Below are 288,358 nucleotides of genomic sequence, written 5' to 3'. Positions count from 1 at the left end.
TCTTCAAGAACATTGACTATTCTTCTACAGTTCTCCACAGTGTCTTTTTGTGAAAAGGGGTTTTGAACTCTGACAAATATGAAAGAGCAGAAAAAAGAAAGACTACTTTATGTTGATGAGGATATGAGAGTTTGTTTGTCCCAAATTAGACCTAATATAAATGGGATTACGCGACATAGGCAAGCTCACACCTCTCATTGAATTTTTATACATATTGAAGGTATGTATGTCAAAGGTTCATTTATAAATACATTCAGGGGATGATTCCTGTTCTTATGTAGCTGCAGAGGAGGAATGACCACTGGGAGGAGCGCAGAGAGAAGAAAGGACATGGTGCACCTGCAGCAGCGCAACTGGATGCCTTCATTTGCCCCAGTTGCAACAAAACATGTCTCTCCTGTATTGGTCTCTCCAGCCACAGCAGGCGCTGAAACCTTCCAACATTTTGACTCTACCCCAAAAGGTGCACTCCTCCATTGTTTCCCAAGACAGACAGATGGATGCCAACTGTCACAAAAGGCCAAAATGTGAATGGATCATACTTTGCACTCAGCAGATCAATTGCTGGTAGGATTTTATTAGGATTTTATTTACTTACACAATTTGTAACGGAGGATGTCTTCCAAACTTACCTAGCCTCATTTATCAGGTGGCATATTATTATGGCCCAGAATGCAATTTATAGACAGGTAGAGCTACAGGTAGGTTTAATGAGGAAGAAGACCTTCAGTTTTCTATTTTAACTCCTTTATTTTAAGGCACTGTTCTGTTCTTTTGGTTTTAAAATTAACTCGCAGACAGAAGTTTTGGAAGTTTCTTTAATTTAGTGGCCATATGTGATAGAATGATTCCCTGCTGTGAAATCTGTCATGGACAGAGAATCAAAAACAGAAGGGAAGAATTATGCCAATATGCCTAGCACCATATGAAGAAAAAAAATCAGATTCTTAACCCATGGACACTGGTATTCCACAGCAACATATTAAGTGCAATGCCCTCCAAAGCAGAAAAACCTAAAGACTCATCCAAGGAGCTATTTATGTGCAACCATGTTATGGTTGTACATACCCTGGGGCTTTTGTGGGAGTTTACAAAAGTGCCTGCGATGTGAGGTAGAGGGGGGAACAATGCCAAGAGACAGACCTTCCTGTGCATTGAATTTGCAGGTACATAGGAAGCTGCTTTTTCCCCAGGTCAGAAAGAGCAAGAGACAAAGTTCCACACCAACAGCCACCAAAAATGAGATACTACGGATCTGTGAGTTTTAGCTGCCCTGATAAAGTTGGCCCTAATGTGAATTGTGCAAAATCTATTTTACTTCATCCACTTTGCAGGGGCTCCTTTGCAGACAAATTTTATCCGCTTCTGTCAAAAGGAGGGGAAAGGTTCTGGCCATTTTTTGATTCCTCAAAAGAGTGCAAGGGAGATGCAGAACTTCATTTCACAAAATGAGTCAAAACCAAAACCCAGGAGCACAGAGCAACTCAGAAACAAATTGGTTTTTTTAAAAAAGAAAAACAGATATTCAAGGTGAAAATTGGGACCAATGCAAACCACTGCCATGTACATTCCTTGAGCAATTTTGAGGGAAGGTGGAATATAAATCAATAAACTGTGATGAAAATTGAGTCACCATCATTGCAACATAAACCCAATCTGCAGCACAGCAAGACACATTATTGTTGCTGATCAAAGGAGACAGATTAGGAATCGCTTCTCCTGAATGTCCCCACATCCCCAAAGAGGTTTGAAGAATGAAATAATCCTCCCCCGAAGCAGGAGTTCACAGTATGGACCCTTTTAGCTCTCAAGTCTCCAAAATCTGGTTGATGTTTCCATCAAACAATTTAGCATACAAACTGAGACAAGATGTGGAAATTCTTGCCCGAGCGAATGTAATTGCACGGACAGCGTCAATGCCATTTGACTTGGTGTCAAACGTTTCCCGAAGTTCACTTTGTCATACAGAGCAGCCAACAGGCAAGGAAGAGATACCAGAGCAGAATGGTGAGGAACGAAGTAGACAGTGCAGAACCATGGTTTCTCTGATGTGAAGATCTCTGCATGCCTTCAACATTCTGGAGGATGTAATAAAGGTGAAGGGGCCCCGGACCATTTGGTCCAGTCATGGACGACTCTGGGGTTACTGCGCTCATCTTGCTTTATTGGCTGAGGGAGCCCACGTACAGCTTCCGGGTCACGTGGCCATGACAAACCAGAGCAGCACACGGAAACGCCATTTACCTTCCCGCCAGAGCGGTACCTATTTATCTGCTTGCACTTTGATGTGCTTTCGAACTGCCAAGTTAGCAGGAGCAGGGACCGAGCAATAGGAGCTCATCCCATCGCGGGGATTTGAACCGCCAACCTTCTTATCGGCAAGTCCTAGGCTCTGTGGTTCAACCCACAGCGCCACCTGCATCCCTTTGGAGGATGTAATAGTTATGCACAAATAGTTAATGCACAACTGTGATAGCCAAGACCTTTAATCAATAGTCAGATTAGACAGGTGGGAGAATCTACCACAGAAAGTTTGTGCTATTATTAGTATAAAAGGAAAGTGAAGGAAAGGACATTGAGGTCAACTCAGACAAAAAACAACAGAGAGATGCTCTAATTGTAACGTGAGAACTGAGGGAAAGCCTTGCTAGATCAGGGCAAAAGCCTATCTAGTCCATCGTTGCTGAACAACTCCAGGCACGCCAGGAGGATGCGGACCATTTGGATCCCTTCCAATCTAGATTCAGGCCTCACCATGGGACTGAAACTGCCTTGGGTTGTGCTAGTTGATGATCTCCCATGGGCTAGGGACAAAGGTGAGTGTTCTTTCCTAGTTCTGTTGGATTTCTCAGCAGCCTTTGATACTATCGACCTTGACATCCTTCTGGACCAGCTAAAGGGGCTGGGAGCTGGGGGCACTGTTATACAATGGTTCCGCTCCTTTCTCCTGGGCTGTGTTCAGAAAGTGGTGTTGGAGGATGAGTGTCCTTTCTCAACAGTGCAGCTTCTGTGTCTGCCTCTCTCTCTGCTGCTGGAAGCAGGTAGGGTATTCTTCCTCCTCTTCCATTAGGAGCTGTTCTTCCTGCAATTGCGTTCCCCACTCTTCTGATCCAGATCAGCCCCTGACAGTCCAGAATCCTATCCTTGCAGTGAACATAGGAATGTTGGAAGCTGTACACTGAATCAGAAAATTGACCTACCTAGTATTGTCTATACTAGGCAAGCTGCTCTCCAGAATTTCAGACCAGGGTCTTTCCCAGACATACTTGGAGATGTTAGGAAATGAACCTGCGGCCCTTTGCATGCAACATGATCCAGGATTAGATGGGCTTTGGGGATGAAATAACAGGACTCTTCTTGTCTTCTTAAGTGTGTGATACATTTTGGAGCCTGAAAAACTAAGATCAGATCCAAAAGTGCAAAGTGAAGTCAGCGAAGTTGGTTGGTTGGTTGACCATAATTCCTCCTAAATTGGCTCACTAGCTTCTGGGGAACCTTAAAGCTTGGGAAGAGAGAGAGATGTATTTAGGAGCAATAATTACTTCTAAAAAAAATATTTGCAGCTTTCCCCCGCTACCCAAGTACTGAACAGTTGGTGCACTTTATCTTGCATTATTACTATGTTTCTGAAAACCCCCATACAAAAATAAGGATCTGCAGAAGAGTCCATAAATGGCTCTGAAGGAGCACCTAGCGGTCCATTGAGCGTTCATTCCACATTTCAAATCTAAATATGTCTTCACAAACAGCTCCAAAGGACTCATTAGATTCCGCTGGGTCGACCCTCTGCATTTTCAAAAGACCCTAACTATATATTTACATAATCTGCATTTTTAAAAAGCCCTTAATTATGTATTTACATGACAGATGATAACGGCTCCAAAGGAACCATTGCAGTCAGCTGTGTCCGTCCTAATATACTTCCTATAGGGATATTCCCCCCCACACACACACACCTCCCCTTTCTTAAGCAACTGTTTGTATTTGTGGGGAACTGGCACCAAATTAAAAAAAGAAAGAAAGAAAGAAAGAAAGAAAGAAAGAAAGAAAGAAAGACCCAACCTTTTCATTTAAAAGTGAGTAAAATGCTCTAAGCGGCTGAAGACAATCCAGAGATTATTTATTATGGGCTGTAGCTTGAGTCATAGTTCGCTCAAACCAAAGGGCATGGAATTTAACCGATTCAGAGCCTGATCCAAACACGTTCAGTGCCAGACTTCACCAACCTCATGCCCTCCATGGGGCTTCCTGCTGATGGGAGTTGTAGTCCAAAACATCTGGAAGGCACCAGTTTGGCAAAGGTTGCCCTAAGCAAAGGTTGCCCTTCCTGATGCCTTAGGGAAGGTGCTCTGGCAATCTTCAAAGGAATGTACGTATCCCTAGTGGAGATCGTTAGCTCACCTTCCGGGTAGGAACTCTGGGGATCATTCACAGAAATATAGACACAGGACGTAGACACAACTGTTAGAGCATATATAACAGAATAATGATATCATTCAAAAAGTAGTAATAAATCTATTAGAGTTCATATATACAGACGAGTGGCACAGAAACATCAAGCCATGTGTTCAAGATTGGCGCCAAAGGTCAGTCTCACAATGGTTATTCAAAGGTTTCAACAGAAGACATCTCAAAAGTCTAAAAAGTAAAGTTTCCTCAATACTTTTTCAAAAGTTTCAACAGAAGACGTCCCAAAAGTCTCAAGGACAGTGTTTCTGGAAGGATACTACGGTTTCGTAATAGTCTTCTCCAGCTGAAAATACAATACAAAGCATACAACCAATGAATGATAACAGAATTGAGCTACCCACGCACACATTGTATAATAAAACAGTTCTCGTTGCAACATAGGGGTTTGTTTTTGGCACTCTGGGGATCGTGGCAGGGCTAAGCATCTTCATCCTGGCATGTCCTTTTGAGGATCGCAGCAGAATTGGGGGGTGGGGCAGACCCCTTCTAGAAAATATGGAGGGCCCTCTGACCCCTCAGCCCCTTTTAGATGGCGTCCCTGAATGGAAGTAAGCAAATTCAGTGGCTTCTAACCAAGATGGCTATGTTGTTGTTGTTTAGTCGTTTAGTCGTGTCCGACTCTTCATGACCCCGTGGACCAGAGCACACCAGGCACTCCTGTCTTCCACTGCCTCCCACAGTTTGGTCAAACCCATGCTGGTAGCTTTGCGAACACTAGCCAACCATCTCGTCCTCTGTCGTCCCCTTCTCCTTGTGCCCTCAATCTTCCCCAACATCAGGGTCTTTTCCAGGGAGTCTTCTCTTCTCATGAGGTGCCAAAGTATTGGAGCCTCAGCTTCAGGATCTGTCCTTCCAGTGAGCACTCAGGGCTGATTTCCTTCAGATGGCTATACTGTATGTCATTTCTAGTGTCAGAAGCAGTATGCACAGCTGGCTGGGCCTGATGAGAGTTGTAACCAAGTAGCAGATGATTTGGACTACAATTTCTTTCAGCCTCAGGCAGCATGTCCAACTTCTCCTTGCTTGGGCTTTGTCCAATTTGGACGTAGGCTTCACCCACCACCGGTATGAGGACTCCAAATGCAGCTTTGGTGGGCAGAGAGCTTCCTCTCCCCTAGTGGGGAGGCTGTGGTTCTTAATTTGGATGTGAGGAAGGAATTTTGGAATTAACTATGCAGAAAGGAGCAATGTTCTAGGATCTCTTAGCCGGTCAGATAATGGGTTTCTTGCATTGATTCTAATTCTGAGCCAACCCTGTCTGGCCTGGTGGCTGTTTTCTACTCTTCCCAAACTATTATGAAGAAAGGGATCCCATCCCCCCAAAAATAACAAATTAAAAAAACCCCAGAGCTGATAAAATGTTGCTGCTTCAAGATTTCCATGGTCTTCTGCATGGCTGTAAGATTATGGTGGCTTGTTTCTTTTTTAATTTAAAAAAGCAAAAAACCAAGGGCAAAGAGGTGCAAATGTTATAAAGCAGACGACATCGCAGGGCATGTCTCTGGTTCTCCTGCTTGTAGTTTCCAAAGGATTCTAATAAGTCGAGTAAACTGCCGGGACAAACAACACCGCTCCCAATGTGTCTGGAGATTCTGCATCTGCCTTCGTTAATCAGCCTCCTTTCCTGAATATGAATTGGAATAATGAGTCAATTAATGTTCTCAAATGCCAATGAGATGCAAAAGAGATTGGCAGTGGAGGTGGGAGCGGTGAGATTCGGGAGCTGTTCCAGTGCCTGGATTTTTAACAAGCATTGAAAACTGAGTGCACAACTGATTATTTATCACACACAAATGGGGTTGACTGGCACCTCTTCGCATCCACCCCCCTCCCCCAGTTCAACCCAGGCGGTGGAGGAGGGGGAGAGATCTCCATTTTAAGCCAGGCGGTTGGAACTGTAATTATACAGGACAAAATAGCAGGAGGCCATACATTTTCTGCATTTTAAGACATGTATGTGGTGACTATTTCGTGGGCTCTGGAAGAAATCAGCCCACTGCCCTTTGGGGTCAAATCAGGAGGTTCTTTTGTGCAGACTTGGCCCTAGATGGTTCTTCAGGTCTGTGACATGCTTGGTTTAGGAAATTGTGAATTCTTAATATGAGTGTTTATTATATTTCTCACCTGTCCTTCCCCATTAGGGTTCCCATGTCAGGAGCATCCCTGACCCTGAGGCTTCAGGGCCCAAATCTGAGACCTAAGGGCAGCCCCTAGTGATGTCATGGGGTGGCCCCTAGAGATGGAAGTTAATTGGGAGAGGTGAGCAGAGGAGGCCAGATCAGCCCCCAAGCATCTATGCTATAATTTGGAGTTATGCCATGCCATGTTGGAGCTTGCAAGCTATATGCACAGTTATAATCAACCGTATCATCATCATCACTCTTGCCTGCCTGGAGATTCAAACTGTCCATCTGCCACCTGCAGAGGGCCACTGCCAAACTTGGAGACTTTAGGTCAGACTTGGAGGGCTGGCAAGCCATTTCCTCATAAAGTCCCAGGGCAGCCCACAACAATTTAATAATACGATACTAAAAGCTGTTAAGACAGATCACAATCAATAGAACAAGGTGGATCCTATAATATATATCTCAGGTACAGTGCCAGATTTACATATAAGCTAAACAAGCTATAGCTTAGGGCCCCACTCTCTTGGGCCCCCCAAATTTTTTTCACTATTAATATACTTCTTCTTAATTGTATTTCAGTTCAACGATTACTTTGATAAAATACATATTTTGTTATGTGCAAATGGCTTTAGATACCTATTAGGTCCATAAATTACCATATAGCATATATTCAACATGAAAAACAGCGACAATTCATTGTTGACAAAGGACAGCTGGACATATAAAGGGACCCATTACCTTCAGTAGCTTAGGGCCTCATCAAACCTAAATCCAGCCCTGCTCAGGTATCAAAGTCCAGTGTAAATAATAATAGAATCACACAGTTGCAGAGATGGAAGGGACTCCATGAGTTGTCATCTATTCCAATCCCTGCAATGCAGGCATCTTCAGTACACAGTGAAAGTGCTAGACGGGCTGTTGTGGGGTAGGAATTTCACAGTTTAGGGACTGTCACAGAGGATGCCCTCTCACTGGCCACCACCTCTGAACGACTGAAGGGGGTGGAACTCCCACGAGAGCCTCTTCTGTTGATTACACCCAAAAGGATCTGTAGGGAAAGAGGTATTCTTTTAGAAATTTGGGCCCAGAGTTGAGTCCTTGCTGCCCACCTGAGGAGAAAGGACAGAGTGAGGCCAAAAAGCTTTCTTCTTCTTCTTCTTCTTCTTCTTCTTCTTCTTCTTCTTCTTCTTCTTCTTCTTCTTCTTCTCCTCCTCCTCCTCCTCCTCCTCCTCCTCCTCCTCCTCTTCCTCTTCCTCTTCCTCTTCCTCCTCCTCCTCCTCCTTTGGCGATCACTTGTAGCCAAGTAAGATTGTCTTCCAAGAACACAGTCTTAACAATGAGTCTGTAAGTGACTGTGGAGGCCAATTCTGGATCCACACGTCCTTCCACAGTGGGGTCATAGGTTTCCGGGCGGGAGTTGATCACGGTGAAGGTTTGCCAAGCGTGCCCTCCTCTTAGCATGTTTCTCCCTTTCATCCTGAGTTCGAGCGTCTTCAAAGCCCATGACACCTTTGGTAAAGGCGGTTTTCCAATTGGAGCACTTGCAGGCCAGTTTCCCATTTGTCGGTGTTTATACTACATTTTTAAAGATTTGCCTTGAGAAAGTCTTTAAACCTCTTTTGTTGACCACCAGCATTACACTTTCCATTTTTAAGTTCGGAATAGAATAATTGCTGACCTCACCAACTGGGGAGGGCAACAAGGACCGATTCCAGGCATATCCCCATTGTACACGTCCAATATACCTTTGAAGCATGTGACTTCTCCAAAAGAATCCTTGGAATTGTACCAGGAATTTCAGGTATGTGAGGGGGAAACTACAGTTCCCACGGTTCTTAGAGGGAAGTCATGTCCTTTAAATGTGCATTTACACTCCGTCTTGGCAAGGAGAAGTCAGAAAACTGCACTGTAAACCAGGGCAAAGCTGGTGGGGGGGAGAGAGAATGGACTTCTGCTCCTTCCTCCCTGGGTGATGGACAGAAGTCAACATAAATGACAGGTTGGAACCAAAACTGAAAGGGGAGAAGGCATAACAAGTTCTGATTCTACCCGATACTGCATCCAGGCTGCTCAAAGGATGAGCATTTTCTTCTCAACTTATAGTTGCTCCCTATAATTAAAAACACCCAAGGTTTCCTCACCCTTTAGATATTGGTAACTATTTTTAGAAAATATCTAGGATTAAACCGGCAAAACGTTCATGAGAAGGGAATGCAAAAAGGGAAAAGCAGACACACAAAACAGCCTCTTATTTATTGCTAAATTGCATTTCTCTGGCTCCCCCCCCCCCCCAGTGATGAAATGGTCGGGTGGTTTGACCTTTTGTTCATTAAATTTCCTCTTAACAGAACACAGATTGGCATTGTGCAGGACAGGGAAAGACTCTAATCAACTGTTCTCCTGTGAACCAAGCGGAGGGGGAAATATTGTTGGTCGATCAGGTGAGCACTAAGCCCAAGTCACTTCGATATTTATTGTGATCTGTATTGTTTAAAATATTTGTTCCCTACCTTTGAACACTGTTTGATATGTGCATGTAGAATGATTAGAAGGTTGTTCAGATTTTGTGGCACGGATATTGTGCTACACACTTGCCATATTTGGTTTTGCTATTTTAAGTAATTTCAGTGATGATTTCTTGGGGAAATGGTTCCCATTTCATGTGTACCGGTATGTTGCTCTGAAATTGAGATGGGAAGAAGTCATCCTAAACACACACACACACACACTTCAATGAATTTGATCTCTGGTGGTTCTGAAAATAGAATAAAGCTGTGATCCTCTGGTCCAGTAGCCATTGGATACAGTTGATCTTCCTATGCAAGAGAGAGTGAGAGCTTTGCCCAATCCTCCCTCTCTGTTGCCACGGCACCTTCTTTGGCCCTGCTGCTCCTGACATTGGCGCTCCAACTTTGGAAGTGCTATGATCAGGAGGACATAGGGCGCCTTGTGTCCAAATGATGCTCTCTGGAAGCTAAAGTACTTGTAGCACAATGCTAGGCATGTTTTCTCAGAGGTAAGTGTCACTGTGTTTTCAATGGGATTTACTCCCACGTGTCTCAATCTGAAGCCTTAGTCTTACATGCCAGAAAATGGGTATGTTTATCCTAGAAAAGAGGAGACTGAGAGAAGATATCATCATCATCATCAAACCTTTATTGGCACCACATACAAACATTCAGAATAAATAGGCCAGTGCGATCTCATCGCCGTTTCAACAGTACAGTCATTTGCCAAAGGGAAGAAGAGGTGAGCAATCTATTTCATCTCTGTGGGTCTCCAGCAAGGGCAAGATCCTGTAGCATACTTCAGTGACAAAAAAATCAAATAGAGGAACTTAGCTACTGTCTTGGTGAGCTCCTGGTCACCAAGTAATAAGAAGTGTATAACCTCTGTCTCTGGTTTCCATGTTGGAATACATAGATGGTCTAGAAATTGTTGGCAGAAATCATCATACATTTTACATGTAAGGGCCATGTGAGCTAGAGTTTCCACCAGGTCGGCATCACACGGGCAGATCCTATCTCCTTCTGCCATACCCACAAACCTACCCCAAAGATGTGTGAGAGAAGATATGATAGCCATCTTCAAAAGTCTTGAAAGCTGGTGTGGCGTTTGCCGCCTAGGTGGGTCATAAGGAAAGGGTTAAATGAGTGTGAAGTGATTGGCCAGTGGGAACCCAAGGGGAGGAGCTAGAGTTAGAGAGTTGTGTGGAAGTCAGTTGGGAGTTGGAGAAGGAAGAGGGAGGATAAGTCTGTGGATTGGTCGAGTTGTGTTGTGAGAGAGTGAGAGGAACTGTTAGGTGGAGTCAGATAGATAGTTGGGATAATCAGTTTGAAGTTGTTAGGAATGTATAGGACAGTAAAGGAACTAAGATTAAGAAACCGACAAGAAAAATTAACTGAAACCATAAACCTGTTCATGCTTATAAAAATAAACTTGATTATTTGTTAATATTAACAACTGTCTGGACTCTGTGTGTACCCGAGAGAAACGGGTTGGTGGCAGCGAAGAAAGCAATCACAGTGGTGGCACAGGGATCAATAGACCGTCAAACATCTGGGGACCCTGTGTGATCGCCACAGCTGGCACATGGAAGATGGAGCAAGCTTGTTTTCTTCTGCTCTGGCGGGTAAGACCCATACCAATGGCTTCACATTACAAGAAAGGAAGGAAGAACTTTCTATAGTAAGATATGTTCAACCGTGGAACAGACTCCCATGAGAGGTGATGGACTCTCCTTCCTGGTAGGTTTTTAAGCAAAGGTTGGGCGGTCATCAGTCATGGATGCTTTAGTTGAGATTCCTGCATTGCAGCTGGCTGGACTGGATGAGCCTTGGGATCCCTTCTAACACTACCATTCCATGATTCTCTGATTGATTCTAAATCTGAAGTTAGCAACCTTAGGCAAGAGGCTCAGTGGAGATGCAAAATAGCGGCCAGGCTGCTGATACAGTTGCTGCTGGTGGTGCAACTAATATGGGCAGCAAAAAAAAAAAAAAAAGATGTAGGTGAAAAAAGGCTGAGCTACTGTAGTTGCTTATGATGAGTTCCGCTTTCTGCATGTAAGCACTCTATCCACAAGATGAATCTGATCCCTGCCAAGCTATTTGTCTATTAGGCACTTGGATAAAAGGGGTCCTTCTTTTTCTCTCTCTCTCCTTCTGGCAGTCAAGGAACCCAGAACAACACCCAAAAGAAGCTTGGTTTGCAGAGTTAATTTGGAAAAATTATTCCCAAGCTTTGTCCCCCGCCCCCAATTGCTCTGAATAGGAAATGCTATTTTGTCCCCTGCAGGAAGTATCTCTCCGCTTCTTCTTAAAACACACACACACACACACACACACACACACACACAGTGATAATGAATCACACACAGTCCAATTATAAGAACCAACAATTGCAACTTAAAAGTCGAAACCTCTTCCATTGTCCCCTCCGGAGTTGTTAGAGACATTCCTCAGCTACAGTTTTAAATGAATTCTAGCTAAATACCTTTGAATGCTCCAATAGGAACATTTTAAGACATAAAAGGTGTCAAAAAGTTCCCCTTTGCATTACTCCGTCCCCAATTGTTTTCTCTTAATTAGAGAGCCTCACATTTCATTGCTGTTGTAATGGGGTTCCAGAGAGAGGAATGATAGCATATCAAATGAAAATGGGGAGAGAAGGCAGAGAAGGTTGAGGGAAAGAACTAGGAGGGGGAAGTGGGGTCTGCTGAATAACTGAGGCCTAGTCCTTTCATTCATGTAAGGAACCTGTTTGTATCACTTCAGTAAACTGGTGGGAGTTAATGTGTAAATGCCCCTCCATTTGAAAAAAATCACCCCCTGCCTTTAATATAGAAAACTAGCCAGTCAGGGAGAAAGCTAGACAAGAACCAGTCTTCCTGATATGTTTCTTTTGTATATACAGTGGTACCTCAGGTTAAGAACTTAATTCATTCCGGAGGTCTGTTCTTAACCTGAAACTGTTCTTAACCTGAAGCACCACTTTAGCTAATGGGGCCTCCCACTGCTGCCATGCAATTTCTGTTCTCATCCTGAAGCAAAGTTCTTAACCCGAGGTACTATTTCTGGGTTAGCGGAGTCTGTAAGCTGAAGTGTCTGTAACCTGAAGCGTCTGTTACCCAAGGTACCACTGTACTGGGGAGGATTTTGTGTGTGTACATTCTACGCAAGCAGATAGCTTGTGTAATGTTGAAACATTTGGAATTTGTTTCAACTTGAGGTGAGACAAGAACCCCTCCGCACACACACAAGCACACACACATTGTTGTGTGTGCATGCATGTAGAATTTTTAGGGGTGTGGTGTATGTTATTTAAACTTGATGGAGGTGATTGGCTTGATGGCTGTTATTTTTCAAATGTATTCCACTTTCCTTATACAGTGGTACCTCAGGTTAAGAACTTAATTCGTTCTGGAGGTCCATTCTTAACCTGAAACTGTTCTTAACCTGAAGCACCACTTTAGCTAATGGGGCCTCCCACTGATGCCGCACGATTCCTGTAGTGGCATTGTTTGACCCCTCCCACTTAGCCTTTGATCCCACCCACCTGGTCCTCGGAAGCTGGCCAGATAAGAATCTGGCCCTTGGACCAAAAAGGGTTCCCTAGCCTTGGTGGAAGAGCAGTACAGCACAGCAGAGGATTAGGGAAAGAAGATATGGGTACTTAAAGTTTATTGCCCTATAGCCAGTCTAGCAGCAGTGGTTTGTTTTCCCTATTCACCAGCTGAAGTAGCAAAGCCGCACTTGAGGCAATGCATAAATACTGGAAGCCCAAATGCCTTCCCCCAAATTGCCCTTCTGATTGAAATATACCCTACACCATAATTGCATTCTCATGGTTTCACAGTTTGGGTAGAATCTCTCAGAGAGGTTTGTACTTCTCTTAAATCAGTGATGGCCAAACTTGGCCCTCCAGCTGTTTTGGGACTACAACTCCCATCACCCCTAGTTAACAGGACCAGTGGTCAGGGATTATGGGAACTGTAGTCCCAAAACAGCTGGAGGGCCATGTTTGGCCACCACTGTCTTAAATGGTAAATGGGCATATGGCAGGGGGGGTGTGTGTGGAATCCTGTCCACAGACCATTGCACCGTGATAAACAAGAAGCAGTATTGTGTGAACGGATTCTGATTGCTTTTCAAGCCTTTGTTGAGAGTTGCCGCTGTTCTCAGCACCTAATACACTCTCCGTCAGGTTGGCATTACCCCAAATTTTGCCATCTGATGCTGTTGCCCTTTTGTCTCCTGTCAGGGCAGGTCGCAGATGAGTTGATGGACAAACTTGGCCAGAGCGGAAGTGACAAGCGGCCGTCTCAAGGGCAGAGATACACCTGTTTTCACAAAAGAAAGACATCTGCAACCAGACAGGTAACAATTCAGCTGTGAGTTACTTGCTTCTGCTCTTGGCTTTCTAGTTTGCACCTGAAAGTTTGCATCACATTTGACAGGACGTTCTTCCAGGTTTTTTATATGATTTTTGTAAACTCCATGCCCGTTTTACCTAACTGTCCAAGTCTAGCTTTCCTAGGAAATCTGATCTTGTGGCTCTTGGAAGAGTCAGCAATGGCAGGGATGAATTAAACCATCCCAGAGGAATTTACAGTCATACCCCAGGTTACAGATGCTTCAGGTTGTGCGTTTTTGGGTTGTGCACCATGCCGAACCCGGAGGTACTGGAACGGGTTACCTCCGGGTTTTGGCACTCACACATGTGCAGAAGCGCTAAATTGCACTTTGTGCATGTGCAGAAGTGCTGAATTGCGACCTGCGTGTGTGGGTTGTGAATGCTGCAGGTTGTGAACGTGCCTCCCACACGGATCACGTTCGCAACCTGAGCGTCTACTGTATTCAGCCTTATTGAATCCCTCTTTCCCCTTCTTTCAAACTCCCTTGTACATTTCCACACCAAAATGTACCTTGAAAACTTGTACCAGGTGATAGGATAGCCAGCTTCAAACATCTGAAGGGCTGTCACAGGGAAGATGGAGCAAGTTTGTTTTCTGCTGCCCCAAGAGGGTAGGATTCAAATTACAAGAAAGGAGATTCCGGCTAAACATTAGGAAAAACCTTCTGATGGCAAGAGCTGTTTAATAGCAGAATGGACCACCTCGGAAGATAGTGGGTGCTTCTTCGTTGAACGTCTTAAAAGAGAGGTTGAATGGCCTTCTGTCCAGGATTATTTAGCTGTGATTCCTTCATTGCAGGGGATTAGACTAGGTGAGCTTTTGGGGTCCTTTCCAAACTTATGGTTCTATGATTCTATGAATTCTAATCTCTGGCCTTTCCCAGTTTTCCCACTGCAGGGAGAGTTCCTTCACCAGCCTTGGAAATCCTACCAGGACATTCAGTGTTGATGAGAGATCTAATGAACTTAAGTTGCAGGAGGGTGGATTTTGGTTAAGCATTAAGAGAAATGTCTTAACGTTGACAGCAGCTTGACAATGGAACCCGTTGCCCTTGCTCTTTTCTGCTGGAGGACTTGAAGCAGAGACTGGGCAACCACATCTTGAAGACGCTCTAGCTCTGGATTTCCTTCCTCAGGCTAGATGGCATTCGAATGTGCCCCCCTCCAGCTCTATCATTCAGTTATTCTCCCTCCTTCCTAAATTGTTGTTGTTATTTAGTCGTTTAGTTGTGTCCGACTCTTCGTGACCCCATGGACCAGAGCACGCCAGGCACTCCTGTCTTCCACTGCCTCCCACAGCTTGGTCAAACTCATGCTGGTAGCTTCAAGAACACTGTCCAACCATCTCGTCCTCTGTCGTCCCCTTCTCCCTGTGCCCTCCATCTTCCCCAGCATCAGGGTCTTTTCCAGGGAGTCTTCTCTTCTCATGAGGTAGCCAAAGTATTGGAGCCTCAGCTTCAGGATCTGTCCTTCCAGTGAGCACTCAGGGCTGATTTCCTTCAGAATGGATAGGTTTGATCTTCTTGCAGTCCAATGGGACTCTCAAGAGTCTCCTCCGATCCCACCAAATCAGTGAACATCTAGTGACTATGGTGGCGCCCTTGTGTGACGTCCATCTTGCCAGACATCGGTCAGTAAAATCATTTGTCTGTGAGATTGCTGAGGGCGAATGAAGGTGGTGGAAAATGAGGACAAGTAAGGATGAGTAAGTCAGCTTAAATGAAAAAGTGAACATTTTTTTTCAAGTGACAAAAATGCTGAAAGGGGAAGGCATTTGGGGGCAGTTCTGAAAATGTTCAATAACAGTGAATAGCTTCATCTCACTCAGCCCTGGTCTGTTTTCAATAGACTCTTTGTATATTTTCAGGTCCTACTAATATCAGCATTGATTCAAGAGGCACTTGCCAACATCAAGTCAACTCCATGCTGTACCTTTGAACGTTGCAACCTCAACCTATTTTTGGCTGTTGAAACCAAATCACTCTTGTGACAACCATCTAACCCTTCAGGGTCAATTCATCATACTCTGTGCCATCTGTCACTGTCGAAACCTTGTAATTAAAAGCAGACTGAGTGTTGGATCAGTTAAGAAGGATTCATTTATATGTAATTAATTGTTATAGCAAAATATTGTGGGGGTGGGATCAGGTTGTAGACTTTGGAAAATGTGACCCAATGTTGTTAGGGAGCTGGATTTTGCTGGCATGGGCCACTGCTGGGCCAGGGCTGAGCTACACATTACTCACCTCAGTTTCCAAGAACTAAACCTGTGACGGAGATGATTGGCATGGTTGTATTAGCTCTTTTTCAGGCTGATGCAATTTTGCAAATCGCAATGTCCATTAAGCCACAGGCCCATCGTGGTGCCCTTCCATCAATTCTTATAAATTTCAGCATTGCAAGGCAGTGTGATGCAGTGGTTAGAGTGCTGAACTAGGACTTAGGAGACCAGGGTTCAAATCCCCACTCAGCCAAATGAAGCTCACTAGGTGACCTTGGGTCAGTCTCTCTCTCTCCCTCCCTCCCTCTTAGCCTACCCTATCTCACAGGGTTGTTAAGGGGATTAAATGAGGAGGGGCTGAACACCTCATTATCCTACATGTAGGCCTTCAGATATCTCCTTCTAGTGCTAGTTTCCATTTCAGTAACAAAAATACACATTGGCCAACTTATTTCCATTTACCAGGACGGTCGTCTTAATTAAGATGGGAAGTACAATCCTATCCTTTAACTTACCATTTAGGAAGCAATTTGCCACCTTAATGGTGGCTGATACATTATTTTCTCGGGCAGTAAACTGTGCTAACGGCTCAAAAATGCACACAATTTAGGAGCTGACAGATCCAATTCGGAAGCGGAGGAGGAAGTCCGCCGAGACGCTTTGGTCGGAACTGCTATTAGCTCTTTGCTCATTTGACTGCCCCGTCTGTGGGAAATATGCTAATTGCTTCTTGATGTAGCCTTTGAACTTCCGGATCAGGTGAGAGTCAAGATGCTACCAAAGCGGCGGTGTGGTTCTTATTAGTGTTGATAGATGCAAATAGCTTTGGTTTCGATGTGTTTGTTTGGTACCCATGGATTATTATTATTTTTATATTTTTAAAAAAACAAAGAAGAAAGGTATACAGCACAAGAAACTAATTTCCAAAGCTTATACACACTGAAGTCTGGTGGTAGAGCATACCTGCCATTCTCCCATCACAAAGCTTGGGTTGTATTGCTACATAGAATGTTGTTTCAATGTCAGGACAATAGCGACTGCTGGCATATGCTGGGGAAACCATTATGAGAAGGCAGAGGGGCATTGCATTTCAGACCATAACTAGGGAGATTGCTGTTGCACTCAAGTCCTACTTGGGGCCTTCCTTTAAAGCCCTATGCGGCCTAGGACCCACATACCTATGGGACCGCCTCTCCTGGTATGCCCCGCGGAGGACCTTAAGGTCCACAAAAACAACACTTTGGAGGTCCCGAGCCTCAAGGAGGTTAGATTGGTTTCAACTAGGGCCAGGGCCTTTTCAGCTCTGGCCCCAACATGGTGGAATGCTCTCTCACAAGAGACTAGGGCCCTGCGGGACTTGACATCTTTCCGCAGGGCCTGCAAGACAGAGCTGTTCCGCCTGGCCTTTGGTTTGGACTCAGTCTGACCCTTATGTTTACCTCCCCTTATGGTCTTGAACTATGGGCTACTATTAAAATGAGGCTGCATTTTAAATTGCATTTTAACCTGTATTTTAAATTGGTTCCTCACCCCCCTCTTTTTCCTCTATTATGTTTTTACAGTGGTGCCTCGCAAGGCGAAATTAATTCGTTCCGTGAGGCTCTTCGTATAGCAGTTTTTTCGTCTTGCGAAGCAAGCCCATTGACAGCTTAGCGGATTAGCGCTATTAGCGGTTTAGCGGCTTTTAGCAATCAGCTGTTAAGCAGCTTATCAGCGGATCAGCTGATAAGCAGCTTAGCGGCTTAGGAAAAGGGGGGGAAAGGGGGAAAAACCCGAAGGAACTCGCAAGACTTTTTCGTCTTGCGAAGCAAGCCCATAGGGAAATTCATTTTGCGAAGCGCCTCCAAAACTGAAAACCCTTTCATCTAGCGGGTTTTCTGTCTTGCGAGGCGTTCGTCTTGCGGGACACCACTGTACTGTGATTTTATTGGTGTTAGCCGCCCTGAGCCAGGCTCTGGCCCGGGAGGGTGGGGTATAAATAAAGTTTATTATATTATTATTATTATTATTATTATTATTATTATTATTATTAAGGCAATATGAGGACAGGATGCTGGGCTAGGTAAGCACTTGGTCGAATTCAGGAGGGCTCTTTTTGTTGTTTCTACCACCTGTTAACCCACAAAGGGCCAGGTCAGAAGTCGGGAAAGGGTGGCATGCCTGATTTTCCAGGGACAATTATGAAAGCCATGCCGGCTTCTGATTTGATCCCAGAACGTCCCTGTTTCCTCCCCCGCCAGTGCTGCTGCTGTCAAGTTCTGGAAGGAGGGTGAGCTGGCACTTGTCCCAAGTGGAAGCAAGGGAGCATCCTGTTGAATCTCCATTGCTACTGCTGCTGCAGCAGCCTCCTCCCTTGGGCAGCTCATGGCAGGTGCTGGAGAGAGGGCAAATTGGAGGAGAAGAGACTGCCATCTTCAAGACTCATCTCATCTGTCCTCCCAGTTGAACGACGTGGCCCAGGGAGAGAGGGAAAAATAGTGGAAGTGAACAGCTGACTTCGCAAATGGTGTAAACAGGAACGGTTTGGATTCTTAGATCATGGACTGCAGTTTCTTGAAGATGGACTTCTGGCAAGCGATGGGCTACACCTCACAACGGTTGGGAGGAATGTTTTTGCCAAAAATCTCAGAAACCTCATCAGGAGGGCTTTAAACTGACTAATGTGAAGGAGGGAGACAGTGCTCCTGAAGGTGGGAGTCTATCAATTGATGAAGATGATCATCCAAATGTCATAGACCAAATGGAGCAGAGGAAACACAGCCCAGAATAACTAAGGAGATAGTACAAGAATACTTGGCTAGTCTAGATGTATTCAAGTCTCCAGGGCCAGATGAACTGCATCCAAGAGTATTAAAAGAACTGGCAGATGTGATCTCAGAACCACTGGCAGTCATCTTTGAGAATTCCTGGAGAACAGGCGAAGTCCCGGCAGACTGGAGGAGGGCAAATGTTGTCCCTATTTTCAAAAAGGGGGAAAGAGAGGACCCAAATAATTACCGCCCAGTCAGTCTGACATCCATACCAGGGAAGATTCTGGAGCAGATCATTAAGCAAACAGTCTGTGAGCACCTAGAAAGGAATGCTGTGATCACCAATAGTCAGCATGGATTTCTGAAAAATAAGTCATGTCAGACTAACCTGATCTCGTTTTTTGACAGAATTACAAGCCTGGTAGATGAAGGGAACGCAGTGGATGTAGCCTACCTTGATTTCAGCAAGGCATTTGACAAGGTGCCCCATGATATTCTTGTAAAGAAGCTGGTAAAATGCGGACTTGACTATGCTACCACTCAGTGGATTTGTAACTGGCTGACTGACCGAACCCAAAGGGTGCTCATCAATGGTTCCTCTTCATCCTGGAGAAGAGTGACTAGTGGGGTGCCACAGGGTTCTGTCTTGGGCCCGGTCTTATTCAACATCTTTATCAACGACTTGGATGATGGACTCAAGGGCATCCTGATCAAATTTGCAGATGACACCAAACTGGGAGGACAGGATCACACTTCAAAACGACCTTGGCAGATTAGAGAACTGGGAAAAAACAAACAAGATGAATTTTAACAGGGAGAAATGTAAAGTATTGCACTTGGGCAAAAAAATGAGAGGCACAAATACAAGATGGGTGACACCTGGCTTGAGAGCAGTACATGTGAAAAGGATCTAGGAGTCTTGGTTGACCACAAACTTGACATGAGCCAACAGTGTGACGCGGCAGCTAAAAAAGCCAATGCAATTCTGGGCTGCATCAATAGGAGTATTGCATCTAGATCAAGGGAAGTAATAGTGCCACTGTATTCTGCTCTGGTCAGACCTCACCTGGAGTACTGTGTCCAGTTCTGGGCACGACAGTTCAAGAAGGACACTGACAAACTGGAACGTGTCCAGAGGAGGGCAACCAAAATGGTCAAAGGCCTGGAAACGATGCCTTATGAGGAACGGCTAAGGCAGCTGGGCATGTTTAGCCTGGAGAAGAGGAGGTTAAGGGGTGATGTGATAGCCATGTTCAAATATATAAAAGGAGGTCACATAGAGGAGGGAGAAAGGTTGTTTTCTGCTGCTCCAGAGAAGCGGACACGGAGCAATGGATCCAAACTACAAGAAAGAAGAAGATTCCACCTAAACATTAGGAAGAACTTCCTGACAGTAAGAGCTGTTCGACAGTGGAGTTTGCTGCCAAGGAGTGTGGTGGAGTCTCCTTCTTTGGAGGTCTTTAAGCAGAGGCTTGACAACCATATGTCAGGAGTGCTCTGATGGTGTTTCCTGCTTGGCAGGGGGTTGGACTCGATGGCCCTTGTGGTCTCTTCCAACTCTATGATTCTATGATTCTAAGACCCAGCCCTGTGCGACGTGCCAACTCTGAAGGGGCAGCCAGAGGGCAATAAAACCCTGGGTGGGAAGAAAGGGGGAATGAAGTTGAGCACAAGGAGTCTTGGCTTTTTTTAAAAAAAAACAAAAACTTTGTGCTACCTTGTCTAATCTTGTCCCTTTCTAAAATTTATTTATCAGTCTGTATTTTTCTTTATGAAAATCTACCAAGCAAAGGGAAAGGGAAAGGTAAAAGGACCCCTGACCATCATGGTTGACCCTGGGGTTGCGGTGCTCATCTCGCTTTATTGGCCGAGGGAGCCGGCGTACAGCTTCCGGGTCATGTGGCCAGCATGACTAAGCCACTTCTGGCACTGGGAGACCCTGCCCACATACCGACTTCCATTTGGCCACAAAGCATTCCCCAGCACAATTCTAACTTAATTCTAGCACTCTATTATTATTATTATTATTATTATTATTATTATTATTATTATATAATTTTTATTAAGTTTTCTGTTTTACAATTTGGAATATTCATTCAAACAACCTTGAAATATTATTGACTTCCCTTTTTCTCTTTCCATGGCTCATTTTGCATAGCATAAATCCCTACATATTTTCCATAAACTAAACCATTCAATATTCCATTATTACTTCCATCAAAACTTTTTTACACTGTTGAATTTATCTTAATGCTGCCAACATTTTCAAGTGCACACAATTTCCCCCCACATATTTAATAAACAATTTCCAATCTTCTTTAAACGAATGTTCTTCTTGTTCTCTTATTCTATAAGTTAGATCTGCAAGCTGCGCATATTCCATCAGTTTAAGTTGCCATTCTTCTTTGGTTGGGACCTTGCTCGTTTTCTATTTTTGGGCTAACGAAACACAGGCTGCCGTTGTGATATACATAAATAAGCTTATTTAATTCTATCACTCTATACCCTTTCTTTCCTTTATGCCTTTATTCCCCTGTTAGTCTCCTGAAATTGCCACCTTCCCCTGCACTCCAATATCTGTTCCAAAATGGCTTTGATGGAAGCCTCTTGGCCTCCCATTGATGGACCAAAAAGCACTTTGTGTGGGAGAACGGATGCTTTGTTTATTTTTGCCACCTCCTGCCTCCCGTGTGCTTCAGGTGGAGCAAGCTCAGAGGACTGATCGACCTTTCCTCCCCCCCCCACCTCTTTCAAATGCAGCCTCTGCTCAAATGGAAGGGCAGGAATCCTCAAGAGTGTTGAGCCCATGGGTACCACGGCTAGTTGGATTCCTCCACACTTTCAGGCTGCACTCTGATGAAATCGATGGCGGCCTTTGGTCTGTCCTCACACAATGCTGGTAATCATTTTAATACACGCCAGCAGCCTTTGGGTTATACGGCGGGCTGGGAACATTCGATCCCTTTGTCATCTCGTGGAATGCCCAGTGAGGGTGTGTTGGTGGAGAAGCTTCTGTTTTCTTGATGAATTATTTAGCCCTGTTGCTCTGTGCATCAGTTGCTGACACTTTGCACTGTCAATACAAGCCCACAACACTGTGTTGCGTATGACAAGGTAATTTCCCGCAGCTACAAGTCCTGTTAAGTGAGAGGATCAAAGCCTCTTGGGGAGTAAAAGGGGTGCACTTTAAATCTGTCAGATGTAATCAGACCAAGCGTGCTTGTCACACAGATTTTCTCCTTTATTTTAGAAAGGGCAAAACCCTGGCTTCTTTGGGAAAAGAGGTGAGGGCGAACGAGAGACTTCACGCGCAACATTTTCTTCTTGGACTGCGTTCGAATGACCTAAGGTGAGCAGTATATAGGTCATTCTCCGGAAAGGGGCGTGGCGTGCAGAATTCAGAAGTGTTTTATTCTATACTATTTCTGAACCATTTATGTGTAAGGGTGCTCTTCTGCAAAGGAGGATCTAGTTTAGTTAGGTTATGCAGGTGTATCTCAGAATTTATTCCATCTCTATCATTCCTGGCAAGTTCTCATTGTTCGCATGTCACCCACAGACCAGAAGTTCACTATGTTTCTTAGAAAGAGAGTCAGGACCTGTTTGACTGTTGGGCAGAGGGAAGCAACAGCCTCAGGCGGCAGCGGCAACAACATCTCCTTGAATGTTCTCCTCTGTTGAGGGGCAAACGTGGGAGTGTCCTGCACCCCCTAAACTAGCCAGTGGCCCTCATTGGGGTATCCTGCTGCCGGTATTGAAGTTTGAATTGGGTCTCAGTCCAGTCACCTTCTGAACATGGAAGCACATGGGGCACCATCTTGTCCTTTGCCTCAGGCAGCAAAATGTCTAGGACCAGCACTGAAGGAATCAGTTACCAGTTACCATTCTGATAGCAGGTAATGGTACGAGGCATCTGCCTTTCGGTCTGGGCCCAAGACAAAGTGCTGGTCATCACCTAACTGTGACCAGGTTACCTCAAGGATCACTTCTTCCCACAGATACCTACCCAGAACATGAAATTTTCCTCAGAGGCCCTTCTACAGGATATTAAAGAAAGGGCTTTTTAGGGGGTGCCACCCCAATTTGGGGATGCTCTCCCCAGAGAGGCTCACCTGGCAGCTCCACGCATTTTTATTTTCCCAGGCTTTTACATTTTGAAAGCACTGAATTTTAGATCTATAGTTCAGTGTTTTATTCTCCATTGCTGCTTTTTTATGCTGAAATTTGTTTACTGTTGTTATTGGTCTGTGATTATAACAACATTTTATTATAATTGATTATTATGATTATCTAATCATTACATATTTCCACCCTTCATTGTTCAGCCCAGACACTGAGGTGCAGCTCCTTCTGGCAGTTCCTTCACTGCGAGAAGTGAGGTTACAGGGAACCAGGCAGAGGGCCTTCTTGGTAGCGGCACCTGCTTTGTGGAACACCCTCCCATCAGATATCAAAAAAATAAGAAACTATCTGACTTTTAGAAGACATCTGAAGGCAGCCCTGTTTAGGGAAGTTTAAAACGTTTGATGTTTTATCGTGTTTTTAATATTCTGTTGGGAGCTGCCCAGAGTGGCTGGGGAAACCCAGCCAGATGCGTGGGGTATAAATAAATTGTTGTTGTTGTTGTTGTATGATTAGTATAATGTTTTCATGTGGGTTTTTTTGTAAGTCACCCAGAGACCAGTTATTGAATGGCGTGTAAATGCTGTTAATACATGCCTGCCACCGGGCTCACCAACCTGATTGAATTTAACGAGGAAAGGATTTCTTTCTTTTTTTAAAAAAAAGTAATATTTATTAAAATTACAAAAAATTACAAAAATAAGAAAAAAGTAGTAAAACAAAAAATTACAGAAAACTAAAAAATAAAAGTTAAAAACAAATCAATTTTTCCATAGCTAATCTTTCATTTTCTTGTTTCCTTGACCTCCTCACACCTCCCTTTTTTGTATTCTAGTTCGATTAGTTAATTCAGCAAATCCTTTCCATCTTTGTTTTTATCTTAATCATTTATCTTAATATGTTATGACTTTACATTCTTACCTGTTGACAACCGATTTTTACATACTCCTTTATAACATTACTACTAAAACCACATAACTTCATTCCAGCATCCTTCTAACATTCCTTAATTTTGCAATGTTTCTGTAGATAGTCTTTAAATTTCTTTCAACCTTCTTCTACCGATTCTTCTCCCTGGTCTTGGATTCTGCCAGTCATTTCCGCCAGTTCCATGTAATCCATCACCTTCATCTGCCACGAGAAAGGATTTCAGTTCAGCTCCGGGAAGCGGAAGGTGTGATGTAAATCACACTGGCTTTGTGCTGTTAAACCATATCATGCTGCCATTCCCTTGCACGACTCAGGTCTCCAGGGTGGGGCCGTACTTTGGTTGCTTTGTGTACGACAGACCCAGGTTCAATCCCAGGGAATGTCCCCTGCCGGAAACCCAGAAGAGCTTCTGTGGCATTTGTACGGAGCCCCCGGTCATCTCACGGACCGTTGACCCGTACACCACTAATCCGCTGCCACCAACCAGGTCCTTCCTGGTAAAATCACTTCAGCCTCAGTCAAGTTCTCAGTTAATAAAGAAGAGTGTATTTTATTTCAGACACAAACAAACTTTTACAGCATTCTAAACGTTATTTGCGTGGCTATTCCCTCCCCTCCCACAAGTGTGATAAATAAAGACACCGGACACAAGAGTTTAGAGTTAATGGGCGAAAATGGCCACAACTTTATTGATTACAGGTATGAGAGGTATTGGCTTAGGCATTGGCCCCTAACCGACTATCCGGTCTAACCGGGAAGGGTTAAACACCAACAGGGGGAGCTACCCGAGATGCGTATCCCTAGGCGCTCCCCGAGGGGTTACCGCTCGGGGGCGCGCTTTAGGCCCTAGCCTCCGTAGGTTTCGGACGAGGCGACGCCCCTCGGAGTCCTTTAACGAACTACCCTTCAAGCATTGGGGGAGGTGATGGCGCTCCTCCCCCCCGTCCTCATTTGCATAACAATACCCCGGCCAATGCCTACCGCCAAAACCAAGGGAGTTGTGACGATTTGCTACGAGGTAGGCGAAAAAACCAAGTGGCTTCCACATGCCAATTAGCCAAATGGAAAAACTCCTACCAGGCCCCTTGCGGCGACCAGCCGAAGCCCATAGCAAGTCGATGGCGAAGCCTAAAGGGCGGGTGGGCGGGAAACCAGGATCGCTGCAAGGGGAGAAAAGGGGCGAGCCGAGGGCTGCCCCGACCTTAAGTGGCCTATTGAAGGCCCGCCCCCGCCGCCAGCCGATTGGCTGGTGCCGCGGGGGGATGCAAATTGAGGGAATCCCCGCTTCCCACGAGGCTGGGGCTAGCCTCGCGGGAGTGTGGGGCGGGATCGGGAGCCCGCAACCCCCCCTCCTCATGAAATCGGTAGTGGCATTCTCTTTACTTTCTTAGTCTTATTTTCCCCTCTCTATCTCTTCTACTTCCCCACACTCAAGAACCCACTGCCCTAACTGTCTCTCTATTACCAAATGCCTTTCCCAACCAGCCAACCCACTGAAACCAACCAACAACTCCCAACCAACTCCTCCCTGAACTCCTTTTATAGTCCCACTGACTCCACCCCCCTGGGTCCTGACTGTGCAGCCAATTTAACTATTTCCCCTCCAGCACTCTCTCATATATGTTAACGTCACAGCCTCTGCCAGTCAGTGCAGACTGTACGGAGCTAAATGGACCATTGGTCTGACTCAGTATAAGGCTGCACCTTATGTCTCTGAACCCTCATAAAGAGATATATAAATGGAGAGCATTTTTTTTCTTCTTCAGTGTGGACCTGTAAAAACCTAAGTAAGCTGTGCTCTGTGTTTGTGTGACCATGTGAGTTGTTATAAATCTGAGAACGGGGCTGGGAACAAGCTGGCTTTAAACATACACAGCCTGGCACAAGAATACTGCTGTGTGTGAGAGCAATGTCATTGCCAGTCCTCCAAAAGAAGCTTGATGGAGTGTGTTTCCCCCATGCATCCACTCCCCTCTTCTGTTTCTTTCCAATTTTTTGCTTTGCGATCCAGGGACGCCCATTGGAAGAGGGATACAGCTCATCTTGGAGTTGCCACAGCTTGACCCATCTGCTGCATGGAGAACCAGGGAGGAAGGAGGCAGCCCTGATGGCCACAGGAACCCAGTGCATTAATAGAACATAAGTGCTCAAGCAATGGCACTGGATCTGTGGCAGCTGTTTGTTCAATGTTTCATGCTTTTAGCCACATCTGCTCTAAATGAGTGTTAATATTGCAATGGCATCCACTAAGGATGGGCTCTGTCAGCTTTGCTGAGCATCAGTCTGACCTCGGTGACAGCCGAAGAGGGCTCTGTTCCACAGAACCAACCTTGCTTTACAAAAACAATAATAAAGGTCTTCTTGGGATCCTCCGTCATTCCACCATAATGCCCTGCTTCCTCTTCTCTCCCCTCTCCTCTCCCCCCACTCCAAAAAGAGAGGGGGGGACATTGATTTTTTTCCCCCAAGGAGAAAAATTGCATTTATTTCTAGCACCCTGTCCAGCAATGTCAGATAACAGTTTATTCATCCCCCGGCCCCTGGATGACATTGAAGCATATCAACAGTGACAAAAGTATATTGAATAATTATCTTGAAATTAATACATTATCCCAAACTTAAATAAATGTCATCTGATCAATATATCTTGGAATGGAAAGGGAAGAGAATGTGAAGGGCATCGCTTCATTATTCATTAATTTTAGAGTAATGTAGGCAGATGAAATGGTTATTTCAGAGGACTGCTATTATACTCCCTGGCATTTTAAATAACTCCCAAGATTTAACAGTATATATTCCCCTGTCGGAGAAGCGTATAGAGATTAACACTGTGGCTTCCAGATTTCTCAACAGAGCTGCAAGGGGTTTGCTCATACCAGGCATGCAATCTGGGGGGAATGGAGGTCTAAATCAGTCTCTTCCAATGGGGCATTGAAGATGCTCCCTGAATGCTTTGCCTTTTGCATTTTATTTCATGTTCCATTCCCCTGTTCATCTCGTGTTTGGACCTCATCCAGTCCATTATCACCTCCAGACCCCTGTCCTGCCCCACCTGCCTCAGATATGGAAAGAGAGATAGAGCGCTATCAGCATAGTGATGTCATTTCACTCCAGTCCCGCCCACCCACCTCTGATGACTTCACCCGGTGGCTTCATGTAAATCCAGATTGGGCAATGCAATTTAATGCGGACCTCAAAATGCTGTACACACATTCTTGCTCTCTGGATCACTTCTTTGGGAAGAATATCTTCCTCTGCACTGTGTGTGCTTGAGAGAGTTGGGGGAGACATCAGGTTGCGCAGACAGTGCTGAAAGAGAGCCACACATTCCTATGTCCACCTGGCTCAGGTTCTGCCCAGTTTTGCTCCAGGTCCACCCAGTGTCAAGGGAATATGGTGAGAGAGGGAGAGAGAGAGAGAGAGAGAGAGAGAGCAGTTCCCCACCTCTGGTGGTTGGTTACAATGGGGGAAGAACAAAGCCTTCAAATACTCTGAAGCACAGAAGACCTGGAGCTGAGAAGTTGAGGATGAACTAGAAGAATATTGCGGTCCCATCCAACTATGGCTGTAAGCCAATAGTGTGTGCAGATTTGATGATGATGGTGGTGGTGATGGTGATGATATTCTCTTGGTACATATATCAATAGGGACGTGGGTGGCACTGTGGATCAAACCACAGAACCTAGGACTTGCCGATCAGAAGGTCGGTGGTTCGAATCCCTGCGACGGGGTGAGCTCCCGTTGCTCGGTCCCTGCTCCTGCCAACCTAGCAGTTCGAAAGCACGTCAAAGTGCAGGTAGATAAATAGCTACCGCTCCGGCGGGAAGGTAAACAGCATTTCTGTGTGCTGCTCTGGTTCGCCAAAAGCGGCTTAGTCATGCTGGCCACATGACCCAGAAGCTGTACGCAGGCTCCCTCAGCCAATAAAGCGAGATGAGCACGGCAACCCCAGAGTCGTCCTAATGGTCAGGGGTCCACCATCAAACATTCTTCTAGAAGTCCATATTCAGACCACTATACTCATCTGTGTTGATTGTGAAGTCCTAACAGTGGGTAATCACTTGAAACTGAAGACAGACAGCAGCCTAAAGTCTACAAGCATGAAGACATGACCACCATGTATGAAAGTATGTCCCTATCTTTTTGCCAGAGGGGTTTAAATAGACTTTTGCCTGTCTCTGAAAAGAGGAGGTTATAGTCAAAGTGTGTCTGTCACCAGGGATGAGATTCAGTTCTCAAGCTGTCTGTTGCCTATCACTTGTTGGTAATTTTCATATGGTATTGTTTTACCAATATCCTCATACAGAGACATTACAATTGCTAATCAGCTACAAGTAAGAAGAAGCTCTTAGCTCTGGTACATATCAGAGCAATTTATGACCAAGGGCACACTATCCAGCACAATCGCAATGTCCCAGAGGGCTTTCAAGCTCTGAAGTTTCCATAGCTAGCTGCGGCAAGGAGATGTAATACTGCTCTTCTCTGGTTGCCAACTGACAGCCTTTTGCCAAGTTCTGATGTATGATCTTGGAGATGGCTTTCTCCTTTGACGCCAGCATTGGACATCCAGCTGCTATGTGGCAAATGAGCTATTTTGATCTAGCCTAGAATCTACGATTATCCAGGACATATTTCATATCCTGGGGGTGGGGGGGACAGGTCTTGGTTTACCATGGACAATATTAAAAGCTGTGACTCAAGCAAAATAGGGGAAGAGACAATCCCTGCTTTCATTAGATTGTCCCACTCCCTACACCCCTTGCTTCCCTTGAAAAGTTATCCTTAGGGGGCTTGGTAGTGATGGTTAATACAATAGAGATAGCGTATTCCCAACTTTCCAGGATCAGAATTCTCAGACCTCACCTGGAGTACTGTGTCCAGTTCTGGGCACTACAGTTCAAGGAGGACACTGACAAACTGGAACGTGTCCAGAGGAGGGCAACCAAAATGGTCAAAGGCCTGGAAACGATGCCTTATGAGGAACGGCTAAGGGAGCTGGGCATGTTTAGCCTGGAGAAGAGGAGGTTAAGGGGTGATATGATAGCCATGTTCAAATATATAAAAGAATGTCACATAGAGGAGGGAGAAAGGTTGTTTTCTGCTGCTCCAGAGAAGCGGACACGGAGCAATGGATCCAAACTACAAGAAAGAAGATTCCACCTAAACATTAGGAAGAACATCCTGACAGTAAGAGCTGTTCGACAGTGGAATTTGCTGCCAAGGAGTGTGATGGAGTCTCCTTCTTTGGAGGTCTTTAAGCAGAGGCTTGACAACCATATGTCAGGAGTGCTCTGATGGTGTTTCCTGCTTGGCAGGGGGTTGGACTCGATGGCCCTTGTGGTCTCTTCCAACTCTATGATTCTATGATTCTATGTGAAGCCAATGTGGTGCTCTCCTAGAGTTAAAGACTACAACTCCCAACATTCCTGATTGTTGGTTGGCTAGTACTGATGGGAGCTGTAGTCTTTAAAATCTAGAGAGCATCACCTTGACTACTACTGCTGTTTGGCTTTTTTTAATTTCCTCGTTCTGGATGGTTGCAGAGGCAATAAATGATACAATCAGCCAGTCCACAACAAGGCTTCATTTAAAAGCTTGATTTTGTGCTCTCTGAATTGAACATGTGTGTCTTTCCTTTCTGGGTTTGAGAAAGAATAAGTTTTCAAGTGACAAATGAATCAATAGATGAAGTTGATAAATGTATCAATTAAGTGAGCATTAACACAGCATATGACTTCATTAGTTCTGTCTTTCCATCTCTCTTATGGAATAATTTATTCACTTAGCCACAAAAATGGAAGGGATGCCAGAGGTCATCTCATCCAATCTTCTGCAGCCTATTGAGACTGAAGGCAAGATTGACACATTGCCTTGGCCTCTAACATCCCTGAAAGACACTGAACTTGTCTCCCATTCAAATTTGTGGTACTTGCGAAAAACCCACATGTGGATTGGCTATCCACATGCTCAGTGTAGCACAACCATCCTATTTCCAAATGAACCACAATGAAGAACAGTTGCACAACAGCTGAAGGCCTGTCTACTACATTTGCTTTTTCCTATGCCTTCCCACCTTAATGCCGAATTTTGAGGTGTGCCAAAACAGGTAGGACTTGCTATTGAATGAAGAGGGGAAAGACTTCCTTACCCACTAGATCATTGCCCAGCGATTGTGCTCGTCCTCAGATGGGGCAATGCTGGAAGTGCAGAGACTGAGAGAGAGATGGGCTCCTGCAACTTCAATGACTATGTAGAAGAGGGTTGTTGTTTTTTAGCAAGTGTGCCTTGCATGACTGCAATGAGCTTCATATATTGCGACTTGTGTCCAACATCAGCCCAATGGGCACCAGCAGAAGCACTGACTTGTGCCCAAGATTGAGGGGGCCCGGTGGTGCGGCACACAGGGGAGATGTCATGCTGCGATGCGCGTCGCATTTGTGTGACATCACGTGCGCAACACACAACACATGCACAACGTCACATCTTCAGAGGGAAGGCGAGAATGGAGCCCGGTGCAACTCAGCTTCAGTGGCCAATGGCTCCTCCTCTCTTGCGCTCAGGAGGAGCTGAGCACTGAAGCCATGCCATGCCTGGCCTCCTCTGGCCCCTCAACACTGAGGAGGCTTGACCCCCTTCCCAACAGATATTGGGGGGAGGGACAAAGACACATAGAGTTGGCACGCCTGGGCACCAGCCACCACTGATGAGAGTGACAGGCCTTTTCAACTGCTATGATGTTTTACCTCCTTCTGGGATCCCTCTCTGCCAAATGGTACACAGTGGTACCTTGGGTTACAGACACTTCAGGTTACAGACTCTGCTAACCCAGAAATAGTACCTCGGGTTAAGAACTTTGCTTCAGGATGAGAACAGAAATCGTGCAGCAGCAGCGCGGCAGCAGCAGGAGGCCCCATTAGCTAAAGTGGTGTTTCAGGTTAAGCACAGTTTCAGGTTAAGAACGGACCTCCGGAACAAATTAAGTTCTTAACCAGAGGTGCCACTGTAGTTTGTTTCAACAATTGCTTCTGCCAATTCGTTGTTGTTGTTGTTTGGTTTTTATCTGATAAAGATCTGTATCACAACTGGCACCTCTATCAGATTTGAACTGATTACAGTATATGTATGTGCTGTTGTTGCTTTAGACTGTAGGGATGATTCTTCATTGTTGTGATATATACAACTGATTTAACTCTTTTTATATATGTACCTGTTCTATGTTTTCATTACATTGTTACTCATGTCAAGATACATGATGGGAAGTGGTTCATAAATGAAATATTATTTTATCACCACCATAATCATCCTTTTGTCATATTGTTGAAAACCAACCTAGGACTTAAAAGGAACCAGAGGCAGCACAGAAATATTTTAAATAAATGTGCAGACTAAGACTTTGGCAAGTCAGCACCGGGAACGTGTTTCACCCCTGAAGGGCAGGAACTAAGAATGCATTTTATTGTGTCCCTTTGGGCTGCCTCTCGGTGGATAGGACATTACTGCGGATAAGAGCCTCTCTGTGGATCTCAGAGATCGTAAAGGGACACAAAGGGAGAGTGGTCTTTAAGGTATTAATTGCCCAAGGGATCATTGCTCAATGGCAGAGCAAATACTTTCAAGCAAAAGATCCTAGGTTTTTATTTGATTACCTAAAACATCTATACATCACCACTGATTTTTCAGTTCCTGGGCAGTTTGCAATGAGTTTAAGACAACAATTAGCCTTCAACAGAGAGGGAGAGGATGGGGACAGCAGCCTGGGGTGGGCTGGATGAAGGACATAATTCAAATCCATTTGCATTTATAGGTGAGCCTACCTAATTCGCACGAGAACCAAAGCACAGACACCCTTTGAAATTTCCTGGATTAAAAGGCCCTTTGTACTTGATTCAAGCTCAGTTGCATCCTGCCCAGCGGAAGAGGGGACTGCGCCGTTGAATTCCTACATTTCCTTCATCACTTGCTTGGAGAAATCCTGGACATTAATAGAGAAGAATGTAGCTTTGTTTCCATGCTAAAAGCCCTTAGTATAATTATTATTTCTCCGGTTTAATCGTTATTGCACAGCTACCTCTTAGCCTGCAGTGAACAGAATCCTTCTTGGCTTTTAGGCTCATCGTTTAAAAGTGGAGAAATAAAAATTCTAGCGGTGGCAAATTGATTTAACTCACAGCCCTCCAATTTCATGCAGCTGCATGTGTGACATTTAATGCAAATTGTGAGGAGATGGGGAGGGAACCAGTTTGCCTATTTGCAAATTATTTGCACGAGAGCATAAATTCCCAGCTTTGCTTGGCATTTGTGCTCCAAGTCACATTTAAGGCCTTGAACTTAACATGCTTCAGTGCCATTAATTCTGAACCTCTGGAACATGGTGTGTTTTGCCTTTAAGAGACACGGATTTATACACAATGTATATTGTGCAGGATCAGGCTAATGCCTCACCTGGTCAAGTGTCCTGTTCCCACAGTGGCCAACCGGATGCATGTGGAAAGCCTGCAAGCAAAATCCAAACACAAAAGCACTCTCTTCTCCTGAGTTTCCAACAACTACCTAGCCTCCAACATTTCTCTGATGAAAATAGGGACATCCTATTCAATCATCAACATATTTATACCCACCCACCCCCCATCTGACTGGGTTCCCCCAGCCACTCTGGGCAGCTTCTAACATACATAAAAACACAATAAAACATTAAAATAATAATAGTAATTATTTTTATTGTTATTTATACCCCGCCCTCCCCGGCCAATGCTGGGTTCAGGGCGGCTAACACCAAATATATAATACATTAAAACAAACAATGGATTAAAGCACAGCTCAAAATCACAGTAAAATCAAAATAATATTAAGTGGCCAACCCACGAAACACAGCCATGATGATAGGAATATTAAATATTCGCCACTGCTGGTCCCATATGGGCCAATGGAAAGGACCAAGGGTTACGAGGGTTTCATGGAAAGAAGGGGGTCAGACTGGGCCTGGACCAAAGGCCTGGCAGAACAGCTCTGTCTTGCAGGCCCTGCGGAAAGATGTCAAATCCCACAGGCCCCTGGTTTCTTGTGACAGAGCGTGCCACCAGGACAGCACCAGAGCTGGACTGAAATGGATCCAAAGCCAATGTTTCATCCAGATACCTACCAAGCTGTTCAGCAACCGCTCTCTCAATTACCTTCATTGTTGTTGTTTAGTTGTTTAGTCATGTCCAACTCTTTGTGACCCCATGGACCAGAGCATGCCAGGGTACAAAAGGTTCAACCAGGCAATAACAGGATAGATCTAAAGGATCTGATGATGCTTTCTTTAAGAGCGGACGCACCACTGCCTCCTTCAACACCCTATACAGGGCTTCCTTCAGATGTCTTCTAAAGATTACATATCTCCTTGGCGTGGAGGTCACATAACGCCAAACCCTCCAACATTTCTCCAATGAAAATAGTGACGTCCTAAGGAAAGGACCTAAGGTATCTGAAGAAGTGTGCATGCACACGAAAGCTCATACCAAGAACTAACTTAGTTGGTCTTTAAGGTGCTACTGGAAGGAATTTTTTTTGTTTTGTCCCAAGGAAAAGCGGGGCATTCCGGGATCAAATACAGCTTCTGTAAATCTGGGACAGTCCCTGGAAAACCGAAATGCTTGGAGGGTCTGCAACTAGTATTGAAAGGCATGCTGCCTTCAACAGCTGTGGAATGAGGGGACAGTGCATGAAGGCACTGGCAGAAACACTCAGCATGTGGCTAAAGGAAAACAGAGAACAGAGAAGTCCAGGAGAGCCAGTGTGGTGTAGTGGTTAAGAGCAGTAGTCACGTAATCTGGGGAACCGGGTTTGTGTCTCCACTCCTCCACATGGAGCTGCTGGGTGACCTTGGGCCAGTCACACTTCTTTGAAGTCTCTCAGCCCCACTCACCTCACAGAGTGTTTGTTGTGGGGGAGGAAGGGAAAGGAGAATGTTAGCCGCTTTGAGACTCCTGAAGGGGAGTGAAAGGCGGGATATCAAATCCAAACTCAAATCCAGAACCATTACACATGACTCAGTATAAGGCAGCTTTCTGTGTTCCTATGAGATGCAAGCACAGAGTTGGGTCCAGACTTAGTTGCACTCAACGCATTCCCATTGGAATCAGTGAGACCTGCGTTAGCCCCTGCAGCTCTTTTACACTACTAGCATACCCCTCAACCATCCCAATTTGAGTGGAACATCCCAGAATTATAGAAGCCATCCCAGCTTCTGATTGGATCCTGGAATGTCCCTTTTTTTGGTCTGGTGCTGGAGCAAAACACTCTCATTTTATGGTCTCATGCTCTTGCACAAATTAACTGGCTACTACGACAGCTCTGGATCCAAAAACAAGCTTCCTGATTTTGATCAGCAGGATGTCAGAGGGTATGGGGTAGGTTGACATTTTCTATGAGCAGCAGTGAGGAACCTGTAAGCAGTGTTGTTGTTGTTTAGTCGTTTAGTCGTGTTCGACTCTTCGTGACCCCATGGACCAGAGCACGCCAGGCACTCCTCTCTTCCACTGCCTCCCACAGTTTGGTCAAACTCATGCTGGTAGCTTCGAGAACACGGTCCAACCATCTCGTCCTCTGTCGTCCCCTTCTCCTTGTGCCCTCCATCTTTCCCAACATCAGGGTCTTTTCCAGGGAGTCTTCTCTTCTCATGAGGTGGCCAAAGTATTGGAGCCTCAGCTTCAGGATCTGTCCTTCCAGTGAGCACTCAGGGCTGATTACCTTCAGAATGGAGAGGTTTGATCTTCTTGCAGTCCACGGGACTCTCAAGAGTCTCCTCCAGCACCAGAATTCAAAAGCATAGATTCTTCAGCCTTCTTTATGGTCTAGCTCTCACTTCCATGCATCACTACTGGAAAAACCATAGCTTTAACTATATGGACCTTTGTTGGCAAGGTGATGTCTCTGCTTTTAAGATGCTGTCTAGGTTTGTCATTGCTTTTCTCCCAAGACGCAGGAACCTCCAAATGCTGCCATCATCCCTTACCACTAGGATCCTGGCTGGGCCTGATGGGAGATAGTGTAGGCCCCGTGAATTCAAACTAGATGCGGCTAAGTCTGGAACCAGCTCTCAAAGTGAATTTATTCCTCTTCCTCCCCCAACCTCCCCCTCCCCAGAGAGTTAAGTGCGGAAGAGAATACAGAACAATTACATTCTGAAAGCAAAGCTAGGCCTAAGGTGCTCATAAATATACAGCCTTCCAAAACCCACAGAGCAGACTGCGCCAGCGACGTGCTAAAGGGGCTTCGTGCATGCCAAGCCCAATGACAATGGGAGCTATTTGAATGCATTTCAAGACCAAGGATTGACCAAAAAAACAACAACAACCAACCACCATCAACAATTGGCAGCAAACGAAATTAAAAACAACAGCATAAAATGCCCTGGAAACGATTCACGGCTGAAAGTGAGGCACGGCTCTTGGAGGGGAGAGGGAGAAAGAGAAAGAGAGAGAGAGCAGCCTTTTCGTGGGGGGTTGTGTGTCATCGTTGTTGTTCTCTTTCCCCCCCTCCACCCGCCACCCGAACACCGTCTTAGGCTTGCCCCACTGCCTGGATGTTCAAGTCATCTGTCGAAACATCTGTGTTTATTTTGCATGACAAAGTTGTTCTTCGGCTTTGACAATTTGGGACCTGCCGGTTTTGCGGCTCTTCCACAGGCTCCTGCGGAAAGCTTCTGCGGCTGGCTTTTCCTTTCTCGATATAATACATATTACATGATCCCCATCCATATTTAATGACAAGTGTGCAATAGTTTTTTAATCTTTATAGCTTTAATGTGAGCGAGCGGTTTTAATAATTGGCGCTGCCACGGTGGCCTCTTCCCAGAAATGCCCAGGAAAACTGCTGTGTTTTCAAACCCCCCTCGGTTGTGCAGGAGTGGGGGGGCGGCGGCTGGGGGCTGTAAATTACAAAAACTAGGTTTCTAATAGAGTTGGCAGCCTCGCCTCGCTCTTTGGAAGTGCCAACCTGTAGCAATAATCAAAGACAGATGCCTTGACAGTTTGCAACAAAAAAGTTTTTGTGATGAGACGGCTCCAAGCTTCCAAGTCAAGAAAATTACACGGCAGGAGGGAGAAGGCCTTCAGAGACTTCCTGTCTATATGCTCATATATATTGATGTTTATATTGTACAAATGGCATCCTGAAAGAACATAAGATGAGGAGGAAAATTCTACTGGCTCAAACTGGCCTCCTGTTTCTTCCGGTGGCCACAAGCAGGAGAAGAACCACAATCCTTCTCTCCAATGCCCTGAAATGGCACTGTGATGAGCTATGATGGAACCCAGTTAGTTTTTCCAAAGACTGGTGATTATCGGCTTGTGGTACCACAATAGGAGAACTTTTTCTCTGTTCTTCTTGGATAGTCTCCCTGACAAAATGTAAGAGGCTCCATATTCTGACAGATATTGAAGACGCACCCATTGAGGGAAGCATTCCCCTGAACTGAACTTCTGGTTTTATTGTTTTAACTGCTTTAACAACAACAAAAACAACTCTTTTATCTGTTACGCTTTTTAACTGTTTGCTTTGTTGCCTATTTTAATAAAGGATGTTCTAATGCCCCACCAGCGCTGATATTGTGCGTTTTAATTACGTATTGACTTAGTAGTTTTAAAGCCGCTTAAAAGCCATTTGGGCACGTGAGTGGCATATAAATTAATAAATAATAACAGCAGTAATAGTTTCAGTGGGTCTACTCTGAGTAGGGCTAACTTTGGAAACGACCCCGGGGGCAGCAGCCATTATGACTACTAGTCATTGAAAGCATCTCCATGAATTTGTTTAGCTCAATTATCTCAATTTCCACATCAGTTTGTGATTTGTAAAAAAAAAAAGCACTAAAAAGGAAGGGGGCTCTGCAGGAATTCTTACACATTTTGGGGGTGCATGCTTCCATACACATTTTTGCCTAATAGACATACTTTTTGCAAACAATTTCCCCCTAATGTGATTTTGTACATTATTTTCACTAGCAGAAGCATTTTTCTCTGCACTTACATACTTTTTAATACCCTTTTTGTGGGTGTGGGGTGGAGAACTGTGTCTCAAAATCTGGAGAAATGTAGATTTTGAAGGAGAGCTGAGTTTTGGTTTGTGTGTCGGTTTGAGAAATGCAAACGAGGTCGCTTCACATTGAAATGAACACTTAAGCGCTTTATTTTTCCACTGGAAATGTTTTGTTTCGTAAGTTTATTAGTAACAGTTCATGGACACCAATGGCAAAACTTTTAAAATAGACAGACACACAATTTATCAAAATGTAAGCAAAACCAGCAGTTTAAAAACAAATAGACATAATAGAATTACATGTCTGGGTAGGCTTGCCTTAACAAAAAGTTTTTAGCAGGAGCCAAAAACAAGATAGTTCAGGCTCCTGCCTAATATTAATAAATAGAAGACAAGCTTGACAGTTTCAAAGCTTTTAGTTTTGTATACTAACTACAAGTAAAATAAGCATGCTAAATTAAATCACTTTAGGGCAAGGATGGAGAACCTGTGAATTTCTAGATATTTGCTGGACTATGGCCTGCATAACCCTTCACCATAGGTTATGCTGTTCTGGTGTATTTTAATTAATATATTTAAATATCTTCTGGTATGTTTCAATTATGGTTTATATTACTGTGTATTTTATGTTGTTTATAAATGTTGTAAGCTGCCTTGAATCTTAACTAGAAAGACAAGACATAAATTCTAATAGTAATACTAATAATGAATCCCCGATCCCTAGTAACTAGGTATCTTTTTTGCTTTAAATCTGCACCAAGTAGACCTGTCCCCTTTGGTGGGACCATGCATGTCAACAAAAGTGAGGGAATATTTGTCAGGTTCCACAAGGACTCAAATTCTAAGATGTGGCCAGGAAACTGTGGCCTTCCAGATGCTGGTAGGCTACAACTCCCATTATCACTGACAATTGGCCATGCTGGCTGGAGCTCATGGGAGTTGGAGTCCAACAACATCTGGAGGGCTATGGGTTCTCCATTCCTAGCTGAGGCATTTTTTATGTACAGCGGTGTTAATGTAGGGTTGGTAACAGAAGGGCAGAGAGAGGCTGTGTAAAGCGTATTTACAAGCATTTTATTCAGTATCAGAACAAAGGAAAAACATGTCTGCTCCCCTTCGTGTCCAAGCAAACAGCATAGGCAAAAGCTATACACACAACGGAAGTTCCCAGCAAGCTGTGCTGTGCTGGAATGTAAACATACATGTGACATACAACAATCCACATGTCTGCTCCTCTTAAGGTGGAATGGAATATCGTAACAGGCCCATCCATGAGGCAAACTGAGGCAGCTGCCTCAGGGGGTAGAATCCAAGAGGCAATGCCAGAGACATGTCCCCACCACCACCACCACCACCAGAGAAATGAGGATATGTGACTGCGGCGACTTCCAGATTCTGGTGAGATCTCGCAAGAGCACCACAAAATCTCACAAGACTCTGCAAAATTGGGCAAGAGCCCCACTAAGTTCTGCAGAGGTCTACGGGGGCCTTGTGTGATCTCTCGCAAAATCTCTCAGAGCTTTGGTGTGATCTCACCAGAACCTGGAAACTGCAACCACACAACCCTGGTAAATGAGGCTTTGGAGTGAGTGCCAAGGTAGTCAGGCAGCATATGCATGACAGGTCAACATCTTCCTGTTTCACCTCAGGCAGAGAACTGGGATTGAGTGCATCCTTCTACTGTATGTGTGGGTCTGATAATGAGGTAACAGGGTCATTGGGGAATGGCCTTTCCTGAATTCATTGTCAATCAACCTCCCTGAATTGGATCAGAGTCCAGTCAAAATCTTACGTTGCTCTCTTATTCATCTCTGTACCTTTCCTATGTTTCTCTAGGTCCATGCCTTTGTGGCATCACTGAAGTAGGGCTCACCTTTGGCGTAGCTCCTTTGGGATAGGTGCCCCGGAACTGGTGCACTGGTGCCATGTCCTTCCAACCAACAATCATCCCCATCAGTTTTCTCACTGGGGAAGGAACAAAGGAAATGCCTTGTCACAGCCCTACTGCTGGCCAAAGGTATGCAATGGAAGTCATGTGACAGCCATTCTTGTTTCAGGTTTCAAGAAATCACAAGAGAGTCAGCAGTAGAGTTAGCAACGTTGGATATGAAGGGCAGATGGGCTGCTCTGCTCCAGATGCCGTTACAGTTTGGGCTCAATAATTACAAACCTGTTAATAATACAGCAGAAGAGGGGGAGGAACAAATGAAAGGAGCAAAAGGAACAGAGGGGTTTGCAAGAGCCAACAGCGCTGTGCAGGGACTGTCAGGAATTCAGCCTACACTCGAGTAGGACCCTGGCAGAGACACATGCCCAACTGGCATGTTCTCTCCCTCCTGGTCATTCGTTCGGGAGCTTCAGAAGCTTTCTTCAGCCCGAACGTTGCAGCGACCAATGCCAACCGACACTGGCACACTTAGGGATCTGCAGAGTTTGAGCAACTTGCGTGACAGACCTCAGCAACTGGGCATTTTGGCTAATCTACTTTATTTACATATAAACACACACGGAGCACTGCAACATGGCTCTCTCTCTCTCTCTCTCTCTCTCTCTCTCTCTCTCTCTAGCATCAGACAGCAAAGAGAAAAAGAACAAAGGACAATAGTTCCACTTCCCGGAACACAGTAACACAAACATCCTGTTTCCGTCACTTCCCACTCTGTGGAGTCAAAACATATACCATCATGTGAAAGACAACAATCCCATGACTGCAACCATGGAGCAGGAATTCTAACAGATGAGAATTCTCCATGAGACCCGATGATCAGCTGATTGTGGAGCACTGCGAATCCGGGCATTGCAAATTCTAGCAGGACCTACAAAGTGCCATTTTCTTGTCCCACACTTGACATCATGTAGTTTGTCAGATGTGAGTCAGGTGGTTGGGTGTGGCTTAGCAGATCCAGCCTTAAAGAGGAGACCCCATGGTGCCACTGAGTAAGGCTTTCACCAGCAAAATGGAGAGGCGACCCATTTTTTACAGTTCCCTACCACCGCCCACACACTGTAGCCTCCAAATACATGAATCCTCTTGAATTGGGGTTGGGGGCTGTGGAGGAGAAGGGAATTGCTGAAAATTGCATCCCTCCATGTTCTGCTAATGGCAGCCTTAACATCATCGGAGCAGCACTGTCGGTGACAACCTCAAATAATAGGAAGCTAAATGCCTCTCAATGCCATTGAAAGATGGGCTGCTTAAAAGCGTATGTCAGAATTGTCCATTCTGCAGAATTTTCCGTCGCTTTCCCCTTCATTAGGGAAAGCCTCAGAGGGATTCCTTTAAAGGCTCTGTCCTTTTCTGACTGTAATAGGCCCAAAGGACAAGGACGGGACACATTAATCAAGATTTCATTACACCTGGGGCAGAAGGACTGAAGCGACTGAAGAGGGGAAATTGGCAAAGGATGTTTTCATAGCAATGAGGCACATTATCCCTCGGTGTCCTGCAACAGGTTTTCCACTTATCCATCAAGCTCAGTAGCACCTACACTGACTTGGCAGAGGCTCCCTGAGGTTTCAGGCAGGGGTCACTTCCATCGTGACCCAGAAATGCCTGGGATTGAACCTGGATTTTTCTGCATGCAACACAGATGCTCTACCCTTTCCCTCAAAAAATGCACACTCCCCTCCCTCGTCCCTCTTTCTTTTGACATTGTAAGGATGTACCTATTCATAGCTGTCAACGTTTCCCTTTGTTTAAGGGAAATTCCCTTATTCCAAATAGGATTCCTCGCAAGAAAAGGGGAACATTGACAGCTATACCTATGGTTGTGAGGAAAGATAATGATTTTAACATCTCAGTCCAAAGGCAGAAGTTCCTGTTGAAATAAACCCAAAGTTGGTGCGGTTGAGGGTGGCTGCCTTGTGACCAGTGTAGTCAAACTGAAATTTGCATCCTGATTCCCCCCCTTTTGCATGTGCTTTCCTGCTCTCCCTTAGAGGAGACCGGCAGTGTATACTGAGGGGACAGGTAATAATAAAACAATAGAACTGTAGAGTTGGAAGGGACCCTGAACATCTAGTCCAGCCCCCTGAAATGCAGGAATATGCAACTCTCCCATAGGGGGATTGAACCCGCAACCTTGGGATCAGGCCCGTTCACTTGGCCCCGGAACCGTTAAATTGGTTTCTACACAGCATTTAAGCTAAGCAACATTGGACCAGCAGAGCTTGGTGAAGCATTTTAGGGTTCTCCTTTATGCAAATAGCTTAGTGATATGCAAGTCATTATCATATTTGTTGGGATAGTTTATAGACTTCAGTATTAATTAGTTGTGACATTTTAAAAGCAGCACATATAGGTAATTTCATTTTTTTTTACCAGTTCTGCTTTCTACCAACCCAAATCAATATGACAGCTACTGCATCTAATGAGGGGGCAGAAAAAGAAAGGTTAACTAAAACACCATCAGTCTTCTTTCTGGGAAAACCAGGACAGTGACAGAAATGGACCAGGAACATTGCTTCTCATTAAGAATAAATGCAGGAAAACTGTTCCTTCTACATTACCACCCATTTCCTTCTGGAAGGAAACCCAAAAGGACTTAAAGACTTTACATCACAATCCTATGTAATTTCCACTGTATTCAAAAGGGCGTACTCTCTGGCAAAATTCTAGACTTAGGCCACACTCACAGAGAATCCTGGGAACTATAGGTTGTGGTGCTAGAAGTAGTAGCTCTGTAAACTATGGGTAAACTATGGTTCCCAACAGTGGTGTGTGGTGTGTGGTCAGTGGACATGGAGACTAGTGGGTTGCTCATCTCGCTTTCAGGCCAAGGGAGCCGGCGTTTGTCCACAGACAGCTTTCCGGTTCATGTGGCCAGCAGGACTAAACCACTTCTGGCACAACGGGACATCGTGACGAAAACTAGAGCACACAGAAATGCCGTTTACCTTCCTGCCACAGCGATACCTATTTATCTACTTGCACTGGTGTGCTTTGGAACTGCTAGGTTGGCAGGAGCTGGGACAAAGCAACGGGAGCTAACCCATTGGCTTTGATTTGATTTGAACCGCCGACCTTTTGATCAGCAAGCCCAAGAGGCTCAGTGGTTTAGACCACAGCGCCACCCGCGTCCTTTAAACACATATGATATACAATAAAGTATTGCGATTTATTGGGTTAACAATAAATGATTTGAGGTTTTGAAGATTCTCCTGTGAAAATAAAGCAAGTTTATTTTCTGCACCAGTGCACAATCCTTATAAAGGACAAAAAGGTGACCTACATCTTAGAGAGCAACTTTCTCCATCGGCTCCCCTGAAAAGCCAACTCCATCAGGCCTGCTCTCCTTCAATTGTCACCTGTCATTCCAGCAGACTGCCTTTGTGGGAGAGATAAAAGCAGCAGGGCTCCTTCCATTGGCTCCTTTCATAAGCTTTACGGACAGTTCAGTTCCATCACATAGCACCCGCCCCCCAACTTTTCCCATTCCAGCTGGTCATCATCAGAACAACTATTTTACCTTAAGAAATGGTGCCTGGGTCTGCTTCACCCCTCTTCCCTCCCTATCCCTTTTTCCTTTTGTGTCGTGTCTTTCAGATTGCAAGCCTGCAGGCAGGGGCCGCCTTATTCCAACTGCTTGCATGTAAGCTTTTGTGAGAGCCCTTTTGCCTAAAGAATCAGGTATGAATGAAACAAACAAACAAGCAAACAAACATAAAACTATCATATAAAGAAAGCCAGCCATATAAAAGCAGGTGAAACAAAAGAAAGAAAGAAAGAAAATAAATCAGACTACAGTACAATGGTCTCGTTGAGATTCTTGCATTGCAGAGGGGTGGACTAGAGATGATCCCGGGGTCCTTTCCAGCTCTACAATTCTATGATAAGGTCTTGGGGATTGTGATGGAGAAAACCAGTGTAAAAAAATGTCTGCATGATAGTTCCTTGGGGCAGAAATAGTCAAAGCTGCTTCAGGTGACAACAGTATATACTGGTATCAGCCTCTGGCTCCTGGCTATTGGCCCACAATCTCAGAAACTATTATTTTAGCCCTTGGGTAACATTTTCACGACTATGGTCCTCGATCTCTCTGATGTCCTCTCCAGCTGATTCTAACAGTAGCCTGCAGGACATTTTGTTGGGATTCTAACGGTGCTCCCCTTTGCTGCTTTCATTCCCAATGGGTTGAACTCTTTGCGGAGATTACCGTAGCCTTGAAAGGAGTAGGCACACGGAGTGAAAGGGCAGGTCACAGTGACTAAGGATAGGGGAGAAATTTAGACTCGGCTTGCATTTAAAGCCCGATCTATCGAATGTGCCCTTTCTGAAACAAAAGGAGACTCTCATGTGAACTTTGCAATGCAGTTCTCCAATCAGTCAATGTTTGCAAATACACATCTATTAAGGGAAAGTCTGCATTATTCTAAAAAAAAAGGGGGAGTATGCATTATATTGGAGGCAAATGGTTGCAGAAAAAGAAGTGTACTTTAATTTAAACTGCATCCAAAAAAATTATTTAGCAGTAATTCACAGTAAAATGCTGGTGAATTTTCATGAGGATATATAGATAGAGGATAGATAGAGATAAATAGATGAGAGATAGATAAAGATAGATAGATAGATAGATAGATAGATAGATAGATAGATAGATAGATAGATATATAGATAGATAGATGATAGATAGATAGATGATTGATAGATAGATAGATATAGATAGAGATAGATGATAGATAGATAGATATAGATGATAGATAGATGATAGATAGATATAGATGAGAGAGCAAGAAAGAGATGATAGATGATAGATAAATAGCTAGATGATGATGATGATGATAGATAGATAGATGATAGATAGATGATAGATAGATAGATGATAGATAGATAGATAGATAGATAGATAGATAGATAGATAGAGATAGATAGATGACAGATAGATAGATAGATGATAGATAGATGATAGAGATAGATAGATAGATAGATAGATAGATGATAGATATAGATAGATAGATAGATAGATAGATAGATAGATAGATAGATGATAGATAGATAGATAGATAGATAGATAGATAGATAGATGATAGATAGATAGATGATAGATAGATAGATAGATAGATAGATAGATAGATAGATAGATAGATAGATAGATAGATGATAGATAGATAGATAGATAGATATAGATAGATGATAGATAGATAGATAGATAGATAGATAGATAGATAGATAGATAGATAGATGATAGATAGATAGATATAGATAGATGATAGATAGATAGATGATAGAGATAGATGATAGATAGATATAGATAGATAGATAGAGATAGATAGATGATAGATAGATAGATGATAGATATAGATAGATAGATAGATAGATAGATAGAGATAGATAGATAGATAGATAGATAGATAGATAGATAGATAGATATAGATAGATAGATGATAGATAGATAGATAGATAGATAGATAGATAGATAGATAGATATAGATAGATAGATAGATATAGATGATAGATAGATGATAGATAGATAGATAGATAGATAGATAGATAGATAGATAGATAGATAGATAGACACACATCTAAAATTGCTGCAATGTGAACTCAATTTAAGACTGGAAAAATGAAAAACTGAGAGAACCAAAGATCCTTGCATTCCTAATGATGACGAACAGCTACACTAATTGAAGTCAGTCTAAACCCTATTAAACTCTCATTGCTCCCAACTTAGGACATCTGATAACTGTAGCTTTAAGAAAATGAGAGCTTTTAAGAAGACATTTATGGCATTCTTTAGGGGAAGCCATGACAGTCCGGTTGGAAATGGATGTGAATTCACAATGTATGGCTTCATTCAACAGGGGTACCCAACATGGTGCCCTGCAGACATTGTTGGACTACAGCTCTCATCATGCCCAGCCATCTGTCATGATGACTGGGGCCAATGGACACAGGATTCTAGCAGCACATTGGCTACCCTGTACACATTGGTGTGCAGTTTCCATCCTGGTGTGCTGAGGAGCGTGCTTGCCATCCCATAGAACAGGGGTGGAGAACCAATAGTCCTCCAGAGGTCAACCCAAGTTAGCATGGCCAATGGGTAGGAATGATGGGAGTTGTTACTTGACAACATCTGGAAGGCCACTAGTTCCCCAGCCACACCACAGAATAATGTGTGAGCTCATGCATGTTGAAAAATCAAGGCCTAAATTAAGGGCAAATTTCTCTGTTTTCTGAGCATATGCAAGATCACAGCATATGTTTCACATCCCAACCTAGACACAGTCAATGTATGCATGTTGGTTTCTCTGCTTGATCAGAGGCCTGATCATGCACACAGAGTTCCTGATCATGTACACAGAGCTTGCATGCATGCATTCATGTATCGGATATAGATTGGAAAATGTTTTCTCTATCAGCATTTAGAGGGATCAAGCTGTGATCAGATGTATTCACATTTTTCTATTAAGCAAAAATCGCTTCCGGCGATCATTCTGTTATCTGGATAACTAAGAAAAACACAGGCTACTCTGTCCTTCCTTTAAAAGAATACTCCAAATTTTGGCTTCCTTTCAATCCCAGTTCAAAGAAAGCAGGTTTTGGATATCAAAGATTCACCAACAGCTTCTGCACAAGTGAAGCAACTTGATAACCCAGTGCTAGTTTCAGAAGCTCAGCTGGCTTCAGTCAGAAGTCAGGAATGTAGCATTGCTGGTCCCAGAATGTGGAACATTCTTCCAGTGGAAATTTGGCAGGTATCCTTACTCCTAACTTTCAGGTATCAAGCTGACAGGTATGTTCAGTTGTTTAACCATTTGCAAGATGAGTCAGTCATTATTATGATTATTTTGCATTCTTTTTATGACAATTTGTGTATTATTTCACTTGTGCATTTTGTTGGATACCACTGTGGGTTAAACCACAGAGCCTAGGACTTGCCAATCAGAAGGTCGGCGGTTCAAATCCCCGCAACAAGATGAGCTCCTGTTGCTCGGTCCCTGCTCCTGCCAACCTAGCAGTTTGAAAGCACGTCAAAGTGCAAGTAGATAAATAGGTACCGCTCCAGCGGGAAGGTAAACGGCATTTCCGTGCGCTGCTCTGGTTCACCAGAAGCGGCTTAGTCATGCTGGCCACATGACCCGGAAGCTGTACGCCAGCTCCCTCGGCCAATAAAGCGAGATGAGCGCCGCAACCCGAGAGTCGGTCACGACTGGACCTAATGGTCAGGGGTCCCTTTACCTTTACCTTGATATTTTATATGAAGAGAAAATCTAGAATGTTTTATATATATACAATTTTTTACTGCTCTCTCCCCCCCCCCAAAAGAACCTTTTAAAAAGTGTTTCATAACCAGTTCATGAACTGCTTGAAACTGTTTAAACTGGAATAAAGGACTTTAATAGTACCACTGACAACGAGGACTTCACATTATATGTCTAGCATACCATTTCTCAATATATTAAATTGATATTAAATACTAATTGTGTTAAGTCATCTTATGGGTGCCAATCTGCTTATTGCTGCTTTTGTTGCCTGTTCCCTTCTTAAAGTTAATTTAAGTCAAACTTTTCTTCTGAAAAATAATAATAAAAAGGTAAATGTATTCAAGTCCTCATTTTATGATAAAAGAGTTTAGTGTGACAAAATCTGAGTTCCTTCCAGGTCCTGCTCATATCACCAAGTGTTGGGATTTCTTTATCAAGAAATGTTAAGTTGTATTTCTTTATTGTTATTTTTTAAAAATAAATTCTTATAACACCATGCCTATAAAAGGCTCATCACAACCCAAACACCATTCTAACCATTTAAGCATCTACAGTAAAAACTGTCTTTTTTTATTTATCTAAGGTGGGGAAAGATACAAATGCAATCATAACCCCCAAGGCGAAATTTTATGGCAGTTTTCAGAACTCCTCACGATAAAAAGTGCTCAAACCTACAAACATAAAAGTTTCCTATAAAATTTGTTTTAGATACAAGTCGTAAAGCATAAATTTCTTTCCCTTTCCCTCACCCGTCGCACTAGAAGGCAGGCTTGCCCAACTGCTAGAGGTGAATGATATTACAAATCCAGTGTTCACATAATCACCATAGCATAGGCCAACCCACACAAATCTTTCTCGGTGTTGAAGTGGTTCCCTGACCCTCTCCACGTTCTTAAAGACTAGGGCAATGTCTTAACCAAACAGTTATTCATCTAGCAGTAGCAATTCCCTTAACTGCAATGGGTCCCCCAAAAATGTCAACGTGACCGCAAGATATTGCTGCCATTCGCAGGTAATCATCCTATTTGTCTGTGAGAAAATTTCATCATAAAAAGGGTAGTCTGGATCGGAACTGCTCAAGTGGGAAATAAAATCCTATGTGAACTGGCTCTCTTAAGAGGATCGTAGCAAACCTGACGGCCAGTGGGACCATTCATAATGCACAGAGGCCAAGACTGACTGACTTGACCTTATAAATGGTGTGAAGGAAATGAGCAGAAAGAATTTCTGAAGTGATGGATGTGAGGCAGGAGTTGATAATGCAGGTGAGCTGCGCACAGGTGAGTTGCATGCAAGCTCCTGGCCAGCCCTGTGGAGCCTCCTTTTATTGACACAAATATGCAAACCAGGCAGATACATTTTAGGCTGTGACCTTTACACATTTTCCGGTACCAAGATCGTGGGGTGGTACAAAGTTATTTTGGCACCTGTTTCCACTGCGTCATTTTCCCCTTGCACAGTGTATGACGAAGGAGACAAAAGGTCTCAGAGACAAAGGTTACAGACAGGACACTGCAGACTACTGAGACCGCAAAAGGTTAGACAGAGGCAACGATGTTCAGACAGCCGTGGCTTTGTCTGGGGGGGGTGTCCCGCCCCCCAAGGTCACGCAGTGCAGGCAGACTGTGGCTGCCTGCGGGTGGGAAGTGTGCTCCCTCCGGACCCCACTCCACGATCATCCCTACAAATTTCCACCCTTCTCTCGTAAGGATGAGGGACATATTCCATTCAGTTCACATTTAAAGGCAAAACTACCGGGCCTCCAGTTTCCGAAACCATGTAGGAACCAACACAGAGCTACACTGTGAATTCCCAATCTGAATCTGGCAATGCACTGGCATCGTTCTGTAGGATGTTGACAAGCTGGAACATGTACAGAGCTGGGTGACAAAGATGATCAAGGGTCTGGAAACCAAGCCACATGAGGAACGGTTGAAGGAGATGGGTGTGATGGCCTGGGACTCAGGCTCAGACTTGGAACCAGAGGAGACTCGGTCTGCACCAGATCCTTTGCCTCAGGCATCATCTGAACCAAGTCTGGGGCCTGTTCCCGAAGAGTCCCAGTCTGAACAGGTTCCCCTGCAACAAACACCAGCTGGGCCGAGTCAGGGGCCTGAGCCTGCCCTGGCTCCAGATGCGGGGATTACCTCGTTGCCTTCAGATGGGCCATCACTTACAGCTGCTCCACTACCAGTTGGGTCAGGGGAAGCTGAGGTGGCTCCTGGGTCTAGTAACCCACCGACGTCTCCCGAGCTGCAGAGACCAAGGTCTGAGAGGAGAGACCTGAGTACTTGCAGGAAGAGTGCTCGCCTTCGGGAGAAACAGGGAGGTGAGTCGCCTGGGGATCAGGACCAGCCGCTACCCCGACAAAGATAAAAGGCTGTCGGACCCTGCCCCAGGTTGTGGGAGCAACATTGCTGTATGCTAGATCCTGTACCTGTCTTTGCCTGGTCCTGCCTCGGCCCTGTTGGACTGACTCCTAGTGGAACCTTCAGATTCTGGACAGGTCCTGGGCCACATTTCACGGGTTATCCCCGGGCCCAGCAAACTGGGTATGTTTCGCCTGGAAAAGAGGAGGTTGAAAGGAGATATGATAGCCATCTTCAAATAGCTCAAGGGCTGTCACATGGAAAATGTTTTCTCCTGTTCTGGAGGGTAGTAGCGGAACCAATGGATTCAAGTTACAAGGAAGGAGATTCTGACTAAACATCAGGAAGAACTTTCTGACAGTAAGAGCTGTTTGACAGTGAAACAGACTCCCTCAGGAGGTGGTGGACTCTCCTTCCTTGGCAGTTTTGAAGCAGAGGTTGGATGGTTGGCCATCCATCATGGATTCCTGCATTGCAGGGGGTTGGACTAGATGACCCTCACAATCCCTTCTAACTCTACAATCCTACGATTCTATGAAAGCCCTGAAGCACAGAAACCAACCCCAAGATCAGACTCTTGAGCCCTCGGTGGGAATCAGTGTCATAGAGTTATTCCACTCAGTTCACTGTCTGAGCTGCCATGAACTGGGACTCCAAGTGACGCCAAGAGTTTTGCAGATAAATAGTCACCGAGTGTGATTATGATATTGATTCATGAGGTATTTTGCTCCTGTTTATCTTAAAGTAGACTGTAATTACCACTGGGCCTCCCCATTTGTGTCTTATGTAAGAAACTGGCTCTCGGAGTATTAACAAGCCAGCTGTTCACACTCCTTTAATATTTCCCTGTCTCCTGCTCCATTAGACGAGGGCTGGGTCTTTAAGTACCTGCTCGATTTGTTAATTATTAGTTGGCCCTGCGTACAGGGGACTGTCCAATTGGAAAATTTCTCACTTGTGCTTGTCAGTATTTATCATCTGGGATCTCGCCTTGCCACTTTAATGGATACCAATTAAAACAGAGATAAAAGAGCAAAGTTTCAAACTTGTTTAAAGGCATAGAACAAGGGAGGGGGTCTGCTAAACTTCAAGTGTACATCGTACAAACCCATGGGTGTCTGCAGAAGATAATGTTTTGGGAGCAAAGGAGTAGGAAGACTGGTGGGGGAGGGATAAAGGATTTTGGTTTTTTGCCCAACATGGCAGAGAATAATTGATTCAATGGGGAGTACCGTACGTTGGGAAGACATTCACTCAGCTTGTTGAAGCTGGATTTGCCTGAGCTAATATGTTGCAGCAGATCTGTCAGTACACGTTGGATTTCCAGAATTGGGTTTTTTTCCGACACCTCCCTTTCCATGGAGGCACAGATTGCAGCTATAACAAAGGCGGCATTTTTTCATCTCCGCCAAGCTAAGCAGTTGGCTCCTTACCTCTCTCACCCTGACCTAGCCACTGTGATCCACGCGATGGTCACCTCTAGACTGGATTATTGTAACTCGCTCTGCGTGGGGCTGCTCTTGAGACTGACCCAGAAACTCCAGTGGGTGCAGAATGCCGCGGCGAGACTCCTCATGGGGTCCTCACTGCGGGATCACATTCACCCAGTGCTATACCAGCTGCACTGGCTCCCAGTGAAGTACAGGATCAGGTTTATGGTGCTGGTTTTAACCTATAAAGCCCTATACGGCCTAGGACCCTCGTACCTATGGGACTGCCTCTCCTGGTATGTCCCATGGAGGACCTTACGGTCTTCAGACAAAAACATCTTGGAGGTCCCGGGCCACAGGGAGGCTAGGCTGGCCTCAACCAGAGCCAGGGCTTTTTCGGCTGTGGGTCCAACCTGGTGGAACGCTATGTCAGAAGAAACTAGGGTCCTGCGGGACTTGACATCTTTCCGCAGGGCCTGCAAGACAGAGCTGTTCCACCAGGCCTTTGGCCAAGGCACAGCCTTTGGTAATCCTTTGGTAAAACTCACAGAACTCTAGCCCAGTGGTTGCCATTAATTTGATTTGAACTGATTTTAGAATGCTGTATTATTTTACTGTTGTTAGCCGCTCTGAGCCCGGCTTCAGCTGGGGAGGGCGGGATATAAATAATTTATTATTATTATTATTATTATTATTATTATTATTATTATTATTCAATAGCCGAAACAACCAAGTGTTTTTACCTAGTCCTGGTCAGCCGTCCTGCGACTGTTGAAGGTATTAGCCTGTTCTTGTCCTTGTGGCACTCAGCGGCACCAAATTATTCAAGGCAGTAAGAACAGAGAGGGATGGCAAGGAGTCCTCAATGGACTCAGCCCTGCCTTATAGTAAGCTGGACCATTCAGCCCAGCACTGTCTCCACCGATGGGTGGGTGTTCCTCAGGAGCAAACCATTCCCAGCCTAGCTACCTAAGGTTGTGTTTTCTAACAGCAGGTGGCAGGAGTTGAACCTAGGATCTCTCACACACAGAGAGCTGTTGCTCAACCGCTGTGATTTTAATATCAGTTGGACAGCCTGATCCCATCCCTGGCAGTAGCTGTCGCTGGGCACAACACCCTGGCTGCCTTTGCAGCCTTCACAATGGGCCAAACTACATCTTCCATGGACAACACATGGTTTTCGGTGTCCTATGGTTCTTGATTGTGTAGCAAGCACACTGGAGGGGGTGAGGGATCAGCTGCTACATGTATTGGGAGTGAGGCTGCCATTGGCAGGAAAGAGGCCTCCTGCTGCCTGATGTCAATTATAGGCCTGGCCTGCCCTACCATTGGGAAGAGTGAGGCAGACACAATGGACGGCACATGTGGGGGGTGGCAGGGAGCAATGTGTTGCTGGAGCAAAGTTTTATGTGTTATGTTTTCATGCCCTAGCCCTCCTAAGCTAGCCGGTATGCTTCAAGTACAGTGGAGGATACTCCCCGATCACTAGTTTTGAATTAAGACCTGACTCTTAGTATATACTAATACTAATACTAATACTAATACTAATACTAATACTACTAAATAAATAAATAACTATTTATACCCCGACCATCTGGCTGGGTTTCCCCAGCCACTCTGGGTGGCTTCAAACAAAACACTAAAATACAATAACCTATTAAACATTAAAAGCTTCCCTAAACAGGGCTGCCTTCAGATGTCTTCTAAAAGTTTGGTAGTTATTTTTTCTTTTAGAAATATCAAGCCCTCAGCTGCCTAGGACCAGTTTACTTGAGGGATTGCCTTATTGCATATTGCCCAATCAACCACTCTGATTAGCGGAACTGGTACTTTCACAAGTGCCATGTAATATTTGTTCCACACTTGCAAGAAATCAACCATTCAGCATGGCAGCCCCAGCCTCTGGAACTCCCTGCCTCTTGATATTAGGGCAGATGATTCAATCCAACTGTTTCCAATGCCTGCTAAAAACTTTTTTTTTGTTAAAGAACGTAAGAAGAGACCTACTGGATCAGGTTAAAAGCCTCTCCATCCTGTTCTCACAATGGCCAAACAGTTGCCTATAAGGAAGTCTCCAAAAAAAGTCCACCCACACATGGAATGTAATGATGTGCACTTGTTTTCAAAATGTGTTGGTTTCATCTATATCTTTTATCATTTCTTTCTGTCTACTGTTTTAAGGTCAATTTTTATTTCTTCTTTAAAATGAATATTTTAAATCCATTTCATGTATACCGCTTAGATTTTATAAAAAGTGGTTGTAATGGTTATATGGGGTTGCTTGTGCGTAAGTTGCCACCACTCCTGGCTAGGTGGCCTGGTTAAACCTTTCCTGGCTGGACAGCCCCTCACTTCGTGGCTGTTCAGTCGCTGGCAGAATCCGACAGTGGGCGTTTCTTAAACCTTTTCCAACATAAAAGTTGTTTGACGCCCAGTCTCTTCCTACTCTCCCTGCGCGGAAGTCTTCTGCGCAGGGAGGGCGTGGGTAGCGGAGGACCTGTGCTCTCCCTGCTGGTGTCCAGTGAAGAGTCTCTGAGCCTGCTCTCTGCTTCCCCCATTGCTCCCCCTCCATCCCTGGTGTTGCGCTGATTTTCTTCCCCAACAGGAGACCTGCCTCTCTCCCTACTTGTCGCCTCTCCAGCATCGTCGTGGAGCCTCGCCTCCTCCTCTCGTTCCGATGGCAGTTCCCTGACAGTGGTCTATAAATCCTGTTAAATAAATAATTGACCTGCCAGGTCAGGGGTGCTTTCTGTACAAGTAGGGAGCTCTATCTTTTCCTTGGTCTCAGGTAGCAACATGTCTACCTGGTAGGTCCAGATAATTGGATAGAAACATATAGTATCATCCAGGTTTCAATCCTGGGAGGTGTAACGTTCCTAACAGCTTCAGATCATGCAAATTGCAAGGGGATATGCCATCCTCACACAAAATTCCCTCTTGCTTTCTGTTCAGAATTTCGAAATACAGTGGTACCTTGGTTCTCAAATGCCTTGGTACTCAAACAACTTGGAACCCGAACATTGCAAACCCAGAAGTAAGTGTTCCGGTTTGCGAACTTTTTTCGGAATCTGAACGTGCTCCATTTTGAGTGTTACACTTCCATTTTGAGTGCCACACTTCCGTTTTGAGTGTGACGCAGAGGTCTGTCTGTTTTTGCTATTTATTTTGCGTTTTTGTTTTTGCGACTTTCGTTTTTGTGACTATGACTGCGTAGAACCCAGTTCAGTGACTGATTGATTGATTGCGTACATTGATTATTGCTTTCATTTTATGAACCAATGGTCTCGTTAGATGGTAAAATTCATCTTAAACCGCTGTTTTAGGGGTTTGTTTTTAAAAGTCTGGAACGGATTAATCCCCTTTGCATTACTTTCTATGGGAAAGCGCGCCTTGGTTTTGGAACGCTTTGGTTTTGGAATGGACTTCTGGAATGGATTAAGTTTCAGAACCAAGGTACTACTGTATAGGGGCTGAAATTTAAACCAGACAGCAGAAAAATGCGGAAGGAGACTAGTCTGAAAGCTGGCAGTTATTGCCCAAACGATGCACTCCATTCTTTTCAAAATGGAGGTTGAGCAACAATACCTTCCCTTCCCCAATATGACGAAGAAACAAAAGCATCTCAGTGGTTTGTGTCGCTTGGGAATGGGGTGTGCAGTTTGTGCATTCTCAATGATCGAGAACACAATACAGGAACTCTGGAGGAAACAGCCAACCACCTGGGACTATGGATCCCAGCTGGAACCGTAAGAGAGCTGGCTTGGCAGGAAGGTTTATTAAGCAGCGAGGGTGTTAGTGCAGAAGGGAGATGCTCACCTGCTAACCACAGCTGGAGGCACAAACACTGGGATCACTCCTAGGGGAGGTAGTAAAGGGATTAGTAGGCGTCCTGGGGAAATGGATGATATATTCCACACAGCAAAAGAGAATCTGAAATGAAAGGCCAGAGAAAAGAGTCCACTGATAAACAGGAATGGGGAACCTTTTTCAAGCAGGAGGCCCCATTCCTTCATAGACAATCTTCCAGGGGCCAGTGGAAGGCAGGGCCAGGTGTGAAAGTGGGTGGAGCGCAGGTGGGACCTTGTACAGTAGGCTACATTCCTCCTCAAAGTCAAAGGTTACTGCACGGATCCACATGGATCATTCTCCATCCTGGCATTACCACAGTTCAAGGGCACATTCCAGCCAGGTAGAAGCACTTGATCAGGGTGCAGACCAGGGCCAAGATGTGGGAATGTTCAGGTTTGTAGGAAAAGATATATTGAATAAGTATTATCCTTCATTCACTCACGCTAGTGAGTGATATAGCACAGCAAATTCCCCTTAATATAGCTGGAAGCTAGTTTGCAGATTGTTTTGAATCTCTTAGGATTGTTTTCTGGTGCCCCCTTTTATCCCTCCTAAAAGAAAAATTGATGCTTTTGAATTATGGTGCTGGAGGAGACTCTTGAGAGTCCCATGGACTGCAAGAAGATCAAACCTCTCCATTCTGAAGGAAATCAGCCCTGAGTGCTCACTGGAAGGACAGATCCTGAAGCTGAGGCTCCAATACTTTGGCCACCTCATGAGAAGAGAAGACTCCCTGGAAAAGACCCTGATGTTGGGGAAGATGGAGGGCACAAGGAGAAGGGGACGACAGAGGACGAGATTGTTGGACAGTGTTCTCGAAGCTACCAGCATGAGTTTGGCCAAATTGCAGGAGGCAGTGGAAGACAGGAGTGCCTGGCATGCTCTGGTCCATGGGGTCATGAAGAGTCAGACACGACTAAATGACTAAACGACAGCAACAACAAAAGAATAAAGACACGAGAGCCTTTCTGAGTAAAGTAGCAACAAATTTTACTCACATTTCAGTTCACGATTAGTTCCCTGAAAGGCAGGCTTTTCTTAATAGTTAACACAATAAACTGTGAGTTCATCTCATACAGAGACTGAGCTCATGTGCTGCTGGCTGAGAGCCAGCAGACAGAAAAATTACATTTAGAGTATAAAACGGCTGCAGGAGAGCAGCATGGCATCAGAATAGCAGCAACAAGAGATCAGCAGCATCAAGACTGGAGACTGAGAAAATGGCTGCATGACTCAGCTCCCAGGTCACATGCAGGGGAAGGAGGCTCCAGACCAGTGGAACAGGAAGTTACTCTGACTGGATGTCCACCTGCCTGTGCCCACTCTAGGGAAATAAGGGATGTTGCATTTGACTGCACCAATGGATTACATCCCACACAAGAGAGGTGTGGCCTGTGAGAGTGATATGGCCTGGGAAGTGGGCGTGCCCAGGGCAGAATACCATTTAGATAGGTAAAGGTAAAGGGACCCCTGACCATTAGGTCCAGTCATGGCCGACTCTGGGGTTATGGCGCTCATCTCACTTTATTGGCCGAGTGAGCCGGCGTACAGCTTCTGGGTCATGTGGCCAGCATGACCAAGCTGCTTCTGGCGAACCAGAACAGCGCACGGAAACGCTATTTACCTTCCCGCCGGAGCGGTACCTATTTATCTACTTGCACTTGACGTGCTTTCAAACTGCTAGGTTGGCAGGAGCAGGGACTGAGTAAAAGGATCTCACCCCGTCATGGGGATTCGAACCACGACCTTCTGATTGGCAAGTCCTAGGCTCTGTGGTTTAACCCACAGCGCCACCCACGTCCCACCATTTAGATACCCTCCAGCATTAGTCTGACAAAAATCAGGGTGTGTGTCTTTGGTGCGGTGCTGGCGCACGAGTCAACTGACTGATACAAGAGCGCCACACCAAAAGATGAGCATCTTTTGGTGCTGCACAAGTCACCTGCAAGCATCAATACTGGCTCATCCTCGGGACCTTCTGGAACCAAATTAGAAGCCAGGATGGCTTCTGTAATTCCGTGAATGTCCCGGGCAAAGAGGGACAGTTGGAGGGTATGCATTCAGCCCCTGGTTATAAAGTTCTTCACCCTTGACTAATGCTTCTAAAAGTAACACAAAATAACCAGACAGGATGGTGGTGAGGAGCCCCAAGACTCAGTGGCTCTGTTTTTGCCAGATCACACTTTGTTTTGAAAAATCTATATATCAGTGGTTTCTCGCACTCAAGTCGTAATGTTTCAGGCCTGATTCATATGTGATTCTCTGCATGCATGCCTTGCAAATGTGAGCTGAATTCACTTCAACTTCTGGCAGCGATGTAGTAACCACAACCTGCTCCCAAACACCTGGAATTCGAAGAAAAGGTTTTGTGAATGGAGTTCCAGGTTGCCTGCAGTAAATCCACTTCCCATGGGAACGGCCTTCTACTGAGCCAGCCCATTGCCCCATCTTGCTCAATATTGTCTACACTGACCTCAAGGAGCTCTTTGGGATTTCAGACATTCCCAGCCTGACCTGGAGATGTCAGGGGTCAAACCCGGGACCTTCCGAGTGCAAAGCAATTCCACTGATAAATGATAAAGCCCATTGTTCTAGGAGGGCTTTCCAAGGCCACATAATGGGCAACAAACCCCAGTTCTTCTCCCTTCTAGAGCAACATGGACGGAATCTAAAGTGTGTGCTGGAGAGTCCCTTGGGTGCTATGCGGCCTTCAGCAGACAAGTCCTAATGAAGCCACGTTAAAAATCTGCGATAAATTAATGAGAACGTTCCTTTTAGCAGCAATCATCCATACCCTCCATTTGAGAGCCCCTTTTAATTATTGTTACTAATGGTAGAGTTTTGGGGTCACTGCTTTCCAGAAGAAGGAAGCTGGAAACTTCTTTCTGCTTGAAGCCAAGCAGCGAGCGGAATCGGCATCTTGCATATCTGGAACAACTAATATTTATTACCTAGAAGTCCCGCTTCATTTTGAGCAGCTGGGCAAGGGCATTGCCTCATTGGGATGCAAAGGAGAGCCTTCGTGATTAGCTTTCTTTTGTGCTCACTCTTGCTTTTACTACTTCCCCCATCTTCTGCTAAAATAATTGGTTTACAATGCTTCTGGAATCTCTGCTATCGCCTCCCAAGACTCTGCCCCTCCATTGTTTACTGTTATTAATTGCTACCCACATTTGCATGTTCTGTTTGATGGGCTAAACTCAACAGGTGTTTTTTTGTTCCAGGATTTGATGTGTCATTTTCTCTCAAGGGAGAAGAAGGAAGAAGACCTGCCTGAAAGTGCAGAATAGTATTATTATTATTTTAAACTGACCCCGGCACATTGACCCATCAGCATCCTTGAACAACCAAGGAACCTGCACAACTCCGCGACTTAAGCATTGCAGATGCCAGCTTGAAACTGGTTGCTGTTCAAGGATGGCCCTGAGGAAGAGCTCTGTCTTAAACATATTGAGCTTATTTAAATAAAAAACTCTGGTGCAGAGGTATTTATTGGTAGATCCAGGGCCGTCTTTAGCATATGCACCACCAGGGTGCAAAGATCCACCCAGCGCCCCCCAAATTTAGTTTAGCCACCCCTATTTTGGGGGCAAACTCAAAGTTGCTGAGCTTTTTGGGGGAAGGAAAATCGCTCACCTGTAACAATGATGCAGCAGAAATAACTGCTTTTGTTTCCTGACTCATTGGGAATATTTGACACTATGGAGTAACAGAGTGATGGGGGGGGCAGAGACTTTCGCTCCATTACTTTTCACTGCCGCTGATCCAGAGGGACTGGTATACAGTAGGTATACATTTGGCGCCCCCCCCCCAATGATTTGGTGCCCCCCAGGAAAAGACAGCACCTCTTGCACCCCCAGGTAAAGACGGCTCTGGGTAGATCTCTGGCAGTAGTGGATGGCATGGTGGGGTGGAGGTACTTACCTGACCTCCTGGCAGGAGAGTCATTGCTACTTGTTCGGAGTGGTGAGGTCAGCGCAGTGCAAACAAACCAGTGGAGCCAATCCAGTGTTCCTGCCAGGCTGTTTGCACCACACTTCCAGTTCCTCTCCACACAGTAGCAATGACTCACCTGCAAGGAGGCTTGGGGTTGTTTTGGGGATCACAGGGTCCAGAAGGCTCATCCCTAGCTTCAACTCCCCACCACCACAATCCTGCTCCCTCTAACTGGATATGAAGTTTGTGGCATGTGGTTCAGACCCTCCAAGTGTGCCTATTTTCCAGGAACAGTCCCAGATTTACAGAAGCCCTCCCAGTTTCTGATTTGATCCTAGAGTGTCCTACTTTTCCTTAGGATGCCCCTATTTTCACCAGAGAAATGTTGGAGGGTATGGAGTTATGTGACCCTTGAGCCAAGGAGATAAGTAGCTATACAACTTTTAGGAGCCATCTGAAGCTAGCCATGTATAGGGAAGGTTTTTTTTTTAATGTTTAATGTTTTATTGTGTTTTTATATTGTTGGAAGCCACCCAGAGTGGGTATGGAGGTTCTCAATGGTGCCAATGATAACTTTTTTATATATACTTAGCCTCATAGGTAGGGACATGGGTGGCACTGTGGGTTAAACCACAGAGCCTAGGATTTGCCAAACAGAAGGTCGGCGGTTCGAATCCCCGTGACGGGGTGAGCTCCCATTGTTCAGTCCCAGCTCCTGCCAACCTAGCAGTTCAAAAGCACGTCAAAGTGCAAGTAGATAAAAAGGTACCACTCTGGCGGGAAGGTAAGCGGCGTTTTTGTGCACTGCTGTGGTTCACCAGAAGTGGCTTAGTCATGCTGGCCACGTGACCCGGAAGCTGCACACCAACTCCCTCGGCCAATAAAGCGAGATGAGCGCTGCAAACCCAGAGTCGGCCACGACTGGACCGAATGGTCAGGGGTCCCTTTACCTTTTTAGCCTCATAGGTGCATGGGGGATATTTAGAGGTGGGTGAGCAATGCCTTGGGATGTGAGGGACAACCCCCTGTCAACTCACATACTGTGGTCCCAGTCACAACCACACACCATGACGGCAGGTAATTTAATAAAAACAAGAGAGGTAACAGCACACTGTGCCTTAAGCCTAATGTGTTTTATGATCTTATGTGCAGAATACAGAGGAGACAAGTGACTGAGGAAAAGCAAAGCCCTGCTTGCAAGCCCCCAGAGGTATTCGGCTGGCCAGTCTGAGAAACGGAAGACTGTGTTAGATAGGATTTCACTCCATCCAGCCAAGCAATTTTCACTCTCTTTGCATAAGCGAATATGGCCCGGAGAACAATATAAAAGGCATGTGATGCTGCGGAAGCTAAGCGGATATAGCTCTAGAAGTTGCCCAAACTGGACGCCACCTGGGAACCATAGGTAAGCAGCTCAGAGCTCCTGAAAAGAAGAGTGGTATATAAGAAGTAATGGCAATGATCAGCAATGGCAGGGGAGCAAATCTGAATAATAGAGGATATTTACTTATAGAAAGGAAAGTTGGCACTTCATGCTTTGCGTTATACCTGCTGTCAGCTAGACCCTGGAGTTCATTCTCTCCAGCTGTGTGTCTATCACCATCACACACACACACACACACACACACACACACAAGCCCCATGTTTGTTTCCTTTTAATTTTAATCAGAGGGTGGCTCTCAGCTTCCCATCGAAATGAAATAGTAATGATTTTAGCAGGCGTTGTTTGTATTATTCATTGCTCTTGGCAAAGCAAACACCGATCTTATTATAATGCCACTGTTAAGATTTTGATAGCATAATGAAACCACCTGGATATACAGCAAACTCCGAGTCCTTGATAAGGTAATCTCTTTGTTTACAACAGACAGAGTGTCAAAAATCCACCCGTTGCCAACAAATTTCATGCATCGTTCCCAGGATAGCAAACGGGAACCTGAGCACACTTGTTATCAACTCTTTTTTTGTTTTGAATTTTTTTCTTTTTGTTTTACTTATCAGATTTATAAGCCACCTTTCCTCCCGTAGGAACCAACTGATTTATGGTTTATGATCAATTGCAATTCATAGCAGGGGGGTGGGTGGCCTTTGAAACCCACCTAACACTCCACAGCAGAAATGGGGTGGAATTATTGAGTTATTCTTTGGTGAAATGTTATTAATTTAAATTTGTAGCTCAGCCTGAGTTGAAGGTTCAGGCTGGGTAATAATGAATCAATGTCCATCGCAGAGTAAAAAAAGCTTTCCGGGGAGATCAGTTGGGCCAATTTCTCAGTAAACATGAGAAGGATTCAAGTGTCAAAGAGATTACAACTACACAGATATATTTTACTGAAACAGAATAGTATCTAGTCATTCATCTATGGATGCCATCAGGAATGGACCAGAGTCTGACTGAGGAAATAGGTGAATCTATTTGTTCTCCATTTCTCATTTTTTTTTCATTCTCTTTCCCCATTTTTACACCTGTTTGCATTTAAAAAAAAGGATGTGCAAACATTTGTATGCTGTGTTTTATGCAGGCTAGTTGATGCTGGGTTTTATGCAGGCTAGTTGATGCTGGGTTTTATGCAGGCTACTGACAGAATTAACCTTAAGTTACAAACTGAAGGATCCCTGCTGTTTCACTTCCAACAGAAAATCCATTACAGTCCATGGTTCAAGGGGGTTCCTCCTTTGATTTCCCTGCAGAGCCAAACTGCTTTTCAACCGCCGCAAGCACAGACATGAAAGCAGTTTTGCAAGCCAGCATTGCTAGCAGGTATTTCTGCTGGAGACGGGACAGTGTGAAATGAAGGAGAAATCCTACGTGGAATGGATACCCGCAGGGCAGACGGGAAGAGGCAAAGTTTCGGCAAGCCCTCAATCTGTCTCCTGCACGTCACTGAAGCTTCTCCCTGACCAGGGAGCAGAAGAGAAGTTGGTAACAGGCATTCAGATTCCTTCTGGCCCCAACTCTTCCCAACCCCCTCCTGTTGTTGCTGCCTTCTTTCTGCTACTGCCATAAACAAATGCAATAAACTAGGCCACTGGTTTGCCCCAGTTTTCTGGCAGTCGTGCTGATTTTCCCTTGCCACTTCTTCCTTCCACTTGATAGACAAAAATGGAAAGAGAGCATTTTGCCAGATCTGTCCAAAAAAAAAAGCAGAAGGCTGGGGAGCTGAAACAGAACTTAGGAATTTTTAGAGCTCAGATCCAAGCGAGACCACCAAAAGTGACTCATTTGGAGCCCCCTAGTTTCCTGGGCACAGAGGTGCATGTCATTCTTCTCTGCTTGAGTAGAAATGCTATATCGATCTCCTCTTGGAATTTCTAGAAATCCATCCTCATATTTCCAGCAGACCACCCTAGAGAGCTACATGTCAGAAGGCAGGGAAGATCGCTGAAGGTTTGCCCTACATTCCTGGAAACTGAGTGCTTGCTTCAACCTGTTTTTCCTCAACAATAAGAAGATAAGAACACAAGAAGAGCCATGGTGCTTCAGGTCAAAGGCTCATCTGGTTCAGGGCTCTGTTCTCACAGTAGCCAACCAAATGTCCCCAGTGCGAAATCTGCCAGCAGAAACTGAGGACAATGGTGGTCTCCCCACCTGCGATTCCATGCAACTGGAATTCAAAGGCATACTAGCTCCAGCAGTGGAGGTATAATATAAGAAATGCATTTGGCTACATCAGTGTTGATTATCTATATATATAAATTGACTTTATTCCATTTACATTCCTAAGAATTTGGGTGGGGTTGATGACAACTCTGTAAGCTCATCAAGAGGCCAATGAATTCAGAGGTTTGGGAAACCCTGGTTCAAGTCCTAAATAGGCCCAGAGACCCATCAACTCTACCCAAACAATTCAAGTCAAGAGGAATGCTGGTCATTTTGTGAGTGGCCATTCTCCCACAGCAGCCATTTTGTGGCTGGCCATTTGTACACAGCAGCCATTTTGTGGCAACACCCTTGACACCTTCTCCAGATTTAATACATAAAAATGGGTACGGAAAGGTTAGGTGGTAAAAATCAAAGGAAGCACTGTCCCTTAAAGTAAGCATACAAGTGGAACCTGTGGCCATCTAGATATTGTTGGGTTCCTGTTCCCCTCAGTCCCAGCCAACATGGCCAATGGCCAGGGATGGTGGAAATTGTAGCTCACCAACATCTGGAGGGAAACAAATTCTCCATCTCTGGCACACGGTCCAGGGAATCCTAAGCTATGATTCTACACAGACTTACCTGGACAAAAAACCCCCCTGAAAATAGGGGAACTTAATTCTAAATAGACATACATAGGTTTGTGTTGTTATCTCTTCCAGCAAAAAAAGAAAAGCCTATAGGGTTGACGCGTAGGGAAAATGTGCCTTTTCTGGTGTGGTCGAAATCCCCATTGTAAGGTTCTTACTTCATCATAACATTCAACTCTTCTACTTTTCACAAGTCAACTTCTTCTTTTTCCCCATCTTCAAACCTTGATACCACAAGTTCATTTTCCTTATTGTGCAGAAAGTCCAGAAGGGGTTGACAATCATTAGGTTTTCTAAAGCTATTAGATAACGAATCAGAAGTTTTCTCCCTTTTTCTTCTCTATCTATTTTCTTTTAATTTTTATGTTAAAAAAATGCTCGATTTTTGATACTTATTTTGGAGGGTGTGTGTGTGTAGTTATTTTTTCAAGCTTTAATAAAAATTCAACTGCAAAAGAAAAACACAACAGTCCTGATTGTAAGGCAGTTTTTCATGCCAGCAGCTTCTCAAAAGGTATGGGGATAATAACATTTGCTCTTGCAGTATCAACCATCACACTGATACAACACTGTAAGTGTAGGTGTTTATCCCAACTGATGGCTTGTACTGGAATTTTAATTGTTTTCAATTTCTCTTATAAATAAACTGCCTAAAAAGAAAATATGTAGTTGTTTCTCAACAGCGGCGAGGTTTCTTCTAGCCCAGGTTTCGAAACAGCAGCAATTACCAACAGTAGAAGAACGGTGACAGAAGGTAATGGAATATGCAGAAATAGCCAAACTAACAGGGGAAATTCGACAACAAAGCAAGGAAAAATTTCAAAAAGAATGGGGAAAATTTGTATATAGGAAAGATAAGATGAAATAGTAAAACCAGTAGAATTGGAAACAAACCTCATAACGGGAAAGATTAAGAAAAGTGATGGATAATGAAAATAATAATAAGCAAAATGTATAAGGAAACAAATATAGCTAACAGTAGTTGTAAATGAATACAGACAGACAACAAGAATTGTATAAACATGAGGACTTTTTTTGTTTATGGATACACTATGGACAAATATGGAAAATGAATAACAATATATAAAATGGAAGAAAATAATGCGATAAAATTATATGTGATATTAAAAACCAGAAGAAGGAAGGAAGGGGGGAAGTCAGCTCTGAAGAGCAAGTATAAATATAAAATGTAATACAATATGTGTATGTGGAGTATCTAATTGAAAAACTAATACAGATTATTTAAAAATATATATATATAGTTGTTTCTAATGGCTTTTACGTGTGCAATAGTTGTTACTGTTTTATACATTTTTTGTGGCATTGCGAAATCACTTTGAGCTTTTTTCCCCCCTAGGAAGCATTTTGCAAACGAAACAACGGCAACGACCACAACAACAACGACAACAGAAGGAGCTTTGCATCAGCCTTGCACACATGCCACCCCCAGAAGCAAGAGGAGATGTGAATATATGCAAATTCCATCGAAAGGCACTAGGACATTAGCCCAGGAACCTGACATGTAAATTAATTTCTCTGCTCATTTTACTTTAAAATCACTGTTTCCCCCCACGCTGCTGCATATGTGGGCTATGACTGTATCTTGTATTACCTTTCGGGTAAGGTTTAAAGCGGGAAGCCATGCAGAATAAATGCAAAGGGCGGAGGAGTGGGGGAGAATGCACATATGTTGTCAAGATCAGAACATCGGGGATGCTAAATAAAAAAACCTCGTAGGGCTTGGTTATTCTGCTTTCTACTTTTGACTCCTACCTGGAGAACAAATACTCAGGCACTGCAATGAGGGGGTTGACTCTGAAAATCGTTCTGGGCTTGTCATGTTGCCAGCACTGTGGAGGGGACTCTCAGGGACGCCACTGGGCAGCTATATGTCTTGAGGACTTACGTTTCCTTTCTTTCCTATTAACAAAGGAGATTTTGTACCTGAATTTTTTAAAAAAAGAAGAAGGCAAGGAAGACAGTTAATTATAGCTTAAGCTTCATATGCAGAGTTAATGAATTTTAACATGCACCAATTAATAACTAATTGAGTTTTGTGTCTTTGCAGCAAATGGAAGTTGGGGGGAGCATTCGAGGAGGGGAAATAGGTCTTGAAAGGGTTGGCTGCTTTAACTGTAATGCTGTTGGATCCATCTGGAAAAAGAATCTGCTTCTTTTGCCTTGTTTGTAATGATGTTCTCTCAACTCAGATATATATATATATTATGGAGAAATAGGTGCTTGCGAGGGAATTAGAGGCTGTAGGGTGGGGGTTGCCAAATATCTCAATTTCAGTTTCTCTCCATTTCTTTCTTTCTCTTTCTTTCTTTCTTTCTTTCTTTCTTTCTTTCTTTCTTTCTTTCTTTCTTTCTTTTCTTTTCTTTTCTTTTCTTTTCTTTTCTTTTCTTTCATCCAGTTTTCTACATTCCCATATTGGTTTGAGTTTTTTTATTTAAAATTTTAAAGACATCCTCAGGAAAATTCAGCAGCAAGTTAGGGCAAATTTCTCCAAATATACCAATTGGTGCGCAATTTCAGCTGATGAACATAATTTCGCAAAGCAATTTTGCCTAATTGTAATGCATTTTTCAACACTATCATATACAGTGGACGCTCGGGTTGCAAACGTGATCCGTGCAGGAGGCATGTTCGCAACCTGCAGCATTCGCAACCCGTAGCGCCGTGTCTGCGCACACACGGGTCACAATTCGGCATTTCTGTGCATGCGCAAAGCGCGATTTAGCGCTTCTATGCATGCGTGAGCGTCGAAACCCGGAAGTAACCCGTTCTGGTACTTCGGGTTTGGCGCGGTGCACAACCCGAAAACCCACAGCCTGAAGCATCTGTAAAAGGCTCTAAGGTCCCAGAGTGGGTTATAGCATTAAAACTTTAAAAAACATTTTAAAACAACAGTTTCTACAGACATAGCATTGCTTGAAACATCAAATACCTCGGGTTAAGAACTTAATTCATTCTGGAGGTCTGTTCTTAACCTGAAACTGTTCTTAACCTGAGCCTCCTGCTGCTGCCGCACCGCCGCCACACGATTTCCGTTCTCATCCTGAAGCAAAGTTCTTAACCTGAAGTACTATTTCTGGGTTAGCGGAGTCTGTAACCTGAAGCGTATGTAACCTGAAGCATATGTAACCCGAGGTACCACTGTATTGGGAAATGGGGCGAAGAGACATGGAAACACCAAGTTAAAATCACATCTGAACAGAAGCCACCCAGGTATGCACTGTCCAGGGGCAATGTGATTATGTAAAATCTGAGTTTTGTAGGTAGGTTTGGGTGGGCCCTAAGAAGTAGGCCAGCAATGGATTCACCATCAAAGCCATCAAAGCACTCCTGCCCTCTTTCCTGAAATTCACACAAAGAGCTGAAATTCAGTAAGCATAGGAGAGCATCCTAATGGCCAGGTCTTTTGCACAATGTGCTTCTGATATGTGCACACACAAGAAGGGGGCAAGCCTGTACAACGACCCTGTGAAAACGCACCAATTTCATATATATACAGTGGTGCCTCGCAAGACGAAATTAATTTGTTCTGTGAGGCTCTTCGTATAGCGGTTTTTTCGTCTTGCGAAGCAAGCCCATTAGCGCTATTAGCGGTTTAGCGCTATTAGCGATCAGCTGTTAAGCGGCTTATCAGCGGATCAGCTGATAAGTGGCTTAGCGGCTTAGGAAAGGGGGGGGAGGGAAAAAACCCTGAAGGAACTCGCAAGACTTTTTCGTCTTGCGAAGCAAGCCCATAGGGAAATTCGTTTTGCGAAGCGCCTCCAAAATGGAAAACCCTTTCGTCTAGCGGGTTTTCCGTCTTGCGAGGCGTTCGTCTTGTGGAGCACCACTGTACCATATTTTTTGCTCTATAAGACTCACTTTTTCCCTCCTAAAAAGTAAGGGGAAATGTGTGTGCATCTTATGGAGCAAATGCAGGCTGTGCAGCAATCCCAGAAGCCAGAACAGCAAGAGGGATTGCTGCTTTCACTGCACAGCGATCCCTCTTGCTTCTGAGATTCTGGCTTCTGAGATTCAGAATATATTTTTTCTTGTTTTCCTCCTCCAAAAACTAGGTGCATCTTGTGGTCTGGTGCGTCTTATAGAGCGAAAAATACGGTATATTTCCCCCTTACCCAGAATGGCATAAACAGTATTAAGATCTCCCCGTGGCTGGCAGTTTCCAGCCTCCTCTTCTAGATCAGACAGTTAAATATAACATGAGCCAAGAGGGAAGGGCTGGAAGCATGATAGTGACAATTTCACATGATAATAAAGTCAGAAGAACAGTAAATATCAAAGCCCTGCTCAGTCAGACATAGGAAGGTTTAGATCATTTAAATCCCTCAGCTAAAAGATGGCAAATGCCAGGAATGAATGCAGAATTCTAAGCAACTGATATAAAGGAACCAGCATAGCCAAAGGTAAATAGGTACCAAGGTGTGCAAAGAGATCAGGGAGGAAATTTTGGAATTGCGTGGGAAATTCTCTACCAGCATTAGGGACAGAGGAGGAACTTGATTCAGTTAGCAAATTCACACGTCCCCGAATTTTGCAGTGCATCTCCCCATTTTTTACACACTTGGGTATATTTATACAGTAGGATAAAGTGTGCATATAAATGGACATATTAGCAAAAACAACATACAAAAAAACCGCATTAAATTTGGGGGAAGTGCTTGCAACAATGTGTCTATTAGTCATACAAAAAATGCTTTTTTTAGGAGAAATCCACACCCAAATGCTGATTGGTTTTCATGGGAACAATGGCAGCAGCAAATTGCTGCAGAAATCTGGAGAGATGAATTTAAGACTGGAAAAAAATGAGAAATGTAGAGACCTGAAAATTGACAGATTTGACCATCACTGCAACTCCTCTGCATGAATTGTAGTTCGTGGCACTGATGGGAATGAGGAAAGCTCCTGATGTGCTCACAAACTTTTGCTTAAGACAGAGGGAGCTGGTGGGCAGGAAGCTCAGAGCCCCTCCTGACCATATTTCTACACTCTAATTTAAACCTGTGATAAAATAAGGGCTCCAAAGGAGGTCTGGAGGGTGACAATGAGAGAAGGGGAGCTTTCTGTCATAGCTTCCCATCTATGAAATGTTTTCTCCCCATGGAAATGAATTCCACTCAGTCTTCTGTTGCTTTCCATGGGACTTAACTGTAGTTATCATTTGCTGGGCTGGCAATACCAGCAGCCTTAAATATAGTAGACAGAAGGCAACTGGATTAAATGTTCTGTAAGTCTAATCCATGAAAAGTCAGTGGGTAAAGTCTCTTGCTGGGACTATACGTCGGTGTGTGTGTTCATGTTGGGCTAGTTCAAGGATATAAGCAGCTGGCAAGTCTGGCAGAATTTGAGAGGGGGTCCTAATGGGTGGAGAGTGTCATTATATCATTTAGTCACAAGGTGGCATTGAATTAAGTTGTATCTGGGTGGAATCAGGAGCTTCCTGCTGCTGTTCGGTTCTTATTTGACAATAAAGTTCTCTTCTAATTCCTCACTGGTGTGTCCTCCAAGTCTTCAGTGCCACCTTCGAGCTAGGGGCTGGCGTTCTTCTAAATAAATTTACTACCCAAAATTATTTGGGGGAAACCAGAATAGTTAAACTCTTACAAAACCAATATAAGTCTTAAAGAAGTACCTACTGAGGCTTCTGTACAGTTGTTTCTGAACAACACTCGGTGTCTGCAACATGCAACAGAATCCTATGCATGTTTACACAGAAGTAAGACCTCATGGACTTACTCCAAGACAGAACAAGCCTTGCTGCCAGTACTGAGGCTCTGCAGAGTGACAGAGCCACTAGTGAAGCGACAACCTGGGCACCCATTGGGAGAGTGGGCAGGCAAACTGGGCCTAATGGGCCCAGCTATGGGACTGGCTCAGGATCCAGCAAACCCCAGCCCAGTTCGACACCCCCTGAAGATCAAAACAGCTTGATGAAATGTTCTCCCTTTCTGAAAATGCTGATCCATCAAGATCAAAACTTTGGATGTTTATTATTGCATACCCTCCAACATTTCTCTGATGAAAACAAGGTTGTCCTATTCCAGAACCATCATCATCATCATCATCATCATCGTTATCATCATTATTTCATTCAAACCCCACCCATCTGACTGGATTGCCCCAGCCTCTCTGAGTAGCTTCCAGCATTAAAAAAGACAACCCAACATAATAAAACTATACAGGGCTGCCTTCAGATGTCTTCTAAAGGATATATATCTCCTTGGCTTGGGGGAGGGGGTCACATAACTCCATACCCTCCAAAATTTCTCTGATGAAAATAGGGATGTCCAGGAGACTCTTGAGAGTCCCATGGATTGCAAAGATCAAACCTCTCCACTCCTCAGGAAATGAGCCCTGAGTGCTCACTGGAAGGACAGATCCTGAAGCTGAGGCTCCCATGCTTTGGCCACCTCACGAGAAGAGAAGACTCCCTGGAAAAGAAAGATTGAGGGCACAAGGAGAAGGGGACAACAGAGGACGAGATGGTTGGACAGTGTTCTCGAAGCTACCGACATGAGTTTGACCAAACTGTGGGAGGCAGTGGAAGACAGGAGTGCCTGGTGTGCTCTGGTCCATGGGATCACGAAGAGTCAGACACGACTAAACGACTAAACAACAAAAATAACAAGTTTTGCAGAACATTCCAGAATCAAATCAGAAACCAGGATGGCTTCTGTAAATCCAAGACTGTTCCTTGATCCCGGAATGCCCCACTTTTCCTTAGGATGTCCCCATTTTCATCAGAGAAATGTTGGAGGGTATGGAGTTATGTGACACACACACACACACACACACACGAGCCAAAGAGATAAGTAACTATACAACCTTTAGAAGACATCTAAAGGCAACCTTGTATAGGGAAGTTTTTAAATGTTTTACGTTCTATTGTGTTTCTATATATGTTGGTAGCTGCCCAGAGTGGCTGGGGCAACCCTGTCGGGCAGGGTGCAAATGTAGTAGTAGTAGTAGTAGTAGTAGTAGTAGTAGTAGTAGTAATAGAATAGGACACCCCTATTTTCATTGGAGGAATATTGGAGGGTATGAAAATAGGGACACTTGGAGGGTCTGGTATTATTCAGGATTTTTTTTAAGTGTACTGCTTGAGACTGTCTTGTTAACAGCCTCTAAGAAACCTTAACAACAGCAGCAGCAGCAGCAACAAGAACACAAGAATATCATAACAACAATTTTGGGGCAGGTCAAATTCTCTCTGTGAGGTTCTTAGTCTCAAGAAGTAGCCTCACAGTAAGAACATGTGTGTTGTTTTTTGATGTCCAGGCAAAAAGCGATAATACATTTGACGGCGGCCAGTCGAAGCTTAAAACAACTTGGGAACTTGGAGCAAGCATTTCTGCTCACACCAGTACCATCCTGATATAAATACACACACCGACTGTGGTTTTTCTTGTAACAAATGGCAAAAGATATGCTGGTGACAAGTCAGGTAGTTGTGGTATAAGATGACTTTATTGCTTCCCTATAAGCCTGCTTCCTAAGCCACAGCCCCACCAATCACAGGCCAAGCGAGATCATTAGTTTTTGCACATGGCAGCAATGAAGTTGTCTCTACAGGTAAATCATCCCAGGATTTTTATAATCTGAGATAAAATTTTCAAACATTTCCCCCCTAAGTTCTCTTGGTTTAAGGTTTTAATCTTTGATTATTTATTGTACAGTCGTTTTTGAAGAGCGCAACGACTAGGACAATATACACAGTGGTTATGGCTGGCAAAACTGTGCATGACAATACTGTATTTTTTAAAAATAAAAGCCTTTAGTGGGTTTTGTTGGATAACAATGATATTTCGCTTGCAAGTCCAACAGGACAAATAAAAAGCAGAGACACTGTCCAATGCACATTGTGGTTGCCCACCCATTAAACCGGCAGATAAATATTCTTTAGAAGCTGGATCCAAGAAAGCGTGTAAGATATCAATTTCCCTGTTTCCCCGACAAGGCTTCCAATGCATTTTATTCAAAAGAACATATTTTCTAGTGTTCTCTGTGATTGCAAGAGACAGAAAGCTATGTTAAGTTTCTGCCAGGATTAAATGTTGTTTCGAACTGTTACGTGAAAGATTTACCCTTTCTCTTTGTGCTGCCGTTGAAAGCGGGGATTGGGGCTGCAATTCTGCAATTTTCCGAGTTAAAGATATTGCTCTGCAAATTGTAGAGACCTCTCCGAGATATTATTCTTGTTTGATGTTCAGACAAAATGAAATAGGCATTTCAAAAATTGGGTATCCTCTGTTAAGCCCACCCTGCATTCTGAATGGATTGAGAAATGGCACTGTATAGCTCCTACCTTAACTGGGAAAAGAGGCAATATAAAGTGCTTTTTCATTCTTCCTCTCTGCCAGGTTCATGGTATGCACTGAGTTGCTCTTATCTTCAATGCCCCAGCATGCTGTCTCTTCATTTCCAAGAAAAAGTAGCCTTTGCATTCATGGTAGGAGACAGATCGTGAACCAGCAAAATGTTACTATTAGTAAATAAAGGCCTTAACAACTTAGGACCAATTTACCTGATAGGTCGTCGTCGTCTTCTTCTTCTTCTTCTTCTTCTTCTTCTTCTTCTTCTTCTTCTTCTTCTTCTTCTTCTTCTTCTTCTTCTTCTTCTGCGATCCCTCATAGCCAAGTAAAATTGTCTTCCATAAACACTGTTTTAACAGTAAGTGACTGTGGAGGCCAATTCTGGATCCACACGTCCTTCCACAGAGGGGACATAGGTTTCCGGGCAGGAGTTGATCACAGCAAAGGTTTGTCAAGCATGCCTTCCTCTTAGAGCATTTCTCCCTTTTGTCCTGAGTTTGAGAGTCTTCAAATCCATGACACTTTTGGCTGTTCTCCAACTGGAGTGCTCGCCGAAGGCCAGTGTTTCTTAGTTGTCGGTGTTTATACAACATTTTTTAAGATTTCCCCTGAGAGGGTCTTTAAACCTCTTTTGTTGACCACCAGCATTACACTTTCCATTTCTAAAGTTCAGAATACAGTGGTACCTCAGGTTAAGAACTTAATTCATTCTGGGGGTCCATTCTTAACCTGAAACTTTTCTTAACCTGAGATACCACTTTAGCTAATGAGGCCTCCCATTGCTGCCGCCGCACCACCGCCATGCGATTTCTGTTTTCATCCTGAAGCAAAGTTCTTAACCTGAGGTACTATTTCTGGGTTAGCGGAGTCTGTAACCTGAAGCGTCTGTAACCTGAGGTACCACTGTAGAATAGTTGCTTTGGAAGACGATCATCAGGCATCCGCACAACATGACCAGTCCAACGAAGTTGATGTTGAAGAATCATCACTTTGACACAGGTGATATTTGCTTCTTCCAGTACACTGGCATTAGTTCATCTGTCTTCCCAAGTGATGTGTGATTTTTTCCAGAGATGCCACTGATGGAATCTTTTGAGGAGTTGGAGATGGTGTTTATAAGTAGATCTTACCACATCTACATCCACTTGGCCACCTCAGTTGGCAAAACTAGCTCGGTTTCAGGTACCACATAATACCTGTTCTGTTTATGTAAAAAATAGATCTTTTTAGTGTGGCAGCCCTGCACTTAGGAACTAACTCCTATTGACCCAGGCAAGTGCATTCACTGTCTTTTCAGCAACTGTTTATGCAAGCCTGTCAGAAATATGTATAATGTTGACATGTATCTTAATCTGGTTTTTAGCTCATCATTGTTTTTAATTTAGGGTTGCCATATTTCAAAAAGTAAAAAATCCAGACACAAAAGTTGTTGAGCTCTTTTTGGTAAAGTTGTTAAGCTTTTTTGGGGGGGGCAAAGTTGACCAATTGATGGTTTTGAGCTATTTTTAAGGAAATTCTCCAAAATCTAGACTTTTGACATGGGATGCCATACATCCGGACTTTGACAGACGTCTCAGCGATTTCCGCCCAGACATTGTTACCGGATGTTTGGTAACCCTATTGTAATTAATTTTTACAGTAATTTTTACAATTAGTTCTTTTTGTGAACTGCTCAAATAAGTAAATGAAATAAACCAGCATTTTTTTTTATATACCGGCATTCTCAAAGGCGTGATCACATAATAGCACACTTAACAATAATGCACATTTGTCTGCAGTAAACGTCACTGAGTTGAATAGGATATGGAGAGCCATTCTAACTCCTAATGGGCAGTGGCAGGACTTAATGGCACAATGGAATGTCCGCTGCATCCAGATATTGACTTCTTCTGGCCAGAGCAGAAGGAATGAGAAAGTAAACTCTGATCTTTCTTTGTGCCAGCTCCAGGCTGGCACAGCAGAGAGACCCAGACCAAATCCTTTTACCTCTAGCTGAACTGGCTTAGGATCAGTGCTGGATTTACGTATAAGCTGAACAAGCTATAGCTTTGGACCCCACTCTCTTGGAGGTCCCCCCAAAAAATGTAAAGGGAAAAAACTGGATGTATATTTCCAAAATATAAGATAAAAAACAAATAAAATAAAACCTACATACAGCAACAGTGTTTTGTTTTGTGTAGACTCCTATGATGTAAGTCATGGGCCCCACCTGCTAGTCTGCTCCCTAAAATATCACTGGTTTGCTCATTTCTATATATAGGGTGCCTACATTCTGCATGGACTGGTTGCAGGGCAACAGGTAGCATGCAGCTACAGACAGCAGTGCAGGACAGTTGAATGTAGGTCAGGCTGTTGTACCTGTTATTTAATATTAAAGAGTGCTTGTAGACTGATGATCAGGCAGCATAGACTGAAGGTATGAGTCTTGTGCCTACTGATTGATTTCATGTAATACATAATTGATTTATTTTGATCCTGTTATGGCTTTAGATACCTATTAGGTCCATAAATTACCACATAGCATATATTCAACACAAAAAACAGGGACAGTTTGTTGTTAACAAAGGACAGCTGGACATATAAAGGGCCCCATTACCTTTCAGTAGCTTAGGGCCTCATCAAACCTAAATCCAGCCATGCTTAGGATGCAGCAGACAGTTGGCCAGCCCAGCTTCACCTCTGCTTCACTCTCAAAATGCCCATTTGCGGAGCATACACTGGAAATAGCTTCTGATCATGATTTAGGTGGGCAGAAGAGTCCCCATCACAGAGCCTGGGGCAGATGGGCAGAGCTGGTTGAAGGCGAGCAGCTCTGCTCCATCCATACCAGTGTGATAAACTGGGCTTTGGGTTCCCCTGTAAATATCAGGAAAGTATTTAATGGGATTGTGAGCCTAGGACTTGCCGATCGGAAGGTCGGCGGTTCGAATCCCCGCGACGGGATGAGCTTCCATTGTTCAGTCCCTGCTCCTGCCAACCTAGCAGTTCGAAAGCATGTCAAAATGCAAGTAGATAAATAGGTACCGCTCCGGTGGGAAGGTAAACGGTGTTTCCGTGCGCTGCTCTGGTCCGCCAGAAGCGGCTTAGTCATGCTGGCCACATGACCGGGAAGCTGTACGCCGGCTCCCTTGGCCAATAAAGCGAGATGAGCGCCACAACCCCAGAGTCGGCCACGACGGGACCTGATGGTGAGGGGTCCCTTTACCTTTAAGCTTTGCGCAAGCAAATCTGGAGGAATACTCAACAATCAGGTCATCTTGAGGAACTCAAAGAGGGCAGAGGAGAAATCGGCGCCTTCCTTTTGTCAAGTGAGACCATGGACTTTGGGGTAATAATGTCTTTTTGTTCTCTAATTTGTCACTTTTCCACTAAGAGCCATTTGGAGAATCGTAAACAACCTTCATCTCCAGGACTGTACATCTGTGCAGTTCTGAGGTACAAGTTTGGATCTCTTGAAAGTATCACCTGCACGACTCCAGCACTCCTGACTCCCTGGAACACAGGCATCTGAACACTTTTTTTTCTAATATCTGCAAACAGTTAAATACACAAGTGAGGCTCTTTGCCAGCAAGTCTTTTATGATCAAACACCTATTGTTCCCTCTTTGAAGTGTATCACTTTAAAACCTAAATTAATTAACAATTAAAACATGGCTGGCGTGGTGGGCTCTCTTTTTTTCCCAGGAAGCCCACACATTTACAGAGAACCTCCGTAAACATATTTTGAGAGAGCTGTTTGGAAGCTAACGTGGGCACATAAAAGAGAATTTATTCATAGCTTTCTCTCTTACAATATGTATGTTGGTATCGTGGAACAACAGAGTCCTGCCTCTATTTTCTAAGCACTTGTGGGCAGAGTTTCATTGGATTGCATTTCCACAAGCTGTTACAAATGCAGTCTTTTCCGTCTTAATTTGTATTTGATTTTTGCATGCCCTCTCGCTCATCTAAAATAATGGTGGAGTCCATTCACATAAGATACAGAAAGCATGGTTCCAAATAACATTTGATGAATGACACACACCCTCCTCTTCTCTCTCTCTCTCTCTCTCTCTCTCTCTCTCTCTCTCTCTTTCGTATATGAACCTCAAAATATTTGGACATGGCTCACAGTTCTCATCTGCCATTGAAATGGTACCCAAGCATTACTCTCTTGTAGTCCATTAAATCCAGTCCTGCTCTCTGGGATAACAGAGAACAAGTGCGCTTCAGGTATCTGAAAAGTGCTATCTCACACACCCTCAGTAGAGCTGGGGGAGAAATTGGTTTTGGTGAAGATTATAATGTGACCTTCGCTAATTCACACTTTCCGAAACAAGATGCAAACCAAAACACAGCTATATTTTCAAACTTTGCAGACCTCTGAATTTTGTGGTGCAGTTCTCCCTCTAAATAATGTGTACATTATGGGAAAGCATGCATAAAAATGCATGTATTTCATATACAGTGGTACCTCAGTTTACGAACTTAGTCCATCTGGAAGTCTGTTCTTAAACTGAAACCGTTCTTAAACTGAGGCACATTTTCCCTAACGAGGCCTCGGGCTGCCGGTGCCCTTCCACTGTTCGGCTTCAGTTCTTAGACCAAGGTAGAGTTTGCGAACCAGGACACTACTTCTTAAACTGAATAGGTCGTAAACAGGGCTGTTCTTAAACTGAGGTACCTCTCTCTCTCTCTCTCTCTCTCTCTCTCTCTCTCTCTCTCTGTGTGTGTGTGTGTGTGTGTGTGTGTGTGTGGAAATTGCTTGCAAAACATGGATATCAAGCTGAAAACTGATGCAGAAATGTGGGGGACCTGAAACAGATAAAATGAAAAACTGAGAGAAACTGATTTGTCCATTTCTCCGTGTTTTGTTCTCCAGACTAGACATGCACAGTTCCTTCAAACTATATTTAGAGTCCAGCACATGGGCAGCAACCAAAAAAACTCAAATTAACATTTTACGCCTCCACGTTGTTTCGCTCCAGTGTCTGACAACAGATTCTACCTTCACTGCACATGCAAATTTCAAAGATGAAAATTGAAACTCGGAAACATTTGGCTCAGCCCCCATCATCTCTGACCGAAGTTTCAGCCTTCAGTCCTGGTACAATTCAATTTCACAGTTGTTGAGCAAGTTCGGAGAGCCTCTCTCCACGCATCTGTATATGAGCAAGGAGCTCAGGCGCCCTCCCGTCTAATGGCTGTGTTATTGCCTTGCTAGCAGCCCGTCCAACACCCCTTACAATTCTATTATGAATCATCCCATTTACAAGATGGTCATAATTAGCCAAGAATAGTGGAGGTGCAGGTGTGCTCCATGCCGCAAATTTCACCGTGTATTTAATTGACTCCTTTATGTGAGCAATGAACACATGGCACTTGGGTTATTGCGCTTCTTTAGAGGGTAATTTTCTCAAATGCTTTGTCTAAACATCATTTTTATCCACTTACATATTTTTCAGGTGTGGCAGTGCCGGGCATGTGCTGGAAAAGGTAGAAAAGCACAGCATGACATGGCCTGTGCATCTTTAAGAAATTGATGGGTGCCATGTCTAAGCCAAAGCTTCCTCTCTTAGGTCATACCCCAATACAGTGGTACCTCAGGTTACAGACGCTTCAGGTTACAGACTCCGCTAACCCAGAAATAGTACCTCAGGTTAAGAACTTTGCTTCAGGATGAGAATAGAAATTGGGTGGCAGCAGGAGGCCCCATGAACTAAAGTGGTATCTCAGGTTAAAGTGGTATCTTCAGGTTAAGAACGAACCTCCAGAACGAATTAAGTTCTTAACCTGAGGTACCACTGCACATGGTACACTGGTCCCACAGTCAGAATATGTGAATTATATGGAGGCAGGCTTCTTCACTGGTGGTACCGGTGTTGTGGAATGCCTGCCCTACTGAAATACAAGAGTCTCCAATCAGTAGTGGCATTTCACCGGCCCTTAGAGACACACTCCCCTTCTGAGGGCCTGAGGGCCCCGTTCCTGCCTCTCTCCACCTGACCCAGGACAGGGCCTGACAGGCCTCATAAGGACTGTGGCTGTGGCTGCTGCCCAGCAAGGACTGGGGTATTTTGGAGGAAGTTTTGTTGGGAGTTTTTGCCGTTGTTACTGATATTAACTTAATTTGTATCTTTATTTTTACGTGAAAATTGTTCAGTTTGGTTATGCAGGTTTTAATGTTTTATTTATTTTTATGACTACAATGGACGCTTGGGTTGCGAACGTGATCAGTGCGGGATGCACGTTCGTGACGTGCATCATCCACAACCCGCAGCGGCGCATCTGTGCATGCGTGGGTTGTGATTCGGCGCTTCTGCACACGCACAAAGTGCAATTTAGCACTTCTGTGCATGCGCAACCGCCAAAACCCAGAAGTAACCCATTCCACAACCCAAAAAAATGCAACCTGAAGCGTCTTTAATCCGAGGTATGACTGTACTTTGCTGTGTTTGTAATTATGTAAATCTTTTCATGTTGTAAGCAGCCTTGAGCATCGTTTTAACTGTGGAAAGGCGGCAAACAAATAAAATGATTATGGTGATGATGACAAGCATTCCCCTAAACACAAACTTTCTGATCTAACTGCTTTCATTGTTCTCCTAACTGGTTTAATTGTTACACTTTTTAACAGGCTTGCATAGACCTCGGGGCTATTAACCTTAGTCATTTAGTCGTGTCCAACTCTTTGTGACCCCATGGCCAGAACACGCCAGGCACTCCTGTCTTCCACTGCCTCCCGCAGTTTGACCAAACTCATGCTGGTAGCTTCAAGAACACTGTCCAACCATCTCGTCCTCTGTCATCCCCTTCTCCTTGTGCCCTCCATCTTTCCCAACATCAGGGTCTTTTCCAGGGAGTCTTCTCTTCTCATGAGGTGGCCAAAGTACTGGAGCCTCAGCTTGAGGATCTGTCCTTCCAGTGAGCACTCAGGGCTGATTTCCTTCAGAATGGATAGGTTTGATCTTCTTGCAGTCCATGGGACTCTCAAGAGTCTCCTCCAGCACCATAATTCAAAAGCATCAATTCTTCGGCGATCAGCCTTCTTTATGGTCCAGCTCTCACTTCCATACATCACTACTGGGAAAACCATGGCTTTAACTATACAGACCTTTGTTGGCAAGGTGATGTCTCTGCTTTTTAAGATGCTGGCTATGAACCTTATCCTCCATGAATTTGTCAGATCCATCCTAGTAGCTGGCCATCACAGGCCTCCTGTGTCATTGAGCCCCATAGTTTAATTATGTGTTGTGTGAAGTAGACTAGTTTCCCCCAGTCTGGGTATCTCCAGATGTTTTAGGCTCCAACTCCCATCATCCCTGACCACCATGCATGCTGGCTGGGGCTGATGGGAGTTGGAGTTCAAGAGCATCTGAAGGCCATCAGGTTGAAGGAGGCTGGAGTCCTGTTCTTTGGCAGACTATGCTTCCTGAAAAGCAGGCTTCCCACTTGAACCTACAAAGCCTATGCAAGTAAGCCTGCTCCCACACCATTTCCTGCTGTGCATTGGTTGGAGAAGGACTGCCTTGGGAAGCCCGTCCCCTCCCCATACAAACACATTATTCAACCTGTCTGCATTTGCTACATGGAAAGGTCTTTAGATGTCATCCATTAAGCACTTAAGCAGGGCGCTCCTAAGCCTCCATTAAGCCATTGGCTCCTGTTATTATTCAGCTGTTTCCAAACCCTACTTCAGCCACATCCTTCCCAGCAGAGGTGAAATGCTCTTGGTGTTTAAAGATCCAATCATGCGAGCAGAAATGAAAATTGTAAGATCCTACCTTTTAAAATATATAAAAAATAAAAATAAATAGATTGACATAAAACCTGCACCTGATTCCCAGGCTAGGCAGGAAGGCTGCAGAGCATATAGTGGTGTTGATGTTTTCCTGATATTGAAGTTTGGTTACAGATGGAAATTGGTTGGAGGAAAACATTTTGGGTCGATAAGGGTGGGTTTCTGTTACTCCAGAATGCCTAGATAGATTTCATTCACCCATGTGAAAATATATGGGGTATAAATGCAACTGAAAAATATACAGGTATGTATCTATGTGTTGTTGTTGTTGTAGCTGCTACTGCTACTGCTGCTACTACTACTACTACTACTATAGGTAAAGGTAAAGAACCCCTGGACGGTTAAGTCCTGTCAAAGGTGACTATGGGGTTGTGGCGCTCATCTCTCTTTCAGGCCAAGGGAGCCGACGTTTGTCCACAGACAGCTTTCCAAGCCATGTGGCCAGCATGACTAAAGTGCTTCTGGCGCAACGGGACACCGTGAAGGAAACCAGAACACACAGAAACGCAGTTTACCTTCCCGCTGCAGTGGTACCTATTTATCTACTTGCACTGATGTGCTTTCAAACTGCTAGGTAGGCAGAAGCTGGGACAGAGCAACGGATGTGAAAAGTTGGGAGAATCTTCCACAGCTGAATAGCAACTGTTCATTCTGGAGCAATAAAATGTTGTCCTGCAAAAGCAACAACTATTTAATATCTCTCCAAACTTTCTGATTCCATAACATTTAAGCACTTTAAAAAACACACCAAACTTTACCCGAGCATCAGTCAATACCTTCAAAACACAACCATTTGTTTTTACCAGTTTTCTTTGTTTAAGTTGCGCTAATGAAGTTTCTTTGCTGCAAGAATCTGCAACTTTGTGTGTATGTGTGTGTTATAGCGTTGAAAATTAACACACCACGGTGTAGTTACAATTTCCAATAAAAATAAAAGACTCCGCCATTATAATGAGATGTTCATGCATGGTGGCGCTGGAATATAAACTCCTCTTTTTATTGTATATGTTAGCCATGGCAAATGAAGTGAGGCAGGGCTAAATTCATTACATACAACCTCTCGCCTGCATCTCACAAATAACAGGCCTTAAACATTTCCATCAGAGAAATCTATTCCCTTGCATTGCTAACAGCCGTTAACCAGAGATGAATGATCGCTCCGCTGAGACGCTGGAACCTGAGGGTAATTTAGTACCTCCGCAAACATTTGGAAAGGTGAGGCAATTAAATATTGTTTGTGTAATGTTAGGTGGCTGAGTGGTTCAAGTCGTTTGGCTACGCTCTCCCAGAAAGTGGAAGAAGGGAGCCTTATTCATTTCTATGGCATTATCATTGTTCCAGCTGCAGAGTCCTTTTCCATGTCACAGGGCTGGCCTCCCCTACGGATGATTGATATGCAATTTCTTGGTATCTTTAAATGGTACCCTAGCTATCTGGGAGTTGCTGTTTTCCAGCTTTGCAGAACTGGAATAAATTGGCTACCAGCGTGCATCCTCTCTTTGCTAAGCACAGTTCTGATTTCACTTTATTTATTTATAAAAATATTTATACGCCACTCAGTCATAAATATATATATATATCACAGTGCTTTACAGCAATGTAAAAACACAAAACCAAACAATGACATCATACAAAGTTAAAAGCAAAAAGGATTTTTAAAAAATCAGAGGAAATAGACAATGTGTGGGAATTGTAGACAGAGCTCAGACAAACCAAAGCATACATTGCTGTAGTGCAATATTTTATTTTGTAAATAATTTTTAGTAATTTTCAATTTCATATATCCAGTATAAGCCACATTCTAACAATACCAAATTACAATTACAATTCAAAAATAAACCAGTTGATAAGCCAATTATATATTTAGATGCCCCCCATGTCCTCGATTTCAAGGTAAGATAAATTCATTTAATTTTGCTTCTGCAATCTTATTTAGTCCAATTGCATTTCAGTCTTAATCACAATCCCTTATACAACAGCTACAATGTTTTAAAATACCATTCGTATCAACACAGTTAGTTATTTATATTTCTGAAAGAAAAACATGAGAGAGGAGGTGACAAGGTGTCTGGAAACCAGAATGACACGTTCTCATCTGCTTCTCTCAAATCATCGCAAATCCAGAGCAGAATTCTGAATCCAAGTCACTGGTGTAAACCATGAAGCTGGAAGAGATCAAAAGCCAATCACCTACACGAGAGTCACCACAACCCACTTGAAACAACAAAACGTCTTGTGGTGCCTTAGTCTCACTGAGTTTGGCAGACTTGCATCTGATAAAATCAGTGCACTTGAGATGCCCAGGTCTGTCATGGATGGTGATTGCCAAGCTTTTGGGGGGCATAGCTCTCCATAAAAACAGCCCCAGTGCTCCTATCAAAGCATTATTCAGAATACAGCAGTACCTTGGTTCTCAAACACCTTGTTACTCAAACAACTTGGAAACCAAACACACCCGTAAGTGTTCTAGTTTGCGAACTTTTTTCAGAAGTTGAACGTGCTCCGTTTTGAGTGTTGCACTTCCATTTTGAGTGCCATGCTTCCGTTTTGAGTGTTATGCCAAGGTCTGTCTGTTTTTGCTATTTACTTTGAGTTTTTGTTTTTGTGACTCTTTCATTTTTGTTTTTGTGACTGTGTAGAACCCAGTTCAGCTACTGACTGATTGATTGCGTGACTGCAGTACATTGTTTATTGCTTTCATTTTAGGGATCAATGTCTTGTTAGATAGTAAAATTCATGTTAAATTGCTGTTTAGGGGTTTTTGAAAGTCTGGAACGGATTAATCCATTTTGCATTGCTTTCTATGGGAAAGCATGCCTTGGTTTTGGAACGCTTTGGTTTTGGAACAGACTTCTGGAACGGATTAAGTTTGAGAACCAAGGTACCACTGTAGTGGTTTGAACAACCCACTAAGGATGATAAAAAGGTAAAGGGACCCTTGACCACTAGGTCCAGCCGTGGCTGACTCTGGGGTTGCGGCGCTCATCTCGCTTTATTAGCCAAGGGAGCCAGCGTACAGCTTCCAGGTCATGTGGCCAGCATGACTAAGCCGCTTCTGACGAGCCAGAGCAGCACACGGAAACACCGTTTACCTTCCCATCAGAGTAGTACCTATTTATCTACTTGCACTTTGACGTGCTTTCGAACTGTTAGGTTGGCAGGAGCAGGTATCGAGCAACGGGAGCTCACCCCGTTGCGGGGTTTCAAACCGCTGACCTTATGATCAGCAAGTCCTAGGCTTTGTGGTTTAAACCACAGTACCACCCGTGTCCCACTGAGGAAGATAATAACACACTAAAATTCAAAACAGTAACAATTAATTGCACATTTATTCAAAACCCAGTTGAAACCAATGGTGCCAGCTTTTCAAAGTCTGATGCTCATTTATATCTCCAGCACCCCCTTGCTGCTTAGCACCTCCCTAGGTAAACTCACCCCCCCCCCCAGGAGACAGGCCCACTCGCTTTGGAAACCCCTGGACTGAAAGCTGAGTCAATGAATTGGCTGATTAACTGAATTAAATCTTGCAGCCCTAGCTCACTCCTTTGATACACAGTTGAGCCTTTGGGATTTTCTCTTCATGATTCTATGATTCCGTCCCTCTTAGCTCCCTTATTTCTGGAACATGCATAGCTCTACTGTAGTTCCCTACAAATTTGAGGTGACTTAACAGAAGGCCAAGCACATCCTGGCTCCAATTCCATTAGGTAAAGCTAACCGTGTTTGCCCGCTAGTTAGCATGTTCATAAATTCTGAATTAATCATAGCATAATAAAAATCTGCTAAGCTTTGGTTGTTAACTCTGTATTGAGTCTGCATTCCGTTGTTTATTCTCATTCCTTCTGATAAGGTCCATTGTCTCTAATATTGCTTTGCAAAGTGGGCGAGATAAATCAATGGTATTTAGGTTTTTCCCCCAACCATCTGGTCTGGCATCCATCCCAAAATCAATTTTTAAAAGTTGGGCACAGTTCGTGTATTTTGCTTTGTAATCAAGAACATCTCGGCAGGGGACAGGGTGGGTGGGGGAGATAGAGAATGAGTGGGGGGAGTACCTAACCCATCTCACTTAAGGAATTAATCCTTTCTGTATATATATATATATATATATATATATATATATATATATATATCACACACAAAACCACACACACACACACACACATTTTCATTCCTGGCTAGCTAAGCTGTATCTGGTGAACGTTCAAAGCATAACATGAGTGGGTTTAGCTGTCTCTCTCTTTTTAAAACAAAATGAATTTTGACATGGAATTTGAGTGCCCTGTTTTGAAAATTTACCCTTCAATGAAACATGTGGGAGGGCTTTGTTGGAGACATACCACTCCCTTGCTTTGTTAGCCCCGAGAAGCTGTTCATTTCTGACTCATGTATCCATTAAAGACCCTTCTCCTCTCATTATAAAACTATCCTGCAGAGCCAAGCCAATTGTTTTTAAGAGGTGCTGTTATAATAATGAAATTGAATGCAATTGGGAGCCAGGACACTACAGACACAGATGGGGGAAAAATATATCTATTGTCTACTATCAATGTCTTTAAATAATTTAACACACACACTGCCAAGAAGGCAACATGGCCTTAAGCTCAAAAAAACAATTAAATCATTTCCCCTCTTTTTTTGAAAGGAAGGGGGGGATGAGAAAAACCCGTGAAATGCCCCTTTAAACTCCACCACCAATATTTTTCCTCCAACACTGCGATATTTGGGAGGCAGGCGCAAGTAGAATGATAAGGGTTGCATACAGCAATTATCATCCAGACCTCATAGCACATCTGCTAACCCCATCAGGAGTTCAAGTTGGAACAGATGGAAACGGAAAGATACAGTAAAGAATCGGAATCAGAAATGGTCCAGTTGGAAAGATGTAATCCATTTCAGGTTAGAGAGAATGGAACGCAAAGAGATTTTTTTGTGGCTGGCTGGCTGGAAGGAAAGCAGAGCAATATTCAGAGGAAGGGGCAAAGTTGAACTTGAAAAGAAAGCACAATGTATTAGATACATGCATTCAATGTATTCTTCGCAATAAGCAAACCAATAATATTTGCAGAAGACAAATGTTCACCTCTGTGAGGAGAGGTCCATAGGCCCACTTCCTTGTTTGTAACGGCCGTCCCCTAAATGGAATCAGAAACACAACCAGTGAAATATAGGCACTCCAGAGGAATTGTCCCATGTCATCCAAAACTCAGAGGTGACAGCTGTCCCCTCCATCTCCCAAAGCAGCTCTTCTGTTTTAACCTCTCATTCTTTATCCCCAGTTGCATTAAATGTAGACATCTGTCTGTTGATTTTAAAGACAGCGCTAATATTTGGAAATGAGGTTCAGGAACCGAATTCCCCCCATTTAGAATATGACACCCAATTCTGGTAGGGTTGCCATACATCCGGAAAACAGGTCAGAAGCAGTGTCTGGGCAAAAATCACTTAAATGTCCGGACATATGGAATCAATGTTGGATTTTGGTGAATTTCCTTAAAAATAGCTCACAAATGTCCTCTTTTGCAAAAAAAAAAAAAAAAAAAAAGCAGCTCAACAACTTTGGCCCAACTTTGCTCGGTCCCTGCTCCTGCCAACCTAGCATTTTGAAAGCATGTCAAAATGCAAGTAGATAAATAGGTACTGCTCTGGCGGGAAGGTAAACGGCGTTTCCGTGCGCTGCTCTGGTTTGCCAGAAGTGGCTTAGTCATGCTGGCCACATGACCGGGAAGCTGTACGCCGGCTCCCTCGGCCAATGAAGCGAGATGAGCGCCGCAACCCCAGAGTCATCCGCGACTGGACCTAACGGTCAGGGGTCCCTTTACCTTTACCTTTTAAGTTTTCCTGAATTCTCAGAAGGCTCCATCACTGCTGGGGAGCCTGGGAAATTGAGTTTGTAACGTCTCTCATTTCACTCAGTTGAGGCAGGAAAAATTGGAGGCATAGATTAGAATTCAGCATCATTCTAGCAGGCCTTGTGCTTGCTTCCACTAGCAGGACAACTTCATTGCATCTGGTCCATCGTGTCCCAGGGTCCCTGATGAACTTGAGTATGTTAGGAAGAAACTACCAATACAGGTGGCTTCTGGTGTGGGGATGCCATTTTATTCCTTGCAGCAAAATCATCCCTGCTTAAATCAATACATTCCTAACAACCTGAAACATAGAATCATAGAATCATAGAGTTGGAAGAGACCACAAGGGCCATCGAGTCCAACCCCCTGCCAAGCAGGAAACACCATCAGAGCACTCCTGACATATGGTTGTCAAGCCTCTGCTTAAAGACCTCCAAAGAAGGAGACTCCACCACACTCCTTGGCAGCAAATTCCACTGTCGAACAGCTCTTACTGTCAGGAAGTTCTTCCTAATGTTTAGGTGGAATCTTCTTTCTTGTAGTTTGGATCTATTGCTCCGTGTCCGCTTCTCTGGAGCAGCAGAAAACAACCTTTCTCCCTCCTCTATGTGACATCCTTTTATATATTTGAACATGGCTATCATATCACCCCTTAACCTCCTCTTCTCCAGGCTAAACATGCCCAGCTCCCTTATCCGTTCATGTGAGAAGCAAAAGGGTGCACAGAAGCAGAGAGGGCAAATGGAATAAGAGTTTGTTCCAGCAACTTCAAGATCTTCAGATCCAGCAGACAAACAGAAGTTCAGATGTTTCTGCATGTACGGTTTGTCCTTCGTCCATCCCAGCCTGGGCACTTTGCCATGCAAGTGACCCATGACGTGAAGGGTCAAGAGAAGCCGAGTGCCATATCGCAGTGTGTTGCAAGTATTTCAGTCTCTCTCATTCGCGGCGTTTGGGCTCTTCGTTGAACGATGACCTAAATTGAGAAGCAGGAAGGGGAGAGAGAAAACAGCTGCCCCGACCACCATTGTTCCATTTCCAGCATGGATCGAGCCTCTGTAATCCCCTTGGATTTTATAGCTACCAAAACAGCTTGGGCCCATCAACAAATTGCAGTGGCATATGGTCCAGGTTTATGAGTAATCTGGCACACTCTTAGGGCAGGGAGAGACGTCATCCTTTTACAAATACAGAATATTGTGTGTGTGCACACAGACACACAAGCATTTGCTTTATGTAGCTTGCACAAAAGAGCGTGCCCAAAATGTTTACATTTCAACATGTCATGTTTAAAAATCCATCTGTGGACAACTATATCATTCGAACAAAACCTGCTAATATTATTAATAGTATTTCAAGGTGTTTGCATTGCTATATAAAACTCTTAACAGATTACAACCACTTTACCTCCTTGCCTCATACATGCCCATTTGACTACTACAATCTGTGGAACTGGCTTTTTTACAAATGCTGCATTACTTTTGTTCCACCTTCATAAGAAATCAATCTTTCAGTGTCTGCACTTTGACCTGAAGGAGCGTCTCCACCCCCATCGTTCTGCCCAGACACTGAGGTCCAGCACCGAGGGCCTTCTGGCGGTTCCCTCACTGCGAGAAGTGAGGTTACAGGGAACCAGACAAAGGGCCTTCTTGGTAGTGGGGCCTGCCCTGTGGAACACCCTCCCATTATTTCCATGTCAAGGAAATAAACAACGATTTGACTTTGAGAAGACATCTGAAGGCAGCCCTATTTAGGGAAGTTTTTAATATCAATGTTATTGCTTGATGCTGATGCTGATGCTGCTGATGATGGGAGACACCCAGAGTAGCTGGGGAATCTCAGCCAGATGGGCGAAGTATAAATAATATAATTCTTCTTCTTCTTCTTCTTCTTCTTCTTCTTCTTCTTCTTCTTCTTCTTCTTCTTCTTCTTCTTCTTCTTTTCCGTGTCCATTGATATTAGACAGGCGCCGTTGCTGCACCGTTTTCATTGTTTAACCAGTTTCCCCAGGCATGTATGTTGAAAACATATTTCAATCTGTCGTTTTATTTTATAATGCATATTATTGAAACTGCTGGTTTTGTTTAGAAAAGGTTTAGGCTAACACGTTTTTGACGTCTGATTTTATTGGTAATGTTAACGTATAGCTTATGTAAACTGCTTAGAGGTTTTAATGATGAAGTGGTATAGAAGTCCTGTAAATAAATAAGAAATAAAGTCAAAACATTAAACAGAATTCTATTGCTTATATTGCCATTGAACTATCACAGAAGCATCATACCACTTTAAACAGTCACGGCTTCCACCAAGGAATCCTGGGAACTGTAGTTTGTTGAGGGTCCTGAGAGCTGTTAGAAGATACTCTTCCTCTTACAGTTCTCACTGTGGCTTAACAATCAATCCCTCTTCTCAGGGAATTCTGGGAACAGTTGTTCTGAGGGGAATAGGGATCTGCTAACTCTCAGCAGAGGGGGGGGGGGAGAGACAGCTACTTAAAGTGGTATGGTCCTACTTTAAATATATAGTGCAGGCTTCCTCAACCTCGGCCCTCCAGATGTTTTGAGACTACAATTCCCCACATCCCTGACCACTGGTCCGGCTAGCTAGGGACCATGGGAGTTGTAGGCCAAAAACATCTGGAGGGCCGAGATTGAGGAAGCGTGATAGAGTGCAAATGGGGCCAAAGTCGACATCTGGCAGCCCTTCTGCAGTTCCTTGCGGCCCAGCTGCTTTTCATTTCTTGATGCTTTAGTCATGAATAATGTTCCTTTGTGCATAAACTGGGATTTCCCCCTTTCAAAACTGGAAGAGGGTGAAGTCAATATTAAAAGCAGACTGAATTCCAACGAATTTCTCCGATTCCCCCTCTTCTTCAGCATTTGAGTTGAGCAGCATCCTGGCAACTACAGATGGCACAGAGCAATCCATTGTGTGCTCTTTGTCTGTTGTCCCGTAAATTGTTTTTGCTGTCACAGAATCTCAGAGTAGAGAGTCAAGAATGAAAAGGGCAACTTTTAAAAAGGGCTTGTGAAGGCTATCACTCAAGGTTGGGGAATTGTTTTCAGACCAAGGGCCACATTGGCTTCTAGGCAACTGCTCAGGGGCCACATACCAATGGTGGGTGGGGCCAAAGGTAAAAGTGAACAGAGCAATAAATGTAAATTTTTGTTAGGAGTGAGCCAGCAGTAAATCACACTGTACAAGTTGGAGTTAACCCTTTATCAGCAAAAACACGATCGACACGGGAATGTCAGGCCAAATAAGCACAACTACTCATCTCCGGCAGGTCTTCTCCACATGGATCAGTTGCTGAGAAAGAAGGTCCCTGCCTCCTCACAGCCATCTAAGTCCCTTCCTCTCCAGGGTTTCTGCCCGGACATTGAGGTCCAGCACCAAAGGCCTTCTAGCACTTCCCTTCCAGCGAGGTTACAGGGAACCAGGCAGAGGGCCTTCTCAGTAGTGGCACCCGCCCTGTGGAATGCCCTCCCATCAGATGTCAAGGGAATAAACAACTTTCTGACTTTTAGAAGACATTTGAAGGCAGCCCTGTTTAGAGAAGTTTTAATATTCTGTTAGGAGCTGCCCAGAGTGGCTGGGGAAACCCAGCCAGATGGGCAGGGTATAAATAAAATTTTCATTTTCATTTTCTCCCTGTGCTACACCCTGCCTTCTAGAATGTCCCTATTTTCTGATGAATGTTGGAGTGTATAATATTATAGAAGGAATAAGTGGGATGTGTTAAGAACAAGTGGGGTGTTGCTGTTCAGAATTCCAAAAAACTCTCCTTCTCTGGTTTCCCATTTTTCTTCCCCCAACAGCCACTGAGCATGCTCAGTCCTCATCAGGTGCTGTCAGGGTCCCCCTCCTTTAGGATCCCACACAAAGATTTTATTATATGTTTGCAATCTGTGGGATTCCTCCAGGCTGATACCTCCCTTTTGTACATGTAAAGGTAAAGGTAAAGGGACCCCTGACCATTAGGTCCAGTCGTGGCTGACTCTGGGATTGTGGCGCTCATCTCACTTTACTGGCCGAGGGAGCCGGCGTACAGCTTCCGGATCATGTGGCCAGCATGACTAAGCCGCTTCTGGCGAACCAGAGCAGCACACAGAAACGCCGTTTCCCTTCCCTCCGGAGCGGTACCTATTTATCTACTTGCACTTTGTGCTTTTGAACTGCTAGGTTGGCAGAAGCAGGGACCGAGGAACGGGAGCTCACCCCATCACGGGGATTTGAACAGCCAACCTTCTGATCGGCAAGTCCTGGGCTTTGTACATGTACTTTGCCTTATTTGGTTACCTAAGTAGTGGCACTGAAAATTGGAAATAAAGTATTGCCAAAAAAAGGGGGGGCTTGGAAACAGAATCAGGAAGCTCCCTTGATTCATCCTTCTTGTAACTCCATTGGCGGGAACAAGAAAGGTGACTCAGCCCTGCTGATCCAGAACCTGACTCTAAATATTTGCAGAGTGATGGGACAGTTGGGCGATTCCAGCTGGTAGCTGATCTCCTCTCTCCGTCCTGAGAACAGGAAGTGCGAAGTGGCGAGTGGTGACCTTTCCAGCTATGCAGACCATTGGGGGAAGAAAATGCCACCACCACCCTTTCTAAAGTGCTTGTCACCATCGCAAGCTTTCCTCTCAGCCAGCTACGAGTGGTTCGTGCATTTCGAGGAAATGAGGGGGGGGGGCTTCTCTGTAGCAGAAGAGGAAGTGAACAGGAACCTGATCGGGGGTCCCGTGTTGCATTTTCTCATTAGCACACCAGGTGCTGCCCTTCCAACAGGCAGGCGTCCAACGCTGGAGACCAGCAAAACAAGTTGGAATGGCAGGGCGAGCCGGGAGAGGACAGCCAAGAGATATTTGAGATGCCTACACCGCTGAGACATCCAATAAGCAGAGGAACGAGCCAGGGAGAGATTAGGAGGTGTGAATATTACCTTGTCATCGCTCACTTAAAATAAGAACAGTGGACGGACGTGGTGGGATTGGCAAGGAACTGCTGAACTTTTCAACTCCTCTACGAGCCTTCGAGCAAAACTGTTAGGAAAGGCACTGCCACACAAAAGCTACCCTCTAGCAGGGAAAGGGAAGGGGAACCTGTGTGACGACACTTCCCACCATCTCTGAACATTGCCAATGCTGGATGGGGCTGATGGGAGTTGGAGTCCATCAACCATATTGGCTGCCCATGGTCTAAGGCTTCGGCAGAACACACCACATTGCAATTCAATTGCAGCTGGGTGATATGAAAATATGCTTTTTTGATATTCATACAACTGCCCTTCTGCTCCAAAGAAATCCCCCAAGGCATTTTACAAAAAGGGGGGGGGGACAGAAATACGTTTCTTTTTTTCAAAACATCCAAAGCCCCCACCCCCAAAAAACAAACAATAAAACTGCAACTAGATAAAATTAAAATTGGGGATGGTGGCATTGATTTGCTTTGGTTTTGTTCTTGTTCTTATGATATACTTTGTGGTTTTATTTTGTATTTTTATGCCGTGAACTGCTCCGAGCTCTTCGGCTAAAAGGCAGCATACAAATTTAATTAATCAATAATAATAGTAATGAAATGCGTTAAAATTTTGGTGGAACCAAAATGTCTTGCTCACAAGCCTAAAGGACAACAGAGGAGAAGCCAGGCTAACCTGCACCATAAGCAGGTGCAGCCACCGAAAAGGTCCTGTCTCACATCCCCACCATCTGCACTAGCCTTGGTGTTGGAATATGGAAGAGGACCTATGAAGAGGATCCCAGCTGGATCACTCAAGACCAACTAGTCCACCATCCTGTTCTCATGGTGGCCAACCCATGGAAAGCCCTGTCTTGCCAATACACAAGTGAGTGAGAAGATTAAAGATTTTATTCTAAAACAGCACTTCAACCTGCCACTTGGAAGCCCTCAAGAAGGGGCAAAGCGACTCCCCCAGGCAGGGGCGAGGGAAGAGGGGTAGGGGGGAGTCGCTGAGGAGGGTGACAAAATGCTGGGCAGCACTCATCACGGGGCCTGCAGCACGCCCGAACCACACGTCTCTCCTGGGAATGACGCGGTGGCTTGGGCCCCCAGTAGGCTCTGTGCTGACCCAAACGGTCCTCCCACCGCCTCCCTCTCAGCTATAGGGCGACTGAGTGGAAGGAGGCAGGCAGACTCCTCAGAGGCCCCGCCAAGCATCCTGCCCCACCCCTGCGGGTGGCTGGTGCAGGACACGCTCGCTGCCCCAGGCGCCCAATCAACTTGCTCCACCACTGCTCCCTTGTAGTCTCAGTTTGCATGGCCCTGTGGCTCGTGCACGAGCTTAAAAAAACCCCAACCTTCTACCCAAACTGTCAAATTTCATAGATAACCTGTGCAGCTTGCCGGACTGGCTACGTGCAGATCATCCATTAGACACCCCCTCCCAATGCCTCTCTTTCTCAAAACAATGTCCAACATGAAAGTGTTAGAATTCCTGCTCCATGGTTGCAGTCATGGGATTATTGTCCTTTGTTCTTTTTCTCTTTGCTGTCTGATGCTAGAGAGATGCTAGAGAGAGAGGGAGCAATGTTGCAGTGCTCTGTGTGTGTCTATATGTAAATAAAGTAGATTAGCCAAAATGCTGTGTTGCTGAGGTCTGTTACGCATGATGCGCAAACTCTGCGGATCCCTAAGTGTGCCGGTGTCAGTTGGCATCGGTCACTGTGATGTTCGGGCTGAAGAAAGCTTTTGAAGCTCCCGAACGATTGACCAGGAGGTAGAGAACATGCCAATTGGGCATGTGTCTCTACCAGGGTCCTACTCGAATGTAGGCTGAGCTCCTGACAGAAAGAAGGTACCCGGCACTATCCTCCCAAACTGATGAAGGCAGCTGTGTGTGGAGCTTCACCTCTTCCCAACATTCTCAGAATGTTAAAGACTGCTCTCACACCATCAAAAATGCTTAACAAGAGTGAGGGAGGGGGAAGTAAGAGGCAGGAAGGGCTCTGTGTCAGAGACCACTAACTCCTCAAAATACATTTTCAGATGTATTTCCGATACTGCTCTGATACTGGAGAGAGGATGCAGTCATCGCAACTAATAGGCACCCTCCATGAATTTGCATCCTCTCTTGATAAAAACATCCAAGTTGGCAGCCGTTGTTGTTGTTTAGTCGTATAGTTGTTTAGTCGTTTAGTCATGTCCAACTCTTTGTGACCCCATGGACCAGAGCACGCCAGGCATTCCTGTCTTCCACTGCCTCCCGCAGTTTGGTCATGCTGGTAGCTTCGAGAACACTGTCCAACCATCTCGTCCTCTGTCCTCCTCTTCTCCTTGTGCCCTCCATCTTTCCCAACATCAGGGTCTTTTCCAGGGAGTCTTTTCTTCTCATGAGGTGGCCAAAGTCTTGGAGCCTCAGCTTCAGGATCTGTCCTTCCAGTGAGCACTCAGGGCTGATTTCCTTCAGAATGGATCGGTTTGATCTTCTTGCAGTCCATAGGACTCCCAAGAGTCTCCTCCAGCACCATAATTCAAAAGCATCAATTCTTTGGCGATCAGCCTTCTTTATGGTCCAGCTCTCACTTCCATACATCACTACTAGGAAAACCATAGCTTTAACTATACGGACCTTTGTTACTCCATCTCAAAGATGGATGCAACTGATTGGTTCATTCAGGCAGGCCTCCAGCTATCTGGATCCCCAGCCAGTTTGGGCTTCTATAGGGTAAATCTCATCCACCTGAGATTCACCCGCAGCCCCCTAACAAAGTAAGAAAACTCCACCCAAAAGTAAGAAGCAGGTGAAGTGTGAAAAATGGACCTCCTCGAACATTGGCTTTTTTATCTTGCGCAGAGGGAGGTGGCTCATATGCGGAGAGCACAGATTAGTTTTATAGCAAAGCAGCCTGGCTCATTTGTTATAGTCCCATTGAAAGATACACCACCTTCCCAGGGCGCTCCTTGCCGAGAAGGTGTGCGTGCCATTGTCGTTAGCTTCCTGTAATGAAGGTAGTTATATAAATCAATCAGGGAAGGGATGCTTTCCTTTCTTGTCACCCTGCTCTTTATTAAAATGCTTATATATTACTCTTGTCATTTTACTTTCACTCACTTACAACCCAGGTGAATTATTTTTATTGCTTTCATCTTCCGCGTTATATTTCACGGATATGGTGAAAGAAAATAGAGATTGATAGGAGCAAAATTAAAATATATTTTAAGCGAGGGAATCGCACACAGTCAGCGTTAACTTACATCAGTCTTTCAAGGAAGTATTTTGGGAGGAGCTGACCACAGCCTGCCTGCGTTCCTCTTATTGCTTCTTGCCTATGCTCTTTTCCCTCCTCTTTACTATGACGGAAAGACCTGCGAACCCACCTTTCTCATCTTCCGCTTGAAACCTGAAGGGACGACAGGATTTCTTAAAAAATACTTTTTAGAGGGTAGAAGGAAGGAGAGATCCTAGATATGTCTGTGCAGTTGGCTCAGCTATGCTCTGTTACACGTAGAGCAGATGTGAACCAGAAGATAAGATGCACACACACACATGCCTCCAGCTATCCCTCATGTTCATTTATTAATTAATTTAATTAATATATTGATATATACCGCCCTTTCACAAAAACATCAGGGTGGTGTACAGCAGGCATGTCCAACAGGTAGATTGTGATCTACTGGTAGATCACTGGACGTCTGTGGTAGATCACCGGTAGATAACTGGCTCCTCCCAAAGAAGACCTGAACCCAAAAAAAGGGGGTAGATCACTGCCAGTTTTTAACTCTGTGAGAAGATCACAGTCTCTTGGGAGTTGGCCACCCCTGGTGTACAAGAACATCATAAACCTTTTCAAGCAATATAGAACAATCATTAAAGTGACTGGCTACTCAAGAACATGTAAAACAGCTGCATTGAGATGTCTCCAAGAGATGCCTGGAAGTTCAAGGTGAGCATGTCAGCTGAATTGCAGCTGGAAAAACAGTTCCCGCAGCATAGTTCTGGCAATGCTAAAATGCTCGACTTCTGATTGAGGTCTGTCAAGCCTCTGTAAAACAGGGGACAGCTAATAGCACTCCTCCAGATGATCTCAGGTGGTCCTTAAGAAGTCCTGGACACAAGTTGTCCGTGGCTTTGTGCATCGACGCAAGAGCCTTGAACCTGGCCTGTCAGTTTCTGGGCAGCCAGTGCAGATGTTTCAGCAAGACCTTTAAGACAACAACTTGTAGTCCATGCACAGGGAACCTCACAACTTGGTTTACTGCAATACGCTCTTTGCAGGGCTGCGCTCTGTCCCCATCAGCTGCCTAGCTGCTGCATTCTGCACCAGCTGGAGTTTCCTGACCGGGTCCAGGGGCAGCTCTGCAAGGAGCGTATTGCAGCAATCCAAGTTGTGAGGCTCCCAGTGCATGGACTACAAGTTGTTGTCTCAAAGGCCCAGTTCTTAGGAAGGTGGTGGACTGCTAGTGAAGGCACATCAACACACACAAACCCTGTTTAGGGTTGTCACCTGTCCTGTACAATACAGAATTGTCCCGCATTTCAATGTGAATTGCTACGTCTTGTGTTGACCTTCCCACAGACGATCCAGGAATCAGCATGTTTTTACATGAGTCGAATGTGTTCTTCTATTTAAAATGCATCTCTGGGTGATTTGAGGGGCCTGCCTGGTGTTTTTACATGAGGAGAATGTGTGCTTTTATTTAAAATGCATCTCTGGGTTATTTGAGGGGCATAGGAATTAGTTCATTATTGTTTTTTCCAAAATATAGTCCGGCCCCCCCACAAGGTCTGAGGGACAGTGGACCAGCCCCCTGCTGAAAAAGTTTGCTCTGGGTAGCCAAGCAAAGACAAATTTACAAATTTGTGTATATTTGTGTGTGCATGCTGAAATAGATTGTAATGGATTGCTTTGAAGTTACTTCAGCACCAGATGAAAAAAATAATAACAATCGTCCCCCAACCACCCTACCCCACATAATAATAATAATAATAATAATAATAATAATAATAATAATAATAATAATTTTTTAAAAAATTATTTATACCCCACCCTTCCCCTGGCTCAGGGCGGCTAACAACAAATTTAAAACACTTAATTATAAAAACAGCATAAAATACAGTATAAAAACATTAATAAAAATAAAAATAAAAAATCAATTAGCTGGTTGAATTGGTCCTACTTGGCGCTGTATTTTGCGAGAACAAAGGTGGAAAGCCCAACCCTCTTCCAAGACAGGGTGTTTCTAACACAGAAGTTGCACATCAGGGAGAAGGGAGCTAACCTAGTCTCCTCCCACGTATGTTTCTTTATTAAATGTGCACTGTGTTTTGGAGCATGGGGGAGCCTTCTATCCTGTGAGCCCCTGACCTGCAGTCTGAAGTGGTCAGCCCAAATGCAAGTTTGCCACCCCACCAGACCAAAGTCTTAACAGCAGGATGAATGCAACGGTTCCCAAATCCGATTCAGATGTAAGTCAGAATATATAGATCATTTTCCTGGATATCGCGTGGGCATCCAGTTAATCTGAATAGCTGGTGCTTCCCAGGCTACCATTCTCTGTGTGTACACAAAAACAGCATTTGTCTCTGGTGAACTCTAATTGAAAAGGAAATGGGACCCTGTCGCTCTGGCCTTGGAACTTCTCAGTGCTTGGGGAACTGGGGCTATGTAACACTATGTATTTACTAGAGTCCCCCCCATATTTGTTTTCTGAAAAATTGCTCCAAAGCTCAGGGTAACGATAAAACGCATCAAGGCCATAGCTGTAATAAGACTCCAATTTCCGAGATCACATTAGTACAATAATGAATTTCACACAGTTGTTTCATAATTTGCCTAATCAAATAAAATCAGATCAACCATTACATTAGCAGAGCCCAGCCTCTCCATTCTAACAAGGAAAGCGAAAAGCCCCTAAGCATTGCAATTCAGTTCATTCTCTTTATGTAGTTGTGTTGACTAAATTTGATCAGTAAGACGATTACTTAATTTGATCAGTAAGACGATGCTCTCCTACTAATAAATCACTGGGTCCAGAAATTCTGTGCAAAATGCCTTTGATTTCCACAACTTCACTTTCACCACAGCCCACCTACTATGGTCAAAAGTGTGCTCTCAAATTATCTTAAAGACAGTTGATGGAATTGTACATGGTATTGGGGAAGTGGACAAAGAAAAGCTTTTCTTCGTCTCTCGTAGCACTAGAAGAGGGTTTCTCAAACTTGGGTCTCCAGCTGTCATTGGACTACAGTTCCCACCATCCCTGACCTGCTAGCTAGGGATGATGGGAGTTGTAGTCCATCAACAGCTGGAGACCCAAGTTTGGGAAACTCTGCACTAGAACGTCTAATGAAGCAGAATGTTGAGAGATTCAGGATAGCTTGGGAGGTATGAAATTAGTTCCCAAAAGAGGCAGTGATAGCCATCAAACTGGATGGCTTTAGAAGAGGACTGGACAAATTCATAGAGGATAAAGGCTATCAATGGCTACTCAACCTGTAAGTTCCTTATCTACTGTTGGAAGCAGTATGCATCTGAAAACCAGTTTCTGGAAGACACAGGAGTGCTGATGTAACCAGGTCTTGCTTGCTGGTTTCCCCAAAGACATCTGGTTGGCCTCTGTGTTAACAGGATGCTGGACTAGATGGGATCCCTGACAGGAAGCTGTTCTTATGTTCTTAAGGTCCATCACAGACCATTTCTCCTTGACAAGGCTGGTTCCTCTTGAAAAGTTTGAAATTCTAAAACCAACAAAGGCACAATTCTCAATAATTTATCATTCCTCTTTGAATTTCCATGCCACACAGTAGAAGACCTGGCCTTTTGGTTGCCTGCTCAAATTTTTAGATAGCTCACCTCTGGTTGATGTGCACCAGCATAATGGGGCCACTATAAACCAGAGAAATGTGTGCATGCTTCAATAACTTATTCAAACTGAATTTTGATTGGGCAACTCCATGCTCTGCTTGCATCCAAGTATTAATTCTCATTGAGGTGGTAAACCAGTGTCCTGATTGTACCATTTCAGAGTATGCATGGGAATCATTGCACATAGAAAACGGGCATATCAGAGATAAAGTTTTAATCCAGCATTCTCCCCAACCTGCTAGTTTTCTGTGTGAAAAGCTCACTCCCCTTTTTTGTACAAGAGAAACAATTCACCTGCAGCCTGAAGTGGTACAGTCTAGACAGAGATTTACCACATTATTGATAAACGAGGCCTGAGATGTGACTGGTTTTGAATGGATTGGGTGGGGGCAGGGATTCAGAAATATATATCCCTCCCTCCTCTGCTCTCTTTGTGTGCATAAAGGTAAAGGGACCCCTGACCATTAGGTCCCTTCGTGACCGACTCTGGGGTTGTGGTGCTCATCTTGCTTTATTGGCCGAGGGAGCCGGCGTACAGCTTCCGGGTCATGTGGCCAGCATGACTAAGCCGCTTCTGGCGAACCAGAGCAGCGCACGGAAACACCGTTTGCATTCCCGCCGGAGCGGTACCTATTTATCTACTTGCACTTTGACATGCTTTCGAACAGCTAGGTTGGCAGGAGCAGGGACCAAGCAACAGGAGCTCACCCCGTTGCAGGGATTCGAACCACCAACCTTCTGATCGGCAAGTCCTAGGCTCTGTGGTTTAACCCACAGTGCCACCCGTGTCCCTCTCTGTGTGCATAGTTATATACATATACCATAAGAAAGGCTGCTCCATTAAGTTGCATGACACCCTATCCAAGCATCCTCAGTCTGACCTCACCCACCCACCACCCTTTTTACTTCCAACTAGTCCAGTCTGTCAGCTTCCTCCACGTTACTCTCAGTGTTGACTTTGCAGAACTGAATGTGGGGGAAGATGTTTCCACCTGTCATTGGCTCCGTCTTAACCTGTTGTTTCATCCAGCTCCCAGTCTCAGTTGGCAGCAACCACCACGGAAGGGAGGAAGGGAGGAAGGGAGGAAGGGAGGAAGGGAGGAAGGGAGGAAGGGAGGAAGGGAGGAAGGGAGGAAGGATCAGTATTTTACATCTGTGACTCCTGGCCAAATGCTTGCATTTTGCAAGAATTGCCAAATTCTGAGTCAGCAGCAAATTTATTTATGGTTTAAGTGTCCACCCACAATCCGTCGGAAAGAAGCGTGCCTAAGGATCTTTCCCCTTAATTCCCGGCTTCTCCAGTCATCTGCCTTTAGCACCACAGAGTAGCTGCTGCAGCTGCTACCCTGAGCTTAAATAGCAAACGTTCATGACCTTCTCATCCCGTTGTTTCATTTCACTGGAAGGAAAATTAATTTTCTGCATGCCGGAATGTGAGCCAGCTCGTGGTGTGCTTCTTTGGTCCCTGCCTCCTAAATAAGGAAAGTGAGAGGAAGCTGTGATGCCGTTGCAAACAGAATAATTTTGTCCCCATACGAAAATAACTTGCGCTGAGACCGTTCTCGCTGCTGCTGTACCTGTCATTGGATTCTCACACTTATTCCTGGACTCATGCCCGAGTGGAGGCCATGTAGCTGTGTGCTGTATATGCTTAAACTGCCGGAATGCTTGGCAAGTCTAAATTGTCTGCAGAAAAAGCAGAATTTAACATTGTGTTAAATCCAGAAGTATGAGATGCTTAAACTAAGGGTGGATGAACCTGTCATTTTTGAATTCTAATTTTTTCTAGTTTCTAATTTTTCCAATCCTAAATTCAACGCTCCACATTTCCACATCAGTTTGCCTTTTTAACGGAAGTTCCTCATGAAAATTCGTCACCATTTCAGTGCAATTTTCTGATTGACCGCAATAAAATTACTCACTTACTTACAGTGCAAATTTCTCCAAACATATGCATTACAGTATGCAGTTTGATTAACACACACATTTTTGCAGCCCAGTGCCCTAATTTCCTCGTTCCCAACTTTCCTGTCTTTTTTTTAATATGCTTTCACTGTTACATGCATTTTTATGCACACTAATCGACTCATTTTTGTACACATTGGTTAGAGAACGGCATCACAAAATTCAGAGAAACAAGAATGATAATTGCATTTTTGTTCGTGAACTGGTCTGAAAAGTGCAGATTAAGTACGTTCTCATTAAGAGATGGATAGAAAGAAAAACTATCTGTCTATCTCTCTCATTCCTGCCTTAAACCTACAGATTTTAACAGACATGAAGTACAATACATGTTTACTTGGAAGTAAGTTCTACTGAGCACAATGAGACTTTCTTCCTTGTTAATAGGATGACAGTCTTGAACTCATCTAGTTTATCTTCCTTGAATTCAGAACTACACAATACAGACCTGTTTTCTTGAACAGCTTGGTGTGGACTTCAAACAATTACAGACGACCAAGTGTTCTGGTATACCAAAATGCTACTTACATAGATTATTGTTATTTGCTTTGACTTTGTAAGAGGATTTGTATGGATACATGACTTGACAGATTTAGATTTGACGGTATAAATAGAGGGAAAGATAATGAATTGATTTGAGCTGATATGCTGTACAGTCAAACCTCGGTTCCCAAATGCCTCCATTTTTTAATGCTTCAGCTCCCGAACGCCAAAAACCTGGAAATAAGTGTTCCAGTTTTTGAACGTTTTTCAGAAGCCAAACGTCCAATGCAGCCTCTGCTTGAGTGCAGGAAGCTCCTGCAGCCAATCAGAAGCTGTGCCTCAGTTGTTGAACATTTCAGAAGCTGAACGGACTTCCGGAACGGATTACGTTTGACAACCAAGGTTTGACTGTATGAAGCTTTTATTACTATACTTATTTATATAAACTGTGACTTTTTGTGATTGTGGAATAAATAAGGCTTGCAGTATTGATGTGGCCAAAGCCCTTTTCAGACATTCACTTCAGATGTAAACATGGGGAGACAGGCTACAGGTTTGCTCTGCTCTCCATTCATCCCTCTTGTTCCTCTCCACGAATTTGAGGAGGACAGCTGCCTGAAGTGGGGAGCCTCCTGTTGGCTTTTGCAAGTGAGAACTGGAAATTTATAGAGCAGGATCTGGAATGTCAACCAGGCCCCACAGGCCACATTGGGGCTATATCTCTGCCAGGTCTTCAGAACAGGAAAGCTACATAAAGTGCTGGACCAAAGGACACTAGTTTTTTGGTCTAGGCCAAGTCAGCTGGCTCCCACCAGAGACTAACAAACAAGTGTCCCAATTCTGATCAGTGGGATGTTGGAGGGTGTTACACATACTGCACTACCCCAGTCTATGTGGGTTGAAGCCTGGACAGGAACGTTACCTGGGTCCACCTTGTTTCGTTAAGAGCTTTCCTGAAGTTGGCTCGATGAGCTCATAGACAGAAGAACTCCCTGTTGTTGTTTAGTCGTTTAGTCATGTCCGACTTTTTGTGACCCCATGGACCAGAGCACGCCAGGCACTCCTGTCTTCCACTGCCTGCCGCAGTTTGGTCAGACTCATGTTTGTAGTTTGTAGCTTCGAGAACTCCCTGGAGCCTTAAAAATGGTCCTTCATGGTCCCAAAAAAGCTCTTACAAGTGGCTGTGGCTGTGTGTGTATGCAGGACTTTAAAAAAAACAAAAAACCAGTAGCATAATTTGCATTTCATGCAAAAACAAGGTCTCTTGAAACTTGAAAATGGTACTCAGTGCAAAGTGGAAACTAAAGTTCTTTAAGACATTGTATTGCATGAAAACACAAGAACCCTGATAGACTAAAGGCCTATCAAGTCCAGAATTCTGTTCCAACAGTGGCCAACAAGATACTTATAGAAGCCCACAAGCAGGGCAGGAGCACAATAAGTGCTTATGACCCCAGCAACTGGCTTTCAGAGGCATCTTGCCACCGGTGTTGGAGGTAATGTATAACTACTCTATTCCGAACTTAAAAATGGAAAGCGTAATGTTGGTGGTCAACAGAAGAGGTTTAACAACTCTCTCAAGGCAAATCTAAAAAAAAAATGTAGTCTAAACACTGACAACTGGGAAACACTGGCCTGCCAGCGCTCCAGTTGGAGAACAGCCTTTACCAAAGGTGTCATGGGCTTTGAAGACACTCGAACTCAGGACAAAAGGGAGAAACGCGCTAAGAGGAAGGCACGCTTGGCAAATCCACACCGTGATCAACTGCTGCCCAGAAACCTATATATCCACTGTGTGAATCCAGATTTGGCCTCCACAGTCACTGACAGACTCACTGTTAAAACCATGTTCATGGAAGACAATCTTACTTGGCTACAAGGAATTACCAAAGAAGAAGAAGATAACCATCATGCCTAAGTAGCCATGGATATTCTCATTCTGTATGACATTTCTCAGTCCCTTTTAAATAGGCATTCCACCTTCGTGGCCTTACTGCCTCTTGTGGAAGCATCGCCTGATGCCAACCGTGTCATCATTTCAGTGCCAGGCAAAAATGTTCGTGCTTTGCCAGCCATTTGGGTTGTGATATTGTCCTATTAATCTCTGTTTACAATGGTATTCTGAGTTTTTTTAATTGCATTTTCAAAGTTTGGTTGTGAATCATTTTCTGACTTTTTTTTAAATGGAAAGCAATGTACAGATTGTCTAAGCCTGACCTAACCTTTCTAACCCCATCCCATATTTTAACTACGTGGTGTGTGAAATAGTACGTTCTTCTGTCTGCTTGAATGTCCCACCATTCAGCTTGATTGGGTGACCTTGGGTACCTCTCCCGAAATCCACACAACTTAAGGACTTAAGGACGCAGTGAAGCATCTGGAATCTTTGATGTAGGACGTTTAATGAATATTTCAAATGAATAAATAGAATAAGTCCCATTGATTAGGTCCACCTAATTTTCTTTGGATCGCACCCAAAACCTTTCATTACAATTGAATAATTATTGCAGAACAAAATTGACAACAGTTTTTTCAGGACCCCCTAGTACCACGAAACAGATGGCACCTCCGGGGGATCAAAAATATATAACAATTTTAATTGAGCCAATTCAAAACAGATTTGCAAAATAAAATGGGACATGCCAGGTCTAATAAGTATCTTGTTGGAAATGATGACAAATTCTATAACTGCACAATAGATATTAAGGAGATGTTCATTAGCAAATGTAGCATTAACAGGCTTGATGTAAGCTCTTAATTTTTGATACATACCTTTCTACCTGATTTAATTCCCTTTGGTTGATACCGTTTTACTTTGTGCTCCATTTTGACATTCGATGTCACCTTGATCATATCATTCTCAAATTTCTGTTATTCCAAGCTTGAGCCTTCTCGTTCCTCTGAAACAAGTAGAGCAGGGAGAGTGGAGCTTGGTTCTGCCATGACAATCAAATCTCCATTTACAGGAAGAGGAAGGGAGGTTGCTGGCCCAACTCTTGAGGAAAACCTCTTAAAGAAACAAACACGCTATCTGAAGCTGCCCATGAGGAATAGCTTCGTCTGGCAGCTTTGGAAGCTACAGGAGCATTCTGTGATAGGGGATGATCTTCCAGTTTTTCTGCTTTATGTATAATGCCCAAAGCAGAAATACACACAATAGATCTCAGTGGGAACATACCACATCTGGTAAGCATGAACAGTACTTGTGTGACTTTGAGATGCACCTATATAAATAAGGTTCTTTTAGATGCAGATAGCACATCCAGTCTCCATAAAAGGTTAACCCTTGCTGATCCCTAGCTCATCTGCACTTATGGTGGGATTGATAAGATTTGCACTCAAGAATTTATTTATGTATGCTACAGCGGATGATGCTGTGGGTTAAATCACAGAGCCTAGGACTTGCCGATCAGAAGGTCAGCGGTTCAAATCCCCGTGATGGGGTGAGCTGCTGTTGCTCGGTCCCTGCTCCTGCCAACCTAGCAGTTCGAAAGCACAAAGTACAAGTAGATAAACAGGTACCGCTCCAGTGGGAAGGTAAACGGCATTTCCGTGCATTGCTCTGGTTCACCGAAAGCGGCTTAGTCATGCTGACCACATGACCTGAAAACTGTATGCCGGCTCCCTCGCCGCAACCCCAGAGTCGGTCACGACTGGACCTAATGGTCAGGGGTCCATTTACCTTACCTTTACAGTGGCTGCTAGGATCCTTTTAGCCCAAAGATGGAAGGATGACAAGATGCCAACAAAAGAAGACTGGCAACTCAAATTGATGGAATGTGCAGAGATGGCGAAACTTACAGCGAGATTAAAAGAGAAAGACAACAAAGACTTTTTAAAAAAGTTTGGAATGTATTTATTTTATATATACAGAAATATTGTAAAGAACTAGACTCACTAGCAGGTTTTGAGCAAACACTTACAATTAACAAAATAGAATGTGGTAGATGTTGGAAAATGTTGTGGAAATAAACAAGTAGAATTCAGCTTCAATTTATTGGCTCACACACAGCTTATCACCGCTTCCAAGTGCAGGTCTAACAACTGAACCACCTCTTCTGATTCTGATGGAACAGAGAGATGTAGCTGGGCATCATCCATGGAATCTGCAGGTGTTCCGTTAATATAAAATGGGAGTTGGGTGGGTGGTGCGTGTTTGCAGAGGGAAGAAGAAGAAGAAGTAGAAGAAGAAGAAGAAGAAGAGGAGGAGTTTGGATTTGATATCCCGCTTTATCACTACCTGAAGGAGTCTCAAAGTGGCTAACATTCTCTTTTCCCTTCCTCCCCCACAACAAACACTCTGTGAGGTGAGTGTGGCTGAAAGACTTCAGAGAAGTGTGACCAGCTCAAGGTCACCCAGCAGCTGCATGTGGAGGAGCGGGGACGCGAACCCGGTTCACCAGATTACGAGTCTACAGCTCTTAACCACTATACCACACTGGCTTGAATGACTTCTGTTGTAGTCAAAGTAGGAGCATACCCTGTAGGTCTGGGGTTAGCAAGGTTTACCTCGCCTGGGCCAGTTCACCAGTGGAGATTCCTTCGTGGGTCAGATGGCGCATGCGCACGAGCACCGTAATTTCCGGTGTCTGTGCAGATGCGATTTCCAGCATCTGCACATGCGCAGAAGAGATTTCCGGCGCCACAGAAGCGAGTCCCTGTGCCGTGCTGCGTCAGTTTAGCACAGCGAGTGGGGACTCACCAAGCGTGTGGCTCGGTTTGGGGGGCGGCTCATGGGCTGCTTGTGGCCCATTGGCCTTAGGTTGCCTACCCCTGCTGTAGGAAGATGTGTGGGCTGTAATGTCAATCAGCATGAACAGACCTTCATCAATGCAGAATCGCATAAACTCAGACTATTTTGTAGGGCCAAATCAGTGTGTATGTGCATGTGCTGAGTTGTCTAACTGAAGAGCAGGGCAAATTTCTCCAGAATTTCTCTTTTTATTTAATGAACCAGTATTATGTAAACAATTATATAAGCATTTAAGAATGGATGGCATGGAAAAAATATATATAAGGTGGAAATCAAGCAGCAGAAAATATATTATAGTTATATGCTAGCCATTTCCAGCCTTGGGCTTTTTCTTTCCCCCACCCAGCCTCTCCCCAGAACAAAGCTGTTTATGGCATTTTCTCATTCTTTCTCCTTTAATAACTAGCCTGAACTGTCTCCTTTGTTTAAATCTGGGAGATGAATGTTCAGTGAAAACCCGCACCACTTTCTGGTTAAATTAAATACCAGGTGAAACAGAATGCTTACAAAATAACGATTCATTTAACCTCAGATAGGCACCAACTAATTAAATCATCATATTACCAGAATGAGTAAATACAAACTTGATGCGGCAAAGATTCTTGAAACGGACCCTTTTCTGCCAACACTGTTGTCACCATTGCTTATTCTTTGCTGATAAATCATCCTAGGGTTGCCTTTCCCCCCACTGATGAGTTTGTTATTCTTTCTTTCTTTCTTTCTTTCTTTCTTTCTTTCTTTCTTTCTTTTAAAAAAACATAGTAGTGTTCTGGAGCCTCCACCTCTTCCTCACACTTGACTTTTTGTTGTTGTGTCATGTCATTTTTAATTTTTTTGCTTTGAAGAAAAAGTGGAATATTTACACCCCAAATCTGTGCTTTCAAATGCAGGGCATAAAATCAAGCCCAGGGTTGCCTGCACAAATACAGTGGTACCTCGGGTTACAGACGCTTCAGGTTACAGATGCTTCAGGTTACAGACTCCGCTAACCCAGAAATAGTACCTTGGGTTAAGAACTTTGCTTCAGGATGAGAAAGAAATCATGTGGCGGCTAAAGCGGTGCTTCAGGTTAAGAACAGTTTCAGGTTAAGAACGGACCTCCAGAATGAATTAAGTTCTCAACCAGAAGTACCACTGTATGAGAGACTCATAGAATCACAGAATTGTAGAGTTGGAAGGGAGTCCGACGGTCATCTAATCCAACCCCCTTCAATGCATGAATCTCAGCTAAGGTATCCATGACAGATGGCCACTCAACCTCTGATTAGAAACCTCCAAGGAAGGAGAGAGCCCACCACCTCCCAAGGCAGACCGTTCCATAGCCGAGCAGCTCTTTTGGAAAGTTCTTCCTGATGTTTAGTTGGAATCTCCTTCTTGTAACTTGAAGCCATTGGTTTGAATCCTACCCTCCAGAGGAGAAAACAAGCTTGTTCCCTCTTCCTTGTGACATCCCTTGAGATATTTGAAGGTGGCACTGTGGGTTAAACCACAGAGCCTAGGACTTGCCAATCAGAAGGTCGGCAGTTCGAATCCCCGCAACGGCATGAGCTCCTGTTGCTTGGTCCCTGCTCCTGCCAACCTAGCAGTTCGAAAGCATGTCAAAGTGCAAGTAGATAAATAGGTACTGCTCTGGCGGGAAGGTAAAGTGTTTCCGTGTGCTGCTCTGGTTCGCCAGAAGCGGCTTAGTCACGCTGGCCACTTGACCCAGAAGAGGTACGCCGGCTCCCTCGGCCAATAAAGTGAGATGAGCGCCGCAACCCCAGAGTCGGTCACGACTAGACCTAATGGTCAGGGTCCCTTTACCTTTATCATATCTCATCTCAGTCTCCTGTTTTCCAGGCTAAACATACACAGCTCCTTCAACCATTCCTCATAAGGCTTGGTTTCCAGCCCCTTGATCATCTTGGTTGCCCTCTTCTGCACACGTTCCAGCTTGTCAAGATCCTTCTTAAATTTGGCTGCCCAGATTCCCATGGACTCTTCTGGTGGTCAGTCTCAGAAAACCACCAGCAATAGGGTAGTACAAGAGAACTCTGAGGTATAAAGGAAAACCCTTATTTGCTGCAGGCAAAGTTTTCTTTGAAACAAGGAGGTGATGGTACCACAATTACACACTTTCACCTTAACCCTAATTCCAAAGCTTCCAGTGCCAGCACAGCTACGCATTGGCAAAGAACTACAGCAAGATTTCTCCTAAATTTCATGCTGGGAGCAGGGCCAGAGGTATTCATTTAGGGTGCCACAAGAATGCCGCACATTTTTCCAGCAAAAGAACTGTGGTTCAAATGGGCACGATCTATAGGACTGGGCAATGATTTATCAGTTATGGGTACAATTAGGCAGTTTTAAGCTCCACAGCTATCACTGGGCGAATGAAATTGTGTGCTTTAACCTGGTGTGTTTAAATCAAGAGAAATTTCAGTGTTTATTTATTTGAGGGATTGATATACCTCTTGATCGCAGTGGTTTGTTGAATGATCATGCCCACTGTATGCAGTCTAAGCCTCTTGCAGTAACTCACTAATGCACACTAGCTGAGTTCCATAAGGCTCCTTGAAATAAATGAATTTTAATCTTTGATCAACACCAGCTTTTTCTCTCATTTGTGAAACATTTCAACTATTGACAGAATACCAGTCCAACACGATAGTGTTCCTTTTGAGAAGAACTCAGCGATCTGCCTTCCTCACAAGGCAATTGTAAGCAATTCGTATCCATGCATTATTTGTATGTGACCAACAATAAAATAATTGCTTCCTAATACAATGAAGATTAAGGCAGAAATACAGTTATACGTACAAGACTGTGTCTGGCTGATGAAGTGGTATTAAAATTTGCTCTTCTCAAAATATTAACCAGAAATAACCTGGTGAATCTAAGCGCAAGAGATAATTGCAATACTTTGAAGAACTTCTGATGTGTTTGTATATGTATTGCTATGATCTGGGAGAAAAAGGAGAAGTAAAATATTTGCGAGGAAGCTAGGCAGCTTTTAATAGATTCCATTTTCCTGTCTAGGTATCTGAGCTATGCATCAAATTCCAACAGAAAACTTGGTATATTGTTCCTAGGGATGGGAGAAATTTGATTCAGTTAACATTTAAAGGTGCATCTACTAAATCTGCGCTTTTGAAACAAGATGCAAACTAAAACACAATCATCTTTTGAAATTTGCACTTTGATAATATAATTATAATGTATAAAAATGAAAAGTAACTCGGAGCAGGGCTTTTAGTGTGACTGCCCCTATTCTGTGGAATAGCATTCCCGTCAAGATCCAACAGCTGCCCACTTTACGCTTTCTGGAAACAGTAGAAAACAATTTTATTCTGACAGGTTTTCCCCAGACGGTTAATATATATATTTTTTTTAACCACAAGCGCCTTCTTGTTAGGGTTTTAGTCTTTTTTAAATATGCTTGCTGTTTTTGTGTTTTCAGCTGTTCTTATTTATGTGTCAATCACCTTGAGATGGTAGCTTAGGATGGGACTAATACATTACTGGAAATAATAATAATAATATACTAGTGTGCAAATGAATGCGTGTATTGCAATTATAAATTAAATTTGTATACTGCCCTTCATCTGAAGGTCACAGGGTGGTTCATGGCATAAAAATACAAAATGAGATCACAAAATACATCATAGAACAACAAAAACAAACTAACAATCCCCTTGCCTTCTACAAACACATTCAACAGGCCACAGAAAATAACACACAATAATGCATTATATATGGGGAAATTGCAAACATGTTTATAATGTGCAAAAATGTATGCAAAACGTGTATATTGTCAGCAATTCGAACTAAAATGCTGGTGAATTTTCATGAGGACTTTTTTTTAAAAAAACACACACACACAAAAACTGATGTGGGAATATGGGCTATGGAACCTGAGTGAAAAATGAGAAAAATGAGAAAGTAAAATACATTGGCTTGTGAATCAATTAGGGTTGGCCGAATAAATTGAGCCATCCCTAATTGATGCACAAGCCAATATATTTTCATTTTAATGGTATTTTGGTAAGAAAAATAAAACTTCAGCTCTATTATGACTTGTATATTTACATATGTAAAGTGGGATTTCTATGTTTGTTTTAAAACTTCACCATAGAATGTATTACTGTAATCCATTGCATTCACCTATTTTTCACAAGTCGTCGTACGTGCGCACACACCAATACACACAGGCCCTTCAGGATGTTCCTGGGAGTCCTGTAACCATCCAAGTCCTCTTCTGTACTTTAGAAATATACTGGAAGAAAAAATATGTCTTTATTTCCCCAAATTGTGCTGTTGATATTGACATCTGCTGCAATGAAGTCCATTCTGACTCCAGCATCTTACCAAAGTGTTATGACTCCATCATGAATGCCATGAAACCTCATTCAGAGATTAATAGAGATGACTCTTATAATTTTATAAACATATAGCTTTAATACATTTAATAAACTCTGTTAAATTAATAATGCTTTGGTACATTTGCATTGAAGCTCACTGCACATGAAGTTGGCAAACACACCCGTGATTATTATTAAACCAGGGGCTTTAAAAAAAGTAGGTATTAAATTATGTCCCTATTTCCATCAATATTTAAAAATATGCATTTCAGCTACCGCATATATTTAAATATTGTAAGTATTTTTACATGAGTAACAAAAAAGGTTTCCTAAAATAACGAACGCGATGTAATGTTAAACCCTGAGAAACCTTTGTTGTTCTGCATGAAGGACTATTATGATAAATAACCACATTTCAGTGTTTTATTTCTTGAAAATAGAAACTCATAAAGATGGAACTATATGATCAACATTAAATATGGCCCTTTGGAGCGCCACAAATATATTACCCATGTCTTCCTTTTAAATATTCGTTTTGGTTTTAGTTTTCTGCAACACAGAGCAATCCTTTTAGAAAGAAAATAAAGAAATTGCTTTAAATATGCTATTTTACAGGTAGCCATGGATGTGTCAGCGTTATTTGCTTTCCTAAACATTTCACTTCAAAGGCAAAATGTCATGTTCAATGTCTGAACTGATTGCAAATTTCACACTCGATGGTTCAATATCTTGACCCAAATCTATAGCACCATTTCCCCAGGTATGTGCAGAGCAGCAAATCAGAAAATGTACATGGTTTGGTTTTCACCGTAAGCAGAGGAAGTCAGAATTTACACAGACATAACCAAGGTTTTGCAGTAAACTATAAATATCTGCTTGTGAAGGAACTGCAAGTGTTACATATTTTGGATATAAAACGGACAGCGCCGTCGTACTCTGACCCCGTCGAAAGCGTCTGCTGATCTGATCTTAGCTCCAATTCCATCCCCACTAGAGTCTGCCGAAAGTGATGGCGGCGGCACATTTTTCTGTCTTATTTACATTGCTAACACTGCGCATCACCCATGCTGTAGCATCTGACAAATTTAAATAATTGTACAGCCAGCGTAAATCCCCTGAGTTAGCCTGTGACATGCCTTCTTGAAACTCATGCGATGACATCGGAAGGTGGGTCTCCTGGTCGAAGCCAGAAGCCAAGGAGGATGGTAACCCCCCCAGCAAAAAGAAGGCACTGGCTCTGGAGAGAAGGGCTTAAATAAAAAGAGTGAAATGACTTGTAGTAGCACCTCAGGTAAAGGATTTCATCCGTGCAAGCTCACATGGGGTGTTGGCAACGCTACCGGCGATGTCAACAATCTCCAGCCCAAAATAGCTGTTAAGCAAGAGGCTACATTGTGTGGTGGGAGTCTTGCTTTGGGAAGAGCCGCAAATTTGGCCATCAACCAAGGGGAATTATTCCACGCCCCTTGGGATTTCAATGAAAAGCAACAAAGGGGATAATTAGACCAGCACGCATCCCTTTCGCTCTTTCCCGTCTTCCGCGCAGGCATGCCCACCAAACGTGAAATGTTCGCCTTTTCCCCTCAGACGTGATGGTTGTTGAACTTATTTTTAGTGTCATTTGATAAGCCTCCCTGCGCGCAGAGAGACATCCCACTGACCCAGCCACTGGTCATTGTCTATACCGGTTCCCATCAAAGTACGCGCACTTTGTCAGGTTTCGACTCGAATATCCATTTTGCATCTGAAGTACAGTATCGAAAGTGACTGGATCATTTGAGCCTTTTTCTTCAGCTGCTGCCTCCTTCCTCCCCCACAGTGCTTCCACTCACGCTAACATAATTTGGCACTGCCGACGTGACACAACACTGGTTTTTCCATTAAAAAAAATAATAATACATAGTTTGTCAACGTTTTACCAATGGCCGGCACTCCAGCACATTTAATTTATAAACTGAGGAAAGGAGGCGCCTCGTCTCCCATCTCCCTCTCTCCTTTCTTGGCCCCAGTGTTGAATTTCCACCAAAGCTTGGTACCCCCTCAAAAAACTGAGTAATGCGCATACAGTAATAGGTCATTCAATGTCAAAAGGCATAAAAAAGATGAGCAAAACCTTCACAGGCTGCTGCTTGCTGTTGCCTTTAATTATATTAATTAAACTTTGAAATTCTCATGCACAGAGAGTTGCTGGCTTGTGACGCTGAAGAGCCCTTGGAGATTTGTGGGGTGGGGGTTGGGGGTTGGAGAGGAGAGAGAAAAGGACCCTGAGATGCCAGCATTGTGGCAATGGCTTTTTTCCAATCTTATAACAATAACAACAATACATAAGCCTAGAATGGCTAGGTATGTTTACAGAGGCTAATGCTTTCATGTGCTACTGAGTGCCGAGTGCAAAAAAGGGGAAAGTTAGAGAGGGGAAAATATTGGCCACAATGCCAAAGCCTGGGGTAGCGTCAGTCCCTCAATCTCTGCTCGAGATCCCTGGTTACAGGCTGTCTTCCTGTAGAATAACGCTCTATTAATTTTTCTTCCTGTCCTGGGTACATAATGAAAGAAAGGTGTCTTCAGAAACTAAAGGGCAAAGTCTCGCTTGCCACCAATACCTTGAGGCACCATGTCTACGATTTTGTCATGCATGTGCACTGCTCAGTGTTAAAGTGACAAGATTTTCAGTCAGAAGGTTCCCGTAAGGCACACTCCGATGGGTGGCAGTGGAGGGGGCTGGGATGGGACTTGGAAGGATTTTGTGACATGACATCGCTGAGAGGCAATGAACTCTTGCGTTTTCCCAAGCCTGGAGGGAATCTGAGTCTCCTGCCTGTGGCGAAGAGTTTCCTATTTGAGTAGCAAGTGCTGTCGTCGCGTCCAAGAAACAAGGCAGCTCCCACTAGGGGCACATGAAGGCTCGAGTGCATATTGTTCAGCTACAATAACAACAAAAGCCAATGTCATTGGTCATTCAGTTGTGATTCCTGGAACGGATCTTTCATTGAAAACCTAGATGTGCACACTTTATAACATCACCTTTAGGTCATAGCTTAATGGCAGAATTATCTGCTTTGCATGAAGAAGGTTCCAGGTTCGGTCCCCAACATCTCTCTAGGTAGGACTGGGAGGGATTCCTATCTGGAATTCTGCCAGTCAATGTAGACAATGCGCCGGACCAATGGTTTGGCTTGGCATACGGCAGCTTCCTATGTTCCTAAATAATATAATACGGTAATGAATACTGCATGAGGTAACAAGCTGAGAAGAAAGTGGCGGGCATCAGAGCTTAGTGCAGCAGTAGGTGGCTTGCGGTGGAATCAAATGCAGCAAAATTTCCAGGCTGAGAGGCTGAAGTTGTTCTGAGGATTTTGTTTAAGTGCTTTGTTGGCGTTCTTTGGTTGCATCGCAGAAGTGGTGGCGTTTCATCCTCTTTGCCTTCCTTTACTGAGACTGAACTCGGGTGAAGTTCATGCAACGGCCCTAAAAAGAGAGAGAAAACACAATGAAGGTGTTAGTGTGAATGGTGGTAATAACTACATTTTAAAAACAAAGACAGAATGGTTGGATAATGGATATAATCCTTTGGGATATAATCGCTGAGAAGGACCATGCTATGCTATTGTTGGCAATAGGAACCCCGGCTATTCAGTCTTTCAGATAACATGAAAGAGAGAAAGCAACAGAGAGGCTCATGGCACCTTAAGGATTAACAAATTCATTAGCTTTTGAGGCCTACAGTTCACTTCATCAAATTCTGAAACATAATTCAGGACAATACTTCATGCATCTGGTAACACAGGTCGTATTCCACAAGTGTTTACGCTATAAAAAAAAACATTGTTAGTCTTTAAGATGTTGCAATAATCTTTCTTTTCATTTCAGCATGTTGTTGTTGCTATGGTCAAAGTACCATAAGTAAGAAATCCCTGCTGATCTAATGCAGATCACCAAGAGATGTGCCACTAGATCCTGATCTACTTCCTGCCCACCTGGGCAACCGATTAACACAACCATCCATCTGGGGAAAAAATGGTCAAAAGAGACATGTTGAAAGATCTGTTCCCATATATTATTTTCTCTGAACATTTAAACAATGCATATATCGATATTCAGTGGAAGACTCCATGGTTTGGTCTATCCTCTGGCTTTGCTGAAGACGCAGGTGGCGCTGTGGGTTAAAGCCTCAGCGCCTAGGACTTGCCGATCGAAAGGTCGGCGGTTCGAATCCCTGCGGCGGGGTGTGCTCCCGCTGCTCGGTCCCAGCGCCTGCCAACCTAGCAGTTCGAAAGCACCTCCGGGTGCAAGTAGATAAATAGGGACCGCTTACCAGTGGGAAGGTAAACGGCATTTCCATGTGCGGCTCTGGCTCGCCAGATGCAGCTTTGTCACGCTGGCCACGTGACCCGGAAGTGTCTCCGGACAGCGCTGGCCCCTGGCCTCTTGAGTGAGATGGGCGCACAACCCCAGAGTCTGTCAAGACTGGCCCGTATGGGCAGGGGTACCTTTACCTTTACCTTTAATCTCCAAATAAGGTTTGCTAATGACAAGCAAATGACACTACTTGTCTTCAAGGTTGGATATCTTATTGTGTATGAACCAAAGGACTAACAATGGGACGCTGTCCAAGTTCTAACTTAGAGGGGCCTGATGTATTTGCTTTGGCTTATGTAAAGAACTCATGTCTGAGATGCTCCTCTGATTTTGGCTCCAAAGAATGAGAATGAAGTCGGTCAGGTGATAAGCTTTTTGTGGATCAATTAAATCACTGTTTAAATCAGCATGGTAAAATACACTGTGTAATTTCTCACAGCCTCTTTCTCATCGAGTACTGCAACTGATTCTACAGCCATGTGGCTTCATGCATCAGATGAATTAGGTGTTGGCCAACAAAAGCTTATGCTAAGATAAAGAGGTCAGTTCCACAGAAATCATTGGAGGTTTAGCTACAGCCGACTGAATGCAGATATTTTTCTGGACTGTTTAAGTGCCATATACCCAATATCTCTAATAAAAAAATTTACCATAGTAAACTAAGAGCATAACTCTCTTTAAACACATTGTCCACGGTGGATAGATTAATGTAATCATGATTTGCATCATCACCCAGCAGAAGGCCTTGATTAAAATCAAGAGCATGAGCAGCTTGCTCAGCAAGCAGGGCCACACCGGGTATGCATCATGCTCTGAAGGAATGTAGATTTACATATATTAGTTGCATGCAATTAACATAATTTGCACAACACATTCAGGACCATGACTAGTGTCAGCCTACAGTTGGTGAAATTGCTGCTCTTCATGATTTAAACCAGAAACTGTTTTGAAATGTTTAGGTTGCTTTTGAACTAATTAACATACTGTAAGGCAATATTAACTAATATACTTAATTGATTTTTTCCCTTTCCCTGCTTTTTTGGGGGGGGAAATGATCTAGCGAAGTCCTAGTGAATGTAAAAATACCCAGAATTTCAATTCACAGAAGAGGAAGGGAAACACCGAAACTCAGAGAGAGAGGATGGAGGATCTTTCTGCACTTAGAAGCCCAGAATAGCCCATGTGGATGGGGAAGGCAGATTCCACTTCTGCCAACAGAAGATCTGGAACTTGTGCAACTCGGAATAATTACCTACATCTGATCCCAGCACACATCTGTGCTCAGATGTAAAAAAAAAAAAAACACCACACATGCCCCGCTTCTGCAGAAAAATGCAAATGGCATATATGTCCCTGTGTCCTGCACCTCTGATGCACAGGTTTTGTGTGTGCTCATCAAGCAATTTTGAGGTGCATATCTGGATCAGGCCTGCTGCCTTTAAATCTAATCTGCTTCTTCTTTTTAAAGTAAAATCTACACACTTTTTTTTTTAACGAATCAATCACAAAAAGTATTCAATTAACTTTTACTCAGTAGACCCACTGAAATCAATGTGCATTCACTTCAATGGGCCTGCTCTGAGTAAAAGTATATTAGATACAAATTATGTGTTTCCCCCACCCCACCCAAACCATTCATAGAACAGTAGCACAAAATAAATACAGCAACCCTAAACATATGTGTCCACAGCACTGGAGTAATCTTTCTGCAAATGGGGTTGTGGTGGTGCACTTGTCCTGAGGTTGAAATGCCCCATTCTAGGTCAGGAGCTGACACAACCATTAGGTGCCGTCAAGGTCCCATTTTCTGTGGTGGCTACCCCTTTAGGCACCAGGCGAAAACATTCCTCTTCAACCAGGCCTTTGATCGATTAATATTCTACGTACAGCCTTTTAACTGTGGTTGTTTCTTGTTGTTTTTGTTTTAACTATTTATTTGTGCTTTGATCTTATACAGTGGTACCTTGGGTTAAGAACTTAATTCGTTCCGGAGGTCCATTCTTAACCTGAAACTGTTCTTAACCTGAGGTACTACTTTAGCTAATGGGGCCTCCCACTGCCGCTGCCACCACCGCGCAATTTCTGTTCTCATCCTGAAGCAAAGCTCTTAACCCGAGGTACTATTTCTGGGTTAGTGGAGCCTGTAACCTGAAGCGCCTGCAACCCGAGGTACCACTGTATTCTTATCTTGTGATCCACCCTGAGATCTTATGATGAGGGGTGGTATATAAGTCTAATAAATCACTAAAATAACTAAAAATCGCATTGGATTAAAATGCGGTGCCAAAAAAGCACAGTGAAGTGCAGTCAAGGGACTGGAAAAGAGAGTGTTGTATGTACAATCTCAGTGGAGTGGGTTCCTATTACGGATAGAGAACTTTGCCACCTCAGTGCAGTGGTACCTCAGGTTAGGGACGCTTCAGGTTACAGACTCTGCTAACCCAGAAATAGTACCTCGGGTTAAGAACTTTGCTTCAGGATGAGAACAGAAATTGTGCGGCAGCAGCGGGAGGCCCCATTAGCTAAAGTGGTGTTTCAGGTTAAGAACAGTTTCAGGTTAAGAACGGACCTCCAGAACGAATTAAGTTCTTAACCCGAGGTACCACTGTACTGAGTAAATCACAGCTGCATAAGTTATAGATATAGACCAGCCTTCCCCAGCCAATGTTTTGAACAACAACTCTAATCATTGTTCACCATTGGCCATGCTGGCTGGGACTGTTGGAATCGCAGTCCAAAACATCTGGAGGGCACCACAATTTGAGAAGGCAGCCACAACCACCAGAGACCACACCAGAACATTAAGACTAGCAAGATGCATCCAGTTCCCTGAGCTTTCTTATTTGTCTCACAGTGTATTCGCTGTGTGCCTAGATTTCCATAGCCGACAACTCTAGTGTTCTGATGGTAATGCCCTGGCCCATTTTCACACGTTGACTGGGGATCTGTAACCCTGAGCTGAAACAAGTCGGGCTTTCCAAATTAGCAAATGAAATATATTATGAATATTCAAATAAGAACACACATATGCTGGGTTCATATTTACTGGAAGTCAAGCAACCTAATCTAATCTGAAGTTTGAATTTTGAATAGCATGTGAATGAAGTGAAGTAGACAAAGATGGCAGGAAAACTCCCTCTGACTTCCGTGGACTCTGATGTACATATGTTATGGTGAATGTTTGAAAACGGTTGACGGTTGACATTTACATGGGAATGTTGACAATCTCAGAACTCTGTCAAGGTCTAAAGAAATCAAGAGACACCACAGTAGATGTTGACAGGCATCTAAATGTGATTGTCAGCATTCTCTTGTGTATGTCACAAAAGTAGGGACACACATACATGTATCTCTTTTCAGGAATCTACAAAATCCATCCGAGATTCTCAGCGCTCCAAATGCAATTGTAAATAGTCACCAACGCCAAACATTTATGCATAATCCACAGCAGTAATCATCATCATCATCATCATTTTGATTTTTATGGAATGTGTTCAAATATTAAAAGTAGCTTGCATATATTTCCTCCAAAATATATATAAACAAGAAACTAAAATGCAAAGTAAACTATGTTTTGAAGAAGCTGGTGCTTGTAACGACAAACCATGGTTTGCAGTTAATCTGAATGCAGTTGTTGAATCCATCATTATTACTGCTGGCTTGCAAATTGCAAATGACCAGTGTTTGACTATGAAACTAATCGGAAACCACCCCAAATAGCTTATTTCTGTGTGGGAAGATGTCATACCACTGATCTCACTACTGTCCAGTCTGGCTCACAACAGTAACTCAAGATACTTGTTGCTGGAGATACTGGGAAATGAACCTGAGACCTTGTACAGTACATACAAAGGCCTTTCTATCTCCCCATGGTTCTTACCACCCGCCACTATCCAGCTACCAAGTGAACAGAGGGTTATGAGATATTCATCCATGTCAACGGAGCATTTTCTCTTTATGCATTCTCAATTTTATCTCCCCCCTCCATATTGATGGGTTTGCAGATGAGAGGCATTAAATCAAAACCGTACATAGAAGGGGGAATCTTTTTGTGAGCTGCAAGCCTGCTTTATCCGAAGGCAGGATGTTGGAAAACACACAGAAAGTGCTAATTAACTTTGAAGGTCGGGGTGTTGTATCGCCATGGATGTAACAGCAAAGATTCCATGCCAGCGCAGAAAAGAACAAGTTGCACGTGTAGGTAATGGAATCTGACAAGGTTTGCGCTGCTTTGTAATGCATGCATGCAGAGGGCATATTAAAAGTTGCCACAGAAAGCCGGAGCAACTTCCTGGCGTTGAAATTAATTTGAGGTCCCAAATCCTACCCAAAACCCATTGCTCCCGATTCCAGTTCCACACACATTTGAAACCTAAGGAGTGGAGTCAGAAATTCAGTGCATGAGACTTTAAGAAATAAATAAATAAGAACAGCCCCAATGCATCTGATCAAGGTAAATGTTTATATACCTCTTTTGCATGTGAACGGTGCCATTTTTTGGGGGGGGAGGGAATGCTATTGTATTATAAAGCTGTACAGTGGTACCTCGGGTTAAGTACTTAATTCGTTCCGGAGGTCTGTACTTAACCTGAAACTGTTCTTAACCTGAAGCACCACTTTAGCTAATGGGGCCTCCTGCTGCTGCTGCTGCGCCGCCGGAGCACAAGTTCTGTTCTCATCCTGAAGCAAAGTTCTTAACCTGAAGCAATATTTCTGGGTTAGCGGTGTCTGTAACCTGAAGCGTATGTAACCCGAGGTACCACTGTATATAAAAACCTTGCTCCTGTTTTTAGGGTCTTTCTTCTTGTGACATCCCTCTCTTTTGAACTGTCTCCCCAGAGTTCAGTTTAATTGCTTTTGGGGGTTCTCTCTCTCGTCAGATCAGGCATCCCCAACCTGCGGCCCTCCAGATGTTTGGGCCTACAACTCCCATGATCCCTAGCTAACAGGACCAGTGGTCAGGGATGATGGGAATTGTAGTCCAAAACATCTGGAGGGCCGAAGGTTGGGGATGCTTGGGTTAGATTTTGTTGCCTGTTGTGATCACACCATGGGTTTTTCTGTACAGCTTTTATTTTTTACTCTATGTTTTAGCTGGGGAGGCCATGGCTGAAGAATGACTAATGAACTATTTAAAATAAACTAGTGTTAGAGATGGGATGGAATTCACTGATCGGGATTTCCCTCCTCCAGCACAGAAAAACCTGAGGAAGCTGAACCACCTTCTCAGCCCCACGGCCACAGTCTGTCATTGCGGTGGCTTAATGTTACATCCATGCCCTCTTACTCAATTAAACAATCAATACATCCAATTTGAATTCAGATGTATCATTCCTTGTAAATCACTGGGTCATAAACCTTAACAATACCAACATGCAGTCAGTATAAAATTGAAGTAAATTAGTGTCTTAGGGCTACACTAATTAAAACATGAGTTATGCAGGCATCCCATGATTATCTCATGAGTGATCAGCGTAGCTTGGGTGGGCCAATACGCTTAAGGATGCAGGTTTAAGGAACGGGACCTGCTTTGGAATCCTAAAAGAGATTTTAAAGCAGCACACATATTCGATGCCTTTATCAACCTTGAACTTTCCCCCATTTTACTATCTCAAAAAAGCCAAGTGTCTGGAATCCTCTACAAGAGACCAGCAGCATAACATTTAAAAAGAAGAAAAAAAACTCAGAGGAACTTCTGCAATGGACCTTGTAGGACACTTGTAGGATCACTCTGCCTATAAATAAAAAGGCAGTATTAAAGACATTGGGTGACATCCAAAGTAAGTCATGTCCATGGAAATCAATGGACTTAAGTCCATTACTTTTAATGGGTCTGCCCTGCGTATGACTTCACATCTCCTGCTGCGAACATGATTAGTGCAGCGTGTAAGGCAAGCGCCAGCCATTTCTAATTTGAGTGACAATTCCCGTGAACTTCACTTTAAATTATTTTGGGGGTGCCCGTTATCTTGTGAAAAGGTGCCAGCTTCAGGAGGCACCGAATCAGCTGCGATCGCCCCAAAGAAAGAAATGCAATGAGTTGCTTGTCTTGTCGAAAGTCAGTATTAACTTCTCTCAATGTTACTCTGATGTTTCCACCGAAAAAGGACAATCTTGGCTGTCTCTTGGTGCAGACCGGAGTTATGGAACCCGAGCTTCCACAGCCACCACTTGGCCATAAACCACCATTGGCAGGACTGGCAGCAATAGATCTATGCTTATTTCCTTGACATCTGATGGGACGGCGTTAAACAGGGCGGGTGCCACTACCAAGAAGGCCCTCTGCCTGGTTCCCTGTAACCTTACTTCTCGCTGGGAGGGAACCACCAGATCTATCTTAAGATCTATGCTTAGGATAATACTTTCACTCTTTTGCTAATCATGCTGTTTTTAGTGTGTGTTTTATATTTGACTTCCTTTAGTAATGTTTTCTTTTGAAATGCTCAAGATTATTAATTTCTTTTGTACCTTGGCTGTGTTAAATGTGCATTCTGTAGCTGAGCTCCTTTGCAATGTTTTGTTTTGAAATCTTTAGTTTCCTGTTTACTGCTATACTTTATATTCAACTTTATATCCAGCATGAAACTCTGGACAGCTGCTGCCAGTCAGTGTAAAAAGCACTGAACTAGATGAGCGAATGCCCTGCCTCAGTATAGGGCAGCTTCCTATTTTTTTCCAGCTAGACTGGTGACTGGGAGTGGCTGCCGAGACCATATAACACCAGCCCTGAAAGACCTTCAGTGGCTCCCAGTACGTTTCCGAGCACAATTCAAAGTGTTGGTGCTGACCTTTATAGCCCTAAACAGCCTCGGTCCTGTATACCTGAAGAAGCATCTCCACCCCCATCATTCAGCCTAGACACTGATGTCCAGCTCCGAGGGCCTTCTGGCAGTTCCTTCACTGCGAGAGGCTAAGTTACAGGGAACCAGGCAGAGGGCCTTCTGGGTAGTGGCGCCCAACCTGTGGAACGCCCTCCCATCAGATGTCAAGGAAATAAACAACTATCTGACTTTTAGAAGACATCTGAAAGCAGCCCTGTTTAGGGAAGTTTTTAATTTTTGATGTTTTATCGTGTTTTAAATATTCTGTTGGGAGCCGCCCAGGGTGGCTGGAGAGGCATGGCCAGATGGGTGGGGTATAAGTAATAAATTATTATTATTACAGCGGTACCTCGGGTTAAGAACTTAATTCGTTCTGGAGGTCTGTTCTTAACCTGAAACTGTTCTTAACCTGAAGCACCACTTTAGCTGATGGGGCCTCCCGCTGCTGCCGCCGCACAATTTCTGTTCTCATCCTGAAGCAAAGTTCTTAAGCCGAGGTACTATTTCTGGGTTAGCGGGGTCTGTAACCTGAAACGTCTGTAAACTGAAGCATCTGTAACCCGAGGTACCACTGTATTATTATTATTAGTAGTAGTAGTAGTAGTAGTAGTAGTAGTATTCCATTCTCTCTCTTTATGTGAATGAAGGTAGGGGCTCTCTAGCTCTATGCAACTCGCCGAACAACTGTGAGATATACAGTGGTACCTCAGGTTAAGTACTTAATTCGTTCCGGAGGTCTGTACTTAACCTGAAACTGTTCTTGAAGAAGCACTTTAGTTAATGGGGCCTCCTGCTGCCGCCACACCGCCACTGCATGATTTCTGTTCTCATCCTGAAGCAAAGTTCTTAACCTGAAGCACTATTTCTGGGTTAGCGGAGTCTGTAACCTGAAGCGTATGTAACCTGATATATCTCTCTCACACACAACTGACATAACTTTGCAGCACAGGCATACTTTTATCAGTACAACCCTCCCTTAACACACCCACCTGACTGCACTGCTGAGAGGTAAAATAGATCATGTGCGCGCTGCAAAAATCCTGAAGCAAGATTGCATGCAACCGTTTCCCCCGGGTCCTCTAAGATGGCAAGGCCTTATGCTTTTGGACAAATGAGCGATAAAGCACAAGGCGCTGATAGCACAACAGTGCAGAACTAGTAAAAAATAAATAAATCCCAAGGTATTTAGTTGCAAGCATTTCCCTCTAACCCTGTTACATTTAGCATTTAGGAGCTGACATCACCAGCCCACTGCTGAACTTAAGTGTCATGTTTTCCAGTCGGGGAGGTGTTAACATTCTAGCGGCGTTAACATTCCCCTGTGCCTCCTCTGGCTCCCTACACAGGATGTATTTCACTGCTATAACTGCTGGAATATTGGGCTCACCTCATAAATATCCATGGACACCTGCAGTTTAGTTTAAATACTGTATATATATTTAAAAACAGGGAGTGGATTGATATATTTACTTTGGAAAGGGATTAGTAAACGCCAACGCTCTAGGCGGCTTTGAAATGTGGCCAAAGTTTGAAACAGGCACTTCCTTGCGCAGAGTCTTTGGCTGACAAAATGTCCTTCAAGAACAAAGACTAAGGCAGTCAGATTGTGTACTTTAAGAGGCTAACTCAACCATTTCAGCACATACTTTCAAACAACCAGATACATGCAATATTCACGGAAAGTGAGTATTTTAAAAAATATATTAAAAAAACACCAGAACGTCCTTTTCAAAGGCATTCTGACTCTAGATTATTACTCCACCCAGATTATTACCAGATTATTTCCTAAGGGATTATGGTATATCTTCCTTTTGTGGCTGTAAATTGCTTGGAGACCTTTGGGTGACAAGCAACTAACAAGTTTAATAAATGAAATAAAATGAGTGCTAAAATCCTCCTTGTTACTTAACTGGGTGATGTTCCAAACTATGCCAGGGTGAGACACATGTCTCCCAGATTTCTGGATTGGTGGGATTCACAGGCACAAGACAGGCCTGGGCGTAGGAAATGGGGTGGGTCAAATTCACTAGGTCTCTCTGCCCATATCCGCACCATACGTTCCAAGCATTATTAACAGCCATGGATTCTCCCAAAGAATCCTGGGAAATGTAGTTTGTTAAGGGTGCTGAGTTGTATGGGGAATCCCAATTCCCTATTGAGCATTTATACCTGGTGAACGACATGGGTGAATTTTTAAACACCTTGATGGGGAGTCTGAACAGGCTTGCTCACATGTTACGCAGAACACAGGCACAAGCGTGTTTCTACATATGCACAAATGTCTGTGTGAAAGAAACACGGAAGTGATTTCATGCATATGAAATCGGAGCCAGTGAATGTTAAACACATCCCTCGTCACAATTAACTGGAAGTAAATAAAACGGAATGGGCTAAAAGTAAACAATTCCAATTGCATCTCCAGGTGGATAGCTTCCTAGCACAGTAAATTTTGAACATACAAACATTTGGTGTGGGGAGGGATGGAGGTAGAAGAGGAGGTTTACTTGGTGCCAAGATTTTGACTTTAAAAGCTGAGAGAAATTTTGGAGTGCAAGATCTACACCCTTGTGCAAATTAATTAAAACAAAGCATGTTTTCTATCTTACTCGTAATCCTGTACTCAAAACAAACACGAAAAGTCCATTGATCATTATGGTGTCGGAAGCCTGCAACCAATAGAAGGAATGATGCGCTCGCCACAATATATTGAGGTTTTACGAAAGAGAGTTATTCCAGAGCTGGAAAAGAGGTATCCTGAGGGTTCTGGGATATTGCAGCAGGACCTAGCCCCCTGTCACACATCAAAAGTGGTGAAGAAATTCATGACAGAGCATCAAATACAGGTACTTGATTGGCCAGGGAATTCCCAGGACGTAAATCCCATTGAAAATTTGTGGGCTGTACGCAAAAGTCGCCTCTGTGCTGTAGACTGTACGACTATGGAGAAGCTCATTCAGGCACTGATTCAAGTGTGGTACAGGGACCCGAAAATCAACAGTGACTGTTCAAAACTAGTAGACTCCATGCCGAACCGTGTTCAAATGCTGCTTTAAAATGGCGGAGGTCATATCCGTTAGTAATGTACATACAGTAGTACATCGCAAGACGAATGCCTCGCAAGACGAAAAACGCGCAAGACGAAAGGGTTTTTCGCTTTTTGCGATGCTTCACAATACGATTTTCCCCATGGGCTTGCTTCGCAAGACAAAAACGTCTTGAGAGTTTGCTTCCTTTTTCTTAAAGCCGTTAATACCCAGCGAATCCGCGCTCCGCAAGACGAAAAAATCGCAAGACGACGCAACTCATGGAACGAATTTATTTCGTCTTGTGAGGCACCACTGTACATGTGAGTTTTGTACATGTATATGTGAGTTCTGTGTGATAAACTACATTGTTTGTTTCAATTAATTTGCACAAGGGTATATGTCCCAGGAACCCAATTGCCCCGCAGAGGATCCTGCAACCTGGGTAATGAAACAAGTGCTGTGTTCTGCTGCAGAAAGGGTCCCAAAAGAGTCAACAGACTATTATTGCCCATGATGTTTTTTTTAGTTCACAGGCTGCTTTTAGAAAATGCTATTAAGGGCAGCTCTTTTATCCCTGCTAATAGTGCTTATTTTGTAACTGGGCATATGGACCTAACAACCGTGCAGCCACAGAGCATAAACCCCTCACGTACGCGGTTGTCAGTCATTTAACCCGGTGAGCGCTGGGCCTGCAGAGGCAACGCAGGCAGTTCATACTGATGCACCAACATTAACAGCTCTGTCACCACTAGAAGAGCAAAGAAACAAGGGTATTTTAATGGTGGGCTTTATCTGCCTGTGCTCAGAATGAGTCATTGGGCAGTCAGGTAAGAGAAGCAATGCGGTTTGTGAACTGACCTGGGATCTTCGGATGTAGGGCGGTACACAAATTTAATTACCGTATTTTTTGCTCTATAAGACTCACTTTTTCCCTCCTAAAAAGTAAGGGGGAATGTGTGTGCGTCTTATGGAGCGAATGCAGGCTGTGCAGCTATCCCAGAACCCAGAACAGGAAGAGGAATCGCTGCTTTTGCTGCACAGCAATCCCTCTTGCTGTTCTGGCTTCTGAGATTCAGAATATATTTTTTTCTTGTTTTTCTCCTCCAAAAACTAGGTGTGTCTTATGGTCTGGTGCATCTTATAAAGCGAAAAATACGGTAATAGTAATAATGCTGTAACAGAAAATGTTCATAAACAAGCTGATTTTACATGTCAATCTAGGACCAATTAACCATTAGTGGTTAAACTGTATACAGTGGACCCTCTGGATACGAACTGAATTCATTCTGGGGGTCCGTTTGCACCCTGAAAATTACGTAAACAGAGGAGTGCTGCTGCACATGCGTGCGACAAAACCCAGAAGTATAGACTTCCGGGTTTGCTGCGGCCGTAACCCGAAGATTCCGTATTCAGAGAGATATGTAAGTAGAGGTATGACTGTATTTTATTGAGTTTCAGAGACCAATGCATTGCCTATATTGTATATTTCTTTTGTTTCTATCCACTTAATGTAGCCCGCCAACTCTCTGCATGCAACCTATTTCATTTCCAGGCCCGTAATGTTCACTAAATGTTCACTGAGTGGTGGCAGAAGTAACAACCAGAATACAGCCCTAGTAACTGTAATAGTAACTGTAGCACAAGTAGCAGCCACAGTATGGATAACTGCAGTAATAAAATATAAATAAAGTATGAATACTGGTAACAGTCATTGCACTGGCACTGCTATTCAAGCCAGAAGTATAAATATACTACTAGTAGTAGCTGCCGTGATAACTGCAGTACCAATATCTGTAATGGAAACTTAAAGTAATGTCACAGAACTTGTGCTTCTGGGCTCAGAAGTATGAGTTTTAGGGATACTCATCTTGACTGCCGGGACAGGGGTGGCACTGTGGTCTAAACCACTGAGCCTCTTGGGCTTGCCAACTGGAAGGTCGGAGGTTCGAATCCCTGTAACGGGGTGAGCTCCCATTGGTCGGTCCCTGCTCCTGCCAACCTAGCAGATCGAGAGCACGTCAAAGTGCAAGTAGATAAATAGGTACCACTCCGGCAGGAAGGTAAATGGTGTTTCCGTGCACTGCTCTGGTTCGCCAGAAGCGGCTTAGTCATGCTGGCCACATGACCCGGAAGCTGTACGCCAGCTCCCTCGGCCAGTAAAGCGAGATGAGTGCCGTAACCCCAGAGTCGTTCGCAACTGGACTGGACTGTCAAGGGCCATTTACCTTTTTACATATTGACTGCAAGTGAGTATTATAACCAGCACCAGCAGCTGAAAGAAGCCAAGATACTTCCTAGATGTGGAAGGGATGGGCTTGCTCAGCTCTTGTAATATGTGAATCGTATCAGACACATCTCTCCACCAGCAAATGTCCATTTCCATCTGCTGTGATTCTATATTGTTGCAGGGTGGGGACTGGCAAATTAAATCAATGGATGGTAGTTATAGCTGGGGAGATCTTTCTTAACGCATCCACACCCTTCCAATTTTAAGGCCTACAGAAATAATGCAAATAAGCTTTGAACTCTCAGGAAAAGGCCTGTATAAATGCTAAGTACTAGCAAATAATATAAATGACAGCACCGTTTCCTTTTGTTAGACCCTATTGTTGTGAAGCAAAACGACTATCAAGTTGTCTAACTGATACCATTTCATTAGCAAATAATATCGTAACAGTAGTTGTTTGATATACCTCATTTAAGCCATTATTTGCCCGTCCTTTTGAACTATACATCTTTTTTCACTCTTTCCACTCAACAGACAACCCTGGAACTTGCTGTCTCAAATGCTTGCAAAGCAGCATGGCGATTATTTAAATCAATAATGATAATTTAAATAATTGCCATTATTTCTACATAATAAACTAGGAAGGGCGGGACTCTAAAACAAGGAATGCTGCACATGAGATTGCTAAATGCTGCAGTCATTAAGAACAAGGATTAAAATAGTATCGGGGTTTAACTCTTCAAGGAATGAAGGCAGATTCCTCATTAAGACAGTGATTGATAGATCCAGAGGCATAAGAGCTGAACCAGTACTTTAAACAGAGGAGGCAAAAGCAACAGAGACCCTCGAAGACATTCTGCATATAACAGCCCTCTAGATGCCACTGTCATCCAGCTGTCATTCCACCAACCAAAGCAGTTGTTATGCTACCGGACAGCTAGCCTCTGAAGCACTGTTCAGCACAATGAGTGCTAAGACCACCGCAAAAAGAGTCTAAATGCCCTCTCTCAGGGCTAGGTGGGTGTTTTTGCTCCTTTATGTTATTTTTTCTGGCTACAGAGAACACAACTAGAAGGTTCAACTTTTCCTCATGGAGGGATTCGTGGGGTTTGTGATAAGAATTTATTTGTTTGGTGTGTGTTTGTGTGTGAGAGAGATATCTATAGTACAAACAGCTGCAGGGCAGCCAAAGTCCAGATTCAAGCAATTCCTGAGTGGGTGGCGCAGCATCAGGGATGCAATATTTGCATCAAGCGCACTACAGTGGTACCTTGGGTTACATATGCTTCGGGTTACATACGCTGCAGGTTACAGACTCCGCTAACCCAGAAATATTACCTCGGGTTAAGAACTTTGCTTCAGGATGAGAACAGAAATCACGTGGCGGCAGCGCAGCAGCAGCTGGAGGCCCCATTAGCTAAAGTGGTGCTTCAGGTTAAGAACAGTTTCAGGTTAAGAACAGACCTCTGGAACGAATTAAGTACTTAACCCGAGGTACCACTGTTTACTGCTTTGTTTCCTTCAAATTATTTTTGATTACCTGCGTGTGTGCATGCACACATGTGCGAAGAAGGGATGCATTTCCTAAATCAATAAATCGAAGTAAGTCCCACAGCCATGGGGCTCCCATGGAAAATAATACAACGGCCCCCAGAGAGAGAGGAAAGCAGGCCAAGGGCTGATCAAACAAAGGCAAGCATAGTATCTCGCTCCCTCTCCCTGAGGCAGGATGTAAATAAAGGTGAGAGATAGGCAGCATCTCTCTTTGAATCAAGCCCCCGGCATGCCCTACTTCTCGTTTTTTTGAGGGGGGAAAGACCCATCTCAGCACCTTGTCAGTTGCAACTGTGGACACAGCACAATGCCACAGGAACGGCTGTGCTGACCCATCAACGCCAGCCCTGTGATCTCAGCAGGGTGGACAGTCGGGAGAGCAGATCTGGCATGACAGTTAAATGTGCTCTCCTCGCCTTCTGATGACATCCTTGACAAACAACCTTCATGTTTCAGCATTCAGATATTGTCAAGGGTTGGAGCTGCATGCCGCTGCAATTTTCAGCTGGCCTAGGCTCAATTTAGGCACTAGAAGTCATACTTCCAAGGGTGTCCCAGAAGCCAGCTTGGGAATGAGAGCCCTCCGGCTGCACGCCGAGTCTAACTGGGTCATACAATAAGCTGCCCCATACTGAATCAAACCACTGGTCCGTTTAACTCAGTACTGTCTACATCAGTGGTTCCCAAACGTTTTTGGGCCACCACCCTCTTGGCTCCATCAACTCGTCCTCAGTTCCCACTACCCTGCCTTGTACAATGCATGATTCAGAACAGCAGTTTGCATGACCCGCTAAGGAAGACAATAACACAATAAAACTCAAAACAGTAACAACAGCACATCTATTCAAAGTCCAGTTAAAACTATTTGGCTTAATTAATTGAACAAAATTGATTCGTCAGGGTGGGCGGCGGGAGCGGGTCAGCAGTAACTCGCAAGGTATATGTGAGTTTAACTCTTTATTCAAAGAAACAAAACAGCTCATGCCTAGTGAGCACAGCAACTCTTCCCATAAGCCTTGCCCCAATGAGGCAGTTGTGAGGACTGAAGGCCTTCACCTTCCCACAGCTCTCAAAGTCTCCTCCTTCCTAAGCAACCTGAGATTTCTCCGCCTTGTCTGTCTTTGCTCTGCCTTCTTCACACCACTTCTGGTTCTGGGAGACTGAGGGGAGCTGGTTGCAGCAGGAGGGGGAGACTCCCAGGCTTCTTCAGCAGCCTGCCTGACCTCTGCCTCTTGGCTCCCCTCCTCTCCAGCCTCCACTTCTGCCTCTGAGTCTGGACTGCTCTCTGTCACAACCTCTTCCTGCTCACTAAACCCTGTTGCCTCTTCTTCTTTTTTTTTTTTACTTTCCTTTTTTATATATATATAAAATTTTATTGATTTTCCAACACAATCATACAATTTTGTCCAAATTTTAACAAATTTAAACAAAGTACTCTTTTTGGTCTTCCTTCAGCTTCTTTGGTAATCATCCGTATTTACCCTTCAATACGCATTCCTTTGATTGCATTGCCATTTGTCTTCCCTCCCTTTTCTATTTTCTTTTAACAATACCTCTTAAACTTTTACAGTGCTTCTTGAAACCCCACTAGCGTTGTTTGCACCTCACATATATTTTTCAGATAATCTACAAATTTTCCCCAATCCGCGATGAACTTTTGGTTTCGAGCATATCTTATTTTCCCAGTCAATTTATCCAGTTCCTCATAGTCCGTCAATTTCATTCTCCATTCTTGAATCGTCGGTATTTCCTCTTGTAAACACTGTTGCCTCTTCAGCTTCCAACGCCTCCTCCTCCCAGTCTGCTCCCTCTTCTCCCTCTGACCACTCATTGTTGTCCTACCACCATTCCCCTGGCTCTGAGTCTTCTTCCCTCGAGGGGTTCCCCAGCTGGTGCCTCCCACCTACTCATCTGCATTCAACTAGTCTATGATACCAATGGTATCACCTGATCCAGTGATACCAGCTTTTCAAAGTCTGATAGTCATTTACATGCTGTCCCCTTGCCTCGTAGCACTACTCCAAATAATCCCACCACCTCCAGGGAGTGGTACTGCCCACTTTGGAGGGATTCAGGCAGAAGGCTTTCACCAGCCCTACCTGAAAAATGTTAGGAACTGAACCTTCTCCATGCAAATTATATTCTCTACCACTGGGCTATGGCCATTCCTGGATGAGTTGACCAGATTCTTTAGGACTGTTGGAGGGATTGCAGGCCTTAAGAGCACTAAACAGCTGCCCTTTGTCCTTGCTCTTTGCTCTTCCTACAGTGACCATGTGCCTTTCTGCACATCTGCCCATGGCTTCCATGCTTGATCTTACACTTCCTGCCCTCTGCCACCCCAAGACTTTGCATCGAAAATTCTCAGAACAGCTGAATCTCCTGGAAGCAGATTTTAATTTGCTCCATGTCTTCCTAGCAGGGAAGGGGGAATCTGTGTGCCCCTACAGATGTCATGCGACCACAACTACCATGGCCCCTGGTTGGAGTTGGAGTCCAACCTCATTTAAAGAGCTGCAGGTTTCTCTCCCCTCAAGTTGCCTTGAGTTTTCAGGGAGATAAGTAGCCTGAAATATGCAAGTGGTTATCACATCCTCTGACTCGTTTCAGTTGGGATAACACACAAAAGTGGAAATATGGTGATTGGCACAGTCCCAGATGTCCCACGTGAGGGGCTACCTACTTTTGAGACAAGCTCTAGATCAGGCACCCCAACCTTCAGCCCTCCAGATGTTTTGGACTACAATTCCCATCATCCCTGACCACTGGTCCTGCTAGCTAGGGATCATGGAAGTTGTAGGCCAAAACATCTGGAGGGCTGCAGGTTGGGGATGCCTGCTCTAGATCATTTATCAGTGGCTTAGTGGGCAAACATGTGAACATCTATGCCATGAAAAGCTAGCCCAAACTTGGGTCTGTTTGGGGGACTAAAGTTCCCATCATCCCTGACCACTGGTCCTGATAGCTAGGGATGATGGGAGTTGTAGTCCAAAAACAGCTGGAGACCCAAGATTGGGAAACCCTGAGCTAGCCTTTAAACCCCTGGTTTCTGCAAGTCAAGGTCCTGCTAAAAGCACGAGAGGCCAGGTCATTCTACCTGGTCAGCCGACACCTCTATCAACACACATAGAGCTTGTGTACAGTTGTGTACAGGTCATTCCAATGAGCTGGAATTTCTGCTACAGATTTCATTTCCTCTATAGCTATTAAAAGATGTTTTTCATTGGGGGAGGAAGAGGGAGGTGATTATATCCATAAATTCTTGTCACGTTTCTCTCCCTCCCCACCCCCTTCTAAATGAAGACATGGCAGCTTTCAATAATGAAGAAAACATATTTTGATAGCTATTTTTTTATGGTGTGCTGATAGTTTTAAATATACAGCGTAGCATATGTTTAACACAGAGCATATGGGGAAAAGGGAAAAGCAGGTTTTGATTCCCAGGCAAAATATGATTCATGCCTTAGCTGCCACTGTGCAAACACTGTCAGTGTAATAGATTAGGCAGCTATTAGCCATGGAAGTTAAGTGGAACCTCCATGGCCAGCAGAATATATCTGGGAATACCAGGCACCAGTGAGATGCTGCCTCCTGCTGTTGTTTTTAAGCTTCCTAAGGGTATGTGGTTGGTGACAGGTAAGAGAATGGATGCTGAACCAGATGGGTTTGGGGCTCATCCAGCAGCTCCATACGTTTCAAGGATGTGACTTCCCCTCAAGATTTTTGCGGTCTGTAGCTCTGTGAAGGCTCAGTTCTTTGAGGAATTTGTGGGCTTTAAATACAAGGGAGATCACAGAACTGAAATTGGGCCTCTTGGGCTTTCAAGTCCAACCTTCTGCTAGATGCAGGAAATCAGGGAGTTAGAGCAATCCGTCCTCTGCATAAATATATAGACACCTGCCTTATACAGTGCCAGACTAACTCAGGCTACATTTACATGTCTGTTTATCCCAGTATACCTGAAGGAGATTCTCCACCCCCATCGTTCAACCCAGACACTGAGGTCCAGCTCCGAGGGCCTTCTGGCGGTTCCCTCACTGCGAGAAGTGAGGTTACAGGGAACCAGGCAGAGGGCCTTCTAGGTGGTGGCGCCCGCCCTGTGGAATGCCCTCCCAGCAGATGTCAAGGAAATAAACAACTATCTGACTTTTAGAAGACATACGAAGGCAGCCCTGTTTAGGGAAGTTTTTAATATTCTGTGAGGAGCTGCCCAGAGTGGCTGGGGAAGCCCAGCCAGATGGGCGGGGTATAAATTTATTATTGTTGTTGTTGTTGTTATTGTTGTTGTTGTTGTTGTTGTTATTATTATTATTATTATTATTATTATTATTATTATTATTATTATCCCGATGTGTCCATAACATATAATTCCCGCATTATGATTGAGTTTCCACATGACGTAAAAGAAGCTTCCAGAAAACTACAGTGGTACCTTGGCTCTTGAACAGCCTAGTTCATGAACAACTTAGAACCCAAACATCACAAACCCAGAAGTGAGCGTTCCAGTTCTCAATTTTTGGGGGGAGGTCGAACGTGTCCTGAGTCCTGTGCTTCTGTTTTTAGTGTTGCTCTTCCATTTTTAGAGAGATTGTGCTGATTGGGCCAGTGAGGAGAAGCGTCCGAGCAGTGCTCTGCAGTCTAGCCACTTTGACACGTGTGTGTGTGTGTGTGAGTGAGAGAGAGAGAGATCTCGAAAGATTGCTCTGATTGGGGCGGTGGGGAGAAGCGTTTTAGGGGTAGTTTTTCAACAGCCTGGAACGGATTAATCCATTTTTTTTTCTTTTTTCATTTTTTGTTGTGATGTTGTTATATTGTTGTTGTTTTTTTATGTATCTGTTCCTTTTCTTATTTTTTCTTTTTTCTTGTATTTTTGTAATTTTGAATAAATATCATTTTTTTAAAAAAAATCCATTTTGCATTACTTTCTATGGGAAAGCGTGCCTTGGTTTTGGAACGTCTTGGTACGGACTTCTGGAATGGATTAAGTTTGAGAACCAAGGTACCACTGTAATGGAACATAGTGCGTGTTCAGCTCTCATTTGCAGCCCCATTAACCTGAAAAAAATCACAGGAATAGAACGCCATGCAATTTTTCAGTGCTGCTTCCATGGGGAACTCATGGGTGGGTATGGGGGGGACACAGAAGTACACATTTGCAGGAAGGGAGGGGGAGAAGTGAAGTCATCCGATAACGTTCGTCATTGTGTCACATCACACCCATTGGAGTGAATAAAACATGCCGGTATATCAGTCAAAAAGCCACCATTTCATAACACAATAGGTCCTGCAGCGCGAAAGGAGTGTTAGGAAAAGGGACAGAAGAACTAGCATTATAATCCAGGAAACTACAGCAATATTCCCAAAGGCTGAAGGCATCCTCAGTACCATCTACTGACTGGTGGTGACTCTCCAAGCTCTGAGAAAGGATGTACCGTATTTTTCGCCCTATAGGACGCACTTTTCCCCCTCCAAAAATGAAGGGGAAATGCAGGTTTTCGCTGAAGCCTGGAGAGCGCACCGACCCCTCTCGCTCTCCAGGCTTCGGGCAGCTCTTCGCAAGCCATGGGAGCCCGGCGGGAAGTCGCACCGGGCTCCCACGACTTGTGGAGAGCTGCCTGCATCCCGAAGCCTGGGGCGTGTCCCGGGCTTCAGGCAGATATCCGCAAGCCTGGGGAGACCGACACGACTTCCCGCCAGGCTCCCTAGGCTTGCAGATAGCAGCCTGTTCTGGGGGCTGGGGTCAGGGGAAGCTCGGGCTTCCCCCGCCCCAGCCCCGTGCCTGCGGGGGGAAATTATTTTTTCCCCTTTATTTCCCCCCCCAAAAAACCCCTATGGGACGAAAAATACGGTAGTTCCCAGTCCTACTGGGAGATGCTGGGGATTGAACCTGCGTTCTTGGGCATGCAGCACAGATGCTCTGCCACTGAGCCAGGATCCATCCCTGAAGACCTCCAGTGAAATTGGGCTGCTCAAAGTTGGGCTGTTTGTTTTAAATGATCTGAGAATCTATTGTCTTTGTGGTGAGGCAAACACCTCAGTCAGGGGCACATTCAGCCTTCCGGTATTCTGCGAACGATTCCAAGTGATGGCGGTGGCATGTGGCAATAAAACCTGCACCCTCGGAAGCGTCACCACAGGCTCGAGAAAACCAGGAGAGGGGAGAGAGGCTTCCAGTGGCTGTGTGAACCCCAGACAGCTTTGCAGATTAGCGACAGAACATCAAAAATAAGCTTCACGGGAATCGAAGCTACGGAGAGAAGATTCTCTGACAAGGAGCGAATGCCAGCAAGGTGTCCTGCAGAGCAAAGTGCTGGTTACTGCAGCAGGTGAAATGCTTGCAAACACAGATGCAGACACGTGAAGAGTGACGAGCAGATGTCACTCACAGGGACAGAGATGGAAAGGTCTAGGGATCAGGCACGCTGTACAAATCACGAGCTATTTTTCTCTCTGATGCAAGGTCGCCAGGTCAGAGCACTGGGAATGGTGTGCACAGTGATGGATTCATTATTGCAACTTTGACAGAATTCCCAGAGAACGCCTTGCCTTGCCAGAAGACATACTTGTGCAGTTGTCTTTATTTCAGAAGGAAAACAAAGAGGGAGGGCCTGCCTTGAAAACATAAGAAGAGGCCTGAATGCAGCCAATGGCCCATCTAGTCTATCATCCTTCACGACCTAGGACCCTCGAAGCTACGGGACCGTCTCTCCCAGTATGCCCCACGGAGAGCCTCAAGGTCTATAAATAGCAACACCCTAGTGGTCCCAGGCCCTAAGGAAGTCAAATTAGCCTCAACCAGAGCCAGGGCCTTCTCAACACTGGCTCCAGCCTGGTGGAACGCTCTGCCTCATGAGACCACGGCCCTGCAGGATCTGATTTCTTTCCACAGGGCCTGTAAGACAGAGTTGTTCCGCCTGGCCTTTGGCTTGGAGCCAATTTTATTCCTTCCCCCTCTTTCTTTTTTCTTTTCCTTTCTCCTCCTGCAATGAGGCTACATTTTATTATTTTAATGTTTCAATATTTTAATGTTGTATTTAAATTTTGTTTTTAAGTTGTATTCATTCAACTTGTTTTTATTATTGCTTGCTAGCCACCCTGAGCCCGGCCTGGGCTGGGGAGGGCAGGGTATAAATAAAATATTATTATTATTATTATTATTATTATTATTATTATTATTATTATTATCCTCTTCTCCCAGAGGCCTGCGGAAACCCTACAAGCTGAACATGAGCACAACCACACTCTGCCCATATGCAATTCCCAGCAACTGGTATTCAGAGACAAATGACTCCAAGAAAAGAAACAGAAATAGCCTTGTCAAATCCTGGAGCCATCAGACCTAGCTTAAGGTCTTAAGGTATTGTGGCATTGAGGAACCAATTCAGAGTTGAAAGCTTTATAGGACTATGTGGGTCCCTATTGGCTCCTTTGCACCACCTGATCCTAAGGGAGTGGGTAGCTGAAATACTACCCTCTGGCCAGTGATGGCACTGTAGCACAGCACAGCGTAAACCATCAGCTTCTTCCTCTGCCAAACTATTGTGGTGGTCCAGAGAGTCCCTAATTTGGGAATCAAACAGAACATGCACACAGCTGCTTATGAACTTGGAAGTTTGGGGTCAAAACATTTGAAGAAAATGCATTGAAAAAATGCGTACAGTGGTACCTCGGGTTACAGATGCTTCAGGTTACAGACTCTGCTAACCCAGAAATAGTACCTCGGGTTAAGAACTTCACTTCAGGGTAAGAACAGAAATCATGCGGTGGCAGCAGCGGGAGGCCCCATTAGCTAAAGTGGTACCTCAGGTTAAGAACAGTTTCGGGTTAAGAACGGACCTCTAGAACAAATTAAGTTCTTAAGTTGAGGTACCACTGTTTTCCAGAGAAAGCACTTTAGAAATGCATTTTTAAATATCTATTTACATGCAAATTTTGTTACGGATTTTTTAAAATTAAAAGTTGAAGATGAGACTGTGCACATGGGGCAGAATGGACTTAGTTATTTATAGTAAGATTTTTTTATTAAGGTTTTCCCTTAATGCAGTAAAATTACGGCTACGAAAGATAAAAACAGAAGAAGAAAGGGGCAGCAGAAAGAGAAAGAGCAAGAGAAAATAAAGAAAACAAAAGAAAATAGACATTAGCAAAAAGTACAAAAGAGGAACTTCCGATTTCCCATCTGCCATTTACATAAAAGAAGAAAGGGGAAGAATGGGTTTAGGACTGAAAGCATCGAAAGGTGGCAGAGACCAAAAAGAGACCAATTCATTTTTGGTTCCTATCGCAGCTGCTTACATTGCCAAAGAGGCAATTCTGAACCAAATCAAAGCTTGCCTCTTTGGCACATATTCAGAGCAACAGAGAAAAGTTGAGCTCTTCAGCCTGTTACTCTCTTACTTTCACTATAGTCTCGGAGACTGTAAGAAGCTACCAGAGGTGAACAGGGCTTTAACTCTTTGCCAGCGTTATCCCTTCAAGAAAATATGCAAGGAGTGAGAGCGCGAGGCTTGCAGGCGCCCTTTGCATCCCATTAAAAAATAAACAGCTTGGGATCTACTGAGCATTCAGGCGCATGATGGCAAAGCCCAACTGAAGGTGGGACACCAGATGCAGATGTTTTGCACTCAACAGCGGCATGCTCTCTCTCTCCCTGAGATCCATTAAGTGCTAAGAGCCAGCCAGCATTTTTTTATTTTTATTTAAGGGCTCCAAGTACTCTAGGTATTCCCCCCCCCCCTTTATTCGACATGCACTTCCAGATAAATGCCAGTCATTTGGCCCAGGCTGAGTCACAGAAGGTGCAAGAGGCACAGATGGTACTAATGCATAAATGTAATCTAGCAAAAAAGATGCCAGCGCCAACCCAGAAAAGGTTCCAAATTGCTGCGGTGCATTTGCAGGAACACGTAACGTGGCTGGCAAGGTGAGTGTCGTCGAGGTTGCCATGAGCTTACTGTTCCCCAGTCAACCATCCAGGTTCTTATACCATATTCTCCAGGCACATGTAGGTAGAAGAGGAGCAAAGAGTAACTGTAAGATACTGATCTCTCACAAGGATTATGAAGGAAGAAAGGCTTTTTTACTCTGGATCTGGGAGACATTCGAATCAGCTCACGTTTAAAGGCAAATATACCTAATCTGCACTTTCAAAAACCATCTGCAAACCAAAGTGAAAGACATCCTCTGAAATTTGCACGTCTCTGAATTTTGCAATGCCCTTCTCCAGTCAAGTAACACATACAAAAACGTGTGCCTTCCTATGTTTTAAGGTAAAGTGAGCAGAAGGATGCATACGTTAACGAAAATAACACTTTATTTTTAAAAAAGCATTATAATGGGGAATGTTGCTTAACAAAAATGTGCATATCGGGAGAAACTGCACAATGCCAGTGTATATGGGGGGGAGGGAAAGGTGCGAAACTGCTGGTTCGTTTTTACAAGACTGTTTTTAAAATAAAAATCGCAAAGTGATGTAGAAACACGAAGAACTGAAGTTAAGATTGGAAATATGAGAGAAACCAAAAACTGTTATCACACATTCCTGTGTGTTATACTCTCATTTCCTCCAAACCTGCCTGAAGAGAAACTTCTATGGGCAGACCCAGGTGTTAAAAAGAAATAGGCACCCCATGTCAAGTTCCCTCTGCAGCAGGTGGCTCAATTTAGCCAACCTGGTGCCCTCCACGTGTTCCAGTTCCAGCAAGCATACAGGAGAGCTAGATGTGAGGTAGGAAATGCTCAGAGCAGTAATAGCAGACAAGTGGAGAGGATCTGCAAATTGTGGGCGGACTTAACCATTAGCATGCTGAGAAGTCCAATCAAATCATTGATTTCCAATGGCCTTAGCTCTCAGCAAGGGTGCCTAGGACTGTAGCTTAAACAGATGGCTACTTGTATTGAGGCACTTGATAGGTAGGTTCCAAAGACTCGCAGCACAATCCTACACATTTGCTCAGAAGGAAGGTTCACCTTCGGTGGGGCTTCCACCCAAATACGGAAAGCACCACAGCTTTGCAGTCTAGCATAGCAGCCATAAAGGTAAAGGGACCCCTGACCATTAGGTCCAGTCGTGGCCGACTCTGGGGTTGCGGCGCTCATCTCCCTTTATTGGCCGAGGGAGACAGCGTACAGCTTCCGGGTCATGTGGCCAGCATGACTGAGCCGCTTCTGGCAAACCATAGCAGTGCACAGAAACGTTGTTTACCTTCCCGCCGGAGCGGTACCTATTTATCTACTTGCACTTTGACATGCTTTCGAACTGCTAGGTTGGCAGGAGCAGGGACCGAGCAATAGCAGCCATAGTTAATTACTAATTTCTGCACCCCAACCCACTCTGGAGTGGCAGGCTTCGGAGGTCGCTGTCTGATGGCTGCAAGTGGCTTGCAAAATGCCCCGATGAGCTGGGTTTATCCATGTGAGCAAAACATCCAGATGGCATCACTGTGGCATGGGAGCCGGTCACAGGGAAGATGTTTCCTGCGTTTCATTCACAAGGGGCAACACCTCGCCCCCAAACCTTTAGCTCATTTTGGAATTGGTTAACTGTTGCACTCCCTTAAAGTCAGAAATAGGTTCAGTTGATTTCCGAGCCCAATTCCAAATTCACAAGCCCCATTGCACACTTGATAATGTGAAAAACAAGTGAACTACAGGCGTGGCTTTCCCCCCTTCAACTCAGATTGCAACCTGGGCTAGAGGAAAACTCTGAGTTCCTAATCCTCACCTCCGATTGCAGGTGAGTATCACAAGCCAAAAAGTGGGACAGTGTAAAGCCATCTAAACCAAGCTTTGTTGTTTTCAAGCAATACAAAATGCTCTTCCCTGTAATATTTATAAAACACTCCTAGTGTTCTAGGTGTGATGGTGCAATTCACAGCATATAAGCAGATGGGGTAAATCCCAGGAAAAGGAAGGCAATTTTATTCTTAAAAAGTTTATTTCTGCTGCTGCTCCCCTTACTGGCTGTGATTTTTACGGCAGATTATTTTGTAACATTTCATTTTAGTGTATTCTTATGATTTTGCTTTAATGTGCATGTATTCTCTGCCCTGGGACCTTTGCCTGAAGGGCGGATTACAAAAAGCCCTAGAGTAGAAAAAACACCACAAGTTGCCAAGTTTTCAATTCTTAAAAAAATGAACCTATGCTGCCAATTCCCGTAGTAGACCAGTATAAAGTAAGAAGCACATAAGTGGCACACAAAACACTACCAAGCCATTCTACGTTCTAAATCTTATATTAATAATCCAAAAATTGAGAGAGCTATGTACAAGATCTATTACAGAAGCCACAAACAGAAAACCCAGAAATCCCTAGAGTAGAAAGAAAAAAACCAAGTTGCCAAGTTTTCAATTCTGGCAATGTTTTGGCAACATCCATAAAATGGAAGATCACGAAGAGTGAAAAACTAGAGCAGCGAGCCAAACGAAAGCGAAGCCTGCAGTCCTTACTTAGCTCCTCTCTGGAGTCCAGGTACAGGGAAATGGTCTCACATCAGTGCCTGACGCAGCCTACCATATGTGCTGCAATACCTAAGCACAGGGGGAATGAGTTAAAGGACAGGAGCATCAGCCTTAATTGGAGTAAGCTGTCAGGACAGGGATGGACTCACTTGCTTGAAAGCCTGCCATTTGGACATTAAAACAGCCACGTGCCAGGAAGCCCCTGCCCTCCCCAAAGGGCAGCACAGATTAAACTCAAATGATGAGGTTAATGTAGAAAGAAATGTTTTTGATGATGCTTGCAAGAGACAAGCTGTTTAGAAAGGCTCTCCCCCCCACCCAGCTGTTTTATTTGCTGTTTTGCAGCTTCCTGCGCGGACGGTGTGCAGAATTCTCAGCCCCTTGAGGGTCCTGCTGGGGCAGTAAAGTGGGGACTTGTACAAAACAGCAGATATTCTGGTTTTAGCCCACGGATCTTTCATTCTTCCACCAACACTGCCGTGGAGTAAACAAGTATTTTCACAATGCAAAGGCACAGCTTTTGCTGTTAAGGAAGGGGGGCTGCCTTTGAAGGATCAGAGATCGCAATAGTGGTGGGAGAGAAATATGGAACTCAAGAGATGCATTATCAAAATGGGGCAAGATTTACAACCCCGGAAATTCTTATTCAGCTCAAATTAATATCCAAGCAAGGCAAAGATTGAGGTTAGCTAACAAAGTAAACTAATCCAATGTGTTTCAATAGGGACAAACATATGGTTCTGCACTTAGGAAGAACTAGATGCACAAATATAAGACGGGGGACACCTGGCTTTCTAGCAGTACATGTGAAAAGGATCTAGGGGTCTAAGCAGATCACAAGTTTAACGTGAGTCAACAATGTGATGCAGCAGCGAAAAAACACTGTTGTTATTCTAGGCTGCATCAACAGAAGTATTGTGTCCTGGTTCAAAAGAAGTAACAGCATTGCTCTATTCTGTTTTGGTTAGACCACACCTAGAATACTGTGTCCGGTTCTGTGCATCACAATTTAAGGAGGTTGTTGACAAGCTGAAACATGTGCAGAGGAGGGCAACCAAGATGATCAAGAGTCTGGAGACCGAGCCTTATGAGGAACAGTTGAAGGAGCTGGATATGTTTAACCTGGGAAAGAGGAGACTGAATGGAGATACAATAGCCATCTTCAAGTATCTAAAGTGCTGTCACATGGAAGATGGAGCAAGCTTGTTTTCTGGAGGGTATGACTCAAACCAATGGATTCAAGTTACAGGAAACGAGATTGCAACTGAACACCAGGAAGAACTTTCTGACAGTAAGAGCTATTCAACAATTGAACAGACTCCCTCAGAAGGTTGTGGACTCTCCTTCCTTGGAGGTTTTTAAGCAGAGCTTGGATGTCATTGATGTTTTAGTTGAGATTCCTTCATTGCAGGCTTTGGTTTGGATGAGCCTTGCAGTGCCTTCCAACTCTATAATTTTACGATTCCATGGTTCCTGCTCTCTACACCCTTTGCTTGCTGAACGGATGAAGAGGCCCCTCCCCCCACTTCTTCCCAATTCCTGTCACACTGTTACTGTTGGTTTCCCAGCATTCCCTTCACCTCACATGCAGCCATGGCAGTGTACCAGGAGTCAAATACCTCCCATCCCTTTCTATATATACTGTCGCTATCAGAATGGCAAGAAAGTCAAGATGTTCGGGATGTGGTGTATGGTTGTTGTTGTTGTTGTTGTTGTTACCCTGCCCATCTGGCTGGGTTTCCCCAGTCACTCTGGGTGGCTTACAACATATCTAAAAGCATAATAAAAACATCAATCTAAGAGGGTTAGACAAAATCATATGGATGGTAAGGCTATGTCCTGCCTTCATAGATGGACAGTTGCTGGGAATCACAAGTGGCAAGAATGCTGTTGCACTCGGGTCTTGTTTGCGGGCTTCCCACAGGCATCCGGTTGACCACTGTGAGAACAGGGTGCTAGACAACATGAGCCACTGATCTGATATATCAGGCTCTCTGTCTGTTCTTAATCTTCTCTGGACTCAAGAAACAGAAATTTTGTTTCTCCAAGTGCTGTTGGGGGTTATTCGCCCCCAATTAGGAGGACATACACCTATACCATCCCCTTCATGAATCACTGCCTTGTCGTGGCAAAGAGGCTTGAATAACTCAGAGAAGCTATGAGCTATGCCGTGCAGGGCCACCCAAGACAGACAGGTCATACCCGAGAGTTTAGACTAAATGGGATCCACCTGGAGAAGGAAGTGGCAAACCACTCCAGTATTTTGCCAAGAAAACTCCATGGACATAAAAAAAAAGAGGAGAAGCTTTGAGAAGAAAATGAGAGTTTCCAAGGCATGCTGTGGTTCACAGGGACATAGAGAGTCGAACACAACTAAACAACAACAATCTATACCATAAATTTCAAGTGTTGGGTGAAATGGACTTGGAATCACAGAACTGTAGAGTTGGAAGGGACCAATTACAGGGGTAATCTCGTCCAGGAATCTTTTGCTCAATGTGGGGCTCAAACCTATGACCCTGAGATGAAGAATCTCTTGCCCTACTATCTGATCTATTTCTGTCATGGCTCCCACCTTGAAGAAGCTTTGGGGATTGGAGATCTCCAGACCTGATGTGGTGACTATAAGCATGAGAACTGAAGTCCCCCGACTTCCTCACTGCCATAAACTCCCTAGGTAAGTGTAAAGGTTACTGTTTCAGCCTTACGTTTGCATTATGGGGAATGGGCTATCAAGGGGGACCCCCAACAAAATTTTGTGCTTTTGAACACATACAAGAAGACCCCAAAAAGAGGGGGGCAAACACAAGCGCTCTGTTGGGGTCAAAACGGGCTGTGCAAAGCAAATGGGAAGCCACTAGGCATTTATTGCACAAGGAAAGCTTGAACGGAAAGGAGGATGTTTGGTAGATTTAGCACCATTCAGGAATAATTACTCCTACTGCAGTCATTAAAAAAAGAGATGATTAAATCACATGAACATTAAAATAATGTTGGAGTATAAGAAAAAGTTCAGATTTTAAACAATACTGCAACGTGAGGCTCTTCCAAAGAAATAATGAAGTCCCTTGATGAGACTAAGTATTCCACAAAGTTGCCATTCTTTTTGCTCACTCAGTCCGGTGACAAATTTAATACTATTTCCCTCCCCCCCCCTTGGTTGTTTAGGAGATTTAGAACCATTTCCACTCTTTTTGAACGTCATGAAGACAAGAGAATAAAAGGGGCTTGAAATGCCAGCTCTTGTGACTTTGCCGAGCGTAGATAAGACTTTTTAACCACGACGATGGGATCCATTTGCAATTTAATTTCAATAGGCTGCTAAGCTCTTAAATACATTAAGCATATCAAGAGCTCTGGAAAAAGCCCACCCCCCAAGCCCGGCCTTTCAATTTTGCTGCTTTCAAGAACAGAGTCGTCCCGTCTCCCCCGACTTCGAAGCCTCCAGGGCAAAGATTCACGCAGTGGAGCGTGACCACATGGTATTTCAGTTCCTACAGAGAACGGATCCCTTTCTTACTTACATCATTTCCCTTTCCTTTTAAAAATCCAATTTAAGGTCATACTAGATATGGTGGTTGCCGGGTAGTATGATATGATATACAGTGGTACCTCAGGTTACATACGCTTGAGGTTACATACGCTTCAGGTTACAGACTCCACTAACCCGGAAATAGTACCTCGGGTTAAGAACTTTGCTTCAGGATGAGAACAGAAATTGTGCAGCAGCAGGAGGCCCCACATATTGCTCTGCTTTCCTTTGGACCACATCTGTGAGGCTGAGCGGGGGGTGGTTCTGTCACCTGGGCAGCCCAAGACCTTCATACACACTAACCAGGCTTGCGCCTCGGGGAGGCGGCTTTGGTGCTGTGAATGCACTCACCCCTGGAGGTGCACTCCATTGTCTCTCAAAACAGATGAATGCCAACAACATACCGTATTTTTCCGTGTACAGTGGTAACTTAATTCGTTCTGGAGGTCTGTTCTTAACCTGAAGCACTCATTCTTAACCTGGAGGTCTGTTCTTAACCTTATGCGGCCTCCCACTGCCACCACGAGATTTCTGTTCTCATCCTGAAGCAAAGTTTTTAACCTGAGGTACTATTTCTGGGTTAGCGGAGTCTCTAACCTAAAGCATCTGTAACCCGAGGTACCACTGTATAAGACTAGTTTTCCCCCCCTAATAATTACAGTGGCACCTCGGGTTACAGACGCTTCAGGTTACAGACTCTGCTAACCCAGAAATAGTACCTCAGGTTAAGAACTTTGCTTCAGGATCAAAAATTAGGGGGGGGGGCGTCTTATACACAGTGTCCCCCGGTTTTCTTAAATCTGAGTCCCCAAAAATCTTATACATGGGGGCGTCTTGTAGACAGAAAATACGTTACATATATACCGCTGTATCATAAAAGTTTATCACAGCGGTTTACAACAATATGGAAACATAAAATACGAAGGCAAAATTGTAAAAGTTTTTGAGTCCACCAGAACACTTGATCAGGCTGGATGTGGAAGGGCCGTAATTCAATGGCAAAGCATCTGCCTTGCATGCAGAAGGCCCCGGGTTCAAATCCTGATATCTCCAGGTAGTGTTGGAGGACAGAGCTGTTGCCAGTCGGTATCGACAATACTGAGGTAGATGGACTCAGTGCAAAGCATATTTCTAGGTGGCAGGTAGCAGTTACAGGACTATTGCTGGTTTGGAGGTGAACACCAATATAGGCTTCCCAGCTCTTCTGTCCTGAAGCTGCACCAGGAGAACTGCAGACTGTTGAGAAGGCTGAATCAGTTAGCCACACCCTGGAAAGCAACTGCAGGGACTCTGCCACAGCTGTAGCTGCTTCAGGGGCTAAACCTATTGTCACGGCTAAAATGGCCGCTGTTTCTTTAATGCTTAAAAAAGCTGGGTCAGCATAAGTCAGCGGCCTGAACTGGGTTGTGTATATAGAGTGAGAAATGTTGGTTGGGTTGTTGGTTAATGAAAGCTGGTAGTGTTGATGTGTATAGTTGGCCAGTCGCTTTTGCACAAAGACTTTTAAGAATAAAAGCAGAAAGCACTCTGCAAGAATATTCTTGTGGACTCTTTTATGCCAACAAGGGTCTGAGGACCAGGCTGAGGAGACTAAGGGAGGTCAGAACCCTTTCCTTTTGCTTTTTACAAACACTGACACCTATTGGGTGGGCACTTGCTTGTGGGTGGCAGCTGTGTTTGTGGTTGGCACACAAATGCAACTCCTGAATGCCAAAAGTGTGATTCATGGTGCGCCAGGGTTGTTGCTATTTTCTACTTTTAGTGATTTGTTGTTCTTTCGTAATTGTATTCACTGTAGTTTTATCATATTTCCTTTTTGTATTAATCTGTTTGCCGCTTTGGGAGAAATATGGTTTAGTGCTTGGCCTTCAAGCCACCGACACACAACGCTTACTTATGACAAGTTCACATCCTGATGCTCAAAAGTAACCAAGAGGCATCGATGTCAGCTGGACATTGAGCTGGACACGGAGATTTATATTCCTAGTGATTTCTTGCCCAAGTTGCACTTTGTAAAATACAGAACTAAGATCTTCCCTGCTGGAAGAAATGATTTAAACAAATGGCGGGTGAAGAAAACTGAAGTACACCTGGGTTAACTGCTCATGGCTACAACACAAAGCAAAAAAGAAAAAAGAAAGCAATGCACCAGATAATTAAGCATCAGAGGAAGGAAACTTGTTCTTTAATACTCTAGCATGTTAATGCTTTTTCCACCTGCAGGAACAATCACAGGATGCGCAACCCACTATCAAGTAATTTTGATTTCCACTCTGATACTGTGATTGCTTCTCATGAACTCTACATGCATCAGTGAAAGGCCTTCTTCTCCTTCACACAGCACAGAAGAGATGTAGCCCATGGGTCGGCAAACTAAGGTCCACGGGCCGGATCAGGCCCAATTGCCTTCTAGATCCGGCCAGTGGATGGTCTGGGAATCTAGGCAGCCAGCATAACGGGCGAGAGATGGTTTTTGTGATTCAGCCAGGCTTGGGGGTCAAAAGTGAGGCGGTCAGCTGCTCAAGAAAGCCCCTTCTCCGTTCATCACTTGTGCACAGCAATATTTTCTTCCGGGTGGGGAGTGGGGAAGAGGGAAGGGGAGCCACAGTTCAGATTTCCTGACTCTGCGTGGCCAACAGATTTTCCATTCACCCACGCAAGTCCACACGCTCTCCAGGGCTGACAGGAATGGTGCATTTACCTCAGCCCCCACCCCGCCTTACGAGAGAAATAATAACTGTCAACACATAAAACACAAAGGAAGCAGCGTGGGTGTATGAGGGAACACCCCCCCCCCAAAAAAAAACATTTGGGCAACGTTGGGGTTGGTCCCAATAAGGGTTTTTGCCAAAAATGTGGGTCATAATCATGGCAACATATAGTCTGCCCCCCACATGTTTTGAGGTACAGTGGACCAGCCCCCTGCTGAAAACATTTGCTGACCCCTGATGTAGCCTAATGAGAACAGGCTTATTGCACTCAGCATATGCAGAAATAATCCAAAGTCCTTGACGTACTTATGATAACAGAGGATACAAGGGCGGCCTACAACGAAATGTTGTGGTGTTGAGTGCTTCTTTTTGTCAGCATCGCCCTTGAGCCAGTACCACCAACTGGACTCATGCACTTCAGCCCCGACTGGGCTAGGCGAGCTGGGCAGCACTTCCAGAGACCACCTTCTGCTCAGGAACAGGTCAAAGTGCTGTGGACTCACAGCTTGGAGTTGTGAGCACCGGATTCACTTCCACAAGAAGACAGTCATCGCACAGCAGAGTACAGCAGAGTATAGCAGAGTATAAACAACTCGGAGAGCAGCTCTGTAGAATATCTTCTTTATTCTATCTACAACTATTATACAACTATATACAGAGCTTAATGAGGTCTAAGCATAAATGAATGCTGCACCACACTGAGTGTCTGCAGCTGCTCTTAGCAGCAACCTTATCTATACACACAACCTCTAACACTCAGTCTCTCTCTTTCCCCGACACACTGACTGACTAACTGACTCTTTGATGTGGTGCTGGAGCAGAATAAGTAGAGAGCAGAACACTGCTCCTCCTCTCTGGAGAATCAGCAGACTCATCAGGAGATTCTTGGATATGGGAGGAGTGAAATCTCCTGACTTTTAGCCAACCTTTGTATCTTCCAGGACAACCTTTCCTGTCACTGTTGCCCAGTCACAAGCAGTGAGCTGGTGAGATTTCTGCACTTACTGAGAACACACTCCATTCTCATTGAGCTGTTTTGTTTGTGGTGGCATGGGGTGGGGGAAATTTCTCCCCTTGTGCTTTCTTCTAGAGTTTTTTATACACTTCTGTAGTTCTTGGGGCACCCACCCGAATCCACGCCTCCCTCCCTCTTGTGCACTGTTAAGGTATCATTCTGGTGACATAAGAATCTTACTTTCCCTACTAGTTCATTCGTCTGTAACGCAACATTTCTAACAAATAGCCCTTTACAGCAGAATGGGGTGGGTGGATGGGTGTTTGTGAAGGTGTACTGGGTGCTTTCATGATGTCATAAACAACGGCATGAGCTTTGGGCACAAATTAACTGCTTAATTGTATGCCTATATGTAAATGGAAGCGCACATGCTAAGTTATTTTAAAGGATGAATTTTAAGCTCTCTTGCTGTGTAAAGGTTTGTTTCAAATTATCCAGTTAACTAAGGAAAGACTTATATGCTTCTTTACTGAAATTAAGTTGTTTTGCTTTAATCTGCAGGCTTCAGCATTTTTAAAAAAAGAAATAGAAAACATGGCTGGAACAACTGTGATCAGGTGTGGAGAACCCTTTGATCTCCAGAAGTTGCTGAGCCACAACTCTCATCAGCCACAGAAAGCACAATCACTACTGAACATCATGAGGTTTCATTCTGCCTTAAACATGCTTGGGATCAAACTGATACGTAGTTTAAATCTCAGACCTTCCAGTTTAACCAGAATGTGGATTACTATCTGATTTGGTTTAACTTTGGAAATGCAACTGGAAAGGACTGTGGCATTGTTGGTGGCACAGTCACCTCTTAATTCAGACTCACTTAACATAGATATTGATGGGTCTCCCTAAGGTAACATGGTTTTCCCGGTAGTGATGTATGAAAGTGAGAGCTGTACCATAAAGAAGGCTGATCGCCCAAGAATTGATGCTTTTGAATTATGGTGCTGGAGGAGACTCTTGAGAGTCCCATGGACTGCAAGAAGATCAAACACATCCATTCTTAAGGAAATTAGCCCTGAGTGCTCACTGGAAGCACAGATCGTGAAGCTGAGGCTCCAATACTTTGGCCACCTCATGAGAAGAGAAGACTCCCTGGAAAAGACCCTGATGTTGGGAAAGATGGAAGGCAAAAGGAGAAGGGGACGACAGAGGACGAGATGGCTGGACAGTGTTCTCGAAGCTACAAACGTGAGTCTGACCAAACTGCAGGAGGCAGTGGAAGACAGGAGTGCCTGGCGTGCTCTGGTCCACGGGGTCATGAAGAGTTGGACATGACTAAACAACTAAACAACAATAACATCCCTAAGGTAACACGAGTTGGCACACTTTTGGCCATGGCCAGATTCCCACCCAACACAGCCATGTGAATGGAAAGGCAGTGTATATTTCAAATAAGCAAATCAAAAAATCTCCAGGTCCCCAAACAGCAAAAGATGATTCCAGGCTGAGAAAAACGGCAGTGTGAAAATGTCTGCTATTTTCCTTCAGCCAAACAGTTCATAACCTACAGCATCCAATCATCCTTTGCAGCGTATGATGTCAAAAACACTTACTGCACAAGCAGAGATCTGTGTTTCTTTTGCCACAGACAATAAATCTTTAGTGTCTTCTCCTGATACGCATCACTCCACTTGATCTCAAGAGGCACCAAACGTCTCTCTCTTCCTCTTTCCAACAAGGTCACTTTCTACGGGCTATGCAACTTTGCCAGACTATATGGGCATCTTTGATAATTAATATATGCTGGTAACTTCATCCCAAACCATCTTTTAAGTGCTTTGAATGGCTTCATTTATCTATAGCAGTCTTCATCAATCTGGTGCCCTCCAGATTTTTTGGTCTACAACTCCCATCAGCCCCAGTGAGCGTGTTCTGACTTGGGCTGATGGGGACTGTAGTCCAGAAAAACCCAGAGAGTACGAGGTTGAAGAAGGCTGATGTACAAGAGCCACCATGACACTCATGACCAGAGAACTGGGCCCGTCTTTCTAGGGACATTTATCTCCAAAAGAGGCATGGTCACCTCTTATTTGTTTTAACTCTAATTGGGATATGTTCTTTACACTGAAAGAACTGAAACTGAAACTGACACATACATGGAGTCCTTAATTGGGCCCCACCTTGGTTGGTATCAGAGATAAAATTGGACATCAAAGAGCAGGTTTCTTAGTCTTGCTGGACCTAGAACATTTCATGTTTCATAGCTTACAACCAACGCCTTGCAGTGTGCTGGAAACAGATATTTGCACCTGCCAAAACTAAGATCATGGCCACTGGTCCCATTACCTCCTGGCAAATAGAAGGGGAAGAAATGGAGGCAGTGAGAGATTTTACTTTCTTGGGCTCCATGATCACTGCAGATGGTGACAGCAGTCACAAAATTAAGAGACGCCTACTTCTTGGGAGAAAAGCAATGACAAACCTAGACAGCATCTTAAAAAGCAGAGACATCACCTTGCCGACAAAGGTCTGTATAGTTAAAGCTATGGTTTTCCCAGTAGTGATGTATGCAAGTGAGAGCTGGACCATAAAGAAGGCTGATCACCGAAGAATTGATGCTTTTGAATTATGGTGCTGGAGGAGACTCTTCAGAGTCCCATGGATTGCAAGAAGATCAAACCTTTCCATTCTTAAGGAAATCAGCCCTGACTGCTCACTGGAAGGACAGATCGTGAAGCTGAGGCTCCAATACTTTGGCCACCTCATGAGAAGAGAAGACTCCTTGGAAAAGACCCTGATGTTGGGAAAGATGGAGGGCACAAGGAGAAGGGGACGACAGAGGATGAGATGGTTGGACAGTGTTCTTGAAGCTACCAGCATGAGTTTGACCGAACTGCGGGAGGCAGTGGAAGACAGGAGTGCCTAGCGTGCTCTGTTCCATGGGGTCACGAAGAGTCGGACACGACTAAACCACTAAACAACAACAACCACCTAGATCAAACTTTCAAGCTAGACACAGGCAAGGCATAATCTCTAGGCTTTCATTCCTTATCTGGAAGAAAAAAATCGTACCCTACAACAGTGTATTGATTTTCTTAAAAAAAAAAAAAACCAATGCTTTGTACATGACAAACAGAAGGAGTAAAGACTTCCTACTATGAGAAACAGCCAAGTGGAAATTCCTATCGGCCCGCACCAGGTTTGCTTAGTGCTGGAAGGGAGGACGGAAAAGCGAAGTTAACCGATATTGCTTTAGCTACAATCTCATGTCACTTATGTGTCCGGGCCGACTAAGAGGAGAATGTCCGTTAAATGGAGGATGACAGGTAGTAATTATTTGAAAGCAATAGATCGTACGTGAAACAAGGACGGCTGGGATGAGGTGTCAAGAGCAGGCCATTATTGCTGACAAGGCTGGAGTCAGCCGTAACAGCTGTCTCTCTCCCCCAGATGAGCTGACCCTGCCTGCCGTAATCCCAGCTCCACTGAGGCCGAACCGGGCAGAGCTCAGAGCTCAGTCCCGGGAAGAAAGACATTGCATGGTTATTAATTGCCATTTGGACAATGCGAAACCCTTCGTTCGTTGCAAATCTTCTCTGGGATGCTGGACTTCCCTTTACAGCGCATATGCTTGCCTGTTACAGCATGTCTCCGGCTACCAGCTGCTTCACTATTTAAGGCATTATGGGATGCCCTCACTTTTCCACCAGCCCTTGCCCCAAACCCAGATCGTAACGGGCCAGTAGGACCGTTTCTTTACAAGAGAGAGGGGTATCGCGCAGCCGGCAATTGGGACTGTCCAATTCATGGGGGATAAGGCCATCAATGGCTACTAGCCGTAATAATAATGTTTGTCTGTTTGTTGCAGCTGCTGCCCAGCAAGGACTGGGGTATTTTGGGGGAAGTTTAGTTGGGAGTTTTTGCTGTTGTTACCGATATTAACTTTTTGTATCTTTATTTTTATGTGGAAATTGTTCAGCTTGGTTATGTAGTTTTTAATGTTTTGTTTATTTTATGACTATTTTGCTGTGTTTGTAATTATGTAAATTTTGATGATGATGATGATATGGCTATGTTGCACCTCCATGATTAGGTGGTTGTGGTCCAATATCTGCACTGCTCTTCTTCCGCTGGGCCATTCAAAGCTGAGTCTTCCCCAATGCCTCCCTACTCACAAGTAGACTCTGCTTCCTAAGGAGGCTCATGGTGAGAAAGCCTCTTACACCAATGTAAATCTGACATGCATTTATACAGGAAATTTTATTTTATAACAGTATACATTTTTCAGACTGCTAAAGTTTGGAAAAGCTTTGTTTTTAACATCCGATTTTATCAGTAATTTTATTGTACAGTGGTACCTCAGGTTACATATGCTTCAGGTTACATACGCTTCAGGTACAGACTCCGCTAACCCAGAAATAGTGCTTCAGGATGAGAACAGAAACCGCGCAGCAGCGGCACACCAGCAGCGGGAGGCCCCATTAGCTAAAGTGCTGCTTCAGGTTAAGAACAGTTTCCAGTTAAGAACGGAATTCCAGAACGAATTAAGTACTGTACTTAACCCGAGGTACCACTGTACAGTGTTATATTTTACATAGAGGTTGGGACAATTAAGCAGTGTATTTATTTGCTGTAACCTGACTTGGGACTTCATGACGAAGGGTAAGTAAGAAATAATAATAATAAAATGGATATGGTTACAATCTCTGCATTTTCATGGTAATTTTTTTACTGCAGGAACCGTGAACCACACATACACAAATGACAGCCAAAAATGGCTTTCGCAGTCTCAAAACTACAAAGCCCATAATGCAGTGTGGATCAAGTCTGTTCTGTTTTTTAAGTGCGTCTGCTCAGACATCTGGGATCTTTAAAACCCCATATGAACTGAGAATACTGAAGGACAGGCAACGCACAATAAATTGCCAGAATTGAAAATCAGGCAGATTTCCAACATAATTTGCTGGTGGGTGCCGAGAAAATGGAAGTACTTTGCTTGTGGGTTTTGCACGTGCCTTTTTGTAAGCTTCATTACCACTATCCTTCTTCTCATCAACATTTAGCCACAAAAAACATAATGGGGGGAAATGTACATTTATAACACATCTCATGTGTCCCAAGATGCCTCAATATCATCATGCTTTCTCTGTGTCTTTTTTTAAAAAAAAATCTAAATATACCTATCTGAACTAATAGGCTTCTGTTCCATCCTTCCATCCTCTCCTGGGTTCTCTAACCTTCATTAGTTGGTGTTTGCATCATCTTTTCAGAAATGTCAGATGCCATCACTGCCTTCATTCTTTATCACTTCCTCTTATTCAGACAATGCAACCCTAAGAAACCTGCTGCCTTTTCCTTTTGTGTCTTAATTGCTCCCGCTGTCACTTTAGGACAAGGCAGGCTCCTTCGACAGGCTTAGCATCGAGTCAACCTGCAAATGTACAGCTGTGGCTTTGGTCCAGATGCTGGGAAAAGGTTGAATGCAATGTCCCCTGCCAAAAGCAAAACTTCCCAAAGCCTTGTTTCAAGGCTGCAACCATTATTGCTTCCGTCTCTCACTTAAAGACATGGAGTAACAGTCCTTTCCTTTGATTTGCATTCCTGGGCAAAAGCTGATCTGTGAACTACCACCATTTATTTCCAGCTAAGTCTCAGTTCACACAGCCAACCATCATCAGAGCTGGGGCTCCAGATCAGGAGCCCACTGCAATTTGGTGAGTGGAGTGAATTTATGAGGCTGAATTATAGAATTGTGTAGGTTAAACCACAGAGCCTAGGACTTGTCAATCAGAAGGTTGGTGGTTCGAATCCCCGCGACGCGGTGAGCTTCCATTGCTCGGTCCCTACTCCTGCCAAACTAGCAGTTCGAAAGCACCTCAAAGTGCAAGTAGATAAATAGGTACCGTTCCGGCTAGAAGGTAAACGGCATTTCCGTGCGCTGCTCTGGTTCGCCAGAAGCGGCTTAGTCATGCTGGCCACATGACCCGGAAGCTGTACGCCGGCTCCCTTGGCCAATAAAGCGAGATGAGCGCCGCAACCCCAGAGTCAGTCACAACTGGACCTAATGGTCAGGAGTCCCTTTACCTTTACCTTTAAGGGCCCTCAAAAACCACTTAGTCCAGCCCCCTGGAATGTAGGAATCACAGTTTAAGAATCCCTGGCCACCCAAACCCTGTTTAAAGTCCTCCAATGAAGGAAGACGTTAAAAACAAAAGCCAACAAACTGTGACCCAAGCCTATAGCATGTTTGGAAGCTCAAACAGTAAGGTGGCTTGCTTACTATGGAAAGCACCAGCCATGCTCTGGCACCAGCTTTTGCCAACCTGGTTCCCTCCAGATGCTTTCTGCAGCCAATCGGAAGCTGCGGCTTCGTTTCTGAACTTTTTGGAAGTCGAATGGACTTCTGGAATGGATTCCATTTGACCTCCGAGATACCACTGTATAAGCTAGGTGCTAAATGGTTCCTTAAACCAGGGTTAAAGGTAAAGGTAAAGGGACCCCTGACCATTAGGGCCAGTCGCAGACGACTCTGGGGTTGTGCTGTCATCTCACTTTATTGGCCAAGGGAGCCGACGTACAGCTTCCGGGTCATGTGGCCAGCATGACTAGGCCGCTTCTGGCGAACCAGAGCAGCGCATGGAAATGCCGTTTACCTTCCCGTCAGAGGGGTACCTATTTATCTACTTGTACTTCATGCTTTCGCCGACAGTCATATTTTTCAAAATGACTTCTTGGTTCCTGAAATTCATTCTGATTGTACAGATAAAATATAATGGATATAATTATCCACTGTGTTGCTAGTGTGTGAAAACGGTCAAGATTCAAGGATCCTCAGGCATGTACCTCCAGATGGTGGAGATGTTGGATGCCATCTTGGCACCCGGGCATCTTTGCTTGGTTGCAAGCAGACCATGGTCTGACTTGGTATATCGCAGCCACCTATCTATGGTATGACCTGCCGCTGGATATCCAAGCAGCACCGTCTGTTTTTGAAGATTATTTAAAGCCTTGCCTGTGCCCCCAAGCTTCTGTTTGTTACTCCACACCTATCTCCCTTCTTTCCCCTTCCTTTATTTTCCCCCTGTCTTGAAGAATGTAAGCCTGCGGGCAGAATATGTCTTGGATTCCTTTTCCTTTTATTATACAGTGCTTCGATCTTCAAGCACTTTAGAAATATTAAAATATTAATCTTCAGCAGTTCTGGGAAAAGAAATGCAGAACCGCTGGCTGCACTATAACCTCTGCAATACTTCATCTGATTACAGATGGGCATGTTTTATTTTTTTAAAAAATGATCTGTGCAGTCCATGCATTGACAGCAGCAGAAACCATATTAGAGGCTGCTGTTTGGAACAGTGTATTGCTCACAAGTAATGTCTCCCTGTCTGCTCAGATGTATTTATGTCAAATTATGAATGGGACCCGGTGTCTATTAACACATTGACCCAATGCTGTTAACTCTGACCCCTGAACGGGAATGCGAAAATGGTGGCACTAATGAAAGATCGCCCGCCCATCACCCATTCTTCTGATGCAAAGTTGGCTGGACAGAAATGACAGCCCTGTCCTCATGATCTATGCAAATCAACCAAGGCAACATGCAACCATTTCCTGTTTAGTAAGGTTTAAAATGGCGAGTCAAGCTTGGGAATAAATTAATTCATGGAAGACTCAGGTTGACATCGCTCAACAGGTGAATTTGCACAATCGAATCATGGCCGGAATACGGAAAAGAGGAATTTACATCCAGCCTCTTCCTGGATGCTTTGCTCCAAGTGGCAAATGGAACCAACAAGACAAGACCTAGCTCTTCACCACAGCTTCCTGTTAATGTGTGAACCCAGAAACTATGGTTAATGGCTTTACATAAAAAGCCAGGAAATTCAGCCAAGGTTTAAAGTTGGCTTAATATGATGGTTGGTTTGTGAGCCCTCCACCAGAGTTCCAAGGAAATGGGAAGCGATGCTTAAAAAACAGGTAGGCAGCACTGTTGAGAAGACCAATAATCTGACTGGTTCCGCTATTTCACCTTCTGGGTCCTGGATGTAGAATTTTCCTCTATCACTGCTGGGCACTGTACCCTCCTATATATATGTCATAGGGAATGCAGAAAGGGATTTGGTGTATTAAGGTGGGAAAGTATTACTGTAGTCCCTGCATTGTTGACCTTGAGGATGGATGGCTGCAATGCACTCTTTGTGGGTCTGCCCTTGGGCCTGATTTGGAAGCTCCGCCTGGTTCAGAATGCAGGAGTCAGACTGCTGATGGGTACACATGGCCAGAAACATGGGAAACCATTGTTAAAACATCTACACTGGCTATTACCAAGCTAAGTTCAAGGTGCCTGTATTAATTTACAAAACCCTGAACAACTTAGGTCCTGGGTACCTTAGGGACTTCCTAAACCAGAGCTTTCCAAAATGTGTGTCACAACATGTTAGTGTGTCGGCTTGCAGTGTGTAGGTGTGTCACATGATATGTGTCCATATCTCTTATAAGGGTTTAGTTTAACCTCCGGTTTGCTAATAAAACTGAATTACGGTGTCGTGAAACAATGCGTGTCTAAAAAGTGTGTCGCCAACATGAAAAGTTTGGAAAACTCTGTCCTAAACCAGTCCAGTTTAGTCACAGATCATCTACAGGAATGTCGATTGTCCCATGAATTGGAAAGGCTCATTTGACATCAACATGAAATAGAGCCATTCGTGTCATCAGCCCAGTCCTCCAAAATATTCTGTCTATTCCACCAGGCTTATGCATGCAATCAAAAATCCATCTTTACCTGCAGCCTTCTGGGTGTTTTGGACTGAATCTCTCATCATTCCCAGCCAGCTATGCTTTCTGGCTTGTAGACTGCATTTGTAATTTTAATGGTATGGTGTTGAAACTCACTGAGTGGTCTTAGGCAATGCAACTTGGATAAACTTGTAAGATGTGTGTGTGTATAAAAGTATCTAAGAAACTGCAGCTAACACTGCAATCCTAATGTCACTTGCTTGGAAGTAAGCACAACTGAGTTCAATGGGACTTAACTTCTCAGCAGACATCGTTACAATTTCTGACTAACAGCACAATCCTAACCATAGCTATTCAGAAGTAAATTATGCTGAATTAAATGAGGCTTACTCCCAAATAAGTAGGGTTAAGACTGTAGGGTTAGGACTAACTAACTAACCATTGACACACCTTCCTGAATGCCTTGCAGAAGAAGCATGAGGCCCACAATGAAGAAATACTAAAAATAATTTACATAATCCCTTTGGCACCCCAAGTTACATTTTGTAATACTTTGCTCCTTCATGCTTCCAACAATCTCTTACGGAAAACTGTTGTTATTTCCAGTTGAAGAACTGAGGCTGACGGTGTACATACTGCAGGCGAAAAATCAGCGAGCAGAATTTGAAATCGATCACAAAAAGGCTCAAGACTGACAGCCTCCCAAATCACCCACAAACAGCTCTATTTTGTTATAAAATATAAAAGGCCAATACCCCCTTTCATGAAGTGTCAAAACCATATATTATGGATTCTCCGCTGTGACCCCCTCACTCTTAGAAGTTCAGCTATTAACACCCTCTTAACAGAAAAAAAGGTGTGTAGGTAAATGCAGGCAAAAAAATAAAATCTAACTTTTCTATTGAAAGTCATCCCTTAGTACTGTATTAGCTAGAAGAGAATGGATGGCATGTCAAAGAGGCAAATAAGAGTAATGAGGTCGCTGTCCTCAGAGGGTTATGTTAAACAGCATTCAGAGGTCAAAGGTTAAGCTGCTCCTTATCATTAGGTTAGCTGCCTGCCAGAGACTATTTAATAAAGGCAGCATGGCTAGCCCATTTAAATGGAAGCGATTGATTTTCATTTAGCATTTGTCCACCACTGCCAAAAAATCCATTTCAGGGTGACCCACCACGAGGCAAGTCATATGTATCTATATCTATAGTTAGTGACAGAAGGCAGCAGCACTAAGGCTGCGCTACCTGTAATTGAATTAATACACCCTCTCCGTGTTTTGCTTAAGTAAAAAAAGAAAGAAAGAAAAAGCACACCTTTATGTTTCAGCTGCATTCAGGTTGCGACGCAAACTGTCAAGTGGGAGCATTTGTTAGCATTAAAATGCTAAGAACAGTGACACAGTTAAATGGAAATAAAAAGATGGGCAGCAAGATCTGTCACACCCCATCCTTCATGCAGGCCCATTTTTGCTGCCTGTGCCGAGGTTGATTTCGGGGAGGGGGGGCGGATGTTGGGTGTACATGGCGGGGGGAGCGGGAAAGGCTTGTGTCTGATTCCATCTCTCCTGACGTACTCCCATGGGCATAAAACAAACCCACAAACCTTTAATTGGCAGATCAATCAAGTAAAGTTTCAGTTCATTAATCAGTGGGGGCTAATTTTAATTGCGGAGGGTAAATTTTAAATCAGCGAGGCTGTGAATTCAAGGCGCGTTCGTTGTTGATTTCACTTCCGGCATGTTATTGTAACAGGGGATGAGAAATAAGGTATTAAAGCATGGGTAGGCAAACGAAGACCCAGGGGCTGGATCCAGCCCAATCGCCTTCTCAATCCGGCCCGCAGACGGTCTGGGAATCAGCGTGTTTTTACATGAGTAGAATGTGTCCTTTACTTAAAATGCATCTCTGGGTTATTTGTGGGGCCTGCCTGGTGTTTTGACATGAGTAGAATGTGTGCTTTTATTTAAAATGCATCTCTGGGTCATTTGTGGGGCATAGGAATTCGTTCATTTTTAATTTTTTTCAAAATATAGTCAGGCCCCCCCACAAAGTCTGAGGGACAGTGGACCGGCCCCCTGCTGAAAAAGTATCTGGCCCCTGTATTAAAGGCTAGTCCTTTCTTTATGACACTGGACTGTAGCTCTTTGCTTATCAAACTCTAAGTTGTTCTGCACTTCCATGATCGATCGATATCTATAAAAGGCACTTGCAGAATGAGACTTTGGTAAGATGCAAATTAACTGCTTTGTTTTATGGAACTGTGAAAAGCCCTCCCAGCAGAAGTCAAATAGAAAACAGCTCTGTGATGTTTAAAAGACATCTATGGGAAGGCATAGAAAGTAATGCAAAATGGATTAATCCGTTCCAGACTTTTAAAAACAACCCCTAAAACAGCATTTTAACATGAATTTTACTATCTAACGAGACCACTGATCCATAAAACGAAAGCAATAAACAATGTACTGCAGTCACACAATCAATCAATCAGTAGCTGAACTGGGTTCCACACAGTCACAAAAACAAAACAAAAAGAGCTGCAAAAGCAAAAATGAAAATAAATAGCAAAAACAGACAGACCTCAGCGTAACACTCAAAACGGAAGTGTGGCACTCAAAACGGAGCACGTTCGGCTTCTGAAAAAAACCAGAGCACTTACTTCCGGGTTTGCGGTGTTTGGGTTCCATGTTGCTTGAGTACCAAGGCGTTTGAGAACCAAGGTACCACTGTATTATCTAGTTAGAGAATGGAGCTTTCCCTTAACTAGCAAGCCTCTACAGAAAACCCCAGAAAGACCAACTACAGCTGGCAATTACAGAAACCCCCTAGTGGCTGCTGGATCAACAACATCAATAATTTATTATTTATACCCCGCCCATCTGGCTGGGCTTCCCCAGCCACTCTGGGTGGCTCCCAACAGAATATTAAAAACACAATAAAACATTAAAAATTTCCCTAAAGAGGGCTGCCTTCATATGTCTTCTAAAAGTCAGATAGTTGTTTATTTTCTTGACATCTGGTGGGAGGGCGTTCTACGGGGCGGGTGCCACTACCGAGAAGGCCCTCTGCCTGGTTCCCTGTAACCTCACTTCTTGCAGTGAGGGAACAACCAGAAGGCTCTTAGAGCTGGACTTCAGTGTCCAGGCAGAACGGTGGGGGTGGAGATGCTCCTTTGGGTATACTGTTCTGCGTGGAGAAGTGCTTTCTTTTGTCCTGAATCTCACAACATTCAGCTTTTTTTGCATGTCCGCCTACACTAGATTGCTTCCTACGGGTTTAAAACACATACAAAATGTTGGTACTCATGACCGCGTTTCTTTTAAAGATGCACAAAAAGAAGCCACCTTTCTTGGAAGATGCACAACACCCCTAACAGCGACGCCTCGAGAAGTTAAGACGGCACAGATCTTACTTGGTGTGCGCACTTGGTAATTTTGAAACGTTAATAACTCAACTCTTTAATATTTCTCCCTCCCCCTCCTACTTTTTAATATCTTAATGAAACTGTACTTCATTAATACAGGCTATGAGCATGCAAAAATTAATTGTGAAAATAATAAAATCACCGAGAGTTATAGGAGTACAATAAAAGGAAGGGATGGGAAGAGGTAAAATGAGATCTTCTTCTTTTAAAAGTGCCCACCTGAAACTAGATACTTCCCATTTGGCTCACTTGCAAAGCCTTCCTCTTTCTGAACTATGTTTCTGTCTTTAAGCTTCCAAATAATCAAGTTTAAGGGTTCTGTATAAATAGCATTTTTTAAAAACAGTGATGCAAGTGGTCTTTGTCTTAGCAGGGCTGTTAAGCAAGGTGTGTACACACACACAAGAGTCAAATTTATTATAGCGCTGCTTCATAGCCTCCAACATTTCTTTCATGAAAACAGGGATGTCCTATTCCATAATAATTATAATTATACCCCGCCTGTAATGGTTCTAGGGGTTGCTCGTGCATAAGTTGCCGCCACTCCTGGCTAGGTTACCTGGTTGAACCCTTTCTGTCTGGACAGCCCTTCACTTCGTAGCTGTCTCAGTCACTGGCAGAATCCGTCAGTGGGCGTTTCTTGAACTTCTTCCAGCAAAGAAGTTCTTTGACGCCAAGTCTCCTCCTACTCTCCCTGCGTGGAAGTCTTCTGCGCAGGGAGGGTGTGGGCAGCGGAGGACCCGTGCTCTCCCCGCTGGTCTCCACTGAAGAGTCCAGGAGCCTCCTCTCCGATTCCCCCATCTGCGCCCCTTCTCCACTGGTGTTACGCTGATTTCCTTCCCCAGCAGATGGGCTGCCTCTCTCCCTACTGGGACCCTCTCTGGCATCCCTCTGGAGCCTTCCCTCCGCCTCTAGCTCCAATGGCAGTTCCCTGACACTGCCCATCTGACTAAGTTGCTCCAGCCACTCTGGGTGGCTTCCAACATATATAAAAACACAATAAAACAGTAAGCATTAAAAAAACTTCCCTATACAGGGCTATCTTGAGGTATCCTCTAAAGGTTATATAGTTACTTATCTCCTTGGCTCAGGGATCACACAACTTTATGCCCTCCAACACAGGCATAGGCAAACTCGGCCCTTCAAATGTTTTGGGACTACAACTCCCATCATCCCTGACCACTGGTCCTGTTAGCTAGGGATGATGGGAGTTGTGGTCCCAAAACATCTGAAGGGCCGAGTTTGCCTATGCTTGCTCCAACATTTCTCTAATGAAAATAGAGATGTCCTAAGGAAAAGTGGGACATTTGGAGATCAAATCAGACACCAGGATGGCTTCTGTAAATCTGGGACTGTCCCTGGAAAACAGGGCCACTTGGAGAGTTCTGCTGCTTACTCCCTTTTCCAGCAAATCCAGAGCTCCTGAAGTCAACAGCTGCTGAGATTTCAAAGGCTACCATTTGCATTAGGTCCAGCTTTCATTGTGTGGCTGGATTTTTGAGGCTGGGGAACATTTGGTCAAAACCAATGTTTTCCTGCAAATCTCCAATGTTCTGCAATAAATAAACATGCTTCAGTTCTGCTAGCGAAGCGTTACCTTAGTCACCATCTATGCCTGGCCTCAATCCAGTATATTTGAAGGAGCGTCTCCACCCCTATCCTTCTGCCTGGACACAGAGGTCCAGCGCCAAGGGCCTTCTGGCGGTTCCCTCACTGCGAGAAGCCAAGTTACAGGGAACCAGGCAGAGGGCCTACTCGGTAGTGGCAACCACCCTGTGGAATGCCCTCCCATCAGATGTCAAGGAAATAAACAACTATCTGACTTTTAGAAGACATCTGAAGGAAGCCCTGTTTAGGGAAGCTTTTAATGCATTACTGTATTTTAATACGTTGTTGGAAGCCGCCCAAAGTGGCTGGGGAAGCCCAGCCAGATGGGTGGGGTATGAATAATAAGTTGTTGTTGCTGCTGCTGCTGCTGCTGCTGCTGTTGTTGTTATTGTTACATGGGAAAGAGATGAAATAGCTGGTGAACCCACACAGTTCTCTCAAGGTAATGGTGGAAGAGGTGTTTTTGTTTCCGCAAAAGATAATATCCAGCTTGGACTGAGATGGGCGTGGTTCTAGATCAAAATCAGCAGGCCAAGTCTTTACAACAGTGTGGTCCAGATTATTAACAATGATGCGCCCAATCTAAAATTTAAGATGCTAAGCAACATGCGATGTCCTGAATGCTAGTAGCTGCGCCAAGTTATGTTACCAGGAGCTACTGACAGAGAGAATTAAATACAGAGATTTATGCAAATAGTTATATTGCACATGGGCCAGTGACAGCTCTGCAAACACATGTGCTCACCTCCATACAGACATAGAAAAAAACTTATCTAATAGAAAAATGTGTGCATGTATTTTGGAGGTGCGAAGAGAGAAGGGGGAAGAAATGAAAAAAGTGGAAGACACCTCCTTTAAAATGGCAAGTAATAAATACAGGACCCGTTAAGGAAGCCTTTTACTACAACTTCCATTCAGCTGTAGCTACATCATTTGTACATGGTGGGCATGAGAGCATAGGTGCATCTATTTCACTGTGAAAATCTGTAATCCAGTGAATCCCCAAATCCCAAACTATTTATCATTATCTACACAGCACTATCAGCGTGCAGTCAGTGTTAAGTTTTAACAATCACCCAGATATGATTGTCAGCATTTACTTGGAACATGTCCAAAAAGCGGGTAAACATATTTATTTTCAGTCATTCATAAAATTCATCGGAGATTGTCAGCATTCACGTGTGACTGTCAACAATCACCACATTGTAACTTTCACTATGTCTCTGTGTATGTGTATACAGACACACATGCATATATATCAACAAAAAACCCAGTGCAATATGGACTTTTAAAATATATTGTCAGTCAATAAATCCTGTGTCTATACAAACGCATCATATTTCACAAAAGAGCATCTGATGTTCCTATGTGGACAGTGTGTTAAGGACTTCCCTAATTAATAACCCAGATTAAAACCTCTTGGCAATCAATTAAGATTAATGACAGACGTCATTCTCCATTCTCTGTATGTGTCTCTCCCCCCCCCCTTCTCTTTCTTGCCCCTCCTCCCGGTGCCCCCTTCACAGGCTGTGAAAACCTTGGGTCGTGAAACTTTAATCCTGTTATCTGTTGCCTTCTCCATCTGAAAAGCCTACAGATTAACACAGCAGACATTATCGAATTTACAACCAGCCGCTCGGACAGCTGCCCTATTTTCTACAGTTAATGGAAAAGGAACTAATCTGGTTAAGAGCGTGGGACTAGTTCATAAATCTGGGTGCACAAGACAGTTAAAGCTGTCACGTTCCCTCTGGAGAGGAGCAACTGAATTAAACTGTCAGCTTTCTGCTTGCTGTTTCTGGGAGGGTAGCAAGCCCTTCTGTAAACTAGACTAATGAGATATGCAGCATTAACATAAACCACGTCAGTTCCCAACAGGTCATAATGGCTGTGCTGGAATCAGGGAGTTTGCGTTTTTATGATGGAGCATAGTTATATATAGATATGGAAGGGGTCTCATTCCCTGGCAGCCTCGTTCCGTTTAAAACGCAACTGCTTTTGTTCCCATCTACCTCGTAGCGGGGCATCCTGGTGGAATGCAAAAAAAGGGAGAAAAATGGCTATATCAAATATTGGCAATGCGCTGCAACAGAGAGGGCCAAGGTAAACCGCGAAACAATCCCAGCCCTCTAATGCTTTGCAACGTAGCCAAGCTGATATTTGACAGCTGCAATGGGGGAGAGGGAAATTAGCAATGCACACAGGAAGAGAAAGGAAGGGGGCTTCACCTTCCTGAGCAGACAGGATCCCACCTGCATGCTTCTATGCAGCAGGTTGTACGGCACAGCACATCCCAGGTACTCATCACAGTCAATTTGCTGCCTTGTGACTGGCCGCCAATATTTGTACCCTCCACCATTTGTAAGAAACAATTTTGTCTCCCACTCTCCTCTGCAGTCATCTTAAAAAGGTAAAGGGACCCCTGACCATTAGGTCCAGTCGTGGCCGACCCTGGGGTTGCGGCGCTCATCTCGCTTTATTGACCGAGGGAGCCGGCGTACAGCTTCCGGGTCATGTGGCCAGCATGACTAAGATGCTTCTGGCGAACCAGAGCAGCACACGGAAACGCCGTTTACCTTCCCGCTGGAGAGGTACCTATTGATCTACTTGCACTTTGATGTGTTTTCAAACTGCTAGGTTGGCAGGAGCAGGGACCAAACAATGGGAGCTCACCCCCTCGCGGGGATTCGAACCTCCGACCTTCTGACTGACAAGTCCTACGCTCTGTGGTTTAACCCACAGCACGACCCACATCCCGCAGTCATCTTAGAGTCAAGCAATAGCCATTTTTCAAGGATGCAGCATGTTCAAGCACCTCAAGGGGGCTGTCGTATGATCAGGGTCAAACATCCTTGAGCCCTCAAACACAATCCACACACAGCTGGTATTCCCAAGGGAAGAATCAAACGCCCAATGCGCCAAATTCTGAGCACACAGAGGTAGAGAGGGCAATCCAGAAAGAGGAACTGGGACTTCACTGACTGGATACTGGGAATAAGAGGCAATGTGGCATTAAGGGTTGTTCACACATTAAAACAAACACAGGCGCAAGCAGTCTCTACAAGTATTTGTGTGAAAGAGCACACACTTGCTCGGTTGTAAAGCTCAGCTGTTAGGTACACAGACTGTACACTCACCGAACATTACATGTGCAAAGCAGATGCTCTACCAATGAGCTCTGACTTGCCCATGAAGTCAGCCAGCAAAAGGAACCACAAGATGTAACCGGCTGTACTTTTGAATAAATAAGGTGTACTATTCATTGTATCAAATTGTAGATTTCAACAGAAGTCTCATAAAGTTCAAAGAAAAAAACAGAAGACCCAGGGGATCAGTTCATTCTATAGTCAGTTCGTGCATAAGGTCCATACATATAAGTGTCTATTTCACCTGCCTGTTCATAGAGTCCATTGATCCACATGAAGAGTTGTTACAGCTCCACAGAATCCTTTCACAGAGTCTAAGACAAGGATTTCTGGGATATTAGCCTTGTTTCACCATCCTAGGCTTCATCAGTAGTACAGGCTCAGATGTAATGTTACAGGACAGTGGATCTTATAGCATAGTATTGGTTGCAAAGCTAATATTCCGGAAATCCTTGCCTCAGATTCTGTGAAAGGATTCTGTGGAACTGTAACAACTGTTCATGTGGATTATGAACAGACATATATGCAATTATATATGTATGGACCTTATGCATGAACTGACTATAGAATGAACTGATCTACTGTGTCTTCTGCTTTTTTCGTTGAACTTTATGAGACTTCTGTTGAAATCTAAAATTTGATACAATGAATAGTACACCTTATTTATTCAAAAGTACAGCCGGTTACATCTTGTGTGTTTATTATTGTCAGGGTTTCAGGGACAGAGAGCGAGGGGGAGGGGTCCCAGGGCGACGAGGAAGAGGACGACGACGACCCGAGGTTGTCAGTGAGTCCATCAAGTGAATCCGAGGATTCCCAAAAGGGAGCCCCCCTGGTCAGGCCAAGGGGCAGTAGAGAGGGAGGCAGTCAGAAGCAGGGGAACGAAGGGGGAATCCCCAGTGGGGGCTGGAGATCGGGACCGGCCTCTCCGTCGGAACGGAGTGAAGGGGGTGGAGTTGCCAGTGTGTCAGAAAGAGCAGAACAGGAAGCAGAGAGGGGAAGGAGTTCGGAGCAAAACGTCCTGCCGGAAGGGGAGGAGTGTAGTACCGAGAGTAGCGTAACGGTCGAAAGGAAGGTCAGAGGCAACGTACGCGCGCCAAGTTCAAATGTGGAGGCACGCGGAAATGAGGAGAGCCCTGAGGAGGAGCCTGGTCCCAAAGCACGAAGGAGGGGGGAGCAGGTGGCAGAAGACTCAGCCTCGGGGGAGTCCCGGAGGGAGGGAGCACAGGGGGGCAGGAAGACCCTGCGGAAAAGGAAAGAGAGGAAAAGGTGGAGCAGTACAAGCCTCTTAAGCTGGTGCAGGGGCGGGACTGACTCAGAGGGGACTTCTAACATCTAAGGGTAACAGATGCGGAGCCACGGAGCTTGGATGTAACGACAACAATGTTCTTCAATAAAACCTTTTGTATATATCTTGGACTGGACTTTGGTCTCTTGTGAGCTGGGACCTCGGGTGGCTCTGACAGTAAGTCCCCTCCCAAAGAACGCAAAAATTTTTTTTGCAAAGCTCACAAACGGTGACAGCCATGAGTGCGGAGGATCAGCTGACAGCACTGCGAACTACAGTTTCCGAACTCACCGCTGCAGTCCTTGCGTCTCAGAAGAAGCATGACGAAATGGAGAAGCGCTGCCAAGACCTGCAAACAAGGTGGGAGCGTGCAAGCAGGGAAGGGTTCCCAGGGTCCAGGTCAGAGGGAATTGGACTTGGAAGGCGGGGGGGCAGCCTAGTCACCCACTTCGATGGGAACCTGAAGCACTACCCCAGTTTCAGAGCAGACGTTTTGTATGCATTGCACTTGCTTCGTCATGACTTTAAAGATGAGGAGGAGAAAGTGGGGTTTATTGTTTCTCACTTGTATGGGGCGGCCAGAGACTGGTTGCGCAATTTGTGGCGTGAAGATGGCCCTGCCCGCCGCGATTCTGCTGAATTCATTAAAGCGATGGATGCCTGCTTCCAGTCAACCGTAGATTTGGATCTTGCACGCAGGGAGATATTTGGACTGCGGCAAGACAAAGCCACTGTGCGTCAGTACCATTCCAGATTTTTTGCTTTACTGACTGCGTTACGCTGGGAGAAAGACTGCACACCTGTGAGGGATTTGTTCTTGGAGGGTCTCAGCGGTCCCATAAAGGATGAACTTGCCAGGGGAGACAGACCTCAGACCCTGGAGGAGGTGGTGCAGAGGGCTCTGGCGATTGGGATACGTCACGAGGGACGTCCTTGGCACAATGAGGAAGAACGTCAGGTGCGTCCACCAGCGAGGACGTCTTCTTTCATCCCCAGGGAGTTCAGTCAGTCACATCCCTCGCCGCTGGGGAGGCAGGGGGAGGAGCCGATGGAACTTGGTGGTGCTAAGGCTCAAGCAACAGCCAGAGCCCCAGCTTCCGGTGCAGTAAAGGCGAAGCCTCCTAGAGGGACCAGGAAGTGTTACATTTGCGACAGTGCACTGCACATGGCGAAAGAGTGCCCCCAGAGGCTCCAGAAACACACTGCAGCTTTAGCAACGGTAGCAGCAGAAGTGATCCAAGAAGAGGAGCCTCAGGGGAAACGAAAGTGCCTGGCTGTAAGCACGAATGCTGGGGCTCAGCCAGGCGGATCTATGGAACAGTCCCCAGCGTCTTTGCAACCCACAGACCCTTTACCACCCAAGCCAGCGGTGCAGCTCACCGCAACACTTCAGTTGCCAAATGGGACCACCCTAGAAGTGCCCATCACGATCGATTCTGGGAGCAACGCCGATTTCGTGGGGATGCAATTCGTCAAGCAGCATCGCATAGCGCTTCTGCCCGCCACAACGCCTCTGAACGTAGTCACGGTGGATGGCAGGAAATTGCTTGGAGGGCAAGTTGTGCACCTCCCATGGTGATGCGGATAGGAGATCACCGAGAAGTCATTAGCTTCAATGTCACCCACCTGTCTGACACGCCTATAGTATTAGGCATGAGTTGGCTGGAGAGACACAGTCCTGCTGTAGCGTGGTACCAACGCCAGATCACCTTTTGCTCATCGTACTGTGCTCAAAATTGCATCCAGTCCTGCCAGGAGGAGGGGGCTGAGCAGCAGCTGCGACTTGGCATGGTGCAGGCAGTACGTAGCAAGTACGAAGGGTTCCTGGAGGTTTTCTGCGAGAAGGAAGCTGACCAGTTGCCGCCCCACAGACCTTATGATTGTGCCATCGACCTGGTGCCGGGGGCGCAGTTGCCGACTGCAAAACTGTATTCCATGTCTGAGGACGAGATGCAAGAGCTCAGGGAGTTCATAGAGCACAATTTGAAGCGTGGATTCATCCGGGAATCGAAAGCAGTGGGGGGCAGTCCTGTGTTCTTTGTAAAGAAGAAGGACACGCCCCAAAAAAGACTCATTGTGGACTATAGGTTCATAAACAGTATGACCAAGCCCAAGGCCTTCCCCATGCCCAAGATAGATGATCTCCTAGCAACCGTGAGGAAGGGGAAGATCTTCACCAAATTGGATCTGCGTGGAGCGTATAACCTCATACGCATCCGGGAGGGCGATGAGTGGAAGACGGCCATGTTCACGCCTCTGGGCACGTATGAATACAGAGTTATGCCGTTTGGTCTCCAAAATGGATCTCACGTCTTCCAAGCCTTTATGCATCACGTGCTAGCGGGACTCCTCTACAAGAAATGTGTGTGTTTCCTCGACGACATCCTGATCTTTTCGGAAACGGAAGAGGCCCATGAGAAGGACGTAAAAGAAGTCCTGCAGAGACTACGGGAGAACAGGCTCTACGCCAAGTTAGAGAAGTGCCAGTTTGATGTGACGGAGGTGGATTTCCTAGGCTACAAGCTGTCCGACAAGGGGCTCGCCATGGACAGCGTCAAGGTCCGCGCGGTGTTGGACTGGAAGAGCCCACGCAATCGGAAGGAAGTCCAGAGATTCATCGGCTTCGCCAACTTCTACCGCAAATTCATCAGAGGTTTTGCAAAGGAGACGGCAGCGATCACGGACACTCTGAGTTCCAAGAAGAAGAGGTTCGTGTGGACGGAACAGGCGGAGCGCTCTTTTCGGAAGCTTAAAAGCCTTTTCGCCTCCGAGGAGCAGCTGCTGCACGTGAATCCAGGCAGGCCCATGCGAGTGGAGACCGACGCGTCAGACAGAGCGGTTGGAGCCGTACTCCTGCAAGAAGATCCACATGGAAACTGGAGACCCGGTGCCTTTTACTCCCGAAAGCTCAGCAAGGCGGAGCAAAACTACACCATATGGGACAGGGAGCTGTTAGCCATTCACGCAGCTTTCAAAGCGTGGCGACACTTCCTCATAGGAGCCAAGCACACAGTACAGGTCCGCACGGATCACAAGAACCTAGAGTATTGGCGCACGGCGAAGCTCCAAAGCCAGAGACACATGCGCTGGGCGGAATTCTTCACGGATTTCGACTTTCGGATAGAGTACATCCCAGGAGATTCCAACGTTATAGCCGATGCGCTATCCAGGAAACCGCAATATCTCGATGAAGCGGCGCCAGTAGCAGCCAAGCACATTTTCGCACCGCAGGCGTGGTCGTGCGCTGCCATCACAGTAGATCTGGACGCGGTGCAACGCGCGTTGCAAGTGGATCAGTTCGCACAGTCCAAAATGGAGGAGTTGCGCAGAGGTGTGCAGAGTGGTGAAGAGTTCCAACTACGCGACGGACTGCTAACTCGCAAAGGTGCCCTCTACGTGCCAAGCGACGAGCTTCGCGCAAAGGTTCTGCAGCAGTTGCACGACGCCCCCAGTGCTGGCCACTTCGGTAAGGAGAAGACAATAGAACTGGTGGCAAGGGACTTTTGGTGGCCCCGGATGCGCGGAGAGGTAGCGGATTACGTCGCCAGGTGTGACACTTGTCAGAGGTTCAAGCCAGTACACCAGAAGCCAGCGGGGCTGTTGGAACCGCTGGAAACGCCACAGCAACCGTGGGAGAGGGTAGCCCTGGACTTCGTTACTGACCTGCCCAGCTCCAGAGGGAAGACGGCGGTACTGGTGGTTGTGGACCTGTTCACCAAGATGGCGCACTTCATTCCGTGCGCAAAGGTGGCGACGGCGGAACAGACTGCCAAACTCTTCATTGATCACGTGTTCAAGGTGCATGGGCTGCCGCAGTCCATCCTGTCCGACAGGGGGCGCCAGTTTGTTTCCAATTTTTGGCAGAAGCTTTTAGGTATCCTGAACGTCAAGATCAACCTTACGTCGGCGAGACACCCACAGACCAACGGCCAAGCTGAGAGGGTCAACGCGATCATGCAGCAGTACCTGAGATGTTACGCCAATCAGCGACCCGCAGCTTGGGTGGACTACCTGCCGATGGCAGAGTTTGCCTATAACAACACGAAGCACGCGTCCACGGGGGTGACGCCATTCTTCGCGAACAACGGTCGTCATCCCAGAACCTTCCCAGGGTTCGGGGCACCGAGAGAGGGGGTGCCGCAAGAAGCCGACCAGTTTGCAGCGGAGCTGCAGGAGGTGCACGAAGAGTTGCGGAGACATTTGGAGCTGGCCAAGCAAGCATATAAGGTGCAGGCAGACAAAAACAGGAGAGCGGGGGAGGAGATCCAGGTGGGGGACTGGGTGTGGTTAGCGGCCCAAGCGATGCCAGCCAAGTCGTTGGCCAAGAAGAAGCTAGGGCACAGGCAGTTAGGGCCGTACCAGGTGGAGGCTAAGATCAACCCTGTAGCCTTTCGACTAGCCCTCCCCGAAGGTTCCAGAGTGCATCCGGTATTTCATAGGTCGGTGCTCACCCCCTACAAGGCACCGCACAGGTTTCAGGAGTCTGAAACAGTCCCGCAACTACACACTAAGTCACAGGAGAGGGAGAGGGCGCCTAGGGCCGAACCACTCAACGAGGTCACAGAAATCCTGGACTCGAGATGGGGGGAAGAGGGGGTAGAATACTTTCTAGCCACAGAGGGCACTCCAGCCAGTGCCAACGGTTGGGTGCCGGGCTACGCTTTAGACGAACCTCTTCTAAAAGACGAGTTCCATGCCCTTTTCCCGCATAGACCCATGCCAGCCGAGTACTTTGATGACTGGCTCTTTACGCCCACACTCTCAGACAGTACTTTCCGGGGTTTTTCTTCAGCCGAGGAGAGAACGCCAGAATCTAGCCCGCCCAGGGGATCGTGCTCAGGGGTGGACACAGAACCCTCTTATTGGTGGGACGAGCAACCAGAGGAGGACTGGCGCAGGAAATGGCTGACGGGACCTTGGCCGGCAGCACCAGACGAGGTACCAATGGAAGAGGGAGAAGAGAACACTTTGGGTCAAGAACCCGAATTCGAACACTCATACACCGAACTGCAAGCAGAGGATAGGGAGGTACACAACCTGTATCCTGCATCCACCTCCGAAGAGCTGCAGCTCCTACAACCTGCACCCGATGGGCGGGAGGGGGGAAGGGGGGCTTCGAGGGGGGGATGGATGTCAGGATTTCAGGGACAGAGAGCGAGGGGGAGGGGTCCCAGGGCGACGAGGAAGAGGACGACGACGACCCGAGGTTGTCAGTGAGTCCGTCAAGTGAATCCGAGGATTCCCAAAAGGGAGCCCCCCTGGTCAGGCCAAGGGGCAGTAGAGAGGGAGGCAGTCAGAAGCAGGGGAACGAAGGGGGAATCCCCAGTGGGGGCTGGAGATCGGGACCGGCCTCTCCGTCGGAACGGAGTGAAGGGGGTGGAGTTGCCAGTGTGTCAGAAAGAGCAGAACAGGAAGCAGAGAGGGGAAGGAGTTTGGAGCAAAACGTCCTGCCGGAAGGGGAGGAGTGTAGTACCGAGAGTAGCGTAACGGTCGAAAGGAAGGTCAGAGGCAACGTACGCGCGCCAAGTTCAAATGTGGAGGCGCGCGGAAATGAGGAGAGCCCTGAGGAGGAGCCTGGTCCCAAAGCACGAAGGAGGGGGGAGCAGGTGGCAGAAGACTCAGCCTCGGGGGAGTCCCGGAGGGAGGGAGCACAGGGGGGCAGGAAGACCCTGCGGAAAAGGAAAGAGAGGAAAAGGTGGAGCAGTACAAGCCTCTTAAGCTGGTGCAGGGGCGGGACTGACTCAGAGGGGACTTCTAACATCTAAGGGTAACAGATGCGGAGCCACGGAGCTTGGATGTAACGACAACAATGTTCTTCAATAAAACCTTTTGTATATATCTTGGACTGGACTTTGGTCTCTTGTGAGCTGGGACCTCGGGTGGCTCTGACAATTATGTTTCACGTAACCTGAGGTTTGTTGTTGTTTAGCAAAAGAAACCAGCCTGGGGTTTCCTGGTGAAGCGTAGGCAGGGGGCAAGCTCAATACAGCAATCTCTGCAGCTTGATTGTGTAAAGAAACAGATCAAGAAACGCAAGCTGATTCTTTAACACATCCGCTTTATCTTTTTGCTGTGCTGTGTTGCAACTGGCTCTGGCATTCCAGAATGCTTTGCAAGAGGCAGGAGGGAGTTTGCTCTTGAAGCCTGTTTGGTAACAAGAGGTTCTCAAAACTCCACCGCTGCGTTCAGAACACGACCTGCAACCACCAGGATCCATTTCCTATTTTAATTCTAGAGCCAACTCAAACAAAGCCCTGATCCTGAACCAAACTCTGCTAGACCCCAGCAAATTGGCACTGTGCGAGGGGGTAGTGAAAAATCCGTTTTGACTTCATAAGAACCATGAAGTACAGCATGCTTGCATCTTTTCAGGATCAACAGTAATTTTCAGTGTCAGTAAGTTTCAACAGCCAGCAAAACCTAAGAGGAAGCGGGGAGAAATAATAATAATGCCCTCCACACACAAAATTAAAAAAAACTTGAGTGGTGTATGAGTCTGTGTGCCAGTGTTGCGGCTCATAAATCAAAATGCATGAGCCGGCTTAGATAAGGAGCAAAGGAGCATAATGCACATGTTGAAAGCTGTGCCAGTTTTCTGTCTATTGCTGCCCGAAACCCCTTGAACAACAAGCACTGGAGGGGGGGGAGCCAACACTATCTGCTGCAACAGCGCGACAAGGTGTCGCTGCGACAGCGTTTCAACACTCAGGCGGCTGCCTCGGTTGTAGCAATGTGGTCTGAAGGTGAACGTAACCTCAATTAAATCCAAGAAGCACTTCTGAGAATTAATTGGCTGTTTTACAGAACAACCCCAAAAGTATTGCTGATCTCCCTTTCTTCTTCTCCCCTCTTTCTCTCTCTCGACTTTAAACAAACGGTGAGGGTGTGTGGCAATGCATCATTTATAAATTACCTTGTTGGCACGCGCGCGCACACACACACACACACACACACACACAAAATCTACACCCGCCCCAAGACACCGCTTTGAAAAAACAGGGAAAAAACAAACACAAGCCCAGCTCCTGCTGAGGACTCCGGCACGTTTGATGGAAAGCCTTCAAAAGAGTTCACGGCTTAATGCAGGCTGTCTATGTGGGGACTTCGATCCATACCTGCTGTCCCCTGTCAGTCCCTAGAAACTTGGTGGCAGATGTTGCCACGTTAAGTTGTCTCTGAAGTGGCTCTCTCTCCCCATCTCCCCACCACAACAGAGTCAAACTACATTAGATCTCTTCTATTTGTGCCTCGGGCATGTTTGGGAGCGCAGCTGTGCCAGCCGCCCCCCACTCTACCTTTCGTGTTTCAGGGCTCCCCCTCTCCCCCCCCCCCCGGGCAGGAAATCTGAGACCAAAAAACACTGTTTTCCCATCCTTAACTACATCTGCTGACAACCCAGAAGCCTCGCTGCAGGCTGGCGCTGGAGTTGGGCCTCTGCTCCGAACAGATGTCGACAACAACCTGCTAGCTCACACCTGTACAAGCTTCCTCACCTCGCCGGTTGCGGGCTGAAAAATTCATGACTCGAAGGAGTTCCGTCCACAATCAAAGCTTTTCCGATCAGCGGAGGGTGGCCCTCAAACCGGGCCAGCATCGCTCTTAAGTGTCTGGAAGAACTGCGGAAAGGAGAGGCGGGAGAGAGGGCCCTCTCTTTTCTGGTTCTTGATGCTTCAGCTTCAATTATTTCATCAAAAATTCGCATTCAAATGGAGCTTCTTTGGCAAAGGGGAACGAGATGACAGGAGCCCCTTTCGTTTCGCTCGCTGTTCAGCGTGACAGTTGTATTTGCTTACTGTGGTTTTGTTTACTGATTCACACTCGCGTGAGGTACTGATCTGAACTGAGGAATAAAGGAGCAAATTTTCCTTCAGGGGATTAAAACGTGCTTCCCCCCACAACTTAGGCAGAAGCTGTGTTCGTGCAACACCACAAGTCACACCCAAAATATGATAACTGTCTTTAGCACTGTGTTCAGCAGCCAAATTATAGATTTTCAACTCTCTCTCTCTCTCTCTCTCTCTCTCTCTCTCTCTCTCTCTCTCTTATTTTTTCCACAGAAATCAAACGCTGGCTGCTGTTTGTTTTAGAGGTAACGAAAGTCTTCGAAATGAGAGTCCATTTTTTCCTCCCTGTCGTGTAAATAACTTACAGAAACCACCTCATTCTTGCAAGTATGTAAGTCAAATAAAAGGCGGTCAATATTTAAGCTGTTCTACTGGCAAGTACCCAAACCCCTTGCTTGATCCAGAAGTGAACAGCCACAAAAAGGGTTTAGGCACAAGTAAAAATAAATTCCAGAGTCAGCTGCCTTGTTGTAACTGATCAAAATGTATTGAACGGGTAAGATAACTGATGAATGAACTAAACACTGCAGCTTGATGCATGCTCTATTAAAGATAAAGAATTTTGGATAGGAGGTGGCTGAGGAATTTAACAAAGACACAAACATACTGGCTTCCTCTTCATCAGTCTCTCTCACATCTGCATGCTCATGTCATCTTCTCTGCGAGTCAAATGCTATAATCAAATTTAGCACTGACAGCCAAATAAATTCTGTAAATATCTCTGTCTCCCCCCCTCCCAACACACACATTTCCTGTTTGTCAGTTTCCCAGTAACTCAAAACCTTGCCAGAATTTTGCATTACTATTTGGGATCAACAAGTCTTGGATATAAAGCGAATAGAAAAGGCAAAACAAATCCACCAGGTGTTCCTTGCTCTTGTGGTTTATAAAGTCCCAGGAAGTAAAGATGGTGCTAATTAGTCACAGCAGCCCTCTGATTTATATCAACTGCATGCAAATATAAAATGTTATTTGCTACAGCCCTCCATTTAATGGGACTTCAATGCCCTCCCCCTTAGAGGCTTTGGGCTGGGGAAAAGGCAGAGCCTCAGTCCTAAGCTTAATGTCCACTTTTAGGTCTAGCACAGGTCTCCCTTTGCAGACCGCCATAAGTCACACAGGGAGCGATTGGAATTTCAGCCATTCTCTGCCATTTTGGAAGGTTGTAAGGGAATGAGATCAGAGACTAGTGGTGTACAGCATCTGTTCTTCGATATCAGCAGCTTGCGTGTTGCTAGATTGCACTCTTTATAAAGATTTGAGGAGTGGTGTTATTACACCTCTACTAATATCCATGCCAGGTCACTCAACCATTGCTGCTGTGTCTAGCAGATCAAGATAACCAGGTGACAGCAGAAACTTAAAAAAAATAATAGCAGGGGCAATTAGAATAAGATCTATTACTTGATTGTTGATGTAAAGCTTTGGAATGTGCCGTACTTTTCTGTGTATAGGACTAGGTTTTTTTCTCTAAAAATTATGCTAAAAAGTGGGGGTCGTCTTATACATGGATAGTGCATAGGGTGGGTGTGTTATTGGTTGCTGTGGCAATGGTTGGTGTTGATTGGCTGACGCTGCAGCAATTGGGTGGGTGATTTGCAGCTTCTGCTGTTGAGGGGACAGATGAGAGGCAGATTTTGGGATGCATGTGGATGAGCGATTTTTGGCAGTCTCCCCCCAAAAAGCTCAACAACTCTGTGCCATCTTCTCCCATTTTCTAAAATTTGAGTCCCCAAAAATATGGGGGTGTCTTATATATGGGGGCATCTTGTAGACAGAAAAATACGCTGTTTTGTATAGTTAAGCCTTTACCTCTATGTTCAGTACAACTGTGCTTTATTTTACTGCTATGGCTAGTGGCTGATGCAAACAAAGATTCTTCCTATCTGGTCTGGTCTTCAAGCATCTCCACGAAGGGATGGGGGGAAAACCTTGACTGAAACCCTGGACCTGAATTTATGTAGGCCATCGTTCCATACACAAAAGAGAAGAGCCCTGTGGAGAGTGGTGAACAGCACAGCAAACAGGCCACAAACACGTAACACGCACCTCATCTCCCTGCTGCGGTCGCATCAAAGATACTCTGTCATACTGCCGCCTCAGCAAAGCCCACAGCGCATCGAGACGACCCTGCAAAGAGGAGACCAAGAGGACGTTTGATTAGCTGGCGTACACGGCGGCCGTTCTCAGAATCATTAGCTGTCCTTGGATATGTCTCGGGGATCATCTTCCGCCAAATGACACTGTAGGACAATGAGCGCTCCTTAAATGGGATGCTATTAAGGCATAAATTTCGCTTAATGGGAACACATTGAGCCAGCGATGTGTGATTAAGTAAGTGGTTCTTAACAATGTGTTAAATGAGTGGGAAATTCTAAGTTCAGGTCTTTTACTATTTTGACTTTAAGGGACTTTAAAAATAACACAAAAAACCCTGCATGCACATATGAAAACCAAGTGGAGATTAAGCATCTTGTTGGTCGAAAGACTTTTCCAAACTCTCCTTTGTTTAAATGAAGTTTGTCTAGTCAAAGCAGGTGCTTACTTCTAGTACTTTTAAAAAAACCTAAGTCTATAAAAAGATCCTGCTGGATGTAAAGAGGCGGAAGGGACATTCTTTCACCTTTGGTGGACTTGCCCGAAAGTGAAGGCCTTTTGGGAGATGATTCATAATGAACTAAAAAAGGTACTTAGATTTACCTTACCTAAAAAACCGGAGGCCTTTCTTCTGGGCATAGTGGACCAGAGAGTGTTTAAGAAAGATAGAACTTTTTTTATGTATGCCACTACAGCAGCAAGGATCCTGATTGCAAAGCATTGGAAGACACAAGATCTACCCACGCTGGAGGAATGGCACATGCAGTTGATGGACTACATGGAACTGGCCGAAATGACTGGCAGAATCCGAGACTTGGGAGAAGAAACAATTGAGGAGGACTGGAAAAAATTTAAGGACTATTTGAAAAAACATTATAAGCTGTACGAATGTTAAAAAATGCACCTTTTAGGAAACTCTAGCTTCAGCAATGGTAAATTAATGAAATGGAAATTAAGGTACAAGAAGTCAGAGGTAGAATAATGAAATAACTTTATTGTGTTTAAACGAAAATGTATAAGATTTGGGTTATAACATCTTTGAAATTAGGAAACATGATAAAATGAAGGATACAATAAGTATTGAAACAAGTTAACAAATTGCTGATGTTCTGTACCACAGAGAATGCAGGGTTTGGAGGATGCGGGGAAGTCCACTAGATGTGTTGGAAAAAAAGAATATGGAAATTTGTAACTTTTTTATTTTCTTTTCTTATATCTGTCTTCTATTCTTTTTTTCTGTATTTCATAAACTTAATAAAAATATTATAAAAATATATATATATATATATAAAAAGATCCTGCTGGATCAGGTCCATAGCCCATCTAGTCTACCACCCTATCCTCACAGTGGCCACCCAGGTACAGTGGTGCCCCTCAAGACGAATACCTCGCAAGACGGAAAACTCGCTAGACGAAAGGGTTTTCCGTTTTTTGAGCTGCTTCGCAAGACGAATTTCCCTATGGGCTTGCTTCGCAAGACGAAAACGTCTTGCAAGTTTGTTTCCTTTTTCTTAACACCATTAATACAGTTGCGACTTGACTTTGAGGAGCAACTCATAGAACGCAGTGTACATAGTAGCCTTTTTTGAGGTTTTTAAAGACTTTGGTGATTTTTGAAGCTTTTCCAAAACTTCTTTTGCAGCCATTTGGTAAGTTAAGCTTTTAAAACTTTTTTTTGGGGGTTGGATTTTGGGTTGGGGTGTTTGGAATTCAAGGACTTGGTGTTGGGGAGGGGTTTGCAAGAATCTGGAAGCTTGTGTGTTTTTTTCTCCATTTTTATGATTTTCTGTGACCATTGGGCCACTTTGCTGTTTTTTTAAAAAAAATTCTGGATTTGAATTTCTGTGTGCTGGGTGGCTGGGGGAACAGTTGGGGAGGGGTTTGCAAGAATCTGGAAGCTTGTGTGTTTTTTTCTGCATTTTTATGATTTTCTGTGACCATTGGGCCACTCTGCTGTTTTTTTAAAAAAATTCTGGGTTTGAATTTTGAAATGCTCTTTACAGTATGTGTGACTTTAAAGAGCACTTAATAAACTCTTGATGTACCAAATTTGGCTTTGTTTGGACTTTTTTTGACCACAGGAACGCATTAATTGATTTTCAATGCATTCCTATGGGATTTCGTGCTTCGCAAGACGAAAAATTCGCTAGACAAAAAAATTCGTGGAACGAATTAATTTTGTCTTGCGAGGCACCACTGTACCTGTGGGAAACCTGTGGGATGTGAAACACAAGAGCAGGGAAGTACAACATTCCTAGAGTGAACATGTTTACACATGGGGAGGAATGTTTGTCCAGCCAGCAGGTAAACTTCCTGTTTCCTTCTGGGCTGGGACAGACTTCCTCTGCATGTGACTAGAGGTGGGCATGGCCTCACCTGTGCAGGTAATGACAAAAGCACAGGACAGGGCAGCCATCTCTCTCTCTCTTTGACTACATGCATCGAAGAAGCAACATCTGCTTAGCCAAAGATGCTCTCTTGGCTTCCAACCAAGAGAGGAAAAAGGGACTGTCTTCTTATGAGATAGTTTCTAGGTATATGTTACTTTTCTAAGCTAAGACTGCCTTCGGGGATCCTATTGTGAACAGAATGATGTGTGAGTAAACCTTTTTATACTTTTATAGAAGACTGCGTCGTGTCTTATCTTTTATGAGGGAATAAGGGGAAAATACCTGAACAGTTATTATAGAGGCTTTAGCGAGCCTGAGCAAACACATCCTCTGAGTTTAAACAAAAGGGGAATGGTACTCTGCTAAATTGTGAACTTGTTAACACAAGTTGGAAAAGGATATAATCAGACAATATATCCTCTCCTGCATCCCTGAACATTCCCACAAAGCCCGCAAGCAGGATTCAAGCATAAGATAACTCTCCCCTCCTGTGGTTTCCAGCAACCGCTATTCACTAGCATTGCTGAGTCTGACTTTGGAAGGAGAGTATACTATAGCTAGTAGCCATTGACAGCCTTTCTTCTCCATGAATGTGTCCAATCCACATTGGTGGCTCTCACTGCCTCCTATGGAAGACGGTTCCAAAGTTCAGCTATGCATTTCCAGTATTTGAGGCCGTTATGCCTTCCCTCCTTGTCTCGGCAAAACACCTCCTGCATGTACCCCTTCAATTTTGATGGCTTAGGACCCTCGTATTTACGGGACCACCTCTCCTGGTATGCCCAGCAGAGGCCCTTAAGCTCCATGAATAATCATAGTTTAGGGGTTCCGGGCCCAAAGGAAGTCAAATTATCCTCCACCAGGGCCAGGGCCTTCTCAGTGATGGCTCCGACCTGGTGGAATGCTCTGTCCCATGAGACCAGGGCCCTGCAGGATTTAACCTCCTTCCACAGGGGCTGTAAGACAGAGCTATTCCACCTGGCTTTCAATTTGAACTTAGCCTGATCTTTTATTCCCCTTCCTTCCTTCCCCCTCTCCTTTTTATGAAGATTACCCACTCTGGGATCCCACAGATAATTCTCCCCTGGTCTCCTCGCTGGCCCAAATAGGACTAATTTAGCCAGCTAGCCTTGGTGATCATCTAATGTTTATTGGATGGATTTCCCCCCTAAATTGATTTTTGAATTCTGAATGTGTTGTTATTCACGCTTTATACTGTATTTTATGCTGGTTTTTGTTGCATCGATTAAGTGTTTTAAATTTGTTGTTAGCCGCCCAGAGCTCGGTTGTGATGGCCTGGGATTCCGATTCAGAGGACGAACCAGAGGAATCCCAGCCTGCACAGGAGTCCCCGCCTCCAGGGCCGGCTGAACTGGGGCAAGGCCTAGATGCTGAAGAGCCTGCACCTGTGGCAGAGCACCAGGAGCTGGCCCCAGGTGAAACCCTTCTGGCCCCAGAGGTGCTTGAGGACTCAGTGGCATCAGGTGAGCCTCCTCCAGGGCCCAGTAACCCTTCGGCCTCTCCTGATCTGCAGAGGCTTAGGGCAGAGAGGAGTGCTCGCCTTAAGGCCAGAGGAGGCGGGGCTCCTGGGGGCCGGGACCGCCCCCGGCCTTAGAAGAGGATAAAAGCCTAGTCAGCCCGGTCCCAGGTTGCGGGAGCAATGTTGTTGTTGGCTTCGGACCTTCCTGTGTTCCTGACCCCTGCTCGGCCTCCTGTTCCTGACCATCCGGTGCTCCTGTTCCCTGCTCGGCCTCCTGTTCCTGATCATCCGATGTTCCTGTTCCCTGCTCGGTCTCCTGTTCCAGCGTTCCTGTTCCCCGCCCAGCTCTCCGCCTCGGACCTCGCCCTTCTTCGTGTGGACTCTGCTTACGCCCACGGTACCTTACCCCCGGGACCAGCACATCGGTTTTCTGAACTGGGAAGGGTGGGGTATAAATAAATTTTATTATAATTATTATTATTATTTACAAGACTACCTCATATGGGTCTGTATAAGAGGCAGCACACACTGGAGTCTTGAGGAAATTTATGGATCCTGGGCTGCTGCAACTAGAATCAGCAAGTGGAACTGTCGCCCTTGGAAGGTTGTAGACTCTCTTTCATGGGCAGGGAGGGTTAAAGAGAGGTTGGGTGGCCATCTGTCATGGTTTAATGTGTTTTAAACCGCTTTGAGATTCTTTCTTTAAAATATAAAGCGGTATAGAAAGAAATTATTATTAATAATAATAATTATACACCTTTAGGCGCCAGTCAAAAAAGTTTATTTTAAACCAGACCTCTGGTTGACCTGATCAACATCCCACATACCATTTTAAAATGTGGCTCTTTTTATGGGGGGGGGGAGTGTATTATTGGGTTATTGCTTTATTTTTATTTTATATACAGTCATACCTCATGTTACGTTTGCTTCAGGTTGCGCATTTTCAGGTCGCGTCCCACGGCGACCCGGAAGTACCAGAAAGGATTACTTCCGGGTTTCGCCGCTCACGCATGCACAGATGTGCAAAATGACATCACACGCATGCGCAGAAGCAGCAAATCGCGACCCGCGCGTGCACAGACGTGCAGACACGGGTTGCGTTCTTTTCAGGTTGCTAACGGGCCTCCGGAATGGATCCCGTTCACAACCAGAGGTACCACTGTACTGTGATCTTTTCATGTGAACCACTCTGAGAGCTCCGGGTATAGGGTAGCATATTAATAATAATAATAATAATAATAATAATAATAATACTCTTCTCTCCACCCAGCCAATTTGCATCTTCTCTTTTGAGTTCCACCACAGCCTTCAGGCCCTGCACACTCCCGTTCTTTCCTGACTCTACGCCTTCCAATTGCTGCTCTTTCCTTAATGCACTGATGCCATTAACATCCTCAGGGAGGGAGGATGTGTTGCCCTCCAGGTGTTGTTGGATTACAACACCCATCATCCCTGACCACGATGGGAGTTGGGAGTCCAAGAACATCCAGAGGACCACAAGTCCCCCATCCCTCTCCCATAGAAAATCCCATCACTATTAGAATGGCAAAACAAACTCTGCCAGTTCATAGAAATGGCAAAATTGGTGGCAATTATTAGAGGCCACTCAAATCACAGAATAATTAGAGAGTGGGATGGAGTGAAGGAAGACATGATAAAATATGGTTCCGGAATTGAAATATTAATAGAGAATGCGTAAAACGTGCAGGGGTAAGCAAGAAAATAATAATAGAATCAACTGAATAATTATTAAATTATAACAACACAACAAGATGGAAGAAGTAAAATATTGAGATCACACATGGGTGAAGCGAGTGGGGGATATATGGGAACCTATAATATCATTTATAATATAATTTGTTAATTGCGTTGTATTTACATACAGCAAAGGGAAGCCTAGAGCCATTAGATATATTTTAATTTAGGTAATCTATGTAATAGGCTTATGTTAGAAAATGAATATGGATTTTGAATTTGATGTTTGTAAAAATAAATAAATAAATAAATAAATAAGTAAGTCCTCCATCCCTCTCCCATGAGATATCTAGTTGGCTCCATGCACCTTGATAGGATCATGCCCTATCCCTAGATATGAGCTAATCTGAAGGAAGCCTGGTTCAAGAATCAAGGCTCCTAATACCTCCAGATATTCCCTTTGTGCGCACACTGCAGTGCCATCACAGGTTGGGGCTTCCACTACCCTCTCAGGAACCCACTGCCAATGCTGTTTCCCCCAGTGGTCTTAAATTTGTATAAATGGGGGCTTGGTTTCCCCAGGCTTCCCAGCTGTCCCAATTTGCCCCATTAGACAACTGCAAAGCAAACACTGCTTTCAATGACAAAAGACCCAGTGTGTACCTTAATAGGTGTGTACCACTTTTCCTGAGCAGGCAATGAGGTAGGCTTGGGTCTCGGAGGTCTAGGCTGAAATGGCTCATCCGGTTCCTCAGGGATTGTCACCACAGCATTTTTGGCTTTCTCTAGTCGGGCACCTTCTTCGGTCGACCCTTTATCGCCCCAGCGAACCTGCAAAAAGCAAGACCCGTTCTCAAAGTGGCCTTGTGTAGGGACACGCGGTGCTCAAGCCAGTGGTCAAGGTGGACCAGTTTGCATGTAGCGCTAAGTCAAGCCTTGGCTCACTGCATACCAGCACACAGGTGGACTCCCAGACCAAAGATCATGGACCCCTCCCCTGGTCCTGCAGAACTGCCAGGGCTAATCCATGCTTTGGCTTAGAATCACATCCAAACCTGGGCTTATGGTTTGTCTCTTTCAAGTGGTAAAGCAAGAACAAACCTTGGTTACACACACCTGGTTTTCAAACGTAACCTTAAGCCAAACTATGGCTTCGCCCTTGATGGAGCAGCAGCAGCAGAACCAAGGAAGGAACACTATGGCAATCTTCAGTCCAGGAACCTGCATGTTTGCTCATTCATGCTAAGATAAAAGTAAAGGGTAAAGGGACCCCTGACGATTAGGTCCAGTTGTGGCCGACTCTGGGGTTGCGGTGCTCATTTCGCTTTACTGGCCGAGGGAACCGGCATACAGCTTCTGGGTCATGTGGCCAGCATGACTAAGCCACTTCTGGAAAACCAGAGCAGCGCACGGAAATGCCGTTTACCTTCCCGCCAGAGTGGTACCTATTTATCTACTTGCACTTTGACGTGCTTTCGAACTGCTAGCTTGGCAGGAGCAGGGACCAAGCAACGGGAGCTCACTCCGTCGCAGGGATTCGAACCGCGACCTTCTGATCGGCAAGTCCTAGGCTTTGTGGTTTAACCCACGGCGCCACCCGCGTCCCCATTCATGCTAAGCCACATGCAAATTGGAACCTTACAGTTGCAAAAACAAATGTACTGATTCAAGTATAATTCTCTATTAAGCTCTAAATTACAGAAGAACCCCAAGTATATCTACTCAGAAGTGAATCCCATTGCATTCCAGATGCTGCAACACTGGACCATCAGCCCACATGATCAACAACATAAAATAGATTTGGGCCTGGGGCTAAGAGACAGTGCCTTGCCTAAGCCAGACCACCACCTCCTATGAGTTCATGGGATTTGCAGATCATGCTTTTAACCACTACACTGCGCCAGCTGTGGAACAATAGGAGCTTCTGATACACATGGTCTGCAGATGAGAATACTGATGCCACACTGTAATTTTTTCCAAAATGATTGTAACATGTCTTGAAAAGACTTGTTCTCTTCTTCTTTTCTGCATTCAGTTGTAGAAACAAGCCTCTCTCTCTCTTTTTCAAAGCCCTGAAGAAATGAAACCGATGAAATCAGTTCTTCCCTAATTCTGTGGAGAGATGCCTAAAACTGCCCTATGAATATATTTAAAGGGGGAAATTCCAAGAAGTCTGACATCAGGGGAAGTAAGTCAATCTGGCTACAATTAAAAATTAGTCACCTGAGGGACGCTTTTTTAAAAATTAAAAATATTAAAAAGAAGCCCATTTTAACTTGGAAAAATCCAACTTGACATCTAATCACATACCAGATCGCGTGAGTGAGGTCAAAGCAACCATGATCTATAGACCTCAAAAAATAACACGTAAGATTTCCTTGAGCTGCAAGAAGAGCCTTGAGGGAACCAACACAAGATCCAGCCTTTGGTCCAGCCTTTGCCAATCTAGCAGGGCCCTCCAATAGCATCCAATAGGGCGGGGCAGAGCCACCCTCATGCCCCCTGGCATTACTGCAGCTTACATGGGTGAGACTGGAACAGAGTGGCAGCAATAGTGGGGCTACTGAAAAAGAGTTGCTGTGCACATTAGGCCTGGCAGATCCTGTTTTTCTAATAAAGAGTTCACTTACTCCATGCAATTTACTGCTGGTTGGCTCCCAACACCTGCATTATGTTGTAGGACTCCACCTCCTGTCAGCCCCAGTCACCATGGCCAATGGTGAGGAGAGCCGTCACCCAATGACCCCTGGTGTGGAGCCCAGGTTCCCTATCCCTGTCCTGTCCCAAGTTGTTGTTGTTTAGTCATTTAGTCGTGTCCGACTCTTCATTACCCCATGGACCAGAGCACGCCAGGCACTCCTGTCTTCAACTGCCTCCCCCAGTTTGGTCAAACTCATGCAGGTAGCTTCGAGAACACTGTCCAGCCATCTCGTCCTCTGTCCTTCCTTTCTCCTTGTGCCCTCCATCTTTCCCAACATCAAGGTCTTTTTCAGGGAGTTTTCTCTTCTCGTGAGGTGGCCAAAGTATTGGAGCCTCTGCTTCACGATCTGTCCTTCCAGTGAACACTCAGGGCTGGTTTCTTTCAGAATGGATAGGCTTGATCTTCTTGCAGTCCACAGGACTCTCAAGAGTCTCCTCTAACACCATAATTCAAAAGCATCAATTCTTTAGCGATCAGCCTTCTTTATGGTACAGCTCTCACTTCCATACATCACTACTGGGAAAACCATGGCTTTAACTATATGGACCTTTGTTGGCAAGGTGATGTCTCTCCCGGTCCCAAGTAGGAGGCCACAAAGAAGAGCAGCAAGGAGGGTCAGTTGCACAGGGACACAGGAATCTCCACCATACTGTGTCCATTGAGATCAGTACTGACTACTCTGAGTGGCTCCACTAAGAGGGCTATAGCCCCTCTCTCCTCCTCCGGCCCCTCTCTCCTACACATTTCCCCCTTTGTTGGAGAACTACAGGGGAGCAGAGCAGCACTTCCATTTTCCTGGCTTATCATGGTAACACGTGACACAGTGCACAGTTGCCAGCTCCAGAGACAAAGCCGAGCGCCTCACAGCTTTGCATCTCGAGCGGCAGCGACTCAAGGCTCAACAAAACAAACCTCCATTCTCTTAATTCCTCCAACTCCTCGCCCGCCATAGTAGGAAGCATCCACAGTTGGCCATTTCTTGTTAGGCAAGGGGTCTTCTTCATCTTCCTGGGGAAAAACCCAAAAGAGATTTGAAGGGGAGATGTTTGTTTAAAAGGGAAAGAAATTGCTCTTAGGTTAGAGGTCTTTTCCAACCAACTTGCTATTGGCCCTTTCTGAAGAAAGGGATCTAATGAAAATAGGAGATGGTGAATTGTCTCCTTTGGGTTGACCAAACCCAGCCTTTCTCTCCCCCTTCTTTCACCCAGCATGCTTGCAAGGATGAGCTCAGAACTTTCTGATTTCAATTAACCACAGTTTAGTATTAAGCCTGAACCCTAAACTATGTTCCGAGGGGAGAAGGAATCAGGTGTTACTATTAGTATGTAAAAGTGTCAGTTTGCATTTCTTAGCACATTGATCTGATGTGTAGAGCTCTTTCCTATTCTGATTAATTCAAGAGTGTTCTGGAAAGTGTCTTTCTGTGTGAAAGAAACAGGCAGAAGGTTTCTCATGTTTGGGTTATTCCTTTTGGGAAGCTGAGTACAGTGGAAGCTCGGGTTGCGAACATGATCTGTGAGATGCACATTCGCAACCCGCACCTGCGCACGTGTTGGTTGTGATTCGGCAGTTCTGCGCATGTGGAAAGCGCAATTTAGCACTTCTGCGCAAGCACGACCGCCCAAACCCGGAAGTAGCCCATTCTGGTACTTTCAGGTTTTGGCAGTCTGCAACACGAAAAAACACAACGTGAAGCGTCTGTAACCCGAGGTATGACAGTACAACTGGTTTAATCTTGTTCTGTTATCTTTCTGTCAAGGTCAGGGTGACTATAATAGTCAAGCCAGGAGGAGCTTGGGTTTCACTCACTTTCTCTTCCTATCTCTTTGCTCTAGTGTGGTGTTCCGTATGCTATAGTGTTAAGGTTTAGTCTTATTATAAGTTCTTGTCAAGTTTAATTTACGTCTGCTGCAACTGGATTTCTTATGGACTGTGCCAATCCTGAATGTATTGGATTTGTGACCATTATGCTCATTTGCCTTCTGTAGCAGTCAAGCTCTGCTGGATGGAATACAATTGCCTCTGGTCTATTTTGGGGGAACTCTGCTACGCGTTTAAAGTTTTTTCCTCCACGCAGTGTGACATAAAGCCCTTGGCAATTTGGGACTAATTTATTTGAGAGTTGGCCTTACCCTCAAGGTCTGCATAACTGGCACTGTTACAAGTGACACATAACACCTGTTTCACATTTGTAAAAAATCTATATTTTAGGGTTGTAGCACCTGCACTTTGGAACTCCCTGCCTATTGAAATCAGGTAGGCACCTTCACCATACTCTTTACAGGACTTTCGAAAAACATTTTTGGTTTGATAAGTCTACCCAGACCTGCAAGATGTCAATGTATATATGCTTTAATCTCTTTTTAGTTTATTTCACTTTAAAAAAATGTTCTTAATAGTTGTTTCAACGGATAATTTTATTGTTTTATTCTCTTTGTAAACCGCTTTTGAGGGGTTTTTTTTGTTTTGCTATTAAGTGGTACAGTGGTACCTCAGGTTAAGTACTTAATTCGTTCCAGAGGTCCGTTCTTAACCTGAAACTGTTCTTAACCTGAAGCACCACTTTAGCTAATGGGGCCTCCTGCTGCCGCCGCGCCTCCAGAGCACGATTTCTGTTCTCATCCTGAAGCAAAGTTCTTAAACTGAAGCACTATTTCTGGGTTAGCGGAGTCTGTAACCTGAAGCGTATGTAACTCGAGATACCACTGTATCCGGATTTTACGAAATAAAGAAAGAAATGCTATTACCTTAAAGTAATTTAAGGTTGCAACCATAACCCTGCATGTAAGTCCTACTGAATTCAATAGTTCCAAGTACAGGCTCCCTCAGCCTCAGCCCTCCAGATGTTCTGAGACTACAATTCCCATCATCCCTGAACAGTGGTCCTGCTGGCTAGGGATCATGGGACTTGTAGGCCAAAAACATCTGGCGGGCCAAGTTTGAGGAAGCCTGTCCAATTAGACTTGGTTAGGATTGCCCCAGAACGATGTACTATCCTTTCTGTTTCAGAGCATCTTAAAATATACTGACTGGGTGGATGCATAACTGATGTACACGGTGCAACTTGGAAATAAGCTTTTATTGAAGAGAGCACTTAAGTGTATATGTATCAAATATCTCAGATGTGTGTGTCATATATATATATGACACACACATCTGAGATATTTGATATGATCAGAAGATGCTCCCGTGTTTAAAGCTTTGCTTCTGGGGTAGCAGAGGAAAGCGTGAATAAGATCTTCTCTGAATCAGAAAGCAATTTCCCCCCTCCCTCCTTCCTGGTGCCTTCATCCACAGAACACATAAAGCTGAGATTCTGGTTATGTGCAAGGAAAATCAATTTGCAGCGCAATGCATTTTGAAGTGTCTATTACACCCCAATTCCCGTTTGAGCAACACAGGCCCTTTACCTATGTACTTCTGGGGAACCAATCTGTCTAATGGAGTACGCCACATAGACAGGAATGTCGCCCTACACTCGACTGCCAATATTTGCTTTGTTTATTGCTACTCGTTTGACTACCAGGACTTAAATTGGGGTGGTATATGATTAAACATGTTTCTAAAATACCCCAAATAACATCAGGAGTCGCCATAACCACTATCATGCTGCAAAAAAAGGTAGAATCAAGCTTCTTCAGGCAAAACGTTTGGGGTTTGTTTTCAGGGTGGGGAAGAGAAAATGGGTAAGCAGTCTGCCAGGTGCCTTGCTAGTGGGAGTCACCTTGAAGGGACAGATACTAGAGGGAATTACCCCTCTGTTGCCTCCAATTCTGGGACACCATTGGGAGCCAAGGGCAGAAACCACATGAAACTGTATAGCGGAAAGTGGAAGGGCCCTGAGTGAGATTCAGGGAACTGAAGTTCACTCAAAGTGAAAGACCGGGAGAGGAAAGTGTGTGAGCTGGGAGGGCCTGTCATTTTCTGTGAGTGGCCAGGATTAAGAGCTACCTTTGAGAGAATGTTGTGTATCTGTGCACTGTTTCTGTATTTTAGACATCCTGTTTCTGATTTCCCTCTCCCAACCTTATTTTTCATGCCATTAAGAGAAACCATATTTTATTACATAACTACATTTCTATCATTGTTTTGATTTTGATGCTATACAGATATCACGTTACGTAGTGACATTTGTGTTACGTATCGTAAACTGCCTTCCGTTATCATTTGCAATTCGTTGTTTATTTAGAACTTATCGTTTTATATAAATTTAAGAAATGAAATGAATGAAAGAAGCAGCATTCTGTCTAGCTCAAAGCCCTCATCACGGGATTCTCCTTCATGAAGGTAATAACCCAATACAGTGGTGCCTCTGGTTACGAACTTGATTCGTTCCGGAGGTCCGTTCTTAACCTGAAATTGTTCTTAATCTGAGATACCACTTTAGCTAATGGGGCCTCCCGGTGCCGCCACGCTGCTGGAGCATGATTTCTGTTCTCATCCTGAGGTAAAGTTCTTAACCCAAGGTATTATTTCTGGGTTAGTGGAGTCTGTAACCCTAAGTGTTTGTAACCCGAGGTGTTTGTAACCCGAGGTACCACTGTACAATAAATGATACCCTCTTAAGGCAGATATATACACTGGACTCGAAACAGAGTTTTCATTGGAAATGGCATTACAGTCATACCTCATATTACATTTGCTTCATGTTACGTTCTTTCAGGTTATGTCCCGCGGTGACCCGGAAGTACCAGAAAGGGTTACTTCCAGGTTTTGCCACTCACACATGCCCAGAAGTGCAAAATGACGTCACACACATGCGCAGAAGCAGCGAATTGCAACCCATGCATGCACAGATGCGCCGCTGCGGGTTGCGCTTTTTTCATGTTGCGAACGGGCCTCCAGAACGGACCCAGTTCACAACCAGAGATACCACTGTATCTGCCTTCCTTTCATAATGTGTAGGACCACCTATCTAACTCATGATGTCATCATGTTCCATGTTTCTGTACCCCACCCCTCACCTCAATTCCTATCTACATAACCAGGTGATTCTGGAAGAGAGCAGGAAAAGGTACCACCTGGGATAAGAAATGGGCAAGTATCTCCAGCTTTGCTTATTTACATTTCTGAGTCACTGGCTCCAAGACAGAAAAATGTGTCTGCAGTAACCAACCTCCGAAGCACTTTCACAACTTACCTCTACTGGAGCTGGTGGTGGAGGGGGAGGAGGGTCCTTGATGACCTAATTTGGGGAGGGGGGAGTGGAATAGAGGATAAAAGACAAAGATCATTGAGACTTGCACAGTAACAGGATAACCCGGCTTCAAATTCTCTGCTACAGAGATTTTTATACACACAAAAACATTTATACAGTGGAACCTCGGTTTTTGATTGTAATCCGTTCCAGAAGACCGTTCGACTTCTGAAACATTCGAAATCCAAAAGTGGAAACCTCAATTCAATAGGAAACTCAAAACGGAAGCCGCATCAGACGTTCGAGTTCCAAAAAACGTTCGAAAACCATAGTGTTTACTTCTGAGTTTTTGGTGTTTGGGAGCCAAAACATTCAAAAACAGAGCCGTTTGACAACAGAGGTTTGGCTGTATAATATGTGTATAGATATAGCTATAGATAGATACAGATACATACATACACAAACTGCCCTTTATGAAAAGACTTCAGGGCAGTGTATAACATTAAAATGTATTTTTGCGAAGCATAATAATAAAGACATAAAACAAAGCACAGTAATAGACAGCGTAATAATAAAAATAACCGTAATGATTATTCCTCCCCACACACACCCTTAACAGCCCATAGATAATTTAATGACCGAAAGGCTGGGTAAAGGGGAAGGTTTTTGCCTAGCACCTAAAGACATGTAATGGTATTACATTCTTGTGAAGAAGCTGGTAAAATGTCGGTAACTGTTAGGTGGATTTGTAGCCAGTTTGACTGACCAAACCCAAAGAGTACTCATTCATGGTTCCTTGTTATCCTGGAAGGAAAGTGGAAAGTGGGGTGCCGCAGGATTCTGTCCTGGGCCCGCTGTTGTTTAACATCTTCATAAATGACTTGGATGAAGAAATTGAGGGATGCTCATCGATTCTGCAGATAACACCGAACCGGGAGGGGTTGCTAATGCCGCAGAAGGCAGAATAGGGATTCAGAATGACCTTAACAGATTGGAGACCTGGGCCCAAATGAACAAAAAGAATTTCAATAGGGACAAATGTCAGATTCTGCACTTAGGCAGGAAGAACGAGATGCACAAAAAATAAGGTGGGAGAGGGGGACAACTGACTTACTAGCAGTACATGTTAAAAGTACCTGGGGGTCTTAGTGGACTACAAGGTAAACATGAATCAGCAGTGTGAAGAAGCAAAAAAAAAAGCACAAAAAAAAGCTAATGGTGTTCTAGGCTGCATCAACAGAAGTAAAACATCCAGATGAATTCTGCCTTGGTCAGACCACACCACCTTGGAGGCCAATAGTGGAAGAAAGAGAGCGTATCAAAGTGTTGGTGCTGACCTTTAAAGCCCTAAACGGCCTCGGTCCAGTATATCTGAAGGAGCGTCTCCACCCACATCATTCTACCCGGACACTGAGGTCCAGCACCGAGGGCCTTCTGGCAGTTCCCTCACTGCGAGAAGCTAAGTTACAGGGAACCAGGCAGAGGGCCTTCTCGGTAGTGGCACCCTCCCTGTGGAATGCCGTCCCACCAGATGTCAAAGAGAACAACTACCAGACTTTTAGAAGACATCTGAAGGCAGCCCTGTTTAGGGAAGCTTTTAATGTTTAATAGATTATTGTATTTAATATTCTGTTGGAAGCCGCCCAGAGTGGCTGGGGAAGCCCAGCCAAATGGGCGGGGTATGAATATATTATTATTATTTATTATTATTATTATTATTATTATTATTATTTATTATTATTATTATTATTATTATTTCTGTAAATTTGTTAATAAGTTCATGAATAAAAATGGTACTCAGGTTTTTCTTCTATAAAGCACAGCTCAGTGTGCTTGGGACGAGGTTCTTTTGCAATCTCCTCTGCAGGCAGTGTTCTTAGCTGTGTCAGCAGAACTGCATCAAATGGACCCAGGTAACCTGCGTACTTTGCACACAGTCACATGTCAAAATACAAGCATCCTGCCCACAAATTAATTTGATTGATCTTTCCTTTCAAAATAAAGATGAGCATCCTTATCATGGGGGAGGGGGGGCGTAGGCAACTTCTGCAGCCTGAGAACTTGCAGATGTTAAAAGACATAATATTGCAAGGCGGCCAGCATTTCTGTTTAATTCAGATTTCTTAAATACCATCCCAAGGGCCCAGGAGACTCAATCTCCAGTTTATTTACCATATGCAGACTTTTGAGTCTTCTCCAATTTTATTTGAGTTTGGTTATATTATCATCGTTGTCAGGAACGGCCTGCTTCGTATTTTATTTAGCCGCGAAAAGGAAAAGAAAAAAACCAAAAAAATTAAGGTGACTATTTTGGAGGGCAGCTGATTTCTTCCTTCCTTCCTTCCTTCCTTCCTTCCTTCCTTCCTTCCTTCCTTCTTTCTTTCTTTCTTTCTTTCTTTCTTTCTTTCTTTCTTTCTCCCTCTCTCTCTCTTTTAATTAAAAAAATTATAAATGTGTTTTATTTTTTTATTTAAAAACGAGTTGCTTCAGGCAACAGTCCCTTTGATCTGCTCATTAACACTTTTCAAATGTTTGAACGAGGTGGGCATTAAGAAATGTCAGCGCCAGAGCCCAGAGCCAGCTTGATGCAGTCATATGTTCTAACATTCAGAGAAGAGTGAAAGAACTGTCAACAGTAAATTCCTTTTTTTAAAAAAAAAAGGGGGATGGATGGGGGGGGGGGAAGGAGAGAAAACCAACAACCTGGTTGTGTGCATGGACTGTAGATCAAGTGGGACGGGGGGGGGCTTTCAACTGGCTCCTGCCAAAAATTAAACAGCATGCCCAATTCATCTGACATGTTAGATGCCAACTGGCGACTGCCAAAAAGAAAGCTGAATGGGAAGAGGAGGGACAGCATATTTCCCCTTCAACGTCCTGTTGTTGTTGTTGTTGTTGCTCTAGCCCTACAGTATTTTTTTATTTTTAAGATAGAATCATAGGAATGTAATACATTATGCTCTCTTTTTTAGATAAAGAATTAAATATATATTAATGTATGGGTTATCTAGTCCAACCCCCCGAAATGCAGGAATATGCAACCATACGGGGATCAAACCCGTGACCTCGGCATTTTCAGCACCATGCTCTAACCAACTGAGCTAACCGGCAAGGCTATAGACATGGGATAAATAAAGAGGTGCCTTAAGCAAATCAGTTTCAGTTGCTGAAATAGAATACAAGCCTTATTCCCATCGGCTGTCAACGCTCATCTTGGGACACAGATACAAAAAAAAGAAAGAATCCAGGAGGAATGAAAGATGCTTAAGGTCGCTCGGTAGAACAGTACTTGCTTTGCATACAATAAGTCCCAGGTTCAGTCCCTAGTATCTTTACCTAGTTTGCAAACCAAAAGAGTCACGACCAGCCAGTATGGTCTGATTTGCTATGAAAGCAACTTCCTACCTTCTTACCCAAACAAAAACAAAAACCTGTTAATACTATTATATGGCACTTTTTCAGTGTCAAAAGGGCTCCAAGCAAACTGCCTCACCCATTCTTTGCAACAATCCTGCAATCCACATACAGTCACACCTCATGTTGCGTCCGCTTCAGGTTGCATTTTTTCTGGTTGCAGACTGCTGAAACCTGGAAGTACTGGAATGGGTTACTTCCAGGTTTCAGCAGTCACGCATGCACAGAAGTGCTAAATTGCACTTTGCGCATGCGCAGAAGCACTGACTCGCAACCCACGCCTGCGCGGACGCACAGGCGGGGGTTGCGAATGCTGCGGATTGCGAACGTGCATTCCGCATGGATCACATTCGCAACCTGAGCGTCTACTGTATTACAGTTGGGAAGATGTGAGGTGTGGCTTGGAGACTGCGGTCACATTTGGACCATTATATACTGTCTCATTATGTTGAAATGTGAAAGCGTCTTATGGTCCCAGCCCTTCTGTGCCTCTGTTCACGTGACGGAGCAAACAAACGAACAAACCAGGAAATTTTCCAGTAGCCTTAATTTCAGGCTTTGCCCAGAGGGTGGCAACATGAAAACGGGCCTTCTCTACAGTGACTCCCCATCTATGGAAACCTCTCCCCAGGGAAGTTCTCCTGGCACCTTCATTATACACCTTTAGGAACCAGGTAAAAATGTTCCTTTTTAACCTTTTGGTTGCTTTGATTGACATCCTATGCCCTTTTAAAATGTAGTCTTTGGGGGGGGTTGTTATTGGGTTGGTTATATATTTTGTGGTTTGTTCTGTGATCTGCCCCAAGACCTCTGGGTATAGGGCGGTATATAAATTCAATAAATAATAACATTAACAGCAATAATAATACAGTCGTACCTCAGAACTCAAACGGAATACGCTCTGGAAGTCCGTTCGATTTCCAAAATGTTTGGAAACCAAGGCGCAGCTTCCGATTGGCTGCAGGAAGCAGCCAAAGAACATTCGCAAAGAACGTTCGCAAACCGGAACAACCACTTCCGGGTTTACGGCGTTTGGAGCCAAAACGTTCAAATTGCAAGGCATTCTACTTCTAAGGTATGACTGTAATAACAGTAGTAGACACACAACTTCGAAGCAGACCATAGTATTATGAAGCCATGGTTTGAAGCTGAACTAAACCATAGTTCGGGCAAAACAGGAAGCAAAAATGGAAGACCTCCTGGCTTGTTTGCCAGCTAATGCAACAGTTGCAGAAAAAGATAGACTTGCTAGGACAAAGGCCCTTATAGTCCAGCATAGTAATCTCACAGTGGTAACCAGATGTCTGTGGGAAGCCTGTAGACAGGCCCCATGAAAGCAACAGCCCTCTCTCCACTGTGAATACCATTCACTGGGAGTCACAAGGCATTCCGCCTGCAATAGTGGATTTTTAATCTATTATTTGTATTTATTAGATTTCTATACGACCCTTCGTCCAAGGATCACAGAGCAGCCGTCTCTGCTTTTTCTGGAAGCAAGTTCCACAGTCTAACTGTGTATGGTACAATGAAGTCAGCCATTTGCTACCAAGATAACATAGGTGGAAGAGATAAGAATGTCACGTTGCAGATTTATTTCACTCACTATTTTGCAGCACAGGGGCCAAAACCACCACATGAGGGCAAGCGCCAGCAACAGTAGCAATACCAGGATAACTATAAGTGCAATAATGCCATTTGCCTATGGGGGGAAAGAGAGAAGGAAAGATCATAATTATATTTACTATTCATTTATTTCAGAAAATGTATATACCGCCAGGTTGTTGTTGGAAAAGCCCACAAAGTGGTTTACAAAAAGAAAAAAAAAGTGTAATATGGTTAGTAAAAACAATTAAAATGTTCAGAAAATTAAAACCAGCAACAAACTAGAAACACAAGAGCATTCCAGACATCTGGATCAGCTTGTCTACACAAAAATGTTTTCACGGGCACTGAAAAATAGTACAGTGAAGGTGCCCACCTGCTATCCGTAGGTTACATGTTTGTGATCTCCACCTCTCTGTGTGTGTGTGCATTGCACTATGCTGAAAACATAACCAGTTCACAAGGCGCATCAGAGGATCTACAGTACTAATAAGAATGGCAAAATTCCATCTCTGTTCTACTGTGAAGTCACCTACTGCATTGGATTGGCTCATAATCTCTGTTGCACACTTAAAGGAATTTGCAAATCCATTCATTTTCAGGTGGCGGAAATGCAGTAGAATTTTGATCACATGCACAAACCTTTAAAACAGTTCTCATCATTCATCACTCTTAAGGGTATCCAAATTGGGTTGTTGTTGTTTTGAAAAACAACCACCCTAAACTAAACCAGAAACAAACAAACAAAAACACTTAATGAGGTTCTTCATTTATTTGTTGTCTGGCCCTGAAGATACAATTTTCCAAATTTCTATCTAATGTTTATAAAGCGTACCTGAATTTATGGACAGCCTAAATTCAGTTGTTCTCCTTAATTTTTCTCTCTCTCTTAGCAAGTAAAAGAATATCTTAACAGCACAGGAAAGAAAGAAAGAAAGAAAGAAAGAAAGAAAGAAAGAAAGAAAGAAAGAAAGAAAGAAAGAAAGAAAGAAAGACATCTTCTGCAGCTGCAATATTTAGGACTTGCTTGTTTCAGCAGTGTATTTTCCTGAAGCTGCTGCCTCTTCTGGCAGTGAAAATATGCAAATGTGTTTCCTGTTTATGAAAACAGCATACAGGGCTAGCATGCCAAATGAGTAAGTTGGCTTCACCAAAGATCAGGCTGCTGATTTTATTCCTCTCTCTTTTATATCTTTAAAAAACCCTGATAATTCAGTTAAATAGATAAGAATCCACCGGCCCCATCCCACCCCATTTCCCTGCTTCTTGCTTACAGTTTTTCACAATGCAAAGGGAAAAAAATACAAACAAAATTGGATCAACAATACTAGGATCCAAGTCTCCTGAAGCGTTACCACTTCTCCCTGTCTGCTGTAAAAAAATGTTGATCCTGCTATGTCTGCTAACAAATGGTCTCAGTATAGCAGACAAATAAAATAAATTCAATTTGCAAGATTTATTGTTGTTTTATTCTTGCTACAATCGTTGGATTTTCTACTAGCAGGAGTTTTTGCTTTTGCTTTTTCCAGGACAGAACATTAAGTCCTCTTTATAATGGTAAAACTGCTGTCTGAACTCTGCTTGTAGTTAACCTCTGGATTCTTCTCCAACAGCAAGGACATTGGTTGGGCGCTAAGTGATAAAGCTGCTTCTCAAAGGGGCTTGCCACAGGAAGTGGTTTTGGAAGCCCTAGCAAATGGGCCTCATGTGTACATAAGAACTTTTTCAAGTCTTCCCCTGTTTCTGCCGATGTAACCAAAGCTGTATCACCCACAGACAAAAGGGAGGTAGCAGCAGACTCAAGGTAAACTAAGGTTTGCAGATGCCCAGGAAATGCTCAAGGGGAATAAGGAGCAAAGAAGGTAAAAACATCAACAACTCCTCTGACAGTCCCATAATAACTTGATAGCACAGAATATTGAGGGATGAAAAAGTGGGGAAATGGACAAGCAGGTGGGTGGGGTGACTGGAACAGAGGACAGAGAGAGAGAGAATATGAATGGGAGAAATATACCGTATTTTTCTGTGTATAGGATGCACCTGTGTATAAGACGTCCCCTATTTTGGGGGACTCCAAATTAAGAAAATGGGGGGAGATTGCCCAGAGTTGCTGAGCTTTTTTTTAGAGGGGGATGCCAAAAATCGCTCACCCGCCTGACCTATGCTCTGCCACTTGCATGCGTTGCAAAAGCGTTGCCAAATCAACACCAGCCCTTGCCACAGCCACCAATAACATGCCCAATAATCGCTGACAAACTTCTGCTCACAGCAGCAACCAATCCCACTATCTGTATATAAGACGACCACCAATTTTAAACATCATTTTTTAATTTAAAAAAAAAAACCCTTGTCTTATACATGGGGAAGTACGTTATATGGAAAGAATCATCTCGTTGTCACTTCTTGGTTCATTCTGAGAATCTATTTTGAAGTCTCCCATGGTGGAAGAAAGAGCTGCCCAGAGACATCAACGGAGTCCTGTCGTCCAGGTCTAGACAAAATCACCTGCTCCACTCCTGATCTGATCTTGGGGCAGAGAGGTTGGAAGAAGGAAGAGCAAATCTGGATGACTGGATTCAGATACCGTATTTTTCGCTCTATAGGACACACTTTTTCCCCTCCAAAAATTAAGGGGAAATGTGTGTGCGTCCTATGGAGCGAATGCAGGCTCCTTGGCTTCAGCGATAGCAATGTGAAGCCTCTGAAGCCCAAGCTCCGGAGGCTTTGCGTTGCTTTCGCTGAAGCCTGGAGAGCGAGAGGGGTTGGTGCGCACCGACCCCTCTCGCTCTCCAGGCTTCAGGGATAGCCGCCTAAAGCCTTTGGAATGCAGCGTGAGTTCCCGCTGTGCTCCGGAGGCTTCAGGTTCCTTTTGCTGAAGCTGGGAGAGCAAGACTCTCCCGGCTTCAGCAGAGAGCTATGCAGCGCCCCTTCAGCCAAGCAGGAGGAGAAATGGAAGTGGCTCTGTTTCTCCTGATGCTTCGCTGAAGGGGCCCTGAGCAAAGAGGAGGAGAATTTTTTTTCTTGTTCTCCCCCCTCTAAAACAAGGTGCGCCCTATGCTTGGGTGCATCCTATAGAGCGAAAAATACGGTACATTCCCAGTAATAGAAACCTTTTGATATGGACAGTGCAATTTAAAACCAGCAGCACATCAGCCATAATTAAAAACAACAGCCAAGTATTCCTCTTTCCTGGCTCTTGCCGGATATGTACTTACACATCTTGTTGCGGTAATAGTCAAAGAACTGGTGATGGGAGACTGTCCTCTGTGAAAACTGACGGAAACCTCCATCGTTCTGAAACGAGAAGTGAGGTGGGGGAAATAACACATGAAAAATGTTTTTACTCAGTATGTTTGTTTCAGGACTCAGTTGTCCAGCCAGATTCAGTGAAAACAGAACAGGGAATGGAGCAAGTGAGACAGATCTTGTGGACATTACCGATTTGCTAAACGGCTCAGATCTAAAGCTTTGGGGCCAAGCAAAGATGGGTGGGTGGAAATGGATGGGAATAATTAGCACGAAGTTCAAATCACTGCTCAGTCATGGAACCAGCAGAGGTGGTAAAAGTGTTCCAAGGACTAAACCATAATGGGGACGGGGCATTGCATGGTTGAACATTTTCCCAGGGGATTGAAAAATTGATGGACTATGCAGAACTGGCAAAACTGACATACAAGCTACGGGACAAGGATAACTGTGACTTTAAAGATGAATGGGAACCCTTTACAAAGTATTTGAAGATGCAACAAAGTGAACTGGACTCCTTGGCTGGTTTTGAATAAACATTCACAAGCTTTTTATTGATAATAATCAGCTAAAAAGTTTGAGGATCGATACAACTGTGTAACATGCAGAAAAAAGAACATTTTCCCAGGGGAGGGATGGAAGCCTCCCAAATCTATGCACATAAAAAGTCAACATGTCGGGCTAAATCTCTAAACCACAGAGTCTCTTGGGCTTGCTGATCAGAAGGTGGGCAGTTCGAATCCCTGCGACGGGGTGAGCTCCCGTTGCTCGGTCCCAGCTCCTGACAACCTAGCAGTTCGAAAGCACACCGGTGCAAGTAGATAAATAGGTAAACGGTGCTTCCATGCACGCTGACACTTGTCACGGTCCTCCGTGCTCCAGTAGCAGTTTAGTCATGCTGGCCACATGTCCTAGAAAACTGTCTGTGGACAAATGCCGGCTCCCTTGGCCTGAAAGCGAGATGAGCGCCGCAACCCCATAGTCGCCTTTGACTGGACGTAACCATCAAGGGGTCCTTTACCTTTACCTAATATTCTATGCACAGGGAGTTTTGCATTCAGTCATCCAAGCCGAGTAATAGCCCCAGGTGCCTAGGACCCCATACTATTGCTAAGTAAGAGCTGCACAACCAGTGATATCTGACAGTTGGAGAGCTGTGCTTTGATCAGAGTACAGTGGTACCTCGGGTTAAGTACTTAATTCATTCCGGAGGTCCATTCTTAACCCGAAACTGTTCTTAACCTGAAGCACCACTTTAGCTAATGAGGCCTCTTGCTGCTGCCGCACCACCATCATGCAATTTCTGTTCTCATCCTGAAGCAAAGTTCTTAACCTGAGGTACTATTTCTGGGTTAGCGGAGTCTGTAACCTGAAGTGTCTGTAACCTGAAGCGTATGTAACTCGAGGTACCACTGTATCCTACCTCTGCTCTGAATTTACTGTGTGGTCTGGGGCAAGTTGCCAGATCTCAGTCTCACGACGAAACTGCACCTTATGCCAAACGTGAGTGCACAGAGATGTCTCCAATTTTCTTTAGATCATCGCAGAAATGGGATGGAGGATTGTTATGGAGGCAAAGGTATACGGGATGGGGAAGTTCATCCCTTTCTTCGAGGAATTATCAAGGCAAAAATACAGTGTACAGTGGCACCTTGGGTTAAGTACTTAATTCGTTCCGGAGGTCCGTTCTTAACCTGAAACTGTTCTTAACCTGAAGCACCACTTTAGCTAATGGGACCTCCCGCTGCTGCCATGCCGCCAGAGCACGATTTCTGTTCTCATCCTGAAGCAAAGTTCTGAACCCGAGGTACTATTTCTGGGTTAGCGGAGTCTGTAACATGAAGCGTCTGTAACCCGAGGTACCACTGTAGTTGTAGGCTAAGCTTTCAGCAGAAAATGTCATTTGGTCTTCAAGAGATTTGTGGTGATCAGCCAACTGCAAGGAGTACCAACACCAATGGGGGGTTGAGATCAGGGCCAACTTCACACGAGTTTATCCCATTTCCCTTCCCATTTCCATAACTGTTAATATCTGCCTTATATTTCAGCTTTCACATGATGTAAAAGCCACTAATGGAATGTAGCATACATTCAGCACTAATTTCTGTATTAAGAGAGACCTACAAGTTAGGTGTGGGTTACGTTCCGGGGATCGCCCCTAAGCCAAAATTGCATAGAGTCAAAACTCATTGGGTTCAATGGTGGGGGGATTGCCAAATAATTAATTAGTAAGTAAGTAAGTAAGTAAGTAAATACATACATACATACATACATACATACATACATAGGTAAAGGTAAAGGTACCCCTGCCCGTACGGGCCAGTCTTGCCAGACTCTGGGGTTGTGCGCCCATCTCACTCAAGAGGCCAGGGGCCAGCGCTGTCCAGAGACACTTCCGGGTCACGTGGCCAGCGTGACATCGCTGCTCTGGCGAGCCAGAGCCGCACACGGAAACGCCGTTTACCTTCCCGCTGGTAAGCGGTCCCTATTTATCTACTTGCACCCGAGGGTGCTTTCGAACTGCTAGGTTGGCAGGCGCTGGGACCGAGCAGCGGGAGCGCACCCCGCCGCAGGGATTCGAACCGCCGACCTTTCGATCGGCAAACCCTAGGCGCTGAGGCTTTAACCCACAGCGCCACCTGCGTCCCCACATACATACATACATACATACATAATATTTATACCCTGCCCATTTGGCTGAGTTTCCCCAGCCACTCTGGGCGGCTCCCAATCGAGTGTTAACAACAATACAGTCATTTTTCAAAGTCATTTTCCCCAGAATCCAGTCCCCCCTTTTTTAAAAATGAAATTTTTATTATCAGCATAAAGCCAAATGCTTGCAAGTTGAATGCACACAAGTTTGCACAGTTACCGTATTTGATTTGGCTGGGAAGGGGGAGCATTTGCAGGCCCTTTAACTCAAAACTGTGGTAGTAAAGTGGGAAAATTTGGGCAGCATGCCAGCACAAAGTTCTGTTGTGTTTTCATGGAGGAATCATGGGGAAACAGAAGTACACACGAGTGGAAAGGGAGGGATAGCAATGATGCTCAACGATGTTTATTTTTTTTAGCATGATGCGCCAGTCTATCAGTAAGAAAGCCACAGTTCCCTAACACAACAGGTATAGCAGCATGAAAGAAAAACAAGAAGTGCTAGCATTATAATCAGGAAAAGTGATGCCATATTCTCCACGTGTAAATGCACCCAAGGTAAAAACATAGCTATTAATCAACGGTGCCTCTCACTTGGCTAATGCGCTCCTGTTGTTGTATTTTGCCTTTTTTAAAAGCACTATTTAAATGAAATATTGTTTTATCGCATTTTAATGTTGCTTCTCTCTCTCTCTCTTGTGTGAACAATGAAGAGCGGGTTATAAATATTTTAATGGGGTTGTTTTATTGCATGTTTCATTTATGGCGTGCTTTAAATTATTTCGTATTTTAACAACTTTGTGTGATTGTTTTTTTTATGCTTTGTAAACCGCTTAGAAGCCATCTGGGGCATTTTGCACTATATAAAATCAATTAAACTCTAAAAGATAATAATAGCTTGTTAATTTAAATAAATAATAATAAGACCTGGGAGAAGAACTGGTGGAGGAGGACTGGAAGAAATTTAAGGATTATCTACAAAAACATTGTAAATTGTATGAATGTTAAGAAAGATGTAAGATTTGTAATAACATGGCTCCAACAAATTAGTAATAAGGAATACAAATTTGAAGGTAATTGAAAGAAAAGACAAACTTTGGATAAACAGTATTTTATAATTGAGTTCCAATAAGAGAGTCGTTAAATTTCAAAACTTGAGATATTAATAGTGGAAAATTTTATTATATATACTAAATTAAGTTAATAATTTGCTGGCAAAATTTTTATGAGTTTAGAAAGCAGGAACAAGAGGTGTGAGGAAGTCCAAGGAAGTGTATGAAATGTGGATATTGGAAAATGTTATGTTACTATGTGTCTTTATTGTTAAACAAAAATTTAATAAACATTATTTAAATAAATAAATAAATAATAATAACCACATTGGGCCATTGTGAGGGCTGAACCTGGTAAACAGCTGTGATGTCCTTTGCAGTTTAAAAGTGTTGAATCAATGGAGGAAAGGGCAGAGCCCAAGAACAGCTGATTCTGCTTTGTCTGCAACTTATTTTGACTCAAAGTGAAGACTGTTAAATCCAGATTTGCCACGTGGTGCAAAACTATCGACAGAAAACCGTAACCACAGAACCTAACCAGCATTTTATCCTGGAAGCTATAAAAGTGACAAAAATAACTATTCGAAATGAGGTCCCTGAATTAGAAAATATGAGATTTTAAAAATACACATATTTGTAATGCTGGCAGTGAATTCAATGGAAAATGATTTACCCATCTCAGAGAGAGATACCATGTGGTCTAAAGATTCTGGTCCCGCGGTGAGGACCAGGGATGTGCCGAACGACCATTTAGCTGTGTGAAGTACTAACTCATGTACATAAAAATTTCAAGATTGGCAATAAACACACTAATTACCACTCTGACAACATACATACAGCATAAAAACCACTAATTATAGCTGGTTGAGGCTTTCTGTGAAGAGCAGGCAGGCATCGGAGAAACATAAATAGTATAGTGGCTTTTCATTTCTTCAAATAACTCTGGAAAACCCCAAGCACATGGCGAGGATTATAGATCAGCTGTCCTCCACTTCCCTGACTTTGACAGGAGATTCAGCAAGTTTCCATTTATGCTTCACTTTGAACTACAAGGGGCTGAGAATACACAAGGCAGTCTTTAGTGTTAAGCACTCTAGCCTTGGTATCCAGTTCCACTTTTATTTACTCCTGTGATAGGAGTTTTGAGGTCTTAGATATATGGTAATGTTCATATTTGTATGATGTATGTTCATGATGTATGGAAGTGAAAGCTGGACCATAAAGAAGGCTGATCGCCAAAGAATTGATGCTTTTGAATTATGGTGCTCGAGGAGTCTCTTGAGAGTCCCATGGACTGCAAGAAGATCAAACCTACCCATTCTGAAGGAAATCAGCCCTGAGTGCTCACTGGAAGGACAGATCCTGAAGCTGCGCTCCAATACTTTGGCCACCTCATGAGAAGAGAAGACTCCCTGGAAAAGACCCTGATGTTGGGAAAGATGGAAGGCACAAGGAGAAGGGGACGACAGAGGACAAGATGGTTGGACAATGTTCTCAAAGCTACCAGCATGAGTTTGACCAAACTGTGGGAGGCAGTGGAAGACAGAAGTGTCTGGCATGCTCTGGTCCATGGGGTCACAAAGAGTCGGACACGACTAAACGACTAAATAACAACAATGTTCATAAGCGTACCAACCAAGCACGTACATAGATCAGCACAGGAAGACCAACCTGGAACCATTTTGATTCCTAAGCTGAGCAAATGTTTTCTCTGCAAGGTCAAAGTGGGAAACCTCCCATTGTCTCTTTCATCACAAATCCTATCTTAAGGGCACATTTAAGATATGAATAGGGTGTGAGCCTGTGACCAGGCCCAGGAACTAAGTATTTATCATTACAAAAGACTAACCAGGCTCCCCAGGAAATCCAGTCAAGTAACCTGCCAGATAGGAGATAAACAATGACAGCAGAAAAACAACATTCAAATTTTCTGTTTTAGACCACCTTTTTTGTGATGTAGGTATGATGTACCTGAGGGGTGGTCTTAGGTTACACCCCTTCTGTGATGTATGTATGATGTTTCTGGGAGTGGTCTTGATCTACAGGGTGGCAATTTCAAAAGTCTTTATAAGGCCTTGCACACCATTGTTCTGGGTTCCTCCCTCCTGAGGGTGAGGGGAGCACCCTGTTGCAACCGATCAATAAAGATCAAGCTTACTAGCTGCTTTGCTTCTCAATATTCTCTGGTTGGCCTCTGTTGTCTTCTCCTACCAAAAGGGAACCTATGTAAAGACTCCATATGGGCTCTTGGATAAGGGAAAAGGGCAATTTCTGTTTACAACACTCCCACATTTGAAGTGATCTTCACTTCACTCTTAACTTGCACCTGAATTATTCCCGAAGGACAGAAATTTAAGAGGAATTCTGCCTTTGGGACTTAATGTAGGTGCACCCTGGTTTTAAAAGTTAGATGCCAATGAAGCGCAAGGCAAAATTCCTCTTGGATTTCTGCAATATTCTGACTTCTCCAGGATGCCAGTTTCTGAAAGATGCTGCTGTCAGAATGGATCTGTTCCCTTCTCTCAACCTTCAGCTGCCAAAATGCCTGACAAATATCTCAGGGAACAGACTCATTGAGCACATCAAGTATCAGTTCCGTTTTTTGATATGCAGCGGCAAAGATTAAGGGACACCGGATTGACAGGGAAGTTCTAGGAGCTACGGAGTCAAGTCATACAGATCATCTTCACATAGATAAGTGTTTCAAGGCCTAAGAAAAACCATGTCACCTTTGCAAACGTCATGTTTGAGAGCTGCAAGCAATCCTTTCATTTGTTTTGATCTCTTTGAAGTGTATCTGCAGCATGTTTTATGGGATTTAAATAAGCACCTCAGATCAAGATATTGTTAGCAGGCTTGTGGGAATGCAAGCTTTGAATGACCCAGTGTGGGGGGAAAACTGTGGTAGTTTATATGTTCCAAGTTTACCCAAAGTGGAAGGGACTGCAACAAAATATGAAATGTGGCTTCCACTTCAAGAAACTGACCCAGAACTAATGATGAACAACAGATCCACAATTTCAGTTTCTGTCCATTTCTCAGCGATGCAAGCATGAGTTCAGTTCACCCAATTTATTTCTCAGCGATGCAATCATGAGTTCAGTTCACCCAATTTATGCAGCCATTTGCTTCTTTTGGGGGGGGGGGCAAAGTCGCAACAAAAATGTGTACACATTTTCATGACATTTCTCCAGTACATGCAATTTTGTATACAATTCTGCATCACAATTTATGCATCCATCTGCTTTTTTTTTTTTTTTAGGGGGAAGGGGAAGTTGCCACAAAAAATGTGCAGGCATTTTCATGATGTTTCTGCAACATGCGCGATTTTGTATACAGTGGTACCTTGGGTTAAGTACTTAATTCATTCCGGAGGTCTGTTCTTAACCTGAAACTGTTCTTAACCTGAAGCACTACTTTAGCTAATGGGGCCTCCTGCTGCCACTGCGCTGCCAAAGCACGATTTCTGTTCTTATCCTGAAGCAAAGTTCTTAACCTGAAGCACTATTTCTGGGTTAGCGGAGTCTGTAACCTGAAGCGCATGTAACCTGAAGCGTGTGTAACCTGAGGTACCACTGTACAATTCTGTATTGCAAAATTTGGAAAAGGGCGAGGAGCGTGCTTCGGTTCATGAAATGCAAATTAGGTAGGCTCGCTTTAAAATGCAAATCATTTCTCACCCATCCTTACCCAGGCGCCAGATTGCTTAGGTTAGGCAAGGTGACTTCATCACATGCTTTCAAACAGTTCCCTGGGACAAGGCCAGTAATGGAGGAAAGGGATGCTCAAAACAGACCCACCGGATTGTTTCTCAACTGTCTCAGGGCTGTCAAGGCAGTTTCTGGAACCAAACAATGGTGAAGAAGAAGAAGAAGAAGAAGAAGAAGAAGAAGAAGAAGAAGAAGAAGAAGAAGAGGAGGAGGAGTTTGGATTTGATATCCCGCCTTTCACTCCCTTTAAGGAGTCTCAAAGTGGCTAACATTCTCCTTTCCCTTCCTCCCCCACAACAAACACTCTGTGAGGTGAGTGGGGCTGAGAGACTTCAGAGAAGCGTGACTGGCCCAAGGTCACCCAGCAGATGCAGGTGGAGGAGCGGAGACGCGAACCCGGTTCCCCAGATTAGGAGTCTACCGCTCTTAACCACTACACCACAGCCAGTTTTGGGGTTTAGCTCGAGGGCCGGTGACTGTAAATAAACCTTAATGGCCAGTGCAATTCTCTCTTTTCTTTGTGTTTGGATTGGGTGATGTTAAAGATTGAAGGAGAGGAAGATGGCTCGCTGCCACATGTCTACTCATCTTTGGTTAGAGAAGGGCTTCCCCTTCTCTTGAATTACAACTGACATTTCAATCCACTGTAACCTATTTGCAAAGTATTCATTTGCTCCTTTCTTTATGGGCAACCAATAAAAGATTGCCATTTTACGATCCATTAAAAAAAGATGGGGGGGAAATTAAATAAAAACCATGAAAGACATTTGCTGGAAGCAATAAATAATTTACTTCCAATTTCCACGCACTGAAGATTAAACTGGCAACTGCTCAAAAAGTTATTAAAATGATGGTAAGTAAAGAGGTTTTTGGAATTGAGGTACCAGAGTTGTTATTATTTTTATTTTTTTTTAAAAAAAGAAGTCAATAAAGGACTGCAACACATTTTCAGGACTTGGGGCATTCGAGATTTTGAAAATAAAAATTTGTTCAAACTACCAGAATTCCATTGCAGGGTGTGTGGGTGTGGGTGTTTCTTAAATGACCTTGCTAAAAAATGGGAACGTAAGGAATGAAAGCTATGGTTTTCCCAGTAGTGATGTATGGAAGTGAGAGCTGGACCATAAAGAAGGCTGGTCGCCAAAGAATTGATGCTTTTGAATTATGGTGCTGGAGGAGACTCTTGAGAGTCCCATGGACTGCAAGAAGATCAAACCTACCCATTCTGAAGGAAATCAGCCCTGAGTGCTCACTGGAAGGAGGTGAGAAGAAAAAGTTTACCTACCCCAGACCTGGGGAATGGACTATGTATGACATTCTAACTTACAGCAACATCTTCCCCATCACTTCATCAGAGCATGATGGCACAAAGCACAAGGCTGAACTGAAAGAATTGTGGGAATCCCCCCCCCCCCCGCAAACACAGATGTGTGGGGCACCTTTACTGTGTCATTCGCTGTATGATGAAGATTCACCTCTTTACCCTGGCCTTTGACACTTGAGATGATGAGAAGGACAAGAAGAAGAAGAAGAAGAAGAAGAAGAAGAAGAAGAAGAAGAAGAAGAAGAAGCTGTATATCTCACTGGCTTACCCCACCCACTCTGGGCAGCTCCCTACAAAATATTAAAAACACAATAAAAACTTCCCTGAACAGGGCTGCCTTCAGATGTCTTCTAAAAGTTGTGTCATTCTTTATCTCCTTGACGTCTGATGGGAGGGCATTCCACAGGGCAGGCGCCGCCACCGAGAAGGCCCTCTGCCTGGTTCCCTGTAACTTCACATCTCGCAGTGAGGGAACCACCAGAAGGCCCTCGGAGCTGGATCTCAGTGTCTGGGCTGAACGACAGACATGTGTATTCTCAGGAGCTGCCCTATTCTTATGATAGGTTTTGTTTCGTTTTTTGAACTATTTCTAATCTTGTGTTTTTAATTGCTGCAATCCAACTCCTGGGGCCTTTTTGCGATGGGTGGGTAAAAATTCAAAACAATACAATTCCACAACTCTGTGGGCTGAGTTCTGTATTAATTATGCTTTGTGTAGGAGATGGGCGGATGCCATTTAAGTGTGTGTTATTATCTTCTGAAAGTAATTCTCTTTTCTTTTCAAGTAACTCAGGAGTTCTATTAGCTCTCTCTCTCTTTATATCAGCTTTTTTAACAAAAAACAACCAACAAAATAATATAAAAGCTTGCTGGAAGAAGCAGGCCAATGTTTTTGCAAGCACACTTAGCTATACCATATGCCTGCTTAAATCATTTCTATCAAACAAGTTGTAGGGTTCATTTCAGTCCCGCTTTCCTTTCCTTCGCAATACGCTTACTGGTATTTATCCAATTTGTGCTGTTCCTCTTGCCAAATTGCAGGTTTGAGATCTCAACTAGGCGGAAGGACAGCTGCGCTATTGTTGACCGTCTCACCAAAATGAAAAGGGGGGGGGGAGAGCTTGCAGGCCCAGCCCAGCTCACCAGAAGAAGTCAGTGACAGCTGCCTCTGTTGGTCATTACACTCTATGGAACAACCAGGGCTCTGAGAACTTCGAAAGAAAAAAAAAGAGATATTTTTGGCCTTTGAGGGCAGAGGGAGTTGCATGAATTTGAGCTTTGTTGTAAAAAAAAAAGTGCAAACGAAGACTTAAATAAACTGTCCAGCCACGTTTCCCATCTCACATTGTTCTGTCTCCAGCCTTCGAGACAGAACATCCAAAGCCGAAACATAACTCTCTGATATAGAGCAGGCGATAAGCCCTTTGCCAGTTTTCTGTTGTGAGATTTGTTGTTGTTCTTCTCTCCTTCGGCCCCCCGCCTCCCAAACCACCAACTTGCTCCCATTAACAGCAATTTCCCAGCTGTTCCAAGCTGGGCAGCCATACATCAACCGAAGAAACGAGTCTTAAGATAAGATGCCACCGCTTTCAAAAGAGGGATGTTTCCAGGCTCGTCCCAGCACCAACAGATAATGAAACATCTGGGTGGGACTAGCTGAAATGCCCTTTGTTTGAGAGAAGGAATCAATCTCCCGAGCTAATGGGCACTTGGCGATCTTTCCCACATGTGTGGTCTGCTCTATATTCCTCCCTCCGCCCAAGTGCCTTTTCAAACCCAGGAGGGGAAAAAGCAGAGATCTCCGGAGTTATTTCAAAGAATGCCATTGTTGCGACAGCAAGCGAGGAGAGACTGCGTTAGATGGAGCAAACTAATGGGGATGGGGGCACATGTCCGCAGATAACAGCTCAGAGACTATACAGCTGGCTTTGAGGGCTCGTCCACCAGCACGCTGTTAATTATTTAAAGGAGAGGGCAGAGGGAACGATCATCACATCTGTCACCCGCATCCAGGCAGGACTGCCACTGTTCGCGGGACCAGATGTGTTTATTTGGGACGTACACTAACTAGCTCCTTAATGGTTCCGAATCCTTAGCCAAAAGTTAATTAGGCAAACACGCCGAACATTCGTCACCTTGCATGGCAGCCCTTTTTCCTGCCTGTCTTTTTTTTGTGGGGTGGATAACAAAACAAACTTTGATCAGTTCTCACGCACAATTTCTCATACCAACTGGAAAACACCAAATTGGGGGAACTGAAGTCACCCGGCTGCAGTGCATTTATCTATCAGAGACAGATAGCGACATCAACAAATAAAATAACAATTGGGGGGGTTTGCACCCCACTGATCTGACTATGTTGCCCCAGCCACTCTGGGCAGCTTCCAACATAATATACAGAAACATAACAACAACAACAACAACAACAACAACAACAACAACAACCACAACCACAATATCATACATTAAAAACATCCCAATACAGGACTGCCTTCAGAGGTCTACAGAAGGTTGTATAATGATAAGAGAAATAGAGAGATAGGAGAAATTGGGCTGTCAATAACTCAAGTTCTGGTCTTTTAACTCAACAGGATCATTAGCTATCACAAGTTCCAGAGGGGTAGGAACATCATCATCATCATCATCATCATCATTATTATTAGCCTCTTGAAGCAAAAACAGAGGATTCTATTGCACCCCGAAAACCAGAAAAATTGTTAATAGGCTATAGCTAATTTCAACAGACATGGTGGCAGGAGCATAGAGAATTTTTAAAGAAGAAAAATACAGCAGCTATATTTTAAACAAACAGGGTTAGGGGAGAATTTTGCTTCCATTTTTCATTTCAAGGCAAGCTTTGCTAATACTTTTCAAAACAATACAGAAACCGAAACACGGCTATCCTTTGAAATACGCACTTCTCCAAAGTTTGCAGAACAGTTCTCTTGCCATGTAGCGTGTACAAAAATACCAATATTAGGGCAAAACATCCATAACGATGTAGATACTGGTGAAACTGACATGCATATTATGAGGGGAACCTGCATGGGAAACATGTATATCAGGCAAGATTACATACTTTAGGAAAAAGTCACACTAAAATGCTGATGAATTTTCATGAGGATATAAAAAAAAGAATTATTCAGCTGATGTGGAAAATTGGAAGATTGGAAAAAATGAGGAAGTGGAATTGGAAGATTTCTCCATCCTGAGCCCAAACCAGAAAAAAGAGGAGTGTGAGAGTCTTTTAAATTCTTTTTTTAAATATTCTGGGGAGTACTGAAGTTTCAGAGAAGTTAGTCAGGGGCTACGATTGAGGGAATGGTACGATCGAGGGGGTCAGGGAAATAGGTGCACACACCTCACTGCATGATGCTTAAAGATGCACTCCTTTCATTGTTTGTGATATCTGAATGCAAACTTCTCAAGAGTCAGTTCTGCCTGAATAATAATCGCTGGCTGCCGATCCAGCTACAGAGACCCATCCAGCCTCGTGTTAGTAATGAATTAACCCCTGAAACAACTAGGGACCGGGTTATCTGAAAGACTGCCTGCCCAGTACAGACATGTAAGATCACTCAGAGCATATGGGGAGATCGTATTTGTGGCACTGCAGTCCACAAAATGCCATAGGGCATTGACCCAAAAATTGTCATTTTCTGCCATTGCCCCTGCACTGTGGAAATTTCCTCCCTCTGCAAATATATGAAGCATAATCTATTTGTTGCTTCAGGTGTCTTTTTTGCCCAAGCTGCCCCTGACAGATTTGCTATTTCTAGATTTCTGCTTACGTGCTCCTGTTTTTAGAATGCTGCCTTACTCTCTCTTTTAATGTTTTTATGTTGTTTTTGTACATCGCTTATGGAATTTTTTTTATTTTTTAAAAAAAGATATTATATGGTCTAGAAATGCTTGGGGGGGTATAAATGAAACCACACTAGTATTTCTGCAGCATCTTAAATATAAATAGATTTAGTGGACCAGAGCCCACTTTGCCACAAACGACTGTAGTCCACAAAAGCTTCTGCCAGACTAAACAGGTTCGGCTTTATAGTGTCACAAGACTCTTTGTTGCTTTTGCCAAAGGAGACGAACAGCACAGTCTGAACCCAAATCCCTTGGGTGAGAGTTGAGCCATAATAAAAACCAGGGAGCCGAGGACAAGAAGGGCAAACTGTATCATAGGGGTAGTAGAAAGAGAGGAAGAAGGAAAGATGAAAACTGTAGAATCGTAGAGTTGGAAGGGACCTAAGGGTCATCTAGTCCAATCCCCTGCCAGCGCAGGAATCTCAACACAGTCGTCCCCCATCCAATTTGAAACCATACCAGACCCTGCTTAGCTTTGCAAGGACAGTAGTAGTTTAATCGCTACACCACTATACACAGAATGAAAGGGTTTTAGGTCAGTGAGAAAGAGGAGGATTGCTTTGAGAAGATATTGAATTATTTGGGTAGGTTTGAACACTTTGGGGCAATTAAAATGTTAAAAGTTAAATAAACCTTGTGGATGGAGGAGTGTTAACGTATACAAAACTGTACATATGGTTGATTTGAATATGTTATTATTGATTATGTATAACAAATGTATCAGCTGCCTGGGGGGTTTCACTGTTTGTGTTTTGGTTGTTGGTAAAAAATAAAAAAATTAAACAATTTTTTTAAAAAAAATCGCTGCACCACTGAGACCAGTCCTATACATACTTGATCAGTCCCATTGAACTCGATCAGACACACTTCCAAGTAAATTGTGTACAGCGCTGCAGCGATGCACAACAGCCAAACCTTTTATGAGGGGGGTGGCTTCACGTGACCTCACATGAGGATAGATTTTTGTTTTCAAATGATATCACATTCCCCCAAGCACGTCTCAACTGTGTCTGTTTTGTGCGTCCAACAGACCCCCGTCGCTCCCATCTGAGGCCAGATGCTGCTGTTGCGCTGATAAAAAAAAGCTAAGATTTCAAAATCTTTCTTGCTGTAGTAAAAGCACAGATCCCACTTCAGTCTCCAAATTGCTTCATGAAAAGGAATGTGTGTGTTGTTACAGAGACACCATAATGAAAAAAACAACTCACAGATTGGGGAAACAGAGACCTCTGAGGCCACTAAGCAGAATTTAGTGCTTTTGGGTTTTCCACTTTTGTTTCATTCCATAAAATACTGGATTATACAATGTGATACGGGCTGCAAGCCATGTCTCACCTTAAGTAAACCTATGGGGGGGCAAGACCCTTGCAGACTACAGGGACAATCATGAGGCAAATAGAAAGAATGAACTGAGCAGGGGGTGTTAAAATTTTGTTATGACATTTCGGTCCCACCCACCCACCAAGGCACTCAGGACAGAAAAAAATAGCTTTCCACACTTTACCAACCTTATGTAGAGTGAGAGAGAAAGGACATGTCTATTGGCCAACCAAGCTTTTGAGGCAGAGCAAGGATTTGAACCCAGGTTCCTGCAAACATCCTAAGATATCCACTGCACCAAAAGCTAACAGTACACTTATAATATTTTATCGTAAGCATGTTATTTTTGAACTGCAGCCGGCATCTCTGTTTTAGGCATCTCAGTAGCACTCACAACACCAAGCACCTTATTATAGATTCAACCATATACACCAGTGGTTCTCATAGGGTGTGGTAGGAGAGGATTACAATCAAAAAAACATTTAAACATTTCAGTGTAATATAGTATAGCATATTTTAAAAAAATATATTATTTGCAGAATATGGATAAGTATCTTTTCAAAACGAGAGCAAGAGCATCAAGTGATGCTGTTATAAATCAAGCACTGTCAGGGGTTGTTTCTTTGTTTTCCAACGTATTTCTTATCAATAAAAAAAAATCAAAATTTTTATTCTGAAAGTGTGGCCCAGAGTCTGAGAACCACTGATAAAAAGGTAAAGGTAAAGGACCCCTGGACGGTTATGTCCAGTCAAAGGCGACAATGGGGTTGCGGCACTCATCTCTCTTTCAGGCCGAGGGCGCTGGCATTTGTCCACACACAGTTTTCCAGGTCATGTGGCCAGCAGGACTAAATCACTTCTGGCACAAAGGAACACGGTGAAAACGCCGTTTACCTTCCCGCCGTAGTGGTACCTATTTATCTACTTGCACTGGCGTGCTTTTGAACTGCTAGGTTGGCAGGAGCAGGGACACAGCAATGGGAGCTCACTCCGTCATAGGGATTCGAACCACTGACCTTCCGATCGGCAAGCCCAAGAGGCTCAGTGGTTTAGACCACAGCGCCACCCGCATCCCTAGTACCACTGTTATACACCAAGAGCAAATGCATTCTTCAGATGTCTATCCTTACTTAGCCAAAACATCTCCATCCATGAATGAGCCAAAGGGAGTCGCACAATTTGGGAGAACTTCCCCCCAGCCTGCCGGGTATTCCAGCTCCAGGTACAACCTCCTGCTAAGCTGGAGGACATGGAAATACAGAAGATACCAATTTCTGGGGGGGAAACAAGGAGGTTCCCTTTATTACTCCAGCCATAGGATAAACATGGATTATCAATTTTCCAAGTAGTTCATGCAGGGAAGTCTTTACTATTTGCAAGCACAAGTGGTCTGCAGCTACAACGTCAGCTTCCTAGCAGTGGTATCACTGATGCTTAACAGTATAGAGAGGGGCAAGGTGGCACTTCAAAATGCTGCAAGCTTTCCTCATACAGAAATTGCTCCATCCCCTTGATCGTCTTGGTCTTCCCTGAACCTTTTCCAACTCTACAATATCATTTTTGAGGTGACCAGAACTGAACAAACTATTGCCAAATGTGGTCACGCCATAGATTTGTATGACGCCATTATTATGTCAAACAATTTAAGCCCTGTGTTGCAAACAATAGTCAGTAATATCCAAGGCAACACAATGACCAAATTCAATGATGCAATATCAATATACATTCTTTATATAATATGAAATATATGAAATCACATAAACAGAAACTTATGAATCTCTGAAAGTCACATAAGTCTTCTTTCAGAGACTTGCATAGTCTTCAAAGACTTGCAGAGACATATAAGACATGTTTATTTGGTTTTATGTTTTCAAGAGAATCCATTAAGAGCGCATATTTTGTGACTTTCAGAGATTCATAAGTTTTCTGTTTATGTAATTTCATATATTTCATATTATATAAAGAGTGTCTATTGATATGGTATCATTGTATTTGGTCATCGTGTTGCCTTGGATATTACTGGCATTATTATGTCAGCAATTTTATTTTCAGTTCCTTTCCTAGTGAATGCTTACTTTTAAACATGGAACAAGGCACAAACCACTTTACCTCCCTGAGCTTCAATGCCTAAAGGTAATTCTCTCCCACCCCTAGCCACAGTCACTTCCAGCCAGACTGGAAAACGAAGCGAGACATTTTAAACCACATGAGCTACACCTGCTAAAATCACAGAAAGTGGATGTATAAGATTTTCTATAGTTTGGCAGCAGAGCATTTTTGTGTCCTCCACAGTTCCCTCCAGTATAACCAGCACAACCAGAAGAAAGCAGATCATGAAAAATAAGAGAAATTAAGTGTTTATCTTGTGTTTATACAGGTTGCAGAATGTTCATTCTAACTCAAAATGGTCAGGCTTTCCATTTAATGTCCTGCTTGCCTCAAATTTGCCTCAAATTTAGGACACCAAAATCCAACCCTATGGGATTTGCTGATGGCACAGCAGGCTGCATTCCTTTGCTATTGGGTGCAAAGCCCTGGATGACATTTTATCAATCTGGATCACACGGTCCTGTCAAGAGAAATACGAGATTGGGGCTGGAGTCCAAGCTAAGCCACTGTCCTGCCAGCCATACCAATTTATTTTAGGTTGTTTGGCCTCTTTCCTTGTTGGCCTGCCTTGAGTTTAATAGGAGTAGATGTGCCTATCTGCCCCCTCCGTATATTTAGGGAATTCCTGGAGGTTGTAAAAACTGGCAGGGGGGTAATGCAACTTAATCTACACTGCTTCCCATGGGGATTGTGTTGTGTGTGCTTTTCGGGCCGGGAGGTGGGAGTGGAGCATTTTGCTAAGCTGCTAAGTTAGCAACCAAAGTTCGCTCCCCTCAAGGGGAATAACTGGGAGCTCTCCAACCACAGCACAAGCTGTGCCAATGGAAAGTCAGAAGTTCAAATATGTACATTTGCTTTCAGAGTTGTCGGCTGACTAACTCGCCACACGCTGCCTAGGCCAAACTCCTTCAGAATTCTTTAAAACAGCAAAATAAAACTGAAGTCCATCGCACACATACCAGGATGAAAAATAGTAAGTCAACACCATTATGTAACATCTACACCTGACCGTAACAGGCTAGTCAGGACAAAAAAAATTCCTTCAGTAGCACCTTAAAGACCAACTAAGTTAGTTCTTAGACCAACTAAGAACTAACTTAGTTGGTCTTTAAGGTGCTACTGGAAGGAATTTTTTTTGTTTTGACTATGGCAGACCAACACGGCTACCTATCTGTAACTGAGGCTAGTCTAGAGGCAGTGTTTTATAAAGACAGCCCCAAAAAGAACCTCTCCTGGCTACCAAGTACTTTGCCTGCATTGCCACTGCAATTTGGTGCTGTGCCGACTGCAGAAACACTTTACCGCCCGGCAGTCACATCCCAGAACAATAAAAATACAACATGTTCTGATAATTTGCACCAAGGTTTAAAAGACACATGGCAGTAAAAAAAATCCAGCACATTTAACATTCATTTGGCAGGTTGCGCTGTGGTGATCATCTCAGAGCCCCACGTGATACATCTGTTGCTGGGCTGCTGAATCGCTTTCAGATGGCAATTGGGAAGATAGAGCAATACTCTAACGCTCCTCCCAGGCAACTAAACATAAAGAGTTTACCACACTAAACCACCCTCCATGCAGCTTTCTGACATGCTAGTTTTGAGCTGTTCAACAGTGGAATTTGCTGCCAAGGAGTGTGGTGGAGTCTCCTTCTTTGGAGGTCTTTAAGCAGAGGCTTGACAACCATATGTCAGGAGTGCTCTGATGGTGTTTCCTGCTTGGCAGGGGGTTGGACACGATGGCCCTTGTGGTCTCTTCCAACTCTATGATTCTATGATTCTATGAATGTGAGGAGGAAAGCTTATGTGGGGAAGCATTCAAACCTTTGTTCCTTCACATGCAGAATGAAGTGATACCATACAAACACAGACACACGGGACACTCCCTTGCATTGTGTCAGTGGAATAAACAACAAATGTCCCAGTTTTTGATTGCTAACAATTAGTCACCTAAAAGAAGGATGTTCACAACTAATACAAATTACGTTTCATGGAAGTAATGTTTATTCTGTTCCAACCCTGGGGAATGTTGGAGACTGTAATTTGAGTGAAATATCCCATTTGCATCTTCGGATAGTACAGTATTTGTATGTTATTTGTGTATATGGAAAAAGTCCAGGATAGAGAACATTAAGTTATGTTTACAATGGAGAACCATCGTCAACAAAACAGCTGATCGGGCAAAGTATTTTCTATTGGTGAGCAATGAAGTTTGTTGTTAAAACTCTTCCCAAGGACTCTAGATTATTTGGGCATGATTAAAAAGACTGGTTCAAAATAGATTGCAAGCAGTTTTCCATCTTCTGTTATATGTAATACTGTACTTATTTTCCTATTTGCATTGCTCATTCATTTGTACATTTATTCTTTGAATACAATATAGAGCACTTTTATATTTTGGGGCCTTATTCTTGCCTATGCAGTTATACTGAGTCCATCTGACTAAGTACCAGCTACAATGACTAACAGTGTCTCTCCAAGATTTTGGGCAGGGTTCTCTCCTAGCCTCACCTGGAGATGGCACAATTTGAACCTGGGACTGTGTGGAACCCAGTTCAGCTACTGATTGATTGATTGATTGATTGTGTGACTGTGGAAATGGATAAAAAACCCCCATCCAAACAATGACTATCATCAGTGCAGGTAAGAAAAAATAATAATTTTAATTTTTATCATCTGCGATACTGTCTTATTTCTTTTATAGTACAGTACATTGATTATTGCTTTCATTTTATGGATCAATGGTCTTGTTAGATAGTAAAATCCATGTTAAATTGCTGTTTATGGGGTTGTTTTTAAAAGTCTGGAACGGATTAATCCGTTTTGCATTGCTTTCTATGGGAAACCACACCTTGGTTTTGGAACGCTTTGGTTTTGGAACAGACTTCCGGAACGGATTAAGGTACCACTGTAGTTCTTTTCTTTCCAAAGGGAAAATCCACATAGAAAAACAGTGGAGTAGAGGGATGCTCTGCTGCCTTGCAGAATATCTTCAGAAAAAGAAAACGCTAAGAGGCAAACCCATAGTTACATGCTACATGGACCATCTTAATGGACTCTTTACTTTGTGCCTCCAGTGGACAGATGGCAGTGAAGTTCTTCTCCTGCTACAAAGCAGGTTCCTGGTTGCCTGCTCCCATTGCTATTTATGTTCTGCTTTCTGACTAGCTTGGGTAGCACTGAAGAAAAGCTTCCCTAAGTATGTAAGAAATTAAACCTAAGCAAATGTGATCTCGGAAGCCCAAGGCATATCTGAACATGGAAGGAAGAATTAGCTTTAAAGGCTACATACAGGCTCTTCAGGGAAGGCCAGTGACACTTAGAATAAGACCTGGACAATGTTTCAGCCATAATGTTGTGAAGATTCTGCTGCGGATGTTAAATTAGTGCCTTGTTTTATCATCGCACATTGAATGCTGTTACACATCTTGACGCGCAATTTTAATAATAGCTTGTAAGTGTCAGTGGTAATGTAAGCCGTTTAACCATGAGACCAAAGATCGTCCGGAAGAAAGCATATTACATGCCCTGTTTTATTTTATTTTTAAAAGGGAGCTAGCATGCACACAACTTTTGACAAGCCAGAGCTTTTCAGAGTTAAATGAACTGGCTGTGGGTTCATTTTTACAGTCTTCTCCAAATCTGTTTGGTCGCAAGCTATCTAAAACTCATTTCAGATCTGGTGAATCTCCCCAGTGAATTAGCACACAGGAAGGGATCAGTGAAAGAGGGAGGAGGTTACCAGCTTTTCTAAAACACAGTTCTTTTCTAAAACACAGATCAAAGCTACAGCCAAGTCTATGTCTCCCAAACTTTAGAGACTTTAGAGAATGCATTACTCATCCTCAGAGATGCCCCTTCCATATTCCTATAATCTACGTTTCCTGAATGAACAGTGACTCATGAAGAGTCACTCTAACACTAACACGCACACCCCACCACCAGCAAACTGGGAATGACTGAATGATCCAATTACATTTGTTTCAGAAATTCAAGAAAAATTGCCTGCCCTCAGTGGGACCTGATAGAAGAGAGGCATGGCCGCAACCATCACTCATACAGAGACAACCTCCTTAGCAGATGGGTGCTTTGGGCTCTCCAGAGCTTCTCTCTATTAAATGAATTAATCATGGCACACAAGTGTGAACTACTTACTGGCCAGTTTCATTGAGAATAGGTGCTGGGCAGAGGATATAGTCAGTTCCCACCTCTATGGGCTTTTCATCTGTGAGGAGAAAACAAAAACAAAGTGTCACATAACCTTAATTTCACAGGATAAAAAGCTGAGGTCCAACAATAATCAAAGATCCACAGGTTCCCCTGCTCTAAGCTAAACTTAGAAGCAGTATGCAGAGATATCTGTTCAAGAATCATGGAATCAAATACAGTGGTACCTCTGGTTACGTACTTAATTCGTTCTGGAGGTCCGTTCTTAACCTGAAACTGTTCTTAACCTGAAGCACCACTTTAGGTAATGGAGCCTCCCGCTGCCGCCGTACTGCTGCCACGCGATTTCTGTTCTCATCCTGAAGCAAAGTTCTTAACCTAAGGTACTATTTCTGGGTTAGCGGAGTCTGTAACCTAAAGCATATGTAACCCAAGGTACCACTGTATTCACACAACCCCTGCAATGCAGGAATCACTGCTAAAGAATCATGGCAGATGACCTTCCAACCTCTGCTTAAAAACCTCCAAAGTGAACCCACCACCTCCCTTCCACTGTCCTACAGCTCTTACTGTCAGAAAGCTCTTCCTAATGATTAATTGAAATCTCCCTCCATGTACAGTGGCACCTCAGGTTACAGATGCTTCAGGTTACAGACTCTGCTAACCCAGTAATAGTACCTCGGGTTAAGAACTTTGCTTCAGGATGAGAACAGAAATGGAGTGGTGGCGGCGCGGCAGCGGCGGGAGGACCCATTAGCTAAAGTGGTACCTCAGGTTAAGAACAGTTTCAGGTTAAGAACAGACCTCCAGAACGAATTAAGTTCTTAACCCGAGGTACCACTGTAATTTGAATCCATTGGTTTGGGTCCTACCCTCCAGAGCAGCAGAAAACAAACTTGCTCCGTCTTCCATCTGGAAGCCCTTCAGATATTTGAAGATGGCTATTCTGTCACCTCTCCATCTTCTATTCTCCAGGCCAGACATACCCAGCTCCCTCAACCCATCCTCATGAGGCTTGGTTGAAGATGTCTCAAGTCAGTCTAACACGGGAACATTTAGAAGCTATTTAAATCCAGCTGGGACCCACCCAGCTGATCTCCCTTTGCCGCCCATCCTGGGCTGGGAGGAAGGAGATACAAATTCCTGATAACCCAGCTCTCTACCCACCGGCCCACAAGATATCACAGACATCTTAAATACAAAGTCAAAAATTTCCAGCCATTCCCCTGCTTTATGGAACCTTTCAGCTGATGCCTTATGTGGCTTAGAATCCTATACTTTAGGGACCACCTCTCCATGCATGATCCTATCCAGACCCTATACGTATTCAGCATTTAAGACCCTTCTTTGTGTGCCTCCTCCATTTGCAGAATAGATCTTCAGTGGCTCTTCGATTGTGGAAGGCTTTCCCCAAAAAGATGCACACGGCACCATCACTGTCAACTTCTAGGTGCTAGGCAAAGACGTTCCTGTTCACTCAAGGATTTGGCTCTCATTTGGAGTCCTATGCTATGATAATGTCCCGGCCTGTTTGGGTTTTCAACTTTTAAGTAGGGCTTGGGTACCATTTGTCCTTTTTGTGTGTGTGGCAGGATGCCCACTTTTAGTCTATAACGTCTTTCAGTCTTTTTGATGTATTTTTAATGTATTTTGGGGGCTATTCATGATTATTATTTTTTACATTGCTTTGAAACATTTTATGTAGTAAGTTTATGTAGTAAAGGCAACAAATAAATTAACATTCATTTTTTATATTATTACTATTACTACTTTAAAAATGTGTTAGAAGGGGCTCATGAAACATTTCTTCTTGTGAACAGAACATTTTGCACTAGCAGCTAATTCCAGATCGGATACTAGCACAAACAGAGTGGGTTAGCATATGCCCATATGCTTTTGTCTTAAATGCCCTCATATCAGAGAGTACTGAGGGAGAGAAGGTTGGTCTTCTTCTGTTCTCTTTGGCAAGGTTCCTTTACACCATTTGGCAATTCCCCCCGCCAAAAAAAAATGAGAAGGCGCGGAAAACCCGGCCAAATTTTAAACACAGACATGCACACAAATCTACAACCTGCAGCAGACAGAGCAAATGTTTAACCTCTCAAACCAAAGTATGTCCACCTGGCAAAATTCTTTGTCTTTCTTCAACGATGTACAATTTACTGTGCTTTAGACATAGATCGTGGGTGGAGCTGTGGGTTAAACCACGGAGCCTAGGACTTGCTGATCAGAAGGTTGGTGGTTCGAATCCCTGCGACGGGGTGAGCTCCCGTTGCTCGGTCCCTGCTGCTGCCAACCTAGCAGTTCAAAATCACGTCAAAGTGCAAGTAGCTAAATAGATACCGCTCCGGCGGGAAGGTAAACGGCGTTTCCGTGCACTGCTCTGGTTCGCCAGAAGCGGCTTAGTCATGCTGGCCACATGACCCGGAAGCTGTACACCGGCTCCCTCGGCCAATAAAGCGAGATGAGTGCTGCAACCCCAGAGTCGGTCACGACTGGACCTAATGGTCAGGGGTCCCTTTACCTTTAGACATAGATCTCGCAAAATGTGATAAGACAACCCTCGTGGGGATATGAAGTGCAATAACAGGGTGGAATAAGGTGCCACTTAGGTTTGGCCAAGCTTAGGGGTATTGGAAATGTCTTATCCTATTACCAATTGGATAAGACCAATTGGATCAGTCCAATTACCCATCAAGACCAGTATTGCCAGAGTGTCAGCGTCTGCTTGATGTTTTTAGTTATAAATGGCTGGGATTGAACCCGCGACATTCTGAAGGCAAAACACGTGCCCTACCGCTAAGCTACAACTCTAGCCTTCTGAGCATGCACATACACACTTGAGTCTGCTGTTCACAATTGGAGAAAAACATGGGGAGAAAGTAGTTCAGTGAATAATAAGCAGCCAATTGGAAGCCATGGAAGCCCATTGGACGTTTGGGCTCCAAAGAACGTTCGCAAACCAGAACACTTACTTCCGGGTTTGCGGTGTTCGGGAGCCAAATCGTTCAACTCACAAGGCATTTGGGATCCAAGGTACGACTGCACTTTAAATGCATGGTGTGGATACGACCCAAATCAAAACTATGCACTGCATGAAAACACATATAGCTAGGAGACAAACTAGATGAGATGTTTATCATATGATTTACTCTGACATGCTTTATTTAATAATAATAATAATAATAAAAATAGGTAACTCGGGGTTGGGGGTAGAGGAAGACAGGATAAACATCTTGCTGTGCTTTGCTTTCAGCCTCAAATATTTCTTTAAGTGAAAACCAGCTTTGCAAGAGCAAAAACTTGCTAGAAAATTCGGAGCAAAGAAACGTCAATGGTGGGGGAGTGAGAGCTTCACAGCTTTATCTCTGTTCCAAATTTCCCCCCACCAGTTTCAAAATGCATTACTGCTGGCTTACACCAGCTCCCCAAGAACTGCGGGGACAGAGGCAAGAGTTTCAATTTGTGTAACACTGTTTTGCACTTTTCGGGGATACTTACCAATTTTCATGCCATAGACCTCGTAGGAGCAGAAGACGTTGTTCACATTCCTACCCAACATGAATCCTCGCAGAACGACCTGGAACTCCTCTGAAATCAGGGACACCAGAGAGACAGTTAAAAGACTGGGGGAAACTGTGGGAAGAGGGATTAAAATTTACAGCATGCAATGCTCTGAAAGAAAATGTGATGAAAATGATGTACAGATGGTATATTACACCAGAGAAATTAGCCAAAATGTATAAAACAAGTAATAAACATTGGAAATGTAAAGAAAAAGAAGGATCTTTTTATCACATGTGGTGGGAATGTAAGAAAGTGAAAAGCTTCTAGAAAATGATATATAATGAGATGAAAAAGATGTTGAAATATACATTTATAAAAAAAGAGAAGCATTTTTACTTGGCATTGTAGGGGAGGATATTAACAGACAGGATAGCAAATTGTTTTTATATGCAACAACGGCAGCAAGAGTATTATTAGCACAGAAATGGAAAAAGGAAGAATTACCGACAAAAGAAGAATGGCAGACGAAATTAATGGACTATGCAGAATTAGATAAGATGACAGGAAGGATTTGAAACCTGCGGGACCAGATTTTCTCAGAGGACTGGAGTAAATATTTGAACTATCTGAAAAGCAATTGTAATAAACTGATTACGCTAGTAGGATTGCAAGAAGTTTTGGAAGGAGGATTATGCAAAATATTGCAGAGAAGATTAAGAAGAGAATTATTAGTTAAGGATTATTAAAAGTAATAAGGAAATTAATGAAATGTAGATTACGTGATAAAGAATGAAAAATCTTCAGATGTGGTTGATGGAAGTCCAAAACATTGTATAAGATAAGAAAATACATTATATGATTGTTGGCAACAATATGTATGTGTGTGTGTGTGTGTATATATATATATATATATATATATATATATATATGAAAGCAGGGACACCAGAGAGATAGACATGAGCTTGCCATCTCTAAAACTGAATGTGTTAATTCCCCTGGCAGGAAAGGTTTCTTTCTTTTCGGTTTTTTTTTTAAAAAAAATTATTAACCAGCCAATCAAATCAAATTAAATCACATCACATAAATTCCGAATTACAAAGCCAAATTTTAAATTTTTTTGTTACAAGTCAGAAATGTCGTATTAAGGACTTAAGCTGTGGATTTAAGGCTGTGTGGAGATAAACTTTGTGGAGATAAACTTTTGAACCAAAGCATGTTTTAAGAAGAGTGTGGAATGTATAAGAGCTTTGGAATGACGCAGTTAAAAATGCCGTCGCCATATTGGGAAGTTCTGTCGGAGGTCTTGAGTCTGGGAGGAGAAATAGAGCTGTTTTTATATTGCGGGTGAAACTCCTCAGAGGGACTTAAGAGCGACAGTTTTGCGAGATTAATGATGGAAAGAGCGATGTTATCTATGAAGGCGATGATATATGGAAACCATCTCAATTTGAGGATTGGAAGAACGGAAAAGAAGAATGGAAAAATTCACATAGGATTATTATTGGTGTTTATTGGCTTAAGGAGACTATCAGAAGAGATCATAAAGAAAAAAGAGAAAATATATGAAGAAGATGTGATGTGGAAACAGCAAGAAAAGACTGGATAGAATTATGAACTCTGTTTGGATTGATTCGGACTGATTTGGACATTAACGCAGTAGCAAGAAGATGATCAGAATGCCCCTTCGGATCTTGAAATATGGGTCCCCCCAACAAAAAAATTAAAATTCGGCAGGAAAGGTTTCATTAGGAGCTTGCCCATTTGATGGCAGATCTAAGCATTCACGTTTTATGTCCATAACAACACAGCCAAGGGACAGGGGTTGATGCCAGGTATAGGAGCCAACTCCAGGGGGCCATGGGTGCTTGGGCACCCAAAATAATGTAATTGTGAGGGCACCCACAAAGTAAATGAGCAAAGCCAGCAGGTGGCAGTGGCACTGCCTCTGAGTCAAAAGTTCAGCTCTGCCCTCTGCAGCAGCGAGTGTGGCACCCATTTCCGGGGATGGGGGGGTGTCAGGGAACTGCCATTGGTTCAGGAGGGAGAGAGGAAAAGCCGGATGGATTACAGAGAGCCTCCAAAATCGTGGGAAGCAGCAGCTCCTCAGCGGAGGAGAGTAACCACGCCCCCAGTGGAGAGGAGCTTCAGGGCTTGGAGGAGGCGAGGTGTTGCCAGGACACCTTGCCTGGGCAAAGCGGGGAGGGGAAAGGTCCACCGTTACGTCCTCCTTGCGCAGTAAGGTTTCGCGCCGAGACGGGAGGCGCAGACTGGGCGTCAAGAAATTACTTTGCTGGGGAAAGTTTAAGCCACGCCCACTCACAGATTCTGCCAGTGAATGAGTCAGCCATGGGAGAGTGGCACTCTGGACAGATAAAGTTTATTTCGCATCAAAAGCAAGGCTTCACAGCCGAGCAGGGAGGCATTTGCCTGCTTGCTCTCGAGCAATCCCTTGGAAACCTAACAGGGGGAGACTCAGACTCAGAGGCAATGTCTCTCTGCCTCTAATTCCAAGCCCCTTCCCATAGAAAAGGGAGCCTTGCTGGCTGTGAAGAGGAGGGGGGAGAGAAGCCATTGCCGCAGCCACAACACAGATGTGGGACGTCACAGGGACACGCCTGAACATAGTGTGTGTGACGTCAGTGGAAACAGTTGGTAACCACCTTCAATTTTAACCTGAAAATTGCCACTTGTCCAGTTTTAATTTTAATTTTAATTTCTTTGAGTTAATTGTGGGGTGTATCTTAATTTATCGATGGCTTGTTTTTATGCATTGTTTTACTTGAATGATGTTAACCGCTCTGAGCCTGGCTTTGGCCAGGGAGGGCAGGATATAAAGAAAAAAATTGTTGTTATTATTATTATATATATAATTTTATTGAATATTACAAGAATAGTAATAAAAAATAAAAATCTAAACAAATTTCATACATATCAATATAAACACAATTGTCTACATATTTACCAAATAAAGACTTCAGAAGAAAAAGGAAAAAAGAAAAGAAAAGAAAAAAGAAATACTTTCCATAAGCAATAATACCAAATTTGTATTTCACACATTACGATATAAAAATCTAAAGTGGGAATGGGACTTAGGCTATACAATTGACTTGGAAGATTGGAAATAATAATAATTATTATTATTATTATTATTATTATTACTATGTCACATGTGCTACATACAGGCATGTGTGTGTGATGTCGCACATCAGTCTTACAGTGGCAGGCACCCAAAATCCTGAGAGTTAAGTGGCACCCCTGATGGCAGGTGTAGTCCATTAACATCTGGGGGGGCCCCAGATGTTAATGGACTACACCTGCCATCAGGTTCACCATGTAGCCTAATTCTGGCCTTATTTGCAATGCCGTCACTGGCAAGCTGGAGAAGGAAGGGAAGCACCTTTAATTCGCATCTTCCTACTCAAGCATATGGCACGCCGAGTTACACATTTTGCCCAAGGAAGAAACAGCAGGATTGTCAATATTTGCACGCTGTTTTCCGGCCGTAGCAAACTCACCTTCCACGCAAACGCTTGATGGCTGCAGCTCTATATCTGGGCACGACTGCTTCAATATCTGTTTGTGAAAGTGGGAATTGAGAAGGGGGGGGGGGGAGAGCATTATAAGATTTATCAAAGCAAAATGGAGCAACTGTAACTAACTTCGCCTAGACAAGAGCTTTATAGTCATCCGATCCAAACGTCAAGGCAGATTTCGAATGTGCCTATGCCTTTCAGAGCAATCCTAATCCCCACTGGAAATCCGTTGAGAGAGTTTAGGATGGGGCAGAGACGGACTCCGCAGCACACCCACCCCACACTCTATGGGTGTAAATCTCATCATCTGAGGCCCTTCTTTGTGTGCGGTCTAGAGGCCTTTTCTGTGTTGGCTCCCCATTTGTGGAACGCTCTCCTAAGGGAGTCTCACCTAGTGCCTTCTCTGCATATCTTCAGGCTCCAGGCAAAAATGTTTCTCTATAACCAGGCCTGGTTGATTAAACCCCACACATACATTAAGTAAAATAGAAACATCACCACCCGACCCCATCGCCACTCACCATTCGTCCCTCCACCTTTCCCCCCTTTTCTTCCTAATGTAACACTAATGCAGGCATAGGCAAACTCCAGCCCTCCAGATGTTTCGGACTACAATTCCCATCATCCCTGACCACTGGTCCTGTTAGCTAGGGATGATGGGAATTGTAGTCTCAAACATCTGGAGGGCCGGAGTTTGCCTATGCCTGCACTAACGTCTCAACAGATGAAACTGACCTGTAGAAAATGTAACTTGAGAAAAGAGACGTTGCACATACTTTTGTAAGCCAAGAAATCTTTAATACATTAAAAAAATAAATAAATTACGGCTTTCCAAATGTGTTTGTGGGAGAGAGGATTATTGGTTTGTTTATGCTTTATTATGCATTTCGTGTCCTCATTTTGTATTGTTATGTTGCAAACTGCCCTGTGATCTTTGGGTGAAGGGCAGTGTACAAATTTAATTAATTATAATACAAAACTATAAATATACACAGTTAATTATAATAATGCCAGAAGGGGTATTATAAGGAGGTTTTGAATTATGGTGCTGGAGGAGACTCTTGAGAGTCCCATGGACTGCAAGAAGATCAAACCGATCCATTCCTAAGGAAATCAGCCCTGAGTGCTCACTGGAAGGACAGATCCTGAAGCTGAGGCTCCAATACTTTGGCCACCTCATGAGAAGAGAAGACTCCCTGGAAAAGACCCTGATGTTGGGAAAGATGGAGGGCACAAGGAGAAGGGGACGACAGAGGAAGAGATGGTTGGACAGTGTTCTGGAAGCTACAAACATGAGTCTGACCAAACTGCGGGAGGCAGTGGAAGAAAGGAGTGCCTGGCGTGCTCTGGTCCACGGGGTCACCAAGAGTCAGACATGACTAAACGACTAAACAACAACAACATCCCCAAGGGAATGTTGTTGAGAGTAGGGGGCAGCCTTGGATCCCCAATATCTAAAGACACACACACACACACCTGGTCACTTCCACAACACACCTATAGCTCAAGCTCCCTATCTACAGCAACCTGGAATTGATACAGGTATTTTCCTTCTCGTTATCACTGGCAAGAAAAACAGCAAAGATCAAGAACCGAGTTGTGGGTGGGGGACGAAAAACAGAACAGAAAATAAACATATATTATATCAATCCCAAACAGAGCCAGAAACAGAAAAAAACATGAGCAAAACCAGCAGCCTCAACAGTAAAAGAGTTGTTTAAAACACTACCAAATGGGGTCCGGGTGTAACCAATACTGAAGGCCCATCAAAATAAGATGGTATTCACTAAATGCTTGAAGACCGATAAAAAGCAACCACATAATCCCTCTGTGAAAGGGAGTTGGTTTAAATTAGACTGCCATGAGACTGGAAGGGTGTAGAAATTACACAGGCAAAACTGTTTTGTAAAAGCAGGGGTTGCCAATATCAACATGGTGCCCATGGCCATCAGCACCACCTACGGTGCCCAGAAAAGACGCAGGAAATATCCCCTCAAAAATCTGCAGTACACAAGAAACTCTCTTGTTCATTCTGCTCATACACCTCATGGTCAAACTCCAAACTACATGCTCTTCATTTTGCTCCAAAAACCTGTTTGTTTCAGGATTTGCTGGTGCTGTCAAGTGACATGGCAACTGGTGATGCTTTGACAATTTCGCCATATCCCAGCCCAGTCTAGAGAGAAGGCTGCAATCCGAGAAAAGCAAGAGATTTCAAGAAATGCTTTTCAGAAGAAGAGTAAGTGGTTGTGCTTTCTTGCTGTGTAAGCATTGGTTTTCATAGGGCTCCATTTGCATATGCAGATAAAGGGGCAGGACTATGCAGATAGGAGCAGGCTTGATTACCAATGATTGGTCGGAAGCAGGTCCAGGCCACATCTCATTGGTCTCCTTGAATATACCTTTGCCTTCGTCCAATTGGCTTCAACTTATGAACACAACCTGTGGGAACGCATCTTGAGTTCAAAGTTCGAGGTGAGCTCATGGTCACTTGCTCTGGAATAGAGCAAATTGCTTCCAAAAGACACTTGCTTCTTATTTTCAAAGGAAGGTTTACTCAAGAGTTGTTTCCCAGACACACTACAGACTACCCTGTTAGTCACTCATTCTTGCTGATTAAAATAACTTTAATGTACAGATGACATCAAGCCAGACACAGAGTTCCCACAAGCAAAGCTACAGAATATAAGCCCTTTAAACTTTTACTTCACTCTGCTTGCCAGTAATTCCTGTTGCGGCAATAGGAAGCTGGGTGCATATCAAAATTACACCATCTCTCTAGGTTTCTGCATTTCAGTTTCCTATGCAAATGCTTAACAGACACATGCAACAGTGCAAAATATATCAAGTTGTTGAGGTTTTCCTGTTTTGTTTTGTTTTGTTTTGTTTTAATGTACTCACAATGGTCTTAGTCTGAGTATAGGCTATTCTCAGCCCCTTTTCACTATCCAGTAAATGACAATGTCCGAGAGATAACATGATCCCATCAAAATAAAGTTGTTGTTATGTACTGAGTTGAATAGGATCCAAAATGCAGCAGTCTGATTGGTCCTAGAACAACAGAATTCAGAATGCAGCAGTCTGATTGGTCTGCTGGAGTCACCCAATCCAACTCCAGGTGGAAGTGAATTCGCAACCTGATTGGCCTACAGAAGAATCCCAGAATTAGCCAATCATGTGGGACCCATTGTGTAATGTATATAAAGCAGACATTTTGGGGGAACTTCCATTCCTCACTACCATGAGCTGAATAAAGAGCATGAAATCCACACTCGACTCCGAGTATATTTCAGTTGTGCTTCTATCAGGATCAAGGAGGAAGGGATGGAATTGAGCTCCATGCATTTTTAAAACCCACTCCAGTGGATGCAGCTCAAAATACATTCTGCTTACTAGAATGGCTAACAATATCCTCCCGCTTCTAAAACAGGCTGTAGTTCTATGGAATGTCCACAAATATCTCAACAGCTCAGGCAACAAAACTCTCAGCAACAAAATGTCAAAGCAATGCTTCTTTTGTGAGAAAGGATTGTGGCAGGCTGACCGAGGATGAAAATCTCACACAGGCCCTATGCAAGTAGGAATCATGTGGGGCAGGGGTTCGAAAACAAGTTGCGGGGAAGATAGGGAGCCACAGGGGGGCAGGATATTCTGTAGGGGGGGTAGTTGGAAGAAAGGGGCAGAGTAAGCAATATGAACCTCCTTTGCCTATCTGAGTTACAGAGTGGAAAGTGTGTTTCAGAACAACAGACGTTATATTTATTGTATGCCCAATAAGATTTCATCCCCAACACTTGACAGACAGCAACAAAAATGCACAAGCAATGTTAAAATAAAATAAGGTAACAGAAGCCATAATAAAACAATTGCTGGATGAGGCCATCACCGGACAGCAACATCCTCTTACATCGTATTGTGAATCTAAGCACGGTTGTTAACTTCCTTGACAGAACAACGTAGAGAGAGCAAAATAACTGATGTCATCTTTTTTTATTTCCTGTGTTTTGCATCAAATATAGGATCTGCTTTGTCTTTGCAGAGAGCTGACCACCCCCCCCCCTTTTCCAAGAGTTTCTGGACTGCCAACGATAAATGATACCCAAGAAAAGCCTTTTTTATTTTATTTTTTAAAAAAGCTAAAGGACAAAACTGAATGGAGCTTTGAAATCAAGAACTAGCATGAAGGACTGGAATCCTGGATGCAAACCTTGAAGATCAGAGTTCAAATTCCCCACTCAACCTCTGATTTATAACATTTCATTATGGCCTTAAAACCCATTTCCCCCCTCCAGCTTTGCAAAACTTATAGCAGGCTGCACTCGGAAAACTGTTGGGTTACTTCAGGGACCTTGGACAGCAAGCGAAGTTCACAAGCCAATTATAGCTTAGCACATCTAGAAGAAGGCCTAGCAACTATGGCAACCAGATTTGTTTGACAAGGTTTTATCTCACTCAAACATATCCGTTCTTGCAATTTTCGAGTACAGTTCTTCTCCCACGCAACCAAAGATCGAAACCACATTCTTTTGTCTGTCATTTTTACTTTGGCAACAGGATTTGCATTCTTAGTTCCATGTAGCCGGAGAGCACCTCTTCAAATTGAATTGAATTGAAATTGAAATACTTTCTTGTCACTTGTACAACCTGAATACAAAACAAAATAAAAAAAATTCTTCCAGTAGCACCTTAAAGACCAACTAAGTTAGTTCTTGGTATGAGCTTTCGTGTGCATGCACACTTCTTCAGATACACTGAAACAGAAGTCACCAGACCCTTCTATATATACAGGTCCTTTGAGAGATTATTTTTCCAGAGGATTCTCAGAAAATACAACCTTTCAGTAGAGCTGAAAAAGGACCCTGAGGATCATCTAGTCCAACCCCCTGCAATGCAGGAATATGCAGAATGAACCTCCTCTTCCAAGGTGAGGAGATAGTCCAGTTCAAAACTACTGGGGTTAGAAACTCACATATACAGTGGAACCTTGGTTCTCGAATGGCTTAGCTGACAAACAAATCGGCTTCTGAATGCCGAAAACTGGGAAGTAAGTGTTCCAGTTTCCGAACATTTTTTCAGAAGTCGAACGTCCAATGCGGCTGTCGTCTATTATTTCTGGGGCACTGGTGCCAATCGGAAGCCGCGCCTTGGTTTTCAAACGTTTCAGGAGTTGAACGGACTTCTGAAAGACATTAAGTTTGAGAACCAAGGCTCCACTGTACAGTGATACCTCGGGTTATAAACTTAATTCATTCCGGAGGTCTGTTCTTAACCTGGAACTGTTCTTAACCTGAGGTACCACATTAGCTAATGGGGCACTCGCTGCCACCGCGCGATTTCTGTTCTCATCCTGAAGCAAAGTTCTCAACCCGAGGTACTATTTCTGGGTTAGCGGGGTCTGTAACCTGAAGCGTCTCTAACCCATAAAGCTCATAACCAAGCGTTGGAGACCCAGGTATAAATGAACATATCCAGGATGGATTTTTAAATTTATTTTTTTGATCAACACACTCTATACATTGACAATTAGCAAAATATGCTAAGCGTCAATTCGTTTCACAGCATCCTTTGATTTCGCTTAGCCCTAGCACACAGTTCAAAGGATTTTGGCAGCCGCTGCTACCATAAATCATAACTCTCCTGGCATCTGTTCCTCCCGTGAAATGGCAAACAGAGTTCAGGATTCTGGGCAGGCCTTCAGAACAGCTGGATCTCTCCTCCCCCGCCCCCAGAAAGGAAGAAAAAACAAGTTCAAGGGTCAGATTTCAGATCATTTTGATCCAAGGAAAACCATGAACGCAACAAGGCAATTGCTTACTTGTGTAAAAAGAAAGGGCAGCGCTGGAGTTATTCCCAGATTAAAAGCTCTCTATCAATATCCAGCGCGCATGTGGAATACACAGAATGTCACAGCTTTAAAAGCAGTAGGAAGATTTCACTGCTCTTTGCTGCGGATGGTGACGAAGATGATGATGATTAATTAACTGAATTTACATCCCACCCTTTCCTGCTGAAGGAGCCCAGGGTTGCAAGCATATCAGTAATTAATTTAATTTTATAAAGGCCAAAGCATTCTAAAAACAATTACAGTTAGATGCATCTAAAAGGAGTTACAGTTAAAGACATTATTTCATCCAGTATTCCCACGGTGCCAGAAAAAGTATTGTTCTCTCACTCTCTCTCTAACTGCAACCTTCCTGACAGCTAGGCTGCTTAAATCCTGCCAAAGCATGACAGTGCACTGGATGGCAAATGTACAAGTTTTCTAAAAACAAATACGTTTCTTTATTTTTATTTATGAAATCAAATGTATATGCCGTTAGTTGTTAAAACAAAATTAAAGCAGTTTGCCATTATATTCTAGCACAGCAGTCCACGCACAAGACTTAAGGTAAAGGTAAAGGTACCCCTGCCCGTACGGGCCAGTCTTGCCAGACTCTAGAGTTGTGCGCTCATCTCACTCTATAGGCCGGGAGCCAGCGCTGTCCGCAGACACTTCCGGGTCACGTGGCCAGCGTGACAAGCTGCATCTGGCGAGCCAGCGCAGCACACGGAACGCCGTTTACCTTCCCGCTGGTAAGCGGTCCCTATTTATCTACTTGCACCCGGGGGTGCTTTCGAACTGCTAGGTTGGCAGGCGCTGGGACCGAACGACGGGAGCGCACCCCGCCGCGGGGATTTGAACCGTCGACCGTGCAATCGGCAAGTCCTAGGCGCTGAGGTTTTACTTAATGTAAATCTTAGCAAGCCCAGTGTTCGGCCTGCTCTTGCGATGCTTGCCAAATTTGTGCACGCTGGCTGCAAAATTTACCTTGCAGAACCCTGAGTCAATAAAAGAGCAAAACAAAACCACACACACAAATTGCATTAACGGTTTTCTCGCTCCATACTATGATTCAAGGACTGGCAATGTCTTCAAGGGAGTGTGAGGCCAATAATATGCAGATGTGGTTATTTTTTTCCCCCTATTTGTTACTATGAACACCATTATGCAAAATTCCATTGGGTATTAATGGGATAGAAACCAGTCCAAGAAACAGCCGATTAGGATGATTCAGACTTTATATCATTCATTTTTCTTTATATATTGACAGAAACAGCCTTGAGGTTTCTCAGAAGGTCAGAGCGGGTCGTGACAGGAGCAAATGCATCAGGGACGCCGTTCAACTTCTACGAAGCTAAGCAGGTTTGACCCTGGAAGTTGCTTGGATGGGAGCCCTGCTGAGAGCATATAAGCTGCTCTGAGGTTCTCAGAGAAAGAACAGTTTAAAACAAGGTGGGCATGCAACAAAATGTTGCAGCATCTCCTAACAGTATTTCCAGGTTAGCTCATTCCATCCCTCTCCACCTACATTTTTCTTTTCTATCTGACAATCAATTTTCTGCAGATGCTGAGCAGAATCAGTTCTCACTGGACTGTTTGTGGGGGACAAGACAGGGATGGCGGGGCTTCCACTAGGACTTGTTTTGGTACTTTGGCAAACCTCAGGGCTCCCAAAACAGTGTTAGAAACTCAGATATATACAGTGGTACCTCGGGTTACATACGCTTCAGGTTACATACGCTTCAGGTTAAAGACTCCGCTAACCCTGAAATAGTACCTCGGGTTAAGAACTTTGCTTCAGGATGAGAACAGAATCGTGCAGCGGTGACGCGGCGGCAGCGGAAGGCACCATTAGCTAAAGTGGTGCTTCAGGTTAAGAACAGTTTCAAATTAAGAACGGACCTCCGGAACAAATTAAGTTCTTAACCTGAGGTACCACTGTACAAACTAGACACAAAATGCCTCCTTAAACCAAGGTTACAGTCATCAAAACGGAACGTGTAGTTGCCATTTTGGGGTAAGGTGGTTCTAAAGTCTTGTTTCCCCCCCACAAATAATGGCAATGGGGCACCATTCAAAGTCTCCAACGGGGCATCAGCGGCACCAAGGAGAAAATGGATCGCAAATAGGGACGATAAATGAAAGCAGCCGAGATCAGGATAATCCTCAGGGTCTTCTTTGACCTCCTCCGAAACATCTGTAGCCTCAGAGGGGGCCAATACCATCAGAGCTGCTTCCTGAGGTTACGTCAATATAGCGCACTAATGAAGTGGAACAAAAGAGAGGGCGAGAGGAAGACAAAGTCCCACCCAATTATTCACTTAACGAGGAAGCAATCCAGGAGTCACTCAAGGCCCACACGAAAAAACAAACCACAAGGAACAGCAGAAACATCACACTATTGGGTTTGCCAGCTGGCTGGTGCTCTCTCAGCAGTTGTTTTCGCCTGCTGGGTGGGTGCTAGAATTTCTGCTGGTGAAGCCAGAATTTTAAAAAGAGAGCTATTTCTCCCTCCCTTTCTTTCTCTCTTTCTCTTTCTCTTTCTCTCTCTCTCTCTCTCTCTCTCTCTCTGCCCTCCACTCTGCCTGGCTAGTTTCTCAGGGGTTGCTGCAATGCACATTTGAACCACAACTTCTTTCGTTATTGCTGTTTATTCAGCATGCAACCCATGAAGACAGTGCTTCAGAGAGGTCCCCGTTCCCAAGGAGCTTACAATCTAAAACTCAACACAAGGCGAAACAACAAAAATCGACCGGGGAAGAAGGAGCAAAGAGTCTGTGAATTCCCCTGCCATTTTGCACATGGTTTCACTTACCATGTCGTGCAAAGCCGGCCAATAGAACCCGGTTTAGGAAACCACAAAAAAAGAACAATTTAAAAGAGAAGTGTGCTTTAAAGGGAGGGGGAAAGAGGAACTGATAAAGAGCTGGTTTGCAAAAATATGTGACAGTGCAGAGCTAGAACTGTTACAGGTGCCACTCGTTCCACATCTGTACAAAATCAATCATTTAGTGCGGCAGCATCTGCACTTTGGAACTCCCTGCCACTTGACAGCTGGCACTGTATTCTTTTTGGTGGCTTCTAAAAACATTTTTGTTTAGGGCAAGCCAATCCAGATATGTAGAATGCTGGCATGCTTTAATCTGGTTTTAGCTTCTCGCTAATTTTAATTCTATTTTGAACATTTCAAATAGCTGTTTTTTTCATTGACAATGTTCTTGTTTTATTCTTTTTGTAAACAACTTTGATTTTTTAAAAAAGCAGTATATAGATTTTACAAACTAAAAACAATAAAAATAACTTTGCAGAGCTACTTTGCTGTGACAGCTTTTGCAAAAAGACGTTTCTAAGCGGAATAGGGAACTGCAGCCGAGCGGTAAACTGCATGCTTTTATATGCAAAAGGTCTAAGGATCAGCCCCCAACAGGCTAGCAGGCCTTTGCACCTGTTTCATTTTCAATTTGCCAGTCACTTTTTAGGTTTTTAAGGGTGTTTTATGTTTTAACATCGTACACTGCCCTGATAAGTCTGTGATATGAAAGTACAGAATGACAGTCTGATCAGATTGAAAGCTTCATTCCTCAATTTTAGAGCTGGTTGTGTGTGTGTGTGTGTGTGTGTGTGTGTGTGTGTGTTGGCAAAACTCTGAAGACAGACAGGAGAGTTAGCAGGTTTCCTTGCAGGCTGAAATGCTGCCCAGGCAGGAATGATTCCAAGCAGGTTTGACTCTGTATCAATAAGTCTAGAGAGAAGCTCTGTGGAACACAGCTAAGACAGAGGCGTGCCTGGAGGATAAACAAGGAAAGGATACAACCCAGTGCTTAACTGCTGAAATGCTAGAGGGGAGGGGAACTGACACAGGAGCTAAAGCAAGGTGGGGAACATTTGACTCCCCATATATTGTTGGACTCAAACTCCCATCAACTCCAGCTAACATAGCCAATGGTTAGAGACAATGGTAGCTGTGGTCCAACAGAATGCAGAGGGTCACAGATTTCCCACCCCTGGGTTAAAGCGTGCATGGTTGTACAGTGGTACCTCAGTTTTTGAACAGCTTAGTTCATGAACAACTTGGAACCCGAACGCTGCAAAACCAGAAGTAGGTGTTTCAGTTTTCAAACTTTTTTCCGGAAGCAGAACATGCTCCGTGTTGCATCCCCCTGTGTTTCCTGTTGCGCTGCTAATTTGTGTCCCGTCCCCCCATTGTAATTCAAGCCTTCGGTTTCCAATTGCAGTGTTCTGAGGTGATATTTGGAGCTTATATTTGGTGCTTTTGTTTTTGCTATTTATTTTGCGTTTTTTGTTTTGAGGTTTTTTCAGTTAATTGGTTTTTGTGACTGTGTAGATCCCAATTCAGCTACTGATTGATTGATTGATTGATTGATTGTGTGACTGCAGAAATGAATAAAAAGCCCCCCCACCATCCAAACAATGACTATCATCAGTGCAGGCAAAAAATAATAATAATTTTAATTTTTATCATTTACAATGCTGATTTATTTATTTTATAGTATAGTACACTGTTTACTGCTTTCATTTTATGGATCAATGGCCTCATAAGATAGCAAAATTCATGTTAATTTTTTGTTTTAGGGGTTGTTTTTAAAAGTCTGGAACAGATCAATCCATTTTGCATTACTTTCTAAGGGAAAGCGTGCCTTGGTTTTTGAACGCTTTGGTTTTTGAACGGACTTCCAGAATGGATTAAGTTTGAGAACCAAGGTACCATTGTATTTAACTTTGAAGAGGAAGACATTCTGTAAAGGAATGGCAGAGCCAAACCTTGGGAAGCCCTGGCTTTGTGATGGCCTGGGACTTGGGCTCGGACTCGGAACTGGAGGAGTCTCGGTCCGCACAGGATCCTTTGCCTCAGGCAGCATCTGAACCAAGTCTGGGGCCTGATCCTGAAGAGTCCCAGTCTGTACAGGTTTCCCTGCAACAAGCACCAGCTGAGCCGAGTCAGGGGCCTGAGCCTGCCCTGGCTCCAGATGCAGGGGTTACCTCGTTGCCTCCAGCTGGGCCATCACTTACAGCTGCTCCACTACTGGTTGGGTCAGGGGAGGCTGAGGCGGCCCCTGGATCTAGTAACCCACTGATGTCTCCCAAGCTGCAGAGACTAAGGTTTGAGAGAAGGAGAGACCTGAGTACTCGCAGGAGGAGTGCTCGCCTTTGGGCGAGACAGGGAAGTGAGTCACCGGGGGATCAGGACCAGCCGTTACCCCATCAGAGATAAAAGGCTGTCAGATCCTGGCTCAGGTTGCAGGAGCAACATTGCTGTATGCTAGATTCTGTACCTGTCCTTGCCTGGTTTCCTGCCTTGGCCCTGTTGGACTCACTCCTCATGGAATCCTTGGATTCGGGACCGGACCTGGACCATGTTGCTCGGGTTGACCCCTGGGCCCAGCACAGGCTTTAGCTAAGATTCCTGGATTGCAGGGAGCTGGACTCAATGACCCTCGGGATCCTTTCCAATTCTATGATCCTCTATGAAGCTTGGAAGAATCTTGGTGAAGTGGAAGCAGACGAGACTGGGATAAGGAGTGTGGAACAGAGTGGGAAATGTTTATTGCCTATCTACAAAAGCATTTTTAGGTAGTTAATAGTGGCAGGTCTTTTAAAAAAACCACTTGTAATATTAAGAAAAATGTTTAAATTTGGAGATAATTAAAGATAAGGAAATTATTGACATGTATAAATTAAGATAATATAAAAGAAGCAGGCGAGGGAATGGAGGGGTGTCGAGGGATCTGAGTAATCCTAAAGCATGGATTTAATATTGTGCGAAAATGTTTTATTTTCTATTTTTTATTTGTTGTGGTTTATTCTTTTATACTTATGTGATGATAATGCTTAATTGTGAAAATATTTTTTTTAAAAAAAGAGAGTGGGGAACGGAGGCTGAAAGAGATGCTCTGGAGTTTGTAGTTTGTTAAAAGCATTTACTGTATCAGTTACGTAATGCAACCAATAGCAGTTTAGTGGTATCTGACGAGTCAAATTGAAATCATAAGGCAAACCGTGCAGAGGGAAGCAGAGGAAGGGGTGGGGAGGGAGAGAACCTGGGACCTTATCAGTTAAGTTGCTGCTTAGGGAGCAGCCCTCTGTGCACCAGGACATTATACGATTTGTAATATGTCAGGGGATGTCAAATTAAGCCCTGTGCGGCAGTGAAGGATAGGAGGATGGAGAAATATTCCCCTTCCAGGCCATTGAGCCCCTTTAACAACTCCACACAGCCATTCACCCCCTCACCTCCCCAGTAGCTCTCTGCTCCTCTCGCATTTCAGCTGCATGAGCAGAAACCTCTTAACATGTTTGTTCTAAATCTCACAGCAAGTGCGGCTCGAGCGCTGGGCTATCCGTGTGGATTAGAGGAGAGAGTGATATAATCAGAATAATTTTCCTCCATGCTCACTTCATGCCTCCCTTCCTTCTCCTCCAAACTTCTTCTTCTTCTTCCACTTAAGCGTTTAATGACTCGCTTCCTGGCTGCCCTAGCACACAAAGCCAAGCATATTTCTTCCTCTTGCAGGAAATGTTCCTATTAAGGAGGTTTGTAATTGGTAATCAGATGCTCCCTGTAAATGGATTCTGTTCTTGCAAAGGAAAAAAGGCGGAGCACGGGGCCAGGCTTCAGATACACGGCGGCTGGCTGGCACTTCTCTTTTCTAGCCTCTTGCAAAGGAAACGGAAAAACCCCCTCTGTGTTTTCTGCTTAGTTGCACCCAGAGCAGGTGATTGTACAAAACAGCAGGGCAGGAAAGTTTTGACACAGCATGGAGAGCAACGTGGAGCAAACCTCCTGCTGGCTGTTCACCTCTATCGCTCTTGAAACAGCAAAGGTTGCACTGGAACAAGAGCCTTGACTTCTCCATGCCTCTCTCCACACTCAACATAGGAACATAAGAACAAAGGCCAATCTAGTCAAAGCTCCTGGTCTCATAGCGGTCAATGGGAAGCCCATGAGATGGGCCTGAGTGCGAAAGCACTCTTCCCCAGCCATGACTCTCAACAACTGGTATTCAGAGGCATACTGTATTCGAAAGTGCAGGCAAACATAGCCGTCATGGCTAATAGTTCATAGCAGCTTTTTCCCTTTGTATGATTCTCTTTTAAAAGCATTCCAAGCAGTGTTCAAAATTGGCCAGACACATTTTCCACTAGAGCTGGACCATAAAGAAGGCTGATTGCCGAAGAATGGATGCTTTTGAATTATGGTGCTGGAGGAGACTCTTGAGAGTCCCATGGACTGCAAGAAGATCAAACCGATCCATTCTTAAGGAAATCAGCCCTGAGTGCTCACTGGAAGGACAGATCCTGAAGCTGAGGCTCCAATACTTTGGCCACCTCCTGAGAAGAGAGGACTCCTTGGAAAAGACCTTGATGTTGGGAAAGATGGAGGGCACAAGGAGAAGGGGATGACAGAGGACGAGATGGTTGGATAGTGTTCTCGAAGCTACCAGCATGAGTTTGACCAAACTGCAGGAGGCAGTGGAGGACAGGAGTGCCTGGTGTGCTCTGGTCCATGGGTCACGAAGAGTCGGACACGACTAAACGACTAAACAACAACAACAGTCAGCCACTTGGGACCGAGAGAAGTTTCCCGGGTGCCAGGATAGTGCCTAATGTCTCCACCATCTGGAGGTGTGTGCCTGGGGGATCCTCGGACCTTTGCTGTTTTCACACACATCCTGTAGAATTCTGTCTGTGATACAGTCCTACCTCATGTTACGTTTGCTTCATGTTACGTTCTTTCAGGTTATGTCCCGTGGTGACCCGGAAGTACTGGCAAGGGTTACTTCCGAGTTTCACGGCTTGCGCATGCACAGAAGTGCTAAATCGCGCTTGCGCACAAGCACCAAATCGCGCACCTGCACAGATACGGCACTTCAGGTTGTGTTCTTTTAATGTTGCGAATGGGTCTCTGGAATGCATCCCATTCACAACCAGAGGTACCACTGTATTTTATCTGCACACTCCGAACAAATTTCAGGAACCCAAAAATTGCATTGAAAAATCTTACTTTTGTGACATCTGGCCCCGAAATGGCAACTAGGCATTCTGCTTTGGGCGACTGTAACCCTGGTTCAAGGAGCCATTTGGTGCCTAACTTAGATATCTGAGTTTCTAACACTGCGTCCAAGTTGGTGGCTATCACAACCTCTTGTGAGAGGAAATTCCATAGTTTTAACTGTGCACTGTGTGAACAAGTGCTTTCTTTTGCCTGTCCTGAATTGTCCACTATTCAGCCTCTTTGGATGGTCCCAGGTTCTGGTATATGATGAGAGAGGAATAAAAATGATACTTCGAGGAGAGAGCTGAGCTGCTTGTACAGAAGCATCAAAATGACGAACACACCAGCCCACAGCAAGGCGACTTCCTGTGATTGCTCTCCTACCTAGTAACAGGATGTGTGCAGATACCACAAATGCAGAGAGCTGAACTGCTTCAAAACACACACACACACACACAGACGCACAAGCCACGCTGAAGCCACTTTCCCCATGATGCTCTCCCACAATAAAGCAAGATCTGGATGGAGCTGAGCACATAGACCAGACTCAGCTTTCTTTGCCTTAGTCCTTAGACCACAGCAACACCAGACAAGATAACAAAATTTAAAGCAGATAATACAATTGACATAAACTTTTTTTTAAAAAAAAAAACAACAACTAAAAGGTAAAGGAGTCGTGACCGACTCTGGGGTTGCGGTGCTCATCTCGCTTTATTGGCCGAGGGAGCCGGCATACAGCTTCCGGGTCATGTGGCCAGCATAACTAAGCTGCTTCTGGTGAACCAGAGCAGTGCACGGAAACACTGTTTACCTTCCCGCCGGAGCGGTACCTATTTATCTACTTGCATTTTGACATGCTTTTGAACTGCTAGGTTGGCAGGAGCTGGGACTGAGGAATGGGAGCTCACCCCGTCACGGGGATTTGAACCACCGACCTTCTGATTGGCAAGTCCTAGGCTCTGTGGTTTAACCCACAGCACCACCCGCGTCCCTTAAAAAAAAACAAAAAACTGCTCACTATCTAAAACTTGTAACTAGTAAAATTGCATATAAAAATGTATACAGGAGGAGAAATTCTCACTAAAATGCAGTTGAATTTTCAGCAGAATTTTTTTTGGGGGGTAGGGAGAGAAATCACAAACTGATGTGGAAATGTGGAAAAATGAACTTAAGACTGGAGAAGCGTGAAACTGAGAAAAACCAAAATCGGCATATCTAGCCATTTCTTCTGATGGCAAAGCAACACACCCAGCTCAAGGAATGTGCGGCTGACAAGGGTGAAGACCCAAGAGATTCCCTGTGGTGATGCCATAAAGGAAAATTTTCTAGAGATGTTTTATAGATGGAACATAAAAAAGGTAAAGGTACCCCTGCCTGTATGGGCCAGTCTTGACAGACTCTTGGGTTGTGCGCCCATCTCACTTAAGAGGCCAGGGGCCAGCGCTGTCCGGAGACACTTCCGGGTCACGTGGCCAGCGTGACATCGCTGCTCTGGCAAGCCAGAACCGCACACGGAAACGCCGTTTACCTTCCCGCTGGTAAGCGGTCCCTATTTATCTACTTGCACCCGGAGGTGCTTTCGAACTGCTAGGATGGAACATAACACCTAGCAAAATATTCAAAATGTATAAAACAAAATCCAAAATGTGTTGGAGGTGTAATCAAGCAGAGGGGACACTGCTACACATGTGTTGGACCTGTAATAAAATTAAGAGCTTCTGGGATATGGTATATGAAGAGCTGAAGAAAATATTTATACAAACCTTTATAATAAATTAAAAAACCCAGAAGCTTTTCTGCTGGGCATATTAGACTCCAACATTGCAAGTGTAAATAACAGAATATTCCTGTATGCATCATCAGCAACAAGAATCTTAACTGCAAAAAAATGGAAAAAAGAGATAGTACCAACAAACAAAAAAAGAGTGGCAAGAGAAATTATTTGATTACCTTGAATTGGCCAAAATGACGGATACAATTAGGGGTCAATCTAAACAAAAAATCCAAAAAGAATGGGGAAAATATAGAGATTACCTAAAAAAGCAGTGTCCTGAAATCAAAACCTGGACTTGCTTTGAGTAATTTCCGCAAAACGAAATATAGTGTAAAAGTATAAAACATAGAGGAAAAGTAGGGAAAAGGAAAGGAGAAAGAAACAGTTTACCAAATATGACCCGCGTTGAGGATGAAGGAAGCCAATTAGAAAAGAATAAGAATTGAAATACAGTACCCAACAAAAAAATTATAATTTAGGCAGAATATTTGGACTAGTTGATATGTATTTGTATAATTTGGAACATTCAATTGATTGGATTGTTAAAATGGGAAACTTAATAACAATGATTTTTTTAAAAAGAATTGAAATATGGATATACGTTTATTATTTGTTTTGTATCTGTATTTTTTTTTTAAGGTCTGTTCATTGTGTGTGTTTGTGTTGTAATAACAAGCTAATAAAAAGCATACATATACAGTGGTACCTCGGGTTAAGAACTTAATTCGTTCCAGAGGTCGAAGTACCTGAGATACCACTTTAGCTAATGGGGTCTTTTGCTGCCGCCATGGCACCGTGATTTCTGTTCTAATCCTGAAGCAAAGTTCTTAACCTGAGGTACTATTTCTGGGTTACCGGAGTCTGTAACCTGAAGTGTCTCTAACCTGAAGCGTCTGTAACCCGAGGTACCACTGTACATATACATATACATTCCCTATGGAGATACTTCACCTGCATGTGCACAGAGTTGCAGCTATGGGATAGGGGAGATCATCCCACATGTTTTGCATAACTTATTTGGCTTTTCCTAGTCCTGGCAGCTAAGAAATGCCCAGGGCCGCAAGCCCTGCTCTTCCACCACCCAGCTTGAAATCCAACTCACATTTCATGCTTCATGGAGAGTCTTCTCTCAAAACAAACATATTGCAAAACACACACAAAACGCCCAACCACTACTGTTTGGCCTTTGCCTCTATTCATGAAAAAGCCATGCAAAAAAAAAAAAAAGTTTTTGAATTGCATTCTTCCTCCGAGCAGCTCACAAGGTCTCCACATCGTTTCTCCTCCACCACCCAGGACAATTATTATCTTTCTGCCTAACGAGATTTGTGGCCAAACAGGGATTTGAACCCAAATCAGCTGAGTCAAAGCCCAGCATTCTGCCCAGGGCACCACACTGGCTGTGCTCATTTTGATGCATCCTAAAAATGAGAATAGATTGCAGCCTCCCACAATTCATGCTCATGATATGCATCTGATATACATGCAATTCCTACACTTCTCTTCTAGGCTAAGCAGGTTGCTTCCAAAGAACATTTTTTAGAAGGGCATAGTATCTGCAATGAAAGATGGCTCTGCAGGAGTGCAAGGGAAATTCATACACGCATGAGCCCTGAATTTTCACATTGCCAGAGCATTTATTCCGCTTGCTCAGGAAGCCATACTTCCAGATAATTATCAGCCAAACTAGATCAGTAAACCATTACTGATCGGATAACTAAGTTGCCTTCAGCGTTTCTTCTTAAGCCACTAGACTTCCCTCTCGGACTGATGGATTCTGACAAGCCTTTCGTTCATTTAGATGCTTTGCAAAGTTGGGAGACGTTAACAGCGCCAGAAAAGCTTGCAAAAGTTCACTGGAAGGCTTATAGCGGAAGAGGATTGCACACAGATCTCGTACGTTGTTTAACTTTACACAATTCCCAGAGGAGCAGCCCTGTTAGGCTGTCGCAGCCGAAACAAACAAGAGGCTTGCGACACTTTAAAAGGCTAACAAATGCATGATGGCATAAGCTTTTGCAGAGCGCAGCCCCGCTTCCTCTGGCGCATAAAGTGTTATCCTCAGTTACTCGTTTATATGTGCATGGCTTGAGGGGAATGGGGGATTGCAAACAGTGAGGTCAGGGGGGAAGTGAAGCAGAGAATACGCAGAACAGCAGCCACAGTAGTTAGTGATAACACAGAAATTCTGGCTGTCTATATGCTAATTAACACATATAGTGTGATTATAGGAGGGGGGGGGGAACCCACTAAAACTTTGTCCCAGTTCTTTTTTTATTTGCAAGCCAAATCCTATGCATATCATCTCAGAAGTAAGTCATAAGAAGAAAAGAAAAGCAATAAGACTGAATCAGGTAAGTGCTGGAGATCCAAAGAGGTTGCATATGCGGAGGACTTGTAAAAGGGTAAAAGTGTATTGGGAAATGATCCATAACGAATTAAGAAAAATGTTTAAAAGTACTTTCCCAAGAAAAACCAGAGTCCTTTCTGTTGGGGAGAATTCAGACTGAAATTCCCAAGTGTCAAAAAAGGTTATTTATGTATGCCACTACTGCGGCCAGTAGGGACGCGGGTGGTGCTGTAGGTTAAACCACAGAGCCTAGGACTTGCCGATCAGAAGGTTGGTGGTTCAAATCCCCGTGATGGGGTGAGCTCCTGTTGCTTGGTCCCTGCTCCTGCCAACCTAGCAGTTCGAAAGCACATCAAAACGCAAGTAAATAGATACTGCTCCGGCGGGAAGGTAAACAGCGTTTCCGTGCGCTGCTCTGGTTTGCCAGAAGTGGCTTAGTCATGCTGGCCACATGACCCGGAAGCTGAACGCTGGCTCCCTTGGCCAGTAAAGCGAGATGAGCGCCGCAACCCCAGAGTCGGTCATGACTGGACCTAATGGTAAAGGGTCCCTTTACCTTTATATATACAAATATCTACAGGCTAACAAACCTTTCTCTCTCTCTCTCTCTCTCTGACCACACTCTTATACACCACCACACTTACTGCTGGACAGGTTTCCCTTTTAATCAGAGGACAGCCAATCAACTGACAGCACATCTTTCTGACTCAGCACTTCCATAGAAAGTATTGCTGACTGATTGCATCAGCTAGCAAACTCAAGCCTGCAGACTTACTATCTCACACAGCATTCTGTGAATCCCGACACCCTGTTCTCACAGTGGCCTGCCGGGAGCCCAGAAGCAAGACCACCATACAAGAAGGCTCCCCTCACTTGCAATTTATGACAATGGGTATTCAGAGGCATACTGTCTCCAAAGCAGAGGCAGAGAACAGCACCAGATCCAACTATTGGCTCATATTTGGGTGGGAACGGATTTGTTTTCATGTATTGACTGACTGGTCAAACGTGAACTCCCAGACCACTTCGACTGCAGCTTCAGAGATCTTCAACCCCCAATGACTAGCAGAAGCCAAATACAATCTACTGAATAAACATATGCAAAGGTTGCTTATACAGTCATTATTTCTTATACAATCCATTCCAGAAGTCCATTTGGCTCCCAAAACCGTTCGAAAACCAAGGTGTGGCTTCCAATTGGCTGCAGGAGCTTCCGCACTCAAGCAGAAGCAGCTTCTGAAAAACATTTGGAAACTGGAACAGTCACTTCCGGGTTTTTGGCATTCAGGAACCAAAATGTACAAGTACCAAGGTGTTCGAGAACCAAGGTACGACTGTACTTTGCATAACCTTACATTTGTTGCAGAAGCTTTTCTACCAAAAGCTGAAATTCTCAGGCTAGTTTCTAACTTCCTTGTAAATTCCATGAAGTTGTACAGACAATCAAGCCCTGTTTAGAGAAATCTAGCTCTCAAACACTGAAGAACAATGGCCTCAGCTTTAAAATGCATTGCAGTTCCTTTGCACTGAAATGAATGGATTGGAGTAACATATTGGCAATGTAGTTTACACCATGAATTGTGTAAGTTACATCATTTCACCACAAACAGCGAGACAAATAACGTAGTTCTTGATGGAAGGCATAATGCAGTGGAATTGAAACAGTGCTGCATAAGACGAATACGGAACAGAATGAAAAAGCCAGGCCTTCTTGCATCCCGACAACCAAGCAATAGTTTGTGGTTGCTACCAGCTGAGTCTATTCCAATGCTTCTATGCTGCATCCCACAACATTAGTGTAATTGCAGAGTTGGAAGGGACCTAGTCCTACCCTATGCAATGCAGGAATCTCAGCACACGGTCCCCCATCCAGTTTGAAACCGGACCAGATCCTGCTTAGCTTTGCAAAGGTGCTAGCTGTCAGGAGACTGCCATCGAAACAGGGGAGGGAGGCAGGGACGCCGTTGAGATACAGGGAGCCGCAGAAACCTCTGAGGAGCAGTTCCTCGTCCAGCGGTGGGAAAAGCCACACTTCCAGTGGAGAAGAGAGGGAAGGGCCCAGCCAAGCGAGGAGAGGGCTCAAAGATGCTGCTGAGAGCCCAAGCGCCTCACCTAGCCCGGTTGGCCAGGAGGCACACACGCCACTTACATCACCCAGTTTGCACAGAAGGGTGAAGCCCAAGGAGGGGAGGTGGAGGTTTGGGGTGTCTAAGTTCTTATGTTGGGGGGGGGGGGAACCGGAAGGTGCCACTCCTGGATTCTGCAAGTGACTAAGACAGACATGAACCCTGTGCATCTGCACTGTAAATAGTTTGCACAATAAAACCTGTAAAAGACAGGCCGGAGTCCTGCCTGGTTACTCACGAGCAACCACCACCCAGCATCTGACACTAGCACTTTGATTGCTGCCTGTGTAAGATAAAAAGGAGGAGATCTCTCATATTCATCCTGGATTATGCAACAGACAGAAGCAGCAAGTTTCAATGGCATGGCAATCCTTTTTTTCTTCCCTCCCAACTTGGGCAAAATGAAATTCTCACACTGGACTGTGGAGCCATAGTTCAGCTATCCATCGAGAGAGAAATACTCCTCTCTATTCAGTCTGGGGCCTTATGTGGTACCTAGCAGGTCCTAGATCAGGGATAGTTGACGTGTATTGCTGAACTTCAAATCCCTGGCTACCCCAGCCGCTGTGGTCAATGTTTAGGGAGAATGGGGAGTGTTAGTCCAAAAACATCTGGAAGGATGCGGTTTAGCCATCCCTGCCTGAGAGATCAGATCTGTGGAAGCCACATCAATCTGCAATGAAGCACTCAGGCTAGAGAAAGCTCAGGCAGCTTAATATTTCGTATGAAAGACGATGCCACAAAAGTAAATAAGATTTCACCACCTTTACATGAAAAATTAAGGCAATATGTGCTTTCCAGCATACTTACAGAATTAATTATCCCCCGGAGGGCTTGGAATCCTTCCTTGACTGGGAAGACTTGCTCCTTAAAACCAGCTATCCTTTCAAGCTAAGGAAGTAAGGACAAATGCATTGGCAAAAAATACGAAAAGCTGAACCAGCCTTTGAAAAACAACCATCACAGACCAGTATCCTGGTTTCACAGTGGCCAACCAGATGTTCACGGTAACTGATATTCAGAGGCCTACTGCCTGCAATAGTGAAGGGAGAATGTAGCCAACACTGGGTTAGACTGGCCAATGGCCTGGCTCATTGTAACAGGGGTGGATAACCTGGGGCTCTCCAGCTGTTGCTGGACTATGATTCTCACCATCCCTGGCCATCAACCAGGCTGGCTCAGACTCTGCGGGCTGTAGTCTATCACCATCTTTTAGACGGCCAAAAGTTCCCCACCCCTGCAGCAGATGGTAGCTTCAGACTTGGCCTCTACATGCAGCAGAATGAGGAGGTGACAGAATGGGCCGTACCAAACTGCAGGAGGGGGATCACGGTTTTGAATGCTTTCCTACATGCAAGATTCACTGCAAACACAAACTGCTTTGTGATATCTACATCTACATCATCTACATCATCTACATCATCTACATCTACATCTGTAGCTGTAGCTGTAGTTGTATCTACCATAGAATTGTAGAGTTGTGTCCTGCCTCCAAGGGAGGTCCCTGGGCAGCAGCAGAAGAACAGGCCTTTTCTGTTGCAGCTCCTCGTAGAATCATAGAGTTGGAAGGGACCACAAGGGTTATCTAGTCCAACCCCCCACGATGCAGGAATCTTTTGCCCATTGTGGGGCTTGAACCCATGACCCTGAGATTAAGAGCTTCATGCTCTCCCTACAGCAATAAACCATAAAACCATACAATAAAATCCATCTACACAAGTTAAAAACAGACATCAATTAACCATTGTGGAGGGATGCATTTCTTAATTGCCTACATAGGCCTGGATGAAATAGGAAGGTTTTCGGCAGGCATTAAAAAACTGACACAGGGGCATGTGTGTTTTAACATGGTGGGGGGTGGAGGGACAATTCAAAAGAGGTATGTCCTACTGACAACCTAAGGATTTTGCACCTTCATTCTGCTGCATATACAGGGCAGGTCTCCTAGAAGCTGTATCCAATACCAAGGAAGTGCGAAAATCTTCAAACATTGCCAGCAACCTGTTTATCGTCTCAACACGGTGTCCTGTAATATAGCCCCTACCTGGTCTTGGTCAAAATCAAGGACTCCGACGCAGTAGACTCTTGCTCCCATATCCCTGGCAAGCTCTGCCTTGAATGGAAATAAATCAATAAAAGTTTTATGCATTTGCTAGAATATAACAAAGGGACGCAGGTGGCACTGTGGGTTAAACCACAGAGCCTAGGACCTGCCAATCAGAAGGTCGGCAGTTCGAATCCCTGCGACAGGGTGAGCTCCCACTGTTCAGTCCCAGCTCCTGCCAACCTAGCAGTTCGAAAGCACAAAGTGCAAGTAGATAAATAGGTACTACTCCAGTGGGAAGGTAAACGACATTTCCGTGTGCTGCTCTGGTTCGCCAGAAGCGGCTTAGTCATGCTGGCCACATGACCCGGAAGCTGTCTGCGGACAAACGCCGGCTCCCTCGGCCAATAAAGCGAGATGAGCGTCGCAACCCCAGAATCGGTCACGACTGGACCTAATGGTCAAGGGTCCTTAGAATATAACAAGGTCCTGGTCTGACGGTATTGGCTACCAATTCATTTCTGGGCCCAATTCAAAGTGCTGGTTTTGACCTATAAAGCATTAAACAGCTCAGAACTGCAATACCTCTCCCCATACGATCGTACCCAGATCCTGAGATCATCTTCTGAGGCCCTTCTTCATGTGCCTGTTCCACAAGAAGTTCAGAGGGTGGCAACACAAGAACAGTCCTTTTCAGCTCCCCATTGGTGCAATGCTCTCCCCAGGGAGACTTGCCTGGCACCTTCATTATACACCTTTAGGTGCCAGGCAAAAACGTTCCTCTTTAACGAGGCCTTTGATTGATCCAATGCCCTTTTAAAATGTGTTGGGGAGGGGGGTTATGGGGTTGCTTTTGTTTCCATTTTGATTATGGCTTTGGTGATTTTTATCTTGTGATTTTATCTTGTGAACCGCCTTGAGATCTGTGGGTACAGGGTATAGGGACGTGGGAAATGCTGTGGTCTAAACCACTGAGCCTCTTGGGCTTGCCGATCAGAAGGTCAGCAGTTTGAATCCCCATGACGGGGTGAGCTCCCGTTGCTCTGTCCTAGCTCCTGCCAACCTAGCAGTTTGAAAGCAGGCCAGTGCAAGTAGATAAACAGGCACCGCTACAGCGGGAAGGTAAACGGCGTTTCAGTGCGCTCTGGTTTCCATTGCACCAGAAGCGGTTTAGTCATGCTGGCCACATGACCCGGGAAGCTGTCTGTGGACAAACGGCGGCTCCCTCGGCCTGAAGCAAGATAAACACCGCAACCCCATAGTTGCCTCTGACTGGACTTATCCGTCCAGGGGTACTTTAACTTTTCCTTTACAAATTTAATAAATAATAATAACAACAACAACACCACACAGGCAAGCAGGAGGCACAGTTTCAATTCAAAACTCACCTCTTTTTCTGCATATTGCGGTATATACCCTTGCAATTGTCCATCCGTCAGAGCGATGATGATGCTGTTTGACTTCAAGGCTCCTACCTCCTTGATCTGCTTATTTGCCTGAAAAACAAAAAATGTGTGCTTATCACTGTCATTGGGGGGCTGAGAACTGGCACAAGAGGAATATAGCCATTTCAGATAAGGCTGCTGAAATTATTAACAGTTATAATAACTATGAGGCCAAGTTAGACAAAGTCTATTCAGGAATCTTTTGCTCAACGTGGGGCTTGAATCCACAACCCTTGCTTGGCTGGGTTTTTTGAGGGGTTGTTTGTTCTATAGAACCAGGAGGAGGGGAAGCAACTGGATTGGGACCATGGGGGAAGAGAGCTTCGCCCCATTGCCCCTGCTATGGTTCTGATCTAATCCACCCTCCTGCTTTTAAAAAAAGTCACACAAGAACTAAATATGTAACTAATTCCATGTCACAATTGACCCAAGAAGGGCAAGATACTTTGAACAGCAACAAATCATAGAATTATTGTTTGTAGAGTTGGAATGCAATGGAGGACTCATTTGCCCAACGTGGGACTCAAACTCATGACCTTAGATTAAGAGTCTCATACTCTACCCACTAAGCCATGAGCCACTATATCATTTAACAGAGAGGGGAAGGAAAACCTACTTCTTTTATTCCTTCATGTATGTACGTTTCACCTCCTGGCTTAACATTACTCAGCTCTTCAAGGCCTCTCTGAATTTCATTCCTGAAAATGAAGAAGAAAGCAAAAGATTATTAAACATTGTATTGAAAATATCGCTGAATCCTTCAAGCATTCCTGATCCCATCTGCAAAGATCTTAAGAAGAGAAGAAGAGTTCTGCTAGATCAATCCAAAGGCCCACTTAGTCCATCACTCTGTTCTCACAGTAGTGACCAACCAAGATACAAAGCTTGCAAGCATAACCTGGGTGCAACAACCCTCCCAACACTTGTGATTCCCAAAAACTTGTATTCAGAGACTTACTGTCTCCAATGGTGGAGATGCAACATAAGGTCAACCTTTGGTACCAGCCATGATGGCTACCATCAATTCAATGAGATACAGTGGTACCTCGGTTTAAGAACAGACCTGCTTACCAATGATTCGGGTTATGAACTTTCGCAAAACCAGAACTTTACCTCGGTCTAAGAACGGAAACCAAATGGTGGAAGGGCACTGGCAGTGGGAGGCCTCATTAGGGAAAGCATACCTTGGTTTAAGAATGGTTTCAGTTTAAGAACGGATTAAGTTCGTAAACTGAGGTACCACTAGACACTGAAAACACCTGCATAAAATAGGGTTGGGCGTCATATTGATATCTTGTCTAAAACTGGCTTGAAGTCCATATTGTGTTATCAGTTTCATAATTTCTGACGTGGCAATATATCCCAAAACATGGTGTGTGATATACAGTGGTACCTTGGGTTAAGTACTTAATTCGTTCCGGAGGTCTGTTCTTAACCTGAAACTGTTCTTAACCTGAAGCACCACTTTAGCTAATGGGGCCTCCTGCTGCCGCCGGAGCACAATTTCTGTTCTCATCCCGAAGCAAAGTTCTTAACCTGTGGTAATATTTCTGGGTTAGCGGAGTCTGTAACCTGAAGCGTATGTAACCTGAAGTGTATGTAACCTGAGGTACCACTGTATCATCTCTCACCAACATCTCTCACGATGTTGAAAACCAGGCATCACCCAGCCCTAGCATAAAGTGGACCCCCAAATCCAAATTTTGTAAGCAGAAATATATTGCCCATAAAAAGGCAACGCTGGAAAAATACCTGATAGCAGGCATTCACAACTGCCTCTTTTTATGCACAGTTCGATTGAATCTTATGCGCGTTTAATTTGTGTGATTTCAGCCTTGCGTGGTTGAAAGCCGGATGGTTGAAATTGTGCAAGTTAAATGCATGCAAGGTTTTCCTGGTGCAAAAAGAGCTTTCAAGCTCTCTGTCTTGTTTAACAGGCAAGGCTTGCTCAACCCACCAGCTCCAAGATGCTCTGGGATGCTCAGGCAGGGATGGTTCCAAGGGTTAGAGTATATAGGTTTTCATGTATATGCAGAACCCTTGGAACCAAACACCCACATTTGCAAATGCCGATTTTTTGAGGCACCCTTGATCCCTTTCCCGCTCCTCACCCATAAAAAGCCTTAAGCCAAAATCTAAAAGGTAAGATTGGGAAAACTTGCACAAAGCAATTTATATCCGTACTGGCAGTCCTGGTTTCAGCGGAAGGCATGCTGTGCACTATAGATGGCAGCTGAGCAAGTTACGTAAAAGTTAATGCAATCTGTTTAATCCAAAATATTTTACACTTGGTGTCTATTGAAAACAACTTGAAAATGATTATGTACGAATGCAGATTACAAAGCAGACACTTTGTGCCTGCCAGAAATGAGTGGCAGTATGTCCACAGGCCCCGCAGCGCTTCTGCTGCCAAGAAACAAACGACAAATCAAGTTCCAGTCTTTCTGAAACAGATTTCGCAACGCAAAAAATAGCTCTCGTACAATCAGTTCAGTTTTATTTATCCAGCATACAACCAAGACCTCCCAGCGATCTGACACCTCCAGACCTATTTCAGCTCTGGGGCCCAATGAACATATATATATTGTTTTTAAAGGAAAATCTAAGAAAGAATAAGATTCTGCAAGCAAGAGGGGGGGAAGCAGGTTGCCATCTGTCCACTAATATTCTGGAACAGAAGGTAAGAATAGCCTGCTGGATCAGAGCAAAGGTTCATCTAGTCCGGCATCCTAGCTTCACAGTGGCCGTTGAGTAGCGCACAAGTAGGCTGTGATCTCAGTTGCAGTCTCTCCACCAGCAATTCCCAGAAACTGATAACCAGAGGCACACTTTCCCCTGACTCTGGATTTTCTTCTATATATATAAAGAACCACATTCTGAATTCCATCTCAGTCCCTGGGACCAACTGCCCTACACCCCAAACATATTTCGACAACAAAAGCTGAGATTTACACAATTGTATAGGGGACGCTTTGCTGAAAGAAAGGCGAAACAAAAACAAAAAGACCAATGACGCCAATTCCTAAGAGATGGACACCTTGCAATAACAGACCCGTTCTGTGAGTCTCGTCTTAGAATTCAAGACAAAAGGAGGAAAGGACAATCACGTTGACGGCAACTTGGAGGCTGCTCTGCATGTGATGAATGGTTACAAATAGAACGTCTCCTCTCAATGCAACATATGTGCATGAATCTCACACCTCTGCCTTTCAGAAAAGGCACATTTATATCCCCAACAGTTACCCTGCCTACCCCTCCTAACAATTGCTTCAACAAGTCTTTCAAACTTGCAACCAAGAACAAGGAGGAAGATGGCTTAGTCCCAATTAATCCACCGCCATCGCCAGCTAACGCAGATTTAGACTGCATTTTAGAGAGTCTGCAGTGCCCGCTTACTTTGTCCTGGAAATCCTTGCAACATAGCTCAGTTGGCTACAGCATGGTGCTGATAATACCAAGGTTGCAGGTTCTATCCCCGTAACGGACAGCTGTATATTCCTGCGTTGCAGGAGGTTGGATTAGATCAGTTTCCCCAACTTGGGTCTCCTCCAGCTGTTTTTGGACTACAACTCCCATCATCCCTAGCTAGCAGGACCAGTAGTCAGGGTTGATGGGAAGTGTAGTCCAAAAACAGCGGGAAACCCAAGTTTGGGAAAGCCAGGACTAGATGTTCCTCAGGGTCCCTTCTGATTCTATGATTCTAACACTGCAAGGTTGGAAGCATCACCTGCAGTAGAATGAAGTGGCAAGGTGGGCTGTAATACTTGAAGGCTGCATTGAGAACAGCGGGGTGCAATGGTTAGAGTACTGGATAGGGACATGGAGAGATCCAGGTTCAAATCTCCATTCAGCCATCAAGCTCAATAGTTGACCTTGGGTCAGGTGCTGCCTCTCAGCCTACCTTACCTGCTGTGAGGATAAAATGGAATGGGATGAACCATCTACACCACCCTGAGCTTGGAGGAAAAGGGATATACAAATGTAATAACAGGAAATAAATAATCCTGCATTCTGAAAGCAACCGCCCATCATGGCTGCTTGTGATTCCTGCATTGCAGGCAGTTGGTCTATACAGTGGTACCTCGGGTTACATACGCTTCAGGTTACATACGCTTCAGGTTACAGACTCCGCTAACCCAGAAATAGTACCTCGGGTTAAGAACTTTGCTTCAGGATGAGAACAGAAATTGTGCTCCGACGGCACGGTGGCAGCAGGAGGCCTCATTAGCTAAAGTGGTGCTTCAGGTTAAGAACAGATTCAGGTTAAGAACAGACCTCCAGAACGAATTAAGTACTTAACCCGAGGTACCACTGTATGAATCTCTTCCAACTCTAAACTTCTATGGGTCTTTGAAAGGTGTCCTTATTACTTATAACAAGGAGCCACTATTGGCACTGAATCGGGCCCAAAGCGAATTCCTCACCAACGGTAAAACTGTACTATTTAAGAAACACTTCAGGTGATTAAAAAGGAACCGCCATTTTATTGCTGGTGGGGAAATTGCCTTAGGCCTAATTCAGGGCCAACTTAATTCAGTGTCACTTAAAATAGTATTTATTAGCATCAAAAGCTAGGGGTGGAGGGTGGGGAAAGCAATGTTGCAATTTGCTTACCTGTCTTGTGTTAATGGAAGAATGACCGTTGCTTGCATGGAAAACACGATGAAGGAGACCCTCATCTGGTTGCTTTTAAAGACAAAGAAAAACATCCATCTCAGAGACATAAATCAAACGGCTGCACCCACGTGCGTTTCAATGGGATCTGTGTCAAGGCAGGACTCTGAGGATCTCTCCATCTTAACCTTTATGACAGAATCCAAGTAAACACAAAGCCCACACAGGAAATAGCTAACATCTAATATCTCCCTCCTTGCTCAGCAGTTCTGTATTTCAGCTGACATACTGCATAATTGTAAGAGCTGTGCCGGATCAGACCAAAAGCTCATCTGTACCAGCGCCCTGTTCTCAAGGCAGGCAGGTAGATGCTTTTCAGAAGCCCAAAAGTAGGATCTGAATGTAACAGGGTTTTCTCCACCGATGGGTCCCAGCAGCTGCTGTCCAGAGTGGCACTACCTCTGAGGTCCTGCCAAAGAGCCAACCTTATCTTATACCTATCTGTAGTTTATAAGAATGGTTTTTCTGTTAAAATGAGAATTTAATACACACTTTCATACGGAATTGGATCCTGCTAGTGGTTGAACTGTGTTCTGGGATGCCCCACTCTGTTTAGAACGCCTGGACAATATAACCAGCTGCAGTGGAAGTGAAAGCTTCTGAATTTCTTCTCCTGACTTCAGAGGGGAAGGGAGAAAGTGAACCCAAGGCTCCCTGCAGCTTGTCCCTGCTTAGGCATATTGCACCAAACCATGGTTTAGTGTGACATCTGAACACAGTCACTCTGGCCCCTATAAAGACTTCCAGGTCAGGACTGCTCTTTGGTCTGAACAACTAAGAGATACTGCACCTTGTTGGCTATAATAAGCCATCTAACTTTGCCCCCTTCTGCCTTCTCTTACCCCACCCTAAGCTCAAAACAACTGGAACCATCACTCAATAGAGCTCTTTCCCTGCAAATGCTGGGGCCAGAACTGGGACCTTCTTCGTGCAAATTATGTTCTCTGTTGCAGCTCAAGCTCAGTCCCTCTCCTAGTTTCTATTGAATTTGTCTCCATACATAAACAGATAGTTATATGAACTTGTGTTAGAAGTGTCTATAACTGTGGCAGCCAAGGTGGTTCTCTGCAAACATTTTAGACTACAACTCTCATCCTTGATCTGTTAAGAATAATAGTGAAGGACTGGTTTCGTTTTCATTTTTCAAATTTAAGGCATCGTCTTAAGGAGCTTCTTCAATGGGTTTGGCTTAACAAAAATGATAGGCAATTTCATTACCAAATACTTTTCTTTCTTCTGCATTTTTAAATCCCACTATCCAGAAGTTCTGTCGTGATAGGCAGAATAGGAATACTTTAAAAAAATAAACATTCTCACTGTAATTTCGAGGCTCTTATAAAGATAGAAATGTGTGCTGTGCTGCTACTGCAGACCTACATCTCTCAAGCCCAGCAAAATGGGAAACAGATGTACAACTCATACCGGAATGATCTAATTCTTATAATGAAACCTGCTCCGCGTTTTCACCATATGCTGCGCTGAGCAGCATTTATCAACCATTAAGTAGTCCCATTTCTCTTTTAAAAGGGGGGGAGGGGAGGGAAGAAATCTTATTAAGCTGTTAAGAACTGTTCATCAAAGGATTCAGCCAAATCACTTTTATTTCAGCCAATTCAGCAACAAACAAACAAAGTGGAAGGGTGAGGCCTCTTGGCTGGAATAAAGGATGACCAAAAGGCTTTGGAATGGCCAATCAGATCATTTTTGGAAAAGATAAACATCTCTTTTGCCAGTAACTGAAAGCCTGAGCCACATGGCTTTTTTGGAACAACCAATTAGATCCTTTTTATTAACTTACCGTGTGTGTGTGTTTCAACTGCATTCCGTTCCTTGTTCTACAGAAAACTCATTTTTTGACTTTAGGAAGATAGATGCTAGCAAGATGCAATTAAGGCCTGCCTAGTTCACATGACTTTTCGCCAGCTGGTCCAGCTGACAATCGCCTTCTGTATCGCATTTTCCATACGAAACAATTAACTGCAACAAGGTCTGAGCAGCTACTTCCCACGCTCCTAACCAGGACTGGAAATAGTCTATATTTTGTTCTTAATATCATCCTCTGATTTCTGGGCAGCACAAAGTATTAGGAAGAGCAGAATTAGTAGAACAGGCAGATTTGGCATTCATTTGCTTAGATTGCACAATTGATCCTGCTTCTGCTAGCCATGGAGAAAAACAAGGTGCTACAAAGATTGACGGAAGCCCCAGCTTCTAATAGTTCAACAGACACCTCCTGCATATTCTCAAAGCCATGTCCCCAGGCGCAAAGCCCAGAACAGGTACAGCCAAAACGGTACCCTTGTGATATCGCAGGACTCAAACTCCCAACAGCCCCAAGACAGCATGGTCACTGGTCAGGGATGATGGGAACTGTAATCCAAAAATATCTGGCAGGCACCATGCTAGATATCCTGGTTGAGAAAGGCATTATTTTTGTTTTGCGAAAGCAAAAGAAGAAAAGCTGCAAAATTCTGTGTCGGACACTAAATTCTCTCCTCGTGCAATGCAACTGGAGGTGCATGCAGCTTTGCCTTCAGTGCACAACGCTGGAAACTGTAACCGTGGAATAAAAGGTTCAAAACCATGTATTGGGGTTGAATCCTGACAAGACAGAAGTACTGTTTTTGGGGGACAGGGGCGGGTGGGGATGGGGAACTCCCTGATCCTGAATGGGGTAACTGTGCCCCTGAAGGACCAGGTGTGAAGCCTGGGAGTCATTCTGGACTCACAGCTGTCCATGGAGGCACAGGTTAATTCTGTGTCCAGGGCAGCTGTGTACCAGCTCCATCTGGTATGCAGGCTGAGACCCTACCTGCCTGCGGACTGTCTCGCCAGAGTGGTGCATGCTCTAGTTATCTTCTGCTTGGACTACTGCAATGCGCTCTACGTGGGTCTACCTTTGAAGGTGACCCGGAAACTGCAATAAATCCAGAATGTGGCAGCTAGACTGGTGACTGGGAGTGGCTGCCAGGACCACATAACACTGAGAGATCCAGCGCCGAGGGCCTTCTGGCGGTTCCCTCATTGCAAGAAGTGAGGTTTTTAACATGTGATATTTTACTGTATTTTTGGTTTTTATGGAAGCCGCCCAGAGTGGTTGGGGAGGCCCAGCCAGATGGGCGGGGTATAAATAATAAATTATTATTATTATTATTATTATTATTATTATTATTATTATTATTATTGGGAACCAGACAGAGGGCCTTCTCGGTAGCGGCACCCACCCTATGGAACGCCCTCCCTTCAGATGTGAAGGAAATAAGGAGCTATCTTATCTTTAGAAGACATCTGAAGGCAGCCCTGTTTAGGGAAGTTTTAAATATCTAATGCTGTATTGTTTTCAACACTCAATTGGAAGCCGCCCAGAGTGGCTGGGGAAACTCAGCCAGATGGGCGGGGTATAAATAAATTATTATTGTTATTATTACTATTATTACTACTACTACTTTGACTCCAGTGTCCACATTGTCTCAATATCATTAACACACACTTTGTTACTTTGAACTGTGTGGGAGAGGAGTTTTCCCCTTAACTGGGGACTCTGGAAGAAGCTATTCTGCGGGGAGCAGGAAATCTCTGAAGATTCTGCTGGGGCTCTGAATTCTTCTGATACATCCCACAGGTTGAGGTGTGATGAACTCCCAGCTGTCTTCCACAAATCAACAACAGGCCACCCCATTTCTCATGCCACCCTTCTCACTGACCCTGTTCCATCCTATGCTTCAGCATTTTTGCCTGGCTGATATACATCCTGTGACAATTCCTCTTACTTGCATGAATTGAAAGACGTGCTTGTAGAAATTTCTGCTTTAACATAGCCTACCATACATAAACAAGACTTTTTACTTCCCAACACTGGAAGATTGCCCACAAGGGAATGTGCGCTTCAGGCTTAAAAAGATTCTGCACCCGAGTTTTATGTGATTCAAAAACTGTACGAAACAAAAACAAGTAGGAATTTCAGAACTCTTTACGATGTATTTTTATCAGCACTGCACTGCATTCCGAATACATTGAGAGAATGTGATGTTGTCATAAGGCGCCTTATGTGAACAAAAAGCATGTCTGTGCCTAATTCTTTTGAGAATGGTTTCCAACCGAAGATTACACATCAAAGCATTTGTTTTGCAATCTTTCGTGTCAAAACTAAACCTAGAAACCATAAGGAGAGCAGCCCACCTCACAAATCTGTCCGTCAGCAGCCTAACAAAGTTAACAATTTCCGACCAGTGGTTCTTGACGCTGTGTGACCTGTAAAGAAGAAAGAAAATGAGCAGGAAATCGTGAAGGGGGTCAAAGCAAATAATCCACCTGGCTTTAAATAATTGCATGAAATCTAGGGATGGGCAAATCTGTCAAGTTTTGATTCTCTCCATTTCCCATTTTTCCTCTCTTGATTTCAGTTTTCCACATTTCCATACCAGTTCACAATGTTTTAACAACAACAACAAAAGTCCTCATGAAAATCCATCAGCATTTTAGTGTGAATTTCTCTGACTACACAAATTTCTGCAAGCAGCTTTCCCAAACATAATGGAGTTTTCTACACTCTTTCATGAATATATGCACTTATATGCGCACGCTGCATTAGCATGTGTGGTTTTTGTACACATTAGCTGGCTGGAGAACTGAATTGCAAAAGTTGGAGAGGTGCAAATTTGGAAGGATGATTGTGTAAAGGTTTGAATGTTGTTTTGGATGGTGCAAATTAGGGAGGTTCACCTTATATACCATATTTTTCGCTCTATAGGACACACTTTTCCCCCTCCAAAAATGAAGGGGAAATGTGTGTGTGTCCTATGGAGCGAATGCAGGCTTCAGGAATCTATCTGCAAGCCTTCGGAGCGCGGCGGGAGTTCCCGCCGGGCTTCCAAGGCTTGCGGATAGCAGCAAGCTCCAGGAGCGAAGGCGAGCTTGCGCTCACCCTCGCTGCTGCTCCTGGACCCATTCTGGGGGCTGGGGTTGGAGGAAGCTCGGGCTTCCCCCGCCCCAGCCCCGCAGCTAAAAAGGAAGCCAAGACAGCGAGCAGGATCCATCCCGCACGCTGTCTTGGCTTCTGCCAAAGCTGTGCGCAGCCTCTCCCAGCTGGAGAGGTTGTGCATGGCTAAAGAGGAAGCCAAGACAGCCTTGGCTTCTTTGCTCTTTGGGGCTGGGGGGGGGGGATTCTTTATTTCCCCCCCCAAAAAAAAAACCCTAGGTGTGCCCTATGGTCCGGTGTGCCCTATAGAGCGAAAAATATGGTAGTAGCCATTGATAGTCTTATCTTCCATAAACTTGTCCAATCATCTTTTAAAGCCATCCTAGTGGGTGGCTACAACTGCCTCCTGCAGGAGTGAGTTCCACAGATTAACGGCATGTTACACGAAAAAGTACTTTCTAACATTCAGCTTCAGTGGATGCCCAGAAGTTCCAGTGTTATGAGGGAGGGAGAACAACTTTTCTCTATCCACTTTCTCCATGCTATGCGTAATTTTGAAAACTTCTGGCCTACGTTAATGTATGCTTCCTATGTTTCTGTGTGACATATTCTAAGGGGATATATTTTTGACAGTGGCATAGCTTTCTGACAACAGGGACATAGTATTTCCTATTATTATTGTTGCTGATACAGTGGTACCTCAGGTTAAGTACTTAATTTGTTCCAGAGGTCCATACTTGACCTGAAACTGTTCTTAACCTGAAGCACCACTTTAGCTAATGGGGCCTCCTGCTGCCGCCATGCCGCCGGAGCACGATTTCTGTTCTCATCCTGAAGCAAAGTTCTTAACCTGAAACACTATTTCTGGGTTAGCGGAGTCTGTAACCTGAAGTGTATGTAACCCGAGGCGTATGTAACCCAAGGTACCACTGTAATAATAATGATTAGATTTCTTAACCTCCCCTTCACCATGCAGTTGTACGGCGTGTTGCCACAATTAAAAAAAACACAATACAGTGCGACTTCGTGTTACGGATGCTTCAGTTACATACGCTTCAGGTTACAGACTCCACTAACCCAGAAATAGTACCTCGGGTTAAGAACTTTGCTTCAGGATGAGAACAGAAATCGTGTGCTGGCGGCGTGGCGGCAGTGGGAGGCCCCATTAGCTAAAGTGGTGCTTCAGGTTAAGAACAGTTTCAGGCTAAGAACAGACCTCCGGAACGAATTAAGTATTGAAATCAGTCAAAACAAATTACACTCAAGAGAGCAGGGTAGGTCCTAAAAAATATGTCTCAGGAGTCAATAGCCAGGGTAAAAAGTTGCATCTCTCAGCATGTAATGAAAACTACATAATGGAGGTGTCAAATACATCTCTGTGAGGAGGAGGAAGAAAAAGAAGAAGATTTTATATCCTGCTTTATCGCTACCCGAAGGAGTCTCAAAGCAGCTAACAATCTCCTTTCCCTTCCTCCCCAACAACAAACACTCTGTGAGGTGAGTGGGGCTGAGAGACTTCAGACAAGTGTGACTGGCCCAAGGTCACCCAGCAGCTGCATGTGGAGGAGCGGAGACACGAACCCGGTTCCACAGATTACGAGACTACCGCTCTTAACCACTACACCATACTGGCTCCCAGGGGACTTCCACAGCAGATATATTCCCATTTCAGGAAAATGCAGTGCCTGAAGTAGACTGTTCCTTTCTTTAGAATAGCCTCCCAGCTCAGAGCACTAGCGCTTTTCTTTCGAGAGCATCTCAAGAAATTGCCCCATTTGTGAGACACAGTCACAAGTCATGGTACATCCCCTGCAGCAACTTCCGCATTTGACCTGTGGGAACAGAACCCCCTCTCCAAGGGCAAGCCACAAAACCCTTCTTCCTCTGTTTATTTACCACGTAACACCAAACACCAAGGTCAAAAGAACTGCCACTACCAACAGCCTCAAAAGCGTCTTTGTGCTTCAACAACCAAGGGTGGACTAACCTCGCATCCCTTTCTCCACAAACTGATTATGGTACCACACAGATGCCAGCAGCAACATCTACATATCCCACAACTTCCTTCTCTCACATAAGTGTACAAAAATTCACATCAATTTTACTTCAGCAGCCTTTGGAACCACAAAAACCCGTCACACACAAAGGCAGGGGCTTTTGAACTACTTACTGAGGGTTCATCTGTTGTTTCTCTGGGGTCCCTCAATGAGAACATCATTAATGGTGCTTCTCCAACGAACAAGCTTCCTAAAACTACCAATGGTTGTCTGCAATGTACAGCAGCAGGAGTCGGCTGTGTTTCTCCTAAGGTGCATGTTCAACTCATGCCAGCCACAATGGAGCTCAGGAGGCCTGCCCAGCACTTGTGTAAACTGATTGCACACCAGAACATACCCCTTCTACAACACACATCACTTGGACAGCAGAAACACCAGTGTGGAAAGCACTGTACCACCCAAAACTCTTTTGTCTTCCAAAACTGACACAACTAACAGTCCATTCATGAGAACACAGGTTATTATACAGTGGTACCTTGGTTTAGGATGTGGGTGGTGCTGTGGGCTAAACCACAGAGCCTAGGGCTTGCTGATCAGAAGGTCGGCGGTTCGAATCCCCACGACGGGGTGAGCTCCTGTTGCTCGGTCCCTGCTCCTGCCAACCTAGCAGTTCGAAAGCAAGTAGATAAATAGGTACCACTCCAGCGGGAAGGTAAACAGTGTTTCTGTGTGCTGCTCTGGTTTGCCAGAAGCAGCTTAGTCATGCTGGCCACATGACCCAGAAGCTATATGCCGGCTCCCTCGGCCAATAAAGCGAGATGAGTGCCGCAACCCCAGAGTCGGTCACGACTGGACCTAATGGTCAGAGGTCCCTTTACCTTGGTTTAAGAACAGCTTAGTTTATGAACAACTTGGATTAAGAACACTGCAAACCCAGAAGTAGGTGTTTTGGTTTGTGAACTTTACCTTGGAAGCAGAACATGTTCCGCTTCCTGTTGAGTGTGTTCCATTTGTAAATTGAGTCCCCCGTTGCTATGGGAAAGCACGCCTTGGTTTAAGAACGCTTTGGTTTAAGGTTTTGGATTTCCAGAATGGATTAAGTTCGTAAACCGAAGTACCACTGTACAGAGTTAAACCACCGGTCCATGCAGCTCAGTACAGTACTGTCAACAGTGACTGTCAGCTACTCTCCAGAATTTCAAGCAGGGGTCTCTCCCAACCCTCCTTGGAGATGCTGGGAATTGAACCCGGGACTGGGCCTTCTGCATGCAAAACAGATTGAACTACAGCCCTTCAAGTCTGGCACTCAGTGGTAATATTCAGGCTGCAACTCTGAACAGAGAGAACTAGCCCCACTGTACATCGGGGAGGGCTGTGTGGAGAGAGTCTCTTCCTTTAAATTCCTAGGAGTTTATCTCAGTGAAGACCTTACTTGGAAAATCAATACAACCCAGGTGTTTAAGAAAGCCCAACAGAGACTCCATCTCCTCAGAGTATTGCGAAAAAACAATGTCAATCAACATTTGATGATCTCCTTCTACCGATCAACAATAGAAAGTGTCCTTTCATACTGCAGCACGGTGTGGCATGCTGGTTTGACATCATCTGATAGGAAGTGCCTAGAGAGGGTAGTGAATACAGCACAAGATATTATGGGCTGTCCCGTGAATCCACTGGATGACACCGCGGAAGAATGTTGCCTCAGTAGAGTGAGGAAAATTCTCAGGGATGATTCACACCCTGGCCGGCACTTTCTTGATCTCCTGCCCTCAGGATATAGATATAGAAGCATGATTAGTCACACCAACAGGGTAAAGAACAGCTTCTATCCATGGGCTGTTAGGCTGCTGAATGAAAAGATAACAGCAGGGCAACTGACTTTTGGGTTTGGTGGGTGTGCATCAGTAAACAAGGGGAATTAAGACTAAGAGAGCTGAGGGAGGGTGCTCGTGTAATCTCACTGTATACAAGTTGTACAAGTGACAATAAAGTATTTCAATTTCAATTTATTGTTTGTTGTGCTGGTAGTTGCATTTTACAGTATTTATATACTGCTTTCCAAGGAGACCTCACAAAGTGGTTTACGTAACATTATTACAAAAAACAGCAACAAAAGTGACAATACAATGGGTAGGATGACTTGATTGTTTAGTGCTTGCTGCTGCTTCTCCACTCAGAGCAAGTAGATGGGCCTGTTGGTCACTAGGGGAGCTGGATGGTGAGAGTCCCTCATGCTCAGTTATTTGAACTGCTTGATCCATGCGCTTCTGGGCTCATGCAGATCAGCTGCACTACCATAGCATGTCTCCAAGGGACACTGCTGCTGATCAAGTTAGGGAGAAGAAGGTACATCTCAGGTGAATGCATAAGACTCTGTCCTCCAATAAAGGATAGCTACTAAATACAGAGGGACGCGGGTGGCGCTGTGGGTTAAACCACAGAGCCTAGGACTTGCCGATCAGAAGGTTGGCAGTTCGAATCCCCGTGATGGGGTGAGCTCCTGTTGCTCAGTCCCAGCTCCTGCCAACCTAGCAGTTCGAAAGCACGTCAAAGTACAAGTAGATAAATAGGTACCGCTCTGGCGGGAAGGTAAACGGCATTTCCGTGTGCTGCTCTGGTTCACCAGAAGCGGCTTAGTCATGCTAGCCACATGACCCATAATCTGTCTGCAGACAAACGCCAGCTCCCTCGGCCTATAGAGCGAGATGAGCGCACAACCCCAGAGTCGGTCACGACTGGACCTAAAGGTCAGGGGTCCCTTTACCTTTACCTTTTACTAAATACAGAAATCTGAATGAATTAGGCCTCTAAGGACCAAAGGAGACACGCTGCTGGTCACACAGTTGCACTTTCTTTGGCAAACAGACCAAGGGACACCCACAGGACAACAAAGCAGTGAGCTTAACCCTTTGCTTCCCATCTCAAAATGTGCCACACTGCTCTCCAACAATTCAAAATTGCTTTCCTCTGAGTTTTCCTCAGATTGTGATTAGCCAGGGTGGGGTAGGGTGTTGATTGTGATCCAGTTTCACTGGATCTCCACCAGCTCCAGTGTTACAAGAGAGATAGAAAAGCTTTTCTCTATCCGCTTTCTCCAAGCCATCCCTAACATATGTCATATCACCTCTCACTTGCCCTTTCTGTAAACTAAAACATCCCAAGTGTTGTAGCCTTTCCTCAAAGAAGAGTCACTCTACACCCTTGATCATTTTGGTTGCCTTTTCCAAACTTTTCCCAACTCTACAAGATCCTTTCTGAGGTGAAGCAACCAGAAGGGGACACAGTACAGTTGTACCTTGGTTTTCGAACAGAATGCGTTCTGGAAGTCCATTTGACTTCCGAAATGTTCGGAAACGGAGGCGTGGCTTCCGATTACGCAGGCGTGCCAGAAACAATAGCAGAAGCTGCATTGGATGTTCAGCTTCCAAAAAAAGTTCAGAAACTGGAACACTCACTTCCAGGTTTCTATTGTTCAGGAGCCAAAACGTACGAGTACCAAGGCATTCGACAACCAAGGTACAACTGTATTCCAAATGCCGTCACACCATAAGACATTACAGTGGTACCTCGGGTTACATATGCTTCAGGTTACATATGCTTCAGGTTACAGACTCCGCTAACCCAGAAATATTACCTCGGGTTAAGAACTTTGCTTTAGGATGAGAACAGAAATCATGCTCTGGCGGTGGGGGGGGGCAGCAGGAGGCCCCATTAGCTAAAGTGGTGCTTCAGGTTAAGAACAGTTTCAGGTTAAGTACGGACCTCTGGAACGAATTAAGTACTTAACCTGAGGTACCAGCGTATGTTATCAGCCGATTTATTTTCCTAATGATCCCTAGCATGGAATTTGCCTTTCCACAGCCACTGTACACTCAATTGACATCTTCACTGAGGTATCTGCTACAGCCCCACGGTCTCGTTCCTGGTCAGCCACCGCTTCTTTGTTATGACTGGAATACAAACGTAGTCTATGTGACGGTAGCTGACATCACCCATTACAACATTTCCTCTTTTGGACACTTCCTCAATTTCATTCTTCATCTCAAGATCACTTTGAGCAGGGAGCATGATAGCATGTCTCCAGAACTAAATTACTCTTGGGTCTCCATATGACCATGCACAGTGATTCTCTGAAGGAGTCTGCCCCTTTGGGGCAGTGTTAGAAACTCAGATATATCAGCAAGGCGCCAAATGGCTCATTAAACCAAGGTTGCAGTCACCAAAATGGAACGTCCAGTTGCCATTTGGGGGCAAGACAGCTCTAAAGTCTTATTTTTCAAATGATGGACTGACTGTGATTGATTCTCAGTTAAACATCTGGCTAGTTCAGATGACAACCTTGAGGTACGTTAAGAGCTTTGAGAACTTAAAGGAGAAAAGACCCTTGATCCAGGGACAGTCCACATATATATTGGCCTATTCCGACCTCTTTTTCTTAATGGTGGCTGCTCCTGTTCAGGCTGCACAGAAAGAGCATTTGGGTTCCAGAAATTCATTCTGATTGTGCAGATAAAATATAACTACAGTGGTATCTCGGTTTACGAACTTAATCCGTTCCAGAAGTCCGTTCTTAAACTAAAGCCATTCTTAAACCGAGGCGTGCTTTCCCTAATGAGGCCTCCCTCCGCCGGTGCCCTTCCACCATTCGGCTTCCATTCACAGACCGAGGTAAAGTTCACAAACCGGAACACTACTTCCAGTTTTGCGGAATTCGTATACCGAATAGTTTGTTAACAGGGCTGTTCTTAAACCAAGGTACCACTGTTTTAGAATTCTACATGATGGGGTATCAGTGTGTGAAAACAGTCCAGATCCAATGATCCCCAGGCATGCACTTCCAGGTGGTGGAAATGTCAAGCCCCACCCTGGCACCCAGGCATCCTCACCTGGTCGCAAGTGGAGGAGGAGGAGTTTGGATTTGATATCCCGCTTTATCACTACCCGAAGGAGTCTCAAAGCGGCTAACACTCTCCTTTCCCTTCCTCCCCAACAACAAACACTCTGTGATGTGAATAGAGCTGAGAGACTTCAAAGAAGTGTGACTAGCCCAAGGTCACCCAGCAGCTGCATGTGGAGGAGCGGGGAAGCGAACCCAGTTCACCAGATTACGAGTCTACCACTTTTAACCACTACACCACACTGGCTCTCGTGTCAAAAGCCAGATACAAAATGTGCCTGGCGCCTGGCTAATTGTGAGCACTGCTTTGGGGCTTGCTGGACTCAACGCCCTCTTTGGCATTCAGAACAGCAACACCTCCAGCATATCCTTCCCTGTCCTTCCTATAGAAGTTTATACCTAGACACAGCTGTATCCCACTAACACTTTCCACCCCAAAGTTTCCATCATGCTCACTATATCAATTCCACCCTCTAAGGCCAAGGACTCCAGTTCATCCACTGTGGTTCAGAGACTGCACTCTCCTTACAAGACTCCAGTCCTTAAGTTGCAACCTCAAGAGGTAGCATGTGGCATGAAACACTATTCATCAGCTTCCGCTGATGTGCCAGCTGCACCCCACCTTAGACACAGATAACCTTGTCATGTTTATCCATGCACGGATAGCATCGAAGCTAGACTTCTGCAATGCATTGTGTGAAGATATCTCTGAAGAATGTTGAGGAACTCCATGCAGAAGCCAAATTGGAATTTTTTGACCGTGTTAAAAAGAAAATAGAAAAATCTGTACTGGCTTCTTAGCATTCCAAATGCAATTCAAATGCAGGTTCCAACATATAAAACTCTGGAGAGCTTAGTATCATGGTTTCCAAACACTCATCTTCTCCAATATGACCATGCCCATTTCGGAAGTCAGGGTTGGGGAATCCCTGATGATGCTGGTCTACACCTCCCATCATCCCAGATCACTGGTCCTGATGGGAGATCAACATCTGGAGAGTCATATGTTCCCTGTTCCTTTCTTAACAGCATAACCTGAAGACATCCATGTTCAGAGGTTAGAAAGGTGGCAAATTGGAACAGGGCCTTTTCTGTAATGGGGATTCTACTGCAGACTACCCTCCCTAGAAATATTCATTTGGCACTTCCTATTCCTCTATCTTTCAGGTGCATTCAGTGGTGTGTGTGTGTTTTTAGTCTGTCTTTTTTCTGCGCTGTGTGTGTGTGTGTGTGTTTCAAAAAAAAAGTGGCTATCAAAGTTTTAACTAACATATATTGATATCTGTATTGTGTTATCAGCACTTTTTAAAAAATCATCATTATAAGTCATGTTTATTTGCCTGTTGCTTATTCCTCCTGAGGAAAAGCACTAGGAAGGAACAAGGGTAACTTTCTAGGTTTCAGGAAGTCTCAAAGGAGCTTCACCCTGGAACCCCATTTTAATATATTCATGCTGGCCCCACTTAGAGCAATGCAGTTAGTAAACATGACTAACTTATGTTCACTAATTTCAATGAGTCTAGTTACAGGTTAGGTAGCCGTGTTGGTCTGCTGTAGCCGAAACAAAACAAAAAAAACCTTCCTGTAGCACCTTAGAGACCAACTAAGTTTGTTATTGGTATGAGCTTTTGTGTGCATGTAAGTATCTGAAGAAGTGTGCATGCACAAGAAAGCTCATCTCAATAACAAACTTAGTTGGTCTCTAAGGTGCTACTGGAAGGATTTTTTAAAAAAAAAAATGTTTCAATGAGTCTACTATGAGTAGGCCTTAGCTGATGACAACCCCAGGTTTTTAACAAGCCTCCCCACCCCAAAAATAGAGATCCTTTGAGAATACACAAAGGGCATTTCCTTCATTCCTGAGCAGTGTAAAGCCCAGCTGTAGACTTTGGGGTGCCAGTGGGATCCCAAACCGGCTTGAGCCCCAGAACCTCTCTGATGCGACGGTGGTGGCTTTCTTTTCAACGTGCAGTTGGAGACACTGCCAAAGGCGGCAAGTTAAGGGAGGTTTCGCGATGCGGTTGGGGGAGTTTGGTGGGCGTCAGCAGGCGGAGGGGGGGAGATCCCTCTCCTCCTCCTCCTCCCTCCCTCCCACGCAGGTAAGCTTCTGCCCCTTCACTCACTTGTCCAGGACGAAGTACAGGTCGTAGGCTCCTTTGCACGAAGGCTCCTCCTGGCCGTGAGCCGCCAGCGGCAACAGCAACAACGGCACTAGCAGCGCGAGCCAAGCCGGCGCCGCCTGGCCCAGCGGATCAGAGGACCAGCTCCTGCAGCAGCCCGGCCCGGCCCGCAGCCCGGCCTCGCTCAGCCTCCTCCGGCCCCCCATGCCTCCTTCTTCCCCCTCTTTGCAAACCGCCGAAGTCTCCTGGCTTGCAGAAGCGGGGAGAGAGAGAGAGAGCGCGCCCTGGAGGAGAGAGGGCTGGACAGGGCGGAGAGCCGAGAGCGCGCCGAGGACAAAGGGGAGTTGCAGCAAACTCTGCACAAATCCCGAGAGGAGGAGAAGTCTCCCACCCTGGAGTCCCGCTGGACAAACAATAGAGGCTGCAAAGAGAGAGAGAGGCGGCTGCAGGAAGCGCAAACGGAGCCCCCGTGCGCTCTTTGCAGGGCAGGCGCGCCTCCCCTCCGGCTCTGCCAAGCCTCCTCGGCCGCCGCTTGTTGCTTCCTTCCCCGCTCCAAAGCACTGATTGCCACGCCGAACTACCAATGGCAACCTGAAAGGCGACCGAGAGAGGAGATCCGCGGAGAGAAAACTTTGCGCGCGCGCGCGCCTGGACGTCTTTCCTTTCTGGGTTCTGTCCTCCCTCTCTCCCTTCTGCTGCTGCGTCTCCTATTTTCTCTCTCTCTGCGTGTTTTTGCAATCCCTTTCCTTGACCTTTTATGGCGCGAGGCAGATGTTGTTGTGACTAATTTTCTGTGATTGATGATTGCCAGAGGAGGAGAAGGGGAAGAAGAGGTTCTCCCCACCCCAAAGCCAGCGTCTTTTCCGGGGTCTTTTCCTCAGCCCCCTTCCAAGAGGCCGAGAGTGGGCTTGGCCAGCGTGGCCGGATCCTGTCTGCGCCTCGTCTTGCTTCGGGAAAGGACTTTTTTTTTCAGAACCGAGCAGACCGTGTGGTTTCACGGCGCACGTTCAGATTTGCCAAAAGCAGACGCGCTTTTGTTTTTTTACAGGGGTGGCGAAAAACATCCGTTACTCCAGCCTGACTATATCTGCTTCTGCAAAAGGCCTCAAGGCTCCAATCGCACCTCTGCAATAAACTCTCTTCAGGGTTGCCATTGTGGTTGCCCGTGGGCACAGTGGCGTCCTTGGGGTCTGGCCCTGGTGCCCGCAAGGACTCTAAGCCCCATTCACTTCCCCTGACCCTGGGACATGCGGAGCTGAGAGGAGTGTGCCTTTTTTTTTTGCCCCTGGAAAGTATACAAAAGTTGAGCAGGAAGTTTGAAGAGTAACAGTCTCCCCCCACCGCACACCTTTAGTTCTTCACCTCTGTGCTTTTCAAGATTCAGAGTATAGTGGTACCTTGGGTTAAGTACTTAATTCGTTCTGGAGGTCTGTTCTTAACCTGAAACTGTTCTTAACCTGAAGCACCACTTTAGCTAATGGGGCCTCCCGCTGCCACCGTGCCGCCGGAGCACGATTTCTGTTCTCATCCTGAAGCAAAGTTCTTAACCAAAGGTACTATTTCTGGGTTAGTGGAGTCTGTAACCTGAAGCGTATGTAACCTGAAGTACCACTGTAATTCTGCTGAACCTGGCATTTGCCCAGATCCCATGGGAAAGAGAAGTATGTATGCAAACTTGCTTCCTTTTGGAACATGATTTCGAATGGAGAACAAAAACATTTAGAAATATGGTCCAGACTTATGAACTAAAACGAGGCTGATATAAATAGTTCTTTGAGGCCTGTTAACAAACAAAGAGCCAAACGTTTTTGTTGAATGAAAATTGTATACCACCTTTCATTCAAACATCATAGAATCATAGAGTTGGAAGAGACCACAAGGGCCATCAAGTCCAACCCCCTGCCAAGCAGGAAACACCATCAGAGCACTCCTGACATATGGTTGTCAAGCCTCTGCTTAAAGACCTCCAAAGAAGGAGACTCCACCACACTCCTTGGCAGCAAATTCCACTGTGGAACAGCTCTTACTGTCAGGAAGTTCTTCCTAATGTTTAGGTGCAATCTTCTTTCTTGTAGTTTGGATCCATTGCTCCGTGTCCGCTTCTCTGGAGCAGCAGAAAACAACCTTTCTCCCTCCTCTATGTGACATCCTTTTATATATTTGAACATGGCTATCATATCACCCCTTAACCTCCTCTTCTCCAGGCTAAACATGCCCAGCTCCCTTAGCCGTTCCTCATAAGGCATTGTTTCCAGGCCTTTGACCATTTTGGTTGCCCTCCTCTGGACACGTTCCAGTTTGTCAGTGTCCTTCTTGAACTGTGGTGCCCAGAACTGGACACAGTACTCCAGGTGAGGTCTGACCAAAGCAGAATACAGTGGCACTATTCTCAGAGGGGGTTCGAAATGTGAAAAGACAAAATAAAAAGTACATAATGATAACGGGAACAAAACAAAGCCACACCACCCCCAAACACATTTAAAAGGACATAGAATGTTCATCAGCTAAAGGTCTGGGAGAAGAGGAACGTTTTGGCCTGGTGCCTAAATATGTATAATGAAAGTGTCAGGTGAGCCTCCCTGGGGAGAGCGTTCTACAAAAACAGGGAGCCACTGCAGAAAAGGCCCATTCCTGTGTTGCCACCAGAACTCTCGTGGAAGTGACACACAAAGAAGGGCCTCAGGTGATGACTGCGGGGCCTGGATAGGTTTATTTGGGGAGAAGCAGCCCATGAGGTATTGCTTCAAGAGTACAACCTAGCTCAGGTCACCAGCCCATCCATTAGCCAAGCTGAGCCCACTATCTCAGATGGCAGATCAGGACGGACAGCAGATCAGAGTCCTTCCTTCACACAACTACAGTGGTACCTCGAGTTAAGTACTTAATTCATTCTGGAGGTCCGTTCTTAACCTGAAACTGTTCTTAACCTGAAGCACTACTTTAGCTAATGGGGCCTCCTGCTGCTGCCACTACGCCGCCGGAACACAGTTTCTGTTCTCATCCTGAAGCAAAGGTCTTAACTCGAGGTACTATTTCTGGGTTAGCGGAGTCCGTAACCTGAAGTGTATGTAACCCGAGGTACCACTGTACACCATGCCATCACCTGGCTGGCTGACCAACTGGCTAGCCGTGTTGCCACAGCCAGTCGACCAGCTACAAGACCGGCAGTTGTTGCCTAAGACTCTAGGCAACAGAAAGGACACCCCAGCCCTTTGTCAGAGCTTGGCCCTGCTGCTGTGAAACTTGAAACAGTGGTTGCTACTGTATTCTGGTGGCAGCAACAGGCCCAGTCTAGCACCACCTCACCCATAATGCCTTACTCCAAGGAAGGGATGTTCCTAAGAGATGGAAATAGGAGAGATGGCTCCAGAGGAATATGAGGGAATGTATATTTGAAACCTTGTAAGCTCTGCGCAAACGTTAAGCGCAATTGTTATTGATATGTACCTGGCTCATTCGGCCCCAAAGGATGCCACTCATTTAAAACATCTGTGCAAAGTCAAATCTAAACACAGATGCTATTTAATTTAGTAGACGAGACAGACACAGCACCATGGCTGGGCTGGGCACTTTTCACACTATCCAAGGCTGATACTTGGAGAGGTAGGAAGGCCACACAGCTATGGGTGGGTAAGTGGTGGAGATCTTCGTGGAAAGCAACCATATATACCCATGAGATACCAGACAGTGGGGATCAGTAGAGGCCTGCATTTATTTCAATGTAGTTTTTGTGTTTCTTGTGAAATCTTTGTATCAAAAGCATGATTGTAAACAATGGCAATCATATAAAAAAATGTTCAGGGTCTCATACGTGGTTCTCCCTCCATGCTTTTGATCCTAAAAACAGCCCTGTGGGGCACATTAGACAGAGGGGAGGGTGATCACCCAGGGAGTTTTGTCCAATTGTCTAAGCACAATTGATTGTTGAACTGAGTCCTAAGCAAAGGCTTGCTTCTCTCTCTCTTTTTCTGGCTCTAAAGTTAGAAGCCAGAACTTTGACTTGGGCCCAGAAGCTAATTTCTAGCCAGTATAGACCCCTCAACACATATATTGAGGCAGGAAATGGGGGGGGGGGACCAGTGGTAAGCCATAGCCTAGTACTGTCAACAAACTGTCAATTCAACTCCAGCACATTTCCAAGCAAAAAATGTCAGAAGTGCTGTAATTAGAAGTGCCTAGGATAGAAAGTCCTGAGAACTTGCCAAGCAAATGCTCTGTCGTTCCATTACAGTCCCTCTTTTAATGTTTGCGATCATATTTTGTCCCCATCCCACTGCTGCTATAAAAACCTAAGAGTGTGTAAAACCACACAAGTATTTCCTGCACCAACCCCTGTGATTGCTTGTGGTGCTCATCACACACACACACACACACACACACACACATATATCCTTGTGCAATTTCAGACCCCTTATTCTGGGGACTTTTCCAGACTCCATTTATGGCAACATTTTTCTACACATTGCACTGTACAGTGGACACTCGGGTTGCAAACGTGATCCGTGCGGGATGCACGTTTGCAACCCGCAGTGGTGCATCTGCGCATGCATGGTTTGCGATTTGGCTCTGCTGCACATGCGCAACCACTGAAACCCAGAAGTAACCCGTTCTGGTACTTCCGGGGTTTTGGCAGTCCATAACCCGAAAAAACATAACCTCAAGCGTCTGTAATCTGAGGTATGACAGTACTTCCTCTGGTAGTGTCATGCAAACCTGCCATGTGGTATCAATGGGAATGGCTTTGATGTGGCAGAAATCGTTTGACGCCCCACCATCCTGGGGGCCACATTCCAACTCCACAATCCCATGAACCACACCTACACCACTTTTGACCTCTGACCTCAAGCATGTGGGTGTGGCATTTGAAGGAAATGCTGTCCAGGACCTTGGAGAACTTTTAGGTAACAAGCGGCCAGTAAGTCCAAATAATAGCAATACCCACCATCTTGTTTTACTCATGAGATTGATAGGCTTTTGGTGTGTTTTTTAAGTGCTATTTTGAAGAGCTCACAACACAGACCTCTGCATCTGTGCATAATGTCAAAGTCCTTTTCCTCTTCATCATTTTTTTGGGGGGGGGGGATCTCGGTAGAGCCTTCTCAGCAGTGGCACCCTCCCTATGGAATGCCCTCCCATCAGATGTCAAGGAGATAAAGAACTGCACAACTTTTAGAAGACATCTGAAAGCAGCCCTGTATCGAGAAGTTTTTTATGCTTGGCGTTTTACTGTTTTTATATGTGCTGTGAGCCACCCAGAGTGGCTGGCGAAACCCAGCCAGATGGGCAGGGTATAAATAATAAAAGTATTATTACTATTATTATTACTACTACTATTACTACAGTGGTACCTTGGTTCTCAAATGCCTTGGCTCTCAAACAACTTGGAACCCAAGCACTGCAAACCTGGAAGTAAGTGTACCGGTTTGTGAACCTTTTTCAGAAGCCGAACATGCTCCGTTTTGAGTGCCACACTTCCGTTTTGTGTGTTACACTGAGGTCTGTCTGTTTTTGCTATTTATTTTGCATTTTTGTGGCTCTTTGTGTGTGTGTGTGTGTGAGAGAGAGAGAGAGAGAGAGAGAGAGAGAGGGAGAGAGGGAGGGAGGGAGGGAGGGAGAGAGACTGTGTGGAACCCAGTTCAGCTACTGATTGATTATATGACTGCTGTACATTGTTTATTGCTTTCATTTTATGGATCAATGGTCTCGTTCGATAGTAAAAAATATGTTAAATTGCTGTTTTGGGAGTTGTTATTAAAAGTCTGGAACAGATTAATCCATTTTGCATTACTTTCTATGGGAAAGTGCGCCTTGGTTTTAGAATGCTTTGGTTTTGGAACGGACTTCCACATTTTGGGGGATGTGACATACATCACAGCTGCATGTTAGAAACGGAAAGTGTTGCCATTGTGGTAGCTGCCGATTCATTGTTAGCCAAACCACTATTTTGATGAAGAGGGAAAAGGGGTGACCGTGCCCCACTGAGGCATAATTCTTCAATTATACAGCCTCCCACCGCCACTGTGTCCCTCGTAAGTAGAGGGAGATGACAGCCTTCTTTAATCCTTTTTCCAGGAGTAAGATTGCAGCCAAGGTCCACTGTTGAGCGCTTCAGTTCCACTCCCCAACATCTGTTGTTAGTCTTATTATCACATTTGTTTTAGCCATTCAGCGCCCACTAAGAGAACAGCCCTCAGTTAAAATTCCCTGCGCATATGTAGGCAAGCAACAAGTCATGTCAAGAAATACAGCTGTTCTGGAATGGAAGAAAAATGTGGCATTGCTTCATGTTAGATGGCTCTTGGTGACTTGAGCGTGCAGCAGATGTTCTGTGATGCAAAAAATCAGCTGAATGTGATAGTTTATTGCACCTTTCCCTCCACCACCTGTCAAATTTCAGCACAATTGGATTCAGCTATTGCTTTGGTACCCCAGTCTAAATTTTTAAAAACTTGATAATGAGACATCCTGATTGTGATGGGACTTTCTTCTATGTGAGCAAGCTCAAGAACTTCATCTGAGGCTGCAGTCCTAAGCATGCCTAAGGTAAAGGTAAAGGGACCCCTGACTGTTAGGTCCAGTCGTGACCAACTCTGGGGTTGCAGCACTCATCTTGCTTTATTGGCCGAAGGAGACGGTGTACAGCTTCCGGGTCATGTGGCCAGCATGACTAAACTGCTTCTGGTGAACCAGAGCAGTGCCCGCTTGAGTGGTACCTATTTATCTACTTGCACTTTGACGTGCTTTCAAACTGCTAGGTTGGCAGGAGCAGGGACCGAGCAACGGGAGCTCACCCCGTCGCGGGGATTCGAACCGCCAACCTTCTGACCGGCAAGTCCTAGGTTCTGTGGTTTAACCCACAGCACCACCTGCGTCCCTCAACCCTACCTCAAGCGTCCCGCATGCCTACCAGGAAGCAAATCCTATTTGACAGAATGGCACATACTTCCAAATCACCAAATTCAAGCTCAAGCTACTAATCTTATGCAGCATACCTACTCAACATATATCAGATGAACCCCTTAACTATCATGGCTTCCCAGAAGAGAATTTTAAGGTTTGAGGAGGCAGTGGGAGATCAGCGCAGTGCAAGTGTAGCAGCAGAACCAATCTGACACCGTGGCCACACTGCACTGAGCTCCCTGCATTTTGTCCTTCACCCTCTCAGTTACCAGCAGTGACACTGGGAATCTGGGAGAGCAACACTGCCCTGTTTGCATCACTATGCTGACACCAAGCAAGAATAGGCCTTCGGTTGGCCCTGATCTCAACCATATCTGTTGCATGCTGCAGCACAGCCAGAGGGCTCTTTAACCTCTTCCCACCCAGTGTGAACTGCAAGTTGAGGCTCCTGCCAGCGAGCTACAACAATCTGCTCGCTCCTGTACTCAAGCCAGGAAGATGAAGAGGAAGAGTAGTGAGCAGCCAGAAGGAAGAGTTCCATGAAAACCTCCATTAGGTTGGGAGACAGAAGGATAAACGGCCTTACGACTGGTGAGGGGCTATTTTTTCCAAGATCAAATTAGTAGGTCAAGCACATGCTGTTGGCTCTTCTTAGAATCAAAGAGTTGTAGAGTTGGAAGGGACCCCGGGGGTCATCTAGTCCAACCCACTGCAATGCAGGAATCTTTTGCCCAACTTGGGGCTCCAACCTATGACCCTGAAATCAAGAGTCCTGTGCTCTACTGACTGAGCTATCCCAGCAATTGCTCAGCACTTGACAATCCAATAATCTGTACTCCCAAATTTAGTTTTGTTTTCTCAGTTGCGTTTATGATGTTACTGTTAAAAACGAATAAAATACATTTAGAAAAAGAGGGGGGAGAAAATATGGCCCCTGTTCAAATGGAGTCAACGGCCAGAGGTCTACAAAATGACTTGCAACCCGTAACGTATCCTAAGGCCTCCACAATGGCCAGCTGTACTGTCTCTTAAGAGCAATGTACCTTTCTGAAGCTAATGGATGACAGGCAGTGCCTCTGAATGCCAAAACAATTTCCAAAGGGGAGGGAAGCTCATCTTTTACATGATACTCTTGCAAGTTTTGCAGATCCGTCTTTCAAAGCTTCTTGGCTTCCATGAAAAGGCAGGGACTTCTTAGCAGAATTTCATCTGCTTCGATGTCCGAACATTGAGACATAACTCAAGAAGATCCCGACAGTCTAAGATGAATGTCACCAATGGATTATTTTGGACAAATATATTGCTTTACGGATTAATTGTTTAATTTAATTTTACATTTTTTATTTTTATTTACCCTTGTTAAACCTCCCCCGCTCTTTGAATTAAGATCTTTCTTGTTCGTACATGATAAAACACAAGAAGAATTGAGCAGCAGTTGCACCGGTGATAAGCTAGCAGAGTCAATATCTTTAGCATCCGTCATTTCCTTGACACTTCTAACAAAATTCTTTCCCCAAACTGAATTGACAGTAAAAAAGAAAAAGGAGCGGGGAGGCACACCGTAAGACTTCACACAGAATTTTAAACAATGCGCTTGTTAGATTCAATCGCAACACCATTCCAGTCTTGTGAGATCAAACACATCATTTCTGTTTTCCCTGATGTCGCCTTATGAGCAAAAGCAGCCATTTAAGCAAGAAACATTCAGTTTCCAATGGAGCCACGAGCCCTTAGAATGCTTGGAGCAAGTGTTTGGGTTGCCAGAAACTTTTTTTGGGTGGTCCAAGGAGAAAAATGATTTTAAACAGCTGATGTGTGGCTAAGGTCTGCCCATCCAGATCTGCTATGCTAAAGAGCAAAGATATAAGGAGGTTCAATTCCTGGTATCTTCAGGTGGGACTAAGAGAGACTCCTGCCTGAAACTCTAGACTCCTGCTGCCAGTCAGGGTCAACTGTACTTGGGCTAGATGGACCAGTGAAGGAAGCTTCTTCTGTCCTAAATTGAAGAAGACATCCAAGGAAATCCACACCTGAGGGCACAGTCACATGGAGAGGAAGCAGAAGGATCTCCCACATCTTTAGGAAGTCAATAGCAGTCTGCTGAGTATGAAGCCTAGTATGGAGGCAAGCTGCACTGGTCCCGTGGGTTACTCAAGAAGCGAGGTCCAAGTCCAGTCTGTGGTCAAAGGTGCAACGTGAAGGCAGTCCGTAATAGCTGAAGCTGGCTGCAGGGCAGGGAGTCAGGTGAAGTCAGGGACAGGCATGCAAGCAGGGAGCCAGGGCAGGTCAGGAGCACAGGCAGGTAAGCAGGACAGGGTTCAGGCAAGAACTAGCAACCAACAATGTTTCTCCCGCAACTTGGGACTGGGGCTAGCTGGCTTTTATCTGCCCCAAGGCATAGGGCGGCCCTGATCCTCTGGTGACTCGCCTCTCCTGGCCTGGAGGCGAGCACTCCTCCTGCAGGAACTTAGTTCCCTCCGCCTCTCTGCCCTTAGCCTCTGTAGCTCAGGAGAGGCTAGGGGGTTACCGGACCCAGAGGCAACCTCAGCTTCCTCTGACGGGGCTGAGAGTGGAGCACCTGCAGGCAATGGGTCCTCAATCACCTCAGGAGCCAGAGCAGACTCAGCTGATGCCTGCACCTGAGGATCCAGCACAGGTGAGGACCCTTCAGGCTCATGTCCCAGCCCCGGCTCAGCTGGTTCTGGAAGCAGGGACTCCTTTGCAGGCTGGGATCCCTCAGGTTCAGCATCCGAGTCTGAATTCCAGGCCATCACACAAGCAGAACTTAAATTGGGTTGTCAACATGATGCCCTACAGATGTTGGACTCCAACTCCCATCAGCCTCAGCCATTATGGTCAATGGTCAGGGATGATGGGAGCTGTAGTTAAATAACAACTGGAGAAGACCATGTTGGTTACCTCTGACTTAGGTCAAATCTGCAATTCTATGATTCCTTGTCATCTGCCTATGTGATGTAGTGGTCAGAACATCAGATCCGGTCTGGGGAGTCCACAGTTCAAATCGCCGCTCAGCAATGGAGCATTTTGGGTGGCCATGGGCCAGTCATCTACTCCCAGCCTAACCTATCTACATAGTTATGGTGCGGAGGACTGTGTCTGCCATCTTGAATGATAAATGCAAGGAATATAAATGTGGCTTTGCATTGCAGAAAAATGGTTTGAAAGCTGTCCACCATTAACTGAGAACCCATCAAAGCTTCTGAGAACTTTCAGGGTTCTTGAGAATAGAGTTTGAAAACCACTTCCATATAGCAGAACACTTTGAAAGGAATTATTTGTAGCCTGAGTACATCAAATGATTACATGAGGACTAGCCTCAGTGACTCATTTCCTGTGTTTTACAGATTTCAAAATCTGCTTTTATACACATTGTTTTTGTAACTTAAGTGATGAGCTAAGCATCACTTATCATTTGCCCCCACTGCACCCTGGTGTTATCTGGTATGTCAGAGTTTATTTATCATTTATAGTTATTTACAATACATCACTTTTATTGCCGCTTTCATGTCCTGAGTTCCTTGTGATCATTGCCTTGTTTATCCTGATGAAAATGGTTGAGGTTTGAGATCTTTTTAAAAAAATTACTGCTATCTTTTACAGGCTCTGAAACTGGGAGATAGTGTCTTCATGAAAGCCATCCAATGGGTACACAAATAGGGGATAGTTTGAACCCAGGTTTCTGAGACCAGAGACTAATGCTACCCATAGAACCAAACTGGGTACAGTGGTACCTCGGGTTAAGTACTTAATTTGTTGTAGAGGTCTGTTCTTAACCTGAGACTGTTCTTAACCTGAAGCACCACTTTAGCTAATGGGGCCTCCTAATGCTGCCGCACTGCCGGAGTACAATTTCTGTTCTCATCCTGAAGCAAAGTTCTTAACCCAAGGTACTATTTCTGGGTTAGCAGAGTCTGTAACCTGAAGTGTATGTAACCCGAGGTACCACTGTACTTTGGCCATATGAAAAGGTACTGTCAGGGAACTGACATTGGAGCCAGAGGTGGAGGCAAGGCTCCCAAGAGATGCTGGAGAAGGGCCCAGAAGGGAGAGAGGGAGCTCATCGGCTGGGGAAGGAAATCAGCGTAACACGAGGGATAAAGGGGGCAGATGGGGGAATCGGTGAGGGGGCTCCAGGACTACTCGCCGGAGACCAGCAGGGAGAGCACGGGTCCTCCGCTACCCACACCCACCCTGCGCAGAAGACTTCTGCGCAGGGAAAGCAGGCTTAGACTTGTGTCAAAGAACTTCTTTGCTGGAAGAAGTTCAAGAAATGCCCACTGACGGATTCTGCTAGCGACTGAAACAGCCACGAAGTGAAGGGCTGTCCAGCCAGGAAAAGGTTTAACCAGGCAACCTAGCCAGGAGTGGCGGCAACTTACGCACGAGCAACCCCATATAACCATTACAGGTAACTTTGAGCTTCTCTTGTACTTGTTTTCATTTGACGAATGCTAGAAAATATCCCTAAAACAACATCATAATGGAGCAACCCGGGGGTAGCTACTGTGATGTTGTTGAACTCCAACTCCCATCAGGCATAGACAATAATCAGGGATGTTGGGAGTTGTAGTCAACCAACATATAGAAGGCACCATACGGTCTACTCTTGTAGTAACCCTGCCTCCACCATTCCACTGAATGCCAGCTGCTGAGCAGAATGCTATCGCACTCATGTCCACCTTGTGGGCTTCCCACAGGAATCTGGTTGGCCCCCTGAGGTTAGGGTGCAGCCCTAGATGGTCCACTAGCCTGATCCAGCACGGCTCTTATCTTCTAATACCTTTAGCTCCCCACAAACCCTGCAGCTTGTCCCCCTAGTGTGAACTCCTAGAGGAACTGATGTTTGCATCATCCTCTCCTGTTCCTGGCCACACAACAAAAATGCTGGCTGGCTCTTCCCTGAACCTGCAAAATCTGGGGATTGTTCTGTCAGGCCTCACTCTAAAAGGAAACTGCATTGAGCCAGGATGTGAAGAAGATCAGTTCCAGGAAGGAGGGGAGAGCAGCCGTTGAACGAGTGCCTCTCCACTTCCTGACACTCTCACGAATTTGCACGCCACCTTGACTCCTCTCCTTACTGATCTCAGAGAGACAATGAGCAACTGGAAACAATAGGTTTTTATTTTGCTTTGCCAGCATTCACAGTCCGGGTAAATGGAGGCTGGAGGAACATTACATAGTTGTCAACTTTCAGATTTGAAAATAAGGGATCAGCACCTTGAAAATAAGGAACCAGCAGCCTCACCTGTCCTGGGGACAGTCTACAGGATATCTAAGAATTTGGGATAGCAGCGGGAAGCAGTGGAAAACGGTGCTGGAATAAGGGAATTTCCTGTTAAAAAAGGGAAGGTGGACAGCTATGAACATTGCCCAGCTGTGGGGCGTGAAGGCTGCTCCCTGCAAGGCCCTTTTCACCTGGCCTAGGGGGCAGGGCCCACACTCACCAGTCCTACTATGTTACGTAAATATGTATTCTGTAGTTGACCTCCTTTGAAATGTTTTATTTTGAAATCTTTAAGATAATATTTTAGTTTTCTGTTATGTTGCTTTGACTGTGTACTCTACTTTCTTCAGATTGTTTTATCTATGTTTGATTGATTTAATATGCTGTAAACCGCTTTGAGATTTTTCTTTAAAATATAAAGCGGTATAGAAATTTGAAAAATAATATAATATACCTATCCATTCTTAAGGAAATCAGCCCTGAGTGCTCACTGGAAGGACAGATCCTGAAGCTGAGGCTCCAATACTTTGGCCACCTCATGAGAAGAGAAGACTCCCTGGAAAAGACCCTGATGTTGCGGAAGATTGAGGGCACAAGGAGAAGTGGACGGCAGAGGACAAGATGGTTGGATAGTGTTCTTGAAGCTACCAGCATGAGTTTGACCAAACTGTGGGAGGCAGTGGAAGACAGGAGTGCCTGGCGTGCTCTGGTCCATGGAGTCACGAAGAGTCGGACATGACTAAACGACTAAACAACAACAACAATATAATATAATATAATATAAATGGGCCATCTTTCTATTGCACTCTCTGGGTGTAACACTGATTTGAACACTCTCCTTTTTAAATTCCTTTGAAACCATTTTTCCTGACTGACCACAGAATGAGAAGATGAGTAGTCAGAAAGGATTTGGTGCTGTTTTTTCCAAGCCTAGTTTCATTTTTTGGCAACAATAAACATACCCTGGGTGAAATCCAGCACTTCTGTGCCATTCACAGAATGGCTTTTGATCCAGCTGGGGCATCAGCTAGCACACAGTTCTTCAGCTTTGGGTGCCCAGATGTTGTTAAGACTGCAACGTGCATCTTCCACAGCCAGATTAGCCAATGGCCAGGGACAATGAGAGTTATGCTCCAACAGCATCTTGGGGCCCAAGGTCAAAGGACTGTGCACTATCATAAGAGGAGAAACAGTTTCCTTCAGTCCCCCTTTCCATTGCAGTCCTCTGTGCCTCTGCGCTCCCTGAAACTCTATACCCTAAGATTGGGTTAAGACAATATGGGAGGTGGCATGGAGGTGCAGTGGGAAGAGGAAATCAGAGAACCTTGCTTCTCCTCCTCTTCCATTAGTGCTTGCTTTTGCTGGATCACCAGTGTGGTGCAGTGCTGTAGAAAGTCGGACTGTGGTTCAAATCTCCAGGTGTTCAAATCTCCAGGGTTCATATCTCCATGAAATTGACCAGGCGACCTTGAGCCTGTCTCTGCCTCTTAGCCTAACCTACCTCACAGGGTTGTTGTAGGTAGAATCATAGAATCATAGACTCATAGAATCATAGAGTTGGAAGAGACCACAAGGGCCATCGAGTCCAACCCCCTGCCAAGCAGGAAACACCATCAGAGCATTCCTGGCATATGGTTGTCAAGCCTCTGCTTAAAGACCTCCAAAGAAGGAGACTCCACCACACTCCTTGGCAGCAAATTCCACTGTCGAACAGCTCTTACTGTCAGGAAGTTCTTCCTAATGTTTAGGTGGAATCTTCTTTCTTATAGTTTGGATCCATTGCTCCGTGTCCGCTTCTCTGGAGCAGCAGAAAACAACCTTTCTCCCTCCTCTATGTGACATCCTTTTATATATTTGAACATGGCTATCATATCACCCCTTAACCTCCTCTTCTCCAGGCTAAACATGCCCAGCTCCCTTAGCCGTTCCTCATAAGGTACTGGACCGCTTTGTGGGGATTGTACACCACCTTGAACTCCTCAGAGGAAAGGTGGGATTTTAAACAAACAAACAAACAAACAAACAAACAAACAAACCAGCTGTTCCATGAGTAGGGCAGCAGCTCTGGAAGCGTTTCATGCATATTATCTCAATAACTCTTATTACAAGCCTATAAACAAGCCAAAACACAGCCGTCTTTCGAAAATTCGCTCTTCCTCAAATTTTTGCAATGGAGTTCTCCAGTCAATTCATGTTTATCTATCAGTGAAAATAGCATACATAAATGCATTACATCAGGGAGCATTGCTTTGCAAAAAGGTGTGTACGTTGGGGGGAATTTCATGCAGACAAATTAAATGCAGATGTCTTCTGAATGTCAGGTAGATGTTTATCGCTTTGACATCTGATGGGAGGGCGTTCCACAGGGCGGGCGCCACTACCGAGAAGGCCCTCTGCCTGGTTCCCTGTAACTTGGCCTCTCGCAGTGAGGGAACCGCCAGAAGGCCAGAAGAAGAAGAAGAAGAAGAGTTTGGATTTGATATCCCGCCTTTCACTCCCTTTAAGGAGTCTCAAAGCGGCTAACATTCTCCTTTCCCTTCCTCCCCCACAACAAACACTCTGTGGGGTGAGTGGGGCTGAGAGACTTCAAAGAAGTGTGACTGGCCCAAGGTCACCCAGCAGCTGCTTGTGGAGGAGTGGAGACTCGAACCCGGTCCCCCAGATTACGAGACTACCACTCTTAACCACTACACCACACTGGCTGTGTAAGGCCACATTCATAGCATACCTTGGAAGCGCTTTAAACAATCATGGCTTCCCCCAAATAATTCTGGGAGCTGCAGTTTGTCTGGGGTGCTGGACATTGTTAGGAACCTTGTAGCTGCCCTTGAAGCTGACCCAGAAACTCCAGCGTGTGTAGAATGCCGCAGCTAGGCTCCTTACGGTGTCTTTGCCGTGGGATCACATTCATCCAATGCTTTACCAGCTGCACTGGCTCCTGGTAGAGTATAGGGTCTGGTTTAAGGGCTAGTTTTGACCTTTAAAGCCCTATGCAGCCTAGGACCCTCGTAACTATGGGACCACCTCTCCTGGTATGCCCCGCAGAGGACCTTAATGTCCATAAATAACAACACTTTGGAGGTCCCAAGCCTCAAGGAGATTAGATTGGTTTCAACTAGGGCCAGAGCCTTTTCAGTACTGGCCCCAACATGGTGGAACACTCTGTCACAAGAGACTAGGGCCCTGTGGGATTTGACATCTTTCCACAGGGCCTACAAGACAGAGCTGTTCCGCCTGGCCTTCGGCTTAGACTCACTCTGACCCCTTATATGGGATTTGGTATATAAATTTTCCCTTGGCTTTTTTGCTGGCCCATGTAAGACCAGCATGGATAGCTGGCTCAGGTGAATATATGATGTTTCCTCCCTTTATGGTCTTGATTTATTGGCTACTACTAAAATACATTTTACATTGTATTTTAAGCCGTATTTTAATTAACTGTTTGTTGTTGTTGTTGTTTCTTTTTTCTTCCTATTACATTTATTATAATTCATATTTCATGTTAGCTGCCCTGAGCCCGGCTCTGACTGGGAGGGTGGGGTGTAAATAAAAAAATATTATTTATTATTATTATTATTATCCACCTTCCGCTCTTGGAGCTACAATTCCTAGAGTAGTTCAGCTATCAACCCCTCTTCACATGGGGAACAGCTGGAAAACCTTCCAAAAAGTTGGAAAACCATCTGGGGACATATCCTAGCCAGGCAAAAACATTCAAGGAAGGTGCCAAGCAGTGCTAGTGAAGCATATAGTGTTGGACAAGAAGGTCTGGAGGGCCAGTTAGAGGCCTAGTGAGCTGCATTTGGCCCCCAGGCCTCAGTCTCCCCATTCCTGCTCTAACCACTACACTGCACCAGCAGTTGGGGTGTCAATTGACCAGGAAAAGTCAATTTTATACGGCCTCGGTCCTGTATACCTGAAGAAGCATCTCCACCCACATTGTTCTACCCAGACACTGAGGTCCAGCTCCAAGGGCCTTCTGGCAGTTCCCTCCCTGCAAGAAGTGAGTTGCAGGGAACCACGCAGAGAGCCTTCTCGGTAGTGGCACCTGCCTTGTGGAACACCCTCCTTTCAGATGTCAAAGAGATAAACAACATCTGAAGGCAGCCCTGTATAGGGAAGTTTTTAATTTTTGATGTTTCATTGTGTTTTTAATATTCTGTTGGGAACTGCCCAGGGTAGCTGGGGAAACGCAGCCAGATGGGCAGGGTAGAAATATGTTGTTGTTGTTGTTACAGATAGGTAGCCGTGTTGGTCTGCCATAGTCAAAACAAAAAAAATTCCTTCCAGTAGCACCTTAAAGACCAACTAAGTCAGTTCTTGGTATGAGCTTTCGTGTGCATGCACACTTCTTCAGATACACTGAAACAGAAGTTTCCAGACCCTTCTATATAGTGAGAAGGTGGGGAGGGGTATTACTCAGAAGGCTGGTGGGAATGGGTGATTGGCAGATAGCTGTGATGAGCCTGTTGACGACTCTTAACGACTGCAATAGGTCTTACAGGAAGAAGCAAGGGGTGAAAAGGTGAAAAAAAAGGTTGTTGTTATTGTTATTATCTATACTTCACTTCATCTGAGGAACACACTCAAAATATATATACCATGATAACGAACAAAACACTACCTCCACACACACAGTTTAACAGGCGATATAGATTGTTTTTGCCGGGCGCCTAAATATATGTAACGAAAGCGCCAGGTCAGCACATTCCACAAGCGGGGAGCCATGGCACAAAAGGCCCGTTCTCATGTTGACACCCTCCAGAACTCGCAGAGGAGGCACACGAAAAAGGGCCTCAGGTGAGGATAGGGTCTGGGTCAGTTCATATGGGGAGTTCTACGGAGTATTCCCATTGCAGTGAGGAAAAACATCCGCCAACTGCTCTTGTCTGCATATCAAGCTACGGGAGCTGTTTGAAAACTTGGCAACCCTAATCCACCACGTGGCTGTCATGGATCACAACAGCATGTTTTGGTATCAGTCCTGGATATCCTGCCGTTTGGAGGTGAAAGGGAACAGGGTTAGACATGTTGAGTAATACAATATGACAGAGCAGTTGAGTAATATATGACAGATTAAAACGTTTTTATTATTGGGGCAACCAAATGACTTAAAGCGATCTTACGCAAAAGCAGTAGTCATACACCTTCTAGTGACTAAGTAGAGAAATCCTGTGTATCTGAAGAAGTGTGCATGCACACAAAAGCTCATACCAAGAACTAACTTAGTTGGTCTTTAAGGTGCTACTGGAAGGAATTTTTTTATTTTGTTTTGACTATGGCAGACCAACATGGCTACCTATCTGTAACTAGAGAAATCCTGTTGATACTCAATAGAGTAAGCACCCTTAGGGATTGTGCTGTTAGATTTTATTTTATTTTAAAATTTTTGCCTAAAGCTTTGGATAGATACCAATCTTCCAACCACAACAAAAAGAACCTATTTTTTTTTAAAAAAACAGCATTCCAAAATGTCTGGAAAATTTACAGTGGTACCTCAGGTTAAGTACTTAATTCGTTCCGGAGGTCCGTACTTAACCTGAAGTTGTTCTTAACCTGAAGCACCACTTTAGCTAATGGGGCCTCCCGCTGCTGCCGTGCCGCTGGAGCACGATTTCTGTTCTCATCCTGAAGCAAAGTTCTTAACCTGAAGCACTATTTCTGGGTTAGCGGAGTCTGTAACCTGAAGTGTATATAACCTGAAGCGTATGTAACCTGAGGTACCACTGTACAGAGGAAGAAAAAATATTTGTATCCCCGAAGAGGAAATACGAGCCCCAACGAAAAGAGTTTGTCTTATAAGAGTTAGAAAGATAAGTCATACTGGAGTTTCAGAAATATGGCAGGTAATGAATATCTGTCTAGAAAAATCAGGTGGGGCTTATGCAAGTTTCTAACTTCCCCACCAAGCAGTCTTTATGTGGATGATTAAAAATGTATCTATGCAGATAACGTTTTGTTAATTCATCAGATATTGTAGGTGGGGAAGTTCTCTACATGTTAAAGCCTGCTTGAAGAAATGGATTGTGGGCAAGCGTCTGTAGATCGTGCAAACTGATGGCCTGGAATACTGGCAACGCCTTATATACTAATCCAGCTGTTTCACATCTGGTGCCCTCCAGAGGTTTTGAGGTTGCAACTCCCATCAGCTTCAGTTATCATGCCCTGATGGGAAATGTATTCCGAAACATCTAGAGGGCATCAGGATGGAGAAGGCTGAAATAATCATAGAATCATAGAACTGTGTGGGTCATCTAGATGAGGGTCATCAAGCCCAACCCTCTGAAATTCAGGAATCCTGCAAACACTCATCCCTGTAAGATCTGATGCTGTAAGATCTTGACTCCTTCCATGCAGACTGAAGGTGTAAATAGGTGGATAAACCTTATTTATTAAAGCTACGACAGTCTCCGCTGTGTTTTGATTCTTCAAAGGAACACAGGCTTTGGGTGAGTGCCTGGAACCCCCATGGATTCTTATTCCCACTTGACAGAGAGAGGGGGAGGCACCCCAACTTTTGTAACAGTATGGAACATGTCATGCACACAGCTGACAGTAGTGGACTTGGGTACTATGGCACCCTGTGTGAGACCCAAATTTGGCTGTGGTCTAAACCAGTGTTTCCCAACCTTGGGCCTCCAGCTGTTTTTGGATTACAACTCCCACCATCCCTAGCTAGCAAGACCAGTGGTCAGGGATGATGGGAATTGTAGTTCAAAAACAGCTGGAGGCCCAAGGTTGGGAAACACTGGTCTAAACCACAGAGCCTAGGACTTGCCAATCAGAAGGTTGGCAGTTCATCCCTGCTGCTGAAGTGTATACAGTGGTACCTCGGGTTAAGAACTGAATTTGTTCTGGAGGTCCGTTCTTAACCTGAAACTGTTCTTAACCTGAGATACCACTTTAACTAATGGGGCCTCCTGCTGCCGCCACGTGATTTCTTTTCTCAACCTGAAGCAAAGTTCTTAACCTGAGGTACTATTTCTGGGTTAGCGGAAGTGTCTGTAACCCGAGGTACCACTGTACTGGTGTATGTGCAGAAATCATGTTTGCTGCATACGGTACAGAACTGCCTGGAGTTTTGCTCGAAAGTATCCAAGTTAAGAATACTGTAAACCAATGTTAGATTAACAGGGAGGGCATTCTTCCAAGAAAGGAGAGAGAGAGAGAGAGAGAGAGAGAGAGAGAGAGAGAGAGAGAGAGAAGTGAAAGTGAGAGAACAGGAGAGAAGGCAAACATTGGAGTGTCAAGTAAGTTACTCTTTCTCAGGAACAGGGGAGGGGAGAGAAAATTGCACATGGGAAGAGAAGTGTTAAAAACAACTGCTTCTAGCGCTGCTGCCTGGAGAAAATTATGTAAATATTTATGCAGAGACATCTTTGCCGAGCACATCGAGTGGCATCGTCTTGCCAGGGTGCACATTCAGCAACACAGTTGGAGCAACAGCCTGAAAAGCAGATGTGCCAATTTCCTGTATCTGATTATGATGCTTCCTAACTGCAGCAGAGCTGTGGCAATGTCCTTTTCCTGGTGTAACTCCCCACCTTCTTCCACTTTGGGCCGTTGCTGCTGCAGTCAGGGCCCAGTTAACTAGGAAGTCTTGCATTCCTAGGGGGGAGCCCAGTCAATGACGTCATCCCTTAGCTCAGTTGCTTCCAACTGTGTTTTGGAGACCCTCCATGCTTCTTCAGAAACTTATTGGGGGCTTCTCAGAAAAGTGTCAGAAAAGCTTCCCAGAAGACAGCTCACCACTACTGATCCTTCCCTGCAGTGTGCAGCCACATGGAATGCTGGGCATGTGCCAATGTTGCACCGCCTGTTCACATGCAGCAACGATGAGGCTGAATAGTCTCAGCTAGAGCTCTGTGTGGATTGAACATGTGCTGCAGGATAAGGACGGGGAATCAGCAGCCAGTAGCCGACAGCGTGGTAGGTCTGTCTGTAGGCATGTGTAGTTATAAATGCTAGGAGAAGATAGGTTTATTAGATATTATCCTTCCTTCCTCACATTTGTGAGTTCAGCAGAGTGCATCCCTCTGCAGCTTAAAGGAAGCTTAGATAGGCTAGTTTTAGCCTTTTAGTTTAAGTCAGGGGTAGGCAACCTAAGGTCTGCGGGTCAGATGCGGCCCAATCACCTTCTACATCCAGCCTGCGGATGGTCCGGGAATCAGCGTGTTTTTACATGAGTAGAATGTGTCCTTATATTTAAAATGCATCTCTGGGTTATTTGTGGGGCCTGCCTGGTGTTTTTACATGAGTAGAATGTGTGCTTTTATTTAAAATGCATCTTTGGGTTATTTGTGGGGCATAGGAATTCGTTCATTTATTTATTTTTCAAAATATAGTCCGGCCCACCAAAAGGTCTGAGGGATGGTGGACCGCCCCACAGCTGAAAAAGTTTGCTGACCCCTGGTTTAAGTAATCCAGGATGCTTTGAGGCAGGCTGGATTCTCCTGGTATTTCCCCCTTTTCTTCTCCTTAAAACAATAATCACACGAACAGCCTTGTAAAAGGTCAAAGTAACATTTGTTGAAGAGTAACAGATACAGCTCAAGGGACGCGGATGGCGCTGTGGGTAAAACCTCAGCGCCTAGGACTTGCCGATCGCATGGTCGGCGGTTCGAATCCCCGGGGTGGGGTGCACTCCCATCGTTCGGTCCCAGCGCCTGCCAACCTAGCAGTTTGAAAGCACCCCCGGGTGCAAGTAGATAAATAGGGACCGCTTACTGGCGGGAAGGTAAACGGTGTTCTGTGTGCTGCGTTGGCTCGCCAGATGCAGCTTGTCATGCTGGCCACGTGACCCGGAAGTGTCTGTGGACAGCGCTGGCTCCCGGCCTATAGAGTGAGATGAGCGCACAACCCTAGAGTCGGACACGACTGGCCCGTACGGGCAGGGGTACCTTTACCTTTAACAGATACAGCAGCTTTGTTCAGTCAAGCTTAAAATGGTAATTCAGTTGCATAGGCATGCTTACATCTATTTTAAGATGGAGTCTAAGCTGTGGCTCAGGCGTAGCCTATTGTTCTCACATTTCTGGCTTGGTGGTGAGGTGAAGAGTGAAAAGAAGCAGAAAAGCAAAGAGCAAAGAGAAAGTGCCTGGCCAGGTGAGGGGATTATATATGGCTATGCTCCCCCCTGTCAGGGCACAGTGGGAATGGCTCTCAGAGTTCTCTCTAACAAACTACAGGGGGAAAAACCTCTGTGAGCTTCATGTGCCTATCTAGCAAACATGCATTGTTGGTTTGACTGCATGGTAAATATCCCACAAGGGCTTCTTGACTCACCTGATCTCCCATCAGCTGAGTCGCTGCTCTGTACCAGAACATGGAGGGGGAGAGACAAGGTCAGCATGGTGCAAACACGCAGGCAGGAGTGTGGCAATCACACAGTCTATTGATCCTGTTCCACCACTTTATTTCTCGCTGCCACCACCCAGGCCCTACCTGGGACAATACTGAGTCCAGTCAGGGTTAAATTGGAACACAACTTTCTGTTTATTTATTGCAGTTTAACAAGCGTGTGGTTTCATAAAAGGTATCGGTCAATTACAATCATGGGGTGCCTATCCAGACCTATAACCTCCGCTACCTGCTCTCACTCACTAAACCACCTCTTAGATATTGACTTGTCTTCCTAGCCCCTAACTGTTTCTGACTCAGCCTATTTTGCTACACTAACTCAACCTACCCACAGACTCTATCCCAATTCACTCCCACTCCAACCAACCACCCAACTCCCAACGAACTCCCTCCCTTCGCCCCTCCCAGAGCTGGTTTCATAGTCCCTCTGACTCCACCCCCTGGGTTCTGATTGGGTGACTTGTTTAACTATTTCACCTCCAGCACTCTCATATGTTAACATCACAAGGAGCACCAGATTAGAACAGCAGCCCCTCTCCATTCTGGTATGCAGTAATGACTCAGTGAGCCAGAGGTGAACTGTATAACTCCACTCCACTGTCCATTGCTTTCTGCAGCCCTCCATATTTAGGCTTCACTATACCTTTAAAGCACATTTGATGCACGTTCCTTCCCTCAAAGAATTCTGGGCACTGTAGTTTGTTAAAGGCTCCTGCAAATTGTAACTTTGTAAGGGATAAACTTCAATGCCCAGAATTATTCGAGGGAAAGAATGTGTTTTGAATGTGCTTTAAAGTTACAGTGTGTCTACAGGCATGGCTGCAGTACAATTCCCACCCCCCACCCCTTGACCATTGGCCACACTAGCATAGGCCATCCTGGGCATACAATGTGCTACAGAATACTCTGTGATGCATAGGAATTCTTGAGCAGACACCCTTGAGTTGACACCCTTCTTTGGAAATTAAACCAATAATAATAATAATAATAATTTATTATTTGTACCCCGCCCATCTGGCTGGGTTTCCCCAGCCACTCTGGGCGGCTTCCAACAGAGATGAGAAATACACTAAAATGTCACATATTAAAAACTTCCCTGAACAGGGCTGCCTTCAGATGTCTTCTGAATGTCAGGTAGTTGTTTATCGCTTTGACATCTGATGGGAGGGCATTCCACAGGGCGGGCGCCACTACCGAGAAGGCCCTCTGCCTGGTTCCCTGTAACTTGGCCTCTCGCAGTGAGGGAACTGCCAGAAGGCCCTCGGAACTGGACCTCAGTGTCCGGGTAAACCAATGTCCAGACTTTAACATTCAAAAACTTTGCAGAAATTTATAGCTACAGGTGAATTAAAACATAATATTTACAGTCACATGCTTGTTCAAGCATGGGCTTACAGTCTCTTCTTCTAACCTCCAAACAACTGTATTGTTTCCTCTCTTTCCAGAGCTCAGCACTCAGCCATCTGTATCTCAGCAAGCCCATGCCTTGCATCTCCTGTGAGAGATTTCCACTTCTACCTTCTTCTGCAGCTTCGTTCTCTTTCTTTCAAGCAGAGAAGAAGCACTCCAACGCTCTGTTCAAGTTAGCAGTGTTCAGAGTGGATTCTAAAACACAGTCAACTTGCTTCACATAAAATGGAGTCTCTCCTTCACTAGATCACCTCCCAGGTTACCAACATTAGCCAATCACATGAGAACTACTAGAGAACTCTCTAGAATTCAGTTACCAACCGTTCGAATTTAAACACATAGCGATGCATACAAACATTTACAATTTCAGTGAACTGAGTTACTATATTTAACAAAGATGGCCCAGTTGGCACACCATAAGCCAAGAGACGTAGGCCCAGAGTGTGCTTCTAATATAGGAATAAATGCAACAAGTAGGTGGCTCAACACAAATGTGGTATATGTAAACTCTGTGGATGGCACAATTCCAAGAAAGTGCAGAACAGCACAGGATGTGGTTAGAAGATGCAAAATTAAGCTTCCTTGGACTCCCAGCTTTCATTTTACAAAGCAAGAGTCTACTCCTTGCGGACAAGAGAAAAGAGAATGGGCATCAGATATGAGAGTGGGCGGGGCAAAGGGGAACAACGAAAACTCTGCAAACGACAACCAGGGTATACTGCAGAAGCACAACCTAACACATGGAGAAACGTCTGTCTCACATATCATGGAAATAAATGTGTTATGCCTTCATTTCCATTTTGTGGAGACAGTGCATATTAATTCTCCCCAGCACCCTAGGACTCCCCACTTCCATGCACTGCATCCCATCTGAGCAGAGAAACTCTGACAGGAGTGTGGGGGCGTGGGTGCATTTAGGAATATGTGTTGTGCTAAAGTCACAGCAAATGTGCAGGCTTAGGAGAGGTGGGGGAGACTGGAGAAGGCCCGCAAAAAATAGATTGCCCCCCGAATCTTAGATGCAGAGCCTGTTGCGGTCCTAGCCTCCCATCCATTTTGATTCTGCAGCATGTATTCCTTTGTGCTATGAGCGTGAGCGTGTAGGAGTGGCCCAGATATCTTGACAGGGCTCCTCCTCCTTACTTGTCTCCTTGAGTACAGAAAGAGAAGCTCCACCACTTGGACCAATGTCACCAGAACATCCACAAAACCATGAGAGCCAGTGTGGTGTAGTGGTTAAGAGCGGTAGATTTGTAATCTGGGGAACCGGGTTCGCGTCTCTGCTCCTCCACATGCAGCTGCTGGGTGACCTTGGGCTAGTCACACTTCTCTGAAGTCTCTCAGCCTCACTCACCTCACAGAGTGTTTGTTGTGGAAGAGGAAGGGAAAGGAGAATGTTAGCCACTTTGAGACTCCTTCTGGGTAGTGATAAAGTGGGATAACAACTCCAAACTCTTCTTCTTCTTCATTGATTGCCTGTTTCCATATTCACCTGCCCAGAATTTACAGTCAAGTAGGGGCACCCTCTGAACAGTGCTATTTATGCAACGGGTGTGACATTATGTATTTGTTTTATTTATTTCAATAAGATTTATATACTGTGTGACTGTGTTTTCTATTTTTAAAACTCTCAACGTTGTTTACAAGGAGAATAAGACAATAAAAATATCAGTAAAAACAGTTAAAAACAATTATTTAACACATTAAATAAAACCCAGCAATAAACTAAAAATAGATTAAACACATGACATGCCTCTGGGTAGGGTTGGCAAAACAAAAACAACGTTTTTAGGAGGCACCAAAAAGAGTACAGCGAAGGTGCCTGCGTGATGTCAATAGGCAGATACGTTCCAAAGTGTACATGCCACCACACTAAAATATTTATTTATTACAAGCACAGAACAGGTATCATGGGGCACCTGTAGCGCTGCTAGTTCCGCAGATGGAGGCGGTCAAACTGGCATATATGGGGAAAGGCGGACTTGCAGGTGTGAGAGGGCTTTCTCAATACCTGCATGGTTGTGGAATGTCCTCCCCTCACAGACTTGACTGGCCCTGATGGGCCTTCAGGACCAGATAAAACACAATCATTCACCCAGATCTTTGGCTGAACTGGATGTGGAGTTGTGTAACACACACACACACACACACACACACACACACACCACATCTGCACTGTAAATTTCAATTACTTCTATACCAAATAATAATAATAATAATAATAATAATAATAATAATAATAATAATTTATTATTTATTATTTATACCCCGCCCATCTGGCTGGGTTTCCCCAGCCACTCTGGGCAGCTTCAAACAAAACACTAAAATACAATAACCTATTAAACATTAAAAGCATCCCTAAAGAGGGGTGCCTTCAGGTGTCATCTAAATGTCAGTTAGTTGTTTTTCTCTTTGACATCTGGTGGGAGGGCGTTCCACAGGGTGGGTGCCACTACCGAGAAGGCCCTCTGCCTGGTTCCCTGTAACTTGGCTTCTCGCAGCGAGGGAACCGCCAGAAGGCCCCCAGTACTGGGCCATCATGCCCCCCCAAGAATCCTGAGATTTGTTAGGAGACCCTTGCACACCCCCCCCCACCAGAGCTACAATTCCCAAAGTTCCCTGAGAAGAGGGATTAATTGTTTTAAACCACTATGGGAATTGTAGCTCCCGCCATCAGGGTTTTTG

The 288,358-nt window shown here is 44.5% G+C and overlaps 1 protein-coding gene and 1 long non-coding RNA gene across 2 annotated transcripts; one reads left to right on the top strand and one right to left on the bottom strand.

Moving 5' to 3' along the window:
• The first annotated feature begins 13,367 nt into the window (after nt 1–13,367).
• On the top strand, nt 13,368–22,526 carry LOC310852969. The gene is made up of 3 exons (XR_014568493.1): nt 13,368–13,474; nt 21,733–21,831; nt 22,452–22,526. It is a non-coding gene; the product is annotated as an uncharacterized lncRNA (long non-coding RNA).
• An 84,444-nt stretch (nt 22,527–106,970) lies between these two features.
• On the bottom strand, nt 106,971–263,793 carry ANTXR2 (ANTXR cell adhesion molecule 2). The gene is made up of 17 exons (XM_083756652.1): nt 262,762–263,793; nt 253,006–253,077; nt 248,767–248,838; nt 244,769–244,850; nt 244,096–244,203; nt 242,708–242,776; nt 241,474–241,554; nt 220,561–220,618; nt 217,040–217,129; nt 213,527–213,596; nt 193,308–193,386; nt 190,094–190,189; nt 185,080–185,124; nt 180,852–180,947; nt 177,902–178,069; nt 171,626–171,706; nt 106,971–110,361 (listed from the first exon to the last, which is right to left on the bottom strand). The coding sequence occupies exons 1-17, from the start codon at nt 262,962–262,964 to the stop codon at nt 110,323–110,325; spliced, it is 1,509 nt and encodes a 502-aa protein (XP_083612778.1). The 5' UTR covers nt 262,965–263,793; the 3' UTR covers nt 106,971–110,322.
• Between the last annotated feature and the right edge of the window lie 24,565 nt (nt 263,794–288,358).

Source organism: Podarcis gaigeae (genome assembly GCF_964106915.1).
Source record: "Podarcis gaigeae genome assembly, chromosome: 9".
In the NCBI taxonomy this organism is placed as follows: Eukaryota; Metazoa; Chordata; class Lepidosauria; order Squamata; family Lacertidae; genus Podarcis; species Podarcis gaigeae.
This window is presented reverse-complemented; position numbering and strand designations above follow the sequence as displayed.

Bases quoted from the DNA above. Each gene is read 5' to 3' on its own strand.
- ANTXR2 (XM_083756652.1), bottom strand. From the start codon at position 262,964: ATGGGGGGCCGGAGGAGGCTGAGCGAGGCCGGGCTGCGGGCCGGGCCG. The intron at 244,204-244,768 runs GTAGGTTTTCCT...TTTGTTTTTCAG, and splicing joins TACATGAAGGAATAAAAGAA to GCAAATAAGCAGATCAAGGA. The intron at 220,619-241,473 runs GTAAGTATGCTG...TTTCACAAACAG, and splicing joins TCCGGGGGATAATTAATTCT to ATATTGAAGCAGTCGTGCCC.